The sequence below is a fragment of the Sturnus vulgaris genome, chromosome 1 (genome assembly GCF_052056855.1).
Source record: "Sturnus vulgaris isolate bStuVul1 chromosome 1, bStuVul1.hap1, whole genome shotgun sequence".
In the NCBI taxonomy this organism is placed as follows: Eukaryota; Metazoa; Chordata; class Aves; order Passeriformes; family Sturnidae; genus Sturnus; species Sturnus vulgaris.
Genome location: NC_142243.1, coordinates 5243305 through 5531662, shown reverse-complemented (window position 1 = coordinate 5531662; position 288358 = coordinate 5243305). Strand labels below are relative to the sequence as shown.

Here is a 288358-nt window from a genome sequence, read left to right as displayed (position 1 = left end):
TCATTTCCCAGTAATCCATTGCACCTGTTGTTAAATGTTTTCTTTCCTTCAGCCTGGAAACTCTTGTGAGGGTTTTTATTTGACATTTTTAGACCCTGGAACAAAGACTGGACTTTCTCAAGTGCTATAGGAACTTAAGTGCCAAATAAAAGGATAGTCATATAAAGCTGACCACTTCAATGTAGTTCAGAGCTGAGGATAAAAACTGGTTGAGATGCTTTCAAAGTTTTCTCCTTTATGCATCATTTGAATTAAATCCAAAGGCTCTTTTCTTTGTCAGCTTGGCTAATTCGTTTGCAGCACCACTGTGAAAATTTCTTCATTCTGGTGGGTTTTTTTGGGGTGTTTTCTGTTTGTTTTGTTATTGTTTTTGTTTGCTTGATTGCCTTTGTTAGGTTTTGTTTATTTGTTTTTATTTTCATTTGTATTTGTTTTGGTTTTGTTTTTGTTTTTTTTAGCAAAGAAGTAAAGCCTGGTGGTTTTAACAAAAATCTTTTCCCTGCCTGCCCTCCACATCACTGCTGTGGTGCATCCCAGTCCCTGTGTTACCATGCAGATCCTGGAAACAGCAAACTGAGACATGACCTAGCCTGATCCACAAAGTGCAAACTTCTGCCAACCCTCACCAGAAACCTCCTGAGTAACATTTTTTTTCCTTGCTTTAAGTAATCAGTCCAAATGGAAAGCACAAAGCACTGGAAAGCAGACACTCCTTGGTTTAAAAAGAATAAAGTGCTTTGTCAAAACTCTGGCAGACAATTGCTGAATGAATTTCACAGAAGGGACCCCATCAGCCTGACACTCAGGTAAGGTTCCAGCTGCTTTTGGCACAGATGATCCATTGGTGTGTCTTGGTCAAACTCCTGACACAAACTCCTTGTACCAGGAGGAGCCATTCCTTGGTCTTGTCCTATTTCAAGGAATAATAAAGTTGGAAGGGACCTCAGAGCTCATCAAGTCCAACCATTAAACCAGCCTAGCCAGGTCCACCACTAAACCATGTCCCCAAACATCTGCATTTCCAGGGATGATGATTCCACCATTTCCCTGACAGCCTGTTCCATGCCTGACCACTCTTTCAGTGAAGAAAGATTTCAACATCCTCCTTCCTCATCCACAAACCCCAATATTTCTTGCACACCCTGGTGGATCACATTGCCCATTTATCCAGCTCAGGCCTCCTTTACGAGCTTCATCTCTGGTGATAAGCAGTAACAACTGTCCAAGTGACATGATGGATTAAATGTCTGCCTCCACCACCCCTGCTTGCAGTATAAAGTCCAAATTATAAATCTGAAGGCAATATCAGGGTAGTGTCTCCTCAAAGCTTTCTCTCTTGGCCCGGCTACACCTCATTTTCTTTTCATTAGTCTGAGTCATTTTAAAATGTCACACTTTCCTGGCCTTAAATGAGAACACTCATAACATTTTATTCTGTATTTTTTCAAATTTTAATCCTATGGATTCTGAAAGTGAAATTGTTTAATTAAAGGAGTCCAGTTCTGCTTCAATTTATATAGCCAAATATTAGAATATAATGCTGTGACACAAAGTCACCCAGATTCCAATTTTCATCTGGCAAGAGCATTTGATAGCAAATCATGGCTGAAAGTGGTTATGTTATTTTTGCACTGTGGAGAAAAAGTAACTTGGTGGCAGGATTCCTTCAGAAGCTTGTGCAAAACTGATTGTATTTTTTACTAAATTACTGTTTAGCAATCCAAAGAAATTCTTTGTTATTTGCTGGCATGTGAAAAGACCCACTAAATGGCACTTGGGGGTTAATTTTCATGACCCTGACTCTACCTCTCAACAAGATAGATTACATTTTCAATTCTATTCCTTGGTGTATAAGAGAGAATCATTTTGTAGAAAATGAGAATTGATCCAAATCTTCACCCTGAAGTCAAAATGCAGTTTTATTGACCAGAAAGGAAAAAAAAAAAAAAAGGATGCATTCTTTAGAGGAGAATTCCCTGTGATATCCTCTGTGACAAAACAAGATTAAATGGGAGCAAAGCTGCCACCTCAGTGGAGAAACCAAAGTCTGAGGAAGGACAGGTCATGCCTGGGAGACCCAGCTCCTTTATGGGCTCATTTGAGAGCACTTTGTGTGCAACCTCCATGCATTTTCTTCTCCTCACAGGATTTCTTTTGCTGCCTCCCTGCCCTCTGTGCCTCTTCCAGGCTGACACTATCAGGGCCATACAGGATACAGATAAAAGGCCAGGGGGGTTTCCCAAAGTGTGACAGGAGCCACACTGCTCCTCCTTTCTGCTGGGAGTCCCTGGCAGGTTCTGTCTCTGCTGCCCTTCGTGGGGTGAAGGGAAGTGATGACTTTTGGGTGACAAGAGGTCCAGGGGCATCAACAATGGGACACAGCTCATGTACCCTCCTGGGGCCAGCTGGGAACAGCCTGCAAGCCAAGCAAGCTTGGGGACTTCATCCTGCTGTCCTGGCTAGGCAGAAGCACAGATTTGACTTCTGGGCATGCCCTGGGCCAGCTGTCACTTTGGGAAACATCATTTCATTGCTCTGCTCCCACATCCCCTTGCTTTGCCGTGCTTATCTACACTGCTGGTCCTCCAGGAATGCTCTGGGAATCAGCCCAGGCCAGGTGTTTCTGGTTGGGTGTTTGATCAGATGGCATTTTATTTTCCCCTTCCCTTGAGAGATTCAACTTACTTAAAACCAACAAAAATGCTCCTAACCTTTCCCCTAGGAGAAAAATGCTGGAAAATATGAGCCTAAAGGTCGAAACAAGCCCAAATTTCTCCCTTTCATAAGACACATAAGAAAACCTCCAGGTTTTCCTTATTGTAGGGTTGAAGGATTTTACAGCCTACTCACCACATGGCTCTGGGTATTTGGGCTGGCACTACCCGTGCCAAGCTGGGCACGCCAGCACTTTGCTCTCAACACTTTGTGTGCTGGTGTGCAGCCAGGCTGGAGGAATCTCTGTAATCAAAGGGGATGAAAATTAAAAACCCATCAGACCCCCAACCCAACAACAAAGCCTTTCTGCAGGAGGCAGAGGGCAGTGTTTGCACACACATAGTCATTAGGAGCACCAGCGGGTCAAGTTCATCCCTGGTGTTCCCCCCGTGATTATCTTTGGGGTGAGGGTGGTGGGGTTTATCTTTGGGATGAGGGTGGTGGGGTTTTCTTTGGGGTGGGGGTGGTGGGGTTATCTTTAGGGTGATGGGGTTCTCTTTAGAGTGATGGGGTGGTGGAGTTCTTGTTAGGGTGAGGGTGGTGGGGTTGTCTTTAGGGTGATGGTGGTGGGAGTCTCTTTAGGGTGAGAGTGGTGGGGCTCTCTTTGGGGTGAGGGTGGTGGGGTTCTCATTGGGGTGAGGGTGGTGGTCTACTGTGGACTCAGTGAGACAAAGGTCAGCTTGGATGTGCCTGGGGAATGTTGTGGGGGTGGTTGTAGTGCTCACCTGGTCTGAAACACTGCCACAAGTCCCCATGGAGCCCCTTGAGACTGATGGTCACAGCTGCTCCTGTGGGACACCTGCATCAGGGAGCCCCAGTGGGTTTGCTCCCCAGCTGAGGGAATTGCCCTGCACTGAGCAGTCAGAAGCTGAGTCACAAATGTTAGAGGCTTGGCAGGAGGCAGCTGCTCACAGGTTCAGCTCTTTGCTCCTGTCCCTGGGGCACTCCTGGATCTGGAAGGGGGGGAAAGCGCCTGCTGCGTTATCCCACTGGTTGCATTTAGTAAAGCTCGCAGTGTTTGCTGTATGCAGGCAGCTGATGCAGGAGAGGCAGGAGGGGGGCAATGTGCCTGTGTACATGCCTAGGAAGCTAATTTGATCTCCTCCCTGCCTCCCCCCTGCCCGCCACCTCAAAACAAACCTACAGCGTGGCAATGTGCCTCACGGATTAGCAAGGGGAGCCCACGGCACGGCCTGGCTTGTGGGAAATGACACGGGCTGATGGCACGGCAGGGCACTCACAGCCTCGGAGCCTCCTTTGGCAGGAGTCTGCAGGTCTGAAATCAATACCCGCTGTGCTTCCTGTGCCCCCTGCTCCTGCTCATCCCCTCCAGAGCCGAGCTGTCCTGGGGTCACCGCTCAGATCCGCCTCATCCGGATGCTCCTGTCACAAAACACTCTCTAAAGGCTGAACATGGAAGGAAAACTTCTCCCAAGCTAAAACCAGTTTGCGTTTACAAACGGGGCTGCTTTAGGAAACCAATAAACGTCACATTTTCCTGCTGGTAGCCTCAGGGGAAAAATATCACAGCTCTGAAGCATTGTTCCTACAAAAGGAGTTAGTTTGTACCTATAGAGACCACTGTCGTTTGTATCCATTTGAACAGGGAGTACAGAAATCTTTCCCAGGCATCTCTTTGGTGTTACCTGCAAGAAGCAGCTTCCCCTCTCCAGCACCAGCTGCATTTCACATTATGGTAAAGACAGCAAAGGGAGACTCTTCTGCCACTTGATACTAACATCCTGTGATTAAATCCATCCCTGCTTTAGCTTCATTGTGCCACTGGAGCTGAGTCAAGGTTTAATTTATCCCACATAGCTTAGGAGGTCCTCATGAGCTTTCAGCAGAGGAGAAATGCACTCCCTGCCCGTGGTGTGCTCAAACAGCTGATTGAACATCCCAGCTCTGAGCTGAGCAGGATCTGGGAGGAGAATATTGCAGCAGGTGGTGTGTAAAGAGATGTGTGCCACAGCCACAGGCCTGAGAAATGCAGAATTATGTCTGAGACAGCCTTTCCTACCCATCAGAGTCACAGCACTGCTCTCATTGAAGGGTGGCAGTTATTGTCCCAGTTTGAGTCAAGAAGATGCTGGATGCTGAGGGGTCCACAGGCTGCTAGCAGGAGGGATGGGAACTGTCTGTAATCCTGCACGTTTGGTGCCTCAGTGCTTCAGGAACCAAATAAGAGCACATCTCTTCCAGGTGCTCTCCTCCAGTCAGTGCCTCAACCATTCTCCATGATTTTTCTTATTTTTTTCTAAATATTTATAATAAAGAAATAAATAATAGCATATAATTACATATTATATACAAATATACAAGTATAATTGTTCCTCTATTATAATTAGGATATATTATAATTAATAATTAATTCTATATAATATACAATTAATAATAAATTTAATAATAATTCTTCCCTTCCCCCGATTTTTCCTAAACACACAGCACTCTTCCAGCACCAGTGCACAGGTTTCTGCTCTGGATCCAGTCTTAAAGCCAGGCTTTTCTTGCATGGTATAATTCTGATCAGTTTCACATCTCCTCTGATCAGAATTGTAACTCAGCTCTTTTCATTCTAGAAAGCTTATTTACCACCTCCATCTCTCCTGAAAGAAAGGATTACCATCCCACTTTCATGGAACACAGCTGGGACCAGGTCCCAAACCCCTTAAACACCCAGAGTCTCCAGAGTGGAAGAATGATGCACTCTTAGGTTCACCCCACATGGGATATCTTTTTTTAAAGATTTAAAGAGTTATAGGAAAGCAATTACTTTTATAGAGCATTTCTCTTGGGATATTTTGCCATACAGGCTGATTTTGGTGCTATCCAAAGCTCATCAGCCACTCCATGTCCCTGACAAGCCCACTGCTGCCCTGCTGCTGGGTGATGGTTTCCTGGAGCTCCAGCCTTTTTGTTCAAGAGGAGCCTTGCCCTTGTATGGAAAATCCCACTTTGAAAAGTCCGTGTTCATAAAGGAGACAGTGGAGTCCTGCTACTTTATTCCAGTAAAGGGAGACATTGTCCACTGGGGCACATCCCCACGGGGTTTTCTGTCTCGGGCTTTTCTGTCTCCTTTTATCCTAAACTCCTGGCAGCAGGCTGTTCTCTTCCTTTCCCCATTGCTGAGGTACCAGGAAGGTACAGCCCACCACATATTGCCCCCTTTAAACGAGCCCTTTCCCCCCAAAGTTCAGAAACTCAGGCTTGTACAGACCCTTTGTGTGTTTCAGGAGTCAAACTGAGTTCTGTAACAAATCTGGGGCTTGAAGTTAGTAGAGACATTAAGACCCATTTCAAAGGGTTAACACCCATCCCCTCACCCACGAAATTATTTGTAAAGACATTAGCACACATCTTTCCCATCACCCTCACACCCACCCCAGCCATTGCCATCCTAATTTCCTTCATATTTTGGAGGTTTCCACTGTGAAATCCTGTCCAAAACCTTGCCCCCTTCACGTCTCTTTGGGTTTTTTGTAGGGAAAACTTCAAAGGCAGATCTGAGCCCAGTGGCCTCCTGTACAGAAATTAACTTTTCCAGGGAATCCATCTCAGGATTTCTAGTTTGCCTTCCTTCAGTGTTGTGGAAGCAAAAGCAGTCTCTGGTTTTAAGCATTTCACAATTTAAACTCATTCCCTCTAGAAGCCCTGCTGCCTATGGAATTATTTTAGCAAAACTTCTATCTTTCAAAATCTCTGGAGTACTCAGCATGAATTCAGAGAGTGTTGATGGTTGGGAGAGACTTGTGGGGCTTGGCTGTGGGGTGGGGAGGGGGTCAGTGGTGCTTTCATGGGGCAAATTGTTTTCTCTTCCATGGGGAAAACACTGGGGCAGTGGGAATACGGAGGCCAGTGAGAAGTGAGGATGGTGGATGATTGTACAGGCAGGACCCAAACAAAGAACAAGTCCCAGACTCCTCTGACAAGCCCAGGGACAAGCCCACTTCCTAGTGAAGTGCTTATTTAATTAGGCCAACATTTGTGGTCAGTCAAGCTTCCACTTCAGTGTTCTTTAAAAACTCAGCAAAGCTTCAGACAGGGTAATTCTAACATTGGTAGCACGACTTCTGTGGTGCTGGGGCTGTCGTGGTTGCTTACAGCAGCTCACACTGTTGGACACTGCTGGTCACATCTGTTGGGAGGGCTCCAGGAATGCTCAAATCATCTCAGGAAAGCACTTTGAAAAACACAGCATTTTCCAGGGTAAGATGTTTCTTGCTTCTATGTGTTGCTGCAAAAAAAAAAAAGGAAAATATTTCCACAGGAGTGACTTTACCCAATCTGATATTCAGAGCTGGAGATAAGCCCAGGGGAGTGATGGGCCCCGTGGCTGGGGATGTGTGGGAGCTCACAAGAGCTGCCTGCCCAGCAGTGCCTCAGCACCACTTTGGGTACCAGCCTGGCAAGAGAGATCCTTCACCAATGCGTGGGTTTCAGAAAAGCTGGATCCCCATTAGTTCAAGAAAGAGAATGTCCTCAGAGCTCCCAAATCCACTTCTGTAAAATTTATTTTTATTTTCCCCCCCAAGAGAGGCTCCTGCTCGGCTGTCAGTGCTCCAGCCTAGCTGGACGTGGCTCTCCTTCATGGGACACTGGGCAGGGAGGGCTCTGGGATGTGACAGCACTGGGATGTGGGAGCTGGTGACAGCCTGGTGGCAGAGCCTGGGGGCAGGACCAGGCTAAACTTCCTACGTGGCAGGAAAACTGCCTACCTGCTCTGGGACTCCAGGCAACGTGCTGCCCTCGGGCACCAAGCAGCAGGAGCAGCAAGTGTGGGTATGGCATGTTGCTGCTGTAGAGATTGAAGTTTACACTGCATTTATCTTCTCACAGCAGAAGCCTCTTTTAGTGCACATTCAGCTTGTATACAAAGGTTTGCTTCTCAGGAAAAAAACCCAAAAAGCTGGTAAGAATCTGTTTGTTTCCAAAAGTCTCAGAGGGGAATTTTTGTTTGTTTAGGAGGTGTCCTGCTGTCCAAGAGCACTCTTCAGCTAGCAGGAGTGCTGCACAAGTTATCACAGAAAAAGCTTTGTGGGAAGTCAGATCTGGGAAGAACACAATCACTTTCTTATTTTTGCCCGTTTTTCAACATCTGGCTCAGTGCTCAAATCGAGCCACATCCCCTTTGAACCACTCTGTCTCCAAAGATGGTGTTGGAGTTCCCTGGCATGCCTGACCCCTGCGCCTCCAGGGATGCTCCACGCCAACACATGGCATTGCCTTGATTGGGATATTCTCAGCCAAGACAATAGATTTAATCTTTGGTGACAGTGTGTAAATAAAACAGATTTTAACATCTGGTCTTCTGCTTTTAAAACACAATGGCACTTGGTAAATAATACAACATTGTAACTCCCAGAAGGCTCTAACAAGTACTTTATTAGGTGTCACGTCAGTGCCCCGTTTTGCAGCAACTGCCCAGAACTAGATGTGCTATAATTCAGTTACACTGTAAGTAGCTACTAATGAGGCACATTATTATAAAGAGCCAATGCCGTGCAGCTAGACCGCAGCAAATCTGGAGTAATTCCAGTGAAATCAGTGCTAAAGTATGGATATGCCCTTATGAAATGAAAAACAAAGGCTTGCTCAAAAAAAAAAAAAGAGATTAAGAAAATGGAGGAAAGTTCTGAAGAACTGTGACATTTTGAGGATGGGTTTGTGGAAACCTCCTAATTTTTATTTTTTGTCCTTGCCTCTTGTCTTTTCCACTCCATTCTCATCTGTCACTCATGTATTGAGTATCCTGACAAGTCTGCCTGATGATTAATGTTCCTGTTTTGTGGGTTTGCATAGTGCCTCCTGAGTACTTAGCAGGTCTTAGAGAGTTCAGTTCACTAAGCTCTCAGCTTGTCTGGCAGTCCCAAATGGCTTAATAATGCAAAATCATAAACCAGTCTGCAACTGATTCCACTTTTCCTGTCTATTCTTTTATCAGGAGCTGCTATGTGGGATCTGGAAGACAGCAGCATAATTAGATGTGTGCTGACTGGGATTTCCCTCCAGCAAGCACAATTCTGACCTCCAGCTCCACATATAAGAAGGGATTCTGGGGAGATGGATTTTCTGGGGATAATAATACTTTCTTTGCTGTAGGATGGAGAAGTTCATAAAGCAGCTTTCTGGGCATAGAAAGATTTCTATCCTCTTTCCTGAGATTTCTCACTCAAATATGGTCTTAGAGCAGAGCTGAAATTGCTATATGCTCTCATAGTATATCAAATGGGGTGCAACACAGCTGCATGATGTAACCTAAAAATTACCTCACCCTCCTTAAAACCAGTCTTATTCATCCAGTTTCCAGCTGGCAGATTCATTTTTAGCCTTGAATGGCATTACCTCCCGTGGTGGACTAAGAGGCTGGTTTCTGATCTCTGCCTAATTAATAGGGAGTGTGTTTGCAGAGCCCAGCCCTGGTGTGTGTGTGAGGACAGGTCACTCCGTGGGCATGTGCATGGGTCCGTGTGCGTGTGCTGGCTGACAGCACACCCATCACACCCATCCTGCCAGGGGGTCACAATCCAATTTGCTGCTTCCTTTCGATCCCAACGACGTCATTACCTCCTGCTAATGTGGTTAGGAGGGAGCAGGAGATGCTCTGGGATGCTGGCTGGTGGTGGGGAAGCAGCACCAGAGCACGTGTGCAAACCCTGGGCTAGGGGAGCAGTTGCAGCTTGCAGGGTACAGGGATGCTCTATCCTGGCCATAAAATTGGAATAATGCTCGAGCTGGGACACTGAAGCATATCCTGTGTTGAGACGGTGTTGGGCAGCAGCGTGACATCTGCATAAAATTACTTTTCTGTTGTGATTTCTGCAGTTTAAGACAAATCAACTCTGATTCAGCGAAAAATAAACCCGTGTGAAGCTTGAGCTGGGCTTCCCTAGGACTGTCCATGAGCTCCTGATGGGCAGATGCTTCCATGGACCCTCCAGAGACAGGAGTGGTAGGCATCATTTGGTCTTGCAATGCTTCTGCTCTCCCATGCTGGCTCACCAAACTCACAGCAGAGCTGGACAAAACCAACACCTTTTCTTTATTAAGCAGTAAGATATTAAGTGGACTGGAAGTCAGCTAGCCTTCCTCCTAGGGGAGCACCCTAATCATAAAGCTATAGAATCACACTTCTCCTTTCCTCCCAGCCCAGTCCACTTATAATTTAATTATTTCAAAGGGCAATATTGCATCAAAATCAGAGAATAAGCACACATCCCCCCTTCAGCATCCCCTAGGATTCCATGGCCACAGAGCCCAGGAAATTGGTTCTTATATAATGGTTTAGGTTAGAAGGGACCCTGAAGATCATTTAGTTCTGACCCTTTTCACCATGGGAGGTTCCACTCCTGTTGTTGGAGGCAGAATCATGATTTAGTTTTTACCACAAAAAATCAAATTCCTCAGCTATGGACCTTCAGGAGGAGCATGGAGAACTGTTGAATTTGGGAGAGGGCAAAGTGTGATCTTGCAAGCATCTTCAAAGCACATCTGCAGTCCAAACTGCACCTGGTAGCTCCCAATTTTGCAGTATAGTCAGCCTGAGGAATGAGCAAGGTGCTGGGATATTTGGTTCTCCCAAGATGGGTGCATTGAGAAGTGTTATTGTCAGACCCTGAAGTACCTGGAAATGCTAATTTAAAAAGACATTAGCAGCTCTGAGCTTGAGAGCCTCCTGAGCCCTGACTCTGCAGAACAAGGGGTTTTCACCTTGCAGCCCCAGCAGCTGTTGAGGCCATTGGGACTCCAGTGCAGAGGAAGGGATGTGCACTTGGATCTGCAAAGGAGGTGTGGTGAGGTGAAAAATGCCACCAGTGTGAAGTGCTTGGCTCTTTTGACAGTAGGAGCAGCCAAATAATGCAGACAAACAGAAATACAAAAAATGTTTGTGCTGTGCTCCAGCCACAGAGAAAGAATAAGAAACCAGATATCTGTTGTCCCAGTCCTTGAGTCTGAATATAAAATCAGACTCCTTTCCCTCTGGTGCAAAGGTGGACTCAATTTCCACTTGTTCTGTATAAGACCTTGCTACACTTGTGTTTTAAAAGCCCCACCATGTTTTCCCCTGTATCTTTGTTACATAGCTGATTTTTACTCTTTGAATAAAACAGCTTTTTTTTTTTCTTTTTTTTTTTTTTTTTTTTTCTCAGATACCTCATGCAAGGTCTATTTTTAACCCATTTCCTCTGGCTTGGCACAGTGAATCACTGTTCACACAATGCTGAATGAAGCCACTAATTAAAGATGTGATTTTTATTAGGCTGTAGACAGGCTATACTTACAAGACAGTGCTGTAAATGACTTGTTTGTACTATTCTTTAACTTATCTCCTGCCCCTACCCAACTGCTTTGAGTGCAAACATGTCTACACTCACAAGGTATGATGGCAAATTCTCTCTGGATTCATGCTTTTGTACACAGATCCATATTCTTAAGTAAGGAAGCCTGGAAAAGTAATTACAAGGCTGCTTGTGACTCATTTGGTTACCCTGAAGTAGCTCTGAGGCTTGAAAGGGCTCTCCATGCTCATGCTGAGCTGTTTGCTGACTTTGCAAGGAGTTCCTTGAAGTGAATGGTGGATCCCTGCTCTGGTACTCACATGGGTCAGACAGAAAAAAATTAGGGTGGAAACAGGCCCAGGGGCACAGTCTTATGCAGGTCTGAATCACAGAATCACAGAATCACAGAATCACAGAATCACAGAATCACAGAATCACAGAATGGTTTTGGCTGGAAGAGACCTTAAACATCATCTCATTCCTAGTCCCCTCCCATGGCAGGGACACCTTCCATTACCCCAGGTGGCTCCAAGCCCCATCCAGCCTGGCCTTGGAACTTCCAGGGATCCACAGCTTCTCTGGAAAACCTGTGCCCGTGCCTCAGCATCCTCATTGTAAAGAATTTCTTCCTAATTTCTCGTCTAAATACCTCCTCTTTCAGTTTGAAGCCATTCTCCCTTGTCCCATTGCTCTCTGCCATTGTCCCCAGTCCCTCTCCAGCTCTCTTGGAGCCCCTTCAGGCATTGGAAAGGGCTCTAAGCTCTCCCTGGAGCCTTCTCTTCTCCAGGATGAACAAACCCAGCTCTCTCAAGCCTTTCCTCATGGGGGAGTGCTCCAGTCCTCTGACCACCTTCATGTCCCTCCTCTGGACCATACAGATGAGGTTCTCAGCATCCCTTCTTTCCCTTTAGCAGGAGCAGGTTGGCAGATTTCTGGCAATGCTCTGGTTAATAATAAATCACATTCCTCTGCTGGCCCTGCTCACACCTGTGACACAGCCCAGCCACCTCTCCTTTGTGCTCTGCACTGCCAATGTCCCACTTCATACGTGGAGCTCAGCAGTAGCTCGGGGCACCCAGTGTTTTATCTACTTTAGTAAAAAATTCATTTTTCGTGACACCTCAAGGGGTCTGTGCAGCAGGTGAAAAATGGGTGGGAGTAGGCAAAGAAATACATCACTTTACAGTCAATCTCTCTGTGATGGAACAGATTAAAAGCAACTATGCAAGAAAATAGTATCCCAAAGCCCAGAAAAAAAAAAAAAAAAAAAAAAAAAGAAAAAAAAAAAAAGAGTCTTACAAAGATAAGAAATATGATGTTAGGGGGAGAAAAAGAAGCTTCCCTTCTGTTTCTCAGACAAACAGTCTTTTGTAGTGAGCATGTGTGCTATTTTCTTATGGCTTTTAAATTGGTTTCTTGATTTGTTTCTTTATCTGCTCCCTGAGACTTTCCTGATTAGTTGAGATTTCTGCACTCACTAGTTGATTAAATAATGAATACATTTGTTTGATTTGCAGTTGCTTACTTAATTAAAATTTCTTTTCAGCGCCCCAATTTCCATTATGATTTCAATTTTGCATTTAATCACTCTGTTGTTCTTTGCTGCCACCTCTCTTAATAGAGGTCTACTCTCCTGTCAGCCTTATTGCAAAGCCTGGCTCAGCTGCTCATGGGCAGAGAGAAAACTCCATTTGTGTAGTTGATTTAGACAGGAACTTGAAGCCTGGAGGGAGAGGGGGAAGGTTGAATTTGCAGGAATATCTAAAGAGCATAGATGTAGTTTAGTCTAGGAAATTAATGAAAATTATTTCTATCATTGTCTGGTCAAGGAGCATCACATTTGCCTGTGGTAAAAGATCAGATTTTATATTTAACATCCTGTAGGACAAGACTAAAGGAAGGTTTCTTAATCTCTAATGCAGACAGAGTGATCACCACTGTTGGCCAGTGGTTTGTGGCAATAGGAGAATGTGTCCCTTACCAGAAAATAAATGTGTGATGAGGCATGAGCTCAATATTTTAGTGTCTATCCATTTTTTTGCCTTCTTTATTCTCCGTTCTCTTTATTCTCACTTTCACCCTCACCAGGATCTGCTCTTTCTTCTATATTTGCTTTCTTGCAGCAGACACCAAATTTCTGTCCTGAACTTGTTTCTTAGTCTGAACCATTTTCTATTCACTGTTGGGATCACACCTGAAATGGTTAATGCTGTGCCATCACCAAAGTTTAATGCCAATATCACAATCTGATTATTAAGAGAGTGAGGGGAATCCCACTTTTGATGGTGGTGGGAGCTCCAGGCATGGGCACATTCCTCTGCATCCATTCACAGTCAAAGGGGACCCTGAGTCAGGAATGTAATTTTGGTATTTCAAAAGAAAAGGCATCTGTCATCCCATGCACAGCAAGCTCAGCATTTTTTTTAACAACTAGGCAAGGCAGAACACTGCAGGACAAACCTCTCCCCAGGCACATGATAATGCTCTTATGGTGGGGTTCTTGGACAATAAAATATTTATTATATATTTTGCCATCTGCACAAGTATTGCAGTGAGATTCATCAAAATGTGTAGCTGGAAAAATTGATCAGAGGTGAAGAGGATGCAACACAGAGGGGTTCAAGGAGACAGGCACTGAGGACAACTGATACTTTGGGAAGCTGGGAGGAAGGAATGACCAGGGTTAATGGCTTAAATCCTTATCCACCCAGGAAATCCCTTTAACTCCACTGAAGTGAATATATGTCAGCTTAGAAATCACAAGAACATCTGGTTTCTGTATTTGCAGAAGTACAGTTGGTTAAGGACTCAAATTTTTCTGTGCTTCCACATCTGCAGCTATTAATTCAGCAAGAAATACAAACATATCCTTTAAGGCTGCCCACAAATAACTGACTCTTCTGGAGTTAGGAATTATTTTTGCTAGCACCAAAAGCAGTAGGAACAGATCTTGTAATCTTGACAACTGTATGTGATAAGTCTATGACAAATGTGCCTTTTCATAGAAAGTAGAAGTCAGCTATTCATAAAAAAACAAACAAAAAACCAAAGCTGAAAGAAACGTTGAAAATTTATCTTTCCCGAGCATTGGACTTCTGGGAGCCAGAATCAGAGCAAAAGCCTTCCTTCTCCTAAAAACTATCTTGTTTTTATAGTAACAGACACAGAATAAATGAGTGAAAGAAAGTATTTCATCCATCACATGTTTGAGGAGGGATAAAGTGTTATGAGGGAAGCAACCCCATGAAGATGTTTTCAGAAGGGATGCAGTGGACCTTAAAAATAAATACCTGTCATCAAGTGCATTAATCTAATTCAAACACTTATCCTGGACATTTCAATAGCTCTCTTGCTCAAGGAGCAGCCACCCAAACCTTTCCTGCTCTGGTGTATTTGGATTCATCCTGATAACCAGTGATAATGACTATGAAAGTGGGTCACATGTGATCAACCATCTTACACTGCTGAAAACACCCATTTATGAATTATTTATCCACTTTTCTTACTGACAATGGAGTTTGGGAGTTAGAAGAGTGAGTGGGTTTGGAAGCACAATCCACCTTGTCCTCTGAAGCTGGTCAGATGAATCATGTCCACAAAGTGAATGTTTCTCTGCACTGACTGCAGCAAGAGCTAAGCCTGATGACATGCAGGAGCCTGGATGGTAAATGCCTGAATTTGAAGGGAATTAATCTTGCATGTCATGTGCCTCTGAAGTTCTTCTGTTCTCTGCATTGATGGACCAGACAATATGCACCCAGGTCTTATCACTGGGAGGAAGATATATATGTGTGCAGCAGGGAAAGCAGGAGCAAAGGCTGGTCACACAAACTCAGCAAGAGGTTATCTCCTGTCTCAGCTGCCCATTCCAAGTAGTATTTCCTTTAATGTAATTTCTCACAAGGTTAGGTGCAAAAATGTCCATTGGAAGTCTCTGATGAGACACAGGGTGCCTCACAAAGAACAATTCATCCCCTCTTAAATTAGGTATTTCAGTTAAGTGGGATGAATCAGACTCTGGAGGAATTTATCCCTCTCCACCACCTATTTATTAGGTTCCATTAATAATGTAGAGTCGAGCATTTGCTGAGCACTAGCAATAGCAGCAAGCTTGCTCTTGGCATTTAAATCTTCAAGTTAAGTTGCACGTAGACACCTGGTTGAAACAGCTTCCATAAATTTGGGAGCTAAAATGAAAAGAAAGAAAATCAGTCCAATGTGGGATTTTATTGTTTTTCTTAATTCTCTCACAATTCAATAACTTTCCCATTGTAACCTTCTGCAGCTCGTACTGGTTTAACTTGTGGATTAACCACCTCTAAAAAGATAAATCCCATTTTGCCAATGAAATACTTGTCCTACTATAAAAACATGCCTGTGGATCTGTTGAACATCTCTTGATGCCAACATCCCTGGGGAAGGCTTTTGACTTGGTATTAATCACAGTCTGAAGCACCATCAGCCTTAACATTTCAAATTCAATTAGCTCTTCCTCACGCAGTTCATAATTCAGATGGTTTTGTTGTAAATCAACCACAACATAATAACCTGAGTCACTTTTAAGCACTCAGTGGACAAGTGTGTGTTCAGTTCTTCAATAAGTATTGATAGCAGGTTCAAGTCACAGAACAAAGATTCAATTATACCCAGGACAAGCAATGTCTCAAGTATTTCTGATCAAGGAATTCATTACAGAGCGAGCACTGGAGAAGTTAATAATTGAATAATTTAAATGAAAAGGGGATGCTGCTATAAGTGAAAATAAAATGGGAAAATAAAATGGAAATTTTGGCATGGCAGCACCCCTGTATCATATGGAAGGAACATAGCCCAACCCTCACTGAAGGCACAACCCATTCACACGACTGTTTGAGTCCACCTGGAATTAGGGGAAATACTGGGGAATGTGGAGATGCTTAACAAGTGCCTGACTGATGTAATTTGGACCCTTGGTTGTACAGACTGCCTTGAACCCATCTTGGCAATGCCTGGCCTGTTCCTTGCACTGCACCACGATGGAGAGCAGCTCTGTGAGGAAGCTGATGGCTTCTGGGGGTATTTTGTGAGGGGGTGGACTGAGAAAATGAAGTATTTTTATAGAGAGGCTATTGTGGAGTTCCAGTGGCTGAGATATGGAGCAATATGGAGGGAAAGCCCAAATGCTGTGAAGGAGAGAGCAAACAGCTCGTGGCAAGAACAGACATCTAGGAAGTGCTTGAAAATTACGTGTGACTGAGCATTAAAATCCTTTAAATGAACATTTGGGCTTATGTTTACCCAGGAAGGTTAACAATAAAGGAAACAGAGACAAGCACTCTAATGAGCTCTCATTCCCTGAGGCATGTGTTGCCTTTTATTCAGGTAACAGCACCCTTTCCAGAGCTAATGATTTTCTTCTATGTCACAAGGCAGATTTTCTTTTGCCATTTGCCCTCCACCTCTTCACGACAGATGGTGCAATGTGCAGTTTTGGGAGTTAGTCTAGGGTGCATGAACTGATATGCATTAGGCTCACAAATTCAATTGTGTCTTACCTGTCTGACCGAGGAATCCATCTACTAGAATAAGTAAAGAGCCAGAGAAAGGCAGCAGCTTATGTTTGTTTATTGTGTTTTTCTTAGAAAAAAAAAAGAAAAAAAAAGTAGTTTTGCCTTTCTGCCAGAACTTTAAATCATATTTCAACAGAATATGTTGGGGGCTTAAGGTCATCCTCTTATGAAAGCACAGGCAGAGAGTCTGGGAAGTTTCAAGCTGAAATAAAGGTTTCTGGTCTAGATAAATTCAAGGCATGCAGTAATATGCTTTGCTCTCTTGGATTTAGGCCCAAAGCCTGCAAACTCTGAAGTATTTAACTTAACTCACATGAGTAGATCAGTTGAAGCCTTTGTATCCATTTCCGGGAGACAGGATAAGCATGTGCATAAATAGCAATAAATCAGGTAAAAATCAATGTTTTCCCCTCCCTTTGGAGGGCTGTGCCTGCTCATTCAGTCATGATAATGATAATTCTAGTTGGTGCTCATCCTCTTCAGTTTTACCTCTGTTGTAGGAGGTATGGCTGAGGCTCAGGGCAATTTGTGATGACCCACACATGACCCACAACTGACCTGACTGATTAGAGACTGATTAGAGTTGCATTGTGGGGCTCAGTATAACGTGATCATTAAAAGGCATAAATATGATAAAATAAGGGTATTAAGCACCAGAAGAGGATTTACCACATGCAAAAGCTTTTTTTTCCCCCCCATATCATAGAGGGCTGTATTGACAACAAGTTCCCACTGTTTATGCCCTGGACAGACCTGTGCTCCTGGGGGATTATTCCTTTCCTGTTGCTGGACTGGAAGAAGAGTGTGTAGGGATAGTGTTGAGATGAGGTGGGTCCCTAGAGAGCAGACTGGAACAACTTGAGCCATCACCCCTGTTTGGCACAAGGCTAAGCCAGAACATTTTGGCAAAGCAGGGAGCCAGGTGAGGACAGTCTGGCCTCTTAGGCCAGCAAAATATTGCACAATTATTTGCACTGGGTTAAGAGAAATTGCATTATTGCTGTTTATACCCACAATAATACTGCCACCAATTTATGGGGGGTTAGATCTAGAGCATCTGTTGACCAGCTCACAAATTCCCTTTTAGGACAGATTTCCTCTGTAAGCAAAAGTTTTAAAAACATCTCTGGCACAGCAGCCTTGGTGGAGGAAGGCTCATAAATTGATGTACATATTGTAAATACTTAACATTAGTGACTGTTCTCAATGAGCAATGAGATCTGGCAAGGAAAACCAGGTCAGAAGTGTGGTTATATTTATTTGTCTATTTAAGCCATAGATCTCACTGTTTTTTGACCCCATTCACCTCTTCCTAGCTGTCTAAATTTGTGGTCTGTGTTAAGACTTAAGCTCTAACTCAGATACTCACGTGCTCCCTCCTTCCTTCTCTGTTCACAGAATATGCTGAGTTGGAAGAGATCCATCATCATTGTGGAGTCCAACTTCTGGTCCTGCACACGACACCCCAAAAATCCCACCATGTCCCTGAGAGCATTGTCCAAATGTTTCTTGAACTCTGTCAGGCTTGGTGCTGTGACCACTGCCCTGGGTTCCAGTTCCTAATCACCCTCTGGGTGAAAATAATTTTCTTGATATTTAACCTAAACCTCCCCAGCTCTGCTTCGTGCCATTTCCTCGAGTCCTGTCATTGGTCACAATAATTCAGCTGGATCTTTGCAGTGTGTCACCTACACCAGCTTTGGCAGATCTTGCTTTGTAGGTGTTTGACATCAGCAAATACTGGGTCAAAGTGTGCATGGATGGTTCACCTGCAGAAGGGAGAGTGTTGAATGGGAATGCAATGGAAACATAAAAGGTAAAAAGCCCTGAACTGAGCCCTTGCAATCTCAAGCTGCACTATTTATAAGGTCTCCTTTTCACTTTGACCCAATGTGGAGGTTGTGATTAAAGTCTGGGATGTTCTTTTCTGCAGTGTAAAATACAGAGCAAAAAAAAAGTCACCTTGCTCCTCCTGCTACCTCTCCCCTCTACCTTGCAAAAAGTTTCTCAACATGTTCCACCCACAGATTCCTTCCTCTATGGAATTAGTGATAGGACAATGAAGGAAAAATTCACATAAACATTTTCTTAAGGAAAAAATAGCAAAAGTTGTTAAAATAGCATCATTTTAGATGGAATTTTCAAGTTAAGCTGTCTGGTTAATTTTCCTTGACAGCAAAACAAGAAAGATTTCTCTTTCTCCTAATATCCCCCAGCTCTGGGAAGCACAGGCATCATTCCAAAGGCACCATTTTTTCCTAGTTTTCAAAATCATATTGTCAGCATTAAAAAAAAAATTTTAAAAAAAGAAAGTGAAGAGGAAAAGAAAAGAAAAGAAAAGAAAAGAAAAGAAAAGAAAAGAAAAGAAAAGAAAAGAAAAGAAAAGAAAAGAAAAGAAAAGAAAAGAAAAGAAAAGAAAAGAAAAGAAAAGAAAAGAAAAGAAAAGAAAAGAAGAAAAGAAGAAAGAAAAGAGAAAAGTCAGCTGAATAAAAATTTCCTAAGGTGAGTTTTGACCAAAAGCCAGAGGGGAATTACTAATTATCTATTTAAATGGTTCTGTGCCAGACCAATCAGTATAAAGGATGTGGATGAAGCCCTGGCTTTTGAGGATATTAACCAATCTGAAGATATTGAGGTGTGACTTTGTTTAAAGCTTTCTGCTGGGGCATCATTTTCCCTGGTGATTAATCGTGTTCCTTGGTAGGGTCACTACCAAGAGTTCACCAGAGGAAATGCACTATTGAAATAATAAATATTGCACAATTAAAATAATAAATATTCCGACCTTTTCTGCCTTTCCTGATCTGATGTGACAGCAGAGGTCTAAGAGCAACAACCTTTTTCATTTTCCCCCATCCTTCAGTATTTTGATATTCTTACTCTCTTTGGGAACATGAAGCTCTTTACTTGCTTTCACCCACAGAAAAAAACCACATTGGAATTCGGTGCTGGAATTTGGGCTGGGGAGGTAAAACTTGGTCTATCAGCAGACATGGTTCCATGCTGCAGGATGATGGGGACCAGCACTGAATGGAGGTGCAGCCCTTTTCATCCACATTGCTGGAGTGGTGCTGGAGAGACCCTGGCTCACAGGGAGAGGGGTGAGCACAAGAAAGCCAGGGCCAGTGCCAATTCTGAGAAAGTGGGCTCTCTACAGTTTCTACTTTCCCTTGTTGCACATCCTAACCCTTTTACTTATCACATGGTTTTGAGGGAGCAGGCCTGTAATTCAAGCCATATTTGTTTTAATTGCCTTTGGCTTTCCTCGCCACTTGGCACATGTACAAAATGAGGAAAGAAAAGCTTTTATGGGAGTAAAATTCTATAAAGAATCACTCATATACAAAACAGACTACATACTCATGGGGGGGAATGCAAAAGTTGCTTTGACCATGAGTTGTTTTGTGCCATTAACTTATTATTGTGCATCCCAGGAATGGGTGGAAAACCTTTTTGCTTCTCAAAGTCTCTCCTTTGCTGTGCTACATCAGTCTTACCTACAGCTACTGCATCTTTGTACTTCTAAAGGAGATTAGACAATGCATTTGCCACCAATAAAATGAATCGTAGCAGTTCCATGACAACAAAACTGACCACACTTTCCTGGATGCTGGCACAAGGTTTGGGTGTTGACTTCTCCCAGGGATGACACGTTCCAGAGCTGATTTCATCCCCTGCATCAGCATTTGGGCATCACCTAGCCGGCACCGAAGACCATTATCTAACCAAAATTACCCCATTTCTGAAGAACTTCCCCTCCACGGGGAAGGTCTGGAGGGTGGCAAATCACAGGCAGAACAAGCTGCCATGCCAACTGCTCCAGCCCTGTCAGCATGGGGAGGGTTGGGGCTGGAGCCAAGTCCTCGCAGGCACACAGTCCTTTCGCCACTCCAAGGCACGAGCAGATGGAGGAGCACAGCCCTTTCCCAGCCCCTTATATGGAGCAGATTTCAGTAAAGGAGATAATCCAGCCCGAAGGGGTTATACAGATAATACCCAACAGGCATGATGGAGACACGCTCTGTGAAATCCCTTATATGGCAGAGCTGGATGGGCTCAGATCTCCCAAATATCTGGTGCATAAGGCAGCTCTGGGAGGGCTCAGACAGCAGGCAGAGCCCCGGTGCAGTGACAGAGCTCATCTTCCAACCACTCCCTTTAAAAGCTGACCCCAGAGCAGTGCAGCCTCTCTGCCTCCTGTAACCACCTTTGGGAGGGGATAAATCTCATTTCGGTTAAGGTGTCACCTGCAGAAATGCTGCAAACTCCCACTGAGGTCACTCTAGAGACAGGGACATTCTAGCCTGTTTCTCTGCCCTGGCTGGAGCCTGACCATGGAGACCATAAAGTGTTTTGCTCCTCCCTGGTTGTACCAGTTGGTTCCCCCACCAGACCCAGACATTCTCACTTAGACAAACAAACCCATCAGTTGCATGTGAAACCTGGCACATCTTTAGATACCTTTTTCCCACCCCCACTTCAAAAATAATTACTCAACCTCTTTTTTTTTGTTTGTTTTAATAAATGCGTTCTTTCATCTTCAAACAGATGAAAAGCACTTCATGCAGGCACTCCTGTACAAAATGACATGTTGTTAAGGCAGTTCATGAATGTTGTTTGTATCCAGAAAACTAAGCTTCTTGAAATATTTTTTAAATAAATATGAACTATTCTTTCCAGGTCAAGAACTTGTAAATTTGTGACAAAATTCCAGCCTTGTCAGACTCAACTCAAAACAGCTGTTTTGCATTTGAAAGCAAAAAAATACGAAGTGACTGGTTGCTACATTTTCTGACATACATCTCTTTTTGGATTTTATTATAGTCACTGTGCAGCTGAAGAACAGCTCTGGATATATCCAGCTTCATAAAGCCCACGGTGCTCCACCAAGGGATGTTGTTCATAAGCCAGACTCAGAGGGCTCAGTGCCAATTTCTCAGTGGGGAAATTCTCCTCTTCCCAGGAGAGGAACGCACTTTCTCCATGATCCTTGTTCCTTCATGACTATAACCTCTACACTGTTGCTCATGCATCAACATGAAATATGTCAGAGAGTGCTGTGGAAGGATATCTTAGCAATTGGTAATTTTTGGAGTTGGATCAGGGCTTGTATGATCAGTTTTGCAAAAAAAACAGGTGTCAGAATATCAGGCTGGGATATTGATAAGCCAGTTTCTTCTGACAGTGGAAACAGTCTCCTCCTGAGCCTCTGGAAAACTTATGCCAGTGTGAAATATTTTACATTTTTTACCCATTTAACTGATAATTACAAGCATGGTGCTCTTTGTAAAATGAAAAACCTTAACTGCTCTGAGGTTTCTGAAATTCACAGACTGAATTTTTCTTCTGGAGTGTCCTATAATAGAAGAGGAGCCAATCCCTTGTGTCTCTGCTCCATAGGGGAGAGTAGGACAGAACTTGGGTACTGACTTGCTCTTGTCTGAAATTTCTGAAAGGGGAAAAAAAAATGCTGAAAAGTTTCAGAACAGCTTCATAAGCGGTTTGCCTTATTCTTCTCCCAGTTGCATAATTTTCTGCTCACAAAATGTCGGGTTTGCACGAGCTTGTAGGAGTAGGGTCTACCCTGCTGCAGCTCGTATTCCTTGAGCTGTTTATTTGTCCTTGCCCGCCGCTCTGCCATGGCTGCCTAGCAACTCCGTGGGATGAACAAGCTCCATTTCATTTAGGTGTTAAATAATCTGAAGTGCAGTGATTTTTTTTTCCTTGCACAAACATCAGAGGACTTAATAACAGCAGCAACCAAACACAGCACCAGCGTAATGGTGGTGATGTCCTAATGTAAAGGAACAAAGTGATACCTGGTATTTTTGAAACTCCATTTTGAGAGGTGTCTTAAAAAGCATGTATCTACAAAAATGAACCTTGCTTTGGTAAATGTGGATGGCTAAAGTCATGATCCATTCACTGCACACATTCCAGGTGTGCTCATCTAGGGCTTCATGAACTACCCAAATAAATGTAAATGTTTAAGTCCGACAGATCTGAAGTTTCCCCTTACTGTTCTGTCCTACTCCCGTGTGAAAGGAAGACCCAAGAATGGTAGATGTTTGTGGTCGAAAAAGAGTGGCAAAAGCCAAAATGGTCCCAAACCAAAGCTCACAGAGTTTTATTAGCAAACTACACACTCAGCATGGAAATTGGTAAGTTTTGCCCTTCTAATCATAAGAAGAGTAAAAGCATAAAAAGAAAGATGGAAGAAAGAGACAGTGAAAGGGAGATCAGATAGGAGAGGAAAGGAGATCACAAGTCCTGGTTCCAGCACCCATCCAGCCAACAGGGTGTCCAGGGTCCTGTGAGCACTGCCCAGGTTTTGTGGGGAGACCTTTTCACAGGTAAGGTTTCCCTGCTCTGGGATTAGATTTCTCACTTCTCATGCAAATGCAAGCGCAGCCCATTCCCCTGGAGCCTCCTGGAAATGGGTCAGAGGGCTTTGAGGGTCTTTGATCACCTTAGTGCCCCTCTACTTGTCTTTCCACTCCTCCATTCCATTCCATTCCATTCCATTCCATTCCATTCCATCCCATCCCATCCCATCCCATCCCATTCCTGTGCTTGTGTGGTTCTGTGCTCTGTGGTCTCCAAGGACCAGCAAATGGAAGTTGGTCTCAAGGGAAATGCTGTCCTATCTCCTCATAGCCCCCTTCTCCATCTCTCAGAGTTTGAGACACGGAACTGCATGCACTCCTTGTTCCCCAGGTTTCTACACTTAAACCAGCAATTCTTGCTGCAAAATATTTGACTTGTTAAAATTTGATTTGAGATTGTAAATTTTAGTTTGTGATCAGAATAAAAATATTTGCTTTTGGAGAAGCAAGAAATAAAGAAAATACCCAACATTGTTCCTGAACAGAAGGTGTTTGTGCTGCAGAGTCCTACCTGGGATGAACAGAATCTGTCAGACAGAGATGAGGGACAGGAATGAAATGAAAATGGCATAGAAAGACCAATCCACTATGGTTACATGAGTATTTCAAACCCCTGAATAGGGCAGTAATGCTGAAGGTTCAGATGGTGCAGGGAAGGAGTCAAGACTGAACTTTTCTATAATATATTGTGATGAAGATAGGAAACTCTCATCCTGTGAAGCTCGTGGGTGGCTGCTTCTTCTCCCACTGAGAAGAGCAACAATTTGATTAAAGGTCAGGGAATGCAGGCTAAGGTGGGTGCTATCCTGGGACATAATCAGCTCAATTCAGCTTGAAATTAATGAAGTTGCTACAGCAACCTGAGATGGTGACTGTGTTCAGGTGGATTGTAATGGGCAAGTTATTTCAGAGGTGTGGAGAACCAGGAGTGCTGTGGGAGAAATGACAGTTCCCAGTGTCATGGTTTAACCCCAGTGGGCAGCTCAGCCCCACACAATTCATCCTTCATCCACTGTTTGGATACAGATGTAGTGCACCCAAATGACTGCTCCTCAAGAAATGCACAATTATTAACAGAGCTAGCTCGTTTTTTGAATTTGCAGTGGACTAACACTGATGAGAAAACAAAACTAAACAAAACATAGAATGGCTTTGAGTTAGAAGAAACATGAAAAATAGCTTTTATTTAATATTCTGCTTCCCCCTCTAAGCTTTCTCCTTTGGCAATAGAGAGCAAAAACAATTATTCACATAGACCTGTTGGAAATCAACAGTAAAGCCAAGCACATCTGTACAATTTCATAATAAGGCATTTAAACAGTCCTTCCAGAGGCAGAATCATCCTCAGAAAAGTGATGCAGATCTCAGGCTCTGCTCATCATGGAAAACCAAACATTTTAAAAGTCAGCATCTGTGTGAGAGATGGATTTTCCACAGTAGTTTTCTGGACTACCCACATAAATGTTTTTCCCCAAAACAGGTCCTCCTGAAAAACTGCTCTGTAGATGGAGGTCTTTGTGCCAAACTCCTTGTTAATTCTTTTTCCTTGTTAATTCTTTTTCCTTGTTAATTCTTTTTCATTGTAAATATATTGGCAGAGAATGCAAGTCCATTAAGACTCAATTTAATATTTACAAATCCCTATTTATCTATAAATGCCCTTCCAACTCTTTACCCGTTGTTCTGTCATTGCCTGGATTTCTGCTCCTTGTATAACACGTTGTGGTGGAATATGGTTTGGTTTGGGAGAACCTGCTGCTCTGGCTGTTTGCAGAGCCTCCACAACAGTTTTTATTACTTTAAAAGTATGTTAAAACAGTGTGTTGCCTCAGTTAAGCTTCTGCTTTTCCAAAGGAAATCCTTTTAGCTTGAACATATTTCCTGCCAACTGGAAGCCTGAGTTGTGCAGCCTGAGTGGGCCACCTTTGGGAATAGTCCTTGCCTTTCCACTTGCTACTGAAAGGACAGCAAAATCTGCTGGCCAGCCCCACCCCCTCTCTCCCTTTTATCAGAGGCAAAATTAACTTGTCCCTCATGTGTTTTGGATTCCAGTCTAAATCTGGACACTGGGAGTCTTGCAGTTGATGTTGACCTTGGGACAGGACACTCTGGGCACACCTGGCTGCAGGGTCCCAGCACCTGAAAGGCCTCCAGGAACAGAAGTGCCAACTGCAGCCACCCCCAGCTTATTTCACTGCCGTTTGTCTCACCCAGCAAGTCCCTGTTCCTTTTGTCTGAGAGATCTCTCTGTTCTGGTTTGTGCCCTAATAAAATCCAAATTTGAGATTTGAAACCCCATCAGGGCTGGTTTGGGGGGAATTCAGTCCAATTACGTTGGCTTCACCCCTGCCTTGGGCTCCTGTTGCAAGTCCAGATACTCCACTGAACATTTTGCAGGTTGTATTTATATTTATAAGGCCTGTTACAAGGGCACCTTGCTGCTGGGTGGGCAGGGGAGTGGTTGCTACTCAGATGATGGTTTTTTTTAACAATATCACTCAGAAGTGGTGAGACAGGCAGCAAAATCCACACAGGGAGCAAAGGTGAGGTGGGGACCACGTCTGTGTGCAGCCATGAGCTCTGGCTGGCAGTGTCTGTCCTGCCTGTCTCCAACCAGAAGCTCTTTTCCCCTTCATTTTACCTCTTTTTTTGTCCTCTCTAACAGCCCATAAATTATCTGTTTAAAAAAAAACAACAAGGATTTTTTTTTCCTGCAGTGCTTTGTCTCCTCCTCAAATTCCTGCCACATGTTGGGACTTACCCTTTCTGCAGTGAGAGCTGGTGATATCAGAGGCAGAGGACTGTGACCTTTAAGTGTGAAAAAGTCAGAGGAGGAGATAAGTTATAAGAAGGTTCCTGCATGAAATAATTCAGTGACAAGGTGTTTTGAGGGACAAAATAACTACTAATGTATAGGCTGTAATTTCACAGCTGAGGAGCAACCTTAAGTGATCTCCAAATACAATGATAAACTAAAAGACTGGCTTCAAGACTCAAAGATTTATTTTGCCATCTGAGCCCTGTGCTCTCCCAGTGTACACGGGGATATAGGGGCCTGAAACCATCCTGAATTAGAAGCAATGAAGGTACTGCAATGTTTGAAAGGCCTGTTCTATGGAAAAGTGGAAATACAGCCAGTGAAGGAGAGAGGATAGATGGTATGTGGCAATAATATATTGTAAATGAGACTGAAATAATTTGTTTAGTTGTTGCATTTTGCCTATGCTAAAAGCAGTGCATTACATCTCCCCAAATTTCACGAGCACTGAAGAAACACGTGGACCCGCACATGATCAGGTCTCCAGCGAGCCAGAAGACAGTCCTGTGGATAACTTTGGATTTGGAATTCTATCAGCTCTTTTGGCTACATCCTCTGTCCAGACTTCAGAGCCAGATTCTTCACGCTGGCAACCTGGATCAAAGGCAGAGGGAATGTTTCAAATTTACATGGGCTTAGGTGGGAGGAAGATCAGAGCAGACTCGTGACATGGCCAGTGATAGGACACGAGGAAATGGAATGAAGCTGTGCCAGGCTCAGTTCAGTTTGGACATTAGGACAAGGTTCCTCACTGAGAGGATGGTCAGCCACTGGAATGGCTCCACAGAGAATTGGTCACAGCACCAAATCTGCCAGAATTCACAGAATGGTGCTATTAGTCATGGAGTTAATTTTAGGTGGTCCTGTGAGGAGCAGGGAGTTGGAATTAGTGATCCTTATGGGTCCCTTCCAACTTGAGGTATTTCATAATTCTACATTTTGTAAGTCCATCAAAATGGAACTGCAGCTGAACAAACAGAGAAAGTGTTGCTGTCTGATCACCACAAAGGGGAATGGTGTCCCCAAGTTTTGGGAGTTATTTTATGAGGTGTAGAGTCAGGAACCACATCAGTAAGGATTTTGTAATGTCCTCATAATAATGATGAAGGATGAGCTTTGATTTAATCACAAAATCAAAAGGAGGAAAAGACTCTTGTGTTTAGGGGTGGAAATAGGAAGGAAAAAAAAATCAATGTTGAGCTCCTGCATTTGCTCAAGTTTTGTGGCTAAACTTCTTTTCAGAAAGTCTTGAGAAGAAAATATGGAAATTACATTGCCTGTTCACGTGCTGGAGGCCCCTTACATGTCTGGGTGAGAACCATCACAGAGGTTTTCCAGAACAGGCAGGTCTCACTCAGAGTGCTGTGTCTTAGGCTCAGTCCTGTGTGTTAAAACAGAGCTGTTATCTGCAGATGCTAACAGGAAACTGCTCATTTTTGACCAATTAATGTCACATAAGAGAAGCACAAAAATACCTGTGCTGTGCCAAGCCAGAGCTCAGTCTTGCCCAGTGTCCCACTGTCACCTTGAGCAAGGGCAGGGTGGGCAGTCAGGAGCACTGCCCTGTGACATCCCAGCAAACTCTCTGTGCTTGGCAGTCCCTGGAGGATCTTTACTTCATTGCTTTGCACTGTCACATTTTGAAACCACCAAAAAACTCCAGAATATATAGAGCATCCCCTGGTCCAAGCTCCAAAGCTGCAGTGCACAGACAGTGCAGATCTCATTTTATTTCTGTCCCACATGCCATTTGCTGGTTTATTTGACACCTCTCTAGTCCTTGGATCACAGGAGCCAGAGACTCCTTCTCTATTCAGTTTTTTCGAGGACAGTCATTATTTTATACCCCTCTATCACATCCTCCTTCACTTTATCTGCCCTGCAGGCAGAAGAGTCGCCTTTATTAAATCCATCCCCACACAAGAGCTGTTCCATACCTTTGATCCTGCCTGTCACCCTTCTCTACACCAGCTAAGCATCATCTTTTGGGCAAGGGGGAGATGGGAACCTGGTAAAGATCCACCCCACATTTAAGGACCAGCAGGTTGGTATCTCTCCCAGCAATGCCTAAAACTTGTTTTGCTGCTCAAGACCACCCATTCCACTGACATTTTCTTAGAATATCAGTTTCACCTTCCTGAAAAGGGATTTCTTTACTATATTGCAGCTATTTCTCCAAAATAAAGGGGTTTTGCTCACTGCTGTCTGGAATTGGCTGTGTAGTGGTGGCACAAGCCAAATTCCCAGCTCAGCTGGGAACAGGATTAGGGACTTCAAAACTTCGAGTCATATGAACAAAGCTGTAAACGTGGGGGAGAAACAGTGTCTCTGTCTTTGCTCTGGATGCAAAAAAAGCACATAAATCACTGATAAAAAAACCTCTGCTGCTAACAGACATCAGAGGTGTGGATGAGATGAAAACAAATAACTCCACGTAGACCTTTACTCCAGAGCTGTGTAGGTGGGAACTAGGCATGATGGGCCCTTGTTGCTGCTCCCTGCCAAAAAACTTGGGGCATTTATTGTTATTTTTAGCTTGTTTGATGAGGAGAACTTCCAGAAATAGTGTCTAACTCCAGAGTCTTCACAGGGTTTCTCTAGTGCAACTACTGCCTGGAATTCCAACTGTAGGGGGAAGCCCCGATGCCAAACATATTTCACCACCCTGCAGATTGTGCAGGATTGAAAAAAATACCAACTTCTCCGAGAAAATGTTTCCCTTGTCACAGAACACGGGTTACCAGAAACCTCCAGGACTCTCAGCAGTCGGTATCTGGAGCAGCTGAAGTCTTCTCTTTTTTGCAAGCTTTGTAAGAATTATAAAATTCTTAAGTTATGTAAATAAATCTCTTCCCTATATGTTGCTTGAACTTAATTGGGTGATGAAAATATTGTAAGTTTGTGCTTCTACAGCATCTTTCATGCAAAGATATCAGAAGTGCTTCATAAACATTCACTAATTAAGCCATTAAACCATACAACACCCCACTGAGTCTGGAAGGATTTATAGGGATGTGTACAATAAGGAGATTAAGTTTTACTCCTAGTAGTTTGTGGGGAGGGGGGTTGGCTGGAAAATGGAAAAATAAATCCAGAAACTATTTTTTCTATAGAAATTACTTAAACATCTAATATATTGGGATAATGTCAGCAAATCAGAGACAGGCAGGTTGTGGGTGGGTAGTCTTGGGACCACATCAGTGAGCACCACTCTGGGAGGTTTCTCCACATTTTCCTTATCCTGCACATGGAAGGAAGGTAGGCACAGCTCGATGTCAATCCCCTCAACTTTAAAACAGCCCCTACCCACTGGCACTGCAGAGTGCCTGAGCTTTGAAAAACACAGGTGCCCACAAGGAAAGCCTCTGGCACCTTTCCCACATCCCTCACATTAAACACATCTGTGCTGTAGAGATCTATCTATTTATATATTTGTATGTACTCATAAGCTGCTGGTGCATGTATTCACCCCCAACTTGGCTCTGACAGCCTGGATGAGAGGAGAAGGGAGGATGGGGCTGTCACTCCTGACTTGCTGCTCCGGGAGGATGAGGAGGGTCTGGGGAAGGGACAGATCCCACACTTTCCCACAGGATGCCACAAGAGCAGCAGTGCTGGGTATCAACAGCCACCACGGTGTCAGCAGACCCCACTCAACAGCTCGGGTTGAGCTTTTGGGTTCTCAGCCACTTTGGTATCACCCCATGGCACGAAAGCTGTTGGGTATCGCCTCTGCCTGTCATCTGCTCTGAGCCAGGGTGTCGGGGCTGATGGCCGGGGGACTTTGGAAAGTTTTTCAGCTGGCAGATAAACAGCAGCAAATGTTCTCAGGACAACACATTCTGGAGCCCCAATCTTATCAGGGCACTTAGGACGCAGCCTGTATACACGTTTCAGGCCAGACAGTCAGAGCGCACCAGCAGCCACGAAGAGCACGTTGGAGGCTGCAGGTTTTTCTTGCTGCTTCTTTCTTTGTTTTGCCATCCTGCTCTAACAGGGAGTGCTCTGCAGGGCTGTCAGAAGAGTGCTGAATAAAGGCAGCTTTGCAGAGATTGATGCCAAACCTCGTATCACTGAGTGCTTTTACAGCACAAAGGCTCACCCGGCTGTCTCAGGGGGTAGTGGTAAAGAAAAGCAACTCAAGTCATCCTCTCAAAGTGTGAGGGGGGAATGTGAGACGGTTCTGAGTCTTGTGCTCCTTGCACACAGCTTAAAGGGTGCACTGCATGGCATCTGGGGAAAGAGTTTGTAGCACTGCTGGTGTGCAGCCCCCGTTCACTTTGCATTGCCCAGATGAGGGTAAACCAGGCTGGCAGAGCAAGTGTGGCCATGGGGCTGCTCTCATGGTTTGACCCAGCTTTGTCAAAGCAAGCTCAAACCTGCCTGCACTCTATGTGATAAGCTTAGCCTCAGTCCTTGCTGTACATTCATGAGTGCTTGAGTATTTTGTAAAAAAAAAAAAATCCCACTGATGTGACTCTGAGAGCTCAAAAAAACCCAGAGACTGAAATAAGCTCTGATTAAAAAAAGAAATATTTCAACAAGTCTCTTCTCATGGCTTTTGTTTGAGTACAGTCAGGGAGTTAAAACTGAAATACAGGCATTGCAATTTGGGGTTGGGAGAATCAATGTGTTTCACACCTACGTGTACGGTGTTACCTAAAACTCCTCCTCCTCCTTCCTGTCTCTGCCTGGAGTCTTTGCTGCTGCTCAGTTCCTGCTGGCAGATCCCTGTGATCTTCCTCCACCAAAACAAGCTCCCCCGCTGAATTCCTTACAGCCAAGGGATGTGATGGATGTGAGCCCACGCATCAGCTCCAACTCCACGTTAAAGTCAGATGTGAACTCCAGGTGAACTCCCACATATGGTGAGAGAGATGCTGCCTGACTCCACATTCCTGTTCTCTGCACTCTCTTTTGCAGTTTGGATATGACAGGTCTGTTTAATTATTGTTTAATTATGCCCCCACTTCCTCTGCTGGTTCAAGACAGAGCTGTGGTCAAGATCAGACTGAGCAAGGAACATTATTGGCCTTTGACAGCAACCAACCTTAGACACTAAAAGGGGAAAACAGAGATTATGGCTGCTTGTTTGCAAGCAGAAGGGCCAAGATTGTGAGGGGTAAAGGTTCATCTTCCCATTGCTTCTCAAACCTTCTTCCCAGCACTGTTTCCCCTAAAAGCAGATGCAATTTTTGGTGTATAACTTTGCTGATGCAAACACTTTCTCTGAGCCTGCTTTGCTGCTGCTTGCAACCAGTGTTTGCCAAGCTCTTCTTGGGGCATCTGTGTGATATGGACCCAATGGCTGAATGAAAGGTGAAAAATGAATGGTCTGAAGAGTCATCAGAGCTAAAATACTGCTCTTTGGGCTGATTCTTTTGTTATTCTGCTTGATTTGGGGTTGGTCATGATGGCACAGTTCCTCCAGCAGCACTGTGCTGTTTCTGGGTGTTACTGGGGATATGTCTCTGTAACCAGAAAAACAAGCATAAAACATCATTAATTTTGTTATCAGACTTTAGTTTAGCTATGATTTTCTCTTTTCTTTCCTTCATCACTTACATTACAGTATTTTAAAATTTTCAAGTCCTTTTATCCTAACTGAAGCAATCTCCATTCCTACCAGCCACTACAAGCTAAGAATCAGATTCTACCAAACCTGCTGCTCAGTACCTAACATGAGGCTGGATATGGGTAGAAAAGGACATAACATAACTCACTTTTCCTTACACTTGCTTAGTCTCTTCACAGTCCACCTGTATAAACCTGTATTGTCATCTTACATAAATCAGTTTAATCCTGGTGTATTTTTAGCCCTTCTGTCTCCTTTTTCATACTTCCCTGTCCATCATCTACCCTCTCTCCTGCCTATTGAATGTTTGCAGGAATCCACACATGCCAGGAAGTCTCCAAAGTCACGAGGGCTCTCTTTTGCCATGGCCAAGGACACTTCTGGGGGTCTTGTGGTCCACAGTCTCCTCTGACTGGGGTTGGAAGGGCTATGGGATGTTGCTGAGGGAGATGGGGTTACTTGGCCTGGAGAAAAGGAGGCTCAGGGGGACTAATCATGCCCCACAACTCACTAAAAGGAGTTACAGTGAGATGGTTGTGTGTCTCTTCCCTCATCCAGTTAACAAGTGGCAGGATCAGATGAAATGGGCTCAAGTTGCACTACGGGAGGTTTAGATTAGAGATTTGGAAATTTTTTCACAGAAAGAATTGTAAAGCATTGGTACAGAATCTCCAGGGGAGTGCTGGAGTCACCATCCCTGGAAGTGTTCAAAAATGTGTAGACCCAGCACTTGAGGACATGGTTTAATGGTGAACTTGATGGCTGGACTTGATGGTCTTAAAGGTCATTTCCTACATTAACAATTCTAATATTCTATGATTCTAAGAGGTCACAGTTTCCTTTCATCACCAGAGAGATGGATATGCTCCTGCAGTGAGTTTTCCACATAATTTTGTATTGCTTATTTTTGATTTTTATCTTACCAAGGATCTTGCACCAGGATCAGAGAGCTGAACACCCACACTGAGGCTTTTTTTGTAAGGTCACTTGACATCTTCATTCCAAGCCTCTGGTATTATCTCGTATGAGAATGCATTTAAGATAAACATCTGTCTGAGGCTTATCTGGGCTCAGATTATGTTCACAGACAGCAAGAGAAGAATACAGAGATTTAAAACTTTTCCTTCTGTTAAAAATTTGTTTAAACTTTACATAATCTGAAAAAGCAGAATGACAAACTTAATTCAACATCCAATGAAGTTGTTTAAAACATTTCTTCCTAGGGTATGAGCCGACCTTTTCCCAAATAACAGAATGCCAGTGGCTTCTGTCACAGGCCCTCTTGAAAATGCCAGTTAAGTGTTTTTCTGCCATTTCTCTCCACAACTCCTATAGGAGCTGGTTTTCCCAAGGCCTGACTGTACTTGTCCTTGCAAAAACCCTGAGGGGAGCAGAGATGAAATAGTTCCAATAGTTTACCTGTTGGGGGCTGAGACCTGGAAGAATAAATCTGAAATTTTGAAACCTCAATGGAGCAATTTAGCTGGGCAGATAACAAGCTCTGGGCATGAATACACAGGTGTAGACACTCCTGTTTTTGGAAATGAACTCATGGGCAGGCTGTCCTTGTGGTGACCGTGGTGAATTGTCACTTCAAGGACAAGGAACAGACACTGAGTCTGTGACTTTGGCTTCTCTAAGAGCACAGCAGAGTGGACAGAGCCAGGGTGAGACTCTTCTGCCAAGGGACCTCATCTGAACTATTGCTCCAGGCTGTCTTTAAGTTAATGGAGAGAAATGGGTGTCCCAGGAGTGATCCATCTTCTCCTGATATCCCTGTCCATGGCGAGCTGCTCTCTGAAATTGCCTGTTTCTGCTGACTTCCAGTGGAGCTGAGAGATTCTGTCTCTGAGTGAAACATCATTTTAGGTGAGAAAGTCAGAGAGAGGAGCTGACCTGGATTCTGCCAGCGACAACCAGCCCGTGGAGCAACCTTTCCTATGGCTTTGCAGCACCCAGGGCACATCACTCCATACTTCAAAGCACCTGGAAGAAATTGAGTATTCTAGAACGCAACTCTATGGCTAAACCAAATTATATTCCACAGGGGAGACACTGAGCAGATCTATGAAAGGTTTAGCTGCCTTCCAGAGGGTTTCTTCCTACCATTACACCTTGCTTCCAAGCAAATTGGCAGAATTAGAGGGAAAATTGTCTCATATCAAATACTCTGGGTTTACATTTGCATGAATCTCTACCACAGATAAACCACCAAAGGAGAAGAGACTACATTGCAGTGACATAACCCATGGGCTATAAGCATCCCTGAAGGCAAGTACCCAGCCATTCAGACTTAAAAAGAGCAGTAAAGAGAAACAAGATCCATGTATGAACTCTCTAATTCCTTTAAGTAAAGATTTTCCACCACTTAATTTCATGAAGGCAGTTAAGGGCTTTCCAGCAGGATTTGTAACAAGAGGGTAAAAACTTCCAGATTACAAATACTGACACAAAGCTTAATAGTAGGATTAAATAAATTTTAAAAAAATGTCCATACTTCATGAGCACAGTTGCACTCCCTGTTCTGCATCCAGGAACATTACATTGGCAGAATTTATTTCACCCTGTTCCTGTTCAGTAGTCCTGTATATCACAAACAAAATCAAAGCAAGAGGTGGCCTCACTCAGTGTGGCTTTACTTGCATAGTTGACCCTTCCCTCAGGAAATCCCAGCTGGAGAATGGACAGCTGTGTGCAGCTGCTGCACGGAGCACCAGCTCTTGTCTGGCTGCATCTGCAAGAGGGACCTGCAGAGGAGCTGCTGGGTCAGTCTGTGCCAGCCACACCCTGCCCAGAGCACCAGGAGCATCTCTGGGCTGGAAAACCTCGTCCTCCCTGACTCAGGGGTGAGAGCTGCAGTGCAGCTGGGAGCTGTGGGCACATCCCTGGGGCTGGAGAAGGGAGGATGGGAAGAGCTGGCAGCCCACGCAGGAATGAACCCTCCCTTGGCAGCTGTCATCTAGCGAGGCTCCTCCAGACCAAATGGCACTGAGAGATACCGTGCCCCCATCTCCTCAGCAGCCAGTGGGTGTTTGTAATGCTTGCTCATGCTAATTATGATCTATGTCACTGTTCCCATAACTGCAGATTCTGAAAGAGGCAATTCTCATGTCTTGTGAGGTGGTCCCAATTCCTGACACCCTATTTTATCCACAAGCACTTAAATGATGTTCTGAACACAGGATATGGAAAGGGCACCCAAGAGGTTTTTGCCTGTGCCTACTTTTCTATTAGCAGCATTGAAAAGATTGTTATAATAGTCCCAAATAGCAGCTCTTTTGAGTACACATAACTGTCCAAGTAATATTACTCTGTAGCACCTTTTCTTTTTTCTTGTGCTATCACTTCTGTTGTCTTAATTATTCTTAGATGAAAAATAGACATGCATTTGAAATGAGCCAGCCAGACCACCCTGTCTGATGTGACAGTCCAAATACTAGAATAATCAGGCAGTGGTCATGAGAGGGATGACATGAATAGGATGGGAAATCCTTCACCCTTTTCGATTGGAGTACAAGGAAGGTTTCTGGATGGAGAAAGCCTGCCTTGCACCTTGCAGGCATGCAGTGAGATTTCTCCCACTGAGTGCCTAACAGCTTCCTCATGTCTGCTGGGCAGGACACCTTCCCTAACCCCACGACCTTTCATTCTGCCAAACACAACAAATATGGGTCAATGGCTTTTGGAGAGGGAAAAACTCCAGAGCAATCCTCTACTGACGCTGAACTAATTCCAGTGTATGAAAAACGAGAGCAGCTGTGGCTGCTTCCACATCCACAAGCAATGCAGCTTGCTCGGTGCCAGCAATCCTTAATCCTCTTTGAACTCCTGACTTTACATATGGGATGGTTGCTCCATGGAGTAATATCTGTGTATTTCTGCCCATTCACTGTAAGTATTTTACAAGGCTCTACAGAGACGAGAAATGTATTCTCAGGAGGCTCAGGCACAAAGGTTACTGGATGCAAATCATATCTGCGTCGGCACTGGCACATGTTTGCAAAACCAGGAGCAGGGTATCGAGTGTTGAAATGGGAAAAATTCCCTCTGCATCCTGTGAAAATGCTGGCAGCCCAAGGGCAGAGAGTGCCTGAGGGTGTGGTAATGCTGCACCGGCACTGCTTGCTAAACAAAGTAATCGTTTCAGACACCAAATAAAGGGGTAAAACTATTCCAGTGAGCAAAAAAGAGGTCTCTCCTAATCTGGGGAGAGGTGGTAAAAACCTTTAGGTCTGTGTGAGAGCCACGGAAGAAGGAGCACACTTTGTTAGTGCTTACTCTTAAATGTACTTATTTAGCTGTAGCCTGTGTTCTCCTTAAAGTCCTGGCTTTGGGAATGTAGTGATGAGGGGTTTAAAACAATTTCCTTTGGAAGGATTTTAAAAAAGCAAGTATTTTGTCTTACAGGGGAGATGCAAGTTCGTGCTATTCATGTTGCAGCCTGAAAATGTGAAATGTGACCTGCAGATGCTGAAATGTCAGAAACGAAGAAAAAAAGACAACAGAGAATTTGAACTTTTTTTTTTTTTTTTTTTTTTTTTTTAAATACTGTTTCCTTCTCCCACTCTGCTGTTTGGGGCAGGAAGGGAGATAGAAGGGGGAGCCAGTCATGATTTAGGAGCATTTGTGTTTGTAATTCCAGCAGCCAAGGGAGAATGTGACCATGGAGATGGATGCTCCCCTGGGCTGGAGTCACTCATGGCTGGGCAGTAGGGTATTCCTAAACATATGGATTACATAAAAGTTAAGAATAATTTTGGTTTTCCTCAAAAAGATATTTACTGGTTTGGGGTATTTTTCCCTTTTCAGGAAGTTGGTTTGATTTGTTTTGGTTTTTGGTGTTTGGCTCATTTTGTTTCGCTTTGTTTTGTTTTAATAAAATGGTTTGGTTTCCTTAGAAGACTGAAACTTGTTAATCGCAAGTAAACACTTCCCAGAACAGATGGCTTCACTGCAGAGTCAATTTCTCAGTGAAAGGGGATTTTGTTGGACAGACAGTGCTCAGCTTTCCTTTTCCCTAAACTCTCCCTTTTGTGCAGGGGCACTGATATAAGGGTCGCCTGGTCAGAAATGTTTCAGCCTTGTGAGCTGCATCCCAAGGCAAACCTGCCTTGGAGTGTACACTAGCCTTGGGTACAGGCTGATTTTAGTCCACTGAATGTGTCTATAGCAAATTAATGCCCATGCTTTAGGCTGCCAGTGCTTTCAGGGCTGCTGAGCTGTGGGGTCTCCACCAGGACCCATAACCAGTCCTTGCCAGGTGATGTCTCTGCCTTCCTTCACACCTGCCTGCAGTGGTCTGCAGCTTTGACTGCAGAAGGAAGGTCATTGATCAACAGCTTTCTTCTCGAAAGACATTTGCCCAGTTTTTTTTGTGTTTCATGGACTCACAGAATGGTTTTGGTTTGGAAGGGACCTTAAAGATCATCTATTTCCAACCCCCACCTTCCACTAGACCAGGTTGCTCCAAGCCTCATCCAAACTATCCTTGAACACTTCCAGGGATGGGGAATCCACAGCTTCCTTCTCTGTGTTTGGGTCAGCCTGAAGAGCAATATCAAGGTTGACTCTTCCAGCCCTATCCCGTCAAGCCTGTCCTAAGGGAAAGACTGGAAAGAAAGAAGAAAGTCTATTGCTGCCCAAATCTGCTGCAGAAAGCAAAACCTGAATCAAGTATGAAGAAGGGTTAGGAGATCTGAGACCCTGTCCTGTCAGCTGAGCAATTTATCACTGTCAAAATCTTTCCACAGCCCTGCTGCTAATGGCTCTTGAATTAGGTGCATGCACCATTAGCATCCAAAATTCTTCTCTGGGCTGAGCCCATACTTGGGGGGCCTGGCCACAGACCACACCAAGGAGCAGCTCCACATCCCCAGCTCACAGAGGCATTTGCTTTAACAAGCCTAGTGGGGCATGTGGGGACAGGGCTGTGTCCTGCAGCCCTCTCACTGCAGCTGGATTTTGGCTGGAACAGAGATGACCCCGGGAGCAAGAGACAGAACAAGCTTTGCCCTCAGCTGCATGTGTAGAAATCCAAATGTAGGATATTTTCCTGAGTTTCTGCCCACAAATCTGAGCCCTTTACATAAAATACTGGTAGAGCTTTGGAAAAAGCAACCTGAAGGACTTGGACAAATTTTACTGATGGATGACAAATGACAGGGATTTCACTAGCTAGGTACCAAGAATATGCCAGAAGACGACAATCCTTGTACTGCAACACAGATTTAGAAATACTGTTTTGCTCTGGACTTCACTCCCTCACATTTTTCCTGAGTGATATAAAAATATAAGGTTTACAAAGGGAAAGGGCAGTTTTCCAGCATACATCAGCTTCTGTCCTCATTTTCTATGCAGCCATGGTGTCAGTCATTGAACATAATCTGAAGGCAGGTGTGATCACAACAGCAAGAAAAATTATGATTTTTTTTTCGATGTCCATTTCTGAAGCTTACAATCCATGCTGAGGCAAGAGGCAAATTAAAACGTGAATTTACTATTCAGATCCAGGGATATTCCTTCAGCTCAACACCAGTTAAATGTCAAGGGGGTGCAATAAAGGGATCCAAGCCAGAAGCAGTGAAACTGTAACTCATTAACATCATTATTCACTAACAGGTTATCTGATGTCCTTGCAGAGTGGGTCACACACACAGTAGCAGGATTTCTTTGATTAATGAAACATGCTAAAAAAATGAAAAGATGCTGGAACTGCCAGGGCAAAGGTAACTTGAGGCTGCCTCACGCTGTGATACACCCTAGGGACACTCATGGTTGTGAAACAGGGGGTTCCTTTCTGTGCTTGTAAGAGCTTGTGTATGTCTTATTATGGGACAGTGGCAGGAAAAAGCATTAATAATAACATACATGAAGAAGGGACTCACTTGGAAGGCACAGAAACACAGAATCATCAAATGGTTTGGGTTGGAAGGGACTTTAAAGATCATCTCATTCCAACCCCTCTGCCATGGCTGGACAGCTTTTCCTAGGTCAGGCTGCTCAACACCCCATCCAGCCTGGCCTTGGACTCTTCCAGGGATGGGCCAGCCACAGCTACTCTGGGTGACCTGTTCCAATGTCTCACTTCCCTCAAAGTTAAAAAAAAATAAAATTCTTCCTCAAATCTAACCTAAACCATAGACTTCAGGCTAAAGGATAAATAAATAATGGGTTTGGGCATCTCCTTCTCTATGGCTTCTCTGACAGGGCTGATATTTAATTATGGCCTGGGCTGTGTGGTAACTCTTCCTAGTCATTGCTAATGTGCTGGGCTGGAATGGACAAGCTGTCAGTGGTGGTGTGCAGAAGCATAACCCAGCTCCCTGGCTGCCAGCCAGCATGGATAAAAGGCATTTACTCGGGGTGTTCCTCTGACAGACCCCAGAGAACCTTCCCAGAGATTTGTGGCCCTGGAATTTGCACCACCTTCACTGTACACAGGTGCTGTCAACCTCTCTTGCAACACCCTGCTGCCACCTCACTGTGGAGGACAAAATTCCAGGTGTCTCACAGTGGGCAGTGAAGTGCTCCTCTCCTCCAGCATCCACTCCTGTGACCCTGGTTTGAAGACGTGGACTCCAGCCAGAGCACGGATGAGTTTCCCTAGAGCTGTGGATTCACTGCTTGAGCTCTTTGTAAGCCAAACCCTGCTCCTGCTGCAGTTCAGAGACATTGTGCAAAAGGACTAAACTTTGTCTCTTTGGTGAATTTCATCTGGAAAATGTAGTGGGTAGTAGGTTAAAGCACATCTTTTCTGCAGGGATTGATCCGGCACAGGGGAAAATCCCCCTTGCACAGCATCCCTAGGGAGCACCAGATCACACCAAGCTCTCAGTCCTTATCTCCAAGACACCAGCAGGTCCCTCCTCCTCTCAGAAGGAGCTGGATGTTGACAGCTGTGCTCTGGAGGCGTCGCAGAGCTCTCTGAGATAAGGGTGATGCTCACAAGAGCACGAGGAAGAGCTGCAGCAGAGGCCAAGCCCAAGTTCAGCAGGGATATCAGCCAGGAGCTGATGGCCACCTCAATTCTCAATGCCTTCTGCTCAGATGCTTCCTTCTCCTTGCTTATCCAGAGCAGCAGGTGCCCAAATCATCATTTGGTGTCCTCAAAACACAGCTGAGAAAAGCCAGTGCTGGCGTTGTCGTGGTGCTGCTGTGCTGCTGAGGGATAATGAGTGTGCAGAGCACCCTCAGGATGACAGCAGCCCATCCCAGGGACATTCCCCAGCCTCCAGGGAGCTGGCAGAATTGTTAATCCTGAGGCATGAGTGATCTGAGAAGGAGACTGGAGGAGACACAGCTGCTTGGACAGAATTGTGGGGGGTGTCTCCCATTCCCATCCTCAACATAAAACTCAAAGACAGGAGCCATGGAGGCTCTAAGTGCAGCAAACTAGAGTGGATACAAACACTGTACTTGCTGCTCAGGCAGATCTAAGAGAAGGTTTCATGAAGCAAAGGACTGCTCCAGGGAGGTGGGATGTCCAGGGAATGTCCAGACATGCCCAGACCCAAAGGTTAGGGAAGGTGGATTTGGATGCTGATCATGGTTGGCATCTTGACCACAGGTCTTGATACCTTCTGCTGCTCCCAGACTCTGCCTGCAGTTCCAAAAGCAGCTAAAATGCCAACATCACAATGCCCAGCCTCTCCTCCAACATCCACAGCTCTGTTTCTGCACGTCAGTGATTGCCCAAGACAACACCAACAAGTTTTGAATTATTCTTTAACACTTTCAGGGAGCTGACACATGTGGAGATGTCAGATGTCTGTTCCCACAGGTCATTCTACTGAAGCAGTATCATGTTCCAGAGCTGAGGCAGATGAGGGCCAGGGGAGCACATAATATTCAAATTTATAGATTTGATCTTCAAGACACCCCTAATAGCCCAATGTGCAAAGCTCGGTGATGCTGTAGCCTTTGCTGCAATCCAAAATATTCCCAGGTCTTAGGTAAAGCCTAACACTTCAGGGGATGCCTGCATGGTGTGGTTCTACCACAGCTTTCACTTTCCCCAGGTGTGACATCTATTTGACAATTTATTTTCTGAAAAGCCTCAATCATTTCAAAATAACTAGGCTTTTTTTTTATTATTATTATTTCTTTTCTATGGATAATTAAACTTTGCTCTATTCAAAGGCTTTCAAAGAACAGCTGGCAGAAAATAAACCCTCAAACTCCAAGAAAAGAAGGAAGGGTTGCTTTTACAGAGTAATCTAAATTACCCACACTTCAAAAGCAGAGCACAAAGGAGGCATTTAAATAAGGGTCCTTTGTTCTGTAGTTGCTGTTGCTGGACAGTGCTGCAAAGCCCTTTTTTAGCTCAATATAAACAGCCTTTTAAAATCCAAAGAAGTCTTTAAAAGGCCATCAGATTAGGGTTTGAGAAAAATTGTTGCCAGATTACATTGAATGTTACTCTACAAGCCAGGGGGAATGTTTCATGGATTTGAGTCTATTTGCTTTTATGACCCTCACTCTTCATTTCTGGCTTGCAGTCAGTCACGAAGGGTTTGCTGTTCCTTCCAGGCTTCTTCTGCAAAGAAACAAACTGGAGGCTTCCCCTCCAGCACAGTGCCTTGGGGACACCTTGCCATCCTGCTATCTAAAAGGCAGCATCATCATTTTCAGCCAGTTCCTACATTTTTTAAAACCCTGATTGTGTTCACATCAAGCTGGAGGAGGATTCTACACTGGCTTTTATTTGTAGAAAGGATCTTCCAACCTCGTGAGCCTCTGACCCTTTCAATAGCTGTGTCCCCCACATGACTTATTACTGCAGGTAAGGAGCATGGAATACATGTACAGTCACACAGCTCAGCTTGATTTAATTAGAGATGCTTTTAATTAAATTTTATCGTTGAAGCTGTAGCAGGAGCATGCTTAGATAAAAATATAATGAAGATTTCCTTGGCATCAAAAAAGAAAGGTGTGACTTCAGCTTAATTACCTAGACCAGCAGAGGTAGAACTGTGTTGTATCTGAGAATTGGCACCAAATTAAGGCTGCAAACGAAGGCATTTGCTCTACACCCTGTGGCTCTCCTGCAGCCTTTACTGGCATGGTGCCTGTGCAGTCTCATGACAGCTGAGATACAGCCCTTGTTTAGGTGATACAATTGATTAGACCTACAATTACACTGTGATAATTGCTAAGAAGGGAGGCCTCTGCTGTAGGCAGGCAGGTAATAAACAGGATGTAATTGAGGTTCCCTTGAAATCCTCAGACCAAGAGGCAGGTTTAGGAGAGATCCAAATCTTGCACAAATGGAGCTGGGAAATTTGAATCCCATGGATCCTGGATGACCAAAGTCCTTTATCTCTGTTGGAGGGCACTGTTGCAGGAAATGAGGTGTTGATGAATTTCCCTCCTTCCTGGTTTTCCTTCCAGAAAGGGGATACTTCTCTGATTCGTGAGACATTGAATGCTTGGAAGAAATGCCTAATTTGCCTCCTCGTTGCCAGACACATCCCAAGCTCATAATTTTCTACCAGGATGCAGAGAGAACGGCCATTAAACCCAGCAGTGAAAGAAGAAAATCACATGCACAATTTGCTGCCTGTGCCTGTCCCCTGGGACTCTAGGGTTTTAATGCAATTTGGTGTATCCCAGCCAGTGGTGCTTGGCTGCTTTTAATTAAAAAAAAATTAAAGGATTTATGTTGGGATTAAATGGGATAATTATTGATTGATCTCTGCCTTCTAAATTGAAAAGCATTTGGATTAATCAGCTTTTAAATAGGAAATCACTCGGCCCTGGACAGGAAGCCAACCTCAGGCCCTGCACTCTAGCAGGGCTTTATTTTGCCCTCTTCCTTCAAACCCGCTGGGAAATATGTTCCTTTCTTTTCTTCTTGTTTCATACCCAGAAGGAAACTGCTTTCATTGGGACAGGCTCTGGGTCACAGGTGCTGAGATCACCCTGCCTTGCACTACCTGCAGAGAACACCTGGCAGGCTCTGCAGCATCCTGATGGAGCTGACCAGGAGTTGTGACACCTCCTGAGAGCCTTGAGCTGGGAACTGGGCCAGCCACCTCCCCAACAGGTCCAGTCAGCACTGGGATATTTATTCCATGGTGGAGGGAGCAGCTTTGTACCAGCAGTGATGTGGGTAGTTCTGTCTTGCAGGCCGAGCAAAGCAGACACCCAAATATCCAGCTCAGCAGTCAGGAGAGGATGGCAAATAAAACAGTGTAAAGTTTGCTCTTGCTCAGTTCTGGGACTGTGTGCATCACCCCATCTGTAAAAGCAGCTGGAAATCAGGTTAAGCAGGTGAGGAAGGTGGTAAGGCAATGTGAACTAAAAATAATAATGGCACACTCAAAATAATAATATTCTCCATCCCCAGCTGCAGAAGTAGGCTGCTGACCTAAGCACTGTGAGTTCAGGTTTCTACATTTATTCTGGGGCAGAAATTGTGTAGCTCTCATTTATACTTGGAGAATTCCACCTGCATGAAAACAAACGTCTTGGTAACTCGCAGGAAACCCCAAAAGGAGAATTTGGAAGAGAAGATTTGCTGGTTTAGGGACTTCCAACAGGATTTTTCAGCCTCTGAATTAAAGGGTTAGTGTTAAAATTAAAACTTTCCGTTTCAATTAGTCATATTTCTAATGTTAGAACTTGCAAGCAGGTTTTAACTTTACCCTTTGTGAATGAGGAGAACAATGAGCGAGCAATGTCCACATCACAATCTTTGTCTTCTAATTTATCTAGTATGGGAAATTTTCCCATTTTGTGCTTAAATTTTCTCCCTTCAAAACACATTTTTAAAGCTTTCCCATATGGAGAGAGCAGAATACCCATCCAGAGAACCTACATTTTCCTGGGAAGCTTTTGTGCTGAAGTACTTCCATCAGTGGGATGCTGGTCCAGCAGTGACTCATGCAGACCTCCCCCACAGTTCACTCACCAGAGGCAGGTGACCTGGCAGCAGATTGCACCCCTCTGCAGATGGAAGGTAATTCACACTTAAAAGAATGATTTCAGTTTCTCACACAGTCATCAGCTCCATAATAATTGGAATAAAAGACCTTCCTTCAGCTGAGTGAAAGCCTTTCCTCCACAGACAACCAAAGCACCCACATTCAGTGCCACTCTCCCTGAAATTCTCACCACCCTGGCCACAACCCCTGAATGATCCTTCCAGCACATCTTCCTTAGGAAGAGCACACTCAGAGCTCAGCCTTGCTCACAAGCGTGGCAACAACTGCTGATGTGATTATAGGAGACCTTCTTGCCCCCTACAACTCCCTGAAAGGAGGTACCCAGGTGGGGATTGGTCTCTTGTTCCAGGTAAAAAGGGATAGGGCAAGAAGGAAAAGCATCATGTTGTACCAGGGGAGGTTTAGATTGGGTACTAGGAAAAAGAACTTCATTGAAAAGGCTGTCAAGCACTGGAACAGGCTTCCCAGTGGAGTGGTGGAGTCACCACCTCTGGAGGAATTTCTAAGCTCTGTAGATTTGGTACTTAGGGCTATGGATCAGTGATGGACTTGGCAGTATTGGGTTAATTGTTGGAGTCAGTGTTCTTACAGATCCAGCATAAATGATGGTGTGGTTAGGTAATGATGATATAAAAATGGATGAAGCGTTATTTGAATGCAAAGTCACTTGTTTCATCTCAGTTAGGGTGACCAGCTGATGCTTTTTCTAGAGTGGCCTGGTCCTCAGACTGACTTCACATGCCTTGGGTAGAGGGCTCCCACAGGAAGCCTTCTAATGGACATTAGGAAAAGAATGAGTTCCACCACATGTTGGCCAACCCAATTCAAGCTTTTGTGCATCACACTCTGGGTCTGCTTTGGAGATGAGCATAGAGAAGAGCAGCTTTTTCTTACCTGTGTATGCACAAGATATTTGTAAAAGCTATTTTTAGGATTTTCTGCTTATTCAGGCCTACAAGATGGTGGAAAACAAATGGAGCTTTGTCATCCTTTTAAGAAGAGACTAAGCAAAAAAATTGAGGCACAATAAAATGAATTGATTAGAGAAGATAACAGATAGTGTTTTTATTACTTAAATTCATTACATTAAAAATACGTAAGAGCCAGTGATATAAAAACCCAAAGGGCAGACATCCTGCTTTGAACACAGGCAGGGAAGAGTAAAATTCACTCCTATTGCTCCCTTTTCCAAAGTGAACAAGCTAAGCAAGGCTAAAGAAGGGGAATTTTTAAGAGTACAGAACCAACATCACCATCTTTTTAAGCTTAATCTTGCTAAGATCTTTTCAGCAAACTGCACTGTGCCATTGCCCATGGTGACAGCTAAACCCACCCTCAGATCTGCCAGTCAAAACTAACAGTCCTGACTGAGCATCTGATAACACAACACTGCTGTTTTCACCTACCTGATGTGGGATTAATGACAATATAAAGACATATTTTTCCCAAGGATCACAGCAAAACATTAAGAGGCAATGACACAATTTGTAGCAAAATTACATATAAAAGGATAAAAAAATGCCCAAGAGAGTGATCCAGCCTGGAACAGGGTCCCAGGGAGCCTGTGCCATCCCTGTCCTTGCTGAAATTTGACACTGAGTAGGCAGGGCTCTGACCCACCTGATTTAACATCAAATGCTCAAAGTGAACCCTGCTTGAGCAGGGCTTTGGAACTCCCGAGGTCCTGGAATGGTTTTATGATTTCATGGCACATTACTGACTTACCCCAGCAGTGATCAAAGTTATAAACCACTAATTTTACTTTTGCTTCAGGCAGTTTTTTAGATACTTTGGATCCGTACTTGACATGCTTTTGCAAGGTAGGGACTAAGGACTGTGGATTTGATCTGATAGTCCCTGGGCAGCATAGGAGCTACAGGAGTCCTAATGTGAGTGCAGGAGCTGATATCACCAGGGAGACCCTCAGCTCGCTGCTGTCGGGGTTTCCCATGCCAGGCAGGTAACAAGAAGCATTAACTAACAAACAAACAGCTTCTCTGGTCAGTAGAAAAGGATATTTGGGCAGGAGAGAATAGAAAGACTGAATTTTTGGGTGATGCTCATGCATTTAGCAGGTGTTGCTCATGGTAGGACACTGCCTCATGGCTAAGGAACCTCTAAGACACCAACAGAATTGTCCCACCAAGAGGCTGTAGCATTGAAAACCTCTTACCAGCTCTTTGCAGGCAGAAACTGGGGCAGGCAGCAGCTACTAACAGCTCTCCTGACCACATCACTGTGACCTGCTTAAGCAACTGCCTCTGCATTCTAGGGCAGCCCTGGTACAGGATGACTACACAAAGGTAACCTTCACCCATCTCCTTTGAGCCTCAGCAGGCAGTTCTTTCTTCTCCTACCCTATCACTTTTCCATGACCTCAAATTCCCTCAGCAGACTGTCAGAGTTTTGAACGATTTATTCCTGTAAATTCCTGCAGAGTCCAACCCCTTCTCCTCGGTAGCTGCTGCTGTCTGGGACAGCTCAGGTCACCAGAGGGTGCTGCTGGTGCCCTCCAAGAGCCAACTTGGAAACCAAAGCTGCTCTTCTCCCCCAGCTCCTTCTTCCTGACCCTCGTGTTTTCAGGCAGATTGGCCTTTTCTCCTGTGCACTCCCCCTTCCCGTGATGATAGGCTGTGTAGAACCACCTTTCTTTGCTGTGTCAGGCTTGAAGCATCCTGGAGAGAGATGGTGTGAAATCCTGAGATTTTGTTCATGCTCCTTCACAAAGCCACCTGGCAGCCTTGGGGGCAGGAGCAGGAGAGCCACTAAGGCTGAGTGATTGACCATGGCTACACATTGAGAGGGTTTTCCACCACCCCACGGAGGAAAGGAGAGATGGTGTGCATATCTGTGCACGTGTGCTGTGCACAAGCACACAGAGAACCACTCAAAACCAGTGCATCAGTTCCACAGGACAGCAGAAAAATCCGTCTGGAAAGTCCTTTTGGCTTCTTGTGCCTAAAGCTGTTGTGATGGATTATCCCCACAGTTTCTGAGGCATTAGTCTTGAATTTAGTCTTACATGTTTCTATGCTATGTTTGCTTTCAGCCAACTTAATGTTGGCTGTCACTTGAGTACAATAAATGATGTTCTACTCACAGATTTGCAGTTGTGCATAATGGGGCTGGAGTCCCTCCCTGGGCTCTTCACACTGCTTTCAGAGACCTTCTGTCAGGTGCACAGGAGTCACTGAGCATTTTGCAAAGGAGTGCCTGAAAAATGAATGCTGCAGTCCTAAATGAGCTGCTGTATAATCCCCCTATCTGCCTCAGACTGTCTCTGATTAATTCTATTTGCCAGTCACTTTCCCCTTTCTCTACAAAAGGGACATATTTTTAGAATCTCAACAAATCTGATACATTGGAGTTTCCCTTGTATGTTTTCTCACTAAGTGTTTTTTTAAAAAACTCTTCTTAATTTCTTGTAGCTCAGAACTGAGAATTTAAGATTTACAGTACTTGCAAGAGACACAGCCTCCAAATTCCACTAAGATAAAAACCCACCAGTGTAAGTTTGTAGAGTCACAGAAAGGCTCTTAATAAAGATAAGCTCTGTGGTGGAGCCAGTGGCTCTCTGCTGCCCATGGCTTTAACATGCCCTGGACAGGCCAATTGTGGTTATATAATGCTGGCTCTGGAGCAGATGCTGCTGTGTTTGGATTGGGAGATTATAGCTGGTGTGCATGACTAATGGCAGCTTTCTGACAAATGCAGCCACCTCCATGGGGCAGGGGATTGATGGAAGCTCCGGGTGGCTCTTCCCTGCAATCCTGTGCAGCTGGGATGGAGACAGGAGGCTGCAGTCTGAGCAGCAACAACAACACGAGAAAAAAGACCCCAGCAAATTTGGCAAGTCCAGCACACCCAGGTGTGGCTGGAGGTGCAGGGCAGGCTGTGACCCAGGGCTGTAGCAGCTGCCAGACACAGGTGTGTCAGACACAGGTGTCCCCTTAGAGAGGAGATGATGTGCTGCACCCGGGATGCTTGAGGTGTTCCTATGGCAGAGTGCCTGATTTGATGCCTTAAGTTTTAAGTTTTTCTGTTGTGCTTGGGTGTGCTTTTCTGTTGTGCTTGGGTGGTGAAGACAGAACAGTTCCTATTCCAGCTGAGGACTCAAGGACAATCTCTTCAAACTTCAGGCCCTAAGCATAAACAACGTGAAAAGAGGAGGGTGGGCAAGCCAGCAAGGAGGATGAAACTTCACGATTTGAGGCTATTAATTGGACAGTTGACTCCTGCATGCAAATGGGCTAAAATCTATAAAAATGTGAGATCTCGTAACCAAGCTTTCTTTTGCTTCCATCTTGGAGCCATCCAGGCAGGGCCACGACTGTGGCACTGGTACTGCCCCTCAATAAATATCCACTTTATTCCTCTTAACTCTGTCTGGCCTCTGTTCCAGCTCCCCTAGGCATCAGATTGAGCATTTCTTCACGCTCTTTAGTGATTCACCACATGTTTGGCCTATCGAGTGTCTGGTCCCCTTTTCCAGGGCTGTGACTTGGCGCTGTGGCATGTCCGGCAGGATGTCACCGCGGGGATGGGACAGCGGGATGGGGACAGCGCCCGGAGAGGCTTTCACACCTCAGCATCAAAAGGCTGCCTTAACAGCCCCAATCTGCTCTGAGTCCCATCCAGGAAATCTCATGAGCCATCTGTGGGTGATCTTTTTCCAGGCAGGTAGATGGGAGGGAAGCAGAAAGAGAATCTCCAGCTGCTGCTCATGGCAGCGCTGCTCCCCGTGCCCACCCTTGAGAGACTTTCTGTGTCTGACTGATCAATGCCAGTCCCTGCCATTCCCAGGGGGCTGCAAACGCAGCCTCCCAAGTGTCCTGCAGTGTGACAGAGCCATTGCTGTCTGCTGACTCCCAGCACATCCCTCCAAAATCCTGGGCTGCTACATCACATTAAAGTGATGGATGAGGAAGAGCTGTACCCAGCGGATTCAAACCTCTCCTTGTTAATGCTTAAAGGTTGCTTCACATCTGGATCTCATTAAAAAAACCTATCCAATTTAGTTGCTAAAAAAAGCTCATACAGGTGTAAGACTAAATGAACAAACATTTCTAGTAACAGTGGTGGTGTCTGGTTTGAGATATGTGCCACCAGTGGTGACTTTATGCTCCCTTTACCGAAAAGGCTAAACCAAACTAGGGGATAGGATCCAACTGGATCCCTTTCCTCATTAAGGCCGTTTCCAGCTTTACATCTTCTGTTTTTTTCTGATATCTGGCAAAACCAGCCTTTTGCTATTTCTATCTGTGCTTGGGACAGGCAGGGAGATGAGAGGGAGTGCTACATTCTCATGGCTTACACCATGGGACATCCCATCTCAATGGAGCTGTGGGAGAATTCCCAATTTACCTAATTTGTTTCCTGAATCGTCACTGAGAAGGGGCATTTCTGAGAAAGGAGCTGAAAGTAGATCTGAAAGCTGTTAAGTACCTTAGATTTCATACAATCATAGATACATAGAGTCTTTCAGCTTGGAAGGGACCTTAAAAATCATCTTGTTCCTGCTCCCCTGCTGTAGGCAGGGAACCCTCCACTCTACCAGGCTGATGAAAGCCCCACATAACCCAACTTGAACACTTCCAGGGGTGGGGTATCCACCACTTCTCTGGGAAAAATTTGCCTCATAATGTCCCTTGGGAAGGTCTACCCAGGAGATTCTTCCTACTTCCCAGTCTCATCTGAGTTACAACCTCTCCACTCACAGTCCTGAACACTGACAGGTCACATGGAGCCTCAACCAAGAGAGGATTGGACCTTGCTGGGCTGCAGACATGTGTTACCTTCTAATTAACACTGTAATTATTCCTTTTTTTTCCTTCCACCTCATCTGTGTACACACACTCCATCCATTCACCCATATCACAAAGGGCAGAGGATGCTGACAGATTCTTCAAGGGTCTATTCTGCATTGTAACCCTTTGGTTGCATTTCAGGACCTTTTGGAGCTGGATACCAGCAATACCTGAGTTCATTTTAAGGCTGTGACTTCCAGCAATCAGGTTAGAACAGCATGGGGGTCAGCATGGGCTGAAACATGTCCCCAGAGGAATCAGTGAATCAGTGCACAGAGGGCTCTGCCTCATGCCTGTGGTCACCCTGCCATCAGTACCTGAGCTGTGTAATACCCATTTCCCAAAGGCATGTCTACACAATGCTGCAGCTCCTAGAAAAGGATGTCACCAGAATAAAATCTTGGGCTCCAGCCACTGTCCAAACCACAAAGCCTCCCTTCTCCTGGTAAACAGCAGCTGCTTTGCTTCCCAGAAGTGACCACACTTCAGCAAAGGCTGTTGCAATGTAAATATTTTCTAACCCACCAGAAACACATGGGCAGGCTGTCCTTAGGGGTTTGTGTCCTTAAAGTGAGAGATGCAAGTGTGGAGCTGGATGTCACACGGGGTTTGTTCTTCACAGAGTGCAAGAGCAGGTGATCATGTATTTGCTGTTTAAGAGCAGCTGAATCCCACCACAAATGGTTCAGTAGTGACCTGATCAAGGATATTAGAGGTTCTGAACCACAGGAGGAAGAGCAGCGACCTTTTCATGAACATGATTGTGGCAGAAGAGTGGCAGGTCCACGGTGCCATGGCATTGGTGGCACTGGGCAGTACAAGACAGGTGTCTTCAGCCCTGCTCCTGTGCTTCTGTGGGAAAGCAACATCATTGACATCACCATTGCCACCTAAATCCTCTAGGACAGTGGTCATTTTCTAAGGCTGCTCCAGGGAAAGCTAACATGGCAGAGGAGCCAAAAATGTTACAGCAGATCAAGCAGGCTTCAGGTAACAGCTTTTAGTTGCTGATGCAACTTCTCAAACCCCTTTTCAAATATGCATGAGGCTGGACATTGTTCAGTTGTCAATAGCATATTAAGAATATATACATTAAAGAGATATTAGATGACCTTGGTTCTTTACAGCATCAGCCACCTGGGACAAAGGCTGGTTTTGCTCAAGGCCAGGACTGGGCTTGACAGGGATTTTTAGGGGAGCAGAGGGTCTGGGCAGAGCTGAGGCAGCTTTCCTGCCTCTGCAGTGCTCCCAGCTCTGCTCACTGCTGCATTAACAATGGAGAGGCACTTCCAGGTGCTACAAAAACCGCAGTGGGAAATGAAGACTCCCACCTCCAGGACATGGTACAGCTTCAGAGTGCTACTAGAGAGGAATTAAATTCTGCCAGCAGTGCCAGAGACATCTGGTGTGAGCTGGATGCCCAAGCTTGACCAAAGCTTGAAATTGTAGCCTGAATCTTAATGTAAAAAAAAGGCAGATGTAGGAACAGCATATTCAGAGAGAAAACTGAGGAATCCAAATGCTTGAGCACAATATTTCAATATGGTGTCTTCAGCCAAAGCTGCCCTTAATAAATGTAAACATAGTTTTGGTTCAGTCAAAATGTTTAACATAAAGTTGCCCAAACGATCTGAATTTGGGACTTTGTTCAACTATTGAAAGTAAACCATCTGTTGGCTGCACTACTCTCACTGAAAGTTAGGAAAAATCCTGGCCAAGAATTAACCAGTGATGAGCTGCAGACCTCTGTGCCTGGGGGAGGGAAAGGCGTTTTTTTGAGCTTTCTGTGCTTTCTGGCACTGAGCCCCTGGAGAACCCTGCTTTTGACCTGAGGCCTTGGAGAAGGCTTCCAAATTTGAGTAATGGAGTTAAAATCACGGGCGTGTAGTTAAATAGAAGTGTCGTGAGCTCATATGGTGAAGGGTTTTGAATTTGAGGTTTTTATAATATAGTAATAGGTATGGGACAAGATGGAAGATTCTGGGTGATGTCTCTTTTTGGTGCCTTTCCTCCTTCTTCTTCATGGTTTCAGGTAGTAATTTCTGGTTGGTCAGTTTGTGCTGCACTGAGAGTCACTGGAATTTAGTTATTGGGTCAAAAGTATAAATAATATAGGTGTTAATTCTCTATTGGACTGTTTAGCTTTAAGAGACCTTGTAGCAGCTGGATTCTCCTCCATTTTGCTCGCTTCTAGCTGGGGGCTAGAAGTGCTGCTAAACTTTCTGTACTTTAGATAAGATTTAATAAATAACCAAGCCAGAACACAAGAAAATTTGTCTCTGTGTTTTTTAATGCTGGCTCTGAGTGAAGACAGAAGAAACTTCAGACAAACCACTAATTAAGTGGTGCAAAACACCACCCAGTTACACTGTGGTGTTTCTTGAGAGTACCTTGGCATGGCTGATACTCTTGGACTGCCAGGTGGCCTCCCATGAAGGATCCCATGGCCCTCAGAGCTCCAAACACTGGCCATGGGCAACAGGACAGACTGAGCCTGCCCCAAGGCTGGAGGACATCCACTGCCACTGCTCTTCAGAAAGCATCTTGAGAGGAAAAGGGGAATCCTCAACTTGTTTTCCCCTCTCAGAGACCCGAGCATGCAATCTTTACAGAGACTCCAAGTGCCAGCAGAAAGCTCACTCCTGGAACTTGCCCGCTGCTCCTCGCGCTGCTCTGCGGCAGAAATTACATTTGCTCTACACAAAAGCCTTTGCTTGCTCACAGCTGAGTGATCACCAGCTTTTAATGTGCTATGACAAGGACGACTGGGTGTTGAACCTCCTGGCCCTGCTGCTAGATCACTTTTAGCCTGCAGTGCAGTTTGAGCCTTCCTGCTGAATGTGGCAGGAGACATACCAAGATTTCTTAGATGCCTCTTTGCTCGGCACAGAGGGACAGCTGCTGTTGGGAGAGCTGCCCAGAGCACCCTTTGTGGCTCAGCAGCACACGGGGAGAGAAGGAAAGTGGATTTAGTGCTGAGTCAGATGCATTTATCTCACTCTGATCTTGGGTCCTGGGATGGTGTTGCTGTCACCCAGCAAAATGAGTTGACTCTAGCACAAGGAATATCACTGATAAACATAAAGTAAAGAGATTTAACAAGCAGGAATCAACAATACCACCAAATTGCACTCAGATTTTGGGTTATTGTCTGCTTGGAATAGCATTTTGGCCCAGCAGGTTTGCTCCCCAGGAGTGGTGACAGCAGTAGCTAGCTCATGCTTTGCATTCTCCATGGTCATCTTCTTGCAAGCCAGCAGACATTTGAACCCCTCCACCATTAGATTTTGTGGTTACTTTGTAATGCAAGTGTAATTGAGGCCTTCTGTGGCTTTGGTTTCATTATTGTTGCACTCGTTTTCTCATTTTTAGAGTATGAAATAGCCTACCTTTTCCATCCTCAGAAAATGAAGAACATGTTTTGGCTGAGAAAAATGTCCTCAAAAGCCCAGGATGGAGACGAGGAGTCCTCTCCAGGTGAATTGCTTTCAGAAATTCCTCCTAAAATCATGTATTTCCCTGTATACTCACACATGAATGCAGAGTTCTGCTTTTCTCTTTTTTTTTTTTTTTTTTTTTTTTTTAAAGAAGCTTGGTAAGACTTAGGAAAAAAAAATCAGCAGACATCCTTTCCCCAGAGCCCCCAGTTTCTGGGAGCCTACCAAGGAGAGCTCTCAAACCAGCATCTATCACACTTTTTGGTAGCTTGACAAACCAGCCAGGTTTCTCACTGGGATTGAACAGATGGAGAAGCAGCCTGTCCTAGGGAACTTCCCAGGCTTCTCCCTGGCTGGAAGAGCCCTTTGTCAAAGTGATTATTCCTATGCCACTGAGTAAGACATGACCAGACACAGATTTCAGTGCTGCTACACCATCTTCCAGACTACAAAGCTGCTCTGAGGACTGCAGCACTTGCTCTCTGTGTGTTTCCTGGTCGTGTTAACAGCTTGCTGCTGTCCCCAGGCCATCCAATGCCACCCATATTTTATCCTTCTGCACCCTCATACCCTTCCCAATTTCTGATTGTCTCCCATCTCCAGCTGCCTGTTCTATCAACGTTTCTTTTTCCAACAGTTATTTCCCTTCCAGGAAGGTTTGGAGGTTTTGGGAGGTGCTGGTCTAGCAGCATGCCCTGATAGGCGAGCAGGGAAAGATCCCTGGGACAGCTCTGATTTAGGTCAGTGTCTGGGAAAAGAGTTCAGACTGACTAAGGACTGCTTCAGCTAAGCAGGTTGGAAGGTGAGACCCCACTCAGAAGGACCAGAGTTTAGTCCTGCTGTCCTATTAAGCCTCTGGGCAAGAAAAGCAACCTGTGACTGATTTTGGTATAAAGCATGCATGTAACATAGCAGGAAACACAGCCCGAGATGGGTGCATGCAGATTAACAAGCCAGACTGTCTCACTGCCTCAAAACTACTGATGACTGAATTAACAGAGGGCATGCTTTTATTTGGCTCACCTAAAAGCTAAAGACAGAGTAAAAAAACCCAAACCCAATGGTTGGGAGTTAATGTATATCCTTACAAAAGAAGAGAATTAGCAGAAAACTAGTGTTTGGAAACCAGTGTAGGGAATCTCAAGCATTTTAGAGGCAAGAGGGAGTGCAGACTGCATGCAGTCTCATGCTGGATGTGAGGTACTGCCTTGTGCCCAGGTTTATAGACAGAGCTGTGAGCCAAGGAATACTTTATTCACTTTGAAGCGACCACCTTCTCATCGCTTTTGTCAGTGACGTGAGGCCCTTAAGGAAATGTGAGCCTTTCAGACAGACCTGTCTGACCCCATTAGCCTGGGAGGGAGATGAGTGTTTGGAATGGAAGCTCTCATCCTGGCTCTTTCGTAGACCAATAAGACAGAGCACCAAGGTGCAAACATCAGAGTGACTCACAGCAAGCTGAGATGAAATAGAGATGGTATCGAAGCATTAATAGCAGCATCTTCACAGAGTTAGGAAAACCAGCTTTGGTGATGGCAAGGCAGGGGAGAAAACAGATTTACAAAGTAAAGAAGCTGTTTGTGGGCCTGATGGAGAGCAGGAATTTTCCCTCCTTTAATAAAGGGATTTATTTGCTGAGTAGGTGATAACATCAAACTGACACCCCTGGAGGGGGAGCATCCCAATTTAGGATAGCATCACAAGTATGTTTTGCCAGTCACTATGAAGGTATTTGCATGCATTTAATCCACACAGTCAGCTGGTGTGAGAGTCAAAGCTCTCAAATTAGAGCTGGGTAAGGGCCTTAAGCTTCAGGCTTCAGGGATTTGGACACAGCTCTGAGACCAGAACTGTGATACTTGCAAGCATCAACTGCCTACACCAAGAATGGAGAGGATTAAAAAAGCTCAGATTGATAATTGCAAACATCATCAGATAAAAAGATTGCTACAGGATCACATTTCATCTCATTCTTTACTCTGGGAAGGTTCTTTTAACTTCATTTGGAGTTTACTTCTGGACAGAATGCTGAAGAAGATGTCCTGCTTGCCTTCATGGAGGTGACAATATAGTTTTACTGAATATCCCCCTCACCAGTTCTGAGCACTTGAACTAAATTCCTTTCAGAGGAAACTAAGGATGGGAGTCCAGTGTGAGCACAAAGGAGTGTGTTTTGTCCACCCTTCTCAATACAAGTTGCAACACTGAACTGACTTGAGATGGGTAAAGCAGCAAGTCATCCCTCCCTGTGTCTCTGCAACCTTATAAAGCAATAGCCTTACCAGCCCTGTTAGGTTTGGACCAGGGCCACATTTACCACCTTCTGGGGTCTGGGTAGTTCTCTACCTTCCCCCTGTCAGTGTCCAGGAGTGTTTCTATGCCAAACGCTCCAAGAATGTGAAGGCTGACTAATCTTCAGGCTGATCTTCCCGTCCTTCCAAGGAGGTGAGGTGAGAGGGGATCGCAGCTGCTGGGTAGCAGGCTCACACTCTGGCTCCTGAAGCTGTTAAGTCCTCAAGACCCCACCCAAAAGTGAGCTTTGCAGCCTTTGTGGGTTTAAGGCTCCTGGCATATGCATTCCATATGTGAAAGGCAAGATTTTCTTATGGTACAGTAGGATAGGACAGCAGTGGGGTAAAAAACTGTGGCTTTGTCCTTGGTGGTCACACCTGACCTGTTTTCAAGGGGGACAATGCATCTTTGGCTGCACTAAGGCAGTCTAATGTCAGGCTCAGAATAGGGTCAGAAACATGATTTCAGCTGAGCATTTCCCTTTCTGGTTAACTACTACAAGTTTGCAGCAAGAGGAAGATGTCCTCCCTGAAGACTAGGAAGCCTCAGTGAGTGATAAGTTAGGTGTGTCCTGGCCTCTGTTGTCTCCTCAGTGGACAGTGGGATAATTCACTCAGCCCAGCTCTACTGCAAACACCATTGCAAGGAGCTGCTTTATTCCCAGACAGCTGCTCCTGGCAAAAGAAATTTCACCATGGCTTCAATAGCAAAAAACTTTGGCCTTAAACTAGGGCATTTTAGCTGTGGTGGTTTGGTTGTTTTGTTTTTGTTTTTTTTGTATCATATACTAACATCCAGCTCTGCAGTGTGCCCTCCTGTAAGGAAAGGAGAGAAACAGCTTGGCTTATAATTGCTCAAAGGAGTGCATCACCTGGGTTGAATATTACAGGGTTCCAGAGGGGCTTTCCTCTAACAGTGAGGAGAAAGAGAACTTGAGTTCAAGTTCCCCAACACAGCCATGAGTTTTAGAAAACACATAAGGAAAGAGGATCTTATTTCCAGTGGCATATTTTTCTAGCCCACCACATCTTCTCTTTTGACTTTCTGTATCACAGTGCTTTGTGATGAACTTTCTGGGAGGTGAATCCAACCACTGGAGCCCCACTGACAGGAGCACATCGGGATTGCTGCCCTCTGCACCTTCTTGCTGCCTGGAGAGGACAGTGCAGTGAAACCCCGGGGCTGGAGAGCTCGCCCAGCTCAGCCCTGCAGCATTTCTGTGGAGAGAAATGATTCCTGGAGCAGCAGGCATGCAGATAAGGAGTTATCTGTGCTGTGCACACACAGAGGTGTCTGTCCTGGCACTGCACACAACCCTGAGCTGCTCAAAAGCTGCATCACTGCTGATGCTGCCCAGGTGACTGTCACCTCCTGTGAGAGATTTATGTCATCACCACTGAGCTTATCCCCTTCACCTGCCCACCACAGCATTCAGCAGCTGCTCCTACTGAAGGAAATCAAGGTATTTCAAACTTCTAATCCCCACCTTGCTTCTCCCAGTATTTTCTCAACTCCTCCAACTTTTTCTGAGAAGCACTTCACAGCTGTATGGCCGTGGAGAGAGATACAGGGACCTCTAAGGTGCATAGCTATCCTCCCAGCTCCTCCTGGAAAACAAAAATAAAATACCTTCCATCTCAAGTATCTTCCCATTGGATATTGAAGGTAATCCAAATAAAATTCAGGGCACTGGAACTAAAAACATTTTTTTTCTGGATTTTTGACTCATGGAATTGGTGGTCCACAAAGAAGATGCAAATTAATTGTTCCTCCAGCAATATGAGGCATTTATATGACCTGCCTGTGTGAGGTGTTTATATGACCTACCTGTGCCTCTATGTGAAAATGTTTCATCTTTTTTAAGACCTGGCCTCTTTCTACAACCTTTCCTTCTTGCCAGATTTTCACATCCTCCTCAGTTGTTTATTTTTGCAAAACTCATAGGAATTCATTTATCTGTGAGACATCCATCCCTCAACCAAACCAGCCTGAAACAGACAAAGGGAGAGACCCAAGCAGAGGTGTATGGACTCTGTGACTATTATTGTTATAGTAGTAGCCAGGTAGGTCTTGAGAGGCACCTGCCCTCCTTTGAGGGCTGCCTGGGTAAGATTCTCCCTTCTCCTACTGCACAGGAGAAACAGCTATCTTTACCTCATTTCCACTATCTTTATCTCATTTCAATATCTTTACCCTATTTCAACCACAGGCTTTAGAGAAGACCCTGCACATGTGCAGCACAGCTCTGCTGAAGCACCTGGCACAGCTTCAAACCTCCTTCAACATCCAGAGCAATCCACCTTCAAACCACAGCATCCCCCTTCCTCACAAGGAGGACCTTCTTCTCTTCTGCCTCCCTCAAAGGTTTTCCAGCAAACTTGACAGCAAATCCAGACTCCAACAAACCCAGCCAAGCCCCAGAGCATCCCTTCAGTCCCCGATCCCATAATAAGAGAAAGGAATTGGATTGAAGATGTCACTGTCTCTTTCTCTGCCTTGTCTGGCCCGTGGGGTAAGGCAAGGACAGGTGGAGGGGAAGTCCTCTCCAATTTAAAGTTTAGCATGGCTGTGCTGGCAAGTCATGGCTTTTTTCATGACTTAAAGGAGACCTATAAGGAAGATAAACGTTTTAGGAGAGTTGTGCTGTGATAGTACAAGAGTAACGGTTCTAAAATAAAAGATAGGAGATTCAGATTAATATAGGGAAGAAATTTTTTACAGTGAGGGTGGTGAGACACTGGAACAAGTCACCCAGAGGGGCTGTGGCTGCCCCATCCTGGGAAGTGTGCAAGGCCAGATTGAAAGGGGCTCTGAGCAGCCTGGTCTAGTGGATGTGTCCCTGCTCACTGCAGGACTGTTGGATTGGATGACTTTTAAAGGTCCTTTCAAACCCAAACTCTTCCAAGTTTCAATGAGTCTATGTGACCAAGACTGTCACCAAGGGCTGAACTGTCCCATATTGTACTGGGGCCTGTGACTCCAGGTTTGTATCCTCTGTAGAAACTCTTATAATGAACACAGTTTGTCCCTGAGCTAAAAATGAAAATTATTTCATCTTTGCTTGGTCCGCAAGTTTTGAAAGAGAATTAAGACAAACTTGTGCAACTGGGACAGTCTATCTATATGAAAAAAAGTGTTAGAAACCTGATTTCCCTATGGGAATTGCTAAATTCCCTTTAGCTTTAGAGAAACTGAGATTCCACAGAAGCCACAAAGGTTCTAAAGTAGAGCTACATAGTTCAAGTCACCTTTAAACTTTTAGAATCATGCATGGTTTTATCATAATTGTCTGTGTCTTCTGTTTTTCACTTGAAGCCCATTTTTTTACTAAATAATAGCTGTTGGAAAAACAGAAAGCTGGAAAATATGACCAGATCGCATAAACTCAAAGTTTTGGAGTATTAAGAAGAAAGTAATAGTGGTAATAGTAATAATAGTGAATGAGAAGAAGAAAAGACTATTCTTTTGAATTAAAGTCTCATTATTTAAGCCACTCTGCTGATGTTTGAACACTGCATAGTGGTTTCTGGGACTGCAGAAAAAAGGAAAAGGGACCTCTGGTGCTCTGACCCAGCCGGGACTCACAACCCCAACGCGAAGCAATGAGATTCCAGGGAAAAACAACTGCAGCAGCGGTCTCAGAAACTTTGCCATGGCAAAAGCACGTGGGCCAGGAGCTGCCCAGAGCCCTGTTTGTCAGCTGGCTAAAATAGCTCAGGCGGAGGTGCTGACAAACCCATGCCTGCCCCGCAGCCCAACACCTCCAGCCCTCGTGGGGTTATCGGTGACGTTTGACTGCGAAGCATTTTTTTGCTGGCTGCCAATAGCTATTCCCCGAGGACTATTTGCTTTCACATGCTTTCCCTTTGACACGGCTGCTATTTCTCTGCAATATGTAAACACTCAGAAGGATTTCCATGTTTGTTCTTCACGGCTCCATGGGGGAATTGACATGAAGGAGCAGCCGCTCCGCGGGCGCTTCCTCTCCGTGTGCTCTGCTCCTGCCTGTTTTCTCCACTTATAAATCCAGTTCTGCTCCAGTCTCCACACCCCTGGCACACAGCAGGAAAAAGCATTCCTGGTGCCAGAAAGACGACACTGCCATCCTACATGGGCGTCCTTTAGAGCCCAGAGGAGGCTTTGCACTGCAAAGCATTTATTCTTTATTTCTCCCCTTCCTACAGCAATGATTTCTGACTTAAAAAAGCCTCCTTCAATCCTAAGGAAATTGCTAGTATGTGACTTTTCCTAAGAAAACTGACTGGGTTGCCTGTGCTGCTGTTAATTTTCTCTTAACGCCAACTTTTTTCCAAAGTTATCTTGATATTTAATAAGACAATTTGCATCAAAAGTAAAAAGGAACAAAAACCACTGAAAAATAAAATCTCAAAATGAATCTGGAAATTGCAGGCCCCGACTCCAAACTCATGGATTGCACCTAGGCTTGAATTAATAGATCTGCTCTTTTGTAAAATCAACTTAATTTTATTGATTAATGTGCTTAAGCTACAAGATGGTAGATTTAAATTTAATATTAGGAAGAAATTATTCATTGTGAGGGTGGTGAGACGCTGCAATAGGTTTTCCAGAGTAGCTGTGACTGCCCTATCCTGGACTAGACTGGACCAGGCTTGAAGCAACCTGGTCTAATGGAAGGTATCCCTGCCCATGGCAGTGGGGATTTGGAACTAGGTGATCTTTTAGGCTCATTCCAGCCCAGATAATTCTGTGTTAAAAAAAAAAAGTATAAAAATCCACATTTTCTGAGGAGACAGTCCTTCAAGTTCCATGCTAGGGCTGGATAATAAGAAATCCGATTGACAAATTTTGTTTTTTAAAATTTCATCCTAAAAATTAAAAAAATCTGAAAGCCTTCAGAAACTTTCCCCACGACCTGCATGAAAATAAGGAGAGTCCTGTAAGCCAAAGCAGCCCCTAACACAGTGATGGGAACACATCTATAGAAGTTAGGCAGCTCTGGTAAAAAACTAGATATGAAAGTCTTCCTTGTGGGGACCACGACACTGAACTTCCTCCACATGGGAATTTTGACCTCAAATTCCAACAAGGAATTTCCGTAACTAATCTGACATGTTTCCATGGAGAATTCTCATTTCAGCAAACTGCTCCTTCCAACCAAAAATATCTTCCTGAATTTCAGACAGATTCATTCTATACACATTGACTCAGAAGTCAAATCATTGTATGACATATTTTAGCAAATGCTTATTAAAAAAAAAGTCTTCACAAGTCAGGCTGCCCCAGGCTAATATAAAACATAATTATAAACTGATTTTATTAAACTAATTCAAAAGTCTGACTGAATTTTTTCATTGCAGTTCAGACTGGTTTTCCTCCTCCAGTTAATTCTACTGGGCAGGATGGGTTGAAATATCAATGTTGGGTTCATCCTATAAATGATTCTGTTTGAGAAGAGACTTTTGAATCTGTTTTGAATTCATCTGAAGTAGCCAGAAATTCTCCACTGATTTCAAGAAGCTTTGGATCAAGCCTTTAATGCTCTGTTGGTTGCCTTCCAATGTAAGATGAGCGGGAGGTGTTTTCATCAACAAACCTCCTAGCAAAAGTCACCATGCATTTCCCAAACAAATATGTGGAAAAAGAGTCAGAGAAATAATAACATAAATGTTGAAAACGTAACCAAAAAAAAAAAAAAAAAAAAAGGCAGAGGAAATCTTTGTTATTCCTTATTTATTTAATAAAGAAACATAATAAACTTGAATTTTTCCAGGTACAAACAGCTTAATATGTCCTATGATATTGGCTGATATTTTCCTTGCTCTTTTTGTAGCTTGAGTGATTCATGTGGTAGCCTTTATTGAACAGATCAACAGAAAAAATGGCAGCACTCACCATGCTTATAGACAGTGTGGGCCAGCTCTTGAGTTAGTGTCTGAAACTAAATCACTGCCCTGGGAGGTTGTACCATGGCTCGATTGGGATCAGCATCTCCAGTAACAAAGATCTACAAGTGAGGTTATTTGATATTTTTGAGGGGAGTTCTGCAAACCATACAAAGATACCATTCCCTCTTCATCCCTAAAGAAACGTGCCACACAACAATAGAAAACCCAATAGAAAACCAACCTTCCAGTTACAAAGGTTTTTGAAAGTAATTTACAATTCAGTTTTAGAAAGTTGCACTGTAAACATCTAGAGTTAAGACCCTCTTTCAGATGATATTTTTGCATTACTTTTTTTTTAAGAGGTTTTGGGTAAAAGAACCATTTGTAATTGCATCAGTACTATAGGGTCTTATAGCAATGACACTAAAATGTTTAACTCAAGGCTGAAATGACCAAAGGAAGGGCTCTTCTCTAATAAAATTAGTGACCAACTAATTGTCTCTTTACATTCTGTTCATTACTGGACCTGACTCTTAATAAGAACAATGGTTGAATATTTTCTAATGTAAGTTGCAAATAATTTAAATATTGTTAAAGCAACATAACCAACAACTCACTACTGATTGCGGGCTGGCGTTTTCCATGGGTTTCAGACAGTTTACATCATACATGAAAAGAAATCACATGAGAAATGCTCCCTTTCCTTAGTATTTTTCCCTCTTTTTTTAAAATATTTTTTTATTCTAAAGCATTGAAAGGAAAATAATTTTGCTAGTTGTCAGCCAATAAATGCTTGTTCAGCAAGTAATGAATGTACTATTTTCTAATTAAACAGTTTCATTATAGGCAGCAGCTTGTTGCTAATGATCGATAAATCTCATTGAGGAGAAAACATTTTAATCAGTAAGTCGTGTCCTCTGAGTGTCAGCCACTCTATAAACTCACAAGATACATATATATGTATAGATATACGTATGTGTGTGTATATATATATATGCATATAAATATAAAAATCGCATACTCTTTCTGGGTGATATGTACAGTCAGAATAACATTACAGCATAAATACACAGGGAATTTGTATAAAGTTTCTCTAATTGAGAAGCCTTGAGCAATTCTGAGTTTTTGGGGGAGGTGAGGGCTGGGTAGGGGGGAAGGAATAAAGAATGTTTTTACTTCAAGGAACGACGAGTAGTCCCCTTAAGTTAGAATCTAATTACATACAAGATTTAAAGGCAACAAAATGCCCAGAGGAACAGCCCTGTGTTATACACCATAGACATGGGGTTAAAAGGGCAAGAGAGCATGATTATAATAATACTTATATAGTATGGTTCATTCCCTTATAGCACTTTGCAATCAGAAAGTCTTACAACACCCCTGTGAGGTAGGTAAGTATTATTATTCCCATTTTACAGATGGGTAAACTGAGGCACAGATAGGTTAAATTATTTGCCTAAAAATCATGTAGTAAGAATCAGGAATAGACCCCAGGAATCCTGATGGCAAATCCTCTGAATTAACTGATAGACCACTCTCTAGTGAATGCCTGAGACACCTCTCAATGAATGGAGAGAATATATTAGCCCATATTTACACAGATACATTGTCATCCTTTTGACATGTTGTCATACATATTCTGACTTGCTTAGAGGACAGATAACAATGGCCATAGATAAACTTGACTGTAACATGTTGCTTTAATTTCTGTTGCCAACCCCATGTGGTTTTTTGACTCCTTCACAACCTGGGATGTAACTAAATGTTAATGACAATACACCTTAAATACATTCTTGATATCTTTGCTTTTCCAAGGTGAAAAAGCACAATTACTCTTCCTTTAAAGTGCAATGGCTCATTACAGAAATCTCAAGATTTTCCATGAAGTCCAACCAAACCCAAGTACAATCAGTCTGAAGGTGAAAAAGAAAGAACTTGTCTGTAATGATGGACATGTCTCTATATTCCATAAATTATTTCTCACATTCTATCGAGGCTGAAAGATAATAAATAATCTATGTTAGCACGTAAAAACCTCTAATACTTTTCTATAGCCACACATCCACCTTTCACCCCATTGTCATTTCTTTGGCCTGAAGCTGAAGGACACATCAACTGTAAATATTACTTTGTCTACAGGAATGAGGATATAGCTACTATGTAGTAGATTTTTTTAATCAGTTCCTGTATTTCTTGTCCTTCCCCAGAAATCTAACTGTGCTATCTGAGAAAATGAAAGATGGACCTTGAGTTAAAAGGATTCAAACCCTCAAAATTTGTGTACAGATCCAGAGGTAATTCCTCTCCCACCTTCTTGATCACACTGTCGCAGCCATTCTGCACGGCCCAGTTGGCATTGATTTATTATTAGTAGTAGTATTTGTAATTTTATTTTTTTTTTTTTTTTTTTAGTAATATTGATGCACAGAGTTCCAAATCAGGCTGCTTAGCTCAGTGTTCCTGGGGAAAATGTAACCTATCCCACTACCTTAACAGAAACTTTGCCAGCCTAGATGGTGCTTTGGATCACTACACACAAACGTGATGCGCTACTTCTATGGCGAGTTTGATTGCGAATTTCAAAGCAGATTCTTGAAACATACTAAAAAATTAGTGCTTTTATTAACACTTTTACAAACAGAATCCATTATTGTCTAGTTTCCTGAAGTATAGAACAAGCCATTTCTCTCATTATTTTGATAATATTTGCATCTCTGGTTTTTTTTTGTTTGTTTGTTTTGTTTTGTTTTTTGTGTGTGTGTGTGTGTGTTTCTGCTGATGTGCAGTTGCAAGTCCCGAGAGGGAGGGCTTAGTGTAATCAACAGTTTAAATGTTGCTAATTTGATACTTCTATTTGCAACAACTTTCCTCTTCAAGTGATGGGATCCCGTAAGTTCCTATTACCTTGACTCAGAGTTCAACATGAAGAGTGTAAGGATCATTAATCTCCATGGAAAAAGAGACTTCTTTTTTTTTTTTTTAAGTAAAAAAATATCAAATATAATAAATTTATGAAAGACCATTCACAACATATACAGTAAGTGTTACATTTTGCTACAGCAGCTGTGATTTTTTTTTCTTTTTAGAATGCAAGGTCATACATCGCCATAAGTAAACACACTAATATGAGTAAGACCTTAAATGAATGTATACAGCCAGGCTTTATCTGTGGATAGATATACACTGTGTTTACTGTTTTACAGTCTAGCCTATTCTTATTCACACCATTGATATAACAGCTATGACCCTGCAGAGAATCTTCCTGTGCATATATAAATATAAATATTGAGCCAAGTCAAAAAGAGCAGGGTCAAATGTTATATGACTTATTAGATTCCTGTAGTTAAGGGTAAAAACTCCACTGTTTCTTTTGCAACTAATTTTTAATAAGAAGGCTGCTTTAATCGTTGTGTAGTTACAGCATTACATTCTGTAAACAATGTTTTAAAGCATTCTAAACAAACATTTAAACAATTGATTCTTTATCCTTGTCAGGTGAGAGAAGACAATCTATAGCCTCATCGCTTTTGCTCACGTCCGTTATCTTCAGCTGGAGGTTTTCACTCGTGCCTCTGGTGACGCTGTCGTAGGATGGGGGGAAAGAGGTGGAGGACAGAGTTTCTGACTTGTCTATTGGCCTGCCGTAGTTTTCGTTCATCATGAACGCAATGAGACCCTCCTTCTCGGGCGCATCGTCCTCCAGGATGCTGCTTTCCAAAGTTCTGTGCCGGTACAGGTAGGATGCCTGCTTCATGGAGCGCCGGAACAAATGTCTCCTGTAGGCCCTCTGGATGACGATGGCGGAGACCTCTTCTTGTTTCCGCCTGAGAGTCGTTGTGATCGGCTCGTAGGAGATCTTAGAGGGATTCGCTGCCATGAACTTCTCTTCCATCTGTATTTTAAGGGCATCCATCTCTCCGGATTCTCCTAGCACCCTTTTTGTAAAAGCAAACAAAATATCCAAGCAATGGATCCTGTCTCCGCTGACCATGGGCAGGTCCATTGCTATGAGTTTGATTTTGTTCGGTTTCGCTATGCGCAAAGGTTCTGACAGCGCGTCTGCAAAGTCTGAAAGTGCAGAATACTCAATAAACTGAGTGGCTTCGGGGTCAAACTTCTCCCAGATTTCATAGAACATATCAAAATCATCCTCGCTTAGAGGCTCTGTACTTTCCTCAGTGGCTACACTGAAGTTCTCTAAAATAATGGCTATATACATGTTTACAACAATGAGAAATGATATAATGATATATGTAACAAAGAATAAAATCCCTACAGCAGGGCTCCCGCAGTCTCCCTTTGAACCATTTGCATTGGGAAGGTTTGGGTCGCAGTACGGTGGTCCGGTGTTTAAAATAGGGTTGAGAAGACCATCCCAGCCAGCTGACGTGGTGATTTGGAAGAGACAGAGCATGCTGTTAGCAAAGGTTTGGAAGTTGAACATGTCATCAATCCCATACTCCTTCTTCACATAGGCAAAGTTAGCCATGCCAAAAATGGCATAAATGAACATGACCAGGAACAGCAAGAGGCCAATGTTGAACAGGGCAGGTAGGGACATCATTAAGGCAAAGAGCAGAGTTCGAATTCCTTTGGCTCCCCGGATGAGTCTCAGGATCCGGCCAATCCGAGCCAAACGAATGACTCTGAAGAGTGTGGGAGAGAAGAAATATTTCTGGATGATGTCAGAAAGTACGGTGCCTTGAAAAGAAAAGAGATAGACAGCAAGTTAGTACATGGGCAATAATCCCAGGCTTTCCTTTTAAAGCAATCAGTCAGGATTATTGAGAAAATAAATGGAAAGTTGCCCAGATTTGGAAGGCTCACAATAAAAGGAAAGGCATTGTTGCTTTTTCATTCCCATTTAATCCATAAGAACTTGTGAGACCCTAAGCAAAGAATGGTAGGGCAGTTGTATTAAGGGAAAGTTTTCTGTTGGTAATGAGAAACCAAGATCAAGCAAAGACACAAATAACTACAGCTTTTTGACCATGACCCACCTGAGAAAATTTTCTTCAGTTCAGATGTCAGAATTTGTCTGATATGACAACATTTTTGTCTGTAAAATAATGAGTCAGAAATACTGGCGTGCTGGGCCTGGTTTTTTTTGAGCTACCACCAGAACAGTGCAGGTTTTACTGTGTATCCACTTGGTTGATTGTTTGCTTATAAATTTTTTTGGCTTATAAATTATAAATTTTTGGAGGGAACTAAGGGCTACGGCTGTGCTAGCAAGGAAATGAGCTTGCATCCCTGTACTAAACTCTTCCTGCAGGAGCAGAACACTTGGTCCAGACAGCCTAATGCCAAGTCTCTGGATGCACTGAGCCAGGCTGAGCTCCTGTCTCCCACAGGAAAAGGGCTCACTGGTGTGGCTTCTGACACTGCAATAACCTGGCTGATCATGGGACAGCACTGTGAGCAGCATGACAGCTCAGGTTAATAACTGTGTGCTATGGGCATATCCAGAGCATCTGACCTCAAGGTTCTGGTGACAGCTGTGGGGCACTGACGTTCCCTGGGTGACCCAAACCTGTGGAATCCAGGCTGTTCCAATGCCCCCAAAGCACATGTGGGTCTCTGAATACCAGAGATCTGCACTGGGATCTTGCAGCTTCCCCAGTCCATTACAGGGTGTTCAGAGCAGCAGGCACATCAGTTGACGTTTTCCTAACATGACACTTTTTCATTCACCTGTTCCCTCCCTCAAAATGGAAACTTTTTTTCAGAAGAGTCGAATTTCTGAGCTCCTTTTGCTCACTGGATCAGTTGATCATCTTCCAGTTGCTGCTACTTGCAACTTTAGTGAAAACTCTTTTGGTAGAACTTCAGAGTCATTTGACCTGCACTTCTTTAGTATCTAAATACATCTCTGTATTAGGGGCTGCAGAACAGTAAATGACACAAGCTAACAATAAAACTGTGTTTTTCTATTTCATCCCTTGGCTATATGAGGGTACAGAGCTCTAGTGACAAGGCTGAGAAAAATCAGATTTGCTGCACTGCCTAAACCTGCCCTGAAGGACTGTTTTTAACTTTTGTAATAAAAAGCAAAATGCAAAGCAATGGCAATCCACATGTGCCACTTTCATGTGGCTTTTTTACTGCTCTGTAATTGGCTGTTATGCCAATGCAATTGTTGTTAAGTGTATATGGTGGCCAGTTCATGTCTTATTACCATGAACCATTAAGTGTAGAGTTTGATAAACTTCCTAATTTTGCTGATCAAACCAATTTTTAAAGGCAGCAGTATGCTAGTTATAATTACATATTAAAATTGAGTTTAGGATTCAATTCTCTGACTTGAAAAAACGTACTATTGCACAAACTCTCCAACTTTGCTAACTAATTTTACATCTACCTTTCTAACATTGGAGTCTGGGTGAAAATCCAGGGTCACCTACCTACGATGGACAGAATCACGACCACAAAGTCAAAAATGTTCCAGCCGTTGGTGAAGTAGTAATGTCGCAGAGCCAGCATTTTGAAGATGCACTCCCCGGTGAAGATGGCAACAAAAAGCATGTTGATTTTGTAAAGGATGTTCACTTTTTCTTGACTTTGGTCATCTGTTTCCACCATCATGGTAACCATGTTAAGGCAGATGAGAATCATGATGGAGACATCGAAGGCTTGTTTTGAGACGACGTCGAAAATAAAACCCTGGTATTTGTTCTGGGGGAAAGGATAAGGTTTAGTTGGGAAATGTGAGCCATGTAAAAATGATGTAATTGTCTCCTGATTGATAAGAAAATAGATGAAAACAAACAATATATTGCATCTGGTTGGAACTTCATAACTTAAAAGTGATGGAGTTTTCAAGCCCATTCGCTCCTAATGCTTTTTGAAACCACTGTAAAAGACACTGGACTGTGGCCATGAATTTATTCAGTGCAGGCAGGTGGTCACTGGCATATGTAACTGGCACATGTAAATTGCAATGTTAGTCAATGCTGCAGAACAGAGGGAATTTTGTACCACAGGTCACTGGACTTGCAAATATAATCCAAAACCAAAACATATAACTATAAAGTGCCTTTCATCTGGGAGTAATAAACCTTCCTCCGCTGGAGAGTTTAATAGTGCTTATTCTAGTAAATAAACATTCAACTATTGTACAAAGTCCAACTGAATTATGCTGTTCTTACCAGTGGCCTTGGGATTGGCTTTTGAGGTTTCTTAGATCCCAGCTTTTTCATTGCATTATAATATTTTTTCTGTTCTTCTGTCATGAAGATGTCCTGGCCACCTAAGTATAGGATGAGAACAACACTATTACTTTTGATGAAGAGAGCTCACCCCCTTCCAAAGTCCAAGGATGAATCTTCTTATATTTATTTCCCTTTTAATGTAGCTTTCATCAGGTTGGACTGCTCAGAGGGACAGTGGTGTTTGTGCACAGAGGCCAATCTGTGCCCCTGTGTCACATTTTGTGCCAGAGATCCCCTCTGCCTGAGCTGTTTGGCTGCATTCTGTGAGGAATAGAGTCTCCCACCCTATATTTTCAGGATGTTCATGCTCCAGGAACACTAGGGACTGCTACATCTGTGCCTTTGTGAAAATCCTGCAAGGTGGTTTCTGCAGATGCTCTGCCACTGCTGATCTCAAGGATGCTGTGGCAAAGCCACTGCTGAGAAATCTGTTCCTGGCCTTGGTCCCTGCAGCAGTCACAAGAAGATGTGTAGCACATGCACTACTTATCTTTTTCTTTTGTTGGTTAAAATTGTCAATGATGACACCAATGAAGAGGTTCAATGTGAAGAAAGACCCGAAGATGATGAAAATCACGAAGTAAAGGTACATGTATAAATTACATTCCCATTCAGGCTGCTCCTCACACTGCAAAGAGAAAAGGGAAAGTGTGAAAATGACACCACCTCTGCACACATCAAAACATTGATGAAGTCAGAACAAAGCTGTCCATTGGAAATAAAAGTTATGAAACATGAGAAAAATACTGTAACTCCTGTGAGCAGTCAGCTCTCCTCAGTCTCTGACTTTTACCACTGGCATGTGCAATGCCACAGTCATTTCAGCAACACTTCCACAACACTGTCACAGTGATCACACTGCTCCAGAAAGTACAACTCCAGAATAAATCCTACAAAATGTTCTCAGCCTGAACCCAGAAGGGGAAAATAATCAATTTTCTGATTATCCTAATGCTTATATGAACTAATGGTACTTACAATAAACAGAAGTATGATTGCAGTACAATTGCATCCTACTGAAAAACATGGTATTTTTAAGTACTTTTTTTTTTTTTTAATGAGGGGAAGGAGTGGAATAAGGTCTATTGCTGAAGAACTGAGCAACACAGTCTGATAACCTCAAATCACCTCTGCCATGTTTGGCAACAGTGCTCAGATTTGGGCACCAGCTCCTGGTATCTAAACAAGATGCATTCCCTAAATGCCATATTTTATTGTGGGTAATCCATGAGTTTCATTCAGCAGCAGGGAGGATACCTGTGAACATGTAGTATCAGAATAAATCACTATCATGAGCTATGTTATGCAAAGATACTTCTCTGCTCCTGTGGTGCCATCAAGTTTTTTCCACCCCTTATTCCTCCCCTTAGGCCATGACTTCTGCCCTAAACTGAGCCTGTCAAATTCCTAGTACCAGACAGCTGCCTCAAAAATTAACAGTAAGTGCAAACTTGTTCCTGTAATATAATTAAAAGAAGGAAAGAATACTATAGATCTTTCAAAAAAAAACATAAACAAACCACACATGGTGTAGCAAGGGAAATGTTTTTTTGTTTGTTTGTTTGTTTTTGTGGAAACCTGAAAGCTGAACAGGATGCAGGTAAGAACTGAGCTGTCATCAGTCACCAGCACATCTCAAGTCAGAGCTGGAAGTTCACTCTATCCTCTTTGTCTGCCAGGAGCTTCTCCACACTCCTCCAGTGGAGCTGCTGACTTCAGAAAAGACACTTGTTCAAAGTGAAGTGTAGGGAGGGTTAAATATTTGTCTCACAGGGCAATTCAACTTAAACCCAGCACTTTTAAAGACTTTTTGTCATCAGAAGCTGGAAAATAAGGAAATAAACAGGGAGAGGGGAAGAAATACACAGAACAATTTTGGTCTTTGGTGAACTCAGGCTAATTCTTGAGGTGCCTCTGTGTGCTGGGAGTTCTGCAGTAAGAATAGATAAATCAGTTGTGTTGTAGTAAGGGCCACATTTACTTTAATTTCAGGGTCATCATGCTTCAGTACAGCTACAAATAATGAGGATCTGCAACTGTCTCAGCAGCAGTAAGACAGGGACTGGCACCCTGCATGTATTTTATTTAGTAGTGTTTGTTGTTAAGCATCATCAGTGCTGCAAAAGTCAATGGAAAAAGAAATTATTAATTTTCTTGCAGAGACTTACCTCTCTTGAATCCACTGCTGCATACATAATATCCATCCAGCCTTTAAATGTGGCCTGAAACAAAATTCCACACAAGACATAAGCATATTAAACAAGTACAAATGATATCATCTCTATGATGAACTTTCAAAATGCAATGTTGAGCATGTACTTCACAATTAATACATTGCCTGCCTTGCAATCTAACATGTATCCTTGAGTTTATGCTCATTTAAAGCCATTCCACAATGTTTTTCTCCTGGATTTTCTCATTTCTGTTTTTTGACTTCCTGCACTTGCAGGGATAAAAGAGAAGTTTTTAGAAGAGAATTTAAGAAGAAGAGAAAATATAACAAATCTTTGGAAGGCCTGACCTTAAAAATTTCAAGTAATGAAGAGATATGGCTACACATAACATTAAAGAATGTTGTCTTGCACAAGCCTTGCACCAGGTGGGATGGATCCCATCCATATCCTGCTGAAGCTTGGATTCTGCCCTCTTTTAAACCAGGGCAAATCACAATATCAAAGCCCAGGGAGTTGCTTAAATCACAGCTGATTTGAAAGAAGCAAAGGCAATCAACCCGTGCTGTGAGCCTGGCCCTGGAAAACTCAATCTGCTTTACTGTTCAGGTTTTCTTTTTATTAAGCTTTATGAAGTCAGTAGTTTTAATATATATTTTTTTAAATATTTGTTTAAAGAAGAAAAGATTCCACAGAAGTCAGTGTCCCTTATTGGAATGTTCAATGCAGAAGGAGTGACAGCACTCCTAGGAGAAACACAGGGAAATGATTTTTTACTATTCTGTAGCTAACCCATGATTCTTTAATCTCAATATATGCCTCTTATTAGGCACAGCCTGGTGCCAAGCACACCTGGCATTAGGTCTGACTCTGGCCTAAGCCCCACTGCCTTTATTTGGGTTCTCTAGAGTTGTTTCTCATTTGACTTCTGACCTCTTTAGACTTACCCTGACCTAAGTCAGTGTGAGCAGATAATGAGGCATTTTTAGAGGTATTCATTTCATCAGGTTCATGGCATGCATGTAAGACCCACACCCAATATTTTTTTACATCCTACTTAAGTTGAATTTTCCCCTATTGTGTAGACATACAATTCCAGATAATGTTAGTAGGAATTTGGCCAGAGGTTACCAAGAGAAACTCAGGCAGTTGGGCTGAGGTGGGTACATTCAGTGGTTTTAGAAATCTCTATTATTATATCAAGTCCTGGAGGTAATGTTGCCTTCCCAATTCCTTCTGAATGCTACTGAGCCAAAGGAAAATGTACAAGAGATCAATGATATTTCTCATGAAAATATATACAAAATAGTGTTTGAAAGGTTGCACCTATTCTCATCTACTGCTTGAAGGAGATTAACCAACTCCTCCAAATCAGAACCCTTTGCAAAATCTCTTCTGGGATGCTATGTGTTAAAAACCACTTTACACTGATTTTTTTACAGGAACAATCAGAAGTTTTATCAAAACAAATAATTATTTGAACCTGTCATGCTGATACTCCTTAACTATTCTAATATTTTCCTTTTTTCCATTCTCTTTCTAGTCTGATTAAAGACATTCTGGTGCCATTAGAGCTTTCAGCTCAAAGTGCTGTTCAGGAAGGGTGGCTGGGATGAAACAAGAAATCCTTTCCCTGTGGCACAAAACAATATGATCTTAGCCTGTACTTTTCTCTCACTTGGGGGGAAATCTTTTCTCTTGAGCAGCTATTTTACCCCTCAACGTGAACCACAACCACGAGAGACTCTCCTGCAAGGCACAGTGGTTTGCAGTGATAAAGGATGATGAAGTGATCTGACAAAAATAAATATTAAGAGAATGAAGTGCTGTGATTTTCTGTTTCCCCCGGTTGTCGAGAAGCAAGAGAATTACAAATCTGTGGGACATCTGGAAAGCTTCCCTGGACACTTCAGCTGCAGAGGGAAAAAGATACTGAGAATGAAAGAAATAAAACACTGAGAAAAGAAATTATTTATCTGGAATTAGTAACCACTTACACTCTGGATAAGGAAGTGACAAAATCTTCATGGGAGTGTTTGTGATATTATCCTGCCTGGAAGTCATCCAGAGAAACACCATTTTCTACTGAAACTGTCATGTGATGAGATTATCTACTGATAAACTCATCCTGGGATGGGATTACATTTCTTTATTTCACTGGTGGTTAGAGCTGCAATGCAGCAAATTAGTGGGGAGGAGGAGAGGTGGGATGGCACTGGCTGCCCTCAAACCAAATGGTGCCTTGAAGCAAAGTAAGTCTTTAAATCTGTAAACTTTTGGGTTTTTTTCTTTTTCTTTTTCTTTCTCTTTTTCTCTCTCAGTTTTTTTTTTTTTTTTTTCCTAGGAAAGGAAATTATTCAATAAAAATATCTGGTTTTCATGGCTGAAACACTGGCCTTCACAGTGCTGAAATATTTCTTTGGGGAATACTGTTGATGAGAAAAAATTCTGAAAGCTAAACCAGAGATTTACTTGCACATTTTGCATCCAGTGACAGTAAAATCAGGATTGCAGTTTACACAAGTGCAGGAGATCGTGTAACGCAGTAACTTTAGACACACAACGCTGCCTCACGACCATTTTGTGTCTGATTTATGGGCTCAGCCTGGACTTTAAACCAGGCATCAGGGATTGCTTTAACTCTGCAGCTCCTGCTTGCTGTGCTGGTCTAGGAGTGCTTCTGTTATCTCCCCATTCCTTATCTGGAGTCCCAAAGTGACAGAGTTAATAGGACATATTCAAAGATAAGTAGGGTATAGTCAATCTAAGTCCACTCTGTCTAAGAAGGACTTTTCCAAACAAGCCAGAAAGATCACTTATTTCCTGGGTATTCTTCAACAGATGGTTGAAATTTCAAAGTACATTGCAAAAAAATATGTGGAGATGATCATAGGGTGGAAGGGTGGTATTACACAAGGGAAATGCAAGACTGCTACTGGAAACTTAAGATATTTGCTTGATCAGCTCAAATTCAGATTTATAGAGCATTTAAGAAAATTTGGAATACAGAAAAGCTGTTACTGAAACACTGGGTTGTAACAAGACCTTTTTCCTGTTAGATTAGGATTTTAGGAGTGTTAAATCACCAGGAAAGTGAATCATCCTTCTTGTAAGTCAAAAAGTTGTGATGACAAAGATCTTTCTCCATGAATGAGGCATTCCTCTTGCTTGTAGAGTGAGCAAATTAGTTACTTCTGTTATTTTATTAACCTGTTTTGGGACAGCTTGGTTGTTAATTGGAGGAGCTTGACACCTGACTTCTCATGAATGATATCTCAGAATCATTAACCCCAAGTGGAATCTTCAGGACAACAGAATGGATCCCAATCAAGGTAGGAAAAGAGCAGAAGATATTTGGGGCAAATTTCATGCAGTTCTCAACTACATTGTCAGAAAGTTTTCCTCTGGGTAGACACATGCCCTAAAGTTTCTGTAGTAGAAACTTCCATTTCTTTCAAATATGCTGCTGAAGAAGACAGAACATCAAGCAGATTTGTTTTACACATTTCCATTTGGATTTGCAGGCGTTCCAAAGGAACTCCAGAGTCACTCAGATTCGTGCTGTGGCAGCTGAAAATGTCAGCAGTCAAAAGACAAGTCACACTTAAACACTCAAGTTTTGGATCCTGGAGGGTTGCAACCCAAATGCTTATCTGCTCCTTGCCCTGCTGTGCACAGGGATGAGCAGAGGTGTCTGTCTCTCCAGGAGAGCTGGGCTGTCAGCTGAGCCCCTGCATTTCCCACGGGGGTTTGCTCCTGCAATGTGACCCCTTATGGAGAATATTTGGCAAGGGACACGTGTAAGTGACACTCCTGGCAAAGGAGATCCAGATGTTTGGGCCCCTTCTTTGTGTGTGTCACCTCTTCACTTTATTGCCTGCAGTCAGCAGCAGACATAAGAGCTCCAGGTGCAGGATTAAAGCCAAAATCAATCCCCTAATGGAAACTGGCTCCTGCTCTTCCTCTGTGAAGAAGGAGCTGCCACCTGCCATAGAAGTTGAACTTGTTTCCTGCTAAAATCAGTTTGTTCAGCCTGACCAGGCCTAGGTTTATAACACTTCTTTTGTACTTTTGCAACTGGAAAATCTATTTCTCTCCTGCCCAATACAGGATCACAGGTTTGAAAGAAACCTGCAGGGTCATCAAATCAATTTTTAACTGGAAAAGAGCAGTATTAGCCCATTCCCTTCAAATATGTGCTGAGATCCACCTTTCAGTTAGTTATGCTTCTTCTGCCACCACCGATCCCAACAGAAGTGACTAGAAAAGACTGCTTCAGGATATTCCTTAGGAAATGCAAACTTATGAAAAGCCAAAGATTTTCAGAAAACTGGACCTTGATTCTTACAGAAGAAATGGTGAAGGAATAGCTAGCTGCCTCTCTGATGGAATTTCCCCCCCCCCCCAAAAAAAAAGTAGGGAATTGTTATGTAATCAGAGGAATTAAGAAACTTCAGGTAAGGCACACTATTTTAAACCTGGAAATTCTTGTTCATCTACATTGGATGTTTAAATGAAAGACAAAGAAAACACTATATAGAACAGAAAATCTAATTAAAGGCAAAGTTAGTTCAAAGTGAGATAATCTACCCTGCATGGCTGAGCTGAATGTTGCAATTATGTGCAACAGATAAAAGCTCTTACTCTCAGCAAGTTTATGTCATGGAAAGAATCAAAAGTGGTTGTGCCCATTCCAATGTTTCTGCTTTCCAGAGGGTGTGAAAGCAAAAACTCAATGGACAGCAATCAGAAGATCTCAAACTCAAGTGTTTGTGTACCAGGAACTGCACACATCAGAACAAGGATTTCTAGGAGAAAGGAAAATTGCTTCATGGAGCTGTTCCATGCATCTGTAACAGAGAAAACCAGATCTGGGAAAAACAAACTCGTTTCCTGGGAATGAGAAGGGCTGGCAAATGTGATGGGGACCTGTGGGAGGCTCATGCCCCTTTGGAAGGGCAGGAGGGGCTGAAGGCAATGCCCTGCTGCAAAGGCTGGGTGCTACATGTGACAAATGAATTGAGCTCCCAGAACACAACTTTTTATCCCAGAATTGAGGGATGCCATCACAGGTGTTCCAAGAAAGAAACCTCCCTGTCCAAAGATGTAGCAAGGAACTTATTTAGCTCTGCATGCAAAAAATGTAACACAGCAAACGCTCCAAGTGCACAACCAGCCCCTGTCATCATTTAGCTCCAGATTAGGAACAGTGGAAAAAAGCATCATAACCACTAATTTATGTGAGGGCCTTATGGAATTGAAACACAAAACAATTTGTCTGAAATCACCCAGCAGTTCAGCAGCAGGGCCTGGGCAAGGTGGAGTCTCTCGTGGCTCTTTCTATTAGGTTTTCTTGTGTGAAAACACAGTGAATTTCAGCCCATACAATCCATTTATCTATATTTTACATTTGATGGTGAAAAAGGTTGTAGAAGTGGTTTTCTTCTGCCTTTATAGCTCAAATACTGCCAGCATCTTTGAACCTCAGCAGTCTCTTTTCTGATTATGCTCTTGCCACCTTCCCGGAGAGGCTGGGCTGGGGGCAGAGTCAGCAGCCTGATTCCCACCATGACCCACAATTAGATTCAATCTGAATCATTATTTTAGCACATGGACACAAGATCAGGAGCCAGAATGAGAGGCACTAGTGTCCTCCTCAAAAATGGAAAGTGAGCAGAGGACCATAAATTAAGACTACAGCTTTATGCAGTAACTTCAGCTGGGAAACTGAAGGTACTACAACTTCATTTTTTTTCCCAGCAGGATATAGTGAAATCCCAGGCTGCTCAGGAAGGCCAGTGCACCCTGTCTGCATGGGCAGTCCTTCCTGTATCATAGATTTCTTTTCTGGAAGTGTACTTTGCTCTGGATTACAGTATTGACAAAATGGTCTTTAATTCACCTCAACAGTCCAATCAACTCCCAGAGAACTGTGTTAGTGACACAGCAGAAACTCAAATCCATAAGCTGTTGTAATATCTCTAGGCCAAATTAATATGCAAAATATTATTTATTTGCACTTGAGGAAGGGCATTGTCCTGATGGGTAAGGCTGAAAAACACAGAAAAGTCCAGAGATTAACCTGAGTTTTTAAACTGATGGTTTCAGTGAGAACCAGTAATGTCTGCCCATTAGTTTCTGGTGGTCACACTTACCACTTGTAGCAGAGCCAGGTACCCAGCACCAACATTATCGAAGTTAACTTTAACTTTTGTCCAGTAAAAGTTGCCTGACACGTTGTAAAGTATGCAGTCACTCATGTTGTTAATAATTTTAGAGTCCAAAGGCATATCTCCTTCTGTCTTATTAATGCACTTCCCAAACTTCCCAGCAAAGAGGTTCACTCCCATGATGCTGAAGATGAGCCAGAAGATGAGGCAGACGAGCAGAACATTCATGATGGAAGGGATGGCTCCCACAAGGGCATTGACCACAACCTTGGGGGGAAAAGGAAAGAGAAACCAGAATTAATGTCAGCACTTGAATAGACACTTGGTTAACAAGCTGTTGTGAGCCCTTGATTAATGAGTCTGAGCCCTCACATGGTGACAGTGGATAAGCACTGACACTGCCTAAGGAGCCAGACCACCTCTAAAGGCTTCAAACATGACTTTTTTTACCTTTTGGTAATCAAAAGAAGAATTTGTTGGCATCCCACACAAAGATAATGCTTTTTCAAGAAGAAACTCTGAATTCAGAAGCCATCTTGACCTCTCAAATCTTTCTGGATAGTACACTTCAAACTATAATAATGATGTGATTAATTGGAAATGGCTGGGGTGCACTACAGTGACCCAAAATAGAGGAATAAAAGACTTCTGAAATCTTTGACTCCTCTCAGGCCTTTGTAGCCAGTGGGTTGTGAACTATAGCAGTGATAAATTTTACTTAATTAAATAATAACAGATTGAGACATACTGTACTAAGCCAGCTTCCCCTATTTGATCAGTATGCATGATTAAAAGAGCAAAATCATTCTAATTTAACAAAAAATTCTTCTTTTTTTTTTTTTTTTTTTCCTGTGTCATGCTGTAAAATTCCTACACATTAACCCAGGCAGGGCTGCAAACCCCTGCATAAAATCATATATTAAAATGAAAAGCAGAGGAGCTTTTAAGGTGTGTGAATGATGGCACTGGAAATGGACTCCATGCTGAAGCCAAGCAAAAAAACCAAAGTTCAGACCATCTGCAGCTGCCAGGTTTGAATGCAGTACTGTAGTACCACCACATCAACCAGGCAAGGTGCATATTTTTTATTGCTTTGAGCACTGTCAGGGTTTGAGGTGGTTAAGGCATATGTGCACATCAAACCTTACACTAAAGAATCAGAGAATCACAGAATATCCTGAGCTGGAAGGGTCCCACAAAGATCATTGAGCCCAACTCCCAGTCCTGCACAGGACACCCCAAGAGTCATACCATATAAGACATTTTCTGAGGTAAGAACTCTATCACAAAATGGAGTTTTCCCCTTCCTATGCAAACCAGGTTTCTCCATGTCCACAGCCTTTGGAGGTGCTGCCTTTGCATGGTCCAGGCCATGCTGACTCCCAGACAGCTGCAGCCACCAGCCCCACAACATGAATTTGTCTCCATTCCTCTCTCATGCCTGGGAGATTAAAATCTCATAGGTGGCCACTCAGCTCTTCTTCTTCTCCATCTACATTTCTGAAACTGACACAAGGTGATATTGGTCCATAAAAAATCAGCTTTATTCAATTGGTGAATTTGATTATGGAAAAAGTCAGCTCTTCTTTTCTCTTGTGTTAGTGTCCAATTTTCTGACAAGCTAATAACGTAACATTCACTTCTCCATCATTTTTGCATTGCTGTGGAAGAAAAATACCCAGAGGAGTGAAATGGTCTTCATGCATGTATAGCAGCAGCTTCCTCTACAGCACACAATACAAAATTATGTAGATCTTCCAAAACTCAGATTTATATTTTGCGAATTTATGAATGAAGCTGATTTTCACACAGGAAAAGATGTTTGACCAATTGTTTTGTTTTGTTTTTCTGTATAGTCCCATTCCTCATGACTTTTCTTGGGGTTTGTTTTGTTTTGTTTGCTAATTTTATCTTTCAGTTTTGGATGTCAATCAATTCATAACCTTGTGGTTACTGCACTAAAAAGAGAGAGAAGGGACAGCAACACACATGGACTTTTTAGGGAAAAAAGGACAACTTTATTGTACAGACAGCCCCTATTCAAAGTGTGTTATGTGCAGCTAGGACAGGACAGTAGCTCATTGGACAATTGGGAAAAAATCCCTGGGACAGCACCTCAGGATGTATCCCACAGGAAAGACACCAGGTGTTAATCTTTATTATGAATTCCCTTCTGTTTGTCACCATGTTATCACCCTGGGAGACTCCTCCCTAACTGAAGCTGCAGTCAGCTTGTCAGCCTGGGAATGGAGCTGAGAGTCAGGAGAAATCCAGGCCTGAAAAGAATTTCCAAGCTGTAATTCCCCAGCTCTCTGAATGTGTGTGTCCACATAACCTCATCATTTTTAGACCGAATTTACCATGTTAACCAAAATGCCAAATAATTTCCAAATCAAGGGCTTGTTTGGATACAGCCTTGACACTTTTCAAAGTAGTTTTCATTTGCTTCTCTGCACAAAAATATTTTTCTTCAGTTTTAACCCATGCCAGCAATAACACATTTGTGTTACACGTGCTGCTGAACCCAGCTCCCAGTGACAGGACACAGACACCCAGGTTTCAGCAGTACAAGTGATGGCCATGCCCACATCCTGCTTTTCCCCTTCTGCTGAGTTATGTTCAATGGCCTGTAGATAACAAAACACGACATGAGGCTGGAGCAAATCTGGCAACACCTCTCTGAATGAATTATAAACAGGGGGGTTCATTCTTGCCTTGCTGATTCTGCTCTTACACCAGTGTGATGCCATTTATTCTGGTGGAAGCATTCTTGTTTTGCAGTGAGACAAGTGAGAGGAAGACCTGGATACATAAAGGCAGGATATTATCATAAATTTATATTAAAAGTTCAGCTGCACACCTTGCCATGGAAAGGGAGAAATTTCTGCTGCACTTTGGAATAGCAACATATATTTCCATGTATAATAAAAGGTTTCATAGTTGTTGGTTTCCATCAATACTTTTACAGGTGAAGCCACCTTCCAGGTGACTTTTTTAGGGACAGCCAGGAAACGGAGCCACCCTCTGCCCTAACCCAGAGTGGTGCAATCTATAACCTGTGTTTGGTCCCCAGCTCTCCTGATATCACAGGCCACCTCCTCAACCAGAGCTGATTCAGAATTTTAATCCAGAAATAGACTTGCATGGTGAGCTAATCCTCCCTTTGCTCTGAGAGAGCCCATCAGACTCCCTGCAGTGATTTCAGGCCCAGACTGTAACTCCCAGTGAAGCTCAGGCACAGCTTTTGCAAAGACATCTAATTTACAGTGTCACGATGTCAAATAATGGAGGAACAAATGTATTATTAGATAATCTGTTCCTGGTGCCCTTTGTCCGCAGTGTTAGAAACAGTTGCTGCGTTTTTAGGTGGAATTTGTTAAACTCGAGGCATCTGATCTTAGATGTCTTCTCCTGTCATTCCCATCTTCACTGGGGGACAGTAGCCACTGCACATTGCTCAGGTAATTAAAAAATCAGAGCTTCCTTGTAGCTATCATGGTTCTTTCAGATTTTTAATCATACTCATAGTTCCCTGCAGAGACTTTCCCATTTTTAATTCCGCCTTTCCAGCACTTTCATGGAATTCCAGTGTTGAAGCACTGCACTGTCCCTCTGTTTGCTGGGTTATTTCCCTGCATATTCCGGGATTCTAACAGTCACCTCATTTGTCAGACCAGCCCAAAAGCTTGTTGTTCTGTTGAACAGCCATCCTGATGCCTATGTCTTTCTCAGCTGCTGTTTTCCAAGAAACATCCCCCAGAGTGACCTACATTCTTCCTGCCAAGGTAGTCATTGTATGTGGGTTTATTAAAATGTGTGTTGTACAATAGATCTATTTTTCACAGTGATCCAGATCAGCCAGCATAATTCCCTTATCTGTAATTTCACTTACACTCATTTTTGAATGCTGTCAGCAAAGATTTTCTATTTTCTTCCAGATGCTGTTAAAAGTACAGATTAAAGATAGTTCTCATCCTGAACAATTCCTCACCCTGAGATGCTCATCACCAAATTTACAGTGTGGTCACTGCTTACAATTACTTTTTGAGATCCATCACCCATTTTAAAATCTGTTTACTTGTCTTGTCTCATAGTATCAGGTTCCTCACTGAAATCCTAGGATTCTCTATCAGCACAGTTACTGTCATCAGCATAATTTGTAATCAAATCAAAGGCCCATATCAGTTTTACAAGAACTATTCCCATGAAATCATGCTAACTAGCATTAATTATGCTGTTTCTTTCCTGCATATATCTTGTAGCAATCTCACCATGACTTTGCCCGGTATCATTTTCACATTAAATGGTCTCTCATCATCCCCCTCATCCTTCTAAAATACTGCAATAACCTCCCTTGCAGGGAAGTGCCACCTCTGAAATAATTCCCTGATGGCCAACAAATGAGGAGACATGAGAGATGTTATTATTTGGGACAGGCAGATCTAAGCTACTTTATTCTGGGCTCGTGAGTGCAAAGCCTCTGGGTCTACAGTGCTGTCAGGTGGGATCCTGCTCTTTCTGGGTCTTTTTCTGAGGACTGAGGGGTAGGATGGCACCAGCTCATCCTTATTTTGCAGACCTCTCATGGCACAGGGGCTGCTGAGACTTGTGTCAAACTTGCACAGGTCTGAGACTGTTTGAAGATAGGGAAAGAACTGAGGTCTGATGGCAGCAGGTTCTCTTGGCCACCCAAGTGCTACTCTGTGCCTTTGTCTCAGGGAAAATTGCTTCCAAAATTTAGGCACAACATCAGTGAAATAAGTCTCTTACTGCAGTAAATGAGAACTTTCTTGCTCCTGTTCTAGCCCTGCAGAGATGTTTCAGTTATTCAAGAAAGAGGCATTATATTAAACTATTATTATTTTCTCACTGTCAGTGTTTGCTTCTCAACATTATCATTATTTAATCCATCACTGCGCTGGCAATTTTCCTGTGCATTTTGGAGCATATGAACTCCTAATAATGAAAGGTCTAACTGTCCCTAGTCTTGTTAAGTGTGGTTAGACAAACTAAAACTAAAATGATTTGCTTTTCCAATAGCACGTATTCTCAATTATACTTTATCATGGTTTACAAGCTAATTCACCACCTCTGATAGCTCAGAATGACTGAATATATTTCAGCTGCAGCAATGGTACAGGAAAGAAAAGGGGATATTGAGTCAGGGACTGAGGGGCCTGTAAGAATGAGCATGTTGGGAAGGAAATTTGCTGGGCTAATCCATGTTAAGATCTTCACCAAGCCAGCCTCTTCCTATTCTCAGAGAGAAATGAGGTTTTCATGTTACTTTTTCTCCATTCTACAAATGACTTTCTGATGTTTTTGGCTCATTTCCCCACTGCTATTCAGGTTTGAATCCAATTTAGTTAAACTGATGTGAAATCATGAGTAAACAAATTGTATGTCAGCTTAGAACACACTGAGCTTTGCTTGAGTTTGTAAATCCACCAGTAAAAGCTAAGCCTCCATAAGCCAAGTCTAAACTGATTTGAGAGAATCTGTGCACAAATCACTCTGGTAGTTAAACCAGAGTGGTTTTGTTAATACTGAATGCTGAAATAGTTCCATCTGTGAGTGTTGGAGTGAGGTCATCAAATGACCAGAGTGAAAGCTTTAATTATTGTCAGTAGTGCAACCTCACTTTGTGTCTTTGCACCTTGTTTTTCTTTTATTTGGTCAATTACCTGCAAAATATTGCCTGACTGCTGGAAAGTCTGTGGTGACCAAAACAGATCAGGTTTGGGTGCCTGGATAAACAGAGACCTTTGAATCTTTCTGTCTTAGTACTAGCACAGAGGTGGTCTGCAACAATACTTGCCTCATCATCATCCACAAAAATAATGTGATTTAGCTAATCACAAAATCTTTGGAACAAAGCATTATATCTGGTCATCAACAGAAGATGAAAAGAATGGATGTGGGGTTTCCCTGTGCTGCTGTATCACCATATTTCCTGGCTCATCCCAGTTGTTGGGATCTCCAGCCTTCAGTCTCTTGCTGTGAGAGCATTGCAGTGAGAATAATTCATTGCTGGGAGATCAAAGAATGTAATACACATTTAGCCACTGATGATTCGGACCAAAATTTTGTCTACAGGAAACCTTTACCCTGAATATACATCACTGTGAAATATGTAGCATTTTCCTTAGCCTAGAAGAGAGATTTGGGATCATCAATACAATTTGACACAGAATTTTGTCACAGATTTGCTTTACCTTGCTATGCAATCTGCAAGGTTAGCAGCAGCCTCAGCTCACACAGAACACAGCTGTCACCACCTGCAAGTCATGCATGGTGTGAGGAATTAAATAAAGTGCTTATCTAAACAATAATTGATTCTTGTTAGCAGGTAGGCTTAACAAATAAACAGGTATGCTGTGGGAATATAGCCATAGTGACAAAGGAATGTAGAAAAAAAAAAAAGAGATGGATGCACAAGATGGAGCAACAAGCACAAGCTGCATCATTTTAATGTTAATCTCAACATTCCTCATTAGAACTGCAATCTGTTCAAAGGGGGGGGGGGGAATCACTCATTCATTTGCTTTCCCTATCTTTAGCATTTCTAATTTTTGCTTTAATTATTAGTGAAAACTTCCTTAAGAACTTTCTAGTCACTCTCATTTTAACGTGTGTCAAAACAGGGAGCAAACTTTAGCTTGGTTGTTCCCCTGATACACCTTATAATTGAGAGATAATTGATAGCCAGATGCTTCCTCATCCAAAAAGCTGTTTTTTAAGGCGTAGTATGACAAGTTAGGCAGCAGGATTAGTTTATCATTAAATCCACTCAAGGATGAAGATGTAATGATACAACTGCAGCCAAGACCCAGGAAGGTTTTCTTTGTTGCTTTGATAAAGCACAATCATTCATTTCCTTTGGCTGACGAAACCAGGTGCAGCAATCCCCTGTTACACTTTGATCCCCACAAAGCTGGGCTTGGATGGAGGCTTTGTGTCCTCTTACCCTCATCCCTTCAAAGCGTGACAAGGCTCTCAGTGGCCGCAGGGCACGGAGGGTCCTGAGGGATTTGATGGGACCCATCTCGGAGTATCCAAGAGTGTTGGCAACCAGGCTGATCAAAGACACCTGGAAGGAGACACAAAGGGAAAAGTCAACCTGCTAGAACACCCCTGACGTTTTCCTTCTCTTCTGACTTCCCTCCCTGGAAAAGAAATAGTTAGTTAGTGGAACAGTGGGGGGAAAAGTCGGAAATGGGAGCAATGGATCCACATAGGAGAAAGGGTGATTCTTCATAAAGTGGATGAGAAAGGAGATCACCATAACAGACCCACCACTCTCTGCTGTTTTCTTTTCACTCCCTGAGGTGTGTGTACCTTCCACTACCCAAAATATGAGTCAGTGTTACAGTTTAGAGCTTTTAGGAAGAAAGCACATCTAAAGCCCTTTCCAGCAGAGATAAAGGATTTTGGTATTTACATTTAATCACTGGTCTTCAATTAAGTGACTAGAACAAGTCTTCTACACTGCTGGAAGACATGACTAAGCCACAGACCTTAAAAGAATGATGTGCATGGTTCTTCCATTCTGCTCTTATTCACTTTTTCTGGTTTCTGCACAGTCTCTAAAGGAGATGGAAATTTGACAGGTGCTCAGTGTTGAGGTTCACACCTTTCAGAGACTATTTCTTTGAAATGAACTTCCTGAATCTGGAAGCAGCATGAAGGAGTTCCCATGCTCTTCATGTTCCCAGAGCTTTTGCAGTGCCCTAGTTGGTCAGAAATGTGGGTGGTATCAGGCACAGGATTGGATTCTGAATGAACTGAGTGCCAGTGGAGATTATGAACACATAGAGCAATAGGGTTTTTGCATGCTCAAATCAGTGTTCACAGCCTGAAATCTTACTGAGCAAAGAGTGAAAACAAACAGCTCTCCAACACTGTAGGTATCATGCCAATTTGCATGTATTAAAAAACCAAAAAAAACAACCAAAAAACCCAACCAGAATTAACCACCATACACTATAAAATATGATATTTTTTGAAGGAGAAACCTGTGTTTATTGCTTATCACAGTTACTTTTTTTCCTTTTTAATTTTTTTTCTTACTTATCATTCTCACAGTCCCAGTTATCACTGGGATATTGGATATTTGGATATCCCATGCTCACCAATTGGAGTGTGCAAAGCTCATCTGTGAGGAGTGGATGCTGTTGCCATTTTCAAGATAGCAGCTAAGCCTAAAAGCAGGGATTCCTCTACGTTATAAAAAATAGGTGTTTAGTGTAAGGAAACTCCAACACCCCCTTAAACACTGACACCTCTGGAGGGAAACTTTCCTTATAATTTTAGGATGGGATGATTTTTACTCTGAAGCCCACTGCTGGCTGACCAGCCCAGCATCACCTGTGAGGTCTGGGATAAATCAGGGCAAGACCAGCTTGGTCCCTAAGCCCCAGGACAGCGTCCCCTATGGAGCAGCCTTTCTCCTGAATATGCATTTATTGACATACCAGCACTGTCTGCACAGCCAAGCACCTTTGTAGAAACTTCCTCAATTTGTTAAATTATTTACCTGCTGATGGCTTTATTGTGTCATGTGGGTGACTAAGGGCAGGAGATCTCAGAGAAACCAAGCCTGAGCTGGGGTTTCTGCCAGGATTTCAGCCGTCCCCCTGCAGATGACTAAGTGGCACAGAGGCTGGCTGTCACCCTGTTACATGTCATTCTTTAACAGGGGGTGACACAGACTCACCTCCTGTGCACAGACCCAGCAGCTGGGGCACAAGGAAGGGCTTAATAAACACTTCTGCCTTTTAGTGCTGAGTGCCCTGTGAGAACAGCACAGTAGACAGGCAGGCTGGGCTCAGGGTTTGATGTCTTCGGCCCCACAGACACTGGGGAGGTGAAAATCACCAGCAAAGCCTTTGCTTCCACCTCTAGGAAAGCAGATCTGAACCTGTGACCTGAGCATGATGCCTAAGTCATTTTGGAGTAAGCAATGCCATAGGTTTGGCATGCTCTTTTCACCCAAATCCTGCTCACCCAGTGCTCACAGTTGATGAAGAAAATCTGGGTTTAACTTAAAAACCATCTTCAGCTCATCAATGCATCCATTTCCTGCCTTCCTTGTTTCTCACCAGCCTGGTTTATATCCTGGACTATGAAGCTCATTAACACAGAGTTCAAATCCTCCTCCTTTTATTCACTCTTCCTACTAACTTAATGTTGCCTAAATAATGATAAAGGGCTGAGGATTTATCTAACAGCAGTAAGCAAGTATATAGTTATATACTAAAGCCATTCAATTAAGTAATCCTAAAAGTCTAAAAAATAACTGGCAATAAGGAGAAATCACGATAGGAGTAACACTGTGGCACTTATTTCTGTCTTTGGTGGAAACTTTAGTGCAGAAAGCAGCCTAAACCTCACAAAGCCTTGGAGGTTCCTATCCAGAAAGGCTGAAGGTATGAGAAAAACAGCTCAATGATTGTATGCTCAGAGATAGAAACCAAGATCACAGCTCACTAATTTGTAAAATTGATCTGTAAAATGAATGTAGATATTTAAATGAAAATTAATCAAATTCAGATTACCCATTACCCTTCTTTGCTAGCATCATTCATGATGAAAGTGAGATCTTATCAAGGTCTTCAACCTGCTTTGGTTGGAGCATCTGAACAATTCCTCCCTCATACTGGATTTCTGTCCCATAACTGCCCTTTCTCCCAAGGCAGCAGGTTTTTGGTTCAAATCCTGCCAGACCAGACTTTGGATCCAAGTGGGTTCCCATTTTCTTTTGAGTGCCACAAATGTCACCCTGAAACACATCACAGGTGGTGTTGCCCTCCTAACACAGATTTACACAACATTAGATATCTCTGCAGAGGATTAGGTCATGAAGCTGTGTGATATTTGGCAATGATTTACAAGGCTGGAGTCAGAACAGAGTTTGAGACAACTTGTTTAAATGCTTGGATGTTGGTTTTGAAGGTATCCCTGTCAAATTTTATTTATAGGAGAATTACCAACGCAGGGACTTGGCCATTTGGACTTGATTAAAAGTGACCCGGAAGGTTATTTTTAGGAAAAAAATCAAGCAGTTTTCAAAATTGGTGCTGACTGCCCCACATAATCACAACAAAAGGTGAAGTCAGCTATTTCTGTTATTTTTTTTTTCTGTTGCAAGGCTATGCAGCCCAGAGCTGCTCTAAAGTTCTGCTTTGTGCTATGCTCAGAATCAAAAATATGCTGGCACCCAGAAAACACCTCTAGGGTCAATGTAACCTCCAGATTCAGAATAAGTCACATACACATTTCTAATCTTTTCAGTACCTATTTACAAACAGTTTTGTAGGTTTTTTCATAAAAACCTACCCCTGAAGCAGACTGTAATGTGGTGGAGAGCAAGTGAATCCTGAGGAGTCACTATTGCTTGGAATAATTTCCCATAAAACACCTAATTTGCTGTTGACCTTGAGCTTTCACCTCGACTTTCACACAGCAGGTTACAGGTAAGCATTGGAGTCCCTCATCCTCCTGTGCAGATTTGTCACAGCTCCCTTTTGCTCTGCCTCCAGCAGTTCCCTTGGAGGTCTTTCCAGACCTTGCTAGATCTTACTAAGAAGCTTTCACAGATTTCCATGGAACTTAATCAGGGAATAGTTTCCCCGTGTTAGGTTTGGACTGTTCCTTATACCCTCGACTTGCTGCTCATTTGGTGATTCTGAAGTCCTCAGAACAATGTTGTCACTGGGATTTTTCTGCCTAATCTGAACTCCAGTGCACAACCTGGCCAGCAAGGAGGGTCCCTAAGGGGAGAGAACACCTCATAAATCAGTGTATGCAATCCTGCCTCCACAGATTTCACCCTCTGACACACAAATCTCACTAATCTCATGGACTAGGATGTCAATCATGTGGCAATTCTTCCCTTTTGCATTCCCTGGATCATCTCAGCACAGCCTCAGTGCTGTCTGACACTTCCCAAAATATATTCCAGCCCAAAAGAGCAGAAATTCTGAAAGAGTCAGCATTTACTGCCCGGCTCAATGGCAGAGTTTCCCAGCAAAGCTCAGGCTCCTGGCAAAGCCTTTTAGATCCTACCTAAACAATTCATCTTCTTGCTATCATAGACAGGCAGAGAGTGTGGAGTTCTCTCTGATCCTGGCATTCAGGGAAGATTTTTGCCCCGTTCCTGACTTTCTTTGCCCAGAGACAGTTTTATCTCTGTATCTATAAGAATATTGTGCCAGTAAATACAGACCTGCATTTCTATATTCCCTCATATTTCCATATTCCCACATTATTTCTTTATTCCCACACATTTCTATAGTCCCACATATATCTACACACAAGTTTACCTGTATAGATTTTACAATCATTTGCATGACAAATGCCTGGACCTGGGAGAGATAAATGAGCCCCACAGATTTTACAGTTGCTATTTTCAGTCTCATGATCAAGGGAAAAATGAGAGTTTTTAATTCTGGTGCACTGGGCACTAGAAACACCAGCCATGGGGATTAATAAATCTGTGGCTGGTGCTTTGAAAGCCAATCTCATGTTATCTATGTGCCTTGGGTCTGGAGTGTCCCACTGTACAATATTCATATGTGTTTCCAGGACAAAACCAAGAAGAATCAATTAATTTAGAGTGCTAGAACACAGGGAAGCATCTCTGATGAAAGCTTAGCCTCACTGATAGCTGTATAAATTATATAAATACATACATAACTCTAATGAGAATAATTTTTGAATGCTTTAATATTTTTGACAATCCACTTCAAAGTCTTGTCCGGGAAAAAGAACATTTTTTCAATATTTCCAATTGCTTGTCACAATTTCACTATTTTGCAGAATTTCTGTCATTCTTTAGGTAAAAAATATGAATTGTGAATGTGTCCAGGTGGCACTAGGAGTAGTGTTAAATTCCCTGTGTGCTCATGCTGGTCTCACATCGTTCACCAGTTACAGACTGTGCATTGTCTATTTAAATTATTCACCATGAACACACAGAGATAAAATACTACAATAATTTTATGTGTCTTCATTATCTGACAGTGACCTAAGCAATCAGTGTTGTAAACCAATGTAAACCCAGTAAAGCCAGCAGAACAGAATTTTAAGGTGGCAGAAAAACAATTACAAAGTAGGCAGCATGATAATGTAGCACACAGAGGGAAAAAGGCCTTTAATTAGAAAATCATAGAGGTTTTTTTTTTTTTCCCAAGGACTGATTGCATTTACAACAGCAGTGGGTTCCTCCCGACATGAACACATTTTAATATTATATTAGCAGCCTCCACACACTCCCAGTCCATGAAGGGTCACAGGGAGTCAAGGGCACAGATTTTGGGAGCAGTGTTTCACCCAGGCCTGGGGGAGGTTCCTATAGCAAGGAGAAACTGGAATAAGCTGTTTGAGCTGGAACAAAGGCTGCTCCTCTCTTTCAATTATTTATTTTTTTATTTTTTTATCCTGGGAACATCCATTAGACCAGGCTGGAAGCAGAGACCTGAGCAGCACCATTCCAAGGCAGGCACTACCCAGCCCAGACTGGATGTTTTAATTAACCTCCAATCACCACTGAGGTGAATTAATAGCAGAGCCCTGAAAACAAGGAATTCTGCCTGAGCAACTGCAAAAATCATCCTTGGATAATCATATAAATCCTAAAACCAACCAGAATCTCCACTAAATGCCTGCTGCTGCACACATCTGAGAGCAATGCCTTGCAAGTCTGTCTCAGGGAGAAGGGGAGACCTCCTTCCTGGTATGGGCAACAGCATATGCTTTATGCAGCCAGGGATTTCATCAAATTAACCTGCTTGTTCAAATTAGAGGGGAGGGAGCAGCAGGCAAAAAAAAAAAAATCCATCTGAATGGAAGCACAGCAGCTGAGCTGAAAGCTCTGGCCACTTATTTAAATAAGCAGTTCCAGCTAATGCAGGCCCCTGGTGCTTTGAAATAGCTTTTTGTGTGCCCCAGAAACACCTGTCTTGCCCTCTCTAATTGTGCCTTTCAAAAAAAATAAAAATAGAAGAAATAGTGCTTGGATTGCTGCAGGTGCTTCTTTTCAATCCAGCCTGGCTTCTCCCATCTTTACTGCCCAGGATGGGATCACTCAAACACCTCTTCACTGTCCAGTGGCTTTCAGAGCCAGGCCTGAAGTTACAAGTTTCTCCCCTTGACTTGAAAAGGAACAAAATTCAGTTTTTGCCCAGATGAAAGCTGGAAAACTCACAGGGAAAGGAGACTTTGCAAACAAACTGAAATACATGGACCTTCTTTTGGATCTCTGAAATATGGTTGGGAAAAGGGAGCGTGTAATGAGGTTGAGATCCCTTTCAGCATCCACCTTTTCTGAGCAGACTTCCATTGTAATTTTATTTTCTTAAATATCCCTTTGTCCTTTCATTCTGACACTGTATTTTCTGCCATACAGATGCTGAACTGTAAGATTGCACCTGCCAATCCAGAAATTGCACATTATGAAAGAAAAGCATAAAGTTAAAGCAAAGTCTTAAAAATAGGACACTAGAGAGATGCTAAGGTGACCTAAATTCCCATCTCTGCTCCCTGTTTCCTTGAAACACAGCCTCATGTTCAGGTAAAGACTACAAACTCCTTGAGGCTGCTCTGGGGCTGGTCCATGGCCTGGAGGTGAAAACGTGTCTGGAAATGAGCTATCAAAGGGCTTCCCTCACTGCAGAGTTCATTACTGCTCCTGGAGTGCTCTCATGAATTATAACATGATGGGCTACACGAGTGCCTAGATTAATTATAAACAAAAATTACCTCCTGGAAAGCCCAGTGCTACTTCCTATTACTCAGGTTTAAGAACTTGTTTAATTAATCTACTTTTTTTTTTTTTTTCTTTCTGTTTCTCTAGGACTTTTCCATCTTCTTTTAATTTTTTCCCCCTCTATCTACTGCTCCGACTAAGCCTACAAAATTCTGTTAATATTCCATGTTCTCAGCTTGTCTCCAGATCCTCATGTCCAAGCTTTTCAAGGCAATGTTTCCTTTTCAGGGGGCAGCCTTGTTGCAAACAGCATGTGTCACTCTTGTTGGGTTAAATGCTTTTAAATAAATCATTCCTGCATCCTAATTGCTTCCTGGCGGTTTCCAGAAGAACCTCTTTACGTCTTGCTGTTCTCTTAATCTGTCACCTCCCCTACACCTGCTCAGGCTTTTCTGACAGCTCCAGTCAATTCCCAGGACAGATGGCTGAGAATCAAGAATTAAACCTCAGCTAATTTCCGAGGGCGAGTCGACTGTGAGCTCTCACCCAGCCAGGCAGCAAACCGACTTATTGATCTGCAGTTTTCTTCCCCTCACCATTTACAAATAGATTTCCAGCTTCTCTCAATTCACCTTTTTACTGCAAACGGGCACCTTTGCCACACCTTGACATCCTGTTTGATAGCACCGGGTAGGGATCACAGAATCACAGGATCTGCTGAGTTGGAAAGGATGCACAAAGATCATAAAGTCCAACTCCTAGCCCTGCACAGAACCCCCCAAAAGTCACACCTTGTGCCTGAGAGCATTGTCTAAACTCTGTCAGGCTTGGTGCTGTGACCACTTCCCAGGGCAGCCTGCTAGGGATTCCTGTGAATTTTGGGGATCACGTGATGTAACTTGATCAGACAAAGCTTGGCCAAGTCCCAAGGGCTCCCTCTGCAGTGGCTGTGCAGGTGCAGATGCCTTGAAAAGTCTGGTTTCTCTTATGATTTAGAGTAAAACAATTTCTTCATCATCAACTGCATTCTGTTTCTCATCCAGATGCTGAGTGGAGACAGCCTGGATTTAGGGTGGCTGGAGAGGAAAGCCATTCTCCCCTTAAAAAGATCTCCAAAGCCACCTCATGTTCCACCCCAGGGAACCTTTCTGATGCTGAATGCTGTAGTCAGGAGTGGACTCGATTATTGTTTGTTATATGAAGACATAATGTCAGGGGTGCACACAGTGATTATTGACAGAACATTTCCCTGGGGCTCAGCCCCATTGACTCTGCTGCATTTCCATCCCAGCTGGTGGGAGTTGAGGTGCTGAGGTAAAGGAAAGTTTCTTTCTGGTTGGGATTAGGATCAACCCTACTTAGATAAGACATAATGAAAACAACAACAAAAGCAAACAAAAAACCCCAACAAAAGCCCCAGACTCAAACCAAACCAAAACCCAAAGAAAACCAAAACCCCAAAACAAACAAACCAAACCAAACAAGCAAGCAAACAAAAATTCAAAACAAAACAAAAGACAAAAATCTGTTTGTGTTGCCTTCTCAAGGTGCTGTTCTGGATTTGCTTGTTTCCCTAAAGCATTTATTTAATCAGATGCTCCAAATCAATATGGAAAAAATACCAAATTGTTGTGGGAAACATGACTGTCTTAGCTTGAAAATCAGCTCAATTTAGTTGGGTTCTTGAACCTGATTGATCCTGAATTATATTGAATTTGTCCATACTGTATTAAATATGCCAGAATGGAGAGGCACACTGAAGAATTGCAGGATCCCTCACTTTTGCCAGGAAGGATAATGGTACAAGTAGGAGTACATACCAAAAGTAGGAATCTTAATCTTTGTTTGCCTTAGCACAAACGTCCCAAAGTCAGCCATGCCTGGGTAGAAGGTCTGCACAAAGTCTCTGCACCACCAAGGCACAGCTTTCAAGTTTCATCCCAATTCCTTTCATCCCTCCCTCACTAATAAAGAATCCCTGTCCCTCTGCAGGCTGCTCCTATCCCTTCATTTCTTCCTTTTCCCTCCTCCTCAGGGGGAATCTCTTGAGCTGCTCCTGAGCAACCTGGATGGTGGGAAGATGTTTTTTTGGTCTGCAAAAGGTTTCAAAGGTGTGGTCATCAGGGAGAGGAGCTGTGGGACAATCCCCCATCCTCCTCTGTCCCTGGAGAGCTTGTGGCACTCTAGACTGTTAAACACAGTCAGTGTGTCTCTCCCAGCTCAGCTCTTCCATGCAAGGGAGAACATCCCTGTGTATGGAATTTGGTGGATCCATTCCCAGTGATGGAAAGGGCCAAGCAAGCTGCATGCAAGAACCCCACGATTTTATTAATTATTTTCGTTTAAAGCATAGTCTTCTAAAAAAGGGCATTGAAAAGTGCTCCATTTTAAAATAACTTCGAGAAATAAAAGTGTTTGGTAAATCCAGCTCAGCGAAATCTGAGTGGAGATGGGTTTTTTACAGCACTTTTGAAAGTTGAAAATCTGCTTCAGCAATTGAAATTTGTCAGCATTTGCAGTAATTATTTCTCTCCCAACCACTTTGCAAGGTGCAGGCAGATGGTGAACTTGGCTTGCTGTGGACTGTTCTCCTCACCTCCATTTTCCACCCCTTTTCCTGCAGCTGCAGTGTTTGGTCCTGCTGTGCTTTGTCTGAAACCCAGCTTGTGCTTCCTCTTGGCAAAGCCTGGTTCTCCCCTTTTAGCATCCATGTAGTAGGGAACATGAGGTGCAAACCAAGATAAGACCAAACATTTGGATGTTTTAGCATGTGTTGTGTTGAGATAAAGTGTGGGGTGGCAGAAGGGAGATTTACAGCCTCGGCTGACCTGCTAACACACATTAAAACCACTTAACTTCATGTAGATTTTTTTCTTTTCACTTATCTTGAATTAGCCAATATGTACTAAAGAGCATTTTTTTTCTCTTCCCTTCTTTCTTTCTTTTTTTTTTTTTTTCCTCTCTTCAAAACCAGACTCCCTGGCTTCTGGAGAGGGAACCTCACTCCTATTGGTTATCTGGGAAAATGTGCACTGAGACAACTTCAAAAATCCCACATGTGCATTCGCTTTGAGGAACTGAGAAAAAGCAAGTCATAAACTGAACTCTAAAGTTATAACACCCTGCTGTAGCCATGGACTTTTGACAACTCACAGAGAACATTAATAAGTTCTCTCTTAAGATGCTGCTCCAAGTGACAAGACAGATTATCTTTAATTTGCTTTGGCTGTGTTTTTGTCATTCTGCTCCTGTGTGCTTTCCTGAACAGAAACAAGACAAGATTCACATGCTCGTAGGGTAATGTCCCAAGAATACAAATTGGATTTCAGAGCTGTTTGGGAACGACTCATTACTGCAGATTGTGTAATTACTGGTACAGCAAACAGAAATCACCTTGTTAATCAACAGGGAATACAGATGGAAAAAAACAATTAAAGTAATCATAAGCCATCAATATTTACTTCACACAGCAAGTTTTTAATTGTCACTTAAAGACAATCCGACACAAGGGCATAATTTAATTCAATTCAATTTTAACTAGGGAGAGAAAGACTGTTTTAAAATGTTCATCTCAGATTCAAGGATTATTAGCTGCTTCTTTACTTGTCTGACAGTGAAGTGTTTGAAGCAGAAATCTTAGGGCAAGTGCTTTCCAGGAACTATCTTGGAAAATGTAATACCTTTATTTTTGTATAAGTGTTTGGGGAAAGCGATGGTGCATTTAATGCCTGAATATCCATGAGCAGATCTCAAACAAGCCAACAGGAAATGTGGAAAGCTGCTCTGTGGGGAATACAGACCTCTAGTTACCAACTCAGCAGCTCCAGGCAAGCACCAGAAACATGCTGTGTTAGAACCACTCACAAATGTTATTGAGGAGAGTGAAAAATACACATAATTTCATTTTTATAAAAGCATCTACAAAATCCTGCCTAGTGGATTTGTTGAATAAATGTTTTGAGATGCCTGGCCTTACAAATCCATTGAGCTGTGCTTGAGCTACTTTGCAGACAGATCTACCACACAAAACTCTTGTGAGCCCCTGCCTCCATGGCAGGGGAGATGGAAAAGGGAAGGAAAGAACAATCTTCATCCCTGGTGACCCAGCTGTGAGAAACTAGTGGGGCATCAGGGCAAAAACTGAGAATTAGAGATGTTTTCCCCTCCCTGCTGCAGGACAGTGCAAGGATCAGACATTGCTGGAGATGGCTGGAGGGGAAGGAGACTGCCAGCATCCCTAACAAAGCAATTGCTTAAGAAAATAGCTTTCTTCATGTATGAAGACTTGAAAGACAGGATAATCTTGGAAAGAATTGGTGGAGAAACCCTCATCTTACCTCACCTCTGAAATCAGAACACGACAATCAGGCTGGGCTCTTGTAAGCCTGATTGGGACTAATGTTTAGTCAATTAAATTGAACACAAAAGCTGCAATGGAGATGATGGATTTGTGATAATGGACTTTTGTGGAGTGATGACATTAGTCCTGGTTTAAGAGGATTTCTCTGTGAATGCCATAGGCAATGAAACTTGGCTGTGACTTTTTTCCTGAGCATTCTGTTCTTACTAATGAGTTGGGAGTTCACACCACTTTCCCATGAGCTTTCTCCTGACAGCTTGTCTGGGGTTCCAGCCTCTCACCTCAGCCTTCAGTGCATGAGCAGTGAGTGAAGAAGCTGTTGACTGCAACACTTCCAGACTCTGAATGATGCTAAGCCCCAGACTGATGTCTTTCCCAAACTGACCATGCAATGGAATAATCCATCCGCTGTCAGCAGAGACTGGGACATCGCTCAGAATTAATTGGCTGAAGCTCAAGCTAGATAAGCTCAAGATAATATTTATAGGTCAGAGGAAACAACTGAAAGGAACATCCAGCACCACAGCAGCATGCACAGCTGGTGGAGTCTCTCTGCTCCTTGCTTCAAAGCCCAGATCTATCTGCTTCTGCAGGACAGCCCTGGTGGAGAGCAGCTCCCACAAACATTCACTTTGGGCGCCTCCATCCCTGGCCAAGTTCAGACTCCTTGTTTAATCTGCTTTGTCCAAAGAGGTTTTGATTGCATTGATGCTCAGAAAATGTCTGGTCTTTGTGGAACTGCTTGTCCCTGCATCCTAGGAAAGAGGATTGTGCATAAATGCCCTTCCTGATGGTGATATTGATGTCTGTCTACATTTCTGTCTTCTGCACATATATACTACAGTCTCTGCCTTTCCCACATGTGAAAAGAGCTGTGGATTGAGTGCCCATCACTGCAGTACATGAGCACAGAGAGCTGATATTTGCAGTGTAGGAGGGCTTTACTTTTAGCAGTACACTTCTTTTTTGCAGGGTAACTTGTATAGATGTACATTGATGCTGTTTGTTCAGTATGCCCAGCTTTCAGCAGACATCTAAGGCATCTTTCCCAGGTGCCCTGAGCTGAAATGAGCCTGCATTTTGTGGTTTGATTAACCCTTTCTCTTTCCTCCCAAAGAAATCTGTATCAGAGATGTTGATAGGACATTATTGTATTGTAATGTATGTGAAAGCACTCTCTGCTACACTAGCACACTTCTTTAGAAGCTGAGAAGCCCATTACCAGAGATCATCCTGTAGGGATTCTACATCCAGCAAAAATAGCTCACTTTGTGGATTACCCTGTGTTTTGATGTTTAGGCATTGCAAAACAGAATTTTCTTTAGTAATCCACAACTGTCAGATGGAGCCTCTGCTGTTCCACTGGCCCAAATCAGTGTCAAAGATCTTTCATGAGGCAAGATATATTAAAAAAAAAAAAAAATCAGCAGCAATATGCTTATATACCCTCTGGGTTCAAAACCCATTTAGAAATAGTGAACACTTGCAAATTTTGAGCTGGTTTTATGAATTATTCAAAACAGAAAATAAATTCAAAGTCGCATTTGTACAATGAGAAAACACAGATGAGAGATGGTTTCACATGTCCAATCAAAAATCGACCACCACAGCTTGAATTTTGAATACTGATACCAAACCACTAATGAATAATTTGCAGATCAGGAATTTTTAAGTGAATAATTTTAAACAAATAAATTTGAGAAAATCAGACAAGTGGTTCATCTGCTTCTTTTGGAGCAGCTAATTCACCCATTCACTCCCTTCTGCAGCTCAGTTGCAGTGATTTGGTTCTCAAAGGCCCAAAAAGAAAATGTAAATTGAAATAAAAAGTGTGCTGGAAAAATTATAGGATATTACTCTGCCAATTCAGAGTGACAGGGTTAGCAATAGGGTAGGAGAAAAGCATCTGTTAAACCTGCTAAAAATATAGTACCAGGTTCTCATAATCTGCACTTGGAAAATATTTTTAATAAAAGAATAGTGTAGGGGGAAAAGATTTATTCATTGAGAACCCTAAAGACCAAATGATGTCCTAGAGACAATCAACAACCAAAACAACTCAAGGGTGGAGCAACTTTTTGGTGGCACTGGGAGCTTGCAAAATGAACATTTAAATGTGAGTGGAATATTTAAATGTGAGTTGAGAAAATTCTAGATCAGTAAGAAGGCTCTGGGATTGATTTTCTGGGGACAAGGGGAGCCCCAGGGCTGGTGTCCCCTCTGTTTTATGTCATAGGTGCTCAGATGTGTGACAGGGGAAGGTGAAGCCCCTTTCCCAGGACATCTGTGGCTGCTTCTCCAATCTTTCATTATAAACTCCACCATTAAAAGGCAAACATGCAGTGAATTTACATTTGGGCTTTGTATTATTGTGTGGCTCCTGTTCCAAGGGGGGTTTTCACACAGAGGGCAGAATTTGGCTTAGTTTGTGATTTACTCTCCTTGGTCTTAACGAGGATGTTATTCCACAAGTGTGGAACTAATTTCAAGAGTTCCAAACTCTCAGTTTGAAATGATCCTGCACACTGTTGCTCTCATCAGAAAGACCTCTGCTTATGATTGTGACAATATTCATCCCTCATCCAGCCCTTCTAGTCTTCAGAAGTTCACAGAAACAGTAACTCCAACAAATTCCTGGAAGCCCATCCAGTACTTTAGGTGAGTCCTATTAGTCCCATTTTGGAGATGGAGAAATCAGAAAAGAAAAGCTATGTCATCTAAATCACAGAACAGTTTTCAGAGCTGGTCTATAGCTTAGGAACTGGCAGATTCCAATTTTGTGGTTAAATAATTAAACCAGGCCTTCCTCTTCTGCTGGAGCTAATCTGAGAAAAATGAGTGCCTTCCCTTTAAAAGGTTTCTAAGCATATATGCAAAGAAGAATTTATGGCCTACAATTTATGTAAAGAATTTCCTTTTCATAAATCAATTTATTAAAGCTCTGGAGAAGCTTCCAAAGGCTCTGATCCAGCAGTGCACTTAAACATGTCCATAACTTCAAACAAGCAAATTGTCCCATTGAAGTGCTCTCCTGGGCTGGGGCCAAAGAAATTGCAGTTCTTCCCTCGAGTCAAGGTTCAGATGTAAAATGGGGAAAAATAATTTCTCTGAAGTTTAATAAATTACATAATCATGGCAAAGCTCTGCCAGCCTCCCACATTAATACCTCAAGCTAATAAGAAATAGCCTCAGGGAGATAATTGCCTCCTCATTGATACACTGAGATGAAATGTTTGACTTCATCTGGAGGACCTGCTGTTGCTGACTTTTCCCAAATTTGGCAGATCCTACATCAATTCAAAGTGAATCTCAGGAGGAGCCAAATCTGGTACTAGCAACACTCCTGGGGCATGAGCTTCCTTTTGTTCAGACTCTTAAGGATTATCCTTAAATTAGAAGAAGTAAGCGTGGTGGTATTTCAAGGATTTGGAGCATTTTGCAATGTTTTGTAGTAGTGAAGACACTTTGCCAAGAGGACTTTTCACACCTTCTCCTGGACTCCTGCACTGGTAAATATTTGGGGGCCAGTACTGAACATCCTGTTACACACTGCTGGCAGCCTCTCCTGGGAGCTCCGCCAAGGACAGCTCCTCTAATCTGCTGAAAACTTGTGTGCCCAGGTCATGTGCAGGGCAGGCCGAGGTAACTGGACCTTGTGCTAGCTGGGAGTGTGGAATGAGATGTTAAATGCCGAAAGAAAGGGAGAATTCCTGGGGATGGGAAGAGGATGTGACTCAGATGAGCAGGGTGACACATCCATGTCACCACTAAAGGCGTTCCTGTTTGCTTTGGGGATGCACAGTTACACATCCAAACCTCCTTTGAGCTCTGCCTGGGGTTGCTGCTCAGAATCAGAGTGACAGCTGCCATTTCACTGATGCAAAGCTGCCAAACTTAACTGCCCTTTCCCACCCACTGCAAAGTCCAACACGAGAAGCATTGTAGTTCCAAAATGATACTCACATCTACAATGAGGAAATCCAGCCAGCACCAGGCATTGGTGAAATACTTCTTGAAGCCATAAGCCACCCACTTCAGGAGCATCTCCAAGACAAAGATGTAAGTGAATACTTTGTCAGCATATTCCAGCATGGTTTTTATGTTTTTTCTATCTTCAAGGTAAATATCTTCAAAGGCCTGGAAGAACAAAGGTTTGGTTAATAACTGCTCCTGAACCCTGTTGGAAAGGATGGGTGTTGCACTGCAGGTCTATATTTGATAAAATATCACATACAGTCTATGATTTCTGATATAGCTTAAAATTACAATTTAAAAGAGTGTTCAGGCACAAACAGGACTGACCCTAACCTAAGAGAGATCTGTTCAGTTTTCCCCTACAATGGACACAGGCTGGGCTACCTCTCTCCAGCCTCTGCTGGCTGTACTGGCTGGACATCCTCTGAGTGTAGGAAGAGCTTCTGCACCCTGAATTTGGAGTGTGAATCCGTGAGCAGAGTGCCACCCCAAAATGCCCAGATTTATCCTACCTCATCTCCTGTTGGCTGTGCCAATGCTACCCAGGCACCTCAGATGTCCCAGGGCGTAGGATGTCTATATTTAGGAGGCAGAATATGACCCTTGCATTTATCCAAATAGATCTTATTGCTAATGATGACAAATTGGGTTATTAACCTGCCTGTGCTATGGAGTACTGGAGTTCCCTGGCTTCTGTTCAGCCATCACATTTCAGGTGGCTACAGCTCTCTGCCTCAAGAAATGCTCATTATTATTCACTTAGCAGAACAATAATGTTTTAAAGGTCAAGGTATCTATCTCCCCATCTCATATGTCTCTCCAACTAATCCCATGCAGGGCATTATGAAAAGAGTTTCAGTATCTATATCAAATACGAGCAACTGAATAACCCCTTTAAAATATTTAAGATCTAAACCAATATGCCTCCCAAAAGAAACAAAATAAAGATGCCTCCTCATAATTTAGCCTTCACTTTATGATATAAGTCAAATAAAAGGCAAGATCCTGGTGTCAGGTTTGCCAATATGCAGCATGCTTTGGGGCTTCTAAGTCAAATTATGGTCTGCTTCCCCAGCTACTTTTGCCACTGCTGTTACACAAGCTGCTCCCAAGTCCCTGTAACCTGGATAACCCAAGCTGTGACATATTACTCTCATCCCATCGTGTGACCCAGAGCACTTGGCAGCAAGAAACATAATTTGAGAGGGTCTGTGCTAATCATCTGAATTATCTGCATTTACATATTTCCAGATCTGTAGCTACTTTCTGAGAAGCTTCAAAAAGTTAGCAAACACCCAGAGCCTGGAGATACAAGAAGTGTGGTACTTGTCACTCGGGCAGTCACACTGCTCTTTTGCCTGCCAGGGAACAGTAATTAAACTGACAAGAAAGCTTTGGCAGCCTGTGCCAAAGCTTGTCCATTTGTCCCCACACTTTGGGGTGACGTTTTCTCTGCAACCCAGTCTCCTATCTTGCCTTCAAAAATGATATTTCAAGGGTGTGAAAGAGCTGTTGGAGAAAGCCTGAAAACAATGCACAGATTGGAGTTTATCACTTCTCGTAGGGGCTCACTCACTCTGTCAGATGACTTGCTGTACTTTGCAATTACTGCAAAAATAACAACAAACCATTTAAAGTGATTTCCTCCTCTCCCTCCTTCGCTCTCCCTACTTTCTATTAACTTGTCCAAAAGTACATTGTGTTTTGTCTACTAAAAGCACACTGTGAGTCAGGAAGCAGCTTATTAAGGGATGAAAAATGTGCTACCTGGACACTTCTGTACTTCTGAACAAGCTGTGGATATTACCCAAATGACAAAATTCTGGTGCTTTGCATTTTTTCATGGTGACAACAGATGAAACCCCTGCCATACAAAATATCAAGAAGGGTTTTTTTTCTGCTTTGCTTTGTGTGTTAAAAAAGAGGTAAGCAGGATACCTGCAGCGTTATCCAAAATTACTATTAAAAAGTAGGCTTCCAGTTTGGGTGCTTATGGCTTAAAATCTTAAGAAAGGTTTTTGGATCTTCTGCAGTAAGCTAAAGATATATTTTGATGGCTTAACCACATACATGTATATATTGGCTTAAAGGTATATATGGCTCTTCTCCCTTATGAACTTAGGCTGTCCCAGGGATGCAGCCAGATGAGCTCAGTTTTTGGAAGAGAGAAACCTAGAATAACAGGAAAAAAAAATTGTGTGTTGCCTCCAACATCTCCAGTCCGAATACGGAGTGCTGATATGTGACAAAATGAAGGATAATTTGCCCTCATACAGAACTGCATTGGCTAAATTGAAAGTCGCAAAAACTAAATGAATGCATGCAATTTAAATTAAATGAGCTTTATATTGCAGTCTTCAGTTATCTAAGGCACTTTTAATTACATATGTAAGGAAGTGTATTCATCTAAAGCATATTATAGCAAGAGACATTCCTCCTCTAAAATGTGTTCAAAAATTATCATTCTGATGCTCAAGCTGGTGCAAAAACTGTCAGAGTCCATTCATTTCAGCAAAGCTGTGACAATTTTCAGAAGTCTACTATTTACCCAAGTTTTTCAGCCTCTTATTTTTCATAATAAAAAAAACCCTGTGTTACATTTCAGCCCATCCCTGGTGGACCAGGAGAACAGTCCATTTGTTTTCCTTTTTTGCATCAACATTTATGTATTTCCACCTTCCTCTCTCCCTTCAGAGACTTTCTTTGAGCTACAAAAACCCAGTACTTCTGTGTTTTCCTCTTTTTTTAGGCCACTGATAATTTGTGTTGCTCTTCTCTGGAGTTTCTTCAATTAGCCCATGTCTTTCCCAAAGTGCAGTGCCCAGAGCTGAAGCCAGTGCTCCAGCTGAGGCCTCCTTGATGCCAGCTGGAGTGGAAGAACAGGATAATTTATACAGCCCAGTGGGGTGTTGGGCTTTTGTGCAGGGCTGTGTTGGACTTTATTCTGTTTGTTGCCTGCTCTCTCTCCATTTTTTTTTAGTAAATCTGTCCCCTCCATCCATCCTTCATCACACCTTTCTGCCCGTGATTACTCCTGGTGAGGTGAAGCAGGCACCTTTCTAAGCTGATGTTTGCCTTACTACTAAAAGCAGATTCACCCACTTGGCTGAAGTCAATCCTGACCTCTGGAAATGCATGGATAACCTGCCCAAACATGGCAGTGCCTGCACATTTAATAAGTGTATGTCTTCATTACAGAGGAGATGACTGTGACCACCAGACCGAAGCCTGGAGTACTCTTGATGCACATCTCTGCTCTAGGTCAGGATAAAAACCTGGGAGAAATCCCACCAATTCCAGCCACAATCCTGACATGCAAAAGAGAAATATAAATACATCCCTGTGAAGAACCCAGGGCTGAAAATGCACAGAGGATAATTCCAGAATGCAGGGGGATCTGAGGAGGAGAGGATCCCCTATCAGAGTCCTGGGCAATGACCAACCAGTGTCCATACACACAGGTTCACCTGGACACAAACAGGACCTGTGCAGGGAAAGTACTGAGTGTTAACCTAGGGAGTATTCAAAACAGGAATACAGGCACCCACTAGCTGCATGGGTAGCACTGATTCAATGCCCTCTGTGTCTTTTATAATTCTGATTTGCTGGTTACAGAATATGCTAAAAAAAATTTAAAAAATAAAAAAAAAAGAAAGAGAAGAAAAGAAAAAACAAAGCCACCCCTGGAGCAAAATGCAAGCCTCCAGATGGGAACTCTCATGGAGAAGCAGCTATGGGATGTTGAAGCAGCAGTGCTGGCAAACTTCCTTACACAGACTTCCTTAAGGATTTTCTTTTCAAAACATGTGCAAGCCAGAATTTTATGTCACAGCAGAAGAAAGTTCCCCACCATATGGTAAAGGCAGGTGAAATCAGAAAAGCTGACAAGTTGTTTTAACCTAAGACTAAATGCTTTGCTTTGAGAAATGACAACTAAGGGTTCATAAGATCTTAGAGACAGCTAAACTGGAGACCACTGGAGACCCATGTCCACTTTTAACCAGTTAGGAAATGCTGTCACATTTACCAGGGCTCCACTGCTCAGCAGGATCATGAAGATGATGAACGTTTCAAACCAGTTGTGCTCCACGATTCTGTAGCAGGTCTTTCGCAGCCTCCACCAAATTTTGCCTGGAAATTTTGTGATGTCCACTGAACAGCATGGGAAGAATCGCACACAGACTGTAAGAAATAAAAAAAAAAACAAAGGAATTGTTTTAAAGAGCTCATTTAATTTTTAAAGCTGCAATAAGAAGCTGCTAAGGAAGATTTCTTTTAGCAATAGACTGCTGCACAATCTTTCCTCCCTCTTGTTTCTCACAAAACCTCTCTGCTCTGCCTTCCATTTCTCTCTTTCACTCCTCTATTAAAAAACATTCAAAATCACTTAAAATGTGTCCCAGGGAGTTCTCCCAATGATTTTTGTGATACAGAATATATTGGCCATGAGTCACCAGTGCCCTAGGTCATTCAAAAAGTGTTAGCTGAGCTCAGGCAGCACTTCTGATCAGGACTAATAACTCTGGGAGGTTATTAGTGATAGCTTCCACATCCTTTTGAAGGGAGGAAGGTTATTTTCTTGCTAATACAATACCACTGGAATTACTGATTAAAAGTGGCAATCTAATGAAAGAGAGATGATGAGAGGAGGTGCTACAGTGCAGATGGGACCAATGTGCTGAAGAGACTCAGGCAGCAAAAGCAGGAACAGATTTTGATCTCTTGGACTCTAATTAGTTTAAATAAGGCATTAGAACAATCTTGGAATTATACTGAGGCAGTTAAATCTCCTCTGATGTCACAGAAATTTAGATATCCGCTCCATAGCAGGATCCCCAATGATGCTTTGTAGCACTTTCTGACCTCAGTGACAAATAGTGTGTGATAGTTAAGTGCTGTGCTGGTAATGGGGCCCACACAAGGATTTCTGATAGGCAAGACCATGGCCATTTTTAGTTTCCTTAGCAACACTCATTTGTTATAGCAAAAAGATATTGTCATTGGTAACAGACAGATCCATCTCTCTCACTTCAAAAACACCATGTGCGTTGCCTTGTGCTGGGCAAGAGCTTAAAATGGTGTGAGAGGACCCTGGGAGCCAGGAATTGTCCTGGGCAGTCAATCTTATGTCAGATAATCTGACTCAAACCTCACATTTGCTGATGATAATGACCCTCAGAAACTATTTCATTTTCAAAAAGCAAGCTTCTCACCCTATATTTATTCCATGTGTTGCACAGGAAGAGACTTAATGATGGAGGTTTATCAGCCTCATCATGAGAAAAAAAAGCCACAGGCCAACTGCTCCTCTAGCTGGAAGATGGCCAAGGTCACCAACATGTCTTGAAACACAGAGCCACTGCTCAGAAGTGACAAGGGAGGGTGTCTCACCACGGTGATGCAATGCAATGTTTTTGCAAGTAGAAATAATATTTAGGCGAGGCAGCTTGGGGAGGAAAGAGGGCAAGTGCCAAGGTTACAGAGAGAGCAGATGCTGCTGATTCAAGGTGGCATAACTGAGGTGCCTGAGCTGCCTGGGATATGGAAGGAGATCAAGTGCAGCTCCTGGGACGCTGGGATTCCCAAGCAGCTGGAAGTGGGGCTGTGCTGGCAGAGGGCTCTGCCAGGAGGAAGAGAGCTGCTAAGTCTGCTGTGGTGCTCCTGGCATTTTCTGGGAGTTTTTATCATCCCAGATCCTTCCTATGCAGCAGCAGAACTGTAGGATCTGTCATAAAGGAACTACTCCCAGAACTTTTCCCCTCACTTTTCTGAGATTTTGGTTAGGTGTGGGGTCTTGGCTGTGCTAGGTTTTGGTGTGGGACTAAAAGGACAGTAAACCATTTATGTAAAGGTAATCGTAGCATGTAACTACTTGTTCTCCAAATGCCTGCATCACACAGACCCACAGCAGCTCTCAGTTTACCACTGTATTCTGGAACTCAGAGAGATTCTGGGCTCAGCTGAAACACACTAAATTGTTCAAATTTTTTAAAAAGGCATAATACTGGGAGAAGATGGAAACGTAAGAACCAACTCCCTGTCTCTTTGTAGGTCAGGTACCACTTCAGCAAAGGCAAGAATTATCCTTCTAAGCACTTCAATCCCAAACACTAAAGAATCAAAGCAAGCAATAAAAGGACACCACATTAGTCACTACTTTTTGCTAAAACCAGTACAATGCTCCCAGCTGGCAGTGCATGTGGGTTTGGGTGTATTTTAGGAAGTAGGTACACAGAACAGACTTCACAAAGCAGATTCTCTGCTGAGAGAGGCCCATCAGGAGAACCCCACCAGCACATGACCGAGGGCACTATCAGCTGCATCTCTCTGCAGTGCTGCCAGAAAACTCTTGCACATCTTCTCACCCCTCAGCCCACATGCTCATCACCACTTTTCAGGTGTCTGGCTCACACTCTGTGCTTATAATTCAGGGAGACTTCCTACCTCATTGTCACCACAGCTCTGAATCAGGAAGATCAAAGACTTGGGCTGAAATCCCTCACTTATCAAATAATCGACTTAATGAGCAGCTTGTTCACTCTCTAAGTGTGGATTTTTTGTGTTAAGCAGAATCTCCCTTTGTACTGGAAGTAGACACAGTAGAATTAACTGTCCTTGCATCTATCTTCTTCCTAAAACCACTTTCAACTTGGAAAAAGTCAGCTTTTTTTCTTACTTTAAACATTTATACAGAAACTTTTCACTTTTTTCTCGTAAGTTTCTACCTAGATGGTTGCTTGGCTTTTTAGTGTCTTAGACAAATGTTTAAGCCCAGCCAGTAACAGGCATGACATGCTCTGCCATGCTCCGACAGAGCATAAATGCTCTGTAAATACTATTGGAAAAGGTTAGGATCTCCTAGGAAGTGGCTTTCCCCACTGTAAGATAATTGGATGAATCATTCCCTGGAGGATTTCCACTACACAGGGATTACCTGTTCCACTACACGATTACCTGAGCCCAGGCACAGCTAAAATTAGGGATCACCTTCATATCAGAAACTAATGAGCCGGGCACTGTGGGTTCCCAAGTCACTTCATTTGTGATGGGAAATACTTACAACACAGTTAAACCAGGCTATTCAGTTGGCTTCCACCTGATAGTCTACAAGTACAAGGAGGTATTTTTAAAGACAGAAAGCCAGGTAGCACTACTGATTTTTTTTTATGCTCTTTGATTGCTTTCATGTAATTTCAATCTGAAAAAAGAGTCCTAGTTACTGACAGTAATACCTTGAAAAATCCAAAATAGCTTATCAGATGAGTCAGCCCAAAATCACAGTGCTATTAAATCCCATGCTTTTGATTGGGCCCAATTCAGAAATGTTTAGACCAGATTCTGCTACAATTGCTAATGTCAAGTAGCACTTCCATGAATAATTGTGCTGTCTGCAATTCAGATGAAATGCTGCTTTTAACTATTCACAAAGAGAAAAAGGAAAGAAGAAAAGAAAACTGACCCCAAACAGGTCTTTTAATGAATTAGTAGAAACCTGTTTCTATTTAAATTTTGTGATTTTCCTCCCTGACAGTTCTTTCACGCCTGTGCTTTTCTGGACTCTCTCTTAATGCTGGTAGCCTACTGCTCTGGTCATTTTGACCTAAGCTTACATGTTGAGTTAGAAATTGCACTTAACCAAACAGGAAAAGTTTACTTGACCTTGGTCTGTAGTCCAAGACTTTGTTGTTTTTGGGTTTTTTTCCCCATTTCTGTGAAATCAAAATATCAAAATAATTTTGATGAATCAAGGCATGATCTGGAGAGGGTCTGAGCAATCCTAACTCCAGCTGTTTCTGTAATAAGGCAGGTGGTCAGCAAAGCCCAGCTTTGGTTCACTTTTATCCACACGGAGGAGACCATTCATTAACACCTTTTATCACAGCAAGTGACGAGGCAGGAATAAAATTTCTGGCATTTCTTATGACAGTTACTCATCTTGCCTGGTCTAACAGATTTGTGCTATCCCACTGAAATCAGTGCTGGGAGGGAATGGGTTATGCAGAAGACTTTGACCTCTTTGTGGTTTTGCCAGGGCTTAGTTTTGCCACTGTAATTCATGTTGGGTTGCATCATTTTTGAGAGCCAGATGATTTATTTCCACCATGGTCCTTTGGTTGGTAGATTACTGCTCATCAGAACACAGAACAGTGGAAGAAGTCCCGCAAAAGGGTTGAATTATTTACTGGTAAATCTCTGAAGCTGTTCTGAGCTGCATCCCTGCTCCAGCTGTCCAAGAACAATGTCTATTTTCAATTGACATTTGGGCATTTCATACCATTTCTCATAAAACAGAGGCCTATTTACCAAGAAACTTTTCCAAATGCATTAATACACCATGATATTATATATTTTTTGGTTGTATTTCAAACCAAGGGAAAAAGTCTCTTCAGTCATTAGGGTGTCCTATAGCACAGTCACAGACTGAAGATTAAAATATATATATTTTTTTTAAAAAAGAGAAGGAATTTAATATAAAATGCATTCTGTGCAAATATTCCTTTCATTCCCTATTCACATGTTCTAGCCAGGTGCACTCTAATCATGGAGCTCTTAGACCTGATTGCATTACCTTGGTGCATTGGGAAAAAAAATCTCTTTGTGAATGTGGGAGTTATACTGCAAAACCTTCCTCCTCAATGCCTGACAGCCAAGCCTACTGATTTTAGGCTTATGGGCAAAGAATTTACAAATCCACTGCTTGTTCACACCAATATATATATTTAAATTTTCATAAAATTATTATTTAGCTTTGGATGGATTGGGCTGCTGGCTCTCTCAATAAACCAGGAACCCAAATTAATTTCTTCCATTCTGTTGTCCAGCAAGAGTGGTACCTTGTGTTCAAACCACAGCAATTTTGTGAGTGCCTTTACACATGAGTTCTCAATTATTGGGACATTCATTTTTAGAACAAAACAGTATTTTTCTTAGCTTTGAAGGCTGCTTACAGCATTTCTTGCTTTGACACAAAATACAGCTTCCTCAGCATGAACTCAAGCAGGCAGGTATTTGTAATATGGGTTTATATATATATTTATATATATGCCAAGCTGGGTTTCTAATGACCAGTCTGGCTACCTGGGCATGCACAAATGAGAGAGCAAACCCAACTGTGCCCCCTTTGAGAGACTCCATCTCTCTCCCCATGCTGGAGGGAACATGATCTCAGCAGACTCTTCTTATTTAACCCTTTCCTCATCATCTGGCTCCACTACTAACTCACTCAGGGGGTTGGAACTGGACAACATTTAAGGTGCCTTGCAACCTGAACCATTCCATGATTCTGTGACTTCACATGTGGGTTTTGAAGTGTGAAAGGGAGATTTACAGTCACTGTCTCCAGTATCTGATTACCTGAGACACATCAGAAGATCTGAGATTTTACTTGTGTGCTACAACTGGGGGCTGCCAAGAGGGCATCTGATAAAACCACAGCCAGGTGTTTTCACCCTTCCAAGGTACTTTTCCTGTTCATCTGCTGCTACTCTCCTCAAAACACATAATCTAGGAGGTCACAACAAATAGGAATGTGACACCTTGGAGCAAAGGCAGTGGGCAGGCTGGCCTACCACTGATGTCATCCTTGCTTTGAGTGTGGGGGTGGATGAGTTTTAAATCTAGAGGTCCTGTCCAACCTGTATAAATTTAATTCTGAATGTATAATAGGGCTGTAAGAGTTTTATGATGCCTGAAAATTGTATACAACAAAATGCCAGCACGCCGTTCCTGGTGGAAAAACACAGAGTATCTCAGGTATGACAGCCAGAGGGAAGCAATACTTTAAAACTTGGGTTTGTTCCATGATTTTTTTCCTAGGATGACAATGAGCACATTTTGTTGGGCTTGGCTTGGTTTTACTCAGCCTTTAAAAATCATCTAGTGGCAGTCCCTGTAACTCTGTTTAGATTTATTCTGTTTAATGCTCTATTCTTTTCCCATCTCTTCCCTTTTTTTTTGCTTCTAAACAGCCGCTACCCGCAGTGGGGAAGGGCAGCACGCAGATCCCACCACTAATCAGAGCAACTTCGCTCAAGCACATGGCATTTTCCAGCTGATGTTTGGGCATTTTAGGAGCGATAATGGCTCCTACCATGGTCACATGGAAAGATGGTTCTGGGTGTCCTCGGTGTCACGAGTTGGGACCAACCGCGCGTTGGGCAAGGTTGTTCCTTCTCGCATGACCCTCTGGTGACATTCCCTTGAAACCTCTGCCAGCGGGCTGTGGCCGGGGAATTACGCCTAAGGACTTGGTGGAATCTTTCTCCTATTAGGGTCTGGGAGAGAGGAGCTCTCTGTGGCCCGAGGGCTCTCTTTGGATGACCTTCTGTGACACACAGAAGATAATGCCCAAACAGGGAGTAAATTTTGCTGCAGAGAACACATACCGATGGAGGCAACAGGACCGGAGTGTTGCAAGGCATCTGGAGGAAAAAGTACCCAAATAGCTGGCATTGGATAAATGTTCATTTCCCATCATCTGGCAACCTGAAATGGTCTCTCCATTTCTATCAGGTTTTTCCCAGCAATACTTGCTAGCTGCCAGGGCTGTGACCCTACCTTGGCTTCACATTTCCTGACCCAAGAATGTTCCCTGTTGACCCTAATCAAAACTATTTTGAGATGATAACGCATTAACAAGTCTCCCCAAGAAAAACGACCTATGGCTTATCTGGGTCACCCAACTCCCGGAAAACTGTGACCTCAGCAAACTTTCAGCAACTATTTCAAGAACATGCATTATCTTGGTTGCCTTTGTTATCTGAAAAAAAGGGGCCTGAATCTGGAACATATTTGTTCAGGACATAACCTATGCTGGATGTGTTTAGAAATGTCATAGTTTGAATTTAGATAGCTAAAGAAGTTAAGAAATCAACCCTTCCCCTCCCACTCTTCTTTTTCACATAATCTCATTCTTTCACAAATACTAACTTTCATACTCCCAAATATACCCAATTGTGTTGTATCTCTTTATAAAAAGTCAGTAAAAGCAGCACTAGATAAACCTGCCCAGTGCATGCCCTGCAATATTTTAATTTTAGTAGTTTAAAGCCTTGTCATCTCAGCTAATTAGACTGTTTGTTGGCTTACTTGGTTTTTAACTGGACTGAAGTGACAGCTGCATGAGGTTTAATTGCAATAGTAAGTTTGGGTAAAAATATTGGAAATATTTAATAGCAGCTGATTATAGGTAAACACTTTGTTTTCCTGCATAAATTAAACCTAATGTTAATGTCGTTGCTGTAAGAATAATTTGGACTTTCAATTTATGGCAATTTGACTTGAAATTTTATGAGCAAATAATCACGTGGTGTTTGTGCATTTTCGCCAAATCCATGAGCACAGTGATCACATTTAGCCAAAACAGTAAACTCTGAAAAATGTGCATGGATAACACGTGCTGCACAGGAAAGGAGAGGAGATGTGTTGAGGAGGAGATGTCACCTGCACCTGCAGGTGTCCCTGGGCACCATGCACTGGGCTGAGAGGTGGGAGCAGGCTCTCCTTCAGTTCCCATTTAGAGCTGGGTGCATCCTGGGAGAGCAGAAAAACGCCTTGACTTGCACAGGCACTGGTGAGGAACTAGAAAAGATTAGGAGTAAAAACAAGATGCAGGTACAGGAGTGCTCAGGAGGAAGGGTGGATGTAACCCAAGGCAAGCTTGGGGTTCAGCCCACAGTGCCTTCGTTTCTGCATTTCTCTGCTGCCAGAATGATCAGCAGGCTTCAAAGCTGGGCAAATTCTTCCAGTGATCCATCTAGAAGAGCCCTGCTTGCTACCCTGTATCCCACTGACAGCACTGAGCAAGACCTGACAAGCTGGGTTGGTTCCATTGTGTTCCTGCACCCTGGAATTTCAGGCAGGTCTGGTTATTTTAAGACAGATCAAATTACAGAGTGCTGCTGCTCTGGGAATGTGTTGTGTGATGTCTGCCTCATTTCTTTTAAAAACTGGTTGGTGATCATGGCCACCCATAGTTTCAGAATTTGTAAACTGGCATCTGAACAGCACTGATCTCACAGCACTGGCTTGTTTAAGCATCTGTAACATAATCACTTTGCCGGGCAAAATAGAAATTGCTGCTCACTAGCCCCATTAAGAAATATATTGTGAAAGAATGAAAGCACCAGATCTAATTTCTAAATGTTATTGCAATGGCCCGAATAGTTACACCATGCTTTCTTCCGTCAACTGCATTAATTTTTGGCTACTGCATTTAAGCAGAGCTGCCAAAAAAATGTTTAGATCCTAGGGACATTTGTAAGCCCTGCAGGGCTCCCTTACCTCATTCAATCATCTTCCTCACAGATATAGAGATGCACATTTTGCTGACTTCAGGGGCATTCATATACCCAGCAAATCATCTCTGTCTGATCCCATCTGAGCTGCTCTGTTTTTGTTTATAATAATGCTTGAATTTTCAAGGGATTATTCTTACATTCAGCTAACCCTATTTTTCCCAACCCAGACTTAAAAGAAAATGAAGAATTTGACTGAGATAATATTTGGAATAGAACTCATTCTGAGAAGTAATAATTTGGATGTTATTTACTTTATATATTTATCTTAACATAGATCTTCTGATGTAGCTGGGTTTTAAATCAGTGTTTGGGAGCATGTTGATGTTAAAATATTAATAAACTGATGGTGAATTTCAGTATTAAAAGAGATATGTAAAAGTAGTAAATTGTTATCTAAGACAATTATGTTAAATTCTCTTTACATAGAACTTCTCTGACGAGATGAAAGTTACTGGATGTGCTAACCTTGACACCCTTTAAAATAAACAGAAGAGAGTCCCTGAGACTCATGAACCTTCCAGACAGATTCTGTGAATTGCCAGATACATTTAAGCAACAGGAACATCCTGATCTGGTCAGTTCTTTACCAAAATTGATCATGCACATATATTGGAAGGCAAAAATCTTCACTGGTCAAACGACAAAGCATTTAAAAAACAAGCAACTCTTTAAAGCACAAATTATTATTTAAAAAGCCTAAGATTTTAGAAGCTGAAGAATTTTAGACCATGCTCTTGCTTAACTCACTTTGGAAATCCAAAGAGTGATGATAACAAGGGATTTTGAGTGTGTGTTTGGAGCATTATAATGCCTAAGAAATGAAGTGCATCTAGTGAAATACTACTGCAAGCAACCAGAGTAACGTGGTGAGAAGGTCGGGAGATGTTCAGTAAGAGAAAAGAAGGTTTCTCACCTCAGCCCTGCAGTGAAACATGCAGGCTCTTACCTTCGGGGAAGCAATCTTCAGGCTCCATCAGCTCCTCAGCAAACTCAGGGATCTGCTCCAGCAGCTCTGCAGGATTTGTCAAATCCACTGTGCTGCCTTCAGAAAGACTGATTTCATCAAGCTTGTTGTCAACAAGGGCAAAGATGAGGAAAACAAATTGATCAGTCGCCCTGAAGGAAGTAGCTGAGTTATCATTCCACTAAGCAACACCCCAGCTGAAGCCACCACACCAGAGACATTGCCATGCACTCCCCACGGTGCCACTCCTTGGTGACAGCTCTGCCTACCCTGACACCAGGGGCTGACCCATCAACAATAACTTAACATACAGAACTTACTTTTCAAAACAAAAGAGGAGCAAACCACAGAAAGAGAGTGAAAAGCCGTTGAATATTAATCATAGAATCTTAGAATGATTTGGGTTAGAAGGGACCTCCAAGATTATCCAGTTCCAGCCCCCCTGCCATGGGCAGGAACACCTTCCACCTGACCAGGTTGCTCTGGTTAATGGCAGGTGGAACCTTGGAATGATGGACTTCACCTGTTTGACATCGTGAAGGCTCATACCTTTGGGTGGGGGGTACCTGAAGTGGGACCTATGTCCTGAAGTGCTGAAGGATGAATTGGATGACCTGCATTGGGTTCCTGTCTTTGGGCCCCATTCCTGAGTTTCCTCACCCACAGCTGGTGGGTGAAACCTGCACCTACTCAGTCAGGACTGTGCTCTGCTCCTGCTGACAGCCTCTCCTCTGAGAGGAGCAGAAATTCCTGTCACCAGTGTCCAGTTACAGGAAGCTAAAGTACAAATCCATGAGAGGGCTCTTCCTCCTGTCTCATCCTGTGCCTGACTTGTTCTCACCACATGACGTGGCCCTTTGCCTTTCTGTCACACCTTTCTGATCTCCAGGTGATGCAGGAGGAGGGAGACATGGCTTTTGGAAGTGTCTCAAGGGTTCTACCACTTGCCTGAAATATTTCACACCATCATCTTAGGTGCATTGTTTAAATTCAGCATTTCTCAGATCCTCCTTTGCAAAATGGGGCAAGAATATTCCCACTCCCTGGAGCACTGGTTGTCTCATCTATTTAGAGCAGGAACTCTCAAGCAGATCTGGGTAAAAAAAAAATTCTGGGGAATGTATTATTTTCAAAATCTTTTTTGAAGGCTGAACTCATGATTAAAAGACATACGATTCAGTAAGTCATCTGAATATGAAATAGAAAATTCATTTCAGGTTAAACTTTCTTTTAAGAAAATCAAGACACTTTCTTTAGAAGGAAGTATTTTATTTTGCAAGGTGAAATAAAGGATTTCTATTTTGTGTTATTCCAAAATTAGATTTTACTTGATTTACTTGTAAATTTTACAAGCTAAATAGTTGGCCACTAAAGTGAAAGACCTGATATTTGCCCAGTCCTGCTCACAGTTTGTTTCTGGATGTATTAGAGCATTATCTGGTGTAAGTGGGCAATACCAAAGCTGGTATTTTCTATGGGTCATGGCAATGACAAATAGCTCCAAGCAGAAGAGGTGTGTTATTTGTGAACTGGTTCACTCTGTTCTCTGAGTTCCCACTTAAAAGTTTTTGTGCTTTATCTTGCAATACTACTGCCTTCATTTTAAAAAATGAGGGCAATAATACTTACCCACGCTTTTAAACAGCCTGTGAGATAGTTATAAGAGAGATGGCACGTACAGATAAAGTATTATTTTCATAAGCATGATGGTGATGGAGTAAGAGACTAGGCACAGCTTTATATATTTATTATTAATGTGAAAATGGGCCCTCTGTTTTCCGGCATACACAGTCAATGCAAAATTTATAGCTGAATTCAGAGAAATGCTGAACCTGGGGTAAAATGGGCAAGACTGAACATTCCAGCAGCACTTGCAAGCGGGGGTGGAAGCTACTTGTTTGCAATTAGCTGCAGCATCCAGAAGGTCATAGCATTGGCTAGGGTTTTTAGTGCTCTACTCAAAAGATCTGCAAACAATTGAGAAGAGACCTTTTAAAAAGAGAGTCAGAACAGGAAGAGCAGAATAGGTCCAAGATATGGATAAAGCTTCTGAAAACCCATATTCAGGATGCAGCTGTCATATAGAGCCCATTTCCTACAGACTCACAACAGTGCATGATGGTGGAAAAAAATGTCATACCAAAGTTTTAGCACAGTCAGAACTTTATGATACTGTTCATTAGGGAATGCATTTAGTCATTATGTGTTCTGCTATGAAGATGTCAAAACAGAGATCACTGAAATAGTCCTAAATAATATGCAGCTGTAGGATGTAGAAAATAGGAGTTCCAATGAGAAGAGAAGTTTTGTTGGGTATAATTCTTACCAATAGCCAGAAATCAAAAAAGAACTGTGAGAGCAATGTCAGCTCGATAACGTTTTCAACTAGAGAGCTGGATTTAGCAGAGACAGGTTAGGAAATTCACAGAACAAAATACAATGAAATTATCATAGACTATTTAGTTATTTATCAGGAGGAGTTTCCAGGCAATATTAGAATCCATCAGTGTCAAAGGGAGGTGGGGAACATGCAAGGCAAACAGACAGGTTTTCTTCTGAAAAGCCTTCAAAGAAGAGACAATGAGCATGGATTCAGAAAAGACTAGATTAAGGTTTGAGGGTCTGGGCAGGGACTAGAGAAAGGAACCAGACATATGAGAGAGAAGGAAAATCTTAGGGATGATTCTGGGAAGGAGGCAAAGGTTACCCTTTGCCAGAAAGGTTATAGGGATTAAAAAGGTTTTCATGAACTCAGGGAAGAATCAGGGACACAAGAGCAATTGATGAGGGGAATGAAGCTAATCAAAATTCAGTTGTCTAAAAAAACGAGCACTTCTTAAAATCATCCAACAAGGAGATCAATAATAAGAAGGGGGAGAGCCTGTTAGAATTAATATAAATGTAAGCAGAGAAATATCTAGAAATATACAAACCAGCATATCCAGGGAAGGCATGCTGCAGAGCATAAAGGGATCCAATATACCCAGTTAACACATCATTAGGAATCAATAGTGAATGCTCATGGAAAACTGGAAATGGCCCAAGAGAGCAGCAATAAGTAAACACAACACTGAGCTGAGAGAGGAGGAAAAGGGAATAATCATGGGAATCACAGATCACTAAACACTTGCTCTAGCCTGTGATTAAAGTAAATTAAATAAAGATGGAGAAGAGAAAAGGAGAGTGCTTACTCGGGGTGAAATGTCATAGACATAAAAGCAGTGAGGTGGTTCTCCTGTGTGCTAAGATAACTCTGTACAAACAGGGTGAAAAGAGGTCAAAAGAAGCCAAAAAAGACAAATACAGAATCTCCTCCTTCTTTCTTGGAATAGGTGAGTGGAGGAAGTGTGCCAGGCAGAGACAACGGGATCTATCAGAAACCCCTTTGGAAGATCTTCCCCCGGTGCATAAATTCATGTTGCAGAAGGCAGTTTTTAAAGTGTTCGTTGGTGGAGTGACTGCTTCAAGCACCCGGACAGGGTTTCCACACTCACTGCTTGTGCCTGTAATAGCATCAAATTGATCTGAAAGTGTTTTTCAAAATGCCTTTACCAGTGAGATGCTGAAATCGCATCGAAAGTTGATGTTTGCTCAAGGCTTAGCCCTCTTACCTCCCTTCTTCTCTGCCTCACCTCTGAAAATCAGAGCCTTAATCTATCAAATTGACACATGATATATAAACCTTAAGAAAACAGTTGGATGTCTGTTATAGAAAAGCCTACTTTTAAAATAAATTCTAATTGGCTCGGGTTCACCCATTGCTGTGTGGAGAAAAGCCATTCTAAGGACCCAAATATAGCACAAACTTTCTCTTCAGAGGAGGAAATCTGTGGGGATTAGGGTCAGCATTATCTTCACTAAAGATATAGAGGAGGTCCTGACCGATATAATCCTCATGTTAGCTGATAATATTAAATTGGAGAAAGTATTGAAATCGAGGAAGCAGAAGGGAAAAGAGAAGGGAAACATGGAGAGAATATAGCAAAATGGGACATGATTTTTAAAAGTACAAATGGGCGAGTTATAGGAAAATTTCAATGGACATTTTGGAAACCTGGAGTAATATTAAAAAAATTAGACATGATTTTGCAGTGGGATATAACAATGTAGAAAACCATATGAAAGCATCATGTCTAGATAATGAGATATTATTTCTTCTTTTACTGTTCTGTAGAAATTGTATTTGGAATATTGAGCTTGCTTCTTGGCAAAAGAACTCTGAAAAGGAGCAGTAGAGGGAATTGCAAAGAAAGAGGTAAAAAAAGTGAGATAAAGGGCACAGAGATATTAATTTACAAGAAATAATTAAATGAAAGAACGATGGTGCATGATTTCAGGGGGTAAGCCCCAGACAATAGGAAGCAAGCAACAGTCTATTAAAGTAAGTGATATTAATTCATACAAAGAGACTGATGGATAAAAATTGGTAAAAGATAGCAATGAAATGGCACTTTGAAAGGGAAAAAAAAAAGTGAAAAAAGGCTGTTATTTAAGGAAATATACCCAGCCATGAGATATTTCTTTTTAGCCAATGAATTATTCCTTTTGGTAAATGAAGAAATCTGAGTTGCCTGATTCATTTAAAGCCAGATTCCACAAAGTTGTACAAAATAGTTTATGGGTCAGCATTTTTGGCAGAGAAAGCAACCAGTTTATACTCTGAAGTCTTCTCCACCCATGACAGCAATGATTTTATTTCTGTGCTTCCTTTCTGATGATTTATATAGAATAGATTTTTAATCATATAATGTACCCTTTACTGACACCAGCAGTGTTTTACTCAGAACTCATCCAGTGTTTCCTGTTACTGACAATCCCTGAAGGCCCTGCCTCTTGGGCATACCAAATCTGTTACTCCCTTGCAGTTGTTGGCTTTATTTGGCCACTTGCAACTTCTTGGGACATTCATCAAAAATATGACGAGCATGTCCTTGTGTGCAGGCACAAAGATCTCTCCTGCACGGGGGGACCGTGAATGCAATGTCCACACGAGATCTGCCCTTCCAAAATAGCATCCTTGGGGCTTTGCTCTTTTATGTTGGCATTCATAGCCTCGTGTGAACTTCCGTTTGATTTCAACTCATCCCTGGATTATTGCCATGTCCCTCCACCTCTTTCTAAGCAGCTGCAAATAGAATCAGTTATACTGTGCTAGAGAGAGGTGGCATTTGTGTCTCAGGAGCCTTTGAAAGTTGAGGGAGGAAATGGGGATTATTTCTTTATCACGATGTTGCTGAATATATCGAGGCTAGAATGTTCCTGACTTGTCATGACATTTTGTTATAGCACTAAAAAAGGACATAGTTTTCTGGCCTCCCTGTTAGGATCACAGGGTTCATTTGTCTTGAAAAGATATTTAAACATGAAGGATACCTAATCCCCTGAGAGAAAAATACCTGATGTAGTCTTCTAATTCCTCCTAGTTATAATGTTTCTCTACATTGTTTGAAAGTTTTGTGTTTCTTTGCTAAATATGCATATTTTTTTCCTGAGACCGGGATATCAAATATTTGAGTCTCCTTCCTCTAAATTCAGGATGTTTTCTTTCTGAAGATGAATATGCCAAGAAGTACTCTGGCAAGGATTGCCCTTTAAAGAAATGCTTCATGGCTGGAGGATTTCTGGTTCCTGTGAGTGGAATTTATCTCACCTAAGTGTGCAACCTAAGTGCTCCCTTTATAGTTAATGGAGAGAAATAGGCACTTTTATGAGATCTGACCTGATGTAAATGCTGATTTCAGCTGGAGACACATTTACCTGCCTATATTGTCTATACAGAGGCCTCAGATGACAAGTTCACATTGCAGATTGTCTACATTTAGTTCAGTAAATTCTACCCCATATGACAACATGTATCAGCAGGCTTGGAGAAGGGGAGCCCTGGCTCTGGGATGGGTCTGTTTCCTGTTGTCCTGGCAAGATTTCTCCATGGGATTGTTCCTGCTAGGCACAAACTTGCCAGAAGTTTTGTAGCAGAACTGGGAAAGCTGTGTGGTGTGTGAATACTGTGCCATCCTTTCCCTTTCATTAATTTTTGTCCCACACAACCATCCCTGGTTCCAATCTCAAGCAGCTGTTGAGTTCTCCAAACTCCTAGGACATTCCAAACCTCCATTTCCTGATTTCAAAGAAAGGAATGCATCACTCTCTAATTATAAAGGTAATGTTATGTCAATAAAATTCTAAATCTGAAGGGGAAGAACTCCCAACAAGTCAGTAAGGAGGATACAGGCAATTGCACAGCCTGGACTGTTATTTTTGATATTTATAAGGACAAGATAATCATACAACTTGAAAATAAATGTCAATGTGTACACATCAAGAGACAATTAATGAGCTGCACTTTGGCCAAATCAACTGAATAATACCGTGTCTTGCTCTTTAGTTAGTACCTTGACATCAGCTACTTAAATTGTCACACCTTTCTTGGGCGTGTGTTAGCAGGAAAAGAAATGTTAATCTGTGACAGAGAGCAGATGTCCTGCAGTGAACTCAACATTCAGGTCTGCCAAGTCAGCAGATGTCATTCCTAGAGCTGCTTTTCAGTGGGAAATCACACACATATTTTCTCCTAAAATGAGACAGTAACATTATAGATGGTTTTGTGTTGCTTTTTTTTTTTTTTCCCCAAAAGCCTCTTACAATTCCATCTTAATTTATAAAGCAAGTTTCCCAAGCTTTCCAATTATTTTTTTAATGACAAAATCCTCTCTCTTCTTTACTAAGACTGTAATACCTATCACACACTATTGCTTTCCTACCCCTTGACAAACACATATTTTTACAAGCCATAAACCCCACATAAACCGGTGGCATGCACTACGGAGCTGGTGCCATGAATTTCATGCAGTATCAGGTAGGAAAGTTGTTTGTGTTACCTCTTTTTGCCCTACTGGAGGTGGTGGCTCAGCCTTCAACTGCTTATCCACGTGCAACTCACTTAACTCTTCATAAATCTCAGAGTTCTGACTCCGGACTCCTGGGCTTTGGCATCGTTGCCCCCTCAGCTGCAGCTGCTTTTCCTGCTGGAAATAATCCTAGATGGGTTTATTTCCTTTTTCTTTGATAGCATGCTTATTTCTTAAGGAGAACTCTCCAGCTAGAAGAGAAAACAGCCTGGACTATTCTCGTCAGGAGACAACATCTTAAGGAAAATGGCAAGAAATGAGATAACACAAGTTTATGTTGCAAATTTTGAGCAACTTGGATATGCCAAGATATCGGCCTGCAGAAAGTGGACATAAAAATAGACAAACTTTTTTCTGAGGTGGGAGGAAATTCTCTTGCCATCTCCATTTTGAGCCTGGTTTTGAGACACAAACTTCCTCCAGTGACCTGAGGTGCAGAGAGAGGTGGCTTTCAAATACCCAAGGAGTGTACTCTGAAAATTCTCAATCAGGTGGTGACACTCAATGTAAAAGCTAGAGAAAGACATGAGGGCAAAACCCCACATTGTTCTAGGAGTCTGCTTGAAAAATCCCCATACCCAGAGAAGAAAAGATACACGCTGAAGGGGAAGGAAATGCAAAGTTCACTGGAAAAGATAAGAGATGTCTGAAAATAGATATGGAAAAACTGCAGGTAAACACGCAAATGTATGAGGCTCCTATTCAGAAAACACTTAAGGCTACTTTGCACCCACTGAAGCACACAGGGGTCAACCACAGGCTGAAAGGAGAGCACACTCAGAAGCACTTCCCTGAAAGGGGATGGACTCTGGGAGCACAGCAGTAATTCTTTTCTCTCAGTAAACACGTTTGACTAGACCTAGTGCTTGCTAGTATGCGTGGTGCCATTAAATCCAGCCGCTTCTTCCTGGGGTGGTGATTATTGCTGCTGAGCTCTCAAGAAGTTCTCCCAGGACTAATGGCAGAGGAAAGGATGTTTGCAAGGCTGGTCCCTCCCTCTGGAGGCCCAGGTTCTCCGTTTGTGTGGCTTTATCGATCCACCTGAGGCGGGGATTTCACTGAAAAGTCCACAGCTCATCACAGCACTACCACTGTTTGTGCCATTACTAAGGCAGCTACTAAAATATTAATAAAACTCCAGCCGGATTCAAAGGGCTGTGCTGAATTGCTTACAGAGGGACTTCCATGCTGAGAAAAAAATTACAAGCATAACCGGATTTCAATAGTAATTATTTAAACCTATTTATCTTTCGCTTGTCCAGCTTTTTTTTTCTTTCCCTTGGCTTGACTGACATTTAGTATTATTCAGATATTAAGCAAATTTCTCTTCCCCAGGGAGCCCCAGACTACCTCAGTTTTAAAGCCACATCACCACAGGAAGTCCCTCAAAAGGTACCTGGAGCAGAAAAACACTTTATTCCAAATGTAACTATCTGAAAGACCAAATGACACAAAGGAAGCAGTTGGTTAAGCAAATTGCTCTCTGTATAAATACTTTTGGATTGTCAGGTTTGTACCAGTCTTTTCAAATGTCATTGTGTGTTTCTGGGAAATTAATTTAAAATCAAATTACTTGTTTCCTGCTTCGGAGGGCATGTGGTCTAAAATATATTCTAACTTTAATAAATCAAATTATGCATGTCCAAACCTATACCCTCTGCATAAGAAGGTATTACATACAATTTCTAGTCACACATTAGCACTCATCTTCATAGGCCAATAACCACTGAGCTTCTGCTCTGTCTCTAACAAAAAGAGCTTTATGGCTTTTCATCAGCCTTTATCTTTGGAAATAGTGTAATATTCAGGAGAAAGGCCAATGTGGAAGGCACAGGACACACAACTAAGGCAGTCAGCCTTAAAATGTCCTTTTTTAAAATGCAATGTGCATACAACTTAGTACCAAGTAATTTTAATGGCATGATATTGGTTATAGCACTGGAACAACAGAAACAATTGTTTCATGTTGAAACTGCAACACAATCTGAGGTGACGTCTCAAGTTCATTTATGCAGAAAGGTTGAGCACTCAGATTCATTAGAAACTGCTCTGTAGCAGGACAGACCCTGTAACTCAGCTGATCTGATGAATATTCTAATTGTTAAGCAAATTATCGTGTTAAGCTAGAGTCAAATGCCAAATTTGCACCAATTCTCTATTTCCTAATCCCTCTGTGTGGTACCAGGACTTAGCAATGCTTTCCTAGAGACTAAACTCCAGGAAATGTGGACCTTTACTTCTACCAAGTACCCAATGAGTTAACATTAATTAAAACTGATGAAATATATCCTGCCAAAATATTCAATGGGGGCTTCATGCACATGTGCTCAGACAACAATTTGGTCCATCAGTGTTTGTTTTCAGACTTGTCCTCTAAATTTATAAGCTGGGAGAAAATGAGTAAGAGAAAAAGACTGTCCCAAAGAATCTGGATGTGTAGACTGATCCCAAAAGGAGTGTTAGGGAATCAACTGAGTTTTTGGAAGCAACCAGTGATGGCCCTGGTGAACCATTCTCTTGAGATGTGGCAGTCTCAATTCCAGCACGCAGCACCTGAAAACCAGCAGACACTTGTCTGGGGAAAGGTGCCTTCTGTTTATGTTCAACTTTGGGCTGTTTGCTTTTGTCCTGATTCCAGATGATTTGTTCTTCTGGCAGCAATGGCAGCAGGTCTGTCTCCTGTAAAGCTTCCCACCGTGGGTGGTTTACATAATTTATTTTTAATTTTTGTATAAAGTGCCACGTTGCCAAGGCGATACACATTATGTTAATATTTATCAATTCAGTTGCTTTCTTCATTTGTAAAGTAAAAACATTGAATGGTACTAAAACTTTGTGCATGAAAAGGCAGGGTTGGGAGCCCAGGACTGACCTCAGCATAAACCAAAAGTTTGCTCACCTCTGCTCTGACGTGAGCCCTAAAAAAAGGTGATCTGCCACCACACAGCAGTGATTAACACAGGGAGGAGGGTGGACAGTGCTGTCCCCTCTCATGCTGCAGGCCAGTTGCAGCACCAGGAAAACAGCTACCAGATTGGAAACAGAGCATAATCTGGGTGACATCTCAAGAGTGCTGGTGCACGGACCCACATACTTGTTTGCTGACACAAATAAATGCAAAGGCTCCACGCTGCGTTGTGTCTCTGAAAAGCTCAGATTGGCTAATTGTTCCAGGCTCAAACAGGGATTAGTGCAAATGCCACTCCTCTGGAAAGAGGACTTGCTGCTGGCAAAACAAGGCAAATACCTGTCATCAGCACGGATTCACTTTATTCCTTCCCCATGGAAATATCATTTTTTCCATTCTGTGCAAACAAATTTAGAAAGAGGATCCCAGGACTTGCCTTTCGGATGGTGATCGGTTCAAATGGGTTCTCCTGATGCTTCCCTCACTCCCTAGATCACGACCCTAACTTGTGACATTTATTCCCTGATTCCCTGGCCATGGCTGCTGTGAGAAAGATGTGCAAATCCTTTGATAGCAGGAAGCTTCCTGTCCCAAGCAGGTGGGGAGGAAAGAAATGGGAATTGGCTCTGGGACCCTCTTCCCTTGCCACTGTCACTGCAGAGCCAGTGAGCAAAAATTATGTGGAGGGATGAAGTTAATTATTTTACTATTTTATGAGAAGGATAAGGGTTTCCCCTTTCTCTGGTGAGAGAGTGCAAATGCAAACTGCCTTTTACTCAGTCACAGTGCAATGGGAAGCTTTGATGTCATGCATGTTCTTCACTCCCCACCACACTCATGCACCCAGCTGCCTCTTTGATGACCACTTTTGAGACACTAATGGGAATTCAGGGGTGTCTGAGTTCTGCAGTCACATTCCAGGAATGGCCTGGTCAGGACATTTCCAAGTACAGACTCAGGAGTGGAGGCTTGTCCTGGTCTCACACATGCATGCCTGCACACACTGGGCCATGCCAAAGGGATCCTCCTTTACCATGGGATGCTGCCCATCAGAGGAGTAGCAGGATGCTGACAACAGAAGAATCTCTGCTTTAGCCATTTTTTTAATGAATGATGCTGTGACATTGAGTCTCCTCAAGAAATCCAGCTCCTTTAACAGGTGACAACATATTTTAACCTGCAAAGTTCCCTGTACCCAAATTTTGGATGCCATAACAGGACTCTGCAGAGCTTTTCATGTGTAGTAAACCCAGTTCAGCAGTGTGGCAGGCATTGCTACAAGAGGGCTGTTTACTCTGTAAGGTGATTGTTGATGTTTGTGTTCCTCCTTGCAGACAACTATGGATCCCACAAAATTGCCATGCCTGCTAGCAATTGGCACCCTTTCTCAGCAACAGTTTGCATCTAGTAACTGGCACCCTTCCTGTGCAGGGAAGCCAACAAGTAAATGATGGTGAAAACTGAACTGTTTATATACTACCTCTACATAAGTGGAGAAGCAAGCAGATTGCAGAGCTGCTGAAAGACGGTGAGCTTGCATTACTGCCTTGATGGCACTTGTTTCGTGTGTAAAGTAAACAGGAGACTGCAGTCTGCAGAGCTGTCGGGCTGACAACTCTCAGATATGCTGAATTCAGTCTTTCTGAAAAGACTTGAAAAATCTGAGCTGAAACAGGAGAGAAATAAATAACCACAAACGGGAGAAACGAATCGTTGGTTCTTATTACCAGAACAGATCATTTATGGTCCTGGTTCTTCTCTTTCAAAATAAATGTAAATCCTTGTAACACCAACAAGATCAGTGGATTTATCTTTCTGCATGAGGAAAGATCATCAAATATATCAGGAAAATTCCCTTACTTCCTTAATATGAGAAGGGGAAGATTAGTATCACTTATTCTGCTAGGAATAAAAGAGGGCTGGAGTGCAACTGTCAGTTTTAAATGTGTACATTTAAGAATCTCTCTAACCTGCTTTGAAGAATTGCTTCTGTAATGCAGAGTTGCCACTACTCAGTTTAATGGGAAATCACAGGAAAATCTGGAGCAATACCACACCACAGCACTAGGATTATAGCTGAGACACAAAAAGGACTTTTGCTACACTGTGTTCATTTATGAGAACATTTTACTGGCAGACTAGAACATTCGGAATACCAATGTAAAGTGTGTCAAGTCCTACCTTAAGGCTGACACATACATGTATCATTTAAGACCTGTAAATTCCTCATAGAGGGGACAAAGCCAGGAAAGTCTAAACCTGATTATTTCAGACTGGTGATGCCCCTTCTCCATCCTATGCCACTTGGTCTATCATTCCACTTCAGCAGGAACAGTCAGACATCACAGCTTAGAACACTGATTTTTGTTATGTTTTGCAGCATTTATCCACCCTTCTCTGTCATTTCTCTTGTCATCCATCTGTGCAAAAGCCAGAAACAAAATGGTGCACAGGGAGTAGTAAAATATGAGAATTAGAAGGTGCTGCTCACATTTGCTCTGTAAATCTATATGCTTTTTTTTTTTTTTTTTTTCACTTTCTTGATGACTCCGCCTTTATAGGAACATTTATAAAAATCCAAATCACTAACACATGCATAAGAGCCATGTGGGCAAAACAGATTAAACACAATATTCTCTGAGTTCAGAAAGAGCAGGGTTTGTTGCCCAGCTCCTGGGCAGATGATGCCCCCAGCCTGGATATCTGTAGTTCCCAGGTGATTTTCCCTGTGTACTGTCACCTGTCAGAGTTAAAGGCATGGAAGTCTGAAATTACCCCTACATAAGTTAAACATAGATCTTGTCCTCCTGTTTGACCTAAGAAACACATTTTTCCCCCAAAAGCCGCACGATATTTGTAAGAAAACTCCAGTACCTGCTCTAGAAAAATAATGCACCTGTGAGTACTTAGCTGGATAAAATTAACAGAATCTGGCCATTACAATTCAGGATGTCAAATGCTAGGGCTGGCCAGAAACCACACCTGCTTAGCAGAGAATGTTACCAGCAAAAACTCCTCTGGAACCAGCCTTACCTGGTATTGTCTTCCATTTTGAATAAAGGTGAACTAAAACTTTGCCAGACAAACCTCATCACAGCCACTAACTGCTGGTCTCTGCATGAATGCTGGATGCTTTGCAAAACATCATCCCTCAGAAATAGCAGTTCAGCAGTGTTCCTTCTTGGATTAATCCAGAATATTTTAAGCCTTTGAACTCTGGCTGCAGAGGAGCAAGGCATGTTTTTTTTCTAATGGCTTCTGCCTTCCTGGCCCTAGATCTTTTACCACACTGACCATAATAAAACAGAAATTCATTATTCCAAGAGTTGACTCTTAAAACTTGTCTGAGAGGGAGAACTTGGCAAAAAGATGGGCTGCCAAAGTTAATTTATCCTGTTATCAATTCAATAGGCTTAAATAGGCAGTGAAAGCGTTTCATAAGTGTTCATTGTTCAGAGTTCAAGCTAATACCTTCTGCTAAATTGCATTTTGAAGTTTAATCACAATCTACTTTATGTTTCTTTTGGTAATTGGTATCTCTCCACAGTATAATAAGAAAAACTCAAACTAATGGGCTTCTCTGATGGAAGTTTAAATTTTGGAAATTTGCCTTGGAGTGCAGTCAGTGCGAGTGCCTGAAATAACCCAGAACCTTTCACCCAATTAAGATGGTAATATTTTGATCATTAAGAAAGTTTCATATTATTACAGTCAACAGCAACAAAGTAATCATTATTTGAAGTGTTATTTTGGAGTGTAATTAATGGGAGAAGTTTCACCCCTCCAACACATGCACGCGCTGCCTCACGTGGCACGGGAACTGTTGGGGAACCGGCTGCTGCTCTTTTTATCCAAAACTCTAAGTGTTGGCATTTTTATAACCAAAGGGAGAAACAGTGAGAAATTGCTCATTTCTGGTCGGCCTTTTGCTCCGGGGAGGGATATGGATACTGGGAAATGGCATCCAGCAAGCTGTGAGTGACGCGCGGTGCGGGTCCGGGCACTTGTCCAAACGCATGTTGTCAACTCTGCTATGCCTGATATCGGCTCTTTCAATGCCAGCCTGGCTTTCCCCTCCTCTTTTCTTTCTCTCCTCCATCAGCTCCCTGTGTTTTCTGCACCTTAGGCGTTATGCTGTGGACAAATATGTTTCCCTGCCATTGAGAAATGAATAAGCACCCTAAAATCTCTGTTTCTGGTGTGGCTGCTCCAGTCACGTCAGCAGAGACCTGACACGGGAGTTTCTGCCCCAAAATAAACACAAGCCTCTTTCTACATGTAGAAGCCAAGATGAGGACATAGGTGCTTTAAATCTGCTGCTGGGATTTACAGTCCTGTTTCTTTTTCCTAATGCCCTTGCCGCTATTCTTCTGAATACAATAAATCCAGAAATGTTCTCTTTTATTGCCAAAAATAATTAGCTAATAATTGAGTTCTATGCAGTTTTCAAGAAACACAAAGCAGAGCATGCGGTTTAAAAAGTGATAAATCCAGGCAAACTATGTACAGAATAATAATGAAACCCCCCTGCCATCTTACTTAATGATCAGAAAAATATTGGCCCAAATAAAGGCGACAAGAAGGATGCTGTGAGATTTGTTGTGTGCAGCATGCGTGTACACAAGTGGGCTCACACTCCTCCCAATGAGAACTGGGGAGTCATCAACAGGATTCAATGGTATTTTATCCAGTTACACTCAGAGAGAACGTGTCCCACAGACTGGAACTGCAAACAGACAGAATATAAATACTATTTGAAAAGGGCATTAGGGTTCCTGACAGCAAAGTATATTTCCTGCAGTAAAAGGCTGAAATTAATGCACACTGTCAAATAAACACATGGCTTCATGGTCTCTCTGATTTATAGGTGTTAGAATTATTAGGAGCATAAGATATTGTCATAAACAATTTTATAACAAAATCTTTGGGCACTGGCATTTTTATAGCAATTTTCAATAATTTCAGCTACACTTATATCAACCTGGAATAATTCCATTGACTTTTACAGAATCCCTTCAGGTTTAGAAGCAGGTTTGTAATGAACAGGAATTGTACAATAAAATTTCCTCTGTATACAAAGGAAACAGATGTGAGTCCATATGCAGATGGTGAACTTTCTGTTACCTGAGAAATTTCATTCTTTTTTTTTTCCCAGACTTACAAATGATGTATCATAGCTAAAATAAACTTACAGGCTCTCTGCAGAAATTAGCTGCAGTCCTTGACTCAGTGCTGTGAGAAAGCAAAACCATCATATTTTAATGGCCCTCTCTGACCTCAAAATTATGAATCTCTTACTGGTAGAAACTCAGAAGAAAAGCCATCAAAAACAGTTTCACCTTGTTAAATGAAATGAGTTAGCAATTCTGAAATATATGAGGGGAAGAAGAGAATAAAAGCTTGGAGTTTTGATCCAGTTCAGGGCAATATAGAGACTGCACCAATGGAATAGAGACTGAGGGTCAACCAGCTCTATCTTTGATGTGTACAGAGGGAGTTACTCTTACTCATCTACAGCTGGAAACCTGTTTTCCCTGGGAAATGTGTTTGGTGAAGTCCAGACGAGGGTATACAAGGGGGGAGAACTGTCAATTGAGGAAAAAACCCCGTATGATTGAGAGTGCTCTGCAGCAAAGAACACCTACCCAGTGTGCAAAATCCAGGTAATGACCAGCCCTTGGGTCCTCTGTGCAGATCCAGATCCAGACATCCCAAAAATGACAGTAGAGCTGCTGCTGTGGCCCAAGTGGTTTAGGAAAATCCCACTGAGAAGTGGAGCTGTGCAGGTGGGAAACTGGGAGAACCTGAGAGGCAGTGAGAAACCCGGTCCTGTGGGCAATATTCCCTGCCAGGTCAGGGAAAGGTGAGCCCCAGGGGACACAGCAGCAACTCCCTGCAGTTTAAGGATTCCTGGAGCCAGGGATGATCCTGAGGGAAGAGAATGGGCCAGACCTCCTTTGGGATGGCACAAACTGGCTGTGGGGGAACTGGGAGCTGGGCAGGGAGCACAGAAAGTCATCGGTGCTGGGGCGTGCGTGCCTGCAGCCGAGGCTGGGCTGGAAGTGCTGGGTCCCAGCAGCAGGCAGCCAGCACTTTGTGGATGACCCAATTAGCCACTCCAATGGAACAAATCAATAATGGCATCTTCTGGAGACAAGCAGGCAAGTGCTGCTGGCTCGGCACAGCGCTGCAAGTGAAGGCACTAAGGTGTGATCTCTGCAGAAAATTGGCATCCAGGCCAGGTTCTGTCACTGCAGAGGGGCTGAGTGTGAGATGTGGCCACGAGCCACAGAGCCACTAGCCACTGCAGCACGGGTTTTCTCCTCAGTGGCATGCTGGGTGCCCATAAACAAGAGGTTTGAGTAAGGCAACATATGTAGTAACTCAATTTAAGGGAGGGCAGAAAGATGCAACAACCCTGCTGGACTGACTCAAATGACAAGGAAAGGGCAGAGCCATTTCTTTAGGTGGTACTATTAAAATTTCCTGCCTGTAGGAACTCATGGATGAACTAAAGGATCCAGACAGCAAGCCCAAAATCCTGAACTTCATTGAGACTGTGGTAATAGGTACAAGATAGAGTTAACTGCAAGTACAGATGTAAAGTCGTACTTTGGGGGCTGATTTAGGACACCCAGCATTACTCATCTGGAACCTCCTTTCGGTCCATTTAACACAGGATTCCTCTGAAGCAAAAAGCAATGTCACTGTGAAAAAGGCACACGGTCTTCCGGGCTACAGCTGTGGGCTACTTGAAAGGGAAGAAAAACTAAAGCAGAAATTTTTGAAGATAAAAACTTTGCACTTTGATATCTAATGTAAGTGGTACAAACCCCTCTGATGTCTGAAACCTTCACTGAAGCTAAACTGCAGGTAAGTTGTAGAATCAATTGCATTAGTTGGACTGGACTGTATCCACTTAATTGTCCCATCACCTTGTTGTCCCCATAATCTATTTCTTACTTGTTCAGGGGACCAAAAGGTGGTGTCACATATGAAAAGATGGTCATAAAGCAATTACAAGACACTCAGGGGAGGCTCAAGGTGGTAACTTCCACATTTTAATCATCTAGGAAGCCAAAATGAGAACCCAAATGAACCTCGAGAAGATGCAGCCAGTACATTACTGTAGTTGCTGCTGAGATTTTGGGAGCTGTTTTCCTGCTGAGAAAACACATATTTTACATGTCAAAGACAGGGAAAAAAATTGAAAGATAGTTATTATTTTTCTCATTATTAGGCTAAAATAATTAAATCCTTAAGAAATCCTGTGGACTGAGAGGAAGAGACTTCCCCACCACTAGGAACAGGTCAAGGAGAAGGGATTAGATAAAGACACAAACTAAAATCCTGCAGTGACCAGCAGCAACACACATATCACACAGCAGTGACAAATTAATTCAGCTCAAGGCAGTTCTTTCTCAGCCTCACTCCTTGTTTCTTGCACCTGTGCTGACTTCCATTATTCTGCTTTTCTTTTGGATCCTTTCACTGTGGGATGTGTGGGCTACAGGTACGTGTCCCCTGGCTCTCCGAGCTGGCAGAGCATCTCACTTGCATCTCAGTAATCAAAGGAGATTTGGGAGCTATCAGGTGGGCCCACTCCTTCAAAACCCTCTCAATGACAGTGCCACAAATTGGTAGCTTTCAGGAAGACGGCTGCTGCCAGTGCAAGCTTTGATAATAGAAATGGCAGCTGAAATTTAAACTTAGACATTTCTATTACTCAGAGGAAAATGTGCAGTCACAGGAGGTTTTCTCATCATCTGAAATTTCAAGCTGCCATGTCCAATGCTCTGGGGCCCATTTCTCATAGCCACAATGGCTTATTTTAGAGCAGTTTTGTGACTTTCTGGGAAGAGCCCGGCATTGGTACAGGAGCTGTAATCTGAGATGATTCTTCTCCAAGAAACACCCTATTAGGATCAATAACTTTATGGTTCTGCCAGAGACCAGTATCCCTTTAGCCTCTCTCTTTTAGACTGGACAAGTCAGACAGATGGAAGCACAGGGTATCTGATCTGGGACCTTCAACTGACAGAGAGTGTGTAAACGGTGTGTAAGATTTGTGTAGGTTTACTAGCTGTGCACTGCAAAGGCATCCATGCACATTATCCTTTTTTATGCATCTCCTGTGACCTCCTCTTCCATGCTCTTGCACCAAAATCCACATGCAGGAGCAGGAAGATACATTCTGGCAATGCTGCCAAAGGGCTGCTCCATTCCAGGTCAGCCAACAACTTTAAAGAGAAGCAGGGTACATTGTCTTCTCCTGAGAAGTAAATTACATACACATTCCCTTTTACACACTAAAATATTGAAATATGTAAAAATATGGATTCTAATTAGGGGAAAGTTGGAATAGATTTGAATGTTTATCATACACTTGGTATTTCTTGTTTGGTTTCTGTGTGATGTCCTCTGCACAAAATGATACTCCACCCTAATTGTGCCCTCTCAGTGCAATCATGTAAATTTTGCTCTTGTTCATGTTGTTCTTCCTTTGGGAGCTCTAATCTGGTTATCCTGGACATCCTGGAGGGGAGGAGGTGAGGACACCCATGGAGCTGGGGCTTGCAGGATTAAAGCTTCTGGAAGTGAGTGAGGAAGTTTATTCCCCACAGTCCCACATGGATGTCCTTGGTAAAAGAGTCAGCCCCACAACTCAATATCCAGGGAATTGGGATTTCATATCAGCCTTCAGATGCAATAATTTCTTCTGCAGTAACCCACATTTGATCAAGAGAATTTTTATCTGAGTCCAGAGATCGTACATCTTTGGAATGGGCACCAGTAAAAATGACAGATCTTTGAATTTGTTGGCATCTGCTTTCTCAAGGCTCTGCTCCTTTTGGAGATATTTACAGCTGTGCAAACTTATTAGGGTTTTGCAGAAAAGCAAATGCAAAGCTCATCATACAATTATAATTTCTGCTGTAAAGCTTCTTCCTATTTTTGTTTATTTATTATGCCAATGTATTTTGAGTTTTTGAGTTGGAACGGCCTTGTACACACACATTTTCCCCTCTAGGAATTTGTTAAAATTGCTTTCTGGATATATGAGCTCTCTGCTTGTTTGGACCTTTTCAGCAGTGGACCCCTCAGACCTGCAAATAAAAACTGCAAACCATTGATCAGGGCTCTGCACAGGGGAACAGCAGTGACCTGCAGCAGCTGTTTGTCCAAGCCTGGAAAGCACTAGTGACAAAGCTAATTAATTCATTTCTCAACTCCGTGCCTTCTGTTTAATGCACATGCCAGCAGTGAACCACATTATTTCACTGCGATCCAAATATCTCACGGTAATGCAACAATGTTCATCTAATGTTTGTTGAGAATTTCATTAAAAGATACAGAGGGAAAGCAGTGTCTTGGTCTGCTTCTCCTTCTGGGTTTTCTTTCCCCCTATTTTGTTTCACTCTGAATCCTCAATGTTATATATGATGACGTTTCAATATTATTAAAACTATTAGGACTTTTCTTAATATTTCCAAATAAATTTTAATTAATAATATTTTTTCTGTGAAATGCCTGTTTTTCTGCATCAGCTCTTTCTCTCACGACTCTAATAGATCTTACTAAAGCTCTAATTCCACATTTACAGAATAAAATGGTGGTAACCTGTTTCTTCCACTAATTTAGTGGAAGCTAAACAGAAATCTGCATTTCTACACTTTTAAAGCACATGAAGACATAAAAATCCCAAGCCCTCCATGCCCTATGCTGGGATTTATCTTGTAATTGTGAATGTTACTATTTATCTCGAGAGAGGAATGATGCAGTGGTGCAACACACACCCCTGAGCATGCACAGGCACACACTTCCAGACCTCATGGACACTCGAGTGCAAAGTTTCAACAAACTTTTGCTTTCAGTGTGAAGGAAAAAAATATGAGAGTGTTTGAGATTGTTACCATCTGTCAGACACAGCAGAAAGGTGTGGGCATCTTTAAAGACCAAAAAGAAAAAAAAAATCACCAAACCCAGAATTCCATAATTAAATGTATTTATACACTACTATCCGTATATAGACTAGGCAATATTTACAGATCACCTGGTACTAAGGAGCAGTCCTGGTTTAAGCTGGGATAGAGTTACTTTTCTTCAAACTAGCTGGTACAGAGCCATGTTTTGGATTGTGAATGAGAATAAATGTTCAGTATATAAACTGGAGGTAAATCTGGCCAGAGGCCATGCTTGTGACCTGCCTGGGCACCAATTAACAAGTGGTAAGCAAATGCCTTGAGCATCACTTGTTTTGCATATTCTAGTTCCACTATTATTATTATATTTTTCTTTTCTTTCCTATTAAACTCTCTTTATCTCAATTCATGAAGTTTACTTATTTTTTTCCAATTCTCTTTTTCATCTACTGCATTCCTATTTCACTTTTCAACTGTTCTCTGCTTGCTGGTTCAAATACAGCCAGGGAATAGAGAAGGAGTTCAAAGAGAAAAACTAGATATTATTCATACTACCAACACTGATCCACAGATCATTTCAATAAAACAGTCCCTAAACAGTCACAAAAAAACCCACCTTAAAAGTGTTTACCAAAAATTGCAGACTTGTCTTTTTGTTACCTAGGTTTCCATTTGGACACTGGAGCTTGGTGATTAAGTTTTCTGACCTCTTGCTGTTCCACACCCCAGTGATCATTGTGGAAGATATTTTGGTGAAGCACTGACACTGAAGAGATTTCCACAACATAGCAGCAGAAATTAACTTTTAGCAGCTGATTTGTGCCCAACTCCTGACACAGAGTCCTTCCTTGGAGCTTTTTTTACAACAGTCCTTCCTTCTCTAACAACCATTTGGCTTTCAAACTTTCTTCCCCTTAAGCATGGGATTGAGGATCCCTCCTGACAGCTGGATCTGCAGCAGGAACTTTGATCCAGTGCCTGCTGAACTCTGCTGATTTCAGCCAGTGCCAGAAGGTGCTGGATCAAGGCTGGAGGGTCTGGAAAACATTACCTAGACATGGTGTGTGGAGCCAATAGATAAAACTGGTAGAAAAGGGAGAGGGGGAGAAGGAGAGAAAGAAAAGCATTCCCCTGAAGATGTTTCTTCTTCTTCATTTCACACAACACTTCAAACTGCACAGGATTTTTCAGCCTTTACTATTGAGTGCTCTGGAAAAAAAATGAAAATCTGCCATGTCACACCAAAGAGCAGGCAAATAACTGTTTCTCTTGCCAGAATACAAATTATAACACATCTTCTCTCTTTCTCAGGTGCCTTGTCATATCATCCTTTGTCTTACTGTATTTTAAAGAGAACTACTTGGCCGTCAATTCTTGTTGCACAAATGAAACCAAGACAGTGTCCATTTTGAGAAAAATCCTCCACTAACCTAAGATTTGTTCTGTAGCATTCCCATGATTCAGCTGAAAGGGGAAAAGGACCAGTCTGCTGTGTGAGAAAGGATTTAATTGCTCTGGTTAAAAGAATTCATCTAGACAAGCGCAAAGAATACAAAGAAAGGAAATTCCTCTTGTTGGAAACTGAATTTTGCTCTTGGATATGCATCTGTAACTTCTTCTGAAGTTAGCAGCATATCAAAGGCAGGATTAGGCCATAGGACATTTGCATCACTAGCCATGGATCCAGGCCAAGGATGGGAACAAAGGGCATCTTAATAGGCTGAAATTAACAAACATTTTAATTGCCTACCTGCTCCATTTCTGTAAAGGTGCTCTGCTCCTCATCCTCCTCCTCGATATCCGACTCTCCCACAGCAATAGGAACACAAATGGACAGGTCAGGGTTGGTCATGAAATCATCATCTGTAATTGCTGGGTGTTTCTCTCCGTTTTTATGCACTCCATCCTCAGCATGGTTCTCCTTGTGGTTCTCCATGTCCTTGCCGAGCTCGGACGTGGTGTGGCTGTTCACGCAGTTGTTGAGGGCTCCTGGGTTCTGGGCAGCGAGTTTCATCATGGCCTTCTTCTCAGCCGTGGTCTTGGGGTGCCGGAGGACGTTGCAGCAGAAGCTCCAGGCGGCTTTTTTGGCGTACTGAAGGCCCCTGTTGATGCGGGCGAAAGCGAGCTGCAGGTTGTTCAGCTCCCCGTCCTCGTCGGGTGCCGAGAGGTTGTCGGCGCTGAAGGAGCTCAGCAGCAAGGCAAGGAACAGGTTGAGCACCTGAGAGGAGTGAAAAGGAAATTGGTGGTGATGCCTTGAGGAGCTGGAACGGAGGTTACACACAGAGTTAAGGAGAATAAAATGGGTATTTATTGTGAGGCCTACGAAAGGCCTACAAAAGCCACGCCCCAGCAATACAAGTGCCACAGTCTGCCCGGATGGCTCCAAGATGGAACGAAAGGAGGGGGTTGGTCACAAAATCTTACACTTTTATATGTTCTGGTTAATTTGCATGAACCCACCCTCCACCTTTCCACCTAGTTTGTGCTTAGGGCCTGAAGTTTGGAGAAGCTGTCCTTGAGTTCTTAACTAGAATAGGACTGTTTTGTCTTCATCACCCTAGCACATCAGAAAAGTACATCCAAGGAGAACAGGAAAACTTAAAACTAAAGGCATCAGTGGGCTTTAAACGCGTTTGGTCCTGGAAACAGGAGGGTCTGAGCTTCATCTCATCTGTTGTGGAGAGGCTTAGAGCTGGCCTGTGAGCCAGAGAGGGTGAATGAATAAGGGTTATTTCTGAAAGGTATTCTATCAAGGTTGTTGGCCTGGAGACCAAGAGGAGAAGAAGGAGAAGGAGATGAGCAGGAAAGAAAATCTGCAGCTGGGAAAAGTGCTTTTAGAAGAAAGGTATTTTTAGAAAAGTTTTGTGAAAAACAGAGGTGTGGATGGTTTTACACCAATGAACATCATGTTGATCTACTGTAACCAATGAACAAAGTGTAAACTTTGTAGAGGGTATAAAGACAGCTAGCAGTTGTAATAAAAGGGATATTAACCTTCTGAAATGTAGTGTGTCTATTTGCATATTGTGCCCACCTCAAGAGTGACAATCTGTGGCACTGTAACACCATCATGGAAATCCCTCTAATTACAGCTGGTTCCAGCAGGAAAAGGAGCCTGCAGGTATTTTCAAACACTGACATCAGATGCAGAAGTTTAGCATGGACAATAACACACTCCGATATTCCCTTCCTCCCTCCTCACCTCCAACACCCGGAAAATATAATGTAAAGCTCAGAAACAGAATTAAAATAAAGCAAACCAAAAGCTCTGGGAAGACCTTACTGTGGCCCTTCAGTGCTTAAACAGGGTCTATAAGAAAGATGGGGACAAATTTTTTAGTAGGATTGTTGTAATATGACAAGGGGAAATGACTTTAAATGAAAAGAAGGGAGTCTCGGTCTAGATTTAGGCTGAGGTACAGGTTCCTGTCACTGGAAACATTCAAAGTCAGGCTGTATGGGGCTCTGAACAACCCAATCTAGTTAAAAATATCCCTGCTCACTGCAGGGGTTTGGATTAGGTGCCCTTTAAAAGTCCCTTCCAACCCAAACTCTTCTATGATTCTATGACAATGATGCACATAGGCAAGGTACTTCAACCAAATTGTACATTTGGAAACATTTCTAAGCATTTGTATGCATTTTCACAGACAGTCTTGTTTTAAATATCCTCTGGGCCATGAGGGAAATCTATTGTGACTGTGAATAAACACCTCAGAGGTCATATAGCTTCAAAAACTTCTCCCTCCAGGCTAAAACAAGCCGTCACAACCAGATTACTGTGGCCAAATATGAGCAGGATTCACTCCCGAAGCAGGCTTGGTCCTGAAAATGCTTTATTAGTCAGGAAAAAAGCTATTTGAAGATGTTCACAGGTCTATGAAAAGACCCAAACTAAACTTGAGATTGTGAGTTATTTTCCTCTTGTTCTTGCCACTTCAGTCTAATTTTGCTGTCAGTGCGTGGCGAGATTAGACACAACTAGGCATTTAAGTGACATACTTGATAGTTTTAACCTCTCTTTACACCACTGTCCCAATTAAACACCATTATATCCAATAAATAAAACCAGTTTCTTCTCAAAGGTCATCCCCAGTAATATATCTCACAGGCTGGTTACCAGTTGCTGTATATTGAACATTACATCTGCTCATGGTCTGAGAAGAAATAAATTACAGCTTTTGTGCTGGATTTATCAGGGCAAAAAGTTCAAACTGGAGGTGGATGCTTGGGATGACAGGAACAGGGCAAAGGTGACTCAAACCAATACCAGCTAAAATATATTTACCCCAAAACAATCCAATCCCAAATTGCCTGGTATCAAGTCAACTGCTGTCTGTACTAGGTGGGTAGGAGCCAGCTCTGGGTACTGCCAAGGAAAGATCAGTGCTGCAGCACTCCTGCCATTTACAGCAATAAAATGGACTTTGTGCAGGTATTTTCTCTGTGATCTCTTAATGCTGCCAGAAATACCTGTAAGCCCCCTGACTTCTCTCTTTCTGATAGTACTTTAAGTTGATAACACCTGCCAGATCAACTTAAACAGCATAAAAAGTGCTTCTATTTAACTGGGACTTACCAAAGAGCCACAATCATTTGCTGTCATCCCTTTACTCTGTTCTCTCTTTTTTAAAATATTCAGAACATACGGGGTAGAATTCTGAAAACCTGGTCCTAATCACTCTGATGATGCTGTATTTGAAGTGCCCTGTCAGTGCTGTTTTGTAAAGTACCCTTTGCAATCACTGTGATTAAAAAACAAAAGCAGTTGGTAGCACAGCAGATGCCCCCGTCCATTATGAACCACTGAATAAACCATCACTGCCCTGAGCACTGCCCTGCTCTAAAGTAAAGTGAGATTAAAGCTAATTGTTTCTTAGCTGGCCCACCACACTGACAGCCTGTGTGGGTCTCATCATCGCTGTAGTGGCCTGGTGGAATCAATCTTTCCTTTCACACCCCACCCGCAGGTATTGCAAGTGATGCTGTTTGAAACCAGATCAGTGGATTTGCAGCCCAACAGGGAAGGAGACACTGATAAATCCCCTTTAGCCGTTTTCAACCCAGTTTGACAGCAGGATGAGGTCTCAGAGATAACCACATTGCTACAAGTGTCCTGAAAATAAGTACATGTGTATGCAAGAGGAAGCTGCTGGAGGAAGGGAGGGGATAAAGGAATACAGAATAAAAATCTTCTGGTCTCTATAAGTACAATTGAATTACCTTAACAGAGGAGTCTGCTGAAGTTGGAGGGCGTCTGAGATATCTCACCAGACCTACAGGAGATCTGTGTCCTCCCAAAACTCCAGCTGCCATCCAACCAGGGCATCCCAGTGTGTTGCAGGAGACAGACTGGCCAAATCTAGGGGACTGAATTTCTCACCAAGGATGACAGCTGCCTCCAGCCTCAGACACCAAACCCTGAGGGTCTAATGGTGCATCTAAGTCCCATTTCAATCAGCAATTCATCTTGTGGAGAGCAGACACTGACCAAGCACAGGTGACCATGCCAGGGTTACAAGCATCTGCCAATACATCTAGTGCCAAGTGACCCTTCCATGCCCAAGCCATCCTCAGGCAATTGCCCAGAAGGACACACTTATGGGAGATGTGTCCAGCTGGAGGCCAGGATGGATACCTGGCAGTACCTTCAGTGGTCCTCAGGCAAAACTGAGCCAAGCCCTAGACCTCTGCAGAGCAGTGGTAGTTCAGACATTTCCATGCATGAATATCTCCATGTATGCACGGGAATTCTGTTATCTGAAGCAGAATTTCATCCTGCACTTCATTAACTCTGCTGTTCACACAGGTTTGAAATGCCTAGTTTCACTTTTCTGTGTTCATTTCAGACATCAAGCTACATATATACATTAAATATGTTTGTCTAGATACATCTGTAGGTACATATAATAGGTAGTAGCATCTTTAGTGTTGTTATTTACCATGGATTATTAAAGCAATCTTATTAGCTTCCCAGAAAAGCAGCTGACATTTTGCACAAAGAGCTATTTGCACTTCATGCTTTTAGCCAAAAATAAATCTCAAATATAATTCCCTGCTTCCTTTATGAGCAGGTAACCTCAGAGTTGCATTGCTGGGCATTCAAACAGAATGAACTGCTGAATAAGCACTTTATGTTTACTTATCCCCACATTTCACTGTACACTGCATTTTGCAGAAAAATATATGCCTAACCCATGACACACCACATTTCCTGTGAAAGGTTACTAATAACACCCAGTCCTCCTGGCTGCTAACACAGTGCTTTAAGTTTAAGTAAAAGCAAACTAAAGATTACCTCAGTTTTCAAAAGCAATGGCAGATTTGTACGTCCATGTGGATCCCCTTAAAAAGAAATCTGCTTTCCAGTGACACTGAGCAGCCAGACTGCGAAAGCAGGTCGCTTTTCTGGTCTTTGAGGTTGGGAATCAAATGACAAATGCACTCAAAGATCCCCAAATTCTTTTAGTATAATTATGTTAAGCTTTTAGCCTAATGACAATCCAGCATGCTTTCATTGACCTTCTCACTTTTAATGCCTTTGCAAAGCTCGTGACTCTGGTTGTGCCAGTATAAGGCAAAAATGATCAGATTAATCCAGCCTTATGTCAGGTGCCTCCCTGAGGTGCTTAAGCTGGAGTTTTCCCAGGGTGTCTGTAGACAATGGAGACAGCCTGGCATCCCAGAGGATGTTGAGGAGCTGAGCAGTGCCCACTGAAGCCTAAGCAAGCTTGGATTTTGTATCTCAGAGCTGGATTAAAGGTAGATGCAGGTCAAATAAGCCACAAAGAATCACAGAGTATCTCAAGATGGAAGAAACTATAGAATCAGCAAGTCCAGCTCCCTGCAGGACTATCTGAAACTAAATAAACTTGACTAACAGCGTTGCCCATTGTCAGAGCCAGCAGGTGCCCAGGCAGCCCATCTTGGTGACAATCACACTCCAGGGCAGTGGTGACCAGCCTGTGTAACCAGACAGCTTTCCCAGGGTACAGGGGAGCTCAGGCTGCTGCAGCCCCACCCCAGCAGCAGCACACAGGTAACAAGGCAGGCCCTGTGCAAAGTGCTGCACCGGGTCCATGGTGGCAGCAAGGGAAAAGCACAGGGGCCTGGAGATGTGAGGCTGATTCCAAGCTCCCCATCCATGGGGAGGAAACAGGCAAACAGGTTTCTGGAAGCACCCATCTTCCCCAAAAAGCTCTAGGCAGGGACTGCTGGTGGAGGCTGGGAGACATATGCTGCTGTGGTAGGCTGCAGTCTGAATTTTGCAGTTCCATCATCTCCTTTTGTGTCAACGCAGAGCAAAATCAGACAATTTCAATCCAGATGACACCGTCTCATCAAACCCTGTTTGCAGATATATCTGTTGCTGAAGCTAGAATACCTTTGGAACAAAAACATAAAGCTATTTTTTCCTTTCCCTTCCATCTTTTTATTTACCTTGATTTGGCAAAAGTGGAGCAATAGAAATCTTTGTGTATTTAACCTTCCATTTGTCATTCAGTCAGACAGTGTGCAGGCCTCCTGAGCTCCTGTGAATTGCCTTAGCTCTGCATTCACTGCCCTGGGCCCTCACTGGTGTCACCCAGAAGGAGGGGAGAGGATTTAACACCTTGCTTCCTAGTGGAAGAGAAATCCCCCGGGAGCCAGCCAGGCAGGTTTTGCTGTAACAACAGGGTCCACAGCAGAAAATACCCCCATCAGTGAAATCTACCATCCAAAAAGCAAGCCATTAATCCAAACTGTAACCCCATTGCAGCTCATTGTCACTTCTGTCATTCAGCTGCATAGGAAAGGCCAGAGGGTTCATATGAAATACCTGCCAGGATTGTCAGCTACTCATTTAATACTTTTTTATTGTGGGTAAAAACAGAGCCCATACACCTGCAGTGCCTGGTAGATACAGATCAGCAAGAAGCTTTTCAGGCACTCTCTGACCTGTGAAAATAATCTGATTTTCTTCTTTCCTGTTCATGGATGGCAGTGGACATCTGCACTGCTCTTTGGCTAGCACAGATGGGAAAGATGCAGTTTGTTCTTCGGAGACCTTCTAGCAAACTTAACAAAATAGGTACCAATTATTATCTTTTGCTTACTGTAGCAAAATCCACTAAACTGCAAGGAAAAAATGCTCAGAAAGGGGCTTTCATTGCACTGAGTAAGTGTTAGATGTAAGTTTGAGATCTGCAGTAATAGGTCAGTAATTCAGTCAGTCTCTCTGGAGGATTATTTCTTTCCTTGGAAGTGTATTTTCCAATCCTTTGTATGTTTTCATCCCAGGGCAAAGTCTACTAAGAGAGAGTATTCCTGCAAAAAGCAATTTACATGATCACTTATTTTCTATATTCCCTTTCCTATTCTTTCAGCTATTTGTGCTTGGATAAGAAGCTTATATGCTCCCAGCCCAGTTTCTCTTTATCCTGCAGTCAATCTCATAATCCCATTCTTCTGATATCTTAGTTTCTCGCTGTCAAAATGATCATGATACCACAAGATTGGCAAGAGGTCCCTGTGGCCTGGGGCAAGTGAGGGAGAGCACAGGTTGGTCCATCATCGATCTCCTTCATTTTTCTTGTCCAAGACCAGCTAGAAGAGCACATGGAAATGGGAATAGGAATTTCCTGCCTTGCAGCCACACAACTTCCCAAGTGGAAAGTGTTTGAACCCACAAGCAGGACAGCAGCTACAGATGGGGGAGTTGTGGGGCACTGTAGTACCCATTCTTTCAACAGGAATTTTTTCTCATCAATTCTTTATTAATCTCTTAGGTGAAATAATTGGTTTGTCTGTTTAAATATAAGAAAATGAATTTTAATAAGAACTACACAGCAAATACAGTCTATTTCCTAAGTAAAATCTCTGAACTACTTCATGATAGTAATGAGAGCGGATGTTCTCCTTAGGAAAGGAAAAAATGTAACTAATATGGTAAGAATCATTATTTCATATGCAAAAAGTGGCTGTAATTTCATCAATTGCATGTGAATGACTTCTATTTACCCAGAAAAGGGGGAGAACAAGGTTTAATTTTACGTCTGGCTTATGAAGAATACATAGGGAGGCTGATGCAGCTTTATCCATCTTCAGGCAGACTCTAGGAACTGGGTGAGTTGAGGGTGTTCCCCCTACCCTGAATGTTTTGTGGTATTTGCAATAAAGCTGAGGGGTTTAGTGACCATTCTCCTCTTTGGGTACAGAATTTTAAGTTTCCCTGCAGTTCTGGTGTCTCAGGGGCAGCTGTTTGTCTCTGAGCAGTGCAGGGCAGAGAAGGGATGCTGGATGGCAGCTGTGCTCATCTGTGTTTGATGGCGCGGGGAATGATAACCCAACTCCTCACTTCAGAGTTCAAAGGGGTATCTGTAACTAATGGGGCAGATTCCTCAGTCCTATTCTTGTCACTTTACAGAGGAGGGACCAACCTCTAGCCTCTCGCTCTCCTCATCCACAGGTCCTGCAGCACCCCACAAGCTGTAAGAACGAGGTGCCTATGTCTTTGTCACACTCTTGGAAACATAATCTGAGACAACCAGTGACACTTCTTACCACAATCTGGTGGTTGCCTCGTGTTGCCAAGACTTTTTCATTTGTTATCCACCTACGGGCATGTAACTGTGCAGACAAATTGTACCACTCCAAATCTGGTCAAGAACTATTGAACTTAGATTTCTTTTGTAGCTGATGGCTCGCAGTGTTATCTTTTTTCTGTGTCCCTTAAAAGAATTAGAGGATGAGTCTTTGGAAACCAAGTATTTTCTGATCTGAAGTTCTAAGTCTCCAAATGTTATATGTGAGGAGGGAGAGATGGAGGAGTGGAGTCAGATAAATTCTTTCCACTACTGAAACCACGGCATAAAAACAAACATGTTCCTGCAGGTCTTTCATCAGATACCAAAACAACATTAATTCACCAGAGTAGCAAGGGCTCCATCAGAGCTGCTGTGGACTTCTGAAACCACTGTCTAGACAGACAAAAAGTGCTGTGAGACAAGTCCAGCTGAAAACTTGTCTCAGCAAAACCAGCTGTGTCTGTGAAGTTAAAGGCTCAATGTACCCCAAAAACATCAGGAAAACTATGGAAAGTTTATTGTTTGAAAACCAAGAGACAATTCCCGTTCTGCTAAGTGAATAAAAGAGTTTGGCTGTCCTGCTGAGGAGGATGTCAGGACAGTCAGAGAGCAGGACAGACTGCACAGTCTGGGTCTGGCTGAACACACTGCAGAGTCTTTGCTATTGCTGCTCCCTGCAAGGAGTGATGATCAGTGAGAAACACCTGCTTTACCCCTGGAACATTTGCACTGCCTGCATGCAAATAACAGCTGCTCTTGCAATCATTATGCAATGATTAGACATAAGGAAAAACCCTCCAATTTTGGATGCTTAAGCTCTGCAGTTTTTACCAGAAGATCACACCAAGCCTAACCTTGGGGAGGCTCATGTGGTGGAAACTGCCCAGTCCAGGCAGAGTGGAATCCCTGGAGTCATCTCTTTACAATTCAGATCCTACACCTCCACAGAGAGGGGGACACCCAGATGAGACCAAGGACTGTGCTGAGTTTTGTCCTCAGTTATCAGACCATCACATCCCTTGGGCAGTCAGGTCTGGAGATCAAGGGAAAGAGGTAATTCCTATTCACACATGGCAAAAAACATCTGGGGAAAGGTAAGCCACAGAGAACCACAAGGATAAGAAAACCCCACATGGAAACAGAGTAAAATTGAAAGAAAACCAGTGATAACAGACACAGCAAATAATGGCTCCCTGTGGCCAATATATTACACCAAAGAAAAATCAGCATGAGGGTAGGCCCAGAGACTCGAAAATTAAATCAGAGTCAAGAAATAATTAATGTTCTCTTTCCCCCCTTTTTTTCTTTTATTTCAGAGAGAACATGGTTTCCTTTGAAACTCTTACTTTCTAATCCATTTCCCAGGTTTAATATTATAATTTGGGTTCCATCACAAAATCACATTTTTCTATTAAGTAAAATGTGAACAGGATACCTCTACAGTGAATTTGAGAGATGTAAGGAAGTTCTGATTTTGTGCATTCTGTAAGTGCAGGTTCCTGGAAGGGCAGAACAAAGTGACAGAACTGCCTGCCAGCCAGGAGGCCTTCTCTCAGAAAAGCTCCAAAATAGATTTTTACCAGTAATTTTGCACAGAATGACATCTCCTGCCTTCACAGAACATGGCTGGGCTTGTGGCTTTCACAGACCTCTGTTGGAAAAGCCCCATGGCACAGAAGTGGGGCAAACCCCCATAATTCATTAAAGAAATGGGAGGATTTAGCAGCAGTGGTGCCAGTTACATCTCCAAAATGAAAGCCATGCTCTGCAAGGTGGGAGGTGCTGACACACACACCTCGCTGCTGTCCTAAAAAGTGACAATTTCATCTGCCAGCACCTGCTCCTGGCTCTCACAGTGTCCTCAATGGTCAGCCCGTCTCCTTGGGTATCTGGCTCAGCTAATTCTGCACATTTCTTAATGCTTCCTAAATTCCCAGGGAGATATCTATTGGAGAGGAGTGAAGGAGATGGATGTCCTTATCCTACAGGATAAAGCTGGCTCTGAGCTGTGCTCTTCTGAGAATACTTACTAGAAACATAAGAAAGGCACTCAAAGGAGGATTGGCTACCAGCATCCTTCAATTCAAATCGGTGCTCCACTGCATGATCAAAGCAAACTCTTCTTTCCAGGCAAGATGACCTCATGTCTGACTTCCTTCTTATATCAGAAAACACAAAGGCATTGTGCTGATGTGGAAATTTGAAAATTGTTTTATTTATTAATTGTATCTTGGGAGTCTGGCAGAAATCCTAGCAACTGAGGTTACTAAAAACTTTAAGTGCAAGATGGGTAAGTAAAAGAGAAATTCAATGGTGTCTCTTGTCCTTAAGAGCATTTCTATGTGTTTAGTCTCACTGCCAGTCTGCTAGAGAAAAAGCAGGAACTGAGAGCCAGGCAGCTTGGCCATTGTATGATCTAAAAATTGCATCTCAGTAGTAAACAAAGACCAGCCAAGGCCTGTTCCCCATCCCTGAGGGCAAGCAGCTGAACTTCTGTTCCACCAGGCAGGATGGCTTTGTGGCTGCTCCCCCCAGCCAGGGCTGCTCCCTGAATGCCCAGGCAGCAGCTGGGATGGGGTGGCCAGGGAATGCACTAACCAAGACAGAGGGATGCTCATAATGTTTGTTTTCATGCCTCAGTTTCTAGAGGAAGCCACTTGCCTGTGTTTTCAAACAGATTCTTCAGAAGGGACTTTGCACTTGCTGAACTTCCCAGAAATGGGATGGAACAACATCCGAATGTGGGAGACAAGAGAACTACATCAGGGGAGAAGGGAGATGGAAATCTTCCTGGAAGAAACAGCTGTACAAGAGAGTTTGTAACACAAGGAGCAAGAGAGTGCTCTTAGTTGTGCAATTTCAATGAATGAGTCTGTGTGAGGGGGGCCAGAAAGAGAAGGGAACTTGTGGTGGGGAGGAGGCTGCAAACAGAGGGAAAGGGTCACAAACCACAAGTAGAGCTCCTTGAAAACCTTCCATCCCCATGAAAATTCAGCATGGAAAACATCAAGTATACTTCAATCCAAATGCTAAGGTCAATTAGCATGTACCCTTTTCAAGAGAAAATATGACCATGACCTACAGATGGCAAATCTTGGTCAAAACATAAAACCCCTTTTGAACTGAATTAATTGCAAGAATTTAAAATGGCTTCAGGACAGTGTCTTGGAACTTACTTGTGTATTGGGAAGGGTGAAGCCAAGATACACAGTGAGATGGAGCTTGGAGAAGATGCCATGGAAAGCAGAAACCCAAAGCCATGTGGAAACAGGAGGAGGTTTGCTTTAAGGGTGAGATTAGGAAGATTACAGCAGAGATGTGAGGCAATGTGAAAAAGGGAATTATAATCACCTCTCCTGGGGAGGTAGGCTGAGAGAGTTAAGAGACTTCAGCCTGGAGAAGAGAAGGCTCTGGGAAGACCTTAGAGCCCCTTCCAGTGCCCAAAGAGAGCTGGAGAGAGACTTGGGAAAAGGGCATGGAGCGCTAGGATGGGGGATAATGGTTTTAATCTGAAAAATGAAAGATTTAGATTAGATCTAAGTGAGAAATTTTACACTGTGACGGTGGTGAGGCACTGGAAGAGGTTTCTCAGAGAAGTTGTGACTTTTCCATTCCTGGAAGAATTCAAGACCAGGTTGGAAGGGCCTTGGAGCAACCTGGGATAATGGAAGGTGTCCCTGCCAGTGGCAGGGGGGTTGGAATGAGGTGATCTTAAAAGTCGCTTCCAACATAAACCACTCTTTGATTCTAGGAAAATGAAGGCCAGAACTGACCAAAGTGAAAGAAAATACTTTTTATCTAGACGATAATTAAAGGAATGGCAGTTTTGGTTCATATTAAATTAGAAATAATTTTAAAAATATTCTGGCTAAGGATGACCCAAACAAAATGGGGGGAAAAAAATTAACGCATGAGTCTGCAGTCAAGGAAATAGAAAAAGAGGCACTTAAATTGCAGCAAAGATATAAAATTTACAAGAGAGATGAAAAATCAATAGGTTTGATACTCCTTTGTATTGTTTGCAGTAATATAAAATTGATGGAGTAGATCTGTATCTGTTGGAGATTCTCCTCAGTAAGTGTGGGTCAGTGGGTTTATTGAATTTAGAGAAATTTAACACAGTAAGACACAGACAAGTGGAATTTCAGAAAGATGAAGAAATGTGGAATGGTAGCAGGAGATCAAAGGCAGGACCCCTTTGACTGCAGGAATTTCTTACTGTTCAGTAAGACCCCAAAAGGCAGGAAATTGGTATCTGATCCTGTGTACCACATTTATTTTCCAAATGCATTATTCAGCATTTTTCCTTGGGAAGACACAGACCACGTTGCCACATATGTGCTGGGTGGAGAAATCCAGATATGAATGTGCACTGTGCATGGAAAAGATAAATTCCAGTGTCTCTTAAATATCATACACCTGCTAAGAAGGTTAAGTCTGTCATGACTCACTGGTTGTTTCACATATTCTTTTTAACAAGATATTTCTAGAGGCAACTGTTAGAATAAATAGCTCACTGCTTAGTTTTGGTGAAGACAAATAATAGTTGTAACAGGTTTTTTTTTAAAAGACAAAAGTATAAGATATTTAGGAGTAGTGAATCATGTATTAATTTTGTACCACCTGGTCTATTTTAGCATTAAAACTTTGCCTTTCCCTCAGCACATGTTAGGAATAATCCTGTTGTCATTACCCTTTCAATGACATCCAGACAACTCACACTGTGACATTAATAAAAAGAGACACATTTAGTTGTACCTATCTTTGCACACTCTTGCCCAATTAAATTTGACTCAGTGCCTTCTAGATTTTTAATAAGTACCCAGCTATTAGCAAGATCTTAACCACTGACAAACCCCTACTTACACTATTAATCAAGGACACATGTAGTACAAAAAATGGGCAGATTTGCCCTACTGATGTCTACTACATCAACAGGGCTGCAGTTTTCCAGATAATAACTTAGCTCCTCTTCGACCCCGGGGAATACAAACAAGTCTCAGCAAAGAGTCCACTGGAATCTTCACAAATAAAATATGTGTGAGAACATAGAACATACATATGGTGTATCTTATTAAAAATATTTCCTCTTGTCAGTAGTTCATACAACAGAGTCAATGCTTAAACAATATTTTTAGAGAAATATCTTTGATTTGGAAACACAATTAGAACAAAAGGCATGAGGATGGTTTCCAAAGGGTTGGGTCAATTGAATTCATGTATTACCATTCTTCTTCCTTCATATTTCCAAGACACCTCACACCTCATAAAGGTCAATGGAAGATAGTTTTGAATTCCCTTATATACATGCCTATGGAAAAGCACTAACATTATTAACAGATTTTATTTCTCTCTGATATATCCCAGTGACTCATTTATAGATCAAGAAGCAATATTTATAATTCTACCAATGAAGATCTGCACCAAATGCCAAAATCTGTCACAGTCCACTAATGAATCTGCTTTGGATTATTGCTTTGGGAATTCCTTATGTCACAAATAAATTAAAAAAAAAAATCCTTAGTCCACTTTTTGTTTTCAGCCCCCTTTGAGCTGCATCAGAAGCAAAAGGTTACTCCTCTTCTGTATGCCAACTTCTACTGTGATTTGAGCTAGCTGTATTTTCAAATATCTACCTTTCTGTGGATATTGCAGGGAAGAAATTGGCAGATTTTAATACACATTCAACATAAACACCTTGAAAACACACGTGTCCCCTAACACAAAGTGCAAGCTCAGATTTAGTTACCGAGTGCCAAGACTCAACTCCTCAGAAGAAACAGCTGAGCCTGTAGCAGGGTACAGACTCTCATAAATCTGAAGTAATAGAAAGAAGCAGATTACTTTTTAGAAGCATATTCTGAAAGTAGTCACTCCTCTCATTTATTTTCAGGTGCATTTCCCTCACATATCTTGGGTGAAGCAGCCCTAAACCTCCCAGATTTGAATAGACTCCACTCAATCTATCATAAAATGACATTTTTGAAACCCAGCAGTCTTTGATGGTTCACCATAAATACAGTGAGGTTAATTTCCCCAGACTTTTTAGCACCAGCATCTGGTGTTACACATGGGGGCGGGATATGTCTACCCAATAAAAATAAATTCTAGTTATTTATGTGAGTACTGATAAATCATACAGCTTTTAAAGCCTGGAGTGTCAGGCAAAAACTTTGTATTTAAAATAACCCACAAGAGGATGGAGGCTTTCTATCTCTACTAGGAGCCATCAGAGGCAACTGGACTGATTGATGGTTGGTGTCAGGATTTATTTTTTTTAAGCATCAGACAATGCCATCTGTTTCTGGTGGACATTTCTTTAACCCTGAGGATGTTTAATACTTAAGCAGATATAGCCAGATGTTTGACAAAAAGCATCGACTACCTGAGTGCTCTGCTTCCCAGGCACTTCTTGAGAAAGGATGGATAATGGGGAATACAAATAGCCAAAACTGCTTTGGGACACACAGAATGTTCAGGTAGCTGGCATGGAAATTATGAAGGGAGAAGCTGGGAAATGTGCTGGGGTTTAGCTGCCACCCTCTGAGGTTTGAGCTCTCCAGTACCACACCAAATGTTCCCACTGCCAGCTGGAGGAACAAATGAGGAGAAGCAAGAAGGATGGTGACGTTCTGACAGTTGTTCTGACGCCACTGTCTTTGTGTCCCCAGTTGAGCTTATTCATGGATTCTGAGTTGAGATATTCATGGATATTCATGGATCCTGGGTTGCTCTCCTGCAGAGTCACACATGACTTGGGAAATGGAACTCGCCGCCCTTATGTAACTGTCCAAGCTGATGAGACAGACTCAAATGACACTTCCACTTCTCACTAATGATCCCTTGGGCTCCCTCGGCTTCTTTGGGACCCTCAAACTCTCCAGCCCTTGTTGCCAGCATTTCCCAGCTCTCATTTTGGCTCCAGCAGCTTTCTGATCAATCCTCCTCCTCCCCGGTGCCCCACGTGCCCTTGGCTCGCCGCTTTGCAGATTTTGTCTGTCCTGACGATGACTGCTCCTGACATGCCTATTCCTGCCTGTTTATCTGCTGGCCCTCTCAGCTGATGTAACCAAAACACAAATGCATATTTCCAGAATATTGGGAGCTGCTGAAAGAGCAGATAAGGTGAACAGCAGCATCCAGGACATGAGCATTGGGGTGTAGAGAGAGGGGAGGGAAGGGAAGGGAGTGTTCATGTAAGACTTGGGAAAGCCTGAACACTCTTCAAATCTCCTCTGGCTTTCCTGCTCCTTGCAAAAAGCTGTTTTTTCCATGAGTTTCACATAGTTGCATCTTATCCTCTCTTCCTTCCATTGTGCAAGAAGTGGAACAGATGGAGCCCAAGGAGAGTGTGTGCTTAGAGGTAGAAGTACAACATATAAAGGAGGACACTGCAGACCTCGACTGTGATTCAAAAATTAAAAACCAAAACCTTAAATATTGTGATTTGGGCTGTCATATCTTCTTCCCAAACCTGCTTTAATTTCCAGCAAGCAGATCTAACCTAGTTAGATTTGCAATTAGAAGGTACACAATATTTAAAATTCCACTTCATTTATATTAATTATTAGATGCAATACAAATACTACATTTTCCTCCAAGGAGATTAACCTTTATTCATACAGTGGATGTCTTCAGTGGCCCTCATGAGTAAGCCATGTTTGTCATTAAATGAAAAAATAATTACTTGATTCAGGGCAGCAAGTCTTGCTGGAACCCTTGAGTTAAGAATTTCTCTAGGGATAGATAGCAAAAACTGCAAAAATGGGGACTTGGTATTCTAGATTCGTACATAATTTGAAAAGAAAATAAGGAGATAGCTGGAAAATGTCATCATATGTCATCAGAGTTCCATTTTCATTCATTTATTGACAAAGGTAATCTGAATTAAAGAGGCCTTGTACTTTTTTGGGGTAAAACAGCCCTTCATCGCCCTTTAAAAAGTTTTACATTGAAATTCCCTGTTTTAATGCTTCCTGTCTTTTAAAAGCATTGGGGTTTTGATGTATCTTCCCTCAGTGACAGCCCTATCATGTCAGGCAGAAATACAAATCTCCATCTGAAGACCACCTCTGACCATCTTAATATGCTTTGGTTGTCTGAGCTCTTGAAATGTAAAATTGTAATCCACTTTTACCAAGGCCTGTAAGATGCTATTTTGCTATTACTTCTGGTTTTACCACAAGGGATAATGATAGTTCTCTGTACCCATTTCATTTAAACAAAGAGAAAATCTGACATTACCATAAGCCTCTTTCAAGCCTAGTCGTGATCTGCTGAGAAATTTGGAGTGACGGAGAAGCATCAGCATTGAGTGAGACAGGACTTTATGGATACTCCTACACTAATAAATTAAATGTGCTCAGGGATATTTTCTGGCACTGAGGGAAAATTCAAAAGATCATCTTGATCCATATTACTAAACTTCTTCATATTCTGCACTGACCACAGTATTCCAGCTGGGATAGATGTGTGCAGCTCCCATACAGCTGGCCAGTTGATGGATTCCCAAAGGGTGGGCTACCAGCTCTCCTTCCCAGGTGGCCACATAGACTCACTCTGATGTTCCTCAATTGGAGATTGTGGTGCTCAATTAGAGACACTCAGTAATTAATACTAGAAAATGGTTTATACAGAAGCAAAGACCCCATGCAATCCAAATATCAGCCCTGTCTCACACATTTACACTCTAAACATTACAGCTGCCTCTTTTGTGGTTTTTGATCTGTTTGCTTGACTCTAAACATTGAAATAAAGGCAAGTGTAGTAAACAAAGCAAAAAAACTAAAGTATTAGATAGACACATGGGACCCAGTGACACCTTATATTGCTTAGGGTCTGCTGTTTAGGAAAGTGATCCAAGGCAGGGAATTGCTGTGAATTTCTTCTCATATATTAAGCTTCACATAAAACTGTAGTAATTTCTCTTCCCTACCCCAACAATCCTCCCAATCCCAAATCTGTCAGGCCAGGATCCATGCTAAATGACCCTTCATCTCTCTTGCCTTTCTCCTCCTTCTAGCCCATTATTTCCACCCAGGCTGCATTGGTGGTGCTCAGGACAATATTCTCATGGTCAGGAAGGAGACTTGTAAAAGAAGAGGATGAAGTGGAAGCACGAAGAATTCTGCATTGCTCCCATTCATAGAATCATCTCCCATTTTGGGTTGGAAGGGACCTTAAAAATCACCTGCTTTCAACCCCTCTGCCATGGGCATGGAACCTTCCACTAGGCCAGGTTGCTCCAAACCCTGTAACTTGATTTTTATTTCTTGCCTGGCTGCAGAAGTGTGTGTCTGTCAGAACAGCGTGTCTGTCAGAACAGCTTTGGTAACACATTTTATCAACAGACTTTGTGTGTTCAAGAGGGAAATTGTGTTGAATGACTCATCATGAGTTCTGTTGGTGTCTGACCAGTTTAAGAATCCACTGATTTTAACCCGATGAAGTTTTCATGGGACTTCCCCAGAGAGGACCTCTTCAAGAATCTGTCCTACATGGACTGATAGAAAAGGTATGTAGGCACAAACCTCTTCCACCAAAAAATGTAACATTTCCATATTTCTACCTGTCTCATGGGCCAAATTATAACAGAAAAAACATCCATAAAGGCTTTCTGAGATGTAGAAGCAGAATAGAAAGGCAAGTTTCAGGCAGATTTGACTTTTTCAGAGGAAAGTTTCCACTGAGTTTAGCCAAAGTGGTCACTTCAGATCTCGTCTGAGCAACTCTTCAAATCCTGCTGAGCAACTCTGCTGCCAGGCACTGAAATTACCATAGGAAAACACAGGACCAGAAGGTCCTCTTGGGTCAACATATCAAGCCACACAGGGATTTCTACAGCTGAGTTTGCCTCTTAGGGCAGCAGGGACAGAAATAGGTAGTTTTAGGGGCTATTTAGTCTGATATATTTAGATTTTTTGGGTGGCAAAATATTTTATGACTTCACAGACTCCATTAACCAGATCTGACTATAAAGGCATATCCATGTGATTATTTCAGATGTAGATGCTCAGAGTGACTGATACATATACTCTCAAACATTTTCTGTAGGTAAGCTACTGGATCATGACATAAATATTTAAACAGGGCTGAGTGCATGACCTTACACTTTGTATTTCATAATTCCATGCATCATGCATTAATCCAATAATGGTTATGCAATCCTGCCTACAGGATAGTGTGATACCCTAGAAATTAGTGGTGCTTTCTACCTTTGTGTTCTCAGAAAATGTCATCAATATTTTCCTGAGTGAGTGGACAGCAGGGAAAAAAAAAAAAAAAAGGCTAGGACTGATCCTAAAGGAGGAATTCCATTCTTATACTTTGCTTTTAAGGAAAATTCTTAAGGTGTCACTTTCCTGGTTACACACCCTACACTTTTACATGCCTGTGACTCCAGCAATGCAAGATCCACCACGGAAATGCAGCAGTGATTATCCAGCTTGTGGTGGATTGGGGAATACTGTGCTGGGATGTGTGAATGGGACAGAGGTGAGACAACAGCAGCCCAGAACTCAGCCCTGAGGGCCAGTTAATGAACTGCAGCTCTGTGGTTTAACACTAAGAGAAGCTTTTTGGCTCATAGAGCCCAGCTGGAGCAGCAGCAGAGACAGCAAGTGCATTTCTGTTGCACATCAGGCTGTCCTTCCCTTGGTGGCACTTCAGGAGATGCTGGCAGGACCAACACTTCATCCTGGTGGCCACCAGAGGGTAAAAGTGTGGCTTGGCCAGCGTGCATCAGGCACACCCAGTGAGACTGGGAGGTTGTTCTGCCTGTGATAGAAGTGTCACTTTTATTCATGCACATTGTTAGCATCCAGCACACACAGCTGTCCCCTGAGAAGTGGCTGGTGTCACATTGACTCTCCCACCAGCCAGAGCAGGGGGCACCAGGACCTGCCTCGTGACCCTAATTCTCCTGCATCATCTTAATTATTCCTGTCTTGGTGATTTTCCTTGTTCACCTCAGTAACATAGGTTAAAAATATGTTAAGCCCTTTTGGAAACTCAACAAAAAGCATAATCATTCACGTAGCTATTTCAGAAGTTCTCTCTTACAAATGAGGAAGAAATTCATATGACCTGTCTGTTTTGGCTTTACCATCTAAAGCAGCCTCAATGACTCTGAAATGCCACCTGGCAAGAGCAGCACAGCTTTATTGTGCAAAAGGCAGTTACACAGCACACAGCTTCCCAACTACATTGAAAAGTTTAGTTCCTTAAAGATGATTCAGTCATCAGCTGATCTGCCGTAAATATAGTTTCGTGTGGCATTGCACACAAATTGTCCAAGACATTTTCAGGATATATGAATACAACCCAAAGACCAAGGATATACTAAAATTCCTTTCAATGACTGGACTGCTCTAAAACACGATGTTGCCCAGGGCACTTACTAAGTTTCCTGGCTTTTCTTCCACCATTCCTTTGAATTTATGTTAGTGAGGCTGGATAAGACCTGCAAACTGGATCACTGAACATACCACAGAATTGCAGTGGTTGTAACAATTTCCACATCAGTTTGCAGACTTTACAGGAGTTCATGAGCAAGTTTTCTCCATAATCCTCAGCCTTGCAATTGGGAAAGTAAGACATCACCATAAGGCAGATGTGACAGATAAGTTATTTAGATGCATGTGCAGATATGCTACACCAAGATTGTCTCCATGCCTCCAGATATTATGGGAGCATTTAGAGCCCTAATGAGATAAAACCTCAGGATAATATTCTTTATCAGAACTGACTCCTGAAACTCAGAGGAGGAAAAAGTATCTCAGCAAATTAAAAAAGAGACTTTGCTGGCACAGATGGCAATGGAGTTACAGGTAAAATTCTCACACATGAGTATTTTTACTTGAAAGGGCTTGTGGTGCTTTTTAGCTACCAGAACTTCTGATGATGTTATGCAAGTGAGTTGGTGAGTTCAATACATTCTAACTGAAGAAAGCAACAATTTTGCTGATGCCAGAGGTGTAGGATGACCTCCTCTCTACCTCCTAATCAACATCATGTTGGTGCTGGATGAGTCTCATGATTCAGAATCTGTTGTTCATTTTACCACCTTCATCACCTATAAATAATTTCCTTTTCTTTTTTTTTTTCTATGAGTGATCCAAACACAAGAATCATTCTTGTTTATCAATCTTTGTTGGCTGAAAAGAGTAAAGCTAACAATTTTTTCTTTCAGCTGACCAAAAACTTCAGCTTATCCGTGCTGACAGAGATTTTAAATATCTGATTTTACATCTGGGACAGCCTTTTTTTTTGAGCACTGAAGGTTAAATATACGTAGATAATGTTAATGCAGTCTCTGCTGAGCCAGATTTCATATTTAACAGAACTTATGCACACTGATGAGTGTTAATATCTAAGGGTATCAGATGTTGCTAATTCACATCTTTTAATAATCCATGAATATTTCAAATGTTAACATTTCCCCTAGAATTTAACACATATTATTTCCAGCTTTCATCATCATACACAGCACACATTGCTTAATGGCAGGGGGAGATTAACTTTCCAGATCTCAGGCTAAACTCCCCTAAAAGATATAATAAATGTGTTTTTTTCCTAAATAAAGAAAGTAAAATTTTGCCCCAGCTCTTCTAATCAAATGTAATTCCAAGGAAAATTTATAGAAATCGTAAGTCATAGATAAAAACATAAATAATTTCCCACTTTCTGAGTAATCACAGTTTAATCTTTTGACTTTCATTAAAAAAAAAACAACTAAAAAATATACCTTGCCCTTGCAATCAGCATTTTCAGTGTGAAAAATTACTCCTAAAATTTAAGTTAATGTAAACAAAGCAACATACTTTGCTTTTCTACAATCTCTCTCAAGAACTTTTCTACCCCAACAGCCGAGAACCAAAACACTGGGTACATAAAAGCAAAACAACCACTAAAAGCAATCGGTAGCAAGGCCCAACATTTTTTTTACAGCAGCATCTACTATTAAACAACTCACTACATAAACAGTAAGGCCATTAGAGCCACAATGTCAAAGATGCTCTGTAAGCTGAACAGGCAAAACATTTTCACAATGACTGAAAGCCAGCAAAGCGCTCCTTAAGATGTCAACAGGGAAATATAATTCAGTCTTAATAGGTTCAGAGCTTATGTAAGCCATGCTTATGGGATGGTCTATTAAAAAAATAGCAAGTGAGCCAGTGACATTACTGTAAACAAAACCTGCAGCTTCCTAAACCATGCAGGCTAGAGATGTTCAAAACTCTGCTCAAAGGCAGTGTGTTGTGGTAAGGTTTGTGTGTTCTGGGCCAGAAATAAGGGAAATACAAATATGTCCCAAAACAGGGATAGTTGAGGTGATACTCACACCTGTACAGAAAAGAGATCAGGAATGCCTTCAGCCCCAATAACAGCTCAAGAAATAAAATCATTGTGATCAACCCTTCTGGTAAAACAGCTGCTGTTCTGAAAAAAAACCAGCAAGTTCTCATTCCCAACTAGTCAACTAGTAATGCAACTTTGTATTTGGGATAAGAGAAAATTTCTCTTGGTGACAACTCGGTTCATTGAATTAAAATCGTGGAGCAATGTGAGATTTGCCATTTCTGGATTAAAAAATGGTACCTTTGCACATGCCCACCAGGAAAGGAAGAAAAAAAAACAAAACCAAAACCATCTTGAGAACTCACCACCAGGTTTCCTATCACCATGACCAACAAGAAGACGAGAAGGCACAGTGGCTGCCCAGCTACTTCCATGCAGTCCCACATGGTCTCGATCCACTCTCCACACAAAATCCGGAAGATGATGAGGAACGAGTGGAAGAAGTCGTTCATGTGCCACCGTGGCAGATTGCCAGTCGTGCTTATCTTCTTCACATTGTCCAAGTAGCTCTTCCCAAAAAGCTGCATTCCTACCACGGCAAAAATGAAGACGATGATGGCCAGCACGAGAGTGAGGTTGCCGAGGGCACCCACGGAGTTTCCAATGATTTTAATGAGTGTGTTTAAGGTCGGCCAGGACTTTGCCAACTTGAAGACTCGCAGCTGTGAACAGAACATAAACAACAGTGTCAGCTCACAGAAGCATCAGCCATTTCAGCCAATGAATTATTCAAGTGAGTAAAACGTGGAAGATGTTAAATGCCGCAGTGTGTGCGGTACAAGGTGATTTTAGCCATGCTTCCTGTTAACCTCATTACTTCTATTAATAAAACATCAGTTGGGCTCCTCAGATGAGAATTAAGTTTTCCTGAGCTTTTTCCTGAGCTGTGCTCTGCCTGGTTTAATAGACATGGTTTTAATGGCACATTCCCCCACTGCTGGGGAAAGGATGGAAGGATGAAATTTATTTCTTAGTATTTTCTTTTGTGTTGTTTTTTCTCCTCAAAACAAACAGCCTGGCAGGCATCTGGAGGGAGGGGTTTCAGGTTTGGTCCCACAATGAGAGAAGGAATTCCTCTGTGTTTCAGAGCAAACCTCAGTCAGATGTTATTAGCTGTTAGCTCCCAGGGTGAAAATCACCTCTGTGCCGAGGATCATGCAGCCTGTGCACAACCCACGGCCCACTTAAGACCTATTTTAAGGGTGTAAATAGTCCTTGTGCTGTGTTTTCAGCTGAAGGCTTAAATTAAGCCCTATTGAAGCAGGATTGCTCCAAAAACTGAAGGGAGACACTTAGGACAGTGATAGAAAATTTACACTTTTGAACAATGCAGAAAATTTTTTGGGGAAAAAAAATATTTTCTTCTGGTAAATGTAACCACAAGGGCCTATTTTCCTGATCTTTAAAATTTTGAAGCCATATCATGGCCAGAATAATTATCATGGACATCCTGGTACATGAAGTGCAACACAAATGTCAAGCTGGCAAGGGAAGTACTTTTCTGTTCCAGCATGTTGCCAATCTCTCATTAATAGAACACCACTGTCCCCTGCTTAACAAAGGAGCTGACAGCTAAGGAGTTCCCATGAAAGACAGATGATATGTTATGCTGATCAGTTCTAGAAAAAAATTCTCTGAATAATTCAAAGACATTTTCTTTTAGACAGCATCTAAAAGAACAGTGGCATGTTTATAACATAATTTAGGAATAACAGCTCCTAAAACAACAAGTTATCAGCTCTTGCATATCTTGGGCTATCAATTTTCTTCTGTCTATGCTAACAGGTGTGCAAGTATAAAGTGGCAGATCTCTATTACAAGTTGGAATTCAAATATTTTAAGTGTGCTACAAGTACCTGGCACAGCTAGAAGGAATCAAATTATGTTCTCAATTTACCCTGATGTAAATCTGGAACAATTCCATTTATCCCAAAGTAATTAGTGTCACATACTGTTCACCAGTTTGCAGCAATTATAGGCAGATGCGTTTTTAAGAAAATATGTTGCATTCATGTCAGAGTTTATATGTAATTAAAAAAAAAAAAAAAAAAAGATGGTTAAGAACAGAATAAGACCATTACCAATCGAAAGGAGCGTAAAACAGACAGGTTTCCCATGCTGGACAAACCCAGTTCCATCAGGCTTAGAATAACAATTATGCTGTCAAAAATATTCCAGCCCTGTTGGAAATAGTAGTAGGGGTCAAGGGCAATTACTTTGAAGATCATTTCTGCTGTAAAAATCCCAGTGAAGACCTGCAGAAAGAAAATATGAAGTCAAACTAACCTTTTAAGCACAACTCCTTGCTTGTGGAGTTTCAACTCACACAGGTGAACCCAGCAGAAAGCCAGACACATTCTACACATTCTACAAACAAATTTATTTATTTATTTATATTATTTATTTTTTTTTTGTGGCTGACTATCACAATTACAATTTTGTCTAGTCTTTTCACAACAATATCTGATACTGCTGTAAACTTATAATGACATCTATCTTCAGGATCTGGATTGGAACACACATTTCTGTCTCCCTCTATCATCTGAATAATCACAGTGGTAGAAAAAAGAAAAGAAAGGTGTAAAGGTGCCTTTTATAAAGGTTAAATCTATCCATTTCAGTGGAGAAAGCTAAGTGAATGGAGAGTGAGTGTTAAGGGCTATTTGGTTTGCAGTGTATCTGGTGTATTATCCCTTTTTATTTTGTTCTTATTATCAATGGAAGGGCAATGCAAGCCTCCAGTTATTTTGAGGTTATTGCTGGCAGCAAAGACGATTAGAAACTCTAATTTGTGTCTTGTTTGTTTTATTGGTTTTTTTTTATTTTTATTTTTACAAATAGTCACAGCAATTTTCTTCTCATTGCATCTTGGGAACACATTGGTTATTTATGACCTAGTTCAAATGTCATATGGTGGAGCTTCTAATTGGAACATTTTTCTTTAAAACAACATATAAATATTACCTATGAGGCAGAGGGAGCAGGGAAAGGAAGGCTGCTGACAGCAAATTCACTTTTAATAGATTCCTCTAAAGTATCCCAGAGAATCAGATTTTGTCTTTTTGTATGCCCTGTTTAAGTAACCTTTTAAATGCATAGTGCAATACTACAATCAACTGAAAATGACAAAATGTGGGCACCAAATTTGTAATGTACTACTTTATTTTCATTTCACATCCTAGTACAAGCTGCCCAGAGCTTTGTGTTTCTGGAAAATTCTGAAATTTCTGAAATAGAAATAGATACGTTTGCAGAAAGGGACAATATCTGTAAAATTAAAATAGATGGTTTTCTGTGAAACAATCAGCATTAATGGATTTTGTTGGTCAAAATAGAGGGGGAAATCCAGAGGTCACGTATCACTAATACACAGTCAAGGGGAAATGTTTTCCTTCCAAGAAGTTGAATATTTGCAATATTAGCCCAGCAAAACTGATCAAATCTGAGCAATGAGAGATGAGGCATGCACTAAGATGTGAAAGAGAAAGAGTAAAATCATACAATTATGATACTAAAGAATAAAATTATCATAGCCTGAATTTGAGGAGTGCTTGGCTTTGCTCTGTAATGCTTCAGGAATTAATTATTCCAAGTGGTCATTTTACACAATTCCTAATGGAAAATACCTTCTGTTTCCCCTCAGGAAAATGATAATTTTGGATTGCAGCAATACCTTGGGACAGAGCAACTTTCCATCACCACCTCATACCAAGAACACAACAAACAACCTGTCTCATATTTCTAATTAGCAAAGAACTTCTGAGTCACAGGGGTTAGAGATACCAAAGATTCCCACCATCATGCTCAAATTTTTCCTGGGACAGAGAACAAGACAGAACTGGATGTCTGTGAAATTGTATCCAGGGGACTGCCTTAAAAAACCAGGAGACCACGCTGCACACATTATGCAACCCTCTTGCTGAGAAAATGACTCAGGAGGATCACTATTCTTTGCCTGAATCATTTTAATCAATAGCCTTCTGAGAAGGAAATGTCACAGCAAGACAGCAAAATGTCTGAGCCTTCCTGAAGGCATCAGGAGTCCTGTGTGTGTGTGTGTGTGTGTGTGCGCCAGTCACAAATTCCACACAGCACCTGGTCCACTGTGCCTGCACGGGGCTGGGTGTTTGATGTGATAAAGGATGGAAAGAAAACAAGGACCTTCACATCCCACTGGTGCTAACGTGACACTGCTGATGCAGAGCACTTTGTCTTTTAAAAAAAGCCCCTTTTGCCCGTCCTTTCAGCCATTTAGGCTTTAATGTTGCATAATGGTATCTCGGCTTCTAAAGGGAAACAGAAATTGAGGGAGTCTTGCTCTCTCCACGCTTTTTTTTAAGTGGTGGCACTGCGTGGGCAGATGAACTCTGTGCACGTGCTGCCTGGCCTTCTGATCACATTTTCAATGTTCATTCCTGTAAGGGATGAGCTAAAGGGGCCTGAAAGTAGCAGATGCTGAATGAAGTAGATGGACAATCACAGCGGGAGAGCCCCAGTGACTGGCAGATCCAGAGAAAGAAAATCTATATTCCATTTTCATTCTTTCGTTTCTCTCAGAAACGTTTGCTCTGAGGAAAAAAAAAAAAAAAAAAAAAAGAAAAAGCCAAAGACCTGCTCTCTTTAATATTTCCCCTGTTTAATGCTAGCATAATCACTCAAAGAGGGTTAGATGTAACAGGAAGACAGCCAGCCAGCCAGCGTGGGGGCAGAGGGGGGGCTGGCAGTCTGCAGCTTAGGGGATGCAGTCACCTGGCAGCCTGCCCTGGAGCTGGGACTCCCTTCCCTTTCACAGGGAATTGCAAAAAATGTCAATTTTCATTATAAATGACTTTGCAAAATCTTCCACAAAATGGAGTTACCTTTCTCTGACCTGCTCTGCTCACAATTAATCCAGTTATGCAGGGGTTTAGTAAAGCTGCCCAGGGTGAGCTGGGACTATCTGGGCTCTCACAGACCCAAGCTGGGACCTCAGGAGAAGGGGAGCCCTGAGCCATCAGCCTGCTACATCAGCTTGCTTACTTTACACTTCAGCACAAAGAAGAGAAATAGCTCTAGGCAGTGCTAAGAAACTCACAGTGAGATTTTTCTTCTTGTTTTTTTTTTTTGGTTGGTTTTTGGTTTTTTGGGGGTTTTTTTGGGAAATTTTTTGCAAAATTTGCTTTGTACAATTTCTCTCTCTGCAGAAAAAAAAAAAAAAAAAAAAGAAGTGTCTCTCTGCAAATTTTCTCTGTCTGCAAAATTCCTGTCTCTACTGATTGCCTAATTTCCTGATGGCACCTGGCACAACCCTGCTCAGCCCTGGCAGGTCTGCAGGAGCTGTGTTGGCAGGAGAGATGCCAAGGGCTAAAGTTTCACTGCCTGTGGTCTGCAAAGTGGAAGCTGATCTGCCAAAAGCAGAGTGAGGAGCAGACACCTTGACTGTCCCAAGTGCCAGAGAGGGAAGTGGCAGCTTTGCCACCTGCTTTGATGGATGCAAAGGAATTTTTTCAAGTCATCTTAGAAGGCCACAAATTGTTGAGCAACAAGAAGGAATGCTGGCTGCAAAGAGAAGCTGGATACAGTCCTGTAAGATGATTTCCAAGCTATCCTTATCTACTGCTTTCTGCAGAGGGCAAGAGCACGGGTTTGGGGCAAGAGAGACCCAAACAAATTTCTGCTTAGCACAACAACAGAGGGAGATTTGCCAAGACACATCAGTTGAAAAGCTGGAGACAGGTCCCACAGCCTGGGGGAATAACCTCAACCTGGCCATAGAAACTCAGAGCAAGAAATAACAAAGACAAGGGTAAAGAAAACAACCTTTATGTGTTTTATTCCATAGTCTAGAACTGATAAAAAAGGTCTGGTTATTAAAAGCCAGCATGGCAGGCTTCTTACTAAAAGCAGGTCTCACATCTGCAGTGTTTCTGTGTGCTCCCACTGTGGTCCATGGCTACTACAGTCACAGCCCTGCAGGCCAATGTTCACCTTATCCAAAAGTAAATGTCTCTACAACACCACATTAATGGGGTTTGAAACTGTCCATTACTTTTCATTGACTTTAAAAAGACACAAAGACAACTGGCACAGACAGACTCCTCCACTGTAAATACCTGAAGTTAGGTGACATGAATCCAGCTTTGAGATACTGCAGCCTTTGTTTTTACTGAAATAAAGGGCTTTTAAAATCTCTGCTGTGAGGTCTTCAAATGCAAACTGAGCACCATCCACCTTCCAGATTCTCCAGATCACTTATGTTCCTATAGGATATCTGCTTCTACCACTACATTTTAGGGGCAAACCCACCATGCCATAGCAAGATTGCCTGTGCCTTTTCTAATTCAGACTCTTCTACAATTAAAAGGATTCTAAACATTAAGTTTTAAATCAGTAACACATGGTAACTTTTAAACATAACTCAGAGAAAGATGATTGAAGAAAAAGATTCTATTTTGTGATAACTGCAGAATTTTAGCAGCCCACTGGGTCACAAATTGTATCATGTTGCCCTTGGAAAAGCTTTTCTGCTGTCCCTGCAGCTTGACTTCAGACTGTCCCTCTGCTTTTCTTGGGGCAAGTGTGGTCTCTGCTTTCTCTGCATCTCTGCACTCATCTGCTCTGGCTTGCACATCAAGTTTCCCCTCAAAGCATCAGCCATGCTTTGCTCCCTTGTCCTCTCTACCCTGGGGTTTTCATAGGACCCAGCAGATAGAAGATGCTCTACAGGCACCTTCCAGCATAGATATCAACCCATGATCAAACACAACTCCATTTCCCTACATGATCTTGCCTTGCTTTTTTTCTGTAGGTTTTTTTTTTAATGTAAAAGTCACAATTAGTCACCAAGAACTGCTGCCTTATGGGTGCTTTACCAGAAATCCCACATAAAGCTCATAAACCTTTCTCTTATCTCATTTCCTTAAGCAGATATCTATCAGGAACAGCCCAAAACCATGGCTTTAATGGTTACTAATAACATTAGAATAAGTTAGCTTGATAAAAATAGACACTTGTTCTTCTTTCAGTTCTTTTCAGAAAGAGGTGGCTGCACGGACTTGCTGGACAAAGGCAGTGTATCAAAGTGGGACATTACCAAACCACGGCCAAAACTTTAAAAAGCAGGAAATTCACCCCTCAGGTGGCACTTTGAGTTCACACTGACTTACCAAATTGCCTATGTACAGCATGTGGTCAAACTCCTTTGTCATCTTGTAATGCTCCAGGGCCATGAAGAGCGTGTTCAGCACAATGCAGAGGGTGATGGTCAGGTCTGTAAACGGGTCCATTACCACAAACTTGACAAATTTCTTGATTAAAAGCCAAAGCGGGCAGCAATCCCAAATGAGGAATTTAACAGCAAAGTGGTTCCAGCAGGGAGGACATTTCTGGTGTGATTCCTCAAGCTCTAAGTCACAAGCAGCAAAGTCACAGTCAATTCACACTGAGTTATATGACAAGAGAACACTTAAAATTACTCATAACACAGAGGAAGGCCCACAAATTACCCCAAACTTCTTTCAAAGGTAAAAATATTCCTGTCCTAACAGGCTGGCAAATTACACACTTTGGGGTTTTAGCCAGTTGACTTGCACTTAGCAGACAGTGACCTGTTCTGAAAGTAAAAACCTGTTAAAAGTGGTACAGGCAAAAAGTGAGAATCGCACTAAATATGTGAAGTCGAGTATTATATATAGGCTTGGGTTCTTACTCTATTTTCCATTTTGCCAAGTTCAAATGGATAAGAATGCACTGTCTTCATTGAACTTAGTTTGGAATATATATTTTTCATTCCCTGGTCACATTTTCAAAGTATCTTAAGTAATACCTTTTAAAGAAGATAAGAGATGAAAGAGCTTAAATCCAATATTTAAAGCTGATTTAAGTACTTGAGAACCAGAGTATCACTGGTTGTCAACAGAGTTTCTGCCCTTGATGTGCAATCCAAGGAGTCTTTCAATATCTGATTTTTCTGAAAGCCCCACAGACAAAATCAGGGAGAATATAAGCCAGTCTCAAAATGCTACCAAAAGTTCAATGTGCTTTTCAAAGGTGCTCTTAAAATATTGCCTATAATACCACTTTTACATGCTCGTTTTACCTATGCACAAAAGAATTGAAATAGCTTTATAAGTATAATTTGTGTTAAATGGTGAAAAAAAGAAAAGCCAAAAAAAGACAGTTAATGGCTAAATGACAATGATCAGCAGAATTGCTTAATGCCTTCCTTTTCTGATTCCTTTATGGGCATGGAATGCTTTATTTTGGTTTTAGTCTATATAATTAGAAGCTGCACTGATAACACGAAAACTTCAGCCAAGGCTGTTATTTCAATCAGTTTATAAACAGCCTCCTCTCCCAAGGCAGGAAACATTTGAGACAAAGGGAAATGGCCCCAAGCTGTGCTAGGGGAGCTTCAGATTGGATATTGGGAAAAAAAATCTCTTCACTGAAAGAGTGATTAAGCACAGATGGAGTCACCATCCCTGGAAGTGTTCAAAAACTGAGTGGACATGGCAAATTGCAATATGGCTTGGTGGGAATGGAGGTTGGACTTGCTGATCTTGGAGAGTTCTTCCTCAGATTCTCTGATTCTTTATCCACTTTTCTTCAAAGGACGACAGAACTGTGGTATTAGGTGTCTTCCATCAAGTTTCCAAGATACCATATGGTGTCCTGCCTGCACAGGTTTTGCACACACATCTACTGCCCTGAGATCTTTGGGAAATCAAATTGCTCCCAAGAAATTACTCTTACCAGCCTCCAAAAAGAGGGCTTACAGGCAAACCCTGAAAATATTTGAGAACCATAGATTTCAATGCAAAATCTTATTTTTCTTTTTTTTTTTTTTTTTTTTAAACTTGCCTCTGAAAGCAATAAAGAGTTTAGGGCAGTCAATTCCTTAAGGATCTAATTTTCCAGATAAATCTTGAATACATAGATCTATATCCTTATTCTTCACAACACAAGCCCCTTTAAGTCTAGGCTGCTGCTAAAAGACTTGGCTTCACCCTTTTTAGCCTCAGCCACAAGTTATTTCTCTGTCCTGTCAGCTTTTGTGCTCCTGGATCTTCTGGGTGAGCTGGTTCTGCTTGCTGATCCAGCTGAAAACCAATCCTACAAAGTGTAGGAACATAGCAAGAGAATCAGGAGGGTGTGACTATCCTCTTTTGGCAGTGATGTGGCATTTAAATGGTTTAAATCAATTAAGAATCCACATCCTTTCCCAGTAAATATGATCTTTGGAAAACAAGAGATATGTAATTTTTTTTTTTAATATCTGCAAAAGAAAAAGTAAAATTAGCCTCCATTTTTTCTGCTACTGTTAAAAATGATCAGAAAAATACAACCAGCATTGTGTTGGAGATGTTTTCCCTTTTATTTTTACATTTAAAAAGACATAGGTCCTTTCTTGTCTGCAAGGCTTTGTAATGTCTGGAAAAATCAGACAGTTGTTGACTACCCAAGAGCTAAGAGCAGAAACCAAATAAGTAAAGGGGAAGAGATTTCTGGTCCAGCTGCTTCAAATTTTGGCACAAATCTTACAGCCATGAATATGGTTAAATCCTGTGATATATTTTGTTCTGATCTGACATTCCTTGTTAACAAGTATTCAATTTCAGTGACTAATCAAAGTCTGGGAGTTAAGAAACCTTTAATAAGGATTTCGTCTATATAGAATCATAGAATAATTTAGGTTAGAAAAGATCTCTAAGATCACTGATTTCAGCTGTTATCCCTTGACTGCCAAGTCCACCACTAAACCACATCCCTGAGTGCCATATCCTCTGAGTTATCCTAGCCTGGATGGTCTCTATTTCTGTGGTATGAAGGAATAGAAAAATACCATTAAATAAACAAGGAGTCCAGAGGTCCAGGCCTTCTAGGCATTCTTAACACATTACAAGAAAGCAAATCAGTCACAAAGCTAATTGCTAAAAACCCCACAGAAAACAAATAAAACCTTTGCAGAGTACATTAAACACTGGAATACACCAAAGTGATTATTTCCCTATTAAGAGCATATCTCTTTATTTATTCAAATACAGATATATCTTCTGGCCACAATACTGCTGAATATAACCATGGGGAGGGCAAAAAACTGAGGAAGAGGAAGGGCTTTGTGGTTTCACACTGGGAAATGTCCAGTTCCTATCTGTGTTTTAGGCAAGTCCCTATCCATCAGTCATACAGAGAATTAGGAGGAGAATCCACAATTTCTCTTGTTACTGTGTTCTTGACTGACATTTTTCTGTGTTCTTAGGTGCTACCTCCTCTCTCATCTCTGTTTGCAGTGTAAGAGACACGAGAAAGTGTAGGAAGCCCTTTCATGCTACAAGTCAAAAGATTAGGAATGTGGGGATCTTGCTCTGAATTGTCTTGTTGTTGGTAAATTTGCAACAGGAAAATGAAAAATTCCTGCCTATGGAAACTCAGAGGAGGAAAATCCTCCTGAACCTTGCGAGAAAAGCAGTGGAAAAATTTGTTGAGAAATATTTGTGCAGTTAGAGTGGTCCTTTGAGCATCCTTGGATTTCACGGTGGGATTCCAACATGCACACACTGCAGTGTCCCTGTTGTGAGAGACTTTGAGAATTTTCCTCCCCCACTGTTTGGATGTTGTGCACATTGCTGGTGACTGCAGGTGCCAGGCTTTCCATCAGCCCCAGAGAGATGAGATACCAGCATATGTACAGTCAGTCACCCAAAACCAGGCTGGTGCTCTGCTACCCGGCACTCCAGGGAGCCCTGTGTAAATCTAACACCAGGACAGCACCAAATCTTAGATCTTACAACTCCAATTCTCATTATATGGCATCCTCTCCGGATTTTTACAAATTGATAAGATAAGGATTGTTTTGTCTCTGTTATAGGGGTTCCAATAACTATCCTGAGTGCTTTCTTTCAAAACGATATCCGGGCATTTTTGTGTCACATTTTTCCTGCCTTTTAACACGGACATGGCTTTGAGTTGGGGAACTGAGGATGTCTCTTACCTTCCAGGGCACTGGTGATGATGCTGACAGCACTCACTGCCCTCTGCCTCTGAAAGGGCTCGTCTGAGTGGTCCACAGAGGGCCGGTGGGGCATTAAAAGCTGTTTCTTGCTTGCCTCGTCCGAGGGGGAGGTCTGTTTAAAGGAACACACTGGATCAGCACAGTAAAACCAAGGCAGATGCTGGGTAGAAATTTCAAAATGCCTAAGCATGAATTTTGTCATCTAAAGAGTCTAAAGCTCGCTGATTTCTGAGTTAAAGAAATGCTGGTGGGGCAGAGCTTTTTAAACTGGCACTTTGAGGAATTTTGGAAAATTTGTTCTGCCCTTCACCTTCATGTGAAAATAAGGTGAAAATAAGGAAGGCTTACGATGCCAGAGGAACAGCAGTGCTGCTTTCCTATGCTCTTCACTTATGAAAGAAGGCCTGTTTAATTACATTAATTAATCCATTATTTCTGAAATGTGTTAACTATTTAATTATACAGCTAGAAAAGGAAAAGGGCGTGGGTAACAGCTCCATTACAGAGCTCTGATATCATACCAAGCAAACTGACTCCCCAACACATGTTTTTCCTTGTTCTGAAACACTGCCAAATCTCAGGAACATATTGTCATTGTGGTGATCTTTGGTGTTATGGATTCTGAAGCTCCATAATTAGGGGAGAGACTTAGCTTCTTTTTCTCAGGAAAAAAGAAATAACCTAACCCTTGTTCTCATGTTTCTCAAAGAAAAGCATCAAAAAAGCCCCAAAGAAATCGAATACCAGAAAAACAGAATTCCCAAACTGTCTTTGTTTAACGTCTCATTTTAAATTAGTTTTCTGCTTTTTGTAGGCTTGGGTTTCTGAAGTCAGACAGAAATACAGTGTAGCTGAAGACACACATTGCATTAAACACTTTATATTGTCAGCTCACAGGAGCAAGATGTTAAGGCTTTTATTATTACAAGCTCCCACTTCATGTAGAGAACAAATCCCGCTTGGTTTGTTCCTCCAGATCCCACACAGGTGGAGAAAAAAGTGGTTGAGGTGCAAGAATCTGGGAAAGAGAGGTTCAACATAATTCTCTGTCACAGACCTCCTGGTTGAGACCCTCAGTTTCCCAATATAAATGTTTAACAGCCCCTGCCTTGGTCCTCAAGCATCCAGGCTGTGAGATCTGAGACACTGTGTAACAAGACAGGGGTAGATAGATGGATCCTGATGGCTCAAGGAAATGGGAAATGAGAATAAATCCCTGCAAAGATGAGAACCTCTAAAGCAGAGCAGCTGCTTTAGTTTCTCCATAGACAAATGAGCTACAGGAATTAGACTCAGTCTTCTGGATCTTCTCATCACTTGGGTCTGAAATGGCCCTGACCACCCTGACCAGCACCCAGGATGCCAACTGAGATGTGCCAAAAGCAGCAGCTCCACAGCTCTTCTGTTTGTGCCCAGGGACACAGGGTCCCTCCTCTTCACCATTCCTCTACCAAAAATGCTTTTCAAGAAAGGCAATTCCATGAAAAAAGAAAGAAAAGAAAAGGTGCTGAAACTCTATGAGCTGTCTTTTCTGTGACCTCTTCAGGGCTGGGGCTATCCCCAGCAAAGGGCAAGGATGTTTGGCCACTGAAAACATTCTTTGGTTGACAATGAAAATTGTAACCAGGATGCTGGTCCCAGGTCACTTCAAGTACTGCAGTCAAAAATACCAACCACTGCAAGATCAGGGAGGAGACAGGACTTGAAAGCAAGCACTTAAAACATTAGCTGGGCCAGAAAAGCAGCAATGCTCCAAAATGGCTTTTTTTTCCCCCTAAAATGTCCTTTGAAAAAAAACCAAGATAGACTCAACTGAATAGGCTCACTGTCCATTGAGTTACTGACAAAGTCACCTCAAAAGGAAAGTTATCATCAGAAAGTCTTCAAAGAGAGTCCTACTTGTGCACAACAAGAAAATACTCTCTCCTTGGCTTAGAAGCCAGGGAATACCAGGAATGGTGTTTCAGATGCATTAGTTTGCTTGATTTCCTTCACCTCAAAAACATCCAATAAAAACCAATGAAACAACAAATGTTTTATTAATGAAGAAAGCATCTACAAAATTGCATAATCATTCACAGCAGTTTAGAATACATAACAAATACATGGTACCAAAAAGAAATAGCTAGACAGGGTGAAGAAAAACAGGAGGGAGACAAATTTTAAAGTAGAATAAATTAAAAAATAAAAAAGAAAATAAAAAGGAAAGCAAAGAAAAAGAGGAAAAATAACCCAAACCACAAGTTTGACTCTGTAGAATGAACCATAAGAAAATCTCAAATTTCAAATCTCTCTGGACTATTTCACTCTTTTAAGCTCTAATATCTTCCTATCCTATCTGACCCAGGGCATAGGATGTACCAGTAACATTCATCAGACAATCTCCTTCCCAAGAGTCCTTTGTCTGAAAGCCACCTTTTACTCACAAGTGCAAAAAGGTAGAAAGGAAAAGGAAAAACATTCAGAGGTTCATTCTTGCTATTTTTTAAAAATTTTATTGAAATAAGCCAAGCCCCTGTTGCCTGCCAGCCCCCTGGCACCAGGCACAGCAGAGATTCATCCCTAGAGCCAGGGCACAGGGTGGCAGGCAATGCCACTGGGCAAAGACTTGCCAACAGAGCAGTAAATCCATCACGTAGTCACTTTGTCACTTACTAGGAAGAATTTTTTCCAGGAAAGAAAGTTTCCATCCAGGTGAATTGCTTAAAATTATTAAAGCTGCTTAAGGAATAAGCTTTTGCCCTATGTAAAGAATAGATACGTGTGGGTTTGGGTTTATATGATTATTATTTATTTTAGAATAGAGATTGCTGATAGTCGCACAAGGAACTGGCAGCTTTTGCACTGTGAGACAGAAACAATTCCAGGAACTGGACAAGCAGGCAGCATAAAAGCTATTATCATCTCTGAGAGAACACACACAGGCACAGTTGCTCATTGTACTTATATTTCTATAGAAATTAAGTATAAAAAACCAGCAGTCCCCACAGTTATGTAAGGAGTTTCCCTAGGATCCAGATGAGAAATCACAAAGGAGTTAAACATAGGCACCTCCAGCAGGACAAGATTATTTGTGTTGCCTCCTGATTGACTGGAAATGTTTCTCCTTTGGATTAACTAAATTCTATAGAGACAAATATACTATTCAGTAGTTTGCATGTAAATGAGGAAGCATAACAGATATTTTCTTCTCACTGCCTACAGTTTTGAACTATGTCAAAACAATTATGTGAAGATGGGTTTAAACATAGCAGCATTTTTAAAGACCATTTTTGGGAGCCAGGACAGGTTTAATATTCCTTGTACATGTAAAAAATTTTCAAGCAGAAAAAAAGGTAGGCAGGCCACACCATGAGCAATGGACCCAGTAAGGTACCAACACAAATATTTAATGAAATTGGATGTGGCCATATTAGAGCACAGCATTAAAAAGAAACCACCTAATTTTGGGGATGCTTGACTATTTAAAGAGATGCACCTTAAACTAAAACAGTTTGAAATATTTGTACCAAATCTGAGTGATTTACACTTGGGATGTACAAAACAAAGTTTGAAATGAGAAGAAACCAGAGCTGTGGTGACAACTCTGTGTGACAGCATCAGAGGGCTGGGTAGCTTTTATTCACATAACTTAATGGGGGATTTTTGGATGACTTATTCTGTTGACCTTTATTTCTGAACATGGAAACTGCTAACACTTTCCCTTTTCACCAGTCCTGTGGCAAAGCAAGAAGTGAAAGAGAGAAATTTTACCTCAGGGTGATTTTAGGAACATGAAAACCTCAAACCAATGTGGTCAGCAAAAGCTTTTTATGCTTAGCGGAAAAAAAAAGCAAGGTCTTTTATTTTTGTGTTTTTGTTTGGGTATTTTTTTGATAATATGACAAAAAATAATATAATCTAAAGATAAATTTCTAAATCTTTATTTCAGTCCCTTGATAAACAGCTTGGCCACTCTCAAGGGCTCACTCTCCAGGTGTTTTCCCTCCTGCCAAACTAGCAATGCTCAGCATTTCAAGTTTCCTAGAAGAGAAAGCATAAGTGTGAGCAAGAGGAAATTCAGGAAGGGTTATGTGTGCAAGAGAGTGTCCCCAGGTTACTCCAGACCCATTGCCCATCCCAAAACCATGTCACAGGCTGCCCCACCCTGCTCCTGGACCGATGGGAAGCTCTGGTGAGGAGGTGCCCCAGGGAGAGGGGATCACCAGCTAACAGCCAGTGCCCACTTGGGAACCACCACCCTTTCATTCCTGCATCCATTTCTCTTCCACTTCCAACCTCCCGAACAACTATAAAGTCCGGTTAAATGAAAAATCTTGTGATTTCCCTGTACTGTTACAGAAAGGCTCCAGTTGGATTTAGAGGCAAGAAGGGATGGTGTTTTGTGTGTTACTTAACCCTCTAGAAGTTCTTGATAGGCACAGGTGAGATCTCACTCAGCCTCATCAGAATCCATGGATAAATTGAGCTGCAGCTAAGAGCTCAATAATTAAATCAAATTCTGCTCAAGCATATCAATACCTTGTGAAGGGAGGTGTTAGTCTAACCTCTTAACTAAGAAATACCAAGACACAACAGAGCAATGCAAAGCCACAAATAAATACTGCAGGAAGGTGCAGAGCCTTTAGGTTGTAGTGTGCCCTGAAATTACTTATATTATATATAGCCTTTCTCTAAATAAGGCAAAAGCCAAAATCTCACCCAGCAATCACCAGGAGTGTAAAAATGTATAATTTTTCAAAACTCTCAGTTTCAGGTCAAGACAAAAAACAATTGGGACTTCTAGCATAGTCACCAGGTCCTGCTTATGTCTTATTTACACTGGGGTAAGTTTGATAAAATCAGCAGCTGCACTACTTGAAGAAAGCTGGTGGGAGAATAGGACAGCCCTGGCTGAGTCCTCTGCGTTTCCAGAAGAGTGACCAGGACTTGCCATGGGTTTCCTGGGACAAGCTCCCTGCCTGCACCCCTCAGACCTGACCACCTGCTGCTCTTCCCCTCCAGGTGATGACTGCCAAACCCAGACCTGATTTTGTGAAGGCTGTAGCAGAGTGTGCAGAGATCCACAGGCTCCCTGCAGAGGGTAGCGTGTCCTCCACTGAACTCCCTGGGGACTTCCAGGACTACTTTGATGCAGATGAGCTCATGGGCAGGTGCTGCTCAGCATGGACCATGCTGATCATGGCCAGCAAACCTGATGGCCATCAAGACTGTCCCAGCTGATGAGACTGATGGGCTCTAGCACCCATGAGATATCATAAAATCCTCCCTTTTTCCTCAGCTGGATTTAGGAATTAGGAAGAGGAGATGGACAGTGCAAACACACTTGGTTTCTCATGGAAACCCACTCATCCATTTGTGCTAAGCAGCCAAGGCAATCTGAAGAGCATTTGAAACTGGCTTTTTTATCTTACATGCTTTTCTGCAGCCAAGTGTCACTCCTCTGAGTCACCAGGCTGAATAGTGGGATAACTTGCTGCAGCCTCTTCTCTCCTGGGAGAGGGCAGCTGAACTGCACAGATGTTTTCATGTCAGCTCAGCTGCCACCTGCAGCCATTCCCGTGGGAAAATGGCCCTTGGCTGGGACAGGGGTACCAGTTGCAATGACACAAAGGCATGGAAATTGTTCATTGTGGTCCCAACCCAACTATTTTGTCTGGGGTGAATATTGCTAAAGCCGATCAGGCCAAAATCCTCAAAAGTGGACAGTGACTGTTTGTGCCTTCCTGGAGAAACCTGAAACACTTTGGAATCATTTGTGACAACTATGGGCTAAGTCACTGTTTGTGACTGAAGGGATACAGGTTGAAAACACAAAACCAGAGATGGTCAGACTTTGTTTGATGTTTGCTTTGTCTTTTAAATCAGAAGTGCTCCCCAAGCTTTCCCCAAATCAGAATTCAGTAATCTCCCCTCTAAGTAGCAGTCAGATGGGTCTGTGTTATGTTCATCTGACACTACTCAGCATCACAGAGTGACCTAAAAAAATGCATCTTCAAAAATATAAGGCTGTAAATTATGGTTTTTTTTCAGCTCCATCTACCCAGGTGTTCCATTTGCATGAGCAAAGCCACAGTTACACCTCAGGAAGCTGCAAGTCAAGGCTTAAGCCTTGTTACAGCAATGCATTTTCATGGACTGGCCCTTCATTTCTTGCTCATGAAAGATACAACAGAGAGCCCAAGTGGGTCTTTTTCCACCGTGGGCTCACACTTGTTCAAAATAAATAACAGCAGCAGGGTCAGTGAGGTTAATGAGGTAACTGCAGCATCTTCTACCTTCCCCAAACATATCAAGAGATTGTAAAAAGAAGCCAGAGCTGCTAATAAAGAACAAATTCACCAACAAATTTTAACATGAAAAAGGTGAAAATCATCAAATGCAAAGCCAAGAAACATGCTGATTTATCTCCAAGCATGCTGAGGGGTCAAATTTGCTATTTCTTTCTGCCTGAGTCACAGCTGAGGCTGCACGTTTGTGCCCAGTGCTCACGATTCCTGTAGTGAATACATCTGTACAGCAATGGGCCCCTTGCCAATTAGCTTTTAACTCCAGCTCACATTTTCTGGATAGATTAGATACCAAACCTGTTTTGCAGAAGACACAACATCCTTCACATTGCATCACTGGATGAGCATCTGCTACTGTAGTGCCTGGTTGTTATTTCCTAGATGTCCAGGGAACACCAAGTGAGCTCACCCACCCCAGCCATTCAATTTTCAAAATCCATTTTTTTCAAAAGGCAGGAAGCCGACAAATGAAAATAAATGCCAGCAGAGCTCAGAGTCTCCCTGTCACCTCAGGACCCAATCCTGTAAAATACCAATATTTTCTGTGAAAGGTTGAGTGCTCTTGTGCTTTGCTAAGCTTTTTCTGACAGCTGGGACAGCCTCAGCAGCCTGCAGAGCTGCTTTCCTTACAGAGAAAAAGGGGACATCCTCTACTCATCTACTGAGGTCTTTTGACTTTGGTTCAGAATTTTTTTTTTAACAGAGGCACAATTTTTTTTCCCCAGCTCCTTTAATATGCACCTTTTTTCTTTTTTTTTTCTTTTCTTTCCACAAAGCTTAATCCAGTAAAATTCCTCTATCTACAAACAGCATTTCTGTTGTTCAGATGTTTACAGGACTGGTCATCCTTGTCCACAGAGACTAAAAGTGGTATTAGCAAAGTCCTAAATTAAGGAAGATGTGAACATCTGAAAAAGCAGCAACAGTCTCAAAATTGTCAACAAAACAGATAATTCTCACACCAACCAGTTTCCCACATGTAGCACAGCCCCTCCTCTCGTGAGTGGTGTGAGAGTCTATTTGCAGAACTACAGGGAATGCCCAGATAGGTGAGGAAAAAATTCGGTCCAAACCCTCAAAGGAATTAAAATGCTTGGCTCTAGAGAAAAAAAGCTTCTCAATTTACTGAAAATCTGACACCACAGCTGGAATCCATCTCACTCACCTTTCTCTTTAGGAGATACCTTGGCTAATACATGTTATAATCACATATTCTTTTTTTTCCCCTATGAAATGTAACCTGGGTTTGGCACCTTGTTACTCTGAGTGGGCTTTATCTCATGTAACTTAAGACTTGTGGTTAAAAAGAACAGAAAGAGGCACTTCCAAGGAGACAGATTATTCTGATCCATTTTTGATCCCTAAAATGGAATAAATCCTCCCCACACTGACTGTAGTAGTGACCTCCATTATTTTAAAGACTGTTGAGAGTGATGAGCTTCAATGCCGATTATCTACATTAAAAAAGATAAATCCCCACTATCTCAAACTAGCAACCTGTCCAGATTGCTCTGCCTGTGTAGCAGCTATTTCCAAAAACACCATCTCATGGTGTTGCTCTGAAACAAAGATGCTGGCAATCTGCAAAAGGGCTGAAATCTGTTGATCATCTGCTCATATTTCCTGGGTGTTATTTGAACTGGATGCTAAACCCTTCTGGGAACTACCTTTGGACTGAAGGAACAGCCCTCCTCAGGTAGCCCAAGAGAAGACCGGAGGTCAGATGAAAACAGAGACCAAACAGCCAGAGAAAACACAATCTCAAGATGGCAAGACTCACTGAATCATTTAAAAAACATCATTTTCTATCCACCAGACAATGCCAGGTATTCAAAAGTCAAAAGAAATCAAGTTTAAAAATGTCCCTTCAAGAAAAGAAAGTCTGTGTCAAACTCAAGATTTAGGTATTTGCCTGCTGACAGCTCTGAAGAGAAAGTCTCACCAGAAGGCATGAACCTCCCTGATGAGGCAGTAGGCACACATTTCTCTGTGAATTAACCCATTGTCTTCCCACCTTGCCTGGAAAGGTGGGCCTGGGTTTCTCACTGCAGACTCCATATGGTGTAAATAAATTACAGCAATCTCCAACAACATTCAGAAGGAAACGAGAGCGAGAATCACACACAAAAGTTATAAAGTACTCACCAGGTCGCCTGTCCCAGGCTTTTCCATAATTACTGGGGGGAGCAGTAACCCTGCAGAAGTAGGGTCTGGGTTGAGTGCCCCGGTGCCTCCTCCTATCAGGGAAACCACACCATTGCAATCCACTGAGCTGTTCCTTTTGCCCGTCTGGGTGTAGTTGGGAGTAGTAGGGTGAGAACTATGGCTCACTTGACTTTGCACGCTTGGACGCCTCCCAGATCTTGGAATTAAGAGAGAGCCCCGGTGGCTTTCATTTTCCCCAGCGATGCTGATCTCATCATCGGCAAAATCTGTCTCGGAGCAAGTGTCTCTGCCACGGAGTCGGAAACTGAAAACGCTTCCGTGGCTCGTTCTGCGCTTCACCAAGTTTGCACTGGGACCATAACTAATGCCAAGGAGAGTCTGGAAACCCCCAGAAAGGAAAAAGGGGAAAGAGAAACAACATTTTGCAACACGTTTTCAGGAGCGAGGAAGTTCTGGGGGAGAGCAGTAAGGTCCATTTTAAACCAAGCGCTTCGGAGAAAGAGAAACTTAATTACAGGTATTCAGACTCCGCAAAGTTAAGAAGTTGGGCAGTCATTCCTGGCCTTTAGGTGTTTGTCTAACACTTGACAGTTAAGGATGTACTGAAATAGGAAGGGTCAAGGTGGAATTCAGCTCCTTTGCTTCTACTCCCCCCCATGGGACAAGTGCCAGAGGAGCTGGGAAGGCAGCACAAGGAGTGGAAGACAGGAGCAGGGAAGGGGATCCAGCTCCAATCTACTGCATTATCACACATCTTCATAACAGCTAGGGAAGGAACAGTGCAGTGGGAGAAGAATAGATAAAGAAACAGGGCAGGAAATGAACTGCAGGGAAAATGAGAAGAGGGAAGAAGAAGAAGCAGAATACGACGGAAGAAGGTGATAAAAGAAAAAGGAAAAAAAAGAAAACAAACCAAGAGCAAGAAGAGGGATATGGTTTATTAGTTTGTAAAATGATTATCTCAATGCACATGGCTGCTTAAGGGCTAGGTAACCTCGGTACACAGCAGTCTCCCTCACTCAAATATCAGCTTTGATGATCCACTCTGACGTCAGTTAGTGAGACTGCAACTCTGCCAGAGCATCAGCAAGATGTAGCCAAGGACTAAACACACCTAAAATCCGGCAGAGTAAAAAGGATCTTCAGAAAACGTGGAAAGAATTCAAGTCTATCCCTTTCTTTTCTCTCTAAATAGGAAATTACTGGAGTAAGAGTATTTATGCAGGACATATTTTTGAATTTATGCCCGCACAGAATTTCCAGCTTCTTCAGAACTTTCCCATGAGCCAAGTATCTATGAAGAGAGGTCAGATTGCCACAGCACCCACAAACCAGACAAATCAAATGAAGCCTGATTTCATTCTGTGCTGTAGCTTACACCACTGAGTTATGTAATGATGCTATTTAGTGACACTGGTACATGGAGGAGTACAAAACCCAGGCGCTTTCTAACTAAAAACAACCCTTTTGGATTGCTACCAAATTTCAGCTGGTCAAAAATCCATGCCTGGGTTTCCATGGCACAGTCACTGAGACTGATTTCTGATGGCAACACACTTCCAGCTGCTAAGATAGCATCTGAATGATGACTCAGCCTTATTCCCTCCAACCATGCCAGACACAGCCTTGCAGAGAAGATTTACTATAAGCTTTGAAATGTGTCTCCCATGCTTCTCATGCATATGACATCCAGGGGCAAAAAGTGAAAATAAGGAATATTAGTCTGAGAAATAAACTGGAAATGCACAGCTCCAATCCACAGTGCTTCTGGCACGTGGTGTCCTGAAACCCATCCAGAATGAAGCTAAAGAGCAATTCTGGGTTTAGAAAAGGTGCAATTTGTTACACAACCCTCTCGACCAATGAGACAACAACAGAAACCATTGGATTAAAAAATGCATGTAATCTACAGAAATCCAGCTCTGGGTAAATTCTGTGAGCTGAGGAGTCATTAATTGGTCACATTTACTTACATCACTTACATGTTTTCTATGAGCTTTTTATGGCTGCCAAGTATTCCTAAATTCACTGACAACAAAATAGAAAAGGACTTAGCCTATTACATGGCTATTCAAAACAACAAAACAAACTGATTTAAACTTTGCCCTCAGTTAAACAAAGACAAATTATCTGGAGCTATTTATGATCCCTTGATACATACAGCATGGGCAGATTCATATTCATGCATGTCAGGAACATTTACATAAAACCTTATTTAATAACACTGTCACTCTGTTCTGCTTCCCTGCAATAGAAAGTAGAAACAAATGCCACAAAGTTTTGACTTGGAGGCAACTAGTAAAAGAATATAAAAATGTTAATAATGTCTTTGTATAATATTTTAAAAGCCCTCAGAGACAAGTTTCCTCCTTTTCTCCTCCTCTCTTTTATTTTTAAGCTTAGTAGGTTTCCACTAAGTTTTTTTTTTAATCTCTAATAGGGATAGGATAGATATAATCAGATGAATGAAAGAAAATAAACCAGACTGAGGGGAATCTTGAAGCAAAAAAAAAAAACAACAAAAAAAGAAATTGAAAAAACCAGGTTTGTAAAAATGTTTAATGGGCATTTAAAATTCATTTAAAAAGAAGGTGGTAGTAATGTTTCCTTCCACTGTTCTAGTACAGACTGTATGCTGTATCTGCTGTGCTAATATCAGTAATGATATTAAATATCTGTTTCTTCTGAAAGTTTCAGTTTTAATTGCCTTGTTCAGAGCCTGGCCTGTCCAGGAAAATACAGTGGGACAAGTGATGTTTCAGACCATGGCTTACCATCCTTCTTTGACCGTCATCATAGTCACACTTGGGATTCCTTTGGTCTTCCCCATACTCGTCTGCCCCCAAAGATTTCTTTTTCTTTCTCTTATTTCTTCTTTCTTTTGCACTTTTAGGTGACAATTCCAATGAGCTGAGTGACATTGAATCAATTCCTTTAGCAGCTAGTGCCTAAATCAGAAGATTGTAGAAGGTATAAATAGTTATTTCAGGATTTCAGTGAAAACTACTACTGCTCAGAAATTACTTTTCATTTTAAATTTTAAAGTTGTATAGGAGAGATATTAAAAATATCAGGAGATAAACAATCATAAAACTCAGGAATGGCTGCACAGAAGGATGGCTGTTATATGGAGTTCCCACACAAGATCATTTGACATATCATGAAGGAACAGCCTGTGTGCACACTCTGTGCACGCATCTCTGAGCTAACACTTGTGGTGCCAGGCAGAGAAAAACCTCAGTCTGGGGAGCCTCAGATTAAAGTCCTCCTGGACTTCAGCCCCTTGAAGGGCAGGAGATTAGGGCTGCTGGGATTTCCCTCCCCTGTCACAGAGGGATGCTAGGAGCAGCAGGCAGCTCAGCTGCACGTTTCTGTAAACACTTATCCCGAGCAGCAGCCAGGCAGCTGCAATCAGAGATGCAAAGAAAGAACCATGGGCTTAACTGGAGATAAGGTGGCCTTTGCTGTGCTGTGTGCTTCCATGCTGGGATCACTGCAGGAGCAGGCTGATAACACAACAGCTGCTGGGAGCCCAATTCCAAAGCCTGAGTGCTCAAAGCCACAGCCCTGGGAGCAAATGAGGAGGAGGGATCAATAGGAGCTGGGAGAGCTGGGGACCCATCCCCAGCGCAGGCAGCAGGAGTGAGGGCGTTCTGGGCACAAGGGTCCTGGTTTCTGGCACTGGCTGGAAAACCAGTGGTGGCCACATCAGTGGCCTGGAGACCAGCCCAATGCAGAGCCACCAGCTGAAACACCTGAGGAGAGGGAATTGTTAAAAAAAAGCCTCTCCTGGTTGCCCAGAACAGGAGAAACAGATGAATCCTCAGTGCTATTGTCTGTAAGCCACTAGAATCAAACAGGCAATCATCTCTCCACTGCAAAATACTCCCTTCCTCCCACAGGCATCAGTCCAAGGAAAGTGAAGGCACTTAACAGCCGTGTAAAGAATCAATCATGTATTTCAAGGAGTAGCGGTAGCTCTATCAAGCTGAGAGCACAACACAACTTAATTCCTGTGGGAAATATCTTTCATAAGCAACTGCTTAGAGCAGAGAGGAGGAGAGCTCAGACACTGGTCTAGGTTGTTTTGGTTGATTTTGTTGTGGGTTTTTTTGAGTCAATTGATTTAATTGCTATGCTGAAGTGTTTTCTCTTCATAAAGATTTGGCAAGTCTTTTGGTGTTAAGCTCGGATTTAGGAATGTGTTAGACCAATTGTAAAAATTGACTCGTAGTCCCCAAGCAGGTCTATCAATTATATTTCTGCTCCCTTTATACTGCACATTATAAAAGCTGGCCTGAGCAGTTTTGGTTTTCCTTTTTGATTGCTGTCATATTTTGTTGATCTAGGAAATATTGCAGGTTGTGCCATTAAACATGCTGTACTCATGCTGCAAAATAAGCTAATTTTTAGTTTCTTAGCATTTTCTTACCTATTGCTTAAATTGTTTCTGCTCTCAATACCTCCCTCAGGTACTGGAAAAGGATTTGGACAGAATTGTTCCTCAAGGCATGGAGGATCAGAGAATCACAGTACAGCTTGTGATGGAAGGGAGCTTAGAGTTCATCCAAGTGCCCTGCCAGTTTACCCGTGCTCCATCCAGCCTGGGCCCGAGGATGTCCCCATGTCCTGCCTATCTGCCCCTTCTGTCTGGGTTCCTGTGGCTGGACCATGTCCTGTTCCTCAGGCATTGCAGACCTTAAACACTGCAACAACTCCAGGAAAGGTGTGTGGGACCAGGCATACCTGGCAAGGACATGGCATGGCTGGAGGATGGGAGGAAAGCTTAGTTCACACGAGCCCTGATATGAAGATTACATAAAAGAGAGCTCCTGAAGCAAGAACTTAGTGGTACAGTGAGAAAGAACCAAAATCTTGCTCAAGGTTTGGAGAACCAGATTAAAATTGAGTAGCTCTGACTGGGGCAAGATATCTCAGCAGGACACCTGAAAGCTCCATGGTGCAGCCACCCAATTCCCTTTCCTTAGCCTCTTCTTCCAAATATCTGCTTTGAGATGCCAGGAGCTGATTTGCAGAATTACTGAACTTCATTAGTGAACACCACAGACCCAAATCACTCCACTCCTGAATTTCCTTCCCATAAAACTAGGATATTACTCCAGGAGTATTGCAAAAAAAGGAGCATTTTTGTAGCACATAGAGACTGAGCAGTGGCAAGAGGCCACTGTGAAAGACCTTGGAGGATATTAGTCACTTCCTCTTCCAAGCAGGCTTTGACTGCCTGAGCTGGGAAGTCTGCTCGAGCTGGCCTAAGGCAACAGAACAAATGATGAGAAAGCAAAGAGTTGCTCTCGAGTCATGTACTGCCCACCCTTTGCACTGAACAGGGAAGATGTCTAAAAAAAAACCCAAAAGACTCTATTATAAAGCATCTAGAAAAATAGGAAAAATTCAGATTTTCAGGGGTAACTTTCTTTTTTGACATATTATGCTTTCCGGGCTTAATGTTCCTTTTTTTGTATAAACACAGGCTTAATTGAAATCAAAGCCTTCCAAATGAAATTCTTAAATATCTTTAATTATAGTTGGGGCTACCAAAGTTGACTGTTATTAGGAAGAGCTCAGCTGGAGTCAATACACATGAAAATTTGTATAAAATAGGTACGAGTTGGAGCTCAGTTTGTTCCCTTAGGTTATGGCAGAGTTACTCTGTTCAAAGTGGCTGTATATGGACTAAATTGCATTTACCTATTACTTAAACTATCAAAGAGGATCTTTAAAAGGACTTAAATGATTCATAAGCCACTACTAGCACTTTGACAAGAGTGAATTGCATTTTCTATTTTCTTTCCAAGGATTTAAATGGGCTTTGGATTAGGCCCTGAAGCCATATGTACCCAAAAGAAAATTATGTATATTAGTTTATATTGTGTTTCAAGGATTTATTTCTCTGAACTACAGTGCTACGTGCTATTTCAGACTAATTTTCTTATTGTCTTCTTGTTCACAGCATCTAAAATGTTCTCTTCTACTATTTAATAAAAGCTTTCTACCCCGCACAAACCACATGCAAATTAAATGCTGTTATTAAGGCTATAAGGCTACATCCACCATTTGGCCTCCCTGAATTGTTTAAATTTATGACTTAACATTAAATCCATACCCTCTGCATAATTTGCAGATCTTAACCTCGAGGTCTGCCTGTTTACTTTTCCAGGAATGAAGCTGTATATGCTTCAAAGAGGTTAATCTACACCTTTACCTTCACTATCAAACAACTGGATATTTATGGCAGGTTGAGCAAGACAGTGAGGAAACTAATGTGGGCTAAAGGGGTGGTGGAAGGAGGTTCAGCTGGGGCTCTGGCTGAGCTGGGTTGTGCTCAAATGCAGATGTAGTTTTACCATCATTAAAACATCTCACATGACAAACTATATCCATTTTCTCTGCTGGCATACATGGCATGGTTAAACCAGTACAGTTCTGGATATGTAAACCCCAAATGCCCCACTCCTCACAGGGAGAACTATAGTTTTTCTTACACACACACACACACAAAAAATTTGCAATAACTTCATCCAGTAAACATTAAACTGCTTTCAAGCAAATTCTTTCTTTGCTTATCACACAAATGTAAAATAAAGAGGATGTGAATTCCAAGGTGATATTTGTTCAAGTCACCCAAGTTCACTGACCTCCTGCTCTTTCTTCAACATCTCCATGGCTTCCCGAAACTTTCTTTCCTTCTCCTCTGTTTCAGCAATAGTGGCTTGGTTCTGCTCCTCATATGCCATGGCCACAACAGCCAGAATCAGGTTGATCAGGTAAAAAGAGCCCAGGAAGATAACCAGCATGAAAAAAAGCATGTAGATCTTCCCAGCAGATCTGAGAGTCTGTAAGCGCAAAAGTATAATTAACACTGCTTTACAATGTTTTTAAAAAGAAAAAAAAAATAAAGAACAGAAGGGATTCTTTTAAAATTGAATTTATAATATAATTGAATCCAGCTTTTGTTAATAGCTCAAACAGAAAGCCTTTGATGAGAAATGACAACCACATACAAGCAAATAATCTCCTCACCAATAAATTTTTATATCTTAATCAAAAATTGTGTGCCTTGCAGTGAATTGATTTCTAAAAGAATAATGCTTTCAATGCTTTCCTTTTTTACCAAATATCTCTGCTGGCTTTCTGTTAGAATAGATATTAGAGTCAGTTGCAGTGAAAATTTCCCCCACAGTTCACTCTGGTTTTGTCTAGTACATAGAAACCATCCAAGTGGGATTTATGTTGGATCCCTTCAGATGTCTAGAATTTTCTCCTGCATTTCAGGGAGAAAAATACACATTTAGGGTGCAACTCAACCAAATATCATTGAGACATCTGTGTCAGGATGAGAAGAACCAAACCTTGGGCTCTGTTGAATGTATCCCCCGGTTCCTCACCAGATTTATTGGCATGACTGGAATTTAGGGGGACAGCTTATGTGTAACAGATATGTAACAAATATGTCCCATGCTCAGTGAGTTGATACTCCTGACAGAAAACACTGTGTGATAGTATAAGGTCAAATAATAAAATGGAGTGATGTTCATCCTTATTTGCCATGACAGTTTCTGTCTTCCAGAGTTGTACACGTAGCTCTGTGTCAAGTAAGTGGATACAGCTGTTTAAAGAATCATCAGTTTCGTTGTTTAACATTTTCCTGAAGTGAAATTGGGTAACTGGCTGTATGTGAAGCTGAAATCCCCCAAATCTTCAGCGGTGTTTACCTCAGTACCTTCAGAGTAGCTCTGTCAGCGTTACCCCCTGATTTCCATATGAACATGTTCCAGTTCTGGCAGGTTTGAGATGCACCAGCAAATCATCAGTGGCTTCATGGACAGAGAATGCAATTCAGTACCAAACTGGCAGATGTAGTTCTTTGGGGTTTGCACACATTTCAGGAAACACATGCTGAAATGAGCATTTACTCAGAGACCACCTTGCATGTCACTGTGAGTTGAGTCTGGATCTATTTTTGCTTCTGTCTTTCAGGTGTCCATGATGAAGAGCTCACAGCAGGGAGAACTGGAATGTATCACATAGTCTTGCCATTTTCTGAATTTGTGTTCATCACCATGCCTTGCAAAACCAGATATGCCAAGAACACAGCTGCTTCTCTGGACTTTTCTTGAGCTGGACTCAAAATATTAACTTGTGTTACACCATCCACCAAAAAATCACCAAGTGGTGATGTGGTGATCTTCCTTAAGTGGTGAACTTCATTTAGACTCAGGTGAATTAGTGTCTTTCTCTCAGTACCACTTTTACTCAATTTCCCCAACCAGCCTTAGACATCGTCACTCTTAAGAAACTAAATTAATTATTTGAACTTAATGTCCTTCTCCAGAACATCTGATTATCCTTCTCTAGAACACACACAAAGCATGGTTTACCTAATAACCAGCACTTCTTTATTTTCTTTAACTGTTGTATATACCACTGTTACAAGATGATGTCTTTATATTTTTAACAGCAATAAAATAACCTCATACCTGTTGGTAAAGACGTTCCCAGTAATCTTGAGTCATAAGACGGAATAAGGAGAGAAAGGCCCAGCCAAAAGTATCAAAGCTTGTGTAACCATGGTCAGGGTTTTCCCCAGCCTTCAGACATATATATCCCTCAGGGCACGTGCTGCAAAACATCAAATACAATCTGTGAGCTGCATCTTAGATGGCTCCAACATGGAGAAACTGATTTCCAGGGAAACACAGCCAATGCTCTCATTTAAGAGCACAGGTCATCCGTGGTAAATTCCTTCTCTGTGTAAAACCACAAGAAACAGGTGATGCTGCTTCACGATATCAAAGGTCTTTGCAATCTTATTTTTCTTTTGAAAGGGTAAACAGGGAAATAATAATCATAGCATGAGCTGCAATGGCAAATAATCACCTAGCATTCCACATGTTTTGAATAGACTGGAATCAGGTGCTTAAATATGATGTCTCTTGGCAGTTACTCTTTATTAAGAATCAAAAGCCTGGTGTCTCCTGTTGCAGCACTGTGGTGGTGGACCTGCTCTTGGTTACACAGTCTGACACTGGCTGGACACCACCAGCCCCTGCTATCAGAGCACCTTCCTGATTGCTTCCTCTGCCTGACCTCACTCACCCTCCACAAGGATTAAATCCTTAATCTAAGAAACCCAGCCCTTTGTTCCACTCGCCACCACAGTCTGGGGTCATGACATTTTTTCTGTTTCTGCCAGGAAAAAGCTTTCCTTATGTGTCTTGTAGATTACTGTATTAAATGGCATACAGACAGCATGAATTTCACTGGCTCTCATTAACCTTTGAGGCTCTTTACAAGTAATTTTCTAGCCCCATATGCCACAAGAGATAAAAAATGCTCTCAGTGGTACTGTGTAAGCACTGAACTGCATCAAGTGGAACACAAGGTAGAAGAGATCCTGGATCGAGGTGCCATCCTCTCTCTCAGAAAAGATTAGTCAAAAATCCCCACAGCTCTTGCACATCAGAAGCCACTCTCCAAAAATAAGGTACGAGCCATTAGAAACTGAAGACATGGAAATATGCAAAGGCTTTCTTCTGTATGTATCCTGGGAAGAGAACATGAGATCAAGTGCCCTGGAGCCTTAGGGTATTTGGGAATTTTTTAGGTGAGAACAATCTAATATCTGGAGAAGCAGATCCCAGCAGAATGTGCAGTTACACCAGCTCTCCCTGTTCTCCTAGTCCTTCAGATAGAGAAGACCCTGGTACAATTCCCTGCAAATTCCAGCTGCACAACTAGGGATGGTTGGAACTTGAGGGATTTTGGACATGTCACCAGTCACGTAGATTGTATAGCTTTAAGCTTCATTTTCTCCCAGAAAAAAGTCCTAGAGCTTCTCAATCACTGGTATTCTTTTTACCAAAGCAGAATATTGCCAGAAATTGAAATGTAAATCAGAAATATAAATAAAGCAAATTAATTTTTAAAATGCCAGACAAAGAAAATTTACCCCTGAGAAAGCAGAGTGTGTCTCAGTGTGAAAACTAGTGTTCTTTTTCTTTAAAATTTATAATTTTATACAGATATAAAATAAATTTTACAGCACAGGCTAGCAACCTGTATTGCATGTCAAAATGAGAATATGTTTTTATACAAATCTATGGTGTCTGCCTCCACCAGTAGACATTCAACAGCACTTTTAGAATCTTAATTTAATATCAGTTGTGAATCACAAATTTTAAAGTAAGTCTGCTTTGAACGCTGATAAAAGGAGTGCTGAAGCATTGCAAAATGTGTGCAGATCCTTGTTTACAGTAGTTTTCACAAAAAGCAATAAAAAATGAACAGCTGATGTTTAGTGAATTAAATGTTACACACAAGTGGGGGTATAATAAGTGATTCTGTCACTTTAGGTAGAGCCAAGTTAGCTTATAGCAGTTGAGAATTCAGATAATAACAATTATATCTCACAAAGAAAGAAAAAGAGTCACTCCTAATTTTTTCCCTACCAGTTTAGAAACGCCTCCTTCTAGACCTTTCCTACTCTGACTACCTATTTTTTTCTTAATAAGACCCACATTTCAATAAAATAATATAGTAGCATTACTGAGTTAGAAGATGATAAAATGCAGAAATCTCTTTTTTTTCCCCCTAAAATATGCAGATGCACATTGAATGTCTCTTTTATACCCATGTCCTTTTTTGAGGCAGATTTTTTCACTAAACCTCCTCTCTCCCAAAGCAGCATCTGCTGTCACTCTGCTGTAGAGACGTGAGATTTCTGCCTCTGATCTGCTGCTGCAAAGAGCCTTCATGGCCACTCAGCTGTTCAGGAGCTCTGAGAAATGGATTCTCCAGGCTCCTGAGAAGGAAATTCCCTTTGCTGGCTCGAAGACATCGTGTCTACCCAGGACATGAACATTTCTGCAAGGCTGATTATTTCTGCCACGAGAAAATGACTGCACTCACACACTGGGCTTGGTTGGAAACTTTGTGATCGTGTCCAGAGGTGCAGAGTCCTTTCCTTAACCTCTCACTAAAGGGAAATTCTGAGTGGCTCCATTGATCAGGTCTCACTGTTCTTATTTTAACATTATTACTAATGGCCAAAACAACCCAATGCTGCTGAGAGAAACTTTGCTGGTGGTGACTTTACTGGTGGACTTCAGCCTAGACAGGGCAGTCATTTGGAAATCCAGCTGCTTCTAGAATAAATTGCCTAAAATCTTAGGCAAAATGGAAATTTTGCCAAAATATCAATTATTGAAAAGGGTGAGATTTTCCTCTGAATCTTAACTAGTAGAGAGAATTTCCTCTTAATCTCTTCACCCTTTTGAACAAGAGCCTAGGAGAAAGGAGATATTAGGAGCGTTGGGTTGAATTTTCATAGGAATTTCTGAGCACATATTAGAGGACACAAAATCACTCATGTTCACTGCCAATGTTGCTTTCTAGGGAAAATTTTGATGAAGAAGAATTTTCAAGCAAGTGCTCAAAACACTTTTCTTGGAAATCTGTAGGACATGGAGATGCAGCCCCTCTGACAGCAAAAGTGAGCAGTGGTACCTTAGAGGAATATTTTCTGTCTGCAATACAATTAGTATTACACACATATAATCCATTTTTTTTCATGTTTCATTCTGCCCCTATGGGTCATTTTCCACTGTCTGACTCCAAAGTGAGTGGTTTAACCCCAGCTGGCAGCCAAACCCCACAGAGCTGCTCACTCACCCCAGCCCTAGTGGGATAGGGGACAAAATTGGATGAGTGAGAAATCTTGTGTGCTGAGATAAAGACAGTATAATAGGGCAGAAAAGGAGGAGAAGGAGAAGGAGAAGGAGAAGGAGAAGGAGAAGGAGAAGGAGAAGGAGAAGGAGAAGGAGAAGGAGAAGGAGAAGGAGAAGGAGAAGGAGAAGGAGAAGAATTCCAATAATAAAAGAATTAAACTATACAAGTTTCATTGTGCAATTGCTCCCCCCTTGCTGACCACTGCCCAGCGAGTTCCCAGGCAGTGTCCCCCAGCCAGCTTTGTTTTTAATATTCTGAATATATGGTCTGGAATGTCCCTCTGGCCCGTTGGGGTCAGCTGTCCTGGCTGTGTCCCCTCCAGGCTCCTTGTGCCCCCCAAGCCTCCTCATTGGCACAGCATGAGAATCTGAGATGTCTTTCACTTAGCAGAAACACTTCTTAGCAACAGCTGAAAACATCAGTGTGTTACCAACATCATTCTGATCCTGAATCCAAAACACAGCACTGTAGCAGCCACGAGGAAGAAAATTAACTCTATCCCAGCAGAAATCTGGAAAACACACTTCTCTAATATTTTTTTTCAGCTTTCAAGTGCATTCAAACGAGGTTCTGCAGCATGAAAAGCATGAACCTCAGCCCAAAAATGTTGTTAATGTTAGCTTACACCCTTCTTATGGCAACCAGGCCCTTGAGACAGAATTTCCTACTTGTCAACTCCTTATTCCTGCTCACCCTCTTTTGTGGCCAACAGAGAGATAACCCACAGGGTATGGGAATGTGTTAAAAACACTGAGAAGAAAACAAAATGCTGCTTCCCAGAAAAAAATCTACAGAAATTTAGGTGTAAGGCTCTCACATGAGAATATTATTCTGCAACTGACACTATTTTTTCTGAGGATTTTTTTAAGGAGCCTCAAGATTTTACTGAACCTTCTTCCATGTATGCCATTAAGCCTACCCCCTTTGGATTTTTTAGCAAACACTTCAGCTTCTTCTACCTCAGGGTAGCATTTGAAAGGATTGCACTCTCCTCTGATGCATAGGGATGGGCAACAACAACAAGCTACATAAATATACCATCCTCCACAGGAGTGTCATAGGATGCTGTTCAATTGATCACAATAAAATTAGTGTCATTGATTCAGAAAAGTTAAAAGCAGCAGCCTACCTACCTATCCATCAGGCTGTAATCACCACTGCAAGCTGGCATTGGTACAGGAAATTAAAGGACATAAGAAACAACTTTGGTTTAAATAACACAGGCTGGGAATGCCAGAGAGCTGTAGCTGAGGGGCATAATTACAAAATGCTCTGTCTCAAGAGTTTCATCTAGGCAAGGCAAGCAACCTGCTGATCCAGGCTATAATGGCCAGTAGGGTTGGACAATAAAAGAAGATTTGTAAAACATCCATGCACTGGATTGTAACATCCAGATCCTGAAAACACAGGGAGGGTGGTCTGTGTGCTACCAGGAGTCCACATCAATGACATCTGTGAGGTGAAGGTTGAACTTTCCTTAGGGTTAACTTACAAAGGGACACTCTGGCTTGCTCACTACAGAAGCAATGAAGCACATACCACAGACACAGCAAAAATTAAAAAACCAAACCCCTGTTTTGGTAGGAGTCCCTAAATGTTCCTGCTTAGGTGACATCTTAAGTCTAAGATTGCAGAAATCAAGATGAAAAGTTTACAGCTGATGTCTTCGACACATGGCTAATTCCTGGGGAATGGAAATCATCCTGGTGGTCAGAAATGGAACCCCCAAGGTGAGGTTTGAAAGCCTGGCAGCCTTTGAAGGACAGACAATGCCCATGGCCTCCATGGCTGGTTGATGTGCACAGCAGACTCTTCCTCAACCTGCCTCATCCTGCTAAAGCCCTCAGACCACAAAAGAGAGGCTTAGATTTCCTTTAGTCCACAGACCTGAGTATTTTCCCTGCACTTTCTTTATTTTCTCCTTTCCCTTGACTCTGAGGGAGGAGACTGTAGTCAAATGGAAGATTATGCTGTGGGGAGCAAAGATCCTTGGACTAACATTTGCTCTTACCCAAAAAATGAAACTACCCATTCTAAACCAGGAAAATATTTTAAAAATGAATGTTTTAAGGGTAACTGGGCATGTGGGAGAAAGGGGCCAAAAGCCAACAGCACTTCAGTCAAAGCTATTGATGTCAGTGGGTGCTTGATGTGCCTGAAAATCACAGGTTTTTCTCCTTCCCCTGATCTTTCTTGTTTTGTAATATTAAAGACTAATCACCGTTAGAGTGTCTGACTTACAATTCCCCACTAATTACCATCCAAATGCCAAAATCTGACTTGCAGTGGCATTCTTTGTCTTGGATAGGTCTCACCAGGAGCCCCCAGCAGCTGTCACTCCTAACATCCAAATGGACAGAGAGAATTTGAAGGACATTTTTAAGAACAAGGGAAGGGGTGCCAATGGTCTGAAATGACAGAAGTGCAAGCAAATTGAACCATATGCTGCAGGGGAAAAAAAAAAAAAAAAGCAATTATGACAAAGAAAAGAAATTCTCGGAATAAAGAGCAACATCAACCAAGAGCTGAAGCTGGAGGAGAAAAGAGGAGGTGCCTCTGAGCAGGCTTGCTCACAGGCTCAGAGCACCCACTGACCTGTGCATGCTGCTGACTTGTATCCAGGAAAAGTTTCATACTTCCCCACTGGCTGCTTGCTCAGGCAAATGGAAAAGCTGTGGGTTCAGCCCACGACATCAGAGCAGAGAAGGGAACAACTCCCTCTCCTGCTCTGTGCCTTGTCCAGGCTCCTGCTGCAGCCAGGCAAGCCAGCTCCTATTTCTTCTGGCTCAATCCAGTGGCCAGGCTTCTGTTGGACCCTCTGTCTAACTCACCAAACAAAATGTAGGGCAGTAATTTATCATCATAAACATAATAGTAGATTACTGCCTAATGAAGGCTGTAGCCTCTAGTAAGTCTGCTTGTCTCATGTGGCTGATGAGCTTATTACAGCTTTGGCTAAGAGGTAATATTACCCCTCCTTAAGAATTGAGTGGATTTGGATTTAATCCCTACTGCTGCTGTTTGACCAGAGACATGATCTTCCAAACACACCACTGATCCCTAGGAATGGGGACTGTTATTATTGTTCCTAAACGGGTATAATTCCTCAAGTCATGCCCATGGCCCCTGTAGCACCTTTGAGGTGTTGTACTTGCTTTTTGTTTGTTTAACACACTCAAGTAAGAGACTTCCTCATCATGAGCAGACCATCCTCACTCTCCTGTCACTGTAACCAGCTCAGAGTAAGTGGAAAATCTTATGTGATTTACATTAGAATCTAGGTAAATTCATTTAAGGTGTGCTGCATAGCCTGAAGGTTTGAAACAAATTCACTAGTGTTGCTTGATAATCTGGGATGTAATTATGTTTTTAGCTCTAGTAGTTTAAGCAACACAGTTCTTTCCAAAATACCCTTGCTTTGGCGACATTTGGAGAGGACACATTTGGAAACTGTCCCCTCGTTCACTCAAACAACTTTTACAGCCTCTCCCACCTGTCAGTCCAGCTGTGCCACATCAGGCTGCCTTTGGTGAGGGTAATGCACACACCAATCCCATCAGGCAAGTGCCAAAGCTCCCAATATCCCATTCCTGGAATGGACCCATTCCTGCAGCAAGTTAAACACTGCCTGACCATGAGCTGCCTGACAAAGCTGGGTAGTCCTGACATGATTTGCAACCAGGGCTTTCTCCCGAAGATTTTCTCCCTTCTCCAAAAGTTCTTGTTTCTATTGTACTCCGTTCCTTGTAAACACAAAACAAATTCTTGCAGTACATCAAGGGGGAAAATGCAGTCAGAGAAACAAAATGAAAAACAACAAAAAAGTTCTGTCGGATTAAATGAAGAAAAGTCAAATTTCAGGTATTGCTGTTGCTCGCCAGGAGTGTCTATGTGCACACCCCACTCATCCACGGACTGCACCTCTGAAATGCCAAACCTCCAAGCCAAGACAGCTCTTCTCACCCTCATTGTCCAGCATCCAGGACAGTATGGCCTGGATCTAGGCCCTTCTTATGGAAAACAACTTAACAACAACAACTAATAATAACACAGATAAAAGTTGAGGCAACTTAGAGCTGCAGTGGTCCTGATTGCCAGCAGCAGAATAAGAGAGTCAACTGTGGGCACTTTTCCCTGGTGCAGCTCCCCAGTTTCTGGTGCAGTTGGGGTTGTGTTGCTGGATGCTGTTTGACATATTCTGGCAGACATAAATTTTTCCAGGCTCTCTCCTGCCAAGTTCTGGGTGAGAGCTGCAGCAGCACTGGTGGAGGCAGCCGATAGCAGCTCCCCTCCTCAGCACGGAGCATGTTTCTTCTCTACCCTTCAGGGGTGTGATAAGCCTTTACAAGGGGCTTTAAATCACTGCGTGGAGGATGCATAAAGGCAAAGGAATGTTACTACAGCTCAGCGAGATCAAAGTGCTGCATTGCTGTACGTGTAACGAGGGCGCTGGGAGGAGGCTGATGTGGAGAAACTGCCACAAAAACACTGCTCTGGTGCTCATGGAGACTATGAAAACAGGCATCTCATGCAATTTTACATGTGGGTATTAATTACCTTAGTAAAATGCCACAACACAGATGAAAACAAAAGGGCTTGTTGGTTGTTTTGGTTTTGTTTTGTTGGTTTTTTTTCTGCTAATGCCTTAGAAAGAGTGAGGAGTGACATAAAAACTTTGAGGAGCGCTACAACACGTGGTCATTCCTTCATCCCTTATGTGCAACGAGCTCAGTGACAGAATTTACCAAATCACAGAGAATCTTGCCCCACAGTGTACATTATTTTAATGTATCCTGTCAAGAAAAATCAAGGTCATAGTGAGAATAAAGGTAGCTAAAGTTTCTATAGCAACAATTACTAGGATGCAGTTGCCAAAGGTGCTTTCTTGTTGTTCCTGAAGTAGATTTACTGGCTGCTTTTTCCTTCCTGTTCACTAGTCTTTTTTGGTAATATCAGTACAGACATGATGCAAATATGCTTTCCTCGTCAGTATTATCTTGTAGACTATTCCTGCCCATGAGCTGAATGCACAGGACATGTGTAAGGGGAAAAAAAATTAAACAGTCTGACCTTGAGATCCAAAGAGGACACAACTGACTTAAACATGTACACTTTTCTAAAAAGCCAGCTCCTTGTTGTAATTGCAAATGAAAAAGTGAAAGGAAAGAACTTAAGTTTCTCTTTTGTGTCTGCTTGTTTACTTTGTACATTGACAGCATCTTGTCTCTTTCTCCTAATGGACAAATTTCCTTGCTGTTTCTATTGCTCAGCCAAACCTTCAGGCAGGAGGGGAAATAAAAACATCAGCCTAAGCACAACAGAAAAACATCCTTGTGAAATTGCAGCGGGGTGAAAGTGGAAAGAGCTGAAATCTTCCTTTCTCACAGACAGATCTCACAGATAATTCCATGCTGCTGCAGCCCCATAAAAGTCTGTACTCAGTGGGGAAGCAGGGGACTCTGCAGTGCTGGTCACCTCACCAAAGTGACTGGTTAAATGTCACCAAGAAGGGACAAGCTGGAATTGCACGGGAGGGTTGGTGTGGCCTGACAGGGACGTGTTCCACACTGGGAATCTGCTCTGCTGGTGGTGGTGTGCTCCAGCAGGATGCCTCGTTGGATCTGAAGGTGGGACCAGGAGGGAAGACATGTAGGATGTGTGTTTATTATTTATTTATTATTTATTAATTTATTTATTTATTTGTAGGAAGTGTGTGGTGGTGCCTGCTGTCACCTGCTGCTCTGCAGCCTTCACAAATCCTGCTCCACTTGATGCCAGGACTTGATTTCACTAAGGAAAGAGCAGTTTCCACCTCCTGCTCACACCTAAGATCTCCCAAGCATTTCATCATTGTACTGGATCTTTACTGCACCTTCTCTGAGGCTGAAACAAGGTGTTCAACATTGGATAAGATATATACTGGGGATTAAATTGAAAAACAAAAGAATTTGCAATCCCTTTTTAAAATCAGACTATCTGAGCTTTCTCCATTTATTTTAAACAGATCAAATAGAAGATGCTGAAATTGCAAAGAGAAACAATTTGTGTATATCCCAGTGCAGCCACATCCAAAAGAACTACTAAATGTAACCTCCAAATGCATCTAAAAACATTAACAACTGCAAATACACTCCTTTTTGTTGTTGTTTGCTTTTTAAGGGAGCCTTACTGTTAGCATTGCTCCCAGTCTGACCAACCTGTGACACACAGAGCAAAGCATTTTTCTATAATAGGAGTTAGTTGTGAAACACCAAGCTCGTGTCACTTTGAGCCAAAGAATATCTTTGATCACAATCATTTGATTTTCTCTCTTCTCCAAAAGTTACTTCTTGTTTCTATTGTAGTGTGTCGTTGTAAGCACAAAACAAATTCTTGCAGTACATCAACGGGGGAAATACACTTGGATAAACAAAATGAAGAGCAACAAAAAAGTTCTGTCTGATTAAATGAAGAAAAGTCAAATTTCAGGTATCAAGAAGAAGGTTTCTGAGGCATCACATGGGAAACCCCACAGACAGATTAGCCCTTGTGCACCTAAGAAATTTGCCATCTCCCTGACATTCCTACCATGTCTCTGCAGCATGGTTTTTAAAGTAGATTCTTGAGGTTGCTTGAGCATATCTAAAAATGCAAATAAATGGTTTTTTTTCTTGCCTCTGCCAGGTCAAGTACTAGAGACATGTTTGCTGCAGCTGAGTGACATACATCTATTCAAATCCCTTCTGAACTGGAATCAATATTAGCTAGATCCATTACCTCCTGCTTTATTGGCAGCTTGGGTGCTTGTTCAGAAAACAGTCCCTCCTAGTAATGTAATAAAGCCCCCACCTTGGAGATAATTAGATTGCCTGTGATATAGAATCCACTGATGATCATTTCCCTGCTGATTTTGGCTTGCTACTCCAGCTCAGGTTGCAGTCTCCATCACTACATGCTCTTACATTAGACCACTTGAGTCTCATCACCTAACAATTGCCATAGCAGATTTATTTGGATTTTTTTTTTAACTCTTCCATAATAACAGCAACCAGACAAACCTCAGAGTGTCATTAACATGCTTTTAAAAATGCACTGAAATGGCTTTTTCAATTACATCAAGATTTAATATCCTGGCCACAACACAGATATCCCTCACTCTAACAACAAATCCTTCCAGGAGAGAACACATGACACCACCCTTCCCTGAATTTCCTTTGGGTCCCCAGTGTATCCCAGAGGCTGATGAATTCAAACTGTGAGCAAAAGCACATTCCATAAATGCTATGAACATTCAAACATGGCCTTGCTAATTCAAGAGTCCTCACTTGTCATGAATGTCATTACTAATAAATGAGGGAAGCACAGCCTCATGCATCTATTTCCTCCTATGTCCCCTCCCTTGTTCCCGTGGTGCAACCTGCCCCAGAAGGTCCCAAGCATGCAGATTTTGGTTCAGTGTTGAACATTCTTGCTCTTGGCTTCAATCATTGAAGGGTGAGAGAAAACAAATCCGCTTGTTTGATACGTCAGCCTGTACATGATGCTCTCCCTGTCCCAACAGGTGGGAACACATGACTTTGAGCATCCCCTGGGGCCTGAGGATCATCTTTCTAATTATCCTCATGTCTTTAAACAACGGCAGTGGATGTCTGGCACCAACTCTGTGCAATGTATAGCAGATGAGACAGCACTTGCTAATCCTGAGCTAAAAAAACTCAGTCTAAGTAGGAATATTTATTACCCGTTTTTAGGCATTTAAACTCAAACATTACCCAGTGGTATTAAATACTTAACTAAAACAGCAAAAGTTTGAAGAGGAAAGAAACGAGGCATGAAGGGAAAGTTGGTTTCCCTTGATGTCACAAGCACTGACAGTTTTGATGTTTTCATATCAAAACAAGTACCAGAACACTCAGTTTGAAGGTGTCATTTTCGTCCTCTTATACTCAAGAGCTGCAAGTTCTCCCCTGGCTGTTTCAGGCTGTAACTCTCTAGTGGGCACAGTGCCTCACCAGAGGTTTTCTCCAGTCATGGCTTTTTGCAATTTACTAACTTTCATGGGAAGGACAGAGGGTGGGTTTGCTCATTTGCCTTGCTAGAAACTAACCCTTGAATCCACACAGGCTGCCACTATATAAATACTCTGTGGATATTGGATTGGTATTTAACTTCCCACCAGCTGAACAATTCCAAAGCAGTGGTAACCAACTCTTTCAGCATTGCCCATGAGCAGCAGCTTTCCACCATCACAGCTCAAGCCATCAGCAAGAACAATGAATATTCCATGACACACAAAATATTGTTTCTGTGCAGAGCACTTGTTTCTCCCAATACTATTGCCTATTGGTTTACAAAGGCTGAGGTTCACCAGCACAAGGGAGGTTGCCAAATCCTGGGATTCCCGGGAAACATCCCAACAGTCTTGGAGTTCTGCCTGAGCCTGGATAAACACAATGTATTACAATCAACAAAGGCCCTAATTAATGGATGCTGACATTGTACCTCCCGAGGAACAAACAAAGGGGAAAGCATGGCCCTCTGCCCAAGGATCTGAGAGTCTAACTCAGGCTGGCAACACGGATCAGACACACCAGGCCTGCAGAGGGAAGGCTGACACGGAGCTTTCCCTTTGTCTTATGTCAATACAGATACAGGCAGTGGCAGCAGAAAGTTAAACATCTCTCCCCGGGACTTGAGGGCTTTTCTTGTCTTTTTGTCCACAAGCAAGTTCAGATTTTATCTTCCTTCATCTCCCTGCTGCCTCCCTGCACACACATGCCTTCTTTTCTCATTAAATTCTTCCTAAATGAAACCTTTTTTTTTTTTTTTTGTTCTACCAGCTCAGAACATCTCCCTCCAGATGCAGATATCTCACCTCCTCCCCTCTCTTGGCCTTAGAACCCACCTCCCTGGTTCAAATGCTCTCACATATTTGGCTCAAAAGCCCCTCTGCCCCGCTCCTCCAAGGTATTTTCCACCTTTTCCTACTGCTCCCAACAGCCTGCAATCTTTGCATGGCTTATAATCTCCTCTGACCACAGAAGATCCCATCTCTTCCCATCCTATCTGAGCTCTTCCACTTCCATCAAGATCATGAGAATCTGTCAGATAAAATCACACACTCTGACAGTGCACTTGGACCCTGGGGATGGGAAGCAGGAGGAACCATTGGCATCTATGGATGGCAGGGATATGAACAAAGTCCTTTATGCAGAGGATGTTAGTACACCCTCGGATCTCTTCATTGTCTATACAATGAGAAATGAAATACATGTAGTATACAAGCAAATCAAGTGCAAGTGTAGACCACAATTCCAATCTGAGCACCTTCCCACTTCCAAAACATGCTATTTTTGGGACATTTGTTGGTTTGTTTATCTTCCTTTGCAAAAGCCAGGAATTCATCATCAGTTTAAATCCCTCCAGGTGTTCTGTTTCCATTCCTGTTTCATTTCCCTTAAAATACTCACCACTCAGCCAAAACCTTACTTACTTTTCATAATTTTTTTTTACTGAGAAATTCAAATGTATTGAAAAAGAACTGTAATAAGGCCCCTAAAGATTTTAAACCTGAATAAGTGACACACAGAAACTTCTCTTCCCTGCAGTTGAGAAAATTGTATTGCTATGCACAATATTATCATTATCCTCTCTACTATTATGCCTAGACACAAGGAAGTTGAAATATCTACTTCATGCTGGTGAAAAGTGGACAGAACTAGAGGAAAATGTAGTAATAATAGTAATAATAATAAAGGCAACAAAACCAGACCAGAATTGAAGATATTTTGAAAGTACTTACCCAGCATCACTGCTGTTGCCACACAGTAACACATCTTCTGTACCGTTTTTTATGAAATAGTTCACTGCAATAGAAATAGAGAAATGGCTTTTTAATAAACACATTCTGGGAACGATAACATTCAAAAATATCATCCACCAACCGGCATATTCTATTGGGACAGCAACTGAGAGATGAATGAAATGCTTTTGCTTTGTTTTGCTAATTTTAACTTCTATTAAGTGGAAAAATAGATATATTTTTCCAAGTCATTGTAAGCACTTGTTCTTTGTATTCCAGATCTGACCAGTTGAATAAAGTGACAAAGGGCTGTGGGCAATGTTTTCCGGAAATTGTATCCAGCCCTGTCCCTTTGTTCAAACCAAGAACATTGTTACTAAATTCTGTAAATGTAATGAAACCAAACCATGCGCTAGCCTGTAACTTTTAGTCTCTACGCTGATGAGACACATATTAATTGAAGTTTGTGGCAGAAATTACTGACTCATAGGTTAAAAACGTAACCAGCTATAACTCAGAATGTAATAATATTAACAAAGCAGCCCACTCCCTCAGTCTGGTGGATTCTGCTCAGCAAAGAAAACACACAGTATAAAGCCAAAGCAACAGAAATACACCCAGTTAAAGATCAAACAAACAAGGAAGTATTCACAAAGACAAATATTTATCACTGTAGTCATCTGTAACAGCAATGGAGAGAGACAGACACTTCTCAAGGGAGCCTCAGAAGAGCAAGCTAAATTTAAGTGCTGTGGATCATTCCCCGGTTGACTATCAATAAGGCTTAAGGAAATTAGCATCTCCAGGCTAATGAGAGACTTTGCAAACACACTTCTTCTTCTCTCCCCAGCCAGCCAAGTCTAACATGCAGAGTAACAGAACAGTAGGCCAATTTCTTCTCAAAAGGATAAGCAAAATCAGAGCTCCAGAGGGATCGTGAAGAAACGATGTTCTAAGGAGCATCTCTAAAACCCTGGATGGTGGCAGGGAAGAACAGACAAAACCATTGCTCTAGAAACATGAAAAATGCAGAACAGAGGAGTGCAGCTCACACAGGAAGGGTAAATAACATGGTGTGCTTTGGTGCAGCAGAGGACGTGGTCCCCTCTTGACCAAGACATGATGGTGGCAGCCTTGCCTGGTAAGGCTCTGTGAGCAGAGGGGCCTTTGCAGATGCTGCTCACATGAGGTTCTCCATTCCAGGCTAACCCTCTGTTGTGAAATATTTTAAAAATCAAGAGTGACAGCTTATCCAGGCGGGCTATGCAGAGAATGCTCCATGGCTCAACCACTGAACAGATGTGCTGTGGCTTTCTCAGTAAGCTGCGGGCAGGGGAAAAGCCCTGCTCTGCTGCATGCCAAGAGGGAATTACTGCCCAGGAGCTTGTGGTTACAGGGCACGTGATGGTGTTCACAAGTTATCAGAGCACAGATCCTGCTCAGGTTGGGTGCTTTTCCACTTTGTCTGGTCATGTGGGCATTCTACAGAAACCCCTTCTGTGACAGCAGCACTCGGGACTGAGGCTGGTTGAGGATTGGTGATCAATCATCACAGAACAGGGAAAGATGCCACATCTGCATCACCTTTCACCTCCAGTTCTGCTGGGCAAGGACTTGTGCTTTGCTCAGGACAAGTGGTATCTTATTTAGGACACACAGAGCCAGTGGCATAAACACACCAGACCACTTTCTCCCTGAGCTAGATGGTCTTTAAGGTCCTATATCCAACAAAAACCATTCTATGAGTCTAGGTTTGGTTGAAATTCTGAAGCACAGTGTTGGTTGCAAACCAAAATGACATCTCCTGTCAGCCAAATCAGAAGACAAGAACAGAGTCTGAGCACAGGATTAAGGAGAACAAGGATTCTCCGTGTGCAAACAAGAAATCTGAAATCTCGAGAACAGACAAAATTCTGTTATCTCCTGCTGACTTAAGCATTTACATTTCTAAAACAAGCAGCAAGGCAGGTGCCAAAGAGCCCCATGAAATGCAGGCTGAGGATCTGGTGTGCAGATCCTGCTGGGAGGGCACATCTTCACCATGGGCTCTGTGCAAGGCAGTGCCACAGCCACCGTGACAAACCTCGGGCTGAGGAAGAGGCAAACTCCCGATTCCCCACTGATAAATGAGAGGGGGATTAGAGCTTTACACCCAAGGAGACAAATTGCTGTGTTATCAAAAATGTGCACAACAATCAATCTTTCCTTCAAAGCCCGTTGGTTTGGATTTCAATCAAGCCTGCTGGGCAATCAGAGAGCTGCAAGAAGCAAGCAGGCGTCCCTCGTGCTTTGAAGAATGAACAACCTTGGTGCCACATTAACCCACGGCCTCCCTCAGCTTCCCATCAGTTAACTCCAACGTGGGCAAGGCTCTAGGAACTCCTTTTTCATGCAGAGCAGGATTTTCCCTCTGAAAACTGCTCAAATTGAGCAATGCCACCTGAAAACACAATGATTTTTCATTGCCTTGGAAGATTGCAATTAATTTTTGTTTTGTTTTTCAATGAAAAAATTCAGCTTGTGAGTGGGAAAAAAATAGAAAAACAAACATGGAAAATAAAACTGAAACCCTCTGTTTTATGTGTTTACTAGTTGGGGTTTTTTTTAAATTTTTGAAGTAAAATTAAGCCAAAACCATGATATTTGGAGGACCTGTGTGTGTACATAAACTTTATGCAATGTGCCATTCTTTCCAAAGGTAATGCTAATCTTTTTTTTTCTACCAGCTTTACTAAAATGTTGATGTCACAGTCATAAGGTGCATGAGGAATTTTTCTACAGGAATTTCCAGAGTAAGGTAACTACCTGGTTATATTAAAAAAAATAAAAATGGTCTGAATAATAAGGTCTCCTTCAAGTCCATGTTCTGCCTCCTACACTTCTCAAAGCAAATAACACTGGCCATAATTTTAAAGTCACAATATGCAAGTGGGTAAATCCACACATTTTCCATGTCTATTCTTGCAATATCTTCCTCCCAAAGCCAGTTCCTCATCATTTTGTCTGTTTCATTCTACACTTTTTCTGATTTCTCAATATCTTCTGCATTGCTCCCTCCCACACCAGGTGATTCTAACAGAGTAAACATTCACAATATCTTCACTTGTCAAATTAAAAGGGAAAAAAAAAAAAAAAGAGCAAACTTCCTCACAAAAAAAAATTATTCCAATTAAAAATATGCTCCAGCTTGTGCTTTCCACACCTCTATCACACAAATGAGCAGAAAGGCAGTCGGGTACATAGACTGCAGGGTAGAAACCTTCCTCATTTTCATATGAAGGAAAGGAAAATTTTCTCATTCAGAAAACTAAGAAAGGTTGGAGTCAGCTTAGAAAACACAGCTTCTGCCACCAGTTTCTGCTCCAGCTTTGAAGGCCCTACTGAAATGTTACTTTGACTCATCTTGCAACAAATTAATTCCAATTAAAAATAAAACCACCACAACAACCCTATATATTATCACACTTGCATAAAGAGCAACATTCAAATATCATTAGTCACTGCCCAGAGAAGAGTCCTCTGGCTGACTTTCTAACAAAAACTTCAGAGAGGTGTTTGTTATCTCAGACTATTTATTGCAGCCACACGGGCCGGTTGGAGACTTTCTCCCTGAGCTGGGGGCTGGCACAGAGCACTGACAGCCACCCAACGTCCCCATTCCAAATTTAAAATGCACTCCAGAAAGCTCCATCTCCTTAGGGCTGTGCTATGTGGCGTGGAGAGGAAATAGACAACACCCCCTCCTCGCCCTTTCGCCCGCTGGCGCAAACGCGCTGTGCCTCCTGGTAATACACGATAATTAAAACGAATCCTTGCTGCACTCGCTGTGTGCACACTGTGTCACACACGGCGAAGCCTCTAATAAATGAAATTGAGTTTGAAGATGAAAAACATGCCTCGCAAAAGCCATGGAACAGGCTGTATTAAGGGTGTTATTAGGGGAGATTGCTCGGGGAAAAAAAAAAAAAAAGGCACTGCTGGTTAGTTCTTCCTGGCTAAAGGGGGTGCAAATAATTGTAATAATCAGTTACTCTCCTGTTGCTCAGCCCACGACAGGGGATCTGGCTCTTTTGGACAGAGGATCTGGACTCCTTTGCTGTGCCCTGGCATTTGCTGCTGCTAACCCTTCTGCTGAGCTTCAGAGGCTCTTGGGTGCTCTCCTCTCCTTGCTTCCCATCCTCCCTCTTTCCCTGGGAAATCACTTCTAGTCCAAATCTCTGCTGCCTCCATACTCTGTAACCACGTGGAAGGACATTTCCTACACTTCAGAAAGGAACAGGAGGAGTTATGGTCAAGATGGTTGGGGAGGGGTAGAAGGAGCAGAGATCAAGGGGACATCTTTATGTACAGCATTGGCAACTGCATGACTTTGTGGTAAACACAGCCTGGAATTCTTGGGCATGAGTTGTCCTGCAGGAGATATGGAGGGGCTGGGAGGAGATTGTAGAAAATCATACAACCAGGTGGTGGGAGCAAAGTGGTCTCCTTCAGTCTGAGTCTCCCTGGTAGGCTCCTGTTAGTGCTTCTCCCCACTCTCCAGACAAGCCAGAGAAGCAATTTCCCTGCCAGGCTCAGCAGCCACCACAGCACAGAAAATGTCTCCAATTTTGACAGTACAGCTTTTTCCCTTCCTTTGTGAAAAAGCCACTAAAAATATCAATCAAGCCCTCTTGAGCTAGATGGCTCCCGTGCACTGGGAAGAGGCTCTGAAAGCCTCAGAGATCCACAGTACCTGGTTTGTGCTGCTCACATGGTCTGAAGGAACAAAAAGCACATCAGGAGAGGAGGAAAAGCACATCAGGAGCTTTTGGAGCTGTGCACTAGAGGAGAGTGGAGAATTTAGATGCTGTCAAATTGGCTTGGAGAGCTTCCCAAGCCCAGGAGCATCCCCAGGAAGACAAGACAGGAGACAATGACTGGCAATGAACACACATGCTGGCTTTTAAACATCTTCAGATAACTTCTTTCTATGTCTCTGTGCCTCACCAGTCACTCAGACCCACACTCTTAGGGCTGTAGGGTGCATAGCATGTAACTAAAAGCATATTTAGTACCACTTGTTCAGACATGCTCCACATGAATGGGCAGCAAAGTGCTGAAGTGAGCTCTCTGCAAGTTTTGTAGAGGTTTAGTGTTTTGTGGAATTTTTTCAAATGTTTAACACAAAAGAATTAAAAGCTGCTGCAAAGGTTGAAAGCATTTGTGATTACAGAGATGATGGAAAAATAGAAAAAAACGCCAGCTTACTGTGATAAAGAAAACAAATATATTGGATCAAAAAATGGCTAAGAGACAGAAAACATAGGTTGAGATGAAAAGTCAGTGTGCAGGATGTCTGTGGGCTAACAAAGGGCTACATCTGCACTTCTTTGTTACATTTATAAGTACAAGGGAAAAAGAGGCTGAGCAGAGAGGTAACAACATCTCCTATACACAATATTTTCCAGGTAAATAAAGTCTGAGGCTTGGATTGAATGAGGAGAACTAGAAATACCTACTCCACTGAAAAAAAGGAGAGGAGAAATGCAAAGTAGAATATTAAGTTGTCAGAAAGTGAAGTAAAGCAGAGAAGGAGAAAATCTCACCTATTCATAACCTTCTCAGCCCTTAAATTCACTGTATAAGTTCAGATAAGAGAGATGGATCCTTTTTATTTTCTTTTTTTTTTTTAATTTTATGTAATATGATGCTGTGATCAGAGGAAAGTGTAATATTGATACAGGAGGGCAAGGATTGAGTAATATATAGGAAAGAACTGATGAACTTGTTCCTATCAGTTCTGTTCAATAACTTTTCCAATGATATGGACAAGGGGATCAGGTGCAGCCTCGGTCATTTTGCAGAAGGCACCAAGCTGGGTGGGAGTGTGATGTCCTGGAGGGCAGGAAAGGCTTCACAGCCTCTACAAATCCCTGACAGGAGGGTGCAGCCAGCCCAGGCTTGGCCTCTTCTCCCAGGGAACAAGTGGTGATAGGACTGGAAGAAATGACCTCCAGTTGCACATGAGGAGGTTTGGATTGGATATTAGGAAATATTTCCCCCTGGGAAGGGTTATGAGGCATGGGAATAGGGTGCCCAGGGAGGTGGTGGAGTCACCACCCCCGCAGGTGTTTAAAAGATGAGTGGATGTGACACTTGGGGACAGGGTTTATTGGTGGACTTGGCAGTGCTGGGGTAATGGTTGGTCTTAAAAATCTTTTCCAGCCTAAATGACTCAATGATCCAGAAGAAAGACCATTTTCAATGCTTTCAATAGGGTACCTGCCACTCTGGAAAGTATTGAGAAAGTAATGAGAATGACTGGGAAAATTTAAGAAGAGCAGCAATTGAAAAAATAGGCATCTTTTATCCTAGAAAAAAAAGGGGACTATCACAGTAAAAAATAGCATGTGTTCTGGAAAAGGAGAACAAGGAGCTTTGTGTGCTCCTAGTGACAAGAATGTGATAACACTGTTTTTTGCCTCAAGAAAATGCAAGGGGGAAAAGAAAAGAAGAATTTTCAAAACTAAAGATAAAGGAAATATTTTTCACTATATTTCCCATTTGAACTGCTGAAGTTGCTGCTGCAGGCTGCCCCTGTGGACAAAACATTCAAAGAAAGATTTGTTGCCTGTGTAGATAAGGATATCCTGAGTTACAATAGTTAATGCTAATAGAAAATGAGAAAAATATCTATACTTTGAGCTCTACTAATCGTTTTCTGGAGCAAATGGAGCTATTTGGTGCCACAGAGAGATGCTGCTCTAGGTATGCCAAGGCCAGATTGAGCCTGGGAATTCCCATATTTTATCTCTACCACACCTGGGGGAATTCAGCACTGATGAAAATTATCAGGAGAAAATATATCTTTACTTATTCCTTAAAACCAATGCAATTAGAGCAAGCAGCAATGCAAGTTATTCTCTGCTCACAGTGCACCTGGGCTGAGTGCTCAGAGGTAAAAGCAGAAGATGCCTCTTGCCTTTGCAATGCACTTTATTGCTGAACCTGGAGCATGGAGCAGTCCATGGACAGCCCTTAATGGGCACATGGAAAATCCTTTTAAATGCACATCACTGTTCAAGCCAGCTGGTGTTTTATTCTGTAGTTTATGAACAATTTGAAGGTGCAGGAAAACTGAGAATGTTTAGTCTCAATTTTCCATGGCAGATTTTTCCTCAAGTAAATCTCTCCTTTCTATGAGCAGTGATGAGACCAAAAGGTGTAACTGAGGTAGAAATCCTCCTGTTTCACAAAGTATTCCATATATTTACAATATAAGAACTCCATCTTTCACCACAAGGGTGAAAAAATCTTACTGGATGGTCAGGAAGAGACTGTATTGGATTCAGCATGATAAATTCCTATGTTTTTCTGATCCTTGTACTTCTAATGGGGTTTTCTTTTTCTATTTAGCTTAAAAAATTAAAGTGCACAGGTACAATACCCATGTTAAGAACACATCAGAGCATTAAGTTTTGAGCATTGATGAAGCTATTTATCAAAAGACCCACAGCACTTGAACAAAGCCACAATATTTACAGTTAAAGTAGAGCAGTGTCAGTAGATTCCATGCTGACAAGCACCATCTGAAAGCCCAGAGAGGTTCCTTGTTTTAATCACTGGTTCATATACAATCATACATAATAAAACACCTATTCCAGTCTCAACTTGATTTATTGCTTCTCTCTTTCCTCCCACCTCCATAATTATTCATCAAACACTCGCTGTCTTCTATTACCACCTCAGACAACGCCTCAAACACTTCAGCTCTCCCCAAACTGGCTACATTGATTATCTGACTTGGACAAAATTCTTTTCTCTGCAGTTCCCACACAGATTCAGAGTATATGTTCATAGAGTTCCATTTCAGTGGCTCTGGAAACAAAAGTGGTTTTATCAGAGATAACAATTAGGCACAGAGCTTAGAGAAGATACCCACAGCCTCATCTACCTGCAGACATACATTTCTATATCTTCACAGATCTATGCCTCAGCAACTGCTCCACACAAGCCTTTGATCCCTTCTCAAGTGCCCAAGAAGGCTACAATTTGGATGGGTATCCCCAAAACTTCACATACTCTATACATCTTCCTAAATATACAATCTGAAGCAACCCTAAGTCTTCCAGGTCTAACTGGAGCTGACAAAAAATATTCTATTCATCTTGATCTGGACCTTTTCTTTTAAAAGTTTTTCTGTTCTTCTCTGCAGATCACTGTTAACCACACAATTTGACTCCAGAAGAAGAGAAAAATCACTGCCATGAAGTGAATGCCAGAAACTACTCTAGAAGAAAAAAAATAACAACCCTGAAATACCTTTTTTAAGCTATAAAAAGAGTACTTGATTCCTCCCACTAAAAGGCTCATAAAGATTGAACATTAATTTATTTTACTTGTTTGGTTTTAGTGTTTTTTTTTGTTTTTTTAATGTCAATTGCTTGGACAGGACTATGTAACAGAAATTACAGGGTTGCTCTTTTTTACCTTAAAAGATTCTGATTTTGAGAGAAAACATATAGAGAACATTTTGAAAATAAGACTCTTTCAGAGTGTCTTAAACAAGGTATTTAGTCTAAAGAAAAAGAAAATCCTGGAGTTTAAGGCTATCATTCCATAAGTGACTTTATAATTTAATTATAGTTTTAAAGTTCTTCTCTAAAGCATTTTTTGTTATGCTTTCAGCCCTTACGTTAAGCCCTGCTCAACAAAAAGACTTAGATTTCTACTTACTGACAAGTCAATAATCCATTTTCATAATGGAATACATAAATGACATTAAAGATTCTAAAATCATCAGCTACATGAATCAACTACACTCAGTCCTTTGGTACATCTCTAAGCCAGTGACACATCTGACATCCTATAGCTTTTAATCCATTCTAACTCGCACATTCATGAAGCTTCACTTCATCAAATACATCTTTAATTTAAACACCACAACCCAGGACAAGCTTTCAAGACTCTTATTTGGAGCTGCTTTCCTAGAAATCTTTACAAGTATTGAAATTAGGCTTATAGTTTTTTTAGTCAGCTGGTGTTTCTAAACTATTAACTCTCCTAACAATAACCAACCAATGACTTTGACATTGATATATTGATTTCATAATTTTCATAATGCTTTGGATGTAAACTATCATTATTTTCAACCCTTTTTTTCCCCCTCTTATTTCATTTTTGTATACAATCACTGCTGCATCTAAAACTCCAGTCTCCCAGGTTTGCTATTATTAATGTCTAAAAATAATCCTCCTTGGGCTTATTGATCACAATCTCTTACCAAATCTAGAACTGCAGGTAGAAAAATAATTACCTATCAGTAGTCACCGTTTTCCCAGATGAATGATTGTAATTTTACCACTGGCACTTGACATGAAGAATTTTTTAGCCTGATTTTATCTGATGCTCAGCTGTCCCTCATCCCACAATCCATTCATTCAAAGAGGAAACTGGGAGACCTGATGAGTGGCTTCTCCCTTAATCCTCATTTTCCTCCTCTCTAGGTTTGCAGTGGTAAGCATTACTCATTGGAGAAAAAGCCAGAATGAAACGATTTTTCTGACAAGCCTTCTTCTTAGAGGTTGCTGTTTAAATTTTGAGCCATTTAAATATGTGGAAAGAACATAAAAACTCTCTTGTTCATCCCAAAGAGTGGTGCCCAGCAAAAGGCAGATTTTACACCTGAATTTCCACTGTGACTTGAGGAAAGACTAAAAATTTGTCTCATCTTATCATGACTGCTGTGCCCAGTAATTAAGCTGAGACACCAGAGGCACTCATAGTAACTTAGCAGAAGTTTCTTTCAGAGAATTAAGCTTTTAATCACATTGCTAAGAAACTTCCCTTCTTGACAGTCTGATCAGCAATATTTGCTGACACTTTTATTCTAGGACTTTGTATTCCAGTGTTTAGTGAACCTGAATAGGAGCCAGTTCGAATTTTCTCACAGGATCTCCATGATTATAATTTTGCCTCTTTCTTCCCAAGTTACCTGGCACTTCCTCCAGCTGCAGAAGCCATTGAGATGATGGCAAGAACAAGTGAAATATTGGGTGAACCGGCAGGAATTCCTTATGGGATTTAGTGTATGATCATCTCATGGCAGACAGAGGGGAAAACTCAACAATTCTCAACATTAGCAACCTTGCAATGCAGGATTGACAGGATTTATAGAATAATGGCTTTTCTTGAACACACAAAAGACTTTTCTAGAACAGGGAAGTATCCATGGGTTTTGAGTATGGAGTTAAGGGAAAGAGTTCCAGAAATCTGGGGTTATGGTAAATATTTCCTCAGGGATCAACCAAAAATCAAGAGCTACCACATAATTGTGGTTAAGCCAGTGATGGTGTTAAGTTTATAAACAGACTTTTTTCCTGTATATAAAATCAAAATGAGAGGATCGAGAAGACAGATGAGAAAGAAAATTTCCTGCCCAGAGGATGAAAGCAGATAAGGAAAGATTACAGAACTTTGTCCAGATATGAAGTAAGTTTGGAATGAAAAAGCAGACCTGAAGCTATCCCAGGCCATCCCAGATGGCTGTCCCAGAAACACAACCAAAATGTCCCCTTTAGCAAGTGCCCACAGGACACAGTTATCTCAAACTAAAAAGGGCTTTGAAAGACTCAAAACTGAGTTCTTATCTTTCTTCACACCTCATGACTAAATCTCTCAACTATTTCCTCTGCAGCACCAAGCAGTTCTTCCCTCTATTATCCTTTTAAGGGGTTTTACTGATTTCTGTTTTTTCATTCATGCAAAAAACGGTTTTAAGGCGCAGGAGGAGGCTGATGCCACTTCAGAGGTTTCCTGCTGCCCTTTAAAATAATAAAGCATTCTTAAAGAATCCAAAGCAAATTTTTGCTCTTCAAGAAGAGCAGATCTGTCATATCACCCCATTTTAATTCTCTGTTTTGGTTTCCTGATGAGCAGAATTAAGAATTTCCCCAATTTTAGTTTTCTGTGGTTTGAATTCCTTTATTTCTTTACATCCCCCTTTTTCTATAGTGTTATTATGGATCTCTGACAGTACTTCAGGTTTCTGTTTTCTGGGGTTTTTTTTAGATTAGTATTCCTGCTCCAAACGAAATGACTCAGCCACATTGGTTTTGAAATCTCCAAAGAGCTCTTGTAATTGTCTGTGCTCCCTTCGAGTGAACTCTACTATCTCAATATGTTGGCCAATTTTCTTCTCTAGTTCTTCTTCAAAGTAAACACTGACACGATTCTGTTTCTTAATATATTCCTCCTTTTATCTAATTTGGTCTGCCTACACTTTAATCTAACTGCATGTATTGCTTAATTCCCTGCAGTACTTGAAATTCGGGCTGTTATTAAATTGTGGTCAGTGCCTCTCCTTTAAACGGTCACTTCATTTCACCATAATACTTATGCAAAATGAAATACAAAGCACTATCCCATCTAGTCACAAAATGAGCCAGTCCTTCCATTTCTGAATCACTGTAGTGCAACAGTGGGCATTAAATGAAAATCCTACTTAATATTGTTCTCTCTTGCCTAATAGCTAATCCTCCTTCTTCAGCATTTTGAGGAAAGCTTCATTGTTCTTATTCAGAGGTCACTACCTTTTTCTTATAAATCTGCTCTTCTTTTAGGTCTTCAGGGGCCTGCTGCATTGCCTCAACACTATCACTATTTAAATAATTTCTGTCTATCCAAAGTAAGTGACAACTGTTTGCAATAATGCACCATATCATTATTTTCAGATGTTATGAAAATACTAATTAATACTATTATTACATCCTAGTAATACCACATTTAATTCAAAACCAAAAGTCAAAATTTAATTCACTCTAATCCATTATCTCACTAAGTTGGTTATCTTTGTAACAGGCAAATCTCCTCTAGTGATAGCAAGTATATTTTCATGGCCCTATTAACCATTGCTGGATTTCCTATACAGATTTCTGGGAGTGTCTGCTCTCCTCCCCATATCAGGACTACATAAATAAACTTGCTTATGGTATGCTGGAGCAGCTGTACAATTCCTCACATTAAAAGCAATGCTGCAGCTGGCCCTGACATTATCTGTATTTCAATAGATTATCCTGTATCACATTTACCCTATTTCCATTTCCAGAGAGCCAGACTATCTTCATGGCTCCATTCCTTTCTTTTACCTTTATTGCAGGGCTTTATCCTTCCAGCCATCACTATTTTATCCCTCAATGCCTCTGTGAGAGAGGGAAACCAGCACGTCACACAGCTCTCAGTTATCTGAGGGCAGTGGACCCCTGAAGTGCCTTAATCCACCACAGGTGCACAAATATCTTTTCTTGTTCCTCACTGGAAGCAGGGGGAACACGGATGGGATAACACTTCAGCAGGTTTCACCATCCAGCAGAAATCCAAGAGCTCTTTTCCCCTTTCAGCTGGTGAGGGGCTCTGATCCAGGGGCTTTGAGAGGACACAACCTGATGGTCAGGGCCAGTCCCAAAGACAACCCTCACTCAGCTTTGTGACCTGTCCTTCCTTAATCCTGCATCAGCCACATCACACCTTAAAGACACCCAGGGTGGGCTTTTTATGCCTTGAAGGAAACCTTCTTAACACCACTGCTTCCAGGGTTCTCAGACCACAGGGAGAGGAACTGAGCAGAAAAAGTCACCAGTGGGGAATGGATGGACTGCCCTTGGCTGAAGTCCTGGCTCAGCAGAGCCCTGGGTCAAGCCAGACAACTCCCACAACTCACATTTGGGGATTTTTTAGTGCAGGTGGCTGGAGATGTAGGATTTTAGGGTCCACAGTGCCAGAGCAGAGCTACCCCATGACATTATGACACTGCCTCCCAACTAAAACTCCAGTTAATGAGTTGATTATGTGGTTCATCTTTTTCCTCAAAATAAATAAAATACAAAAGGTCACGGGTCATGAGTCTGTACAGGATGGCCTGACCCAAATAATGAGTTAGGCCCAAACAGCAAAAGATTTCCTTAAAAAACCCTCTCAGATTAATAAAGACTCAGTTGCTTTGCTTTACTTTTTGAAATTTTTAAGGCAAATAACTCAAATTTTGAAGCTTTTCTAGAAAATGAAAGAGGTATAAATTGTCTTCAGAAAAACAACATACAAACCAGACCTACACACACAGAGTTGAAATTTTCACGTGATTGCTCAATTCCAGAAAACAGAGTTTTAAAAATATTTAAGACACCCTAAAGCTGTTAAAATCATCAGTGAGGCAACTAGGACTTCATAGAAAACCACCAGAAGTATTTTCAGCATGATCTGTGAAGGCACCCTAGAGATTCAGACTCAGCTACCTAGATCTTTCAAAACCACATTGACATCATGATGAGCCTGAAGTCATGTTTTTGCTGATTCACATAGATATCTTTGTCAATATAATTAAAAACAACAACAAAAAAAACCCCAACACAGAATAAACAAACAAAAAACTCACAAAAAAAAAAAATTAAAACAAACAAAAAAAATCCCACAAACCTCAAATGACCATAAACCAGACCACAGGGCAAAGAGGAGCTTACCTGGATCATTAAGAAAGTCCTCTGAGTTGTTCCATGTCCTACCATCCAAGTGCAAGGAGCCATTGGTGAAGTTGTGCATGGTGTAATCCCTGACACATTTGTGTCTCAAGTTGCCCATGAAGAGCTGGAGGCCTATGAGGGCAAAGACACTCAAGCAGAAAACGGTCAGGATCATCACATCTGCAAGTTTCTTAACAGACTGGATAAGTGCCCCTACAATGGTCTTCAGCCCTAGGGAGATAAAAGCCAAGAGTTTACAGACTGAGAGACTGAACTATGCCTGCAGACAGCTGCTTTTCGTGATGAAAATCTCCATGGAAAGGGGAAATCTGAAGGGCTTTGAGTATGTGTGTGCAACTGGGTGTCAGAAATGAGAGATGAGTGATCGCTGTGAATGTCTGGCTTGGCTTGATTTTGGACAAAAGTCCTGGAATTGCACAAACACTGATTTAGAGATGGAAGAATTGGATGGAGGGGCAGTGAGATACAAAACTATCCATGGATATAGAAAATATGGAATGTGTTTTGTATTTTCATGGAGCTGCAGTAAAGGTGGTAAAGCCTAAATCCCATTGAATTTTGAGAACGTGAATTGCTTTTAAATCTCTCAGGTGATTCTGATAACTTTATCCCTGACATAAACAGATGAAGAGGTATGGAAATGCTGTTTATTCCCTGATTATTTTACATATTTTAGTGCCAAATCCAACATGCTGTCCTCATATGAATAATTCCTCTGCCTTCAATTCATTTGCTTAAAACAACAAGAATTTGGGATTAGAAAAAAAGAGCCAAATACAGGCAATCAAACAAATGCAGTGGAAATTATTCGAGTAAAACAGCCTGAAGCTCCAACACTACCTGGGCAAAGTTAATCATTTTATAGTATGCTGCCAAAGTAGAGAAATAATCCCGTTGCATAACACCAAAGGCTTGGGTCACACAAATTAGCTTCTCTTTTATTATTTCACCCTGTAACACTAACTTCAGTTTATTCTTCCATAAGTATTCAGATATAAATAATTATATAGTTTTCTCAAGTGATAGTTCTTGCTTTTGAAGTGCTCCTGGAGATCAGCACTCTGAGCTGATTGAATATTAAATGATTATGACAGAAAACCCCATTCCTTTTTTAAAAATACCCTTCTCTTCTAAACTGGTGTGCTGTAGCTGGACATTAATATCAGCTCTTGCACACTGGTGGCAATTTTGTCATTTCTTTCATATTTATATTTAATTAATACTGGTAAGTACTAATAAGTGCTTCTGATAATCTGTGTCACCAGTGTGGCAGCAATAAGAGAAATTGATTTAAACAGAAAAAAAGAAAATGCAAAGAGGAAACAGGAGGAATTCTCCTGGGCAATATTCAGAAGCACATTGATTTGCTCACTGAATATGATCATACACATTAAATCTCAGCTCCTTGGAATTCCACCCCAAGAGTTTGGCAGCCACAAAGGCTGAGTTAGTGCTGCATAATTGGAAGTAATATGAAAATGTACTTCAGGACTCATAGGAAAGCAAAACTAGCTTTTGGCTTTGCTTAAAAGATCTCTGTTAGAGTGAGGGGAAAGCAGGGTTTCTCAGATAAGGATGAGCTGCTGGAATGGCCAACAGGTGCAGCAGTCTCTGCATGCAGCAGCCTAAAATACTCAGCTCCTACACAGGATATTGCTAATCTGTGCATGATATGAACATCTCTAAAATGGCCCACTGAAAGGCACTGATCCATCAGGTATGGGGAGCTTTCCCCACTAAATTCTTTGTTTGCCTCTCTACAATTAGTTTGTGGCATTGGTAAAAGGGCGAGGTTAGACAGCTCCCTGCTTTGCTCAAAAATAAAGTATAAATTGTTGCAGGACAAACATTAGGCAAAATCTGGATTTTCATGCTACCTCTCCTCCTCACCAAAAAGAGGTTTTATAAATTAGGTAAATTCTACTCAGATACTTAGAAAAAGGCTGACTTTGAACTTTTGAAGTCATCTGTAGGCTTGTCTACCTGTTTTCATGCCTAAATAAAAATGAAACGTCTTCTGTTAATCTAGCGTTGAGTAAACTTTTTACCTGAATGGGAAGTAATTTTAGATGAAGCCAAATTCTGAAAGGATTTCTGGGGTGTCACCCTTGCTCAGCATTATAAGACCTTTAAGACAGCCAGGCCTTACACAGGTAGTGAGATAAGGAAAAAGATTTGCAAATGAACTAGAATTTTAATATTTTTTTAATCTAATATTCTGAAATATTTTCAGTGATTCTTATCATTGGTTGTTCTTTGAACACACAGATGCTGCTCGACTGAAGTTGGTTAAACTTGGGAAATCCAAATGCAAACTGAGTCTTAAGAAAAGGAAAAAATACCACAAATTCTTTTACTGCCATACTCCCTGTGAAATCCCTGCAGAACATTTATTTATTTGTAATACAAATGAAAACTTGGAGTCTCTTTGTACCATCTAAGTGCACTAATTAGTCTTACTCATATGGGCAAGGACAATGGGAGTCCTAATGTGAATAGTAATAATATTAGGGAAAAAACCCTACAAAATTCTAGTCACCAATAAAATATATCTGTTTTCAAAATCAGGCCTCAGTATTGCCAATTTCAAGGTCATTTCATGAAACGTGTTTTTCCCAGATTACTTACTGGAGTTTTAAATAGAATAGCAATTCTATACTCTTAGTTTTACAAGTTCATTCCTTGCAGGTATCAAATCATTTCTTTATGAGATCTTTTTCTGCTTTACTTCCTTTTAAATTTTTTTTAGCTGTGTTTTCATAGCTTACAAGCTTCTGAACAATTTAAGAAGATGATGCTTTAGTAATACAATTTCTGTAATTAAAGACCATTTAAAAATAACTTGTACTCTGCCTCCTGAACCTTTGTTAAAACTTTCCAGGAAAACCACTTGCAGAATGTTATACTTACAGCTGAACTGTTTTTTCTCACCCTTTAAAACCAAAATTTTCTCAGAAATTAAGTAGCATCCATCAAGGTGGTTGACACAACTAAGTGCCAAGGCTAGGGAAAATATTTAAATCATTGCTCATTGCTCATTTATTATCTGTGCCTCTAAAATGGAAGGGCTGAGGGGAATTAAGGACACCCAGGACCTCTTGCAGGTGCTCTGCATCTCTCTGAATCAATCCCATGTTTTGTAAAAGCAATGCTAGATGTATTCAAATCTAGAGCACGGTTAAATCTTTTGGATAAATAATCCTTCTTTGAAATAGTGCCAATGAGAGCAATGCAATATAGCTTAATAGAAGATGTTATTTATGGGGCATTAAAGGCATTTACTTAATTCTTGCAAGTCAAACATCAAACCAGGCAGCATGCAGGAAAAAACCTGAGGATCTGATCCAAAGCTGAGTAACATCTACACCCGTTAATGACAATGGGTCTATAGATTACTCCCTGTGGAGTAAATCAATAACAGGCTTTTTCTGAATCACTGACTTCTTTCCACACCTCTGGGCCAAATCCTGCTTGCATGACATGAAAAAAACCACGAGATCCAAAATCGGTGGAATGAGGGCTGTACAGGCAGCCTGACATCTGCAGAGAGCAAGAAGAATTTGGCCCAAACATTCCTGTTAAGGCAGGTAGAAATTATCACATTCAGAGGTTAATCAAATAATAATTTTTCAGATGCAAATCAGAAACCATAGAAAATGCAAGCAACACCAAACAATGAGAAATGGCAAGATCCCAAAACACCATCCATTCCTTATGCAAGATGTGAGGAAGTATTAGCATAATTCAGTATGACATCCATACCAGATGTTGGCAATCACCTACAGAACATCAGACACATTCATGCACAGTTTGGAAACAAGTGGAAAGAAGAAGAAGAAGATGAAAAAAATATAAAAGAAAGAAAAAAAAGAGTGTGGCTTGCAGCACATTGTCCTCATTGAGCCCATTCCTTTCCCTGAGGATACACCTGTGTCCTGTAAATGTCTGCATGAGCCACATGGATGTAGGGAGAGCAGGGCTCACCCTTAATGACTGTATTTTGTCGTTAGTTACTGAGACATGGGGCAGCAATGAGTTTAACAACAACGTGTTGGCAAACTGGAAGTGGTGTCAGCATTCCTTCAGGCTGGCTTTGTGTGGAAAAGTGACTGACAGGCCAGTCTCCAAGGAAAACACAAATATGCCATATATTTCTCACCTCTGGGAGAGTTACTTCTTGAGTTAAGTGATTTACCCACCAAAAGGGTGACATTTATCTCTCTGCAGAAGGACTGAAGCAGTGAACAGGGGTCAGTCTCCTCCACACAGTCTTAATTCTTGTTCTCCGAGCTCTGTTCTGGCTATCACAGAGGCACTGGATAACATTCACAGCACTATTTATAGCCTTTAGTCTCACACTAACTTAAATGGGAGCTGGATCAGGCCCCAAAGTGCCTTGGCCCAATTTTCTATGAGGTCACCTTTCCCCGGTATCCTGTGGTTTTGTGTGAGGTGTCCGTGGTGTACACGCCTGTTCCAGAAAGAGCAGGGGAGCTTCTCTGGATACAGCTGGATACAGGCAGTTTACAAAATCCTTGGGATAAGGATGATGATGATGATGATGGCTTGCTTTTTATGGGTTTTTTGATGGAGAGGGTGTACCTCAGTTTGTATTATTTCCATTGGTACTTATCAAAAACATCAGTGATTTCCATGAGGATAAAATACGATTCAAGACCCTCTGTTGTTGTTCCTATTGAGCCCATTGGGATTTGGATACTCTGGTAATGGGATGCTAATGGGAGACAAATGAATGGCTCCATTGGGTTGTTCTGCTGCTGACCATGGTTCCTATCTGGCTAGGAAAACAAATGAATCCAGTTGCCATGACAACGTGCAAGACGCCAATTAGTAAATCAAATCACTGAGAGTTAAAGGTTTTTAAATGCTCCCATAGAGAAAATGTTACCTATTTCTAAGCACCTGAACCTGTACAAAGCTTGTTTTCCTCTCGATGTCATGGGCAACTGGAAAACAGGAAGAAATAAACGGGTGTGCTCGGTGCAGAAAAGGGAAAATGGAGGGGCTCCATGAAGGTCTTGTGGCATGTTTAGGGATGCCACAGGAGGTGAGGCACTGACCTGATGTCTTAGACAGCTCCAGGGTGAAAAAGAGAGAGCTGATAGTGCAGCAAGAGAGAAGGAGGCTGGATCCAGAGACAGGACCTGCAGGCCCATGGCCATTTGGAGCAGGAGATATTGGCACTATGGCACCCAAACCAAGCCCCAGCTCTCCAGTGAGAGGGAAGCTGGCTGCTAGATGCCAACATTTGTGTTGTTGGGTCTGGATCTGAACCATCCACCTGGGACAAATCTTTTAATGACAAAAGCAATGAGTCGCTGGAAGAGTTCCTGGACTTCTCAGGAAGACCCTGGGACCTCCACCTTTGAAGGGCTGCTCAAAAAAGTCGGGCAGTAAATACCATGCCATGCTTGAGCTGTGCTAAATGCTAGGGGAATAGACTCCGAATTTAGGAGATCTTTTTCAGCCCTGTAAGCCTGTGTCCCCCCTAAAGATCCTTGTGCCTGCTTGAGCACTTAGAGCCAGACATTAAAGGTAGGTGAGACTTTTAAAAGCACTAATTGTCAGCTTTACTGACTCCCTCTGGAGTCAATAGAGAAACTCATTGATTCCAAGTGAAGCAGAATGCCTTTGAAAAGCAGCCCCTAAGTGCTTTGCTGGACAGAAGCCTCACACCACGAGGACTTGGCCTGTGGCTTTCTGTAAGCAATTTCACTGACCACGGTCAGTCCAAGCATGTTTGTGCAAATAGAAGTACCTGATGGAAAAGTGATCAATTTTATTGAGGGAAAGCTCAGATATTGCCAAAGGACAATACAGCTTGGTGTTTTTCACCTGAGACGTGAAAGAGGAAGCAAAAATAACAACCACTTTCTCCTCTCTAGGCAATTAACCCCAAAAATCTCATGAAAGATATTCATGCTCATCATCTTTTCATTTTTAAGCCTACTGGGGGAAAATATTTCCTCAGCATAAGCCTATGTTATCATTAAAAACTCAGAATGATCTCCAGAGAAACCACAGCATCATGTCCAATATATCTTTTAAAATATATATGCCTAACTGTAAGATGAACTGACTCCTCTGGAATTATCTGCTAATATTAAAATAAACCCACCTCGTCTTGCCAGTGTTTCACTGGCAGCTATGGCAATTTGTAGCTCTCCACATTTGTAGTTTAATACTCAGGGCACAGGTAATCTTGATGATAAAATCAAAGGCCGGATATTCTATTAGCATATCTACATGCAGTTATGTCACCAAATAATTTAGGGACTTGTACATAAAAATGCAGTTATAAAAAAAACTAATCAAATACTCAGTCAGAATGAAAAAAGAGAATGTGAGTTATTATGCATTACTTTAATAAATAACACTTTTTTTTTTTTCTATTAACCAACAAATGGAAGAACTCAGTGTTTAATATCACTGAAGGGTTTTGGTCTATTTGAATCTGGATTATTTGAATCTCAGTACTCAATTTTTTCCCCACCAAGTCATATCTCATCATCTGATGTAAAACAAGCTTCAGCTCTCCCTCTGGTATAGGACAGCAGAAAATTGTTATATTTATAACTCAGAAAAATTGACAGACTCTTCTCTGAAGAGGTTCAAGCCTGAGACAAGATGTAAGGTGAAAGGTGTCCCCTGAAGATGGATGTCCCTCCAAGTTAAGTCTTCAAATTGCTGTCAAAGGAATCTGGGAAACAAACTCTGCCTTTCTCCTGGAGTAGCCACTACCATCTCACAGGATCTGTAAAGCTATGCTCAGCTTTGTTTCCCAAGGAAAATAAAAATCCTTTCTCAATGGAAATCCTGTTAGAGAAAATTAAAAATCTCCACAAATCTCTGCTAATAGACTATTCTTTAAAACTTAAAGACAAAAATTAAGACAGGTACTGGTTTCAAGGTCCTAATGAGTCTGTATTTGGACATACACTTCCAATGAAAAATAGCTTGCTTTCTCAGTGATTTCCCTGATTTTCATTACTGTGGTGTTGGAATTGAGGGACCAAACTCTAGACCCAGATACATATTTTTTTTCTTAACACTTCTATACCTGAATTCCCATTTCTAACTTATACTCCATGTGGTGATGAGTTTTAATACATATGCCTATAAGTTTACTTCATAGAATTTGTTTAGACTGATATATTGTTTTATAAGACAGTGGGTGGAAAAGCTTTCTTAACCTTAAAGGTCTGTGAGTGAGAATCTGAGCAGTTCTCTCAATGTTTTGAATATTATTAACAAGTAATTGCAATTGCCAACATCTGTCCAGGATTATCACAGATAGGATCTACCATGCATGGTTTTTGCTACCTTCTCTACCTTATCATGCAGGTTAGAGATGTTAAACACTGAGGCTGAATGAGACCTGTCCATAGATAATGCTCAGCAAGAAAGTTTTGTTCTATGGCTAGTCCTCAGTGGACCAATATCAGCATAAATGATTTTTTTTTTAATAGTGAGATATTATAAAAGACCTTATTTCAATTCCAGATGTGTAGTAAAACTGATTTTTCTTTTTTTTTTTTTTAAGGGGTTGAAGAAAGGAAAAGTCATATCCTTAAAATGTGAGAAAACATGAGTTGATGAAATGCTGAACCTACTGAAATAAATAATGAAATGTTTTCCAATCTCTTCAACATGCAAAATTTCAGCAGTGTTTCTATCACATGCAAATGGATAAACACCATGACAAATTAGGCTATCTGTGCCTGCAGTCTTGAAACCTCAGCTCACAGCACAGATTTAGATTCCTCTATCGATGTGCTCTTAAACATGAATATGCATTTTGAGGTCATTAACCTTCCATTTCTAAAAATCAATATCTGAAGGTTTTAAAAGATTTTCATTGCCATCTTCATACAGTTCACAAATGAGCACTTCATGGGTGTGATTCACGAGCCACCATTCTCACTGGAGCACTTGTGAGCTCTGTAATTTTGGAGGCATTCTCATTCCTTCTGTCCACAAGAAACCATATTGGAAAAATATATTTAAAAAAAATGTATTCTATTGACAGGTCACATTCCCTACATTCCTCCATTTCCTGATCAGTATCTATGGTTAAGTCTTCTGTAATTACAGTGTTTACTACTGGAAATGGCATGTAGGCTTTAAGTGCAGCCCGAGTGTTTAACCTGATTTTCACCTGAAATGACTGAGATTGTTTTCAGCGCCCGCAGCACTCTGAACGTTCGTAAGGCTGAGACATTGCCCAGGTCCACAAATTCAGTTATGTATCTGTAACAAGGGAAAGTCACACACAGACAATGACAAAACACCAGCCAAAAAAAAAACAACAATCAAAGGGACAAAGAGAGACAGAGAGAGAATCACTTGTAGCTGAGAGCCAAAACGTAAGGATCAGGGCGTCTTACCTGGGATTACTGAAATAGTTTTTAAAGCTCTCAATACCCTGAAAGTCCGAAGAGGTGAAACACTGCCTACATTCACAAATTCTCCTACATACCTGTAGAATTAAGTCACAGTTATTTGGAATTATACAATAGAGTATGAGACTTGTCTGAATGAAGAAAGCATTCATACACAGTGGCAGTGAACGCAGCTGAATGAGAGGTGCATCCACTTTTCAGGCTGTTGTTTGGTGCCTTTTGCCCCAGGTTTTTATTAGTGCACATCATTTCAAATGCTACTTGAACTATTAAACTTTTCTAATAGGCACCAATCCTTTAAAACTACTGGATGAACTCTGTTATTGTGCTGTTCAGCCATAAATACTTTAAAGATTTTACCATCATCTAGTTGAACAAAAAAGAAATTTCTTTACATTATTGGAAATATTAAGAGTTATTTTGCTGCTTCAAATACTCAAGCAATTTTCACATAATAGCTTCTGAAAACTACATATAGGAAACATAACAAAAAAGTGCAAACATTTTGACTGGGTTATTTAGTTTAAGATGCTGTAGTCTGTGGGTAAAGCAAATTTTGGTTCCAAGAGATGCTTCAAATTGTATTTTGTTTTGTATTTCAATTTCATCCCTTTTGGCTGCGGGAAGATAGAGTCTAAATGAATATAACTGCCATCCCTACTACAATCTCTTTATGATTAAAATACCAATCCCAGCTGTTCCCTCTTTTGGTCATCCTGGAGACCCATCACATCTGAGCTAAATGCTCTCAGGAGGGAGCATTCCGGTCATGGAGTGAATTTCATTTTATCAGTGTTGTACAAAATTATCTCCTCCAAGTCAGTATGCAGCAAAACCATAGTCACCACTGTATGTTCAGAACAAAAGAGATCTTGGACCCTTGAATTGCACTTCTAAAATTCTACCAAATTTCATTCAACTGTCCCACTTCTCTGGGGCCTTTGTTTCTAAATGTTACGGAAAAAACTCACCTGGTTATTTTAAAAAGCCTGCTTAAGTGGGCTTTGTCCAAAGGCCCCTGGGGAGGACAAAGCATCCTCTCCATATCTACTAATCCAGATTATAGCCTGGAAGAACAATATTGCTTCTCTTCATAATCTCACAGGGGAGTCTGGTCTGATTTACCTGTTTCCCCTCCAGCTTTAGCCTGTGCTTCTCTCCCAAACTCTTTTTCAGCATGAAAGGTGGAGGAAAAAATAATTTGGGGAGAAGCACTAGGATGAGAATATGGTTTTGCTGACCAGAGATTTGTAAAAACACATTATAAATATGTGAACAAGCATATGAAGCAGATAATACTGCTGCTTATAATAGTAATTTAGGATTTATTTCAGTCATTTTTTCAATCAACATGCTGCTGACGAGTTCTTCTGTACCAGGGAGTGAGAGGAAACTTGAATTCCTATCCTGAATTTTCCCATTTTCCCATTAGCCAGGGAATTGCTTATTGTCTTTAAGATTTTGGCAGGGCACTTTCCAACCCAGAGTAACAGCTGCCTCTCCCTCACCTGTCCTGCAAAGAGGGACTCACTAGTCTGAGAGAGAGGGATATAATATATATAAATATATGTAAACAATGGCAGTTTCATGATTTCCCTTGAACCCATCCCTGACCCCAGAGAGGGTCACAGGCCATGGCTGTGTCCACTGGTGCAGGACAGGAGAAAAGCCCCAGGGACCTGCAGCACTTCTTATTCTCCAGTGTGCTATTTAAAACTACTCTCTGTGGCCCAATCTGTGTTTTCTGCCCAAAAGAGAAGACAAGAAGCTATTTTGCAACAGCTCTAAAGCAAATGATGGTCTTCCCACTGTAACACCCATCAGTGAAATAACTGTGTCTTGTGTTAGCTCAAAACCCTTGGTCCAGCTGAATCTCATGGCCCCTTTTCAGGCTCCTCCATTTTGAATTCCCAGGCCATCCTTGTTTGCAGATACAGAAATACCTCTGGCAGCACACAGGCTACAAGCAAAGACAACACCAGAGTTACCTGTGTGATCCATCTTACTTTAAATTACTTGCAAATTGGATTTGTATGAAGGCTAAATCGTATCAGAATAGATTCCATTATCCAAGTCTCTGAACTATCTGCTGCTTGCATTCTTGGGAAGGAGGTTTCATTGTACATATGAAGATCATATTGCAGCCACTTTTAACCCTTTCACTGCTGCCCATGGGCTCAAGGAAACGTTTTCCATTTCTTTTTTTGTTCCAGAGTTCCATTTATTTTTCCATTCTTAAAGGCTTAGCATAATATGCCTTAAAGTAAGAAACAATAGGAATAGATTCTGGTTCTGAAGAGATATTTTGGTATTAAGAAAATAGTTTGATGTTAAGTAGCTTGATGGTTCACAGTTGCAGGTCCCCCTGTTTTAGGGGTGTTCTAACTAAGATGTGAAATATAATTTGGAAAGAAAATCAAATGGTATCTAAGAAAGAAAGCACAGACTCCCAAGCCTCTCATTAGAAAAGCTTTAAGGATTTTTCATGATCCGTGGGCTGGAGCATTGAGTGGCCATTCAAATCTAGAATTAGAAAAGAAAAAAGAGGAGTAAACCCACAACCTGTGGGCACCAAATCCTGCTTCCTACCAATAGGGAGTGAATGATTCTCCTGTGGGTTACTGTCCACCTCAAAGTCTGTGTGAACCTTCTCATCTTTCCTGCTCCCTATATCCCAAACGACCAGAGATGATGTAGGGACAATTTAAGGTGTATTCAGTCCCCCACTGACTGTTCAGACCTAAATTTCAGTCTGAGGTGCCCCCAGAGGCAGGGGAGATGCCTCAACCTCTGCCCAAGTTGACAGGATGAGGTGGAGCAGATTCATGGTCAAAGCTGGAAGCTGTGGCTCCTCTTGTCCTTTTCTCTGCTCCTTTCTACCTTACTCTACTGCTTACTTTCTACTTTACTATCTTCCTCCTAGAAAAGTGAGAAATGCACAGAAATTCTCCATGTTGTGCTGAATTCTGAGACCTACAAATAAACTCACAAACAGATGGATGATTATACCCTGCTTTTACTACCTGCCTGATGGGCAGGAGACAGGAGAGCAGGTTGGTGACTGTGGTGTTGTCCAGCCACTAAATATTGCAGGAGAACTGTACTTAGCAATGCTTGAGGAAAAGTTTAGCTGTGAAAAATACCTAATGTGTGCTGACCTCCAAAAGATTCTCCCCATCTGCACTGATTTGTTTTTTTAAAGGCTTATCACAGTGGCCAGATGTCAGTTCAGCCAAATCCATAGGAATGCAGTAACAGATACCAGGACCTGGCCTGGGGCTGGCTTAGATCCAAAGTCTACTGAAATAAACGGGAGTGTTCCTGGGGAAGTTCATTTAGGTTTTACACACCTTCATGCTCTTCTGCTAAATGCTGCTAAGAACCACAGAATTATAAAATATCTCAAGCAAGGGGAAGGGACCTATAAGGATCAAGAGTCCAATTCCCTGCTCCTCATAGGACTAGCTAAAACAAAACTATATGACCAAGAGCATCATCCAGAGTCTTCTTGAATGCTGATCTGGGTGCCTGCACCCTAATAGAGCTGTGCTTTCAACTTCTGTGGCCCTCACTGGTGTTTTAGATAACTTTGGTTGAATATTCTTTCCTGATTCTGGTTCCATTCAAACTTCACAGCCCCAAGATTTCAGCTCAGATGTTGGTGCTAACACAGTTGAATCTCACTTAATGCTGTGAATTATGGGGTTTAAAGATGGCAGCAGGAACTAAGCTAAGCCTGGCATTGAATGCAGGTATCATTAAGCAGGAAAAAAAAAAAAAAAAGACACCCAGGGATATCAGATCAGATCAGATCTGATCAGACCCTTCTATGTTTAGGAAGTGGAGCCCTTCAGACATCTCTACCAGCTTTTACTTTAAGATGGCACTCGTTCTTTGCCCAATTTTCTCTTTTGTGTCTATGCAGAAATCTGGATTCTCTCTAAGCTGGAGGTATTGACAGTGTCAGACCTCTGCCTTTGGCCAGAGCTTGGGCTGACCCTGAGTCCCCTGTGAGTGCTGGCTGACTGCTGCTCTACCCCTGTGTATTTATAGCTGTCTGGATGTTGCAAATCCATCACCTTCTTCAAAGCACCAGAACCCCACATGTCCTCAATGAACTCTAACAATCTAGGCAGAAGCATACAGCTGAAGGGGAATATCATGGTGGGGGCCAAATTTCTATTTCCAAGATATATAACAATTTTCAGGGGACTATAAATTAATTCTCTATAGTAAAATAGTAATTACTTTCTGGGTGAAAAGGGTTTGTGAAAAGAGGGACGTGAAAACAGCTCTGATGATATGATGGATAGATAGAGTATAAATAGGGATTTAAATACTTGGGTATTCAGTCACACTTACAACACTTTCTATTCAGGGGTCTGAAGCTTCCCAAAACTACATTAGATAGGCAGATATTATTACAGATATTTTACAAACAGCTCTCTCTGTTACAGAGAGAGTAAATAATTTCTCCAAAATAGTGTAGTGTATTCAGAGAACAGAATTGAGAATTCTTATGACTTCTACCTCTGAAACCACTCAGGACAAAAATACCTCCTTCCTAATACACTTCAGCCTTTTCTCATTTTCAGTAAATTTTGAGTGAAGAAAAAAGAAAATAATAACATCCAGACAATCTTTTAGAAAGTTCTAGTGCATATAACTCTCTTGAAAAATATAAAGGAGTGCTACTTACGCCATAACAATAACACTGAAATCCAGCCAGTTCCAGGGATCCCGAAGGAAGGTGAATTCTGTCATGCAAAATCCTCTCGCCAATATTTTTATCAATGACTCAAAAGTGTAAATGCCAGTGAAAGTGTACCTGGGGGACAGAGTGGCCAAAGAAACAAGAGAATTAGCCAGCAGTAGACAGCTGAAACTGCAGGGGCACAATTCTGGGGTTGCTCGTGTGAGTCACAGCTGCAACACTGGGCTGTGCATGAAGAGCCTTGAGCATGGAGCAAGGAACAGGTAAGGAACAGCAAAATACTCGGGACAGTCTCAGAATGAAGATAATTTTCAGCATGGAGTGTCCCTTCATGCATCCTCACTCATTAAGTCAAGTATGGACATTACACTGCTAAGCTGTGCCATGGGACTTCTGAAACTCTGCCCTCTCCAGTGGAAGAAGAGTGGATTAGGGAATCATGGAATGGTTTGGGTGGGAAAGGAACTTAAAAACATCTCCTTCCTACCCCCTTGCCATGAGCAGGAAACCTTCCACTAGACCAGATTGACCAGAGACCCATCCAACCTGGTCTTGAGCACTCTCAGGGATGGGAAGTCCACAACCTCTCTGGGCAGCATTATGCCACACTCCTTGTTTCTCCACGTGGAAGGGAGGTGGCTTTTCCATTCATACCTCTCATCTCTTCCTGCCCCATTTTGGAGATTTAAAAAATGCCACCACTTGGTTTTATCAGCTAGAAAGTGTAATTGTCCTGCAACTTCCCTTGTGTCTCACTATCCGTGGCAAATCACACCAGCCTTGAGAATTAAACAACAAAATGTCCTCGCTGAAAAAGAAATGAAAAACTCCCACCTGACTACTGTATGTAGTAATTTTGACCTGCCTGATAGTAAAGGAGACACAAAGCTGGGTTTTTTTCCCCTGGTAAATTAAGTTATTACTGACAGCCTCTTGACTGTGATGATCTGAGCTAGAACATAGATCTTACCTTTCATAATAAAGATGACACTTGTAATAAAATTTAGCAAAATCTCCGTGGAGGACAGTAATGCCTCTGATTTATAGCTCTCAGTTCTGAGCTCAGTCAGAGCTCTACCTGCCATCAGAGACAGAGTTCAGGGCATACAACAGCTTTTTTTAATGTTGCTGCCCAAGACACCTAGACCAATGGACTGGGTATTCTAGGCCATATCTTAACAAAATACATAAACGTTTCATGTCTACCACGGGCATTCCCTACCACTTTTCTCCAGATGAAGATGCAGATGATACCAAAGCTTAAAAATACCAAATATTAAATAATATTATTCTTAACAATATCAAAGATTAAAAAAACTCAAACACCTCAAACCCACAGAAACAAAAATCTCATAAGTCATGATATGGAGGGCTATCATTGGAAACACTGGCTTGAATTTCCTGTTCAGTTCCTAAACATCAATTTGTGCCATCACACATAAATGAAATTGTAACAGTTACGATTCCTATTTGGTAGAAGAAAGGTGTGAGCGATTGAAGGTGGCAATATAAGGAAGAACATTATGCATAAAATATGTTTAGCTTTATTCCACTGAACTGTAACTGGGCATACACACAGTGACAAATTTCATGCCCTCCTGCCATCGTGTCACAAAGTAGTGCTACTCACATATGTTACAAAATCTCAGCGTGCTTCATCCTAAAGTGGGGATTAGCAGGACAGTTTGGGTGCAGCAGTGAGCATTCAATGTGTCTCTTTGACCATGTACCTGAGCATTATCTTGAATCCAACTTTTTCACAGCTCCTACTTAGCTTTGCTCTGGTATTTCGAATATAGGTCACCCATGTGACAGTCTCTTTAAGCATGTGCATTTAGCAATACACACAGAAAACACATGCAAAGAACTAAAAAAAATACTTAACAGTACATAAGCTCATTAAAATGATAAACACTTGTATTTATTCAGCATGTCAGATGGGTTTAATTGATTGTATAATCATCATCTAATTCTAAATGGATCGGGCAAAGTCTTCCAGCTACTGAATGGCTTCTTTAACAACAAAAGTCAGGGCTCTTAAAACAATTTTTAGTGGGGGAAAGTTGTATTGATTCCTTTTTTTTTCAAAATGGTGAGGAAAATGCTTTAAAGGAAGATCTAGGACAAATATTTGCACAAGGTTATTCTTCCATTCCCTGTGAGTCTCTGAAACAGCAGAACAAAATGGATTAAATGTATCTTCTCCAAATCCAATATTAATCAATTTGAATTACAGTTCATTGGGTTATTTTACTACTCCAAAGTACTTGACTTTGATTTCATTCTATGCACTTGAGGAGGAAAAGCTGAGAGATATGAGGGGACATGGGAGAAGAGGAAACATGGAAGGATTTACTCCACACTGCATGAGTCCATCTGCATTTCTGCTCTGCATTTCCTGCATGCTCTGCTTGATGCACTGATCAAATCATCCCCATTCTCCTGCTTGCAGAAGACACAATATCAGCATTTTTGGTGTTTCCCTCCAGAATATTTGAATTCCCAGCTATACACCAACTGACCAAATTTTGATGAGATCATCACTTGGATGAGACATCTGTGATTCAGCAGAAAACATCATGGCAATGGTTATGAAAGTTTTCAATAGGAAAAGGACAGCATCAGGGGAAAGGACAGCCACAGACATATTTGAAGGTACCACACTATACAGAAATACATGAAACATCCTGGGATTAGGATGTTATTGTGATGGGATGAAATATTTGGTTCAGTGCTGCCTATAATTAGTAATTTATGGCCTAGAAGAGGTGTCCTGCATGATTTTATGGAACCTAAATAAGGGCATTTTACTGTCTTTTCTCACAGCCCTGAGTAGACCAACCACCAGGCTATGAAGCAGCAGATGGCTGTGTTTATCATATGTCAGTCAAAAATAAAAAGTGTGTTCTGATTGGTTCAATGAGCCAAAATAATTGTTTAATGCACTGTAGGTTGATTAGCTTGTGCATCTGGTATCTGTTTCTAAAAGGAATATTTTTTAAGCAACTTAAAGAAATGAAATGGGTTTTAATTTCACTGAAGCCCCTTAACCTCTTTTAAAATCAATTTTAAAACCCACAACAACAAAAAAGAACCCCCTTCAAGCAGCGTCTTTGCTATTTTTCCTGAAGGCTTGTCAAGTTAAAAAGACAGAATTCTCATAGAGGTGCTCCTAGATAATTTGATGCTCATAAAGTATTCCTGCCAATGATTACAAGGGAACACTTCTCTTGCTGTGAAACTTTTGCTTCCCTTAAGTTTCTGATCGAGGATAGAAGTAAGTCAGTTCAGGAACTATTCTCTGAAATAATTCAGCTATTCTGATGTGTCCAACCATCAAATCTCTTGCATGGGAACTGTGGAAGGCAGACCAGTTTCAAACAGGGTTGTCCTCAATATGTGATTTCATCCAGACAGAGCATAGAAGGTGCCTTTGGCAATAAGCATGAGATTCATGGACTAAAATTTTTAGTTTTCTTACTAAAAGAGTTTTCACAGAGTGAAACAACTACTTGGAAAAACATTTTGTGAGGGCAGATACCACAGTCAGTATTACTGGAAATAAATTAGACAACAGCAAACAAGATGGAAATAAGAACACAAAAAAAGGAAGAGGAAGGATGAGGTGAGGATGGGATAGATGTAAACCAGCAAGGATACTTACTCAACGTATTTATTCCATGAAGGAGTCTCTGATTGTGCCATGAACACACAATTTGTTAAAATAGTGCACATAATAAACATACTGAACAATGTAAATAGGTGAATTAAGGAAAACAACGCATTTGATACAAGACTTCATAAATTTTTATCATTTCACACAAGATGTGACAGCTCAATCACAATTTGCAAGTTGCTTCAAGAGCTATAAGCATTTGTTTGCAAGTGCATAAGGAGACAATTATATAAACAGAAAAATGAGGGAATTTTCCCTGCTGTTTTTTCCCCTTTCCCTACATCTTTTATACAAACTTTATGCAGTAAACAAATGTACTGACTCTGCAGTCTTTTGAAAGCACAATACCCCAAATTTACAGCTGTGTTGGTCAGATGACAATGTGCATAGGTGCACAACTTTGTATGAAAAGAGGGATTAGTCTCATTTAAGTATCCACAGAAAAACCTGTGTCTGCAAATTCCCATTCCATTTTTTATCCTGAAACATTTCTCAGGCAGTCGGGGAAAGTTACAAATCTGGCCTCTCTAATCTCTTTAATGGGCTTGAGGTCTCGCTTTCAGCACAAAGTTTCACCAAAAGCAAATATGAGTTTCAGAGCACTAATTTTAAGGCTTGGTCTGCAAACCTGCTGGGCAAACAGGCAGCCTGGGTCTGCAGAGCTCTCTGCCTCAGCTGAGGGACCTCATTCCCTATTTGGAGGCTGAAACAAACCTCCCAAGTGCATAGTTCACGCAATTTGCTGCTAAGCTGAAACCATAAACATAAAAAGCACCCTAAATCAAATTCCTGATATTGAAAACATAATTCACTGGAGGGCTCTCCTAAAAGCACATGCCGCTTTCTGTAAAAAAATTACAGAATATGATGGGATTCTCCTGCATCAGTAACTGGTCCCGTGCAACTGGGAAAATCTAACTAAAGAATTTAAGTGTGTGCAGAAGATAAGGCAAAGGAAAACAGCCTGCAACCCAGTCAACAGGCAGGTTTATATTATAGGTAACACCGAAATGTAAATTTCTTTTGCCTTTTCTTGGGAAAAAAAAAAATGGTTTGGGTTTTTTTCACCCCTGTAGTTGATTCAGTTTGTGTTATTTTTTGTTTGAGAATAGTGATTGAAGAATTTAGTTTCAAACCTACGTCCTGAAATGTTTGCATGAAATTTATCCTTTGCAGAGCCAAAATCTCTGCTGAATACAGAGTGGAACGTTTTCCAATGGGCCACATAAGCAACCACACGGTTAAATTTGTAGTAACCAACCTGTGGATTCCCCAGGGCCACCACAGAAAGCAGTAATTGAACTCACAGGGACTGCTCATCTCACAAACATCTTCCACTTCTGGGCCAACACCTCCTGCTGAAGGACTGGGAAGGATGTCTGATACCCACTCACATTTGCTCACATCAGCTTCAGATATATTTCTGTAAGTTTTGTCATTCTTGTTAAAATAATTATTAAGTTCCAGCTAGCCTAGAAAACACTGGATTACTTTTTCAACTACAGTGAAATGCTATGGATGAAGCACAAGAAACCAGAGTGGTATCTTCAGACCATGTCAAACAAATAGCATATTTTAATTCCAAGCAAATAAATTCCTCTCTCGGAATTTAGGGTCATTAGTTTGATTTCTATATGCTTTATGATATAAACTTTCTATGTTTCCTTGTGATATAAACTGAAACTAACAGCTTTCCCAGATACTCATTTACAGGCAGGTGTCATCACCTCCTTATTCAAGCACCAGGGAGAACAAACCAGAGAACACAGGTTGAAAACACAAGGGTCAGCTCTGGGACAACAAACGCACTACAAATTCAATCTGGGTTTCATGACCAAGCTAAAAACTACAAAGAACATAAAAGAATGAAACATTTCAGCTGGTTACACACCAAAATTAGTGGTCTGTGTTATTAAATAAGAAAGATAAAACAGAAATCCCTACAGAATGAAAATTAGCATTCCTACCTGAAATCAAATGCAATTGTTTGCATTAGAAAGAGTGATGATGATCTCCTCAGAAAGGACAAAGTAAAGAAGATAAAACTGAGATAAGCTATATTAGCAGCTTCATCCATTCCCTCTCTTAGAACTGCTATTAAATCAAATTTTCCAAAGCCCACAAACTAAATATACTAAGCTACTCATCAGGATCCTTTCTGCAATAAATTAAACCTATTATTTCCAATTTCAGGTTACAGAATAGCCTTTGCACAAACCGATTCTAAAACTTATAAATTTTATCTCCTAGCACAAAGATAACGAGTCAAACGCAGCATACTTATATTCTAGACTTCATTATGATGGATAATTGTTAATTAGCAGACTGAATACTAGGGGCTCTTTAGGTGATCATTGCCAAATTACATATAACACGTGCAAGCAAAGGTTAGTCACAATGAATAGAATGTGTAATTGGTGCTTCACAAGGTCTCATTTTGCCTTATGGAAGGTGTGCAAAATAAGATGGGAGGAAATCTGCAAGCAGAAAATACGGACAAAAATTGGAAATTCTGTAAGAAGATTATTTTTCTTTTTCTGACACATTAGAATCCATAATTCTAGCACCAAGGAAGGTAATTTTTGCAAAACCTCTATCCTGGATCAGCGGTAAAATGAGAAAAACTAGATATAAAACCTAGAAAAACTAGAAATTACAATTGGTATAGATTTTATACAGGCTAGAAAACTGCTTGGAGAAACTAAAGACACCACGGAATCATCCCTGGCTTGCGAGCAAGAAGAACTAAGAGGAGTCTCTTAAACATAAGGCATCAAGGAAATGTTACCAGTGATTTAATCTAATTAATTGGAGATAGTTAATAAAGATATTAATAAGAGCTAATAATGATGCAGAAGACAAAAACTTAATCCCATTGGGGATACAATCCTGCACTCCTCATTCCTCTGGGACAGGAATGGAGCTTCTGGGCAGCCATGTGAGCTCTGGACCCTTCATGAGGTCTCACAGACTCTGAATAAGAGGAGAAATACCTAGAAGGGGTTTAAAGGTGCGTTATTAGTTGTAATAAACATTACTAGGAGGCTGTGGAAGCCTTTTCCCTTGGAAGGGTGTATTTTTTGAAAGACTAGACTTCTCAGGCTTGGCTGGAAGAGCAGTGAACACAGCACCAATCCTGCCAGATATCTCAGAGGAAGAACTCCACATACAGCTACTAAACCAAGAAATGTGACCCCCACAGCTTCTTTATAGGACAGCTTTACTCTGTCCTCTCTATTCTGTTCCACTGTTGGCCTTCATGGTGCACTCAATGGCTGGAAATTGAAATATGGCATCCACTAAAGAAGCTGTTTCAGATATTTACGTGACAGGGCCCCATTTGCTAATGCTCCTTTTAGGCTTTTGCCCTGGGGGAAATAAAGATTGCTTGATTACAGTCACGCAAGACGATAGATGTGGTTCCCAGGTCCATGTCTGTGATATTATCTGCTTGAGTACTTGCGGGTTCGGGCTCTTTTCTGCCTGGGATATCGACTGCCTGCTCAGCCACTTGGCCTTTGTATTTCAGGTTGATACAAAAGGTCTTTATTGACAGAAAACAAATCAGTGCCTAATGCAGGATCTTCGCTGTCTCGCTGGGGCTGGAGCTGTTGTCTCCTGCCTGTGCCTGCCAAAGATTGAGCTGTTGGATCTCTCAACATTATCAACACAAGGTGATAATTTCTGTCTTCCTGGAGCTAGACTTATGTTTGCATTGAGACCTGCCACTCCCAAAATTTTACACTCCTCATCTGTCCATATTTCTTTCCCGACAGCTATTTTAAATGCTCTCCTCCCTGGTCTTTATCCTTGGAAGTAATGTGATAAGGAGTTCTTGCTTATTCATCTTCTGCTCTGCTGCTACCAAGAGCATGTAGCTCCTGTGCTACACATTCCTGTGACCTCTTGGCTTCACCAGCCACTGTAGAAAAAAGTGAGGAGAAGGCAGAATAAGCCTCGAAAGCTGGAGGCAATATTCTCAATTTCTTTCTAAGAAGCTCTGTTTTCAGACTCTTCCCTTAGCCTTACCTGGGCAAATGCATTGACCTTGATTAATTCCAGCAAGGCTGTGCTGAGGTAACTGTGCCTAAAAAACTTGGTTGGGCTCTAGGTATGCAGCAGCATGTGCTGCATTGTGTGCACACATAATCTGATCCACCAGCTAATCTTTCTGTAGAATTCTACACTGTATTCTTAGTAACCATAATAACATCTTGGCTGATAACACATATTCATTTTTGCATAGAATTATTCCAATCAGAAGCTTCACCTGTTTTTCCTTTTGAAAGAATTTCTATAGTATCACCTTTTTTTTTTTTTTTTCTCCTCACTGTATGGAGTGGGAACCTGATTTATTTCCCTATTTTTTTCCCTGAAATTTGATAATTAGTAAATGTTTCTAAGACGCCACCTAATTAGTATTTATTAATTGTCTGTGGTGGACATGAGCACTGCAGATGAGGGATTTCCATCACTGAAACATCACGGAATGATCAGAGCAATGTGTGAAGTCTTTGAATTATCACTGCCTGGTCTCCCATGTGCACCCTAGAGAAAGCAGCCAAGTCATGAAAAAAGGTGTTTTTAGTAATGTTCACACAAAGCTGAACATTTGGGTCAGTTTGGCCTTCCAGAGAGATGTGACTATGTCAGAATATAATGGTTTTGGGTTTGTGTGGAAAAAACAATCCAAAACCAACCACTGCAGTGTGTCTTGCATGACTTCAGAACCAGAGCTACAGGAAATCAGGCATTGCCCTTCCGTTGGAAGGTTCAGCAGGACAGCCTGTGCCTTTTTTCTTTGTTGGATAACATATCCAAATAAACAAACTAGAAATGAATCAACAAAACAATTTTTGAAATATTCTGTTTCAGGAGAAAAAAAAAAGTTCAGATGTGAAGCAGTTCAAAATTAAATCATGTCTGCAGACAATGTCACTGAGTTATACCTCTGAGAGGGATTGCTGAAGTGCTTGGGAGCAAAACTCTCCATCAGTGCAGATTTCCCCTGGTTCCCTCCCTTTCCGAGGTACTACACCCACTTTCCCTTTAGTAAAGATGCTCAGTCCCTTCCCATCTTTTAATCCTGAGAAAACCCACCAGACTCTCCAGTGCAGTTCACATTATCTGATGTCAGCCGTATGACACAGTCGTTTTTACAGCTCACATAACAATATAAAATGAAACAAACCGAAAATCCAAGTGCATTTCTGCTTGTGCAGACAAATTCAGCCAAAAGATTTAAAACAGCTTAATGAAATAAAATGGTTTCTGACTTCCATCCATCTGTGTTTAAAACCCATATAAAATACATGAGGAGGAAAATCAACAGAAAGGATATGAATGTACCAAAATTTTAATTGCTGCTCTTCTGATTGGATGGAAAGGACTAAGTATATACAAGGCAGGAGTGGCACTAAATCGAAAGATTGTCTTCCCTTTGTTCAGTACTATAAATGTCTGGAAAACAAAACAGAAAATGAGAACATTCAGTATTTGCATTTATGCTCAGTTTTCCAGCCCACATCCCACTGGGAAATTTCTGCTAGCCTCCCATACATTTTTACCCCCTCCCAAGACCCCCAAAATCCTTCTCACTTGGTGAAAAATTACCTGGAGACTAAAATGTGGTGGAAGGAATTTTGTGATGCTCTTGTTCCCAGGTGCTGGGGATCTCACTATGGGGTTGTTCTCTACTGTGAGCACTTTATTGCTCTCAATTTTGTCTCACCAAGTAAAAAGTTGTAGGAGGCACAGTTCCACTCCAGGATCTGACCTTGGCACTGAAGCACTCTCATTGTTTTCAGATTAACATGGCCAGAGAAAAACAATTCTCTGAGTTATCTTAAACCCAAAACAAAAGTGAATTGAATGCTGACCCAATTTGCAAAGCTCTGAAGATGCCCCACCACACATAGAGGAGCTAATATTCACTCAGAGACAGAATTGAGACACCCAATATATAAAATCTAAGCAATTCATGCACCTTGAATCTAAAAACTTCATGGCACTAAAATTGCAAATATATATCCTGTTGCTTATGCCCAGGGATAGCAGGCAAATTAAAAGGTAAATTAATTCTGGCCCTTCCAAGTAAGTAATCTATTTGTCTTTATCCATTTAACTTTTATTCTGTAGCTCTAGCACCTACCTCTACACTTGTTTTAATAGAAGTACCATTATGGTCATATTAATTCATTGTTCACAGGAAATAGCATAGCCCGAAATCAGGAACAGCAGTACCTGAAAAAACTGGAAGCTGCCTAAAAATACACAGAGCTTCCAAGCTTTATTTTGTCCTCTGTTTTGTGAAATGCTTGGAAAGGGGAATGAAGTGTAGTAAGCAACCCAGCTCTGCTGTCAACAGCCTTTTGACAGAAGCTGTTTGCACTGCTGTGGCTTTGGTTCAGCCTGCACGTGATCCCTCATCAGGTGATGCTCGCTTTGGGACAAAGTTCACCATTCTGCAAAGTGCCAGCACTGCACGTGCTACTCACACCTCCCTTCAGCTCTGTTTTGGCCATCTCAAATGGAGTTTTGCTCTTCCTCAGCAGGAACAGAACTGCTGCTCTCCAGGAATGGTTGTGAAGGTGCCTCCTCTCTTGTGCAGAGTGCTCGCACAAGGCTCAAGTCACCCAGAAGCCCTTAACATTAAGGGGCTTAAGTGATAAACAACAGACCTGTGAAGCCACAGCTCATGCAGAAGGCAAGATAGGACAGATAAAAACCTCTGGCTTAAATTAACTCAGCTACTGCTCTGCTCATTTCAGATATTGTATATTCATACTCAGGATTATCCAAAAACACACCAGTTTAAATTATGCTTTTTATCCCTCTTTGCCCTCCTGCTTAGATGTTTTCTGGGAGCCCTGCTCATGCCAACATTCTGATCCTTAATCTGGGAAAGAAGCATTTTTACTGGCTGTAGAAAGATAACAAACAGAGCACCCAAACCAGCAGTGAAGTTTTAGCAAAGGCAGAGGAGCAGGACAGAGGGTTGGCGCTCACCTTACGATCATTGTAGAAAGGGTCGATGTCCTCCAAGGGCTCCCCAATGAGCTCTGGAGAAACAGTCCCATAGATATCAGGCAGCTTCTTGCAAGCTTGCAAGTCAAACTGAGGCTGAGGTTTCTCTTCCTCGCCCAGCTGCTCTCTGTATTCCTGCTTGGCATTCCTGGCGAGCTTCTCTGCAATTCGCTTCTCGATGGCAGCCAAGGACTCGGGTGTGAACCGGTGGAAGCTGTTAGTACCCGGTGGTAACAAGAAGTCAGCCATCTTTTCATCCTGCTTTGTCTTTACTGGTCTTTACTCCTAGTAGTGGAAACAGCTGAAATTAAGAAAAAAAAAAGTCATCAAAAGTTAGCGGCGCGAGAAAAGCAAGAACAAAGCCATCAGAATAAAAAAAAAAACAAAAAACAAAAAAACCCCGAACTCAACACCCAAGTAACTTGTTATATATTGTCAGGAAAATCTTCATCTGCTTTTATGTGGTTAATAGAACATCAAGGAAAACAAAAATGACTGAAATTGTGATTCCAATAAGGAATCACACATGATCAAATCTAAACAGGATCTATATATAGACTGTGGAATATTCTTCAGTTCTTCAGTCATTTGGGATCCTAAACCCAAACTAAGGAGTAACTTAGATTCACACAAGCTTAAGTTTCATTGAAAGCGACAGAGGTTCAGATTCCTAACTAATTTTTGAAAAAGCAGCTCTGGGAGTGGATGAACAATGTTCCTAAGATGAGTGCAAGGCAGATTTAAATCAGCCGAAGTCAGGCCACGTGATGCAAAATCTAAAAATGCCCCAGCTGTTCTATTCCAAATTTAAAGAGTGAAGGGTCAAGTTTAGATTTTCAAATCCCATAAAAATTCTTCATAATCTCTGTCTTAGTCCACTGTAATGTAATTTTAATTTTCCTTTGGGATAGGAAACAGTATCCTCAAGATATCTCTCAGGACTTTTGAGCATTTTTTTTCCTCCACACCCTGAAATCTGAAGGATAATAGAAGCCCAAATGTGCCTGGAAAAGCTCTGGGACCTTCATGAGATCACACCAAGCTTCCAAGATGCTGAACAGACAGTGCTGCCAGTTTGTCATATCTGAAAACCAGGCTCCTTTCATCCAAGACCAATTTGAACATCCAGGAGTTGGACTCGATGATCCTTGTGCTTTCCAGCTCAGGATATTCTTTTATTCTTGATTCTAACCCAAACCTGTGAAGTTTGATCATCTTGTCCTGATGGTACTTCAATGTTAACACTTCCAGTCTCTGCCTGAATGAAAACAAGTAAGAATTGCCACATCTCTTCAACTTACATGAATAAAACCAAGCATGAAAAGCACAGTCGAACAAAAAAGCCTTCTTGTATCTGCACTAAAAAACATGGATAGCTGTGAAAATTAATGTAAAACTACTATTTGAAAAAGGATGAAGCTTATCCCTGTTCTAGTAGCCTGCACAAATCCATCCAAGTTCACTGAAGCAGTATTTTGCAATTTAAAGTGACTTTAGAGGCACGTTTTTCCAGTGAGAGAGGCTGTCACTCCACAACAATTAAAACTCATTTCACAGAAGAAACACAGCCTTTGTATTTTTGCCACCACCAGGCCATTAATACTCAATCAGAATAAACAAAATAGTAGATTTTGAGATGGGCTACCCTTTTTCATTCAGCAACGTGTGCAGGATCCATTCTTTGTTCAGCCACAAGCGTTGTTTTCTGCTTTCAGGTGGTATTTGTCTATTTACAATGCACAGTTCCAGATAGTTTGTGTCTATTAGGCTCTGTGATGACAGCATTTTTGTTAGCAAACAAGACTCTAACTGGACTCTGCATGACAAATAGCATATTTATTGACTCAATTTCTCTGAGTAAAGGATGCTTTCAAATAACTACTGTCTCTCCTATTCTGACTTCATTTTAAAATGAATTCATTAAATTGTCATTGATCACAGTCTATCACACAGGAATGAATTACTGAAGCTTGTACATTATGCTCTGAGTTACTGCTAGTTTGAACAAGCAGGGCTAAAATGAGTTATCCTTTCTTGAGTTTGGGGTATTCTGACATTCTTCTTTTGTTAGATTTATTTTCCTTTTTCCTTTCCCCTCTGCCCTTCATGTCATTTGTTTTATCCCCTTCTTCCTGCAAAACAGGAAATTAGAAGCTTTCCCACAAATCGAGTTTCTTATGCCCAACGCTTTGTGACTCAGCACCAGTGCGAGCAAATAGAATTTCACTTTCTATAAATGACATCAATATGGGTGGCCAGAGAATTCTCTGAGATTTTTTTTGTCCTTTCCATTTTTGTTTCTCCAGAATGAAACCTGTCCCAGTGCTGAAAGGGACAACAAAAGCCAGTGGTTGATGAGGACTGCAGGAAGAGCACAGACGAGGTCTCTAAAGCAGAGGGGAGAACGTTGTGGGCTGTTAGTTGAGGTCCAGATGATCATGAGCTCTGTGAAGGCAGTGAGTGGGGAAAGACTTTGCTTTTCCTGATAATATGAGAATGGAGAAACTTCAAAGAAAATCCCAGAGCAGCAGGTTTGAAATAACCACTGGAGCCACTTTCCACACGGCGCAAAGTCATCCTGTGAAACTTGTAGGCTGCAAATCACAAGGACTTACAAAGCCACAAGGCAAAACCAAGGGCAGAAGGTCCAGAAATGGTTTTAAAGACAAAGATTCTGCCTCTGACTGAGAAAATCCCTCAGCTGCACAAACTGGGTGCATGCTAGAAAGGCTACTTATGCCTGTCCTATTTTAACACCCTTCCCAGTCTAAAGAAATCCATTGTCTGCTGTTCTGTGCTTTGTCCTTACAGTCTCAGACTTCCTTAAAAACTTCCAAGAGAAGCCATTCTGGCAACAGAAGTACCCAATTTTTTATTTATTTTTTTAAGAGAAATAAAAGAAGGGTAGGGGATGGTGAGGAAGATAAAACAGCCCAAAAAAACTAATCAGCATCAGAAGTTTTAATTATTTTTTCTAAAGGGAATTATTTTTACTTAAAGCTCTCTCTCATTAGAAAATTGAATCAAATTCAAACTGTTCAAAACCAGATCTTTTCTATTTTATCTACAAATTCCAGAAAGGTAGCTGCCTAGAAAGAACTATAAATCCTACACAAACTTCATTAGAGCTTTTGCTAGTCATCCATTTAATTTCTCTTTTTTTTAAAAAAAAAGTATGTTTCAGCAGCCTTACAATTGAAAATTCATGACATGTTTTGGCTTCATATTGTATATAAGCTAAAGTTCCACATTTATACATATATATATATATATTTAGCACAATTCTTTTTCAATTTCATATGCTTTCAGGAAATGGACAAGATAATTTCATGGCTCCTTTCTATGTCTAATTTATTTTAATCTGTGAATTGCAAACATTTCTACAAATAGCCAGGGTTAGCCCAGATGTTTCTTAAAAGGGTAAGAAAGCACCACAAGTTAAAAAGGGAAATCATCAATGACTGAATCAAAGGGCTGACATGCCATTTTTTAAGAGATAATAGCTGTTGTGACTCACGTGTTTACAATATGAGCCTGGATTTTTCCATTCCTCACAGGCATATTTTTGAAGTACAAGGCTTCAAACACATTGTTTCTGTGATATCCCCATGCACAGAATGAAAATTTCCCTCTTGCTTGGTCAGTTAGCATCGGTTGTTGCTGATAAAACGTACTGGTTATGTAAACAAAACATGCATATGAAAATAAAGCCCCAAGATGAATTCTTTCTTTGGTGTGGCAAGAAGTGAGAGCAGTACAAACAAATTAGGTATTGCTATCACCTGCAGTTATTCAGAAAGATAAATGCTGTTTTCCATTGCAGTTTTTAACCTTACTGCCATGAGCTTCAGCCACTCCAGTTCAAAACATCTTTCAGGTTCTCAGAACATCACCTGCATGCCCTGCAAGTCCCTCTGTTGTTTCAAAGACTCATGAGCTTACATTTCAGACCTTTGGCAATGGTAATAAAGGAACCAAACTGGAAGATCAAGGTTTAAAGGTAAAAGTGTCTTTTGCAGGCTAAAGACATCAGACACGCTCATCTTGATCGGGACTGTCCTCATTTGCTGATTTCCATGATGCCACTCAGGAAGCTACTGCAGACCATGGGCTGGGGAGAGGGATGTTTGCACTGCAGTTCTGCTTGTCCAAACTCTTATAAAATACTATTCTTAGAACCCTAAATTCTCCTTTTGTTTAAGAAATGTTTGTGCTTAAATAAAGGCTTTGCTTTCCTAACTGCTGTGGTAAAAAGAACAGTCATGTGGACGGGTTTCTTTTCAGTGTTTGAGAATACATGGAGCACAGTCATCTTCCCCCCCCCACACACTCCTTTTCCATATAATCTCTTTGGCATTTTCCTTTGACCTGCAGAGCACAGCAAAACATGAGAATAATAGGCTAGGGTAAAAAAGAACAGAGCAATGACACATCTGATTTAACGTCACTGGTCTAGATTAATAAATTCATATGCGTAAATTTACATATAAACACAAACACCTAATCAGATTTAAAAATACTACAAGTTGATATGTGATTGCATGGAAGTTTTATTCCAGCCATGAAGTAATGGCTTCATGGAGAACTGTTTTCAATACAGATCAAATAAAGACTTTTTGTAAAAAGATTAAGATGTTAAAGGAGTCTAGATGACTGCGACACAATCATTTTACTGACAACAAACAAACAAACAAACAAAACAACGTTTTGAGACTTAATTCACTTATATTTATATCACAGTTCACATTCCACAGTGAGAAGGTGTCATGGGAAATTCTCTTTTGACTGGAACATTTCAGTTGCTGTTAACACACACTCTGAGGGCTGTGTGCTCACATCAAGACACACCTCGAACTTTTACACACCTCACTCATTACTTCTGCTCAAGCTGATATTTGGTTTGTTTCTATTTTCTCCAACAGGCATAATTTTTTCAAGACCACAAACAATGGTTGTTTTTGTAGCACATGTTCTCAACACACGTAATCAGCCACATCTCCAGCTGCCATAAATCAGCACAGCTCTGCCCAGGGAAGTCACACCTGGGGAATTGATCTCTTAGGACCGAGAATATTTGGCTAGAAATGTTTCCTCTAAAAAGAGCACCTTCACACCAGAACATGAACAGCAGATAGTGTGTAATTGAGGTATTAAACTAATGGCCTAGAAGGTAACCAAGCTTGCAGGGGGCTGGAAAACCCTGAGCTTTTTGCACCCTGTGAAGGCAATCTGCAAATTCTTGTTCATCCAGAAACATCTTGTTGGATGAGCTCCAAGGTGAAGGTGCAAAAAGGGCTGGTGGAGAATCCAGCATGGGACCAGGCAGGCTCCCATGGCTGGTCTGCAGGGGAAAACTTTTGTATTCCACAAAAATCTGATGGAAATGGCTGAAATGTCTAACTCTTGGAGATCTCCTAGGCAAAGCAAAGTGTTGAAACCTGTCCAAGCTGACACAGGAGGAGTTGTGAGCCAGAGTTCCTCTTGCTGCCCGTGTCACAAGGCAAACCTGCAGGTTGACATGACATTGCATAATAACATTTCCCAAAACAAGCCCTCTTGTTCACCGTGGATGCTGACCAGTGGTAGAAATAAATATGTAAGAGAACTCATTGCATTCAAATTGTTGAGAAAAACCAAACCAAAACAGCACAAAACATCCAAAACAAAACTTTAGACCCACTTTAGGCCTTTTGTCAAGACCAGCTCTGCCTACGCAGTATTTTCTTTTAAATCCAGTTTAATGGGTTTTGCTGGCTCCTCACTCATCAGAATCATGGCATTCTGACATTGCCAATGACTTATTGAAAAAATAAAGTCTTAAGAAAGCCAACATGTGCTAAAAGGAAATGAATTCAGAATATTTCATCCAGATATTAAAAGGGTATTTGGGGATGACAAATGTTATGCCAAGAACTAAATGCTGGCACTAAGTCTTCTCTTATGATAAAACATATATTTTTAGTAAGCTAAAAATATTCTGCTTTCTTTGCAGGTGTTTTTGTTTCAAATTACTCTGCAAACAAATGACATAAATAAGCAAGAGGGAAACAGCACATCATAGTTACCAATGCAGATCTCTATATTTTGCTGAGAATTATAATTTTTTACACCCAAAAGGTTTTCATGTCTATTTTAATTAACTAAAAACTGGCCTGAGTTATTTTACTGTAAACTACAGAGCCTTCAGATCCAGGGAAAGATTTCTCCTTTGCTACTCTGAACCAACAGAGCTTGGAAAGAGCCACCAGGAAAGAAGGACGTTTTCAGCTCAGGATGCAGTCCCTAGCTTTTGAACAAGAAATAAGAAATGTACAGGAAAACTCCATGTTGTGCCAAGCATAATACACAATGCTCACACCACTAGGAGCTTTGAATGCTCATATGAATAAAATATATCAAATCTGGTCCATTTTATTCTCAGAGTGCTTTGTAAAGACATAAAGACGGATAAAGGAAGCTGTAAAACAGCTATTAAAATACATTCTGGTGTCATTATGGGATGGTTATGCCACAGAAAGAAGGCAGATTTAGGCTAGACAGCAAAATCTTGGCTGCATGCTTCTATGGAAAAAGGAGCCATGTCTGAAAAGCTGTCTGATGTATTACCACAGTTATAGGTAAGGCTTTCCTGATCCCCTCCCATCTAAGTTATGGAGACACATTTCATCAGCAGAAAACAAACAGACTCATAAAAGCCAATCATCAGAACTGACATGTTTACATTAAGAGAGATGGATGAAACTCTGTAAGCAAAGCCAGGGCCTCTTTCACAATGGTAGCACTGAATTAAGAGGCAAACATGACATAACAACTAAACTTCATTTTTAATAGTCAATAGAGCGATGTAGGTTTTCCTTCTTTTAAGTGACAGCAGCAAAAAAAAAAAGGCTGAGGTGAAGGGTCAAGAAAAAATTGGATGTGAAAGGCTGAGGGAAGCAGACCCAAACCATACAAAGTTGAGCAGTGGGAGGTGGCAGGTGCCCCTCCTGCATCTGGCTGATATGAGGTGAAACAGCAGGTCCTGCCAGCCTGCAGCAGCACTTTGTTCCACAAACACTTCCTTCACTAAACTCCCCTTTCCATACACCTCCAACATACCCAGCTTCCCATCCTTCTCTACCTCCATCCTTTTCCTATGCCTTAGCCAAGATAATTCTTTCATCCTCCCACCTACTTTATTCCAGGCAAACATAACCTTTCCAGAAACCTGTCCTTGCCCACAGCAATAACTCTCAAGTGACATTCACACCAGTTCTGTGAGATTTTGTCACTACAACTTTATTCTCCTCTTTGCTCCATGCAAAGCATCTCTGTCTATGACGGTGGGTGACCCTGGACAAGGATGCAGGGTCTCTATCAGTGATTTTTGGATAATGTTTGATGTTAATGGAGCCTCAGCTACTGGCAAGTAATTTCACTGCTTTGGCAGCAAAATAGAAGAGAGAAAAAATTAAAAAGGCACAGATTTAGAAGTGCACTGGCAAAATTTTCTTTCCTGGTAATGGTGATAGAAACTCAGGAAGGATAACAGGGAATCTATCAGGGAGTTGATGCTTGCTGGAATATATTGAAGATATGATTCATTATTCAGTGCACTGTAAATTTGACAATACTATTTGGATAAAGCTGGGTGGCTCTTCTACTCTGATGGAAGAGAATTCTACCCTCTTCCCCCCCCCGAGAGACAGAGAGAGATTATTGCTGTCCAGAGAGGAGGGATATTCTGCCTGTTTGCAATTGAAAACCGCCTGGGTTTGTTTGCCAAGTTTAGGAATCACAGTTAAGAGCTTACATGGGTTCTGGGGGTGCAATCCTCAGCTCATGTCAGTCAAGGGGAATATTCTGTGTGACTGCAATAGGCAGTGGGTCAGAACCCTGGCGTCACAGAGACTGAGTTATTTGATTTCTGCCATTCCTTTCAAAGAAGTTTGCTTCAGCCACTCAGTGTAGCTCCATGGAAAAGATGCAATGGATGCTGGTGCTGACTGACAGTGATTTGATTTGAATTACATAATGCTCTAAACCATTATGTAAATGAGTCTGATAGAAACATGGAGGCAGAGCAGCCAGGGATTTTTTTATTGTTTTTCAAATAATATCTAGTAGCCTTTTAATGTTATCACCAAGATTGCCACCTTCCAGCTACTACATTTTGCTGGTAGGTTAGCTGAATTAAACTTTATTTCTCCTGACACTAACTAAAACCCAGAGTGTATCAAATGATGGGGAGCATTTAAAGAGTGGTGAAGGTGGATGATTTTAGAGGTATATGAGTGAGTCACGTTACCAGGTGTGGTTTTGGTTGTCCCACTGATGCCAATGAGACTCACACTCCTGAGAACCCCGTGGCAATCCCAAGCATCTCTGCCATTCTCCCCTGTATAATTTCCTCATCTTTTTTACATGGGAGGGTTTTTCAGAGTAAATAACTCATTGCACAAACAATTCTACTCCAAAAGTCATGACATTTTCTGTTAATTAGCAATAATATAATCATCCAAACAAAACTGCTGGGGACATGGCACTTACTAACGGGCTACATCCAAACATGCATTTATGTGTCACCAGTGCATGCTCGAGTGGTTGGCAATTCTCAGCTGGGCCCGAGGCACAGTGCACTGGAAGGATACAATAGAGGCCCAGTATTGCAAACCCTGCTGTGGCTCCTTGCTTAATTTAGCTTATGGGACCAAACAGTCAATGAGCAAACCAGAAAATAATACATCAAGTGGCCTGTGAAAGGGAATTATCTGATGATGGTATCAATGCATCATGTTTTCTAAATGGAAAATGCACTAGCTCCATATTTTGGGAACTTGCTTGCACTTCCTGTAAGAAAAAATGCCAAAACAGCCCAAACAACACTATTCCTAAAAATAACTTTTTCATTTCTTGGTTGGCCCAGAAAGTCAATCATGTCCTGGGTTGCATCATGAGAAGTGTGACCAGCAAGTGGAAGAATGTGCTCAGCTCTGATGAGACCCCACCTGGAGTGCTGCATCCACATCTGGGACCCCAACATGGGAAGAACTTGGACCTGTTGGAGCAGATCCAAAGGAGGGCCACAAAGATGGTCAGAGATCTGAAACACATCTCTGATGAATAGAGAAGAGAAGAGAAGAGAAGAGAAGAGAAGAGAAGAGAAGAGAAGAGAAGAGAAGAGAAGAGAAGAGAAGAGAAGAGAAGAGAAGAGAAGAGAAGAGAAGAGAAGAGAAGAGAAGAGAAGAGAAGAGAAGAGACTCCAGGGAGAACTGACAGAACTCCACAGTGCCTGAAGCAGCTCCAAGAGAGCTGGAGAGCAGCTTTGGACAAGCACATGTAGAGGTAGGATAAGGAGGATTAGATTTAAACTGAAAATTAGTAGGTTTAGACTGGATATTAGGAAGAAATTCTTCCCTGTGAGGGTGGGGACGCCCTGGCACAGGCTGCCCAGAGAAGCTGTGGACACTCCATCCCTGGAAGTGTTCAAGGCCAGGTTGGATGGAATTTGAACAACCTGGAATAGTGGAAGATGTCCCTACCCATGGCAGGGGAGGGCTTGGAAAAAAAAATTATCTTTAAGGTCCCTTCCAAATCGAGTCATTCTGTGATATGATTGTGTGATTACTAATAGCAGTGATAAACAGCAATTCCACTGAGAGATCATCCATCATCTCAATTCCACTGAGAGATCATCATTTATATATATATATAAATACTGGGGTTAAGAGTCTCCAGATGACATTATGTCTATAACAACACCTACCCTGTCAGGGTCCTAAAAATATGGAGAATTTGCTGCTTTAACATTCAGATTTTTGTTTTGATTTTTCAAGACAATTTCAACTAAAAATACAAATTTGACAAGGCAATGGAAGATTTTGATCAGATCTGTTAATTTTTAATCTGCCATGTACAGTTCTAATGATTTGAGTACTGCCTGCTCCTCTCAACATCCACCTGCATCTTTATCCATCCTAAGCTTAGACAGGGCAAATAATATATTCTTGATATTTTTGACTAAAATAATATATGTATTGGACATGCAACTCTTGTGAAATAGCCTCATATTCTCAGAATAGAATGAATCAACTAAAATTCAGCTTCTCTGATGGATTGGAATAGATTAGCCAAACCAAAGAAGCGCAGGATGTTACACATTCAGGGAGAAATAGGCACTGCTAGGGCATGACTCATCTCTCCTGTTTTCAATGTCTACTTCAGAGAGATAAACTATGCTCTAGACCCTAGCAAAGCTTCTGATGATTCAATTTGTTTATTGTGACGCCAAAATTCTGGTATTGATACATGCCTGTAGGTACCTGTGAACTGTGTGTCTATAGTTGCATGTTTGCTTTTCTCTGACAGAGCAGGGGCATCTGGACTGAGAGATGTCCCCAAAAATTCAGAATTCCATTGTGGAATATGATGCAAGGTGTGTGAGGTGTGTTACTTTTTCTTCTGCCCTGACTCTTTTCAAAAATAGAGACCAGCCACTTCCAATAACATGATGGTAAAGGGATGGACCAAAGTTGTTCCATTCCAGGGTGTGGCAAAACCCAACACTTTTAAAACAGCTTTCCAGTGTGCACAATTACTTTAGAACATAATACAGATCTTCAATTTTAATAAACAACATACATTTAATTAGTCAATGACAACCACATTGTTCCCAGAAACGGAGTCACACAGATTATCCTGATACTCTCAGACTCACCACAGACTCACAAATGTAGAAAATATTTAATGCCTTACATTTTGTTTCTATAAATTTAAGGGGTGTTGGATGTCTAGATTTTGCAGTTACATGGGCAGAAGTGGTTTTGAGGTAATATTTTTAAAAGTAGGGGGAAATGTGAGCTGGTGGCACCTGTGACTCGTAGGGGATCATGACAAAACAATCCAAAAGCGAGCTGAAAGTGAATATCTGTCCTAGCTCACAGCCACTCCCCTATTCCAGTCTTGGGCTTGTTTGGAGATCATAACAACGCATATAATGATTTTAAAAGCAGAACAAGTGGAATGGCACTGTTCCTCTCTTCCCACATAAATGTTTAGCCTGGCTCCAAAATATTCTTCTCTGTCTCTACTTTCCTTCCAAAATCATACCCAAAATTTGTAACTCCAGAAGAGGTGTCTTAGACTCAAGCTCTCTCCAGCCTATCTCTACTGTCAGACAAAGAGAGAAATGAAGGAAAGAAAAAAGCAAATTTGGATGGCATTTCAGAGATTCCCCTTGTCCCCATCTCCAAGATACATTTCACACCCTCCAAGGACCTATTAACCATCTTTTATATATTAGATTTCTTAATAGCCATCTATGGTGGGTTAATCCAGTCTGAGGAGGATGGAGTTAGAGAGAAGCTTGGTGGGCATCTAGCAGCCAGACAAGGTTAATCCACACCATCCTTTATGGAAATTGTGCCTCTCCCTTTTCTCCAAGTCACTGAGCTGCAAAGAAGTTGAAGGATGTCCTGGAAGGCACGATCACAGCAGAGCAGATTGGAGCTTTGGGCTTCAGCCTGACTTAGAATCACAGAATCATTTAGGCTGGAAAAGACCTCTAAGGTCAGCGAGTCTGACTTCTGCCTCACCTTTCTGTCCCCCGAAGGGATGTTGCTGGCAAAGGGAGCTGTGTGAAATGCCATCACAAAACTCACAGGAGAGCCTGCAAGCCAGCCCTGAGGCCCAAGCAAGAACACCAAGCCTGAAAGATCAGACCATAAAAAGCATTACTGATCCTCTCAATTCTTACAATTTATGATTGTGCCAGATGAACCAAAATTAAATTGAATACTCATATTAACAAAGTAATGGGAAATCCCAGTTCACATGACTCACAGTGGCTAAAAAATAGAGTTCTGCTGATTTATCTTAACTCCTTTCTCCTTACTTACCCAAAGCACATCTCCGTGCCTGGCCTGCTTATATCTGTTATTTAGGTATTGCCTGGATAGCACAGACATCTGTTTGACCCAATGCACACAGAATGATCCCAGGAACTGATGGTTACAGTGTGCTCAGACAGAGAGCAGAGACACAGGCCCTGCTCTTTCTGACGTGGCTGGTGATGCCATCAGCACCAGCCAGCTCAAATCTCACTCATCACTTTCTCATCCCTGCTCTGGCAAACACAGTCTGGGTTCATCTTCACAAAACTGCCTCCAAACCCGGGGCCAGGGCTGTTCACCTCACTGACCCTGCTTGTTCTCACACCCCCATCTTCATTTAGAGGTTCTGACTTAAACTGGCTTTGCTACAAACAAAATAGAAAAGTTTTACCACGTATGTCTAAAAATAGAATTGCAATCATCTATGCTTCCGTTACTTTAAAACTAAATTTATCAAGAGATTATTCTTCCATGAGGTTTAGCACATAAGATGTCTTATGTTTTAAAGTTCAGTCATTTCACAATTATTTATGAGCAGAAAATCTTATGGATTAATTTTATAAAGAAGCACTATGAGTCTGGGGATCAAAACTCCTTTTGGTACAAGTGGTCCCAATAACTCTGCAGTCCATCAAGACAGTTTTCAGTTATTTTTGTAATATTGTCTGTTGTGTTCACAGATAATGTGCAGCTGAGCACCAATAAGGGGAAATAGAAAAGGCTATAATTTTAATAGTAATTATATATTAATTATATATATTGTTATATATATTATATAATAATATTATATAATTTTTATAATAATTATAATTTTCATAATATTCCAAGTAACATTTAAGAGCCTGATGACTGAATAAAGAGAGGGAAAAAAACCCACATAATCCTCTGGGGTTTCTTATTTGTTGAGTTTCTACATTAGACAGTTCTTTGAGTGCAATTGATTTTGTAGTTTCCTCTGTAGTTTCCAATTAATCATCTTTCCTCTTTGTGAGGCTGTTTTACACAAAAACAGGAGACAGGAAAACATTTCAAAATAGGGAAATGTGCTTATAAAACCACAGCACTGGTATGGATATGCAGAAGTGCAGGTTCTGTATGAAACCACCCTTTGGAGGGGAAGGGGGAGCAGCATTGCCTGTCGTGTGGAACAGCTGACTGCAAATTTCCTATTGAAACTCCATTTCTATGGAAAAATGCTTTTCCAATAGAGAAGCATTTAAGTAAAGAGCGTCTACTTTGAGTTACAAATTTCTTTCTGCGACAAAGAAGCCTCCAAACTGAAAAGGGAACAGATTTATCAGAGAAAATCACCATTTTTCATAGGGGGAAAAAATACTTTCTCTCCAAGAATGATGGGAAAGAGGCCAGAAATCACCCTAATCTCATCCCATTGCTGGCTCTCCCACTGGCTTGACATTCCTGTGTCTGTGTTTTTAAAATATAAGGAAAAAAATGGGAATTTTGCACTGTCATCTTAATCCAAATATAAAAATTAATTTTAAAATTACTTGCTTTTGACCAAACACATGATATCTCTTTAAATCACAAAGAAAAAAAAAAGTGACAATACCTATTCAAAGCCAGGAAAACATGTTTTTCTTCTAGAAGTCATCATTGAAGCCTCATCCAAATACGAAACTTTTGATTGAGGACAAGGATCTTTTGGAGCTTTGAATGAGTAACAACGGGATTATTACAAAAATAAATAAAAGATGAGCAAGCTGCCACTTAAGCTATGGATTTCCCACTGCAACAGCTTCAAAACTTTCTTGAAACACAACAAATTAATAAAAAAAAAGGGGGAGGCAGACGATATGGCTCTGTCTAACTGATGGCATGAAAACATCAAGCACTTCGATTCAGATGAATAAATAATGACGGCGTGTTATCCAGGAAACAGCACAATGCCAAGTCTGTTTGATCTCAGACCAACTGTTGGGTAAAAGTATTCTGAAATGCTCTCCTGGGCACATGGGCCAGTTGCATCTCGGCTCTGGGACTTTGATTATTTAAATGGGGCTCTTATTAAAAGAAGGAATTTTGTCCTAGAAGAAATTTTATACCGTGTCATCTTCCTGAGGGGAAACTCCAGCGTTACTCTGCTTATTCAGGAGGCTGGGGCTGCAAGACTGGGGGAGTTCCAAGCATCCTCTGTTATTGCTCTCCTACATCCTAAATTGAGATAGAAGCACTGGGAAAAGAAGAAGTGAGGGAGACCTGTGAATCTTGTCTCTTGCATTTCAGGGCTTCCCCAGAAAAGCCTGGAAATCATCTTCCCTGCAGCCTCCAAAGCCCACCTCAAGGGCTGTGAAGCCCCAGGAGCATCTCCTGTCCCTCATCACTTCACAGCAAGGAGCACTGCCCTCATTTCACGGCTGGGAGCACATGCCAGCCTGACTTAGGGGATGCTGAACACTCAGGGCCAAGGCACAGGGAGTGGACAGCAGCACTGGAGAGGGACATAATTCCTTCAGCGCTTCTGGAGCCTTCTCCTAAAGCGTCCATGTGGCTGAGACAGCATGTGGTACAAGGAAATTTTGTGGATGAACCAGCTAGAAACTCTCCCCTGACTCCAGCTGCCCTGTAATCTCATCTGTTTCAAGATGTGCTTCCAAGCCTCAGTGAAGTCCCTAATGCCTGACAGGTGATTTAACTGCAGTCCACTTCAGACAGACTTTTTCAGCAGAAAGTGCTGCCTTCTCCCAGGTCAGACCGACACAACCCACCTTCTCTCTAAGGGAGAGTCCATTATCTCTCAGATTAGCCCCAGAATTCCATACCCAGCTCTTTTACAGAAAAGTTATCTCCCTGTCCTTCTCAAAACATCTAAAAACCCTCTAAGTTTACAAACATGCACTGCCCAGGCAGGTGCTCCAGGACTCGTTCACCTTTTCTCAGTATAGTCACTCCCCCCATGACACACCCCACTGGACATTTGGTTCTTTCCCTAATAAAGAGGGCTTTGGGACCCTGAGAGCTCAGCTGAGAAAAAAAAACCCCAAGCACTAAAGCAGGAAGCGTAAAGACATCTGAAAAATGCTCCAAAGCTTCAGCTTCCAATAAACATATGAACTATAGCAACTGCCAAGAATTATGACTGCATGACATTACATCCAGCTCCTTGCTCTTATTAAAAAGTAAGCCTGGGCATCCGATGGGCAGATGGGCAGCACCACACAATCTGCTCTGATCCACCATCTGAGCTTTGATGGATGCTCAAAGGTTGCCACCAAGCAAAAGTTTTCACCTTCAGGAAACATGTGAGCTCTACAAACTCACGCTGTATGTTAGGATTTGCTGGAGGGTATAGACTGAAATGAGAAATTTTGGAATTTCAGACTTTTTTCTGTATGGTCTGGAATGTGGTGTCTTTCAGTCTTCCTGATACAGGGAATAAAATGGGCCCTGATTGCTAGTTTTAAATAGAGGAAGGTAATTTGCATATTTTTGGTAAGTAAAAGTTAATAGTCTTGGAAAATATTAAACTGATTAACTTCTTTTTTTTTTTTTTCCTGAGGAGCATGAGAAGTGGCAAAGTGAGATCCTTGGAAGCATAGCAGTATCACCAGGATACTCCATGCAAATCTTGAGAGCTCACCTCTAGCAAGATGAGGATTATTTTGCATTCATAGTCCCTGATTTTACAAAATACCAGCTTTCTCAGTTGGGATTGGGTGCAGGATTATTGAGATCTTTGTGTGACCACACCAGTAGCCTTTTTCTCAGTGCTCATAGATAATAACAAAGAGATGATGTTTTGGAGACTGTGAACATTAAGCTGATTTTAGTCAAGCAAAAACTCTTTGCACTATTAGCTGCAGCCCTGAGCCATAAAAAGAATATTCTGTGCCTTTTCAATATTATTTATGAGCTACATATCCTCAAATTCCCAAAGTTATATCTGATCTAAGGTGGGATAGATGGACAGAAGGATGTGGACAGGAAGGAAAAGAAACACCATGAGCCTTGCTGTGCTGTGGGGTCCAAAATAGAGACACAGCACCAGCATCCAATTTGCATTTCCCAAATTTCCCTTCTGGAAATGTACTTCAATCGTGTTGGCTCTTACCCTGAGTAGTGCTGCTATGAGTCTTTGTTGGGACTGCCCAGATTTTCCCCTTGCTTTTATAGATGTTGTTCCTTGCTGCTCTTCTTAGCAGAAAGAGAGAAGCATAATTTATTAGCAAGGATGGAATTTTGATCTGTGACCATCAATAAGTCTGTGGCCTTCAGATCAAACACCATTATTAAGACATCCATTGAACTGGAAACAGCATTAGAGGGGAGACAGCTAACTCAGCATTAATCAAGATTTTTTGTTCTTGCAGTATCTGAATATTTCTGCTAGCACCAAACTTCTGACAATTTCAGGCAAACCTATACTGATTTATTAAGGGGGGCACATAGGCAAGTGAGTTGTGACACTGCACTACCGAATTACACACCAGACTGATAACATAATCATTTCTAGGGTCCAATATTTGCATGTCAAGATCCAGAAAACCATGCAAATATCCTCTAGTCACGAAAGTGTCTTGTACTACCAGCATCAGAACTTATACAAGGTACAACAGACATTTAGAGTCCAGCCCAGCGTGCTGAACAAACCCAGTAGCAGCCAAGTAAAAATTTCCAGTATGACCAGCATGCTTGTTTCTCTGCCTGACCACAGGCTGGTTAACCCGAGCTAAATCTTCATTTTAACCACCATCTACAGCCTTCTAAACCTGGAGCTCAGACTGCAGTTGTGCTGGCCAGCTGTAAGAACAGCATCCTCCTCATTGTTCTGCACAAAGAAATTGCAGGTCTGGCTCTTTCCTCTTTCTTAATATTTATGCATCTGGTCTGGCAGCATCCATCATCAGGGTAGCCTTAGCTGGTGCCCCAGAGGGATGAAATAATGGCAATTTCAAAGTGAGCCACAAGATGAACAGGAATGAGGAGGTGGGAGGGAGCTGCTCTCAGGAGTCTGTCAGAGTTAGGTTATATCAGGCAGTGCCTCTCACGGCACAGGAAGACAAATAAACCACCACAAATTAGCAGCAAAGGAAAACAATGGGGTTTGTTCCAGCGGGGAGTGGGGGTGGGAGAAGCACTTGGCAGAACCTTGAGCAGGAGAAACATTGCCAAGGGATGAGGGCCTGGGAAGAGGCATAAAGTGCTTTGTAAGGGACCTTGCAGTCATCAGGTGTGGGGAGTGAGCACCCACATCTCCAGCACAGGCAGGGGCAGAAAGTCTCTCTTTGCAGCCTCTGGAGAGCAAGTCACCCAAAAGCAGCAGCTCTGCAGCCCCCAGGAGCAGAGGGAATGCCAGACTTCAGCTGGGGAGCTGCTTTTCCACATGGAGCTGCTTCCAGAGCTTTTCCTGGCTGCAGTGGGACAGGGGGATGGTTCCCCCTCAGCTGCACACCTGATGGAGCAGGGTGAGGGCAGCGTGGTCCCTCCAGGACAGCAGGGTCACAGACAATGGCCCTTTTTAACGCCGAGCTTCCTTTCACACACCGCATTAATTCCCTCCTCCAAGACTTCTCCAAGGAGGAACTTGGCTGAAGTTCTGCTGCAGCGTCAGGGCTTTAGATTAACACAGACAACAAATTACTAATCCTGAGGACTAGGCAGGGTATCACGCATTCCTTCACCATGTTAAGTGCCCAGCTGAGGGGGAAGGGCAAGGAAGGATTTCCAACTCTGCACAAACATTTTGAGCCTCCAAATTGAAGCCCAGCCCCAAAAATTCCTGTTGCTATTTTTTGTTCTTTGACAGTAGCACCAGATGAAATTATTTTGCACTGGACAAATGCGCTGCGGGTTTACAAAAGGCAGAAAGGTGTGAGGTTATTTACCTCTTCCACCAGCAGAATGAAGGCATCCCATCTTTCCAAAGCTTCTTTCCTGCAGCCCATCATCCTCTGCCTCCCCATATAGAAAATGCAGCTGCACCCTGAGCTGGGCTGGGACATGCTCAGAAGGTCAGAAAGCTCAAACAGCATCAGGTGAAACCTGTTCCTTGGCAGGTGTGAACTCAGTCTGGTGTCCATCACCTCAAACAACCTCTTCTCTTTACCCTTCACCTCATCCAGATTCCTCCAAGTAGAGTTCAAATCACTGATTCTGAGCCATCAAACTTCTTGTCTTTGAGAATTGTCAGAAAATACTAGAACCCCAGCCCTACAGGTGCAGGGAGACAAGACATTCTCTCCAGGCTGTCAGCTGGAGGTCATTCCCCACCCTGCTCTTCAAAGCCACCTCATGGGCCCCAGCAATGCTTTGAAGGAGATCCTGGGACAACAGGGATGTCACAGGAGCAGGAAGGGAGGGAGGAACACTACAGCCCAGCTGCCTCACTGGACTTGTGTATGGGGGTGGCAGGTTCACTGACAGCTATTACTTTTATTTCTGGATCTCTGTGTCTGCTTGAAAAGATGTACAGCTCTGCTATATAAACAGGAACACAGAGAATTGGGCTGGAAATTCAAATATAACTAGAACCCTAAATCCTAACTTCACTTTCCTTCACATTTCAAGATCATCTCCAGGAAGATCTCTCTCTTTAGCTTGAAATTAAATTCAAAGTCTTAATACCTCCACACGCTCTAACCATTTTTCTTCTTGCAACTTGAGGCTATTTTCCCAGCCCTCTTCTCTCAGATGAAAGGCTCCATCAAATCCAACCCATTCCCAGCACTCCTCCAGGATCATGGGACCAAAATCAACTGAGTTTGCTCTGAGATGTGCACAGGGATCAAAGGGTCATCAGTTTGCTGTGCATGCAAAGTGGCTTCCCCTTCCCTAGAGCCCAAGCACAGCACCTCCTGGGCTTCCCCACCTCCCACTGGCAGATTCTAGACTGCAAAACGCTGTCCATTGTGGAAGGTGCCAGTCAAGGGTGTATTTGAGGCTGAGATAGGCATAGCCTATTTTACCTACTCAACTAAAATATTTCCACCTTCACACATTGACTGAGAAGAAGCAGAGTCTTCATCACTTGCTCAAGGATAAAAAGTTGCTTGTCTTGTCTTACAGCCCCTCAATAAACAGGGACAAATCCATGGGGATTGTCTTCTGGAAGCTTAATCCTGTTTTGGGCAGGGAGGGTTCAGGTGTGGGTAACTCCAAGCTACTTCTCACACACACCAGATTTCAGCTGCTGAGACACAGGACTCAGGGGAGGGCTCACATCAGTGGATTGATGACATCCAAAATTGCAGCTGTAATGTAAATAAACACCATTCCTGTTTATGCTGCAGCAATCCTTTGTAAATACTCTGATCTTTTAGTATTAACTACCCCAGACAGTGAAAAAAATCAGGATGCAGAGAGGACATCACAGGAGTCCTTGCACTAGTTTTTTTTTCCTTTTTAGCCTAGTTTCCTGAGGTAAAAAGGCTTATCTGGTCATGCTGTCTGCCTTTTAATCCCCTCTAATAACTTTTGAATCCATTGGCCAATTTCAACCACACTTGAGACAGACGAAGATATTTCAGACATATTAAATTCACAGTATAGAAAAAGAGAGCTAAGTAATAAAATCAATGGGAGTTTGTTCCTCCTCTGTGGTGTAGCTCCAACCCCTTGTCCATCAGCTAAGGGATGCAAAGGAATCTCCAAAAGCCATTGCACACATTGCCATTTAGCCCCACAAGTGGTCAGGAAGAAACCATGGGCTTGGAAGGGTGAGTTAAAGGTAAATGAGCTAGACCCATAGGAAATAATGTTGAATTAGCTTTGCCACTCTCAAATCAATGGGAGCTTTATTTCTCCTGTTTTAGGATAATAACCTCAGAAAAGCAGAATCAGTGTGTCTGTGCAGGGATTAATATTGTGGCTTCCTCTCTCATCCTTTTCTGCCTTGAAAGAGTAAAGTCAGAAACTCAGCTCTTGAAGAAAGAGGAAGAAACCAACACTGATAACTTGAATCAATCCCTTAAAGCAGGACCAGGCAGAATAACAAGACCATGAAAGCCACTCAGCTCTGCTTTTGGTTCAGGAGTAATAACTTCATGCAAAGTCCAGGGCAGCAAAGCAGCAGTGAAAGACTCCCAAGGATGCTGGTGGTCAGGCTAACATCCAACTCTCCCGAGAGCAGCAGAAGCAGCCTCTGAATTTACACACACTTTTAGTTTTATTTCCCTTACTTTTAGTTTTATCTCCCTGCCTAAATGCACCACACTGAGGATCTGCACCCACAAATAGGACCTTGGTTTCTTACCAGGAGGTTTTGTGCATGCAGGCACAATATGATGAGAGCAAGTTTTAAGCCAGGAGCAGAAATGTGCTCCCAAACTCTTGTGTCCTTGCCACAATTGGATGCAGGCAAGCACGGGCCTAACAGAACTTTTTCCCACATGGCAAGCTCAACGTGTTTCAAAGCTTACACACACACACAGAAAAAAAATAAAAAATCTAGCTCAGCTGCTCTATATCATGAGAAATGGCTGATGTGCCCAGCACACTGGCAGACTGCCTGGCTACCAGCTGTGGTCTGACTCCTCACCCTGCTAAAAACAGAGGTCTGCCAGTGGACACAGTGCCACAGAAGCTGCAGAAAACAATGCCTGCCTTTGGATGAGCCTGAGAAACCACGATCAGGGCCAAGGAGACAAACACAGAGCTGGGGGCCAGACTTTAGGCAGCTGGGCTCTCTTCACTGTGGATAGCAATGACCTGGCATCCTGGATGTCGGTAGGAAAACTCAACCCTGGGTTCTGCCTGGAGGGCAAGAAGTTCAAAGGACTCTAAACTGGCCTGTGGCCAGGCTGAGAGGAGTGTTTAATTGGGTGCCTGGAAGATGCATTTCAAACATTCTCCTAAAAATGCCATTTCCATGTAAGTCCTACCCAGGCAGGCTTGCTCCACTCCTCTCCCAGTTGAGGAATGCAGCAATTATGCCCACAATGGGAGATCATCTCCCTGCTCAAGAGCCAAGCTGCTCTGCCATCAGTCCAGCTCTGATTCTGGAGGCAGCTCTCACCTCAAAATCATCTCCTGACAGGCAAACTCGAGCTGCTGGCTTTGAAAATTGGAAGGACAAGGCTTCAGGTGTCAGGAAGGCCAAATCCCACTTGGAATTGCATTTTCTGGGTTGGTCAGTGCAGATCTGAAAGGTCAGTCTCCGTGATCTCTAGGAATCTTGTGCTCTATTTCTCTCTCCTGCCCTCATGAGCACTTCCCATGCAGCCTGTATACACAACAAACAACAACGAACTCCATAATTATTAACCAGCCTGTGATTTTCAAGGCCACATATGCTCACCCATCTCTAGGATTCAGGATTTACTGTCTGCATGCCCTACAAGTCTTGTCTTGAAGGCAGCCTCAGGGCTGCTGTCAGGAGGCAAGTTAGTACAAACTTTTCCCCATAGGAGAGTTCATCTATTTGCTCTTTCCTCATTATTGTCACTTCTGTATTCCTTCATCCTGTGAACAGATCTGTTCAGGTCAAGATGCTGAGAAAAATCTGGATTGCAAAGTTAAATGTGGTTGGTATGTAGCTCCACCATGAAAACCAATGACTCTACTTTGCAATCCTTTTCCAGAAGGTGCAGCTTGCTTGTCTCTCCTGGAACTGACATGAACGTTGATGAAAGTCAGATGATTTTACCTCCAATAAGATAAAACAGACTGAAGTCCACCAGAGAGCTACCTGCATGTGATTTAAACAAAAGTTGTGTGGGCTTTTCTCTTTGGCATCTTGTCTGACATGTGTCCTGTGGGTCAGTTGTGACCTGGAGGATTATTTCTGCCTGTAAAGGAGTTTCTTTCTTTCCTTTCAGGTATACAGAAAATGTGAAATAGAGTTCATACCAAGTTCGTTCAAGTCTCTGGCACTGCAAGGCTGCATTATTGCAACACACTCAACTGAGGTCTAACTTCCAAGACTTTTAAGAGTCTCAAGAATATAGTGAGGCAATCTGCCTTCTGAACAAATCACAGCACTTGAGCACATTACACATGAAATACTCACACATCTCACTGCTAATTCACTCCCATGCATCATTCAGCAAGAAATTCCTTAGCAACAAACTCCAAGAAAGATTTTATCTTCAGTTACACCAGTACTAATGCAGCTGAGCTGTGATGGAGCTGAGCTGTGTCCATAGGACAGACCCTACCTTTGAAATTCCCACATACTATGAAAAATATCTCCCCTCAATCTTGGCAGAATTCATAGAAGGATAATTAATATCTTCCTATTAATTTACAGATTGCTCCTTAGCTCAACATTTGGGATCTGGAGACAGCTGCTCCTGTGTCCTCCCCTGCCAAAGAATAAAAACTGCTTCTCTCTTAACCACAGCAAAACAAACCTCAGCTGTAGGGCGAGAGGCATCTTTTAAGTCCTCCTCACAAAATCGCAGATAATACCTGAGGCTTAACTTAGCACTTGGGCTTGATCAACACCCAGTTCAGAGGAGGTGGAAAACACAGCACGACCTCGATGGCATTTCACATCTTCACCCTTTCCTCTCCTGTCTAAGAAGCAGCAGCAGCACCTGCACAGGCAGGAGCTGGTGCCCAGCCTATGTGCCACGAGGAGCTGCAGCTCCCTGCACTCACTGGTTTATTTTTAATGCAACAAATACTCTTGAGTGTGCACTACTGGTTGTGACAAGCTGGAAGACGTCCATGCATCAGATGATGAAGTTGTTCTTGCTACCAGCAGGTACAGTTGTCTTTTCTGCTGAACCAGCAGCACACTTTCTTCCCCATTTGCTTTTCCCTTTTTGCCCTCTTTGACTAGTTTTTAAATATTTCAGAGGTGTACTCTTGTGGCTAAGCTCTCCAGCACACTTTCAGCAGTTTTGCTGAGGGTGCATTTTCAGAGCCCATACGGGGGCAGGATCCCAGTTAGAACCACTCATGCCAGCATGCTTTGAACGCTCCTGCAGCACAGTGCTGACATGCACAGCAAACTCCATGCAGAGAAAATGCAGACCCCAGGAGAGGCGTGCTCTGAGGGCTGGAGACCAGCACAGAGCTCGGCTGAGAAACTCAGCAGCCCTGAAGACAAAAGCTTTTCTGTGTTTCCTCACCTAAGCAGCACATTTTAGCCATCCTGCATCAGCAAAGCACACGGTGAGAGCACAGATGCTCCGAGTTCACACAGCACCCAGGCAGAGGCACCTCCTGGCAATGTCTGGGGTCACACGAGGCCACACTCTTTGTGCTCTTTCTCTTCACCTGATTAACCGTGTAAGGAATGCTCACACTGCTCCTGTCCATGAAAACACAGAATCCAGGGCTGTCTCCTGGGGTGGGAGGTGCTTCTGCTTGGAAGGAGGTAAAAACAAGGAGATGGAGAATGTTCACCTAAGCAGAATTCGAGGCGGGAGTGGGAAGGATTTGGGAAAAATAAATGAATGGTGGTGAAGAGAGAAGTTCTGGAAAGATGTGGGTGGAAAGATCCTTCATTGGGTCCCTGGGAATGGAAGGGGCATTCTGGAGCTCTCTGTGGAGGTTTGAGGAAATGGACACAAAATTTGCTCCTGTATGGTGTAGGGCCAACCCTCTGGCTGTGTCATTCCTACAACATTTTGCAATTTTCCCTCTGTAAAATAAGAAGAACTGTTTTCCTTGTGGTGAAAGGATGCTTAAATTATTACTGTCCAAATAAACACCTTTTGGTGAGGTTTTTTGTTTTGTTTTTTGGGTTTTTTTTGTTTGTTTGTTTGTTGTTGGTTTGTGGGTTTTTTGCATTGTTAGTTTGAGTTTTTTCTTTCCAGCTATCTCATTTTCTCTTCATTGAAACCCAGTTTCAATAGGTTCAAAATGGAGAAAACTCAATTTTCCAGCCCAGTTTGGCAGTGTCATCGAATGCCCAAGTGTCTCACTCACACAACTCAAGAGTACCCAAGGCAAACACAACTCTCAGGGTGATCTCCCAATCTCAGGAAGACACAGGCTCTCCTCCCTGGATTGCTATTCCTCTCCTCCAAAATTATTATTCCCTTTGCCTCAGCTGCTGCAGCCCTTCCTTTGGAGGTTATCTCAGGCCAGCCCAAGCTTCCTCAAGGCTGACAGAACTGGGAGCAACTGCAGATTTTCCCAGCCCAAGGGGATCAGTCTCCAAGGATCTGTCTGACCCTTATTCCAGCCCTGAGATCACTCTGTTGAGATTTCACCCATTCCTTTCTCCTGGAGAAACATGTGAAGTCTCATAGACAATAAAACCCAGGAACAGTGTCTGGACAATCAGTGCCCTGCCCCTAAAAAATAACACTTAAAAATCATGGCAAATAACACAAGGTGTGAACCTCTCCTTTAGCTTAAATCTAAACACTTGTGCTGTTGGTCACAGCACCCAACAGTAAAATCACATTGTAATCCAAAGATTTCACCTCCGTGATACAAATTTTTTTGCCAATTCCAATATAAAATTGCTACTTTGGTAACAAAGGAAAGGCATTCAGTTTTTCAAAATACAGAGTAGGTCCCTATGAGTTATTCAGGCATAGAAGTCACTACTCATCAAAATAAGGTTTTGTCAGTCTGTATTTAAGCATTTCAGAAAGAAACTGGCCTTGCAGCCAAGATGTTATTGCCTGGATCAGCATTATATACATGGAGAGAGAAAAAAAAATAGGAAACTGTACCAAATGTAAAATGCTGATAGCTGTCAAGAAACCTTGTAAAGAACAACAAACACATAATCAGTTCAGCAATTTGAAGCTGTAGAGTGAGAAGGAAGGCCAAAACCAGGAGCACCAAATGCACACAAAATATAAGTTATGCTGCTAAATATACCACGGAGGTAAATGCTTATAGGTCTAAAGGGATAATGTTAAGACTCATTATTTTGGCTGCAAGACTCCCAGGCTCAGCAGTGCAGGGAAAGGTAAATCCCAAAACCATCTTTGTCCATTTCTAACTTGGAATCTGTTGGGTTTCTCATTCGGAGCAGTGGGGGATGACTCACAGCTCACCATATCCCCTGCACACCAGTGCTTGGACTAAAGTGCTCTGTGTGCACAGAGCAATTGCACAGCAGACCATAAAGAAATCCATGGCCTGGGTAATGATGGGGACAACAGGGGTGTCCCTGCCTCCATCACCCAGAGCTCCACAGGATCCAAACTCTAGCACAAGGCAGAGAGTGCTGCTGGCTCTATTTCCCAATCCTCCCAGTCTGCAGCAGTGTGATAAACCAGCACTCCCAGTGCAGGGGATGGTGTCATGCTGAGCACACCTAGGTCATGCAGTGCAGAGCCCCATTAGAGATCCCTGGACCAGTTCCAAATGAGTAAAAGCATCCACAGCAGCACATAACGATAGTAGGTCAGGTCCTAGAAGCAATAAAACCACATTAGCAGCATGTAAAACTATGCTAAGTAGCCTCTCTGCTTTTGCCCTAAAAAAAAAAAAAAAAGCCTCCTCCAATAGCTCTTTACTGCAACCATTTACATGAGCACCCAGGATTTTTTTTTTTTAGGTGCACAGCAAAAGCTCTCAGAGTTTGGGCCCAGTGGGATGGGAGGGATGATATGGACCCTCAACAGCTCCTGAAATCAGCCACAGAGAGATACTGCTGGTCTTGAGCAGAGTTTCCTCATGCTCAGGTTGTGACTGCCTGCAAGGGGCATGGGGCAAGAGGATTTGGGCTGCTGGAAGATGTGATGCCTCCTTGGGGTTAAAGACACTCCTGTGTCTGAGAGCCCAGGACCTGACTGCTGCTGAATTGAAGAAGCAGACACTTGAATGCAAGAGTAAGACTTAGAAAATCTCCAAGCTATAAATAATCAACTTCCCAAAAAAGTCAGTGAAACACAGCTTCCCCACCAAGCCACATTTATCACTATTAATAATCATGCTGTGATAAATAAGATAAATAAGCACATAAGAAAGGTAGATGGTCTCTGCAACAAGATTGTTACAAAGAGCCTAAATTATTTTGCACACAATCCATATTTCTTCCAAGGGACACAATCCTACAGCTGATACTGGGATGAAAGGGAACCCAGCAGAGATTGCACTTCTATTAAATATTTCTCCATCAAGCAACTGATTAAAGTTTGCATTCCAAGTACAGCTATGCTCTAGGCTTAAGAAAAATCTTCTCATTTGAAAGTCATTTCCCTCCTCTGCATCTGGGACAATCAGCAGCATGAAATAGAAAATATTAATAAATAAATATGCATCAGCCCAGAGTTCATGTTCAGTCAAAGTAAGACTTGTGTGTCTTGCTAATGGACCCAGCATCAGGAGGTTTGAAAGACTGAATTCTGATACTTTCAGCAATTGAAAGCAAACCTCACTGCTTCGCAGTGCTTCAACTGTGATTTGGGAAGTTTTCCTTCCTCCCCCCAAACCTTGGTGCTCAGCTCATGGATCCAGGGCTGTAGCTCACCTCCCAGCCTGGGTTTTCCCACAGAGCAGAGAGCTTCTCCCAAAGTCCTGAGTGTTTCAGCCCAGCGAGAGTGTGCTGAGGACAGAGTGTCCCAAAGTTTCCTTGCAGTCTCCAGCTAAGGATGAAGTCAAAGAGGAGCACCTCACTGCCCAGCTGCAGCACAGTGGCTGTAGGATGATGATTCTGGTTTTGACCCTGGTGTCATTTTTCTAAGCCCCAGTAATGTGTGGGCTGCCAGCAGAAACACAGAAGAGGTGGCATGATATCACAACCATATTTCCTGGCGGGGAAAGAGGGTATTTGTAGTTGCCATCATATGACATGATGTGGGAACATGTACCAGGTTGTCATGTATCAAAATCTGGGGGCTTCTAACCCCCTTAGTCTGTCCCTTAATAAAAAGGATGCTTCAAGCTCTGGTGATGTGAAGCAGATTTGTTTTGCTGAGGTTTTCTGCAGAGAAAGAATTTCACCCTTAAGGAGATGTAGGGGGATTTCCTATTTCCCCACTTCTCTCCAAATATCAGCTTCATCCTTCCAATCCTGTGCAGTCACTCTCCCTGGACACTGAAAGAGCTCAAAAAAGTTTATACCTCCTTTCCTATGACAACAAAAATGCTGCACACACTCCAGAGTGCTTTCTAAAAAATAAAAATTAAAAAAAAAAAAAAAAGGAAGTCAAGAATAACATGGTAACACATTACACAGTTGCTTGTGTTAGAATAGAAAAATAGAATCAGTGGCTAAACTGCAGTTAGAGAAACTGCTGGCCTTTTTAAGGGCAAGAAGGAACTTTTCATACACATGAGGAACAAAATGTATCCTTTAAGTACCATCAGACACAACAGCACAGAAAGGGCAGAAATGTTCAATACCTATTTCTGTTCTGTACTTGGGAAAAATCCATGCAATGGAGCAATAATATGCTGAGAATGACATTTCTCATTTAAAAGCAATAAAAATGTACAAAAGGAGTATAAAATACCCTGGTTTCTTTAGCTAGACAACGAGTTATGATAATTGAACCCAAGAGTTCCTACAGATTTGACCAACATGTACTCAATGTCAGTGCTGCTTTCCAAAGTACTGGGACACTGTGGTGAAGCACCAGAAGAAAACCACAATTGTGGCAGTGTTTTATGTGGATAAACAAAGATCTGAGTGACTGAAAACCTTTCTGCTTTCTGGGGGACAGAGCAGAAGAGCTGATGCAGGGCTTGGTTAATCAGGGCTCAGGGGACAGTGACAGAAACGGATGGGAACATTACCCCATTTAGTTCTGATGTCCAAAGCACAAGGGTTGTGCTGTTAAATTAGAAAGGTTTAGGGAAGTATCATTAAAGACAATTATGGGCTGGAAATCGGGCTCATAGTAAACGCTGCAAAGAGCTCGATCACACCAAAGGAAATGGAAAGGGATTAATTAATCACAGTACCAGCACCCTTGGACAAACACAGCTAAAACATTACTACTCTTCTCCTTATTACAGAGTACTTTGCACTCTGTCAGAATAATATAGAAGAAATCCAGTGGTCAAGAACTGGAACAAAAAGAAATATTAATTAGGCATAATGTGCAGACTTTAAAGAAAATCATTTAACCATGCTTTACTAAAGACTAATAACCTACCAAAGACTGAAGTATGGAAAATCCATCCTGCTCAATTCCTCTTTTCTTGACAGTACATGCTATAGCTGAAACAATACTAATTATGAGGAACCCTCTGCTATTCTGGAGACAGACTAGAGGATCACAGTTTTATTTCATGGCTTTGTAAATTCTAAATTATGGAGTTGAGCCTAAATTTTCCAGTCATTTCTTTCTTATCCCACAACAAAAGGAACAGTAAGGCATAAGCCAAAATCATACACTTGGGCTTCAAAACACCACACAACACAGCGTGCATCGAGCTCTGTTATAAAATGTGATGGGAGGGAGGAGGAAGCTGTCCAGATAAAAACGAGCAGATGCAACACATAATAAACATTACTGCAAAAATCTAGACAGGCTCAAGGTCCCTTGGTACAGAAAAATGTCTCAAATCTCTGCTCCCTTTCTGCATTACAGACAGGCGAGCGTCACCCCGCCACACCACCGAATTGGCACCCAGCCTTCCAGGGAGTGGGAGATAGTCAGCCTAAAAATAGGCTGTCCTCTGTTTTGGCTCTCCCCTCCCTCCATCCCCCCCTCAAAGGCACAAGGGTGGCAGTCCAGGGAAGAACATCCAGAAAAGCAGCAGCCTTACAGAGTGAGCCGGGAGGTGCTTCTGGAGAGGGAGGGTCAGGACAGGGAGCCAGCAGGGTGATGCCAAGCCCAGCACAGCGGGGCTGGTCCCTGCCTGCCCTCCTGCTTCTGGAAAGAGTGATTTCCAGCACCTCCAGCACTGGAGATGCTAACCAAGCCCCTGGCCCCATTGGAAATGTGGGGACAGAGCCACACAGACTGTCCCTGCCCTCCAGGATGGTGGCCCCAGCCAACTCTCTGCTGAAGCAAAGCAGCTGAGCTTGGCTCTTGTGGCACATCCCACAGCAGCTCCTTCACTGTTTCCTGCTCAGAAACTCTCTTCAGCCACCCCTTTACCCTGTGAAGGCCTTTTCTCCAACAGTCCATTCAACTTTTGTTTCAGGGAACCAGCATTTGCAGGCAGCAAAGCCTCACAGGACAGTTTTTAACAGGAATTTCATTGACATTGGAGATCCTCACAGGACTTTGATGAACACTTGAACTTTAGTCTGACATTTAGGCGTCTAAAACTCTGTATGAAGCCCAAATTAAGAGATCTTACACTCTGCTATTGATGCTTTCTCTCATATGCAGCTTTACAAAGCTCCAGAACATCAGTAGCATTTCAGAAAGGATTGGTTCTGCTTTTAACTGGATATGACAAGTCAAAATCAATTAGGGATTGATCTCAATACTGGTTTGTTTTTTTAAAAATTTATTTTTAGCCTGCTATTCAGTAACCAAAGTGAAGAAATGCAATCAATGAAGCAAACTTGCTTTGCAGCAAAGCTTTTTTCTGGATTATAAGACATTTTGGGAAGTTTCTCAGGCTCCTAAAGACAACAGTGTAAACAACATTGCTGATTGAATTCTGCAGAGTGCTCTAACAGCAAGACTGATGGGTAGCCTAATACATTGTGTAGTTGCTATAAGCAATGATCTCCCATGCTAATCACAACTTTCATATTCATTAAAGTTGTAGGAGCCTCCTGGAAGAAATCATGTACCAGGGAACGACTCAAACATTTGCAATGCTAAGCTGTGACGATAAAACTAGCTTTCAAACCGCCATTGGGAAGAAAATATTCAATGTATTTGACATCCCACAGACCCAAATGTGTGAGATGCTGCTTTTAGAGTCCTGCCCTGGGCCACATGGTCCTGCAAACCAGCATGCATGTTCAGCTGCCACAATTTAAAGTGAGCATGAAGTGATCATGCTCTGCATTCAGGGTGGAACTCTGGGCCATTAAAGCAAGAGGAGAAAATTCCCTTGCAAGGATATTCCTGCATGTTGTTGCTCAGGTTGTGCTCTGCCTGAGCAGGACTTTGGGTTCATGTTGAGAAGGGGCAACACAACAGGCACACAGAAGTTAAGGAATGGTTGGTCCCTGGCCACCCCCAGGGACCATCACATCATAAAAACAGTGCAGATGGCACCAGCCCCACCTTGGAAAACACACCTCTCAGCCCCAGGGCTGGTTGTTGGCAGCTGTGTGGCTGTGCAGTGCTGGTCAGCAGCACTCCCTGCCTTACAAAGCTGCTATCAGCCCAGGGATGAGAAACTGGAAATCGAGGTGCCCAAAGAGAGTGCATGGGATGAGGGACCTCCCTGAAAGAGCTCAGCCATGCAGCAGGAAATAGCTTCTGCATTTTGGGACATGAGGGCTGCTGGAACTGATGGGGACAACACTGATAATCTTTCCAAAATATGTTTTAAACCACCTTCCTCCTGATCCTGGCAAACGAACAGCCCTCAAAAATAACCTAACAGAAACAAAGCTTACTTAGACCACCCACTGCAAACCAAATCAAGGCACCAGCTTGTCACTCAAATACACCGTTTTCAGTCTTTCATGCCAATTTCTGTGCTTTCCCTGGCTCCTTGTGACCTTTTAAACTCTTAAATAATGCTGCATGCAGTTCCCTCCTGCTCCTTTCCTCCTAGAGGCAGCTGGGCCAGCAAGGACACTGCAGAGAACTGGGCACAGCTCATTACTGTCCCTGCACTGGGTCTGCCTGTGACATCCTCATGGTGGTTCCCAGCTTTGCACCACCATCATTTATCCTTTGGGGTCAGAACACCCTGTTTCTGCTCACCAAGGAAAAAGGCAGCCAGCACACATCCACGCCACTCCCTGAGCTGGATCCTGAAGATCCTTTATCCAATTGTCAGCTCTGGAATCACACCTCGGTCACAAAGGCACAGGGAATGAAGCATTTTGATCTGCACCCAGCAGCAGAGGGTGGGTTTGATTTATCAGGGAGGGCCAAAGCTGCAGCAGAGAGAGGCGAGGAGGAGGAGCCCGAAGGTGGCTCTCAGCCACCTCCATGCTCCTTTGATCCCAGGGCCATGCTGGCTGCTGGCCAGTCCCTGCTGTGGGCTGTGTTAATCTGTGCTGGCCACGGGTGCCTCCCGGGAGGCTCGGTGGCAGCTGGAGATTACCGGGGTCAGGGACACCCTCCATTTTCCCTTCCTCACAGCGATGGGCAGGGCAAGGGCTGGGGGAGAAACAGCCACAGCCTCACTGCATGGGTGCACACAAGGCAGGGTGTCCTCAGTGTGATCCCTGCTGCCTCTCATCCTGGTTTGCACCAGCTCTGTGCAATAGCTGGGCACACGTGTCCCGTCTGACACCACAACAGACAGGCCAGTTCCCAGAAAAATGGGGAGCATGCCACTGATGGAGCTGGAAATTGCATTTTCAACATCCTTGCTTCATTCTTGATTTGGGTTTTTTGTATAAATATGCATATATAAATAAAACTCATATTTTATACATAATTATTAATCCCTATCTGACGCACATAAATGGGCAGCAGTGCCAATACAGTCGAACATCCCCCCTGCACACAGGGACACTCAGCTGCAAAGTCGTGGGGCAGGGTTAAAGCAGCAGGGGACATCCTCTTTGTCCCTCTGTCACCTCCTCCAGTCGTTCAGCAGGACCAGGCTCTCTCACAGCTCGAGGCACCCTTGGTACCTGACCCCTGATTCCAGCTCCTCCTCAGACACAAAGACCTGTCCACAACCTCCTGAAGCCAAGAGGGTCTTCAGCTGGCTTGGATCCAGCCCTGAATCCACATGATGGAGTCTTTTCAGATTATTTCAAAATGCACTGAGACCCCAAGGCTTTGTTTGCAAGCTCCCTTTAAAACTATGCAATTACAGCCTACACCTGGCATTACCTGACCTCACAGACCTGGGTGGTAGAGGTGAAGCAGTCGCTGGCCTAACAATGGGACACTAAACATAAAATAGAATATCATATGGAATAACACAATAAAAAAATTCTGTAAACCCACATTACTGAACTAGTGCAGTCCCCTGTGGAGCTCTGCTGATTCATTGCTGTGTAGTATGTGGCTGGGTCACCACACAGCCACTTTCTTACATATGATGCTCCTTTGAGCCTCTCTGCTCTCAACCCAGCAACATCCTTTAACAGCACTTGCAAAAGCCAGACATCCCTTAGTCCTGAACCTCTGAATCAAGTTGTCCAGTGGGTTCAAAAGCTACAGAATAAAACAGATACACTGCTAAACCAATGAACAAGCCAAGCAACAAAAGATGAGTTTCAATGGCTTGTGCAACTAATGACTACATAGAAAATCAGAATTTCCTGTGCAACAAAGGCATTATGTTATTATTTCTTATAGTTAACAAACCCAAGTACTAAAGGGATACAAGACATTACTGGTATAACAGTTAATTAAAAACTACCTAGGAGACAGCTTTAGAAAATTCCAGATAAGGAATGATGTTTCAAAATGTAATGTCGGATCTGAAGAAGTCAAAAAGAGCTTTACCTTTGGCTTCATCAGGCTCTGGATCAGGCCCCGAAAATAGTTCTGGAAATGCTCCAGAAGACTTATTTCAGCTACATTTAAGCTCTGTGCTTTGCAGCTATTCAGTAATTTTCTCTGTTAGTGTTAAACTGTCCAGGGGACTTTTCTGCTCGTAAACAAATCCTCCATCTCCCTTCTGTCGCTTTTACATCGACACTGCATCACTGACTTCAATAAACAGTCTCCTGATTCACCCTGTTATGAGACACTGAGCAGAATTAGGCACCAGAGATGTGTCTAAAAGCCTTGGTTTCAGGTTCTGAACATCACTTAGACTAATTAATAAAAGAAAACCACAGCCCAGAATATTTCAATGTTTTTGGATCACAGCCTCATATGCAGCCACTTGCCTTGTTCCCAGGAGTCTACAACCATCATTTTGGGGTGTTTTTTTTAGTATTGTTATTACTATTTTGAGGGTCTTTTATGTCATTCTCCATACCTGTGTAAAAAAAGGTGATGTGTGACTCAGTGCAGTGTTTGCAGGTTCTTTCTGGCCTGTCCTAAGAAGCAGCTAGAAAGTTTTACTGGGTTCTGACTACTGAGCACACAACACTCACAGCAAGACCCACCAGCCCAGCACTGCTCAAGTTTCACAAGACAGGAAAATTTCCAAGAAACTTTTAACCAAAAGAACAATTTTTCCCAGATGTAATAGCACTTGAGGAGCAGAACTGTTTTTCACAACTGCCAGAAAAAGTAAGTTGTTCAAGCCAGGACATCTGTACACCTTTGCAGATGCTCAGACACCGTGTGGATGCAACAAAACTTTTGGAGGCTGTCAATTGAATAACTTCATAGAAAAGTAAACTCAGTATAACTCAAGCAAAATTTCCACTGAGGGCAAGGGAACCCAAGAACCCAAGGATCATCCTAAGTTTCTACCTCAATTTCATCCTCCTGTGAAGGATTCAGAGCCTCAATTCAAAACTGCCTGAATCCAGCAGGAACAGGAGCATGATGGACCGACAGGAAATTTGTTCTAGAAGCACTCAAGTGCTTCTTTAGCTAAAGTACTACTACAGAAGTGTCATAAAATGATGAGGCAAGGGGAAAAAGAAGAGAAAGGATTTATTTTGTCTCTATCTTCCCTTATTCATATGATAATTCCTTTTTTTAAAAATTATTATTCCTTGTAGCTATGACGTATGGCTTCATAACAACTATTTACTTTTCTCCCTTTATCTAACAGCTGTCTGCCGAGAAAGATGGAAAAATAAACCAAACATGTTAAAACCAAGAGAAACTATTCATATGCCATGTCTAATTGCGGGCTATATTTAAGTCTTTGTACATTATCTTTCAAATTATATTTAGTTTCAACAGGAGGGAAAAAAATCCCCCTTACTTTCTAAAATTAGCAACAGAATTTGTATATTGTTTTCAAATCCAACTGCTCTTCCTCAGAAACTTTTGCCAGGGAATAATTAATATCTGGAGACAGGGAATCTGCCTGGATCAGATGCATTTTGACACTGGCCCACTAACGGTCACCTAGAGCGAAAAACGGGGGAAGTCCTCGGGGGAGGAAAGGGCTGTGTAAATCTGGATTAGCTCTGCTGAAGTCGAACAAATCGATCTGGATTTCACGGCGGCAGAGCCGAGGAGAGGACTCATCCCTGCGTTTGATGGACTCGGGGAAGGGAAGAGCTGCGAGGAGCTGGGCAAAGCCGGGGAGCTTTGCCGGAGGGGCGATTTCCCCAAGGGACCCAGAGCTCACCGGGAGCGGCTGGACGGGAACCAGGCGCGCCAGATCAGACCTCTCGACGTGAGACGCTGTTGAAAAGAGATAAAGAGCGGAGAGGGGGGAAAAAAAAAAATAAATAAATTACAAAAATGGTTGAGATACTTGCAGTGGTTTGCAGAGGCTCTGGCTGCAGACACGGCTGGCAGCGCCTTTGCCCCTCCGGCAGCGCGGGAGCCGCGGGGTCGGGGACGCACCGGAGGCGATGTGCGGGCTCGGAGCCTGGAGAGCCGGCTGGCCACCGGGCTGGGGACGATGTGCGGTGTCCCGGGCTGGGGAATGCACCCGAGGCGATGTGCTCGGCCCCGGGGAGGGAGAGAGGGAGAGGGAGAGAGGGAGAGAGGGCGGCCGCGTCACGTCGCGCTGGCTGGACTAATATGGGGAGCAGCGACAGCCAGAAACGCGTCCGGAAGGAAAGGACAACCCCTGTAACACGAGAGCGAAACGGGGAGCAGGCACACACCCGAGGGGCTTTGGGAGCGTTTAGGGCTTCCAAGGGGATGGCAAAGCCGGCTGCATCCGGGGTGACAAGCGCAGGACAAGTTTGGTGCGTGGGGGTCCCTTCCCCACAGCACTCAGCTCCATTAAACGCGGCATAATTACCCTGTTATAATCAGGCAGGTATTTTAAAGAGGCTTTAGTGTGATTTTATAATTGTGCATTATGTAACGTGCTACTAGAGTGTCAGACCTCAGACAACACTAAGTGCCTGTCTACAGGTCAGGCTGTAACACTTTAATGATGCTCCTTTCTCCTCTCCCCAAATCCTCCCGCTAACATCGCTCTCCCTAAACCTCTGCTCACTTCTGGCGGCCACATCGCAGGTTACAACAAAAACTTCATTACAGAGTTGCTACTCTATATGAGCTTTACACCACGGGGAGGGGGCTTTTTTTTTTTTTTTTTTTTTGTCACCACTTTCTTTAAAGTTCATTTCCCAGGGACAGCATCTGACCTTGCAGCAGGAACGCTCCTCGGAGAACCGGAATGGGCTGGGGCACAAAATTTGAGCTGGCTCCTACAGGGGGGAATTTTTACGTACTGGAAATAATCAAAGTGATTCCTCTATGCTGTCCTGTTTTGGTTTCTCAGGACCAAAGTTCTGTTAAACCTGAAGCAAAGCTTGTTAGACCCAACGTGCTGCACCCGTGGTGTGTTCAGCCACAGAGACATTAACAAAATGTCCATTTTAGGGGGTAAAAGGGATCATGTCAATATGATAAGGAAAAGAAACTTAGAAAAAGCACTTCAGAACTAATGCAGTCTTTAAGAATGGATTTTGGCTTAAAAAGTTAGTCTCTAACATATCTTCAGCTAATGGGTCTTAAAAAATTGCCCATGAACAAGTTTTTCTATAGCTTTGTATCACATAGGTTCTTTTGCTTTCTCTAAAGACTTCAAATCAACAGGGGAAAAAAAGTCTCAGACAACTCCCACCTGCCAAGACCCCTTGAAAACCTTAAACTTTGCTTAATGTTCACAGTCAACCTTCAAGTTCCATGAATATTGAAAAAGATTAGTTTCTTCCAACACACCTTAATTGTGCCCATGGTCTGCATTCAGTCACCTAACTTTTATATGCTTGGAAATAAAATCGGTAAAACTTTTTTAGATATTCAATACTAGAGTTGGATTAAAATTAATAAAGTACAAGTTGCAGCTATCTTTCAAATAATAACTTGAATGCAGAGCAGTTTTAGTATCATAGGAATCCAGTAAGCTTTAAAAAGAATCTACAACCTGTTGGGAAGGCTCTCAGTATTGCACTAAAAAACAAAAGTTTAACAAACTGGGAAAACTCAATTCAAGATGAGACATGAAATAAATAATCCAGTAAAGTATGGACTTATTTTTTCCACAACATAAAAGAAAGCCTCTAATTTTATAATTAAATAAAAAAGGGTAAAGAGAAAACTTGAAGCTTAACAAAAATTTTAATGTTTTTCTGCATGTCTTGGTACACCAGTATTATTTGATGTGTCAAATCTCTACATTCAATAAGCTCTTGCAATATGATGATAAAAATAAAACTCAGGCCATTCTTGTTATGCAGAACAGTGATTTACAAAGGCTTTGTTCAAGACAAAGAGCAGTGAGGCATGTTTTTGCCATGAAAGATAAGGAATCTTTTTAACACTGATGAAAATTTTGCACTTTAATGATTCACAAGGTGACCTCCTGGTGGGAGGCCAAGCTACAACTCCTCGAAGGTGGGAGTGTTAGAAGAGAGGGAATCTTTTGGTTCTTTTGCCATCTTTCATGGGAATTTGCTTCTGTGAACTCAGAATGATTAGAAACCTGAAAGGGAGGGGCACAAACAGTGGTCGTGACAGCAGGTACTGCATGAATTTAACAGAATCACTCTGTCCTGAGCCAGGTGAAGGACTGGGACAGGGGATAACTGATAAATGTGTCTTTATTCTTCTCCCAAGCTGAAATGTGGGATCTTACTCACTACAAATGGACAACCCGGAGCTGGTAACACCAGCTCCAGAATTATTGGGAAATAAATAAGGAAACACAGTTCTAAGGGAAGGAAGAGACTTTTGTAAAGGTGAGCAGATCACCTGCAGCTGCACTGAAAGGAAGACACCATGTGTATAACAGAGCAAAAGGATCCTACAACAACAAAGTTCTGAACTACCTGGATCTCTTCAGTGACACAAAAACTGCCAGAAGGAGAGAGGAGTTAGGGACATTCCAGTTCTGGAAAAGTTTTCTTTTCCTCATTATTAGTAACTCTAATTACTTTGAAAGAAGAGCAATGAGATAAATCCTGTAGAGCCAGAAATGTGACCTGATTTCCTTCCTGATTTAGAAACTGTCACTTTGCAAGAGAAACCCAAAGAGACACAGCCAGGTCAAAGTGGGCTCCTCAGTTTGGTCTGCAGAGTAAATAATAAATCAAGATCAATAGAAATATAACCAGGGTTTCCTTTCAGTAGATGTTCATAAGGACGATCTTATTTAAAGAATAAATAAACACGTGTTTATCTGAACTGATTGCAATCATCCACGACCCCATGGAAGAGAAATCCACTACAAGCAAAAAGAAATATACCCAGCAGACTTCATGTATTTTGCCCCAGGTTAGATGGTGAAAGGGAGAAGCAATGACACAACTCCAACTATAAATTGCTTTATACCATGATTAAGGCCCTACCTCAGACAATGTGTAAATACAAAGCAGAAATTCACGTGGATATTTAATAGTTAGTGATCCTGTTTCTGTGTTACCAAAGTTCTATTTAAGAGAACTGAGAAATTAGTTGTTGTCACCTTTTAACAATCAGAGCTATAATTTTCCAGAGTAAATCTTGAGCACCAATGGAGACAACTTACAAGGTAGCAATTTTCAGGAAGAACTGAGCACCCACCCTCTGAAAACAACGGGTCCCTTCTATGTTTTTCCAGTTAAGCTTTCAAAAACTAAGGCACTAAAGATGATAACAGATGATAACAAGTTCCTTCTGAAAAGCAGGACTAGGATTTCCAGATGACCACCAACATGTTTTAATATGCAGCCCAAAATGTTCTTTACTCCCATGCATGCACAAAGGATTCCTTCAAGACATTAAACAGAAAAAGGTAGTGAGAAGTTAAACCAATCCCTATCTAACATCATAAATAGGATATTTAAAGAAATTAAAAGTAGCTATATTTCATTAATCTCCCAGTCAGGATGACATTTCCTATCAGTAAATTTTTAAACATCATTTTGACAACACATTTAAATCAAGAACACAGCAACTACTCAACATTTTCCTGTAACACGTAGAGGTCCTGGGAGGTGGTAGCTGGTGCCACAGGTGTTAGTCCATCACAGTGAGAACCGAGGCCACTTTCTGGTTCAAGCCAGGAATAAAATGCTCTCAACTCTGTTGCAGTTTTAAAGTGTGTACCCATGAGCTGTCATTCAGAGTCACAAAGTCTCGTGGTCTACATACCCCCTTCATGGTCAAGGTATTTAGGCTACATAGCCAATGATGCAACTGAATACCTTTGTGACCTCTGACGAATGATTGAGGCCATGAAACAGGATCTGTTCCCTGCCACACTGTACAGAGCCCTGGCATGCTTTAAATCTGCAGGGCTCCTTGCAGCACAAACCACTTCTGTGTGAGAACTCTGGCTTTAGAAGCTGACCCCTCGTGCTTGTAAAACCCTCAGAGCCTCAGACAGAAGAGCGAAGCTGCACTAAGGATGATCCAGAGTGAGCAGCAAGACCCGGGAAAAACCATGTTACAACATCCAACTCCAATCATGAGCAAGTTCAGCAAAAGATTAATCTGTGATCACTGGAAATACTGTGATCTTCCCCCTTCCAAAGTTACATAAACTCCACTACTCAAGGCTGAGACCTTTTGTCACATTAATCTAAAAATACCTCTACTTCCATTGCTTACATGTTGAGACATTTGCCACAAAAAGACACGACATTTTTTATTGAGGACCCTCTGTCTCTGAAGCTCTTTGTCAACCACATTTTCCACTTGAAAAGGCTACACCAGAATAAAAAAATATTAACAGAACCAGTGGACATCACTCCAATTCCAGTTGTATCATTCCCATCCTGTCCTGACGCTGGGCTCCCCTCAACTTTTTCGGAACCAGGTGTCTCATCAAGGCAATGCACCCAAACCAGCAGAAGTGACACTTCCAAAACCACCACTTTCTTGGTCCATTAGAATCAGAGGGTTTCACTCCTCACTGCCTCACAGCTCTGACCTTTCCAATTCTCTGCCACCACAAGCTTATAGGATCTGCCGGATCCATCTGTGTCTCCACCTGGTCTGCTTCCCCACGCCAAAAGGACGGATCAAATATACGTGTCTGAAAACACATCCCTGCTTTTTCTTCATACAACCCGGCGGGGAACCGTCTCGCTGGTTTAAGACGACAAGAAACCTCCAAGACCACTTCTGCCAAACCCTGAAATCCTGGGAAATTGCAGCAAAATGAACTTCAGCACCTTGGACAGGACACACAGACGGAAAATCACCGAAATCAGCTAATTGGCCCCGAAAATGCCGTGCCTGGACATGACCCTCTAGGACACATCTGCGGGCCTGTTTATTTTTAGTATTGACAAATCCTCTTTGAATCACTGTGTTTATTCCACCATCCGCCCTGAGTTTTGGGAAGAGCTGCTCACCAGCCCGGCAGTGGGAGAAATCGGGGCCACCAGCTCCAGATCCAAGGCTCGTCTGCAGGAGCAGCCACTGCCCCAGCTGTGACTGGAAAAGCCTTGGCTCAAGCACTCACAAGGCTCAGCTCACCCTTTGCACGGCTAAACGAGACCTGTTGACATAGATGAGCCTGGCTCGTGTGTTTCTTCGCTTTATAGAAGCTTATCTCCACCTCCTCACCCAAATCTCCAAGAAAAATAAAATTGAAAGATCTGATTTATTCCCATCGCAGCCTCACTTCGGTTGCATAAGTTTTGCTTTAATTTAGCTTTCGTTCTCCCTCACTGTGCTCCCAGTATGTCACTGCTCCCCTCAGGGCTGCCTCAATAAAACCATGATCACCTTGCTGGAGTGCAGCAGAGCTCTCCCTGATTTGCTTTTATTTACATGAGCCAAGTCAAGATTTTCATTTTTGCCGGTAAAAACTCCCCATTTTTTAAGCAAAGGTGTTCTACAAACAGCTTTGAAGTGCTTGGTGCCATTAAGAAACACACTTAAAATATTTCAGTTCTTACAACAAGTAATACCAGTAACACCGTCACCCTGTAGAAGAACGATACCTTTTCCCTGCCACCACAGAAATAACCATTCCAGCTCATTTCTTTTCCCTTCAACACCTGCCACTAGATTTCCACTCCAACACATCTGACACCACATAATATCAACTAAATAATTGCAGAGCATTTTCTGTGTTGTTTGTTCTTCCCGACACTTCTGGGTGTGGAAGCAAGATGGAAACTAAACCGATTCTCTACCACAATTACCTTTAAACAGCAATATGCGTCTGTATCTATATGATTCCATATCCTCTGCTTCCAAGCTTTGCTGCGCCAACTTCCCTGCGCTCCAGCCCCCGGTCCCTCTCTGCCGCCCGGCTCGGACGGGACGGCCGCGGTGCCGCTCCTCCCGCCTCGAGGGAAACTTTGGGGAAGGGAAAACCCCGGCACTACTCATTCCTCCTCCGCGACACGCTCCGAACCGAGCATCCTTTCCGTTTCTTTCTTCCCTTTTTTTTTTTTTTTTTTCTTTTATTATCATTTTATTACCAAGCGAACAAACGAACAGAATAAGAAGAGAAGAAACTTACATCGGTTTATTTAATTTTTCCTGCTAAACCAAGAGTCCCAGAGCCAGTTCATTGTATCCAGAGAGTTTTTAGCCGGCCAGCGGTGCCGTCCCGAGGGGAGGAAGGGCCGGGCTGCCGTGCGCGGAGCGCGCTGCCCGCCCGCCGCCGAGCGCGCATGGCTCGGAGCCGCCGCGCCGTCTGTGCGGCTGCCGCGGGAGCGGAGCGGAGCCAGCGCAGCCCCGGCCGGGCGGGCGGGCGGGCGGCGGGGGGGAGAGGGGAGGAGGGGAGGGAGGGAGGGAGGGAGGGAGGGAGGGAAGGAGGCAGGGAGGGTGGGATGGATGGAGGGATGGAGGGAGGGAGGCACCGCCCGCCCCGCCGAGCGCAGCCGGGGCGGCCCCGCAGCGCCCCCTGCCGCCGGTGGGGGCAGGGAGGGAGGGAGGGGACGCGGCGGGGGAAGGCCGGGAAAGCGGGAGGGAGGCAGAGGGATAGGCAGGGGTAAGCAGAAATGATGGCCGAGACAAGGGTAGGGAGGAAGGGACGGTGGGAAGGGGCAAGAGCAGGATGAAAAACGCACCGCGGATGTGCCGTTTTGGGATGATGGACTGCTAGCATCACCGGCTTGTTCAGTTTGGCAGCAGGAAGCACGGTGAGGGAGCAATATCATCATAGGGCCGTTTAGTTTGGAAAATAACCTCCCAAGATCATCAGTTCTTAATCCAGCATAGCCAAGTCCACCACTAAACTCTGTCCCCGAGTGCCACAGCTGGTGCCACGCTCTAGGGAGCAAGGAGGGATGGATGAGGCTGGACAGAAAGGGGGGACAGGAAGGAGAGGGGGAGAAGCTGCAGTGGGAGCTGGGGGTTGCCACGGGGGCCTTGGAGAGAGGGACAGCAGGGAGAGGAGAGGCGCTGGCAGCAGGACACAGCAAAGGATCCCTCAGCACACAGAGGGAAGAGGGAGGTGTGAAAGTGCCAAAGCTGGACCCTGTGATCATCCCCATCCAAACCCTGCTCCTCCTGCAGCTGCCTGACCCAGAGCCTCCGGCCTCAAGGAACAGATCCCTGCATCGTGGTTACAGGACAGCGATCCTGATGAGTGAGAACAGCAGTTTTACCCAAAATAAGCTGCCCAGCAATGACTGGGAAGATCATTGATGGAGAGACATAGGTGAAGAGAGGAGTGGTAAGGATTTTCTGGCCACATAAGGTAAAAGTGAAAGAAACTTCTGAAAAACTGGAAAAAACCCTTCAAATTACTGAGGTGAAACAGGACAAACAGGGAGGCTGGCATTGCTTTACTGCCTCAGTGATGTGTCGGGAAGTGTCTGCTGCCAGTCTGGAAAGAGAGTATGGAGCTGTAACAAATACTCAGGGAGGGGAAAGGCACTGGGAAAGGAGCAGATAATTGAGGGAAAAACCTGAGTGCCTGCAGTGGCTCTGGGAAGACAATTGTTCACTCAAGAAGAGTGGACAACTGAGGAAGAACGGGTGTCTGCTCAAGGACAAGCTCATGCTCAAGGGAATCATCAACTGAGGGATTCAAAATGTGAAAAGATTCTGGAAATGCAGGAAATGACGGAGTGCATCACAGGGAAGACCTGGGTGAGGAAGAGGAGAGAAGGAGCTGAGGAGAGGGAGTGGAGGTCAGAGTCTGGAAAAAGATTCCAAACAAAGGGAGATGGAGGGGAATGAAGACCAAGAAAGGCAGAAAAAGATGGACCTGAGGAATAGAGCCTGTGAAAGCTTACAGCAACACAGAAAGATGTGTGAGGCAGAAGACAAAAGAAGATAAATCCTCAAATGTTAACCTCTCAACACGAGGCTGAAGAGTGGCTGCTCAAAGGGAAGCAGGTTCTCATGAGGACCCAAAGAGATTATGGGGTGGACACAACTTCAACCCCATAAAGGCAAATGGTGAATCCTTGGCATCTCAGCCACTGTGCCAACACATCTCTGCAGGACATCTCTAAATTATAAGAGCAACTGCATCCTTTCAGTGATTTTTAGTGGATTGTCAACATAATTTTAAAATTCAATAAAAAAAAAAAAAAAAAAAAAAAAAAAAGAATTCACACCAGAGTGAAAAAGCTGTGCAAGGATGGATGCTGGGGTCACAATGCTCATCCCAGCAGCAGAGCTCTGCTGGAAATCCTCCGCACTGGGATGGTCACAGTATGGCCCTAACCTATGAGTGCTCCCAGAAACACTCCCAGTTCCTGGGCAGCAGAACCAGCATCCCTGACTGGGGGTACTCAGACTTTCAGAAACTCTATCGTGGAGCTGTAACATCAAAAAATGGCATTTCTTGCCCCAAACAGATAAAAAGAAAATTCTCATATATATATCTATACACATGTATATCATGAAGTTATACAGAAGACGCTTATACAGAGAGAAGACATGTGAACCTACTGCTTCTTCCTATAAAGAAGCAGTAAATTTAATTGTTGGACTCAATGATCTTGGAGGTTTTTTCCAGCCTCAGTGATTCTGTGGTTCATGGACTGCAGTACAGTGCTCTGTGCTGATGACACAACAGGTGGTGATGTGTATTTTGGGGCTGAATAGCATGTTTGAGGGAATATTTATTTTATGCAATGTATACTATTATACATTAAAATATTTTTTATATTCTCTTCCATCCCATTCTTACTCCACACACAATTTATGAATGAAGGTCCCCTGTCCTTTCTTCTTCCTTCAGAACTGCAATAGCAGTGATCTCAAGGTGAAGAGCCAGCAGCATCTCATGTCACAGATTTAGTAGCACAGCCAGGGAAAGGAGGGAAAAGCCACAAAATTTCACCTAATGTCCCATCCACTGGTCCTGAACAATTTCTTGTCTTTCTTTTGCAGTCTATAGAAGAATTATTTTGTAATTTTTTAACTCTATTGCTTTTTTTTATGGAGGGAGTAAACACTGTTAAAACCATGTTGAAGCACCAGGATGACCCATCTGTTTCATGTGTCTTTACAAATACAGAAATCACTCATAATACTAGAAAATCCTCAATCCTGTGATAATGAAATCAGCCAAGTCTGAACTCAGCTTATAGAAAAAAAGCAGCAGTATTTACTAAAGGAAATAAATCAGATTTTTTAAAAAGGTAGGAAGAAGTACAAGAGCAGGAAAGCTACCTTTAAAATTTCTTCCATGCCAGGAGCAGGACTGATAGGGTTCTCCCATTTTCTACATCCCAAAAAAGAATCTTTTCCCCCACTTTTCAAGCATTTATGTGCTATTTGGGTTCTTCTTTTTAAATTTCCTCCCTTCAGAAGACAGAAATGTAACGAGGAGCACACAATGAAAGCAGCATCTCCAAATCCCACTGCAAGTGGGGAACACCCTTGGCACAGGAAACCTCGTAATGCAAACACTAATCATGAAGTAGCCATGCTAATTGGAACCCCATAGACAGGCTGATCAGAGAGAGAAAAATTGATTAAAGCCGTGCTGCCTTGCCAAAATCTTCCTCTCTGCAAGAAGCAATCAGGTAATGCTGGCTTACTGAATGTCTGAAAAAGTTCAAGCAAGTCAGCTGAAACCTAATAAATGTGCATGTCAGGTGGGAGAAAGCACCAGCAGAAAAAAAATATACTATAGAGATCAGATGGTGTCATCGTTCTCTTCATTTCTCTCAAAAAAAAAAAAAAACAAAAACCTAACCTTTTTCCCCACAAAGTGAGCACTGCATTCTTAAAGGGGTTATAGACAGCAGTGCTGGTTACAAAGATCCATTTGTTCTCCCAAAGATTCTCACAAAGCTTTGCTTTTAGCCCATATCCCTACACAGTTGTCACTGCCTTCTTAAGGAAATAAAGGGTCTGAAAAATATGCAGTTCTTGAAATCCTGAGTTTGAGAAAAAGGTTTTGTTTATAACAAATCCCGCATTTTTTTCTTAAAGCAAGCAAAAAAAAAAAAAAAAAAAGTTTAGAAGTGCTTTTTCCTTGCAAAACTGAATTTAGCAAAAAAAGAAGTATTTTCCTTCACAATTTGAAAGGTTTCTCCATGCCCTCCCACCCTGCTGGCACTCAGTGGAATGCTTTTGCTTTCCACAGACCTCGACTTTTCTCAACCCTTTTACTACTCGGGATAAGTGCTGTGAGAAGCTCCTTTAGCAGGAGGTGCCACGAGGCTGTCAAACACAAAAAAAATCAGTTTAGCCAACACTACCCTCTACTGGGAAAGAAAAATACTGTCATTTATTTTAATTCCCTTTGAAATAAAGGGAGAGACCAGGGTAACAAGGGGTTTTCCTGCCCAAAGATGGGAGATTTGGGGGCACGTGGGTTGAAGAAAGGGCAATCACCAACACATTGTTCTTTTATTAACCAGGCAAAAGAGGTTTGGACACCCCATCTTGATTTCCCTTCATGGAAGACGCCCACAAATTCCCTTCACTGATGGTTTCCCAGCCCCACTGAGAAGGAACAAACAAACCAGCAGGGGTGGGACCCCCCCGGGTGGGACCCCCCCACAACCCCATGCTAAAGAATAAAAAAGGTCAACCCACTATGGAAAACACCCTGTGTGGATCCCACCCTGAATCACACCAGGGATGAGGTTAAAACTGCACTGGGGAACAGTCTGGGGTCTGGGCTTATTCGAGAGCCCTGATTCCTCCTCATCCCCCCCACTTCACTTGCAATAAGCAAAGAGACCCTGACACAAACCCAGCTGCTGTGTCAGGACACATCTGTATCAGTCTTCAGCTTCTGCCTTTTAATTAAGTGTATCATCCTCGTGGAGCAGCTCTCATCAAGCATCCACGGGGAAATCCTGTAACGCCTGGATAAATTGCTACATTTGTTCAATCAGACTCAAAGATATAACCCTAAAGTGAGCTAATCTAATTTAATAGGGGAGAAAAAAAAATTACAGGCAGGCAGTGCCTCTGTCAGCGACTGTGTCCAAGTGTAAGGAAAGCGTTCAGTGCTCTGATAGACATAACAGCTCACATCATTAAAGTAAAATTAATTTTCCTCTCCCTGAAATGGCTCACCTCTCAATCTCTCCAAAATTAGGCCACTTTATGTCTAACCAGAAGACAGATGCATTTTAATTTATAGGGGAAAGAAGGTTATGCTGGGCCGGGCTGAATTATGACCCATTACCATGCTTTTGCCACCTGTGGCCAGCACAAATATTTGGTGATTAAGCAGTTCAGAGAGCAGAGGAACACAGCTTCACTAAGGGTGGGAAAGCATTTACATGGGGTTTAGTGATTAGCAGAGTCAGAAAGGCTTTTCTGGAAACTCAGACTCTGCTTTCTGTGCTTTTTGGGGAAAGCAAAGATATCCAAGCACCCCCTTGCCCTACATCAGGTAAAGCCTGATCTATGGAAAAAAAAAGGGGGGATGGTCATACTTTGGGCCTTTGCAGAGTGTAAAATCAAAATTTATTCACTCCTTTTTGTGTCAAAAGCACAAACTCAAGACACAAAAATCTTTTTACCCCTGCCACCTCTCTAACCAAACATCAGAACTAAAAATATGTGACAGTCAGAGTAAGCTGGTTGATTGATTGGTTTCAAACACTACCTGCAACCTGTAGTTAGAAACAAGCCTTGAGAAGCATCTTTGAGGCACAGCTAACAAGAAAATCCCCACAAGGATTGCAGGGAAATTCCAAGTGATAATTTTCTGCATTTAGTACCCTGAACTCTCTTTTTATCACTGCAGTCCATCATGCTCTCCCTGTTCTATTTTAGCACTAATTAAAGGCAAACTTCCTTCCACTACATTTACTTAATATTTCACATGAGTCATGAACCATTTCCTTTTTATTCTTTAATTTGAATCTCCTTATTAATTGCAATGCCTATTAGTTTGTATTCAAACTCTGCCATTTCAGCTTCTGGGAAGTGCTTGGGGTAGAAAGACCTAAGCAATAATGACCACAATGTTTTTCAGCACAGAAACAGTCCTGGGGACTTCCTTGGGACTACTCTAGGCCTGTTGATGCTCACATAGGTCAGATCTTGGGCAAATTGTGGTCACAAGTGGTTAAGTGACTCAGAATTTCTGATAATAGCTTGACCAATCTGAGGTAAATTAAACTGAGCTCTTCTCCTGTTCCTTTTCTTGTAGAGTTTCCTGTAAGGGCACTGAAGGACAAAGACGATGTACAAACCTTTCTCTGGTGCTTCTCATTGATGCTTTCATCCTTAAGTTTTAAATCCAGGGTTTGTAGCCTACTCAGCTCTATCCATGTTATTTTATTTGCAAAATTGTCCACAGAGCATAAAGATGTGACAATACTTTTTCTGAAAAGAGGACAGCGTGAGGAGAGCCAGGGAGATAACCATGACGGGTTAATAGCTGGACACCATCATCTTAGAGGGCTTTTCCAACATTAATGATTCTATGACTGAATTTAGGGATTTTTTAATTTTTTTTCAGCATCTTCAAGCTGATCTGACTAAGGAGCCCCAGGTGGATATGAGGGCTGCACTTGAGCCCTTTCAGCTCTGAAACTCTTGGTCTGACACTGCAAAGAAGTATTTAGGTAGGAAAAGACCTCCAGGACCATCAAGCCCAGCCACTCACCTGCTACTGCCCAGTCCACCCCTAAACCCTGTCCCTACGTGCCATATCCACGTGTTTCTCAAACCCTTCCAAATGATGGTGACTTCACCACTTCTCTGTGCAATCTGTTCCAACATCTGATCGCCCGTTCTGTGAAGGAATTTCTCCTGATATCCAGTCTAAACCTACCCTGATGCAAGTTGAGGCCATTTCCTCTTATCTTACTGCTTGTTATCAGGCCCCTCCTGTCTACAGCCTCCTTTAAGGCAGAGCACTGGCAGCAGGTTGGGTGGGGGATCCTGCCCCTCAGCCCAGCCCCAGAGAGGCAGATCTGGAGTGCTGTGTCAGTTCTGGGTTCCTCAGGACAGGAGGGACACACAGCTCCTGCAGCAAGCCCAGTGGAGGCTGCAAAGTTGATTAAGGGGCTGAAGCATCTCTCTCACAAGGCTGAGGGACCTGGGGCTGTTCAGCCGTGAGAAGAGGTGTTGAGAGGAGATCTCACACGTGTGTATCACTATCTGAAGGGAAGTGTCAAGGATGGACCAGGCTCTTCTTGGTAGTGCCAAGAGAGCCAGTCTTGAGCAGAGCTCCACCCTCCACCTTTGAGTGAATGCTACACAATAAAAAATAATTGCCTAATATATGCATGTCGTGGTTTAACCCCAGACAGTAATTAAGCATCACAGCCACTTGCTCACTCCCATACGAGTGGCATCAGGGAGAGAATTGGAAGAACAAAAGTGAGAAAGTTCACGGGTTGAGGTAAAGACAGTTAAATAGAAAAAGCAAGAGCCACAAACACAAGCAAAGCAAAACAAGGAATTAATTCCACACTCCCCATGGTTCAGTCATTCCCAGGAAAGCAGGCTCCATCACACATAAAGGTCACTTGGGAAGACAAAAACCATCCTGCTAGCTATCTCTCCCATTATTCTTTATTCGCCTTGCACTTTATACACTGAGCATGATGTCACATGGTCTGGAATCCCTTGGTCAGTTAAGGTCAGCTGTCCTGGCTGTGTCACCTCCCAGTTTTCCATGCACTCCCACTCTCCTCACCACTGTGAGAAGCAGAAAAGGCCTTGGCTCTGTGCAAGCCCTGCTCAGCAATAACAAAAACACCTCCATATTGCAAAACCTGCATCCAGCACAAATCCAAGTAGTCCCATACTAGTTACCATGATGAAAATTTACCCCAGGCAAACAGCACATTCCAGCCCTTGTTCCATATCATTTGCATCATGGTCAGGTGATAAAACACCCAACACAACTTCATTGACTATGACTTCCCTTCCCATCCTTCAAAACAATAAACAGATGAGGTATTTGAGTGACCAGAGCCCAGGACAAGGGGCCAGGAACTTCCAATCCTTCCACAAAGACCTTGGTCTGAATGCATGTGAGAGGGGTGTGTAGGGAGCCAAGCAGAGCCCCCATCATCTCACTGGAGCCTTCTGCTGTGAAGAGGCTTCAGTCCCAGCAGTAAAAACCTTTGGTGCTGGGAATGTGGCCAGAGAGTCTCATCAATGGTCAGAGCAGTTTTCTTAACAAGGTCTGCACCACAAGGTATTTTTTTGTTCATTTAGTCCACAACTGTGGGCTCCATCAGTCACCATGGCCACTCAGGACAAGAGGAATGGTGTGTTGCACTGAGTTACTGGACACCAAACCCATCTCAGGCCAGGTCATTCTGCTCTTTCACTTCTTCTTTTAGTGGTTTTCCACCGCTGGTCCATGTGGCTCCTGGCACAGTGATTCCTGTAACATGCAACTCAAGCAATGGCTTACAGCATTTAAAGGTGCATCCATAGAAGTCTCCTGGTCCTTTGGGGCCAGGTTACAGGATTTGGCACTGCAACGAACTCCTCCCCTCATCCCCAGCCTGGCTGCTACAAGAGGTTCCTGCTATGCTTCACATCCTCGTCCTCCATGGCCTGCAGGGCACTGCTCCTCATCATCATCTTCACCACAGGTTTCAGGGGCATCTCTGCCTCCTCTCCTCAGAGTGGTGTTCCACCCATGGGAAACAGCTCCTCACAAACTTCTCCAACACAGATCCTTCCACACAGGCTGCAGTTCTTCCCAAATGTGACAATCCTCACAGGATCACAGCCTCCTTCAGGGGATGCCTGCTCCAGCATATGGGCTCATCCACAGGTCAGAATCTCTTTGGCTGGAATTCTCACTTGGAGTCCCAGCCTGTCCAGTTCAGCAGCACAGACACACCAGTGATGCCCTGGCCATCTCCCAGCCCAGACACATCCCCAGGGCTGTTATCAATATGTGCCCAGGCACAGCACAGTACCTTGATCAGCACTACAGAGAGCAGCAATTCCAAAAAGGAGTCACTAACAAGGCACTAATACCCAGCCAGGCAAGTGAGCCCCATGGCAAGGAGCCTGCTGATTAATAGCTAAATGGCAATAACAGCTATTAAATCAATCTAGCACATTTCAATCAAATCTCTCATCGTCTCTAACCCTTTGAGCTGCACACTGAGCATGATAAAAAGTCTGTTGTGGTTTAATCCCAGGCAGCCACTCAGTCACTCCATCACTAGCAGGGTCAGGGAGAGAATCAGAAGAGAAAAAGTGAGAAAATCCATGCGTGGAGATACAGACAGTTTAAAAGGTAAAGCAAAAGCCACACATAAACAAAACAAAACAAGGAATTCATTCAACACTTCCACAGGCAGGCAGGTGTTCAGCCATCTTCAGGAGAGCAGGGCCCCATCACACATCGTGGTGACTTGGGAAGACAAATGCCATCACCCCAATCATCTCCCCATTTTATTTAGTGAGCGTAATATCATGTGGTGTAGAATCTCTTTGGTCAGATGGGGTCAGACATCGCAGCTGTGTCTCCTCCCAGGTTCTCACACACCCCAGGCCCCTCTGCAGTGTGGCAGTACAAGAGGCAGAGAAGGCCTTGATGCTGTGCAAGTGCTGCTCAGCAATACCCAAAACATCTCTAGATTACCGACTCTGTGTTCAGCACAAATCTAAATCTTAGTCTCATACTGGTTACTGTGAAGAAAATTAACTCTCCCCAAGCAAAATTCAGCACAATTCACCAGCTACATCTTCTGTCTGGAAGGTGAAGAGTCCAGCATTAACCATCAGACTTTGGGATTTCTGCTCCTCTCTTTGGTCTGTTTGCTAGCAGCCTGCAAACTTCTCACCCTCTCCTGCTTACTCCCAACTCCCATTTTTATATTTCCATCACATCCCATCACCAATCCCCACCCCCATCTCTATTTATTCAGAAAGTAGTTTCAGACTAGGCTAGATCTGGCAGCTAATGCAGCAAGCTCAGTTACTTCCTGAGAAAAACTGCATTGAAATCACCAGGTTCTCTAAACAGCCAGAAATTCCACCTGTTAAAAATGGAGGAGTCTTTCAAATATTTCTATTTTACCTCTTTAGAGAAGATTTTATATAAGCCTATAACTACTCAAGGCCATCAGCTTTTTTTGTATTTCACTGTTAATGCAATATCCTTCCTCTGACAAGCAGAACCAGATGCCCTTGACTGGAAATGTCCCATTAAAGCACATCAATGCCCACACTGAACCACCACATCTTGCTTTTCCAAGCTGACCCCTCTGAGTGCAGGGTCAGACCCTGACTGGCTATTGAAAAAGCTCCTCAGCACCAAGCAAAGTCCAATTTTTTATTCTCCTCTGCAATATTTGAGTGCTCTCTCAGAGATTATTTCATTTACTCTTTCATCTATTTTCAACCATTTATTTGGAAGTGGTTGCAAGTGGCATAGGACTGGGGCTTCTGCCAGATTTTTGGAGGGAATTACTTTACTCAACACAAACACAACCATTCACAGAAAATAACACAAGATCCTACATTTGACTTTGGTCTCCAAAAGAGTTGGGAGACTTCAACAGCCCCCTCTTTTCAGGGTATTGTGAACAGCAAGAATGGAAGCTGGAAAAGAGCTTCCCACCAGCTTTTAATTCTCACATATTGCTTTTTCTAACTGATTTTCACTCGTTAGCCCTTTCTGTACTCATGTTCATATAGAAAAAAAAAAAAAAAAACACAGAAAGGACAAATAAAGGCTAATTTCCACATTGTTTAAAGTAAAAGAAAAGTTGTCTTACATAGGTAAGACACAGGAAAGAACTTCTGAATGCAGTGACAATGGGCCCCATTTTCATTTACACCTGGGGTGACTATTTAACTACTTTTCTAGTAAAAATGGGAACAGGTGAATCACTCCTGTCAGGCCCACCCCAAACCATACCACAACTCCAAATGTAGTCTCCTTTCACACCTCAAACAGAATACTAAAGACAAAGGAAAGTACAACAAAACCCATCCCATAAAGCAGACAGGCAAACAAATGCAGTCATTCCTTTAGAAAAAAAAACAAAAATCAAGGATAAACTCTCCAAGTGCACATACATAGAAAGCCTGGCTAGAATAAGAATCACAGCAAAATCTTCTCTAAAAAAATAGAGAAATATACCTATATCTGCACTACTATCTTGCTAGATATGGATGCCACTGCTGGTTTAGAGCACAGGTACCAACAAACCCTAATCCTACTCCAAAAACAACAACCCCCAAACAAAACACATCAAACGTTCCCCTCCCAACAAAAAAGTCAAAAACAAGCAAACAAACAACAAAAAAAACCAACCAGCCCAAAACCAAAATATCAAAAACCGTAAAAGCACCCCAAAAATTGTTTTGAGAAAATACCTGTGTGAGAGGTTTTAAGAGCTCCTTCCATTCACATGAAAATAATAAGTACAGAGGTGATAGTGAGGAACATTTTCATTGAACATACTAAATAAAATTTTATTGGAGTATTAAAGGTGTATCAAGAACCTTTAGTGACTTGGCACTAAAGTCAAGCTAATTTAAATGAACAGGTAAGCTTGTGATTTTAACTGTGAGGCTGATTACCTGGGAAACAAATTACCAGGTGGAAAACATTCTTCTTGATGTCCTCAGGTCAAGATCTGTAACCCCAGCAGAACAAATTACTTTAGTCAAATAAAGCCAAACCCACCTCTAAGATATTTGTCAGCACTGACCTGCCTTTCCACTTCCTTTCAGTGAAAACATGTAAAATACTTTTCCACTGTCTGGTGTTACTCCCCCAGAATGTATAAAGTCTCAGGGACCATCTCAATCAACTTGATGGGATAAACAAACGTGTATTGGAGTATTGGATCTTGCTGTTGTGGGGAAACTTGTGCTTTACAACCAGAAAGGTACAAATGACAAGTTTTCCATGTTCATCTTCCAGCTTTCCTGTGTGCAAGAGGCCTGGTCCATAGCCATGGGATCATGGCAAACTCCCACAGGGAAAACTCAGCACAGGAAAAGTGCAAACTGCACCCTTTTATAGACTTTGGAGGGAGAGGGGTGGATGCAGACAGTTTAAAATAAACCTTGCTCAATACTCTGGTTTAACCCTCACATTTATCACCCTCTCAGGAGCAGTCGAATTTCTCAACTTTTGTTTTGCAGGACTGAAGAAACCAGGATTCCAGTTTTCTTTCTAAAGGCTTTCTACTTCCCTGTCTGTTGTAGAAACCCTTTAAATCTTGTTTGGTTCGTGTGAATGTTCCTCGAGCATCTCATAGCAAGAGGTGCAGCCTCACCAGTGCTTCCTCTTTGCCTCAAACCCCAGGGGCTGTGTCTCAGCTGACAGATCTTCATTTCCATTTCTCTCTTTCAGGATTGCACCACGTTACACATCCCAACCCTTCTGTTTCAGTAGCTGATCCACAGGGATCTGCTGTTTCCATCCCCTAAAAGCACGTGTCCCCACTTGGCCCTAGGAGAGCACTTCATGCTCTGCCCTATTACATTCTCTCAGGATAAGAGAGAACATTCTTACTTCTTAGTAAATACATTTCAAACCTTTTAAATTCAATTTTCCACTTTCCTTCAGAACTTTTATTATTTCCCCTCCAAAATGTGTCCCACAGCCCTTCAATATTCTTAATTCAGTAAGTCTCTGCTTGAGCTGCCCTTTTCTAATTCAAGTATTACATTTAGGTTGGAACCTTTCCTGATTTGACAGATTCTCACAAAATCCTTAGAGAGAGATCTGCAGGTTCATGTGCCAGTTCCCAACAGGATTTTTGCAAAGGGACTATTCTGGACCCCAGCTCCATTGTTTTAATTCTCTTCTGTGTCCATCCATGGATTTGCTCACATTTCCATTCAAGCACTTCTTGTTTCCCAAGGAAAATATGTTGACAATAGTCTTCACTAATAATTAAGGAGATTATTTACCTGATATATATAATATATATAGATAAATTTTAAAGCTATCCAAAACCTCATCCTTGCCAACTCACATGTTCTTTACTTTTTCTTCTTCTTTCTTATATAGCCAGTGATTTACTTATTATTTTTCCAGCTTCCTAATCATGGTCTAATTCTCTTTTACACTGGAAATTCTCACTCATTTTGTTTTCTGACTTTTAAACCTTGCACTTTCTTTTAGCACAAGCCTCCTTTTTCTAAGCTCGCTTCTTCTTGCTAATACTTTTTCAGTATTAACAATTATTTATCTGTTCAGGTTTCACTCTCTATAGTTGAGACAGAGGCCCCACTTTTTTTTTTTCTTTTTTTTCTTTTTTTTTTTTTTTTTTTTTTTTTTCACGTTGAAAATGTCATTTTGATCGAAAACCACTAGGAGGAAGCATTCAACAAGTTTCCCTGTCCAGATGTAGATCCTAGTCTTAATCTTATTAAATTCAAATAAATTTGAACAGGAGCTAAGGGGCCTGCTGGATCACAGACCCCCTCGAAAGGGCTGTGGCACATAATGGCACATAAGCCCTTGAAAACACGTGTAAACTATTTCCCTTCCAGTCAAACTGGCTTCTCTGCTCCTGCTAAAAACAGTTTTGTGACTCCATTCTCTGAAGAACAGAAGCCACCTCTAATTTATAAGTTAATTTTCCCCTGACTCTTCTATTTGTCTTTTAAACATTTTTCTCCCTTCCTCATATTTTCCCACCTGCTTTATTTACTGAGAGTTACAATGCATCCTCTCAGCTGTTATTTCTAGGCTGAAAACACTAAACATGAATCTCTTCTCATATCACACATTATTATTCACCCTATCATTGCTTCCCAGCACATGATCCAGTTTTCATTCACACTTGTTGAATTGCAAAGATCTCTGGTGAACAGGGGGAAAAAATGTTGCCTTTCTTTCAAGCACAAGTGGAGTTTCAGGCAGCTCCATCAATTTGCCCAAGAGCTGAGAAACACTGAACTAAATTATTCACATGGTTCAATTAATGTTAGTCTCAATGGTAAAGTCAGTTTAGCTTGTGCTACAGGTCCTGAAGAAAATATTGCTGAAGAAAATAGCTTTTTATTCATTGGTTTGTTTGGGTTTTTTCCCACCACCTTTAGCACTTTTGGTTTGCAATTATTCAAGGATTTTCCATTACTATGATTTCCTATGAAAAATGTGTGTGCTTCAGGTGGTAAAGTGAAGCCCACTGCAGAGAGGTACAGATGTTCTGGAGTTCTCATGTCATTTATTTGTATTTATTGTTCCACATCACTATCAAAGGAACAAACACATCATGCTGTTGAGCTCGAGTTTCTTGTGGGCTGTCAAATGGAAAAGCTCTCAAGCCTCAGTTTGTTGGGGTTTTTTTGTCTGTACTAATAACTTCTTTAAAAATGCAATAATTTGGGGTAAAATTTTAAGTGCTATGTAGTTTATGGAAGATGTGATTGTTGAAGAGAATAGGCTGTTAATGCAGCCTGGATTAAATAATTACAAAAATCACATGAAATTTTGCTCTGAATGACCAAAAAAGGAAAGCAATCCATCTGGAAATAAGGCTGTATGTCACACAGCCACCACAGGAAAGCATGAAGTTTGTAAGGACATCAGTAGAATCCAAAATTAGAGGCTCAGAGAAGAACCAGAAGGATTTGTAAGATTATTTATTTCTAAGTGCACATTTTCTAACTGCAGTGTTTATATTCAGAATTTTATCTCCCAAATGGTTGGGACCTCCTTGTGACTTGGAAGATTTTCTTGTGGCCTTTCATCACATAAAGAGGGTTTGTAAAAAAGATGGAGGGAGACTTTTTATCAGGGTTTTAGACTAAAAGAGGGTGGGCTCATCTTTGACATAAGATATTTTTGCCATAAGGGTGGTGATGCCCTGGCACAGGGTGCCCAGAGTAGTTGTGGCTGCCCCTGGATCCCTGGAAGTGCCCAAGGACAGATTGGATGTGACTTGGATCAGCCTGGGATAGTGGAAGGTGTCCCTGACCACGGCAGGGGGTGGAACTGAATTTAAGGTCCCTTCCAACCCAACCCATTCTTTGATTCTATGATTAAAGAACATGGCAAGGGAACTGTCTTCCCTAAATTAGTATCACCTTTACTCAGAGTTTCTGCAGAAGATAAAATTCACCATAGAGGGTATTTATCATTTATAATTTCTTACACCAACAAACAGTTCACTTAGGGTACCAAATGAACTTTGGCATCTGACCTCCTACAGTCAGTGGTGGTGGAGCTCTGGTTCTGTTTCAGGGTGTCCTTTCCAGAGAGAAGGACATCAGTGATTCTTGTACATATCTGACCAACAGTTAACTGCTCTTACAATAAAAAAGTACTTCCAGGCACACAAACTGGCAAAGATGAGTCACGCCACATTTAGGTATGAATGTGTTTAATACAATCTCCTGGGAGGATGTCATACCATGGCTGTTCAGTGCACCCCCAAATCCATGAGAATGATGCATGTGGCTCATTACTGCTCCTCAGAGCATCCTGCACGTCTTGGGAAGCTGACATTGAACAGTCTGGAGCTGGGAAACACTATCCTACCAGTGCCATGTAGTCAGCTCCTCAGCTGTGGTTGTTCATGTGCTGTGAAAGTGGTCAAAAATAATTTCAGCTAAATAAACCCATTAAATTTCATTAATTATTTTATAATTGTTAGAGTTATTTTTTATTTGAAGGAATAGAACCTCTGGGTTCTAAAGGCACAGAGCTGTT

At 42.2% G+C, this 288358-nt stretch overlaps 1 protein-coding gene across 4 annotated transcripts; it reads right to left on the bottom strand.

Moving 5' to 3' along the window:
• Positions 1-60497: 60497 nt before the first annotated feature.
• Positions 60498-272944, bottom strand: LOC106851629 (sodium channel protein type 5 subunit alpha-like). Of its 4 annotated transcripts, none has more exons than XM_088157284.1 (28): positions 272828-272944; positions 232503-232821; positions 230837-230954; positions 225483-225573; positions 221804-221932; positions 217090-217181; positions 208661-208891; positions 195168-195231; positions 182137-182278; positions 180295-180492; positions 176413-176586; positions 173618-174016; positions 165162-165294; positions 161335-161573; positions 156271-156444; positions 154495-154851; positions 133015-133482; positions 118404-118550; positions 111508-111628; positions 102290-102444; positions 98251-98424; positions 83187-83309; positions 76205-76486; positions 70047-70100; positions 68365-68506; positions 67816-67916; positions 67072-67342; positions 60498-65368 (listed from the first exon to the last, which is right to left on the bottom strand). In XM_088157284.1, the coding sequence occupies exons 2-28, from the start codon at positions 232767-232769 to the stop codon at positions 64134-64136; spliced, it is 6081 nt and encodes a 2026-aa protein (XP_088013410.1). In that variant the 5' UTR covers positions 232770-232821; positions 272828-272944; the 3' UTR covers positions 60498-64133. The 4 variants fall into 4 exon arrangements, with proteins under 4 accessions (XP_088013410.1, XP_088013337.1, XP_088013481.1 ...); XM_088157211.1 differs by lacking the exon at positions 217090-217181 and adding an exon at positions 216861-216952; XM_088157355.1 differs by lacking the exon at positions 217090-217181 and adding an exon at positions 216861-216952 and having other exon boundaries at positions 118404-118547.
• Between the last annotated feature and the right edge of the window lie 15414 nt (positions 272945-288358).

What these genes read in the sequence shown, in the direction of transcription:
- LOC106851629 (XM_088157284.1), bottom strand. Translation starts at nt 232,769, where the DNA reads ATGGCTGACTTCTTGTTACCACCGGGTACTAACAGCTTCCACCGGTTC. An exon ending in TCATGGAATAAATACGTTGA is followed by an intron (nt 221,933 to 225,482) that starts GTAAGTATCCTT and finishes TCTGTCCCCCAG; the next exon opens with GTACACTTTCACTGGCATTT. An exon ending in TGCTGAGCAGTGGAGCCCTG is followed by an intron (nt 98,425 to 102,289) that starts GTAAATGTGACA and finishes TTGTTCTTCCAG; the next exon opens with GCCTTTGAAGATATTTACCT.